A 288358-nucleotide genomic window follows, 5' to 3' on the forward strand; every position below is an offset into this window, starting at 1 on the left:
GAGGGGTAGTGTATGAGAGCAGTTGGTGCAGGGTGAGGGGTAGTGAATGAGAGCAGTGGGTGCAGGGTGAGGGGTAGTGTATGAGAGCAGTGGGTGCAGGGTGAAGGGTAGTGTATGAGAGCAGTGGGTGCAGGGTGAGGGGTAGTGTATGAGAGCAGTGGGTGCAGGGTGAGGGGTAGTGTATGAGAGCAGTGGGTGCAGGGTGAGGGGTAGTGTATGAGAGCAGTGGGTGCAGGGTGAGGGGTAGTGTATGAGAGCAGTGGGTGCAGGGTGAGGGGTAGTGTATGAGAGCAGTGGGTGCAGGGTGAAGGGTAGTGTATGAGAGCAGTGGGTGCAGGGTAGTGTATGAGAACAGTGGGTGCAGGGTGAGGGGTAGTGTATGAGAGCAGTGGGTGCAGGGTGAAGGGAAGTGTATGAGAGCAGTGGGTGCAGGGTGAAGGGAAGTGTATGAGAGCAGTGGGTGCAGGGTGAGGAGTAGTGTGTGCAGAGTGAGGGGTCGTGTAGAGTAGTGTGTGTGTGTGTGGAGGGGGTGCAGGGTGAGGGGTAGTGTATGACAGCAGTGGGTACAGAGCAGTGTGTGCAGGGTGAGGGGTCGTGTAGAGTAGTGTGTGTGTGGAGGGGGTGCAGGGTGAGTAGTGTACGAGAGCAGTGGGTGCAGGGTGAGGGGTCGTGTAGAGTAGTGTGAGTGTGTGGAGGGGGTGCAGGGTGAAGGGAAGTGTATGAGAGCAGTGGGTGCAGGGTGAAGGGAAGTGTATGAGAGCAGTGGGTGCAGGGTGAGGAGTAGTGTGTGCAGCGTGAGGGGTCGTGTAGAGTAGTGTGTGTGTGTGTGGAGGGGGTGCAGGGTGAGGGGTAGTGTATGACAGCAGTGGGTACAGAGCAGTGTGTGCAGGGTGAGGGGTCGTGTAGAGTAGTGTGTGTGTGGAGGGGGTGCAGGGTGAGTAGTGTACGAGAGCAGTGGGTGCAGGGTGAGGGGTCGTGTAGAGTAGTGTGAGTGTGTGGAGGGGGTGCAGGGTGAGGGGTAGTGTATGAGAGGAGTGTGTGCAGGGTGAGGAGTGTGTGTGTGTGTGTGTGTGTGTGTGTGTGTGTGTGTGTGTGTGTGTGTGTGTGTGTGTGTGTGTGTATAGGGGTTGCAGGGTGAGGAGTAGTGTAGGAGAGTTACAGTAAATGAAAATACACTTCACTTATATGGAGGTTTCTCTGATGACATTGATCCTCCATGTTCAGACAGCCTTCAGTTTATTCATATAGGAAATCACATTGTCCAGAAGAAGTGGTGAAGTGAGCCAGTGGAGAAGTTGCCCCTGACAACCAATCAGTATTGACGTTACATTTATAATTTGCATACTAATAAAGTATACAGAGCAGCTGATTGGTTGTCATGGGCAACTTCTCCACTGGCTCACTTCTCCACTTTTATCACTGCTTAGTACATGACCCCCTTTGGGCTGATTATTTCTATAATCACAGAACATACTGGCTAAGTGAGCACGGGTCAGCCATGTTTGTGCACCCAAGTGAAGCTGCTCTGAGTACACATCCTTGCAGGCATCTACGTACTGAGCATGTGCAACAAGTTGAAATTCCCTTTGAAATGGGGCATATTTTACTAAATAAAATAAAAAAGTCACTTTCTCAAAAAAACTTAAACCCGAAAAGGCCCTAAACCATACATGCAGACATTCTAGCTTCCCCCTCCGGGAGGAGGCAGCCAGGTCGGCAAAGTGGGGAGGTGTAATAGAAGCCCAGAAGCTTATATAGGGGTTGGGTACGTGTTATCAGAGCTGGGGATCCCACCATACTGACCGCGGGATCCCGACAGCAGAATGCCGGCAGGTGGGAGGAGGGGGAGCGCAACAAAGCCCCTTGCGGGCTTGCTGCGCTCACCATGCTACGGGCTCGGTGGCGAGCTAAGCTCGCCACAGGTTCTATTCCGACTCTATGGGTGTTGTGGCGGGAGACGGTCAATTGACTGTCGGGATCCCGGCGGTCAGGATACCGACGCCTGAATCCCGACACCAGCTGAAATACCGCCGGCCGGTTACCCCTCTTGGGTGGTGGTCAACCCCACCACCAGGGCCGGTGCAAGGTCTCTCTGCACCCTAGGCAAAGCTTCAGCCTAGCGCCCCCTAACCAGCAAACCCCCCACTACCGCCACCTCTCGGAGGGGAGATGCAGGTGGCCACTAGGTGGGCTGGGGTGATTTTCATTATTATACATATACAGAGAAAAGGGACAACACTCAAGGACTCTTAAAGTGATAAAGTATATTGTACAATATATATTTAATTAGGGTTGGGTACGGAATACTGAGTGTCATCCCGACCACCTTAATACCAACATCTTGAATTAAATTAACCTTACCCTTCCCCTAAACCTGCCTCCCCGAAGCCTAACCCTAACCATCCCCAGCATACTAACATTCTAGATGCTGGCTCTCAGGATTCCGGTATTGGCATTGACTGTCGGCATCACAACTGCTGAGATGCCAACTACATCCCTTTAATTGTATGTGTACACATACTGTACATATTTACCCAGACATACTTATATTTGTATGTTCCTTATTGTGTTCCATCATCCCATCTGTAAGTTCATTACTGACCCCCCCTCCTCCATTTTGTGGCGCCCTCCAGTGGCCGGCGCCCCTAGGCAGCCGCCTAAAGCTGCCTAATGGTAGAGCCGGCCCTGCCACCACCCGCAGGGGAATAGAAACCTGTGGCGACCAAAGTGAGCCCGCGAGGGAACACGCTGTGCTCGCCACCGGGATCCCGGCTGTCAGGCTCCCAGTGTCGGACTCCTGACCGCCGGGATCTCGTACTGATCCCATTGTGGAAACCCAGGAGTGGGAATAGTCCCTACTAGTCAGCATGCCAACTGTCAGGATTTAGAGGGGGGCGGAATGTAGCCGTCGGTATTGTGACCAGCAGTCTTCTAACAGCCGGTCACATAACTACATCCCTTATATAGGACAACGCCATCTGAAGACCATCACAGCCAAGCCCCGGAATCTATAGGAGAGCAGTAAAGACACCAGGGGGGTAGGAGAGCAGTAAAGACACCGTGCGGGTGGGGGTGGGGGCAGGTAGGAAGGAGAGCAGTAAAGACACTGGGGGGTAGGAGAGCAGCAGAGACACGGGGGGGGCAGGAGAGTAGAGGAGACACCTGGGAAGGTGGGGGAGCAGCAGACACACCTGGGGGTGGGGGAGCAGCAGAGACACCGGGGGTGAGGGGAGCAGCAGACACACCGGGGGGCAGGAGAGGAGCAGAGACACCGGGGGGGTAGGAGAGCGGTGCTGTCAGGGCTGGAGGAGGGTGCTGCAGCCGCACACAGACACACGTCTACCACCGGCGGCAGCAGCAGCAGGGAGCGGCCCAGTCACAGTGCTGCGCCCGGTGCCGCAGCTGACTCCCCTCCACAGCGTGTCCCGTTCCCCCTGCCGCAGCTGCAAGAGGGCGCAGACTCCTCCCCCTGATGGGGACGGCTGGTCACATGTCGGTGACATCATCAGGGCTCCTTTAGGAAGTGTAAAAAGCAGAATCTATGGGGAGAATGGAGCAGGGTGGGGGGTGCTAGTTGTAGACTGACTGCACTCATACACACACATGCACAGTCACACACACAGCTCAATGTATGTAGCTGTACAAGCAGCAGGGGCCACTCAGTTATTCCACACAGCAATACTGCCCACTGTGCCATGGAGGAGGTGGACCGGATTCTCATTCACACTCTGCGGACCTGTGGCACGTAAGTAGCCATCATAAGGGGTCATGTGACCTGTCCCAGTTATACCGTAATGTCTCAGATCATGTGACCTCACATGTAACTACACCCTCATCATGTGACTTAACATGTAATTGCATCCTCATCATGTTTCCTCATGTGACTTCACATGTAACTACACCCTCATGTCTCAGGTCATGTGATTTCACATGTATCTACACCCACATCATGTCTCAGGTCATGTGACATCACATGTAACTGCACCCTCATCATGTGATTTAACATGTAATTGCACCCTCATCATGTCTCCATGTGACTTCACATGTAACTACACTCTTGTCATCTCTCAGATCATGTGACTTTATATGTAACTACACCGCCATCATGTGCAATGTCTTGTGACTCTTGTGTAATGGCACCACCATCATGCACCACCAGCATCCCTCTTCATGTGATTTTCTATTGATGGCGTTCCACATCATGTTTGTTTCATATATGGTTGCACGAAATACATATTATGGGATGCCGGCTGTCAAAATACCGACAGCAGCATCTCTGTGATTAAAATCCTGACATTGAGTAATTAAGCTAAACTGGAATAGCACTGGTTCCCAAACATGGTCCTCAAGGCACTCCTACATCCATACTTACCATACCATATGTGCACAAACAGGGATATCCCTAAAACTTGGGCTGATGGGGTGCTTTGAGGACTGCGTTTGAGAACCGCTGTAATATAGTATGTATGTCCTGTATCCATGTTGGTGAAATAAGGTTTTTAAAAGACTACCTAATCATTTGATGACTCTGGACTTACCTGAACTTGTGTGCGTGCGTGCGTGCGTGCGCGCGCGCGCTTGGGACCAGAATGCATACCATAATGAGATATCATGGCGATGGGACCCAGGTCTCAGCACAGGATGCATTTATGTTACATATACACCTTATACACACAGTCTGAAGGTCATTTTAGCCAACATTTTTAATAACTCTGTTCATTAAACAAAGTTTGTGTAAATAAACACAATTCATTTATGTTTCATATACACCTTATACACACAGCCTGAAGGTCATTTAGTACAATATGTTTAATAACTTTGTGAATGAAACAAAGTTTGTGTACATTGAGCCATCAGAAAACATAGGCTTCACCATCTCAGTCTTACTCAAAAAATTCCGTATTTCGGAATATTTGGATATGGGATACTCAACCAGTAATACGATGTTAGTGGTGCAGTACAATATCTTTGTTCACCTAAACTTGCAGAATAAAACATCCACTTCCACTTCCATCTGGCTCCGCAGTCATCCCATGGTGAGACCGTTTTCTAGCGCTTTACATGATAATTCAGTCCCCGGTGATTTCATGCTGCTGGGGGATATTTTCTTTTGGCCTCAGATGATCATTTTTATATTTGCAGATTCAGATACATGAGTCTCTCTGGCAGAATACTTCATGCCCATATATTGTACATTATACAGTGTGTAAGATTACCGGTCTATTGGCCTAAGGCCCTCATTCCGAGTTGTTCGCTCGCTAGCTGCTTTTAGCAGCATTGCACACGCTAAGCCGCCGCCCTCTGGGAGTGAATCTTAGCTTAGCAGAATAGCGAACGAAAGGTTCGCAGAATAGCGAATAGAAATTTCTTAGCAGTTTGTAGCTCGAGACCTACTCACAAATAGCGATCAGTTCAGTCAGTTTCGTTCCTGGTTTGACGTCACAAACACGCCCAGCGTTCACCCAGCCACTCCCCCGTTTCTCCAGACACTCCCACGTTTTTCCCTGAAACGCCTGCGTTTTTCCGCACACACCCAGAAAACGGCCAGTTTCCGCCCAGAAACACCCACTTCCTGTCAATCACACTCCGATCACTTCAACGATGAAAATTCTTCGTTCGGACGTGAGTAAATCTACTAAGTTTTGTGCTAAAATACTAACCGCATGTGCACTGCGAACCATGCGCATGCGCATTTTTGCCTTAATCGCTCCGTTGCGAAAATCGGAATGACCCCCTAAGTGCAGCCGTCTTCTGATTGCCCTAATAAGGGTAATTCTCAAGTGATCTGGCCCCGTGGCCTAGTGTCATCCTCCTGTGTATGACCAGCTTAACATTTCTCCTGCATTTAATTGTTCTTAAGCTGTGCCCGTCTGCAATTGCACGAACACTCTCTAACTGTACTTGGCCTGTACTAGAACATCTACCATCCCCACCACCCTTTCGCAAGCAGGCATAAGTGGAAGTATCACAAGATTCGCTGTGCCAGCTTATGTAGTATTTACATAACAGCAGGCCCTAAGGAAGGTTATACATTAGACGATATGTCGTCCAATCCAGCTGTTCGGTCGGACATGGCGTGCATATCGTCTTATGTGCATGCATTACCACGCACTCCCGCCCTGCCGACATCTGGGGTGTCCCATCTGCTGTTCTGCACGGCCAATGGTACAACCCGTTTCCTGACCGTATACAGCTGAATGCTGCCGTGAGCGATATATTACTATTTCAGTGTGTACCCAGCCATAATGGTCTATTCATGAAGCAGTAAAAAGAGTGGCGAAGTGAGCCATCTGCTCCGTACAATTGTATAGTATGCAAATTATAAATGTTACTTCAATGCTGATTGGTTGCCATGGGCAACTACTCCACTGGCTCACTTCTCCACTCTTTTCACTGCTTCATGAATAGACCCCTTATACTCCCGTTCACACTGCACACAAAAAACAGCATCGACACGGTATATTGCCGGGTCGACACGGGTCGCTGTGCAGTGTGAACGGGTCACTGCCGAATTCCCGGGTCGCTTTGCAGTGTGAACGGGTTACCTGGGTCGAAGCAGCCCGGCACCCGTTCACAGCATAGGGAGAGGCGGCGCAGAAATGATCTCATCTCCAACGCTGCCTCTCTCCCCTACCCCGGATGGTAACCCGACCTGGCATATTGTCAGGTCGGGAAGCCACCCCGTTCACACTGCACAGGTCCAGTGCCGGGTCGCACCCGGGAATGACCCGTTTCCAATTCCCGGATGCGACCCGACAATTGCAATGTGAACAGGGTAATAAAGAGAGATTTGTGAAAGTTGGTGGCGCAACCACCCTCATGTGAAGAGGAGGGTAATATAGTGCCCCTCAGTCAGCGTTACTTCTAGGGACTGAACCTGTGCAATCCCCTGAGGAAAATATTAGGATCGGGCCCATCAAAGCAATTTCTTTTTAAGCAAAGGACATACAATCTTTCTCTATTACCCTTGGTTTTGCTGTTTTGAGTGAGGGAGAGAACTCGGACATGCGTGTTTGTGTGTGACAGTGATTTGGCAATCTACTCTTACCAGGGAGGCTACACCTGTGATACACTCTTCCGTACCTTACCTCTCTTAAAAAATGAAACTTCCTCTGCCAGATAAAGTGTGCATTAAGGTCCCCTTGGACAAGACATTGCAAACATCTCTCCTCCTCCACTGGGTCAGCCCATAGGTCCTCCTATGTGTGTGTTTAGGAAACTTCAAGTGTTCTCAGCAATTCCTACAAGGACTGTTTGTGCCGCTGGGTGCGAGTTCCGCAGGCGTCCATTATTTCTGTTTGCGCCCTCCTGAGGTGGTGAGCAGAAATCCCCCCCCAAGCCTGGCTTTTGGGAGCCCAAACACATTGTGCCTAATTGTTTGCACGGGTTTTACCACGTCTAAATCCAGCAGTGACGTGCGGTGGGGTGAGGCAGGTGAGGCAGAGCCTTTCCTGTCAACTAACGTTTGTGCCAGAGTTTTGACTCTATAAAATATATGAAAAATACAAAGAATATGTTTAAAACATCTTTGTATTATTTTAATTATTTTTATAGCTAAAACTCCGGCAGGTGAGGCATTGCCCCATACCCCCCCCCCCCCCCCGCCCCGCCTATCTTTTCCACAAGTCTCTAATCAAAACTTGCCAAACACCCAGGAGTTTATACTGCTGCACCTGTGTATAATACCCACATGAACCCTTTGGCTTATATATTATCTGTAAATCTGGCTCTGGTGCTAGCCAGTGCCTCCTCAGCCATTTACCTCACCGCACGTCCCCGAAATCCAGTCTATATTGGCACGCCATACGTGATAAGTAATGTGTGCCCAGTAGCTTGCACCCAATGGCACTAACAATTGAATATTGCTTGACAGTTTAGACAGGAGCTGCGAGCACAAGAGAATAATTGCATTGACGCTTTTGTGTGGAGTATGTGTAATTTTAGGGAATTGGGTCGGCCATCTTTTTGCCTCTCTGCCATGTATTTTGTCCTTCAGGACTGGACCATGGACCATACCCAGTCATGATATCACGCACGTCTATGCCACTAAGCCACACCTGTGAGATATTCTACTGTCACCTTTAATAAGACTGACAGGAGACCTCTAGGAGGAGATAGAAAAATTATGGGAAACATGACACAATGGCAACTGCGGGTTAGAGAGCTCTGTAAGAACATTTACTGACTGGTTTATAGAAAATAGGTGGCATATAACAAAATATTTTGTTCCTCCGTTTAAGATATATATCGGACAAACACAAATTTAAAATGCAAAAAAGTATAGTGTTCAAGTCTTATTATATAGTTCATGTCCATGTTGGTTTATATTGCACAGAAAGGTAAACTATAATCCACGCGGTCATACCTCAGCAGGCACAGATGTGTCATCGTACTCTTCTTTTATGCGCCATATGACGTGATTTAAACGTTCAACCACGGGCAGCGATTCCAAGCTTGAGTACTGAGGGCCCGATTCAGACCTGATTGCTGTTGTGCGAAATCGCATAGCGTCTGATTATGGAATGACTGCACATGCGTATGCACCGCAATGCGCAGGCGCAACGCCAGACAGCAACAGGATGGTGCGAAAATTTTGATCGCAAGGTGATTGACAGGAAGCGGATATTTACGGAGGGTATCTGCCCATTTTCTGGGAGTGTCAGGAAAAACGTAGGCGTTCCCAAGCATTTTCAGGGCTGGTATGTGACGTCAGCTCTGGCCCCGAACAGCCTGTTTGTATCGCACTGTAGGAGTAGGTCCTGAGTGAGTTGTGAACGGATTTGCAGCTGACCGGCGAAGTTTTTGCACGGCGTACGCATGCATTTGCACACTTGCATGGGGCGGGTTTTCACTCTCCCTCGGTGGCGACTATATGATCAGCGATCAGCAACTATCTGACAGCAATCAGGTCTGAATTAGGCCCTGAGCCCCGAGTTTTGTGTCTTTATTCGCTAATAGTGTACTAGGGGCTTAATTAATGTTTGTACGCAGCTGCGATTTGTCAGCCTACAGACATGCTAATAATCACAAGTACAGCAAAGAAAAGAATGTGACGTCCACTGGAGCCATGGCAAGGCCCTCAGTATCTGCATACATATACGCAGCACCGACGCAATAACAAGGAACATCGGCTTTCTGAGTGAGTCCATGGTCGCACAGACTGGGTGCGGCAGTAGCGACACTGGCGCCATGTTTCTCTGTGTACATGATCGCAACTGAAGGCAGAAGCATGCCCCAAAAAATGGCCGTTACACCCCTGCATTTTTGCTGCCACTCCCCGTCACCTCACCCAAATGGTCCTCTCCTGTCATTCTCTCTGTGAATTAATCCTCACTGCAAGCAGCATCGCAAAGGTATTTTGGCCTGTGTGCAGTGCAGTCATGGCGCAGTCTCCTGATAATCGCTCAGTTGCGTGAACTTCTGCATTGCATATAAACATGAATTAGGCCCTAAGTACTGTAAATAGAATAAGTATATTTTCTTGCAAAGGAATTGGTATAAGGTAGCAGATTCAGGGGTCTAATCATGAAGCAGTGATAAGTGTGGAGAAGTGACCCAGTGGAGAAGTTGCCCATGGCAACCAATCAGCATTGAAGTAACATTTATTATTTGCATATAATACAATTGTATGGAGCAGCTGATAGGTTGCCATGGGCAACTTCTCCACAGGCTCACTTCTTCAGTCTTTTCACTGCTTCATGAATAGGCCCCTAAGCATACCAATTCGTGGTGCAGGTTACTCATATAGGACCACTGTCTTTTCCCTTTTTACCCACGTTACATACTTTTGTCTTTAATTTTGTATCTTAGGCCCTCATTCCGAGTTGTTCGCTCGTTCTTTTTCATCGCATCGCAGTGAAAATCCGCTTAGTACGCATGCGCAAAGTTCGCACTGCGACTGCGCCAAGTAACTTTACTATGAAGAAAGTATTTTTACTCACGGCTTTTTCTTCGCTCCGGCGATCGTAATGTGATTGACAGGAAATGGGTGTTACTGGGCGGAAACACTGCGTTTCAGGGGCGTGTGGCTGAAAACGCTACCGTTTCCGGAAAAAACGCAGGAGTGGCCGGAGAAATGGTGGGAGTGCCTGGGCGAACGCTGGGTGTGTTTGTGACGTCAACCAGGAACGACAAGCACTGAACTGATCGCACAGGCAGAGTAAGTCTGGAGCTACTCTGAAACTGCTAAGTAGTTAGTAATCGCAATATTGCGAATACATCGGTCGCAATTTTAAGAAGCTAAGATTCACTCCCAGTAGGCGGCGGCTTAGCGTGTGTAACTCTGCTAAATTCGCCTTGCGACCGATCAACTCGGAATGAGGGCCTTAATGCGCTACTAAGGATTAGTAATTTTCTGTCGCAATTATAAAAGTTTGTGGTACATCTAAAGGGCCAATACGGTGCAATTTGAGGTCAGTGTATGTGGACACATCAGTATCCTCTGTGTAACCTGTTATTTGACAGAAGTGTCTATGGGTACAGAGTTGGAAAAAGCCATGAGGCAGCCTGTAACGTTCTTCCAGTAGCGGTTTTGTTATGTAATGGTAATGCTCCTTTTTTGCTGACAGAGAGATCCCAGAAGAGGTGCAGAGCGTGCGTCAGTTCACCACGGAACTTATTGTAGAGGCAGTGGTGAGATGTCTGCGTGTGATAAACCCTTCCGTGGGCTCCAGCCTGAGCCATGTCCTGCCCCCAGGGATGTCGGCTCGCTTCCGTATAGGCACCAGCCTGGCGCAGGCCTGTCAGGTGAGCCGGGTGGTTGGGGAATGGGAAGAGTCATCCAAACATCGGGAGTGATTTTAGGGCCAGTAAATGTAACAGAACATTGGCGATTATTGTTTGGTGAACACACTGTCACTTTGATATGTTACATTGTCATTTTGCAAAATGCTGATATTAGGTTTAGCCAGTTTATGGATAGAGACATACAACCACAGTTTTACAGCATTAGCCGGAACAATAGCCGCAACCACAGAGTACTTAACAGCCGGAACAGCCGCTCCACAGATTGTCCACATTGTGAGCAGGCTGACATTTAACACTGACGTATAACATGAGAATGGTGGGACACCTCTCGTTACCAGCGGCTCCTGCAATCACATGTAATTAGCACAAGATAACCGTATGCAACCTGACATTATGACATTGTGATAATTGTTGACATTGCAACCGTCAACAACTCATACCAAACCCCTAACGCAGCCAGACACCATGTAGGACATCAGCTCCTATGCCTGCGGAAGTGTTCATTCTCTGATGGGAGTTGGAATAGGACCAGGCTGTTCCTGTATTGTATTGTACATAAATAGAAAACTAAGATTGATGTTTGTAACTGAGAGCGACCTGTGCTTTCAGTGGGACAGCTTGTATATCATTTGGGTACATGGCATACAGTCAGACGCATATTATATGTGCCCATATTCCTATGTCACCAAAACATTCGAGCACCCCATCCCTCACTCTCATAGCCAGCAATGTTGTAGGTGAGAAACTATGGGCCTAATTCAGACTGTATCGCTGCAGTGGCAGCGATAGCAGTCTGAAGCCCTTTGCGGACGGGCGCACTGCGCATGCGCACCACGGGGGCCCAGTGAGATGCTAAAAGCATCTCAGGGTTGCTATCGCCTTTGCCTGATTGACAGGCAGATAGGATCACATAGCGGGAGTTGGTGTGGCAACGGCGTTAGAACGCCGTTGGCGGGGTGCGGATCCGGACAATGCAGGGGTGTCCGGACCATGGCGGGCTGCGGGGGCTGTGTGACGTCACACGCAGCCGCTGCAACCCAGGACGCGGCAGGTAGCCGCCTGCCAGCGCGCAGAAGCTGTGCTGGCAGGGAGCTACTCAGCGGGTGCAAAAGCATCGCCTCTGTGCAATGTTTTTGCACCCTTGCGAGGAGGTGGGGGGGGGCAGAGTCAGACATGCGGGGCGGACTAGCCCTGTGCTGGGCGTCCCCCCGCATGTCTGAAAAACTGATTGTAGATGTGCTAAATTTAGCACATCTACGATCAGATCTGAATTACCCCCTATAATTGATGAAAGGGGTGGCGATAAGGTGATAGTAGGAAATACTTTATAGTGCCACCATTACCACTTAAGCACGTTTCCATCTGCCCCCACGGTCCTGCACAAGAAGAGACAGGCTCGTTATATGGGGGCCGTTCATAAAAGTGGACTCTGGGCATGCTTCAGTATATGCACTGGGGGGTATATTTACTAAAGTGTGGGTTTTCAGAAGCTGAGTTGTTGTTGCCCAAAGCAACCAATCAGTTTCTAGCTATTATCTTCAAGAAGGTGCCAGATAAATGATAAGTAGAATCTGATTGGTTGCTATGGGCAACATATTTACATATAAAAACCCGCACTTCTATACCCCTAGGCGGGCAAATGGGGGCATCTGGAGAACTAGATGTGCTGGGCGCCTGTGTAGCTTGCAGTCAGGAAACAACCCTTTATATGTCTCTATTCTGGGCGGTGATTCCTCCCCAAAAGCAGCTCGCAGTCAGTCAAAACTCCCCTGCCGTCACAGACCACTCTTGTAGTCGTAGGACGATCATGGCTCTCCAATGGCTTCTGTTCAGCTCCATAACGAGTTTGGTGAAGGAAGGGAACATGCTGACTTCTTTGGTGTGCAGTGTTACTTATATACGGTTCTGTGCCTTGACATTTCACACAAACTTTAGTCAGAGATTACAGTTCACAACCAGACAGTCAGATTGTGTCTTCACCCCTTGTATGGTAACACTGCCTGGTGCACACCACCAATATACAGTATACACCATTCTGGCAGGTCAGAGTTTTTATGTGAGATAATGTGCCCCCTAGTGTAAACTATGTGACATGCTGCATGCACACTCCCATGCATGTCTCTGTAACTGGATCTCCACTATCTGTCTAGTTTATCTTCATTCCGTGACCCTCCATTCTTTTCCCACAGTGGAATTGTGATTTATTTGCAAAGTCTGGGCAGTGGCGTGGTATCCCTGTAAATTATCCCGAGACTAGACAGCGTGGTATCCCTGTAAATTATCCACGGAGACGAGACTTATGATAGAACTGAATAAGCTGCATTGATATGTTCATGAACTGGATGTATAATTGCCTGATATATTAGCTACACTTGAATGAACTTGTACGTAATAACCTAGAATTTGTGGCCGATAAATCTCAGCCTATCTAGTCTTGTAGGTAGGGATTTCTTAAAAAATGTTATATATATATATATATATATATATATATATATATATATATATATATATATATATATATATAATATATATAGACAAAACAGATACTCTCCCTTTTGCGCTATTAAATAGAAAGTGAGAAAGGATTGGGTTAAGGCTGCCAAATTCCACTAAGTCCCTTGTTAGGAGGGACTAAAAAGATACAAATATGTACCAGTAGAGGAATGGGCGCACTTGGGTTGTTTTTCCACCCAATATTCAATGGGGAAAAACAGCACTCTCCCTAAGATATTTACTCCTAATTCGTGAGCATAAAACCACATTTAACATGTTCCATGTAAAATTTATTACAACATAAAAGCAATGATACAAAACGGTATAGTATCTCTTCTTGCAGATAACACCATATAGTACAGAGGACCAGTTTAAATAACTTTGATAGATTCCTCCTTCTCCTTTGACAATTCGGAGATTTGATGTTTATGAACAAATAACCCGACGCGTTTCGTCTTACTCTAAGACTTCATCAGGGGTATGTCTCTAGTGCTTGATAAATACTGTTAGTGCATCAATGAAATGGCAATTACGTATTCTGGATACTTGAAAAAAACACACACCGGTGGGGTACACAGGTGAAAGTTAGATTAAGCCTTATGGTTAAGTGCTTGAATAACAAGTTCAAACGCATAGGCCTGAACGCAAGTTCAAATAGGTATGTGACCTTATGATTCAGGGATTTGGATAACAAGTTCAAATACACAGGTCTACCACAATTTCATATGCGTGTGTCACCTTACCAGTAGCTACAATAGCTTCAAGTCACAACCAGTGTCTAGACCACACCCAAGTGCGCCCATTCCTCTACTGGCACATATATATATATATATATATATATATATATATATATATATATATATATATATATATATATATATATATATGTGTGTGTGTGTGTGTGTATATATATATATATATATATATATATATATATATATTGCTGTCATCAAGGTTTCCGATGTAAGTAAGTAAAATAAAAACAAAAAAGTCCCTGGAAAACTGATGCAAAGCAAAAACGTGAAAATGGACCTTGTGTTACTGATGTGTAAACAGCCTTTAATCTTTAGGAGTCCTTATGTAGCATCATTGTAAAAAAAGACATCTAGGCAATCATGATTGTAAGTTTTCTGTAGTACATATAACGTATTAAAATATTATTTTCCTTTATTTATATGGTGCCACAAGGGATCCGCTGCGCCCAATTACAGAGTGCATAAACAAATAAGCAAGACAAATAAACAGCGACTTACAAATCAAGTACCGGGTGTAGATACATAGCTGCACCAGCAGACAATACTGAAATAAGGGTTGCAGAAAATCGTGGGATTTGGTGCCGTCGAAGAGAGTATTGAATAGAAGATAGTATAAGTAAGAGAAGGATATGCACATGAGGGAAGAGGGCCCTGCTCGTGAGAGCTTACATTCTGAAGGGGAGGGGTAGACAGACAGGGGTGACACAGATGGGGCAGACAGAGTTAGCGTGGGACAGAGGGCTTAGAATGAGAGTTGGTTGGGTTTGGTGAAGAATTGGGTCTTGAGAGCCCGTTTAAAGTTTTGTAGAGAGGTGGAGAGTCTGAGGGGGAGCGGTAGAGAACTCCAGAGAATGGGAGCAGCACGTGAGAAATCTTGTAGGTAGGAGTGGGAGGAAGTAATCTGTACGCAGGGGATGCAGCGTGCATTAGTGGAGTGAAGAGGACGGCAGGAGTGTAATAGGAGATAAGATCAGAAATGTAAATGGAAGAGCGGCGGGAGAGATGTGTGCTGAGCGGTTCGCTCAGCACACATTTCTCCCGCATCGGCCCGTGAGTACTGGGCTTTAGACATGTTAAGTTTAATAGAGCTCTGGGGCATCCAAGAAGAGGTAGCAGAGAGTAAGTTGGAGATACAAGTGAGGAGAGCGCAGGAGAGGTCAGGGGAGGAAAGGTAGATTTGAGTATCCTCAGCATAGAGGTGATATTGTAAGTCAGAAGAGCGAATGAGCTCGCCTAAAGAGGAATCGCCGCCAACAGGGGAGGGGGGATTCGCTGTGCAGGGCTGCAAACCCTTGTGCAGAGAGCTGCACAAATAAAAGTTTGTGCAGTCTCTGCACAGCTCAGGACTTACTCACCCGCTGCGATGAACCAGGACGGAGCTGACGACATGATCCGTCCATGGAAACGGCCGGGCACGCCTGCGTTCACATGGACACTCCCTGAAAACGGTCAGTTGACGCCTACGAACGGCCTCTTCCTGTCAATCTTCTTGCGATCGCCGGTGCAATCACTTTCTTTGTTAGATCCGTCGCTCCCTGGCCGTCGCCAGGGAGCGACATGCCTGCGCATTGTGACCCATACGCAGGCGCACTTCATACCTGATCGCACCGCTGCGAAAAACGGCAGCATGCAATCAAGTCTGAATGACCCCCATAATTGGGAGCTGACGCAGTTTCCCAAGCAGCCTGAATATTAAAAAGTGTTGTGATCACCGATTAACTAAAATAGTGAGACTGTATAATACACTTACACCCTATCACACCCCAGTAACTCACGATAGTCATTGATATTCATCTCCATCCTACGGCTATAAACCTTCAATTATAAACTCACTCCAGGCCAAAACCGTCTCTCTTCTGTTAGTAAATCCAGTAATGATGATGTTAATGCTGACCGCGCACAACGTAATAACTACAGCGTCGGCAGGAAGGTGGCCTAACCTCACTGATGGAAAGTCATAGGGCAATAGTTCCCAAACTTTTTTGAATCATGGCACGCTAGAGTATTAGAATTTTTTTACGGTCCCCCTAGGCCAAAAGTTTCTTATTGAGAATTTTAGAAAACAATAAGTAAATTATGTTTATGTGTCATCCTTCGTTTCTTTAATGTGGTGCTGGACAATATTTGCTTCTGTTTGTCCTCATATTTTATGATTCGCAGCCACAAGCACTGGTTTTGTCTATTACTTTGACCAAAAATAGTTTGAATTGGTCCTGGACCACCAATCCAAGGCACCCCTGCTAGTGTCCTGACTCTACACAGTTTGGGAACCACTGTCATAGGGGTTTTATCTGGCATGTTGGCAGATCCGGGTGCAAGATGACCTTCATCAGCCTCCAGGCTCTGGGTGTCAAGGATTTCAGAGCGGTCGTATTGCAAAATCTTGTGCTCAGCGATTGGGCGGTGTGAGGCCAGCTAAACACCATTCGTATTAATGCTGATGGATAAAAGTTCAGTCTCTGTTTCTAGGATTAACTGATATTTGGAATATTTAAACCACTCAGGACCTGGGCTACACTGGAGAAGTTGGTTACCAGACATTCCTGTACAGCAGCGAGCCAGATATCCGAGCGCTGCTCATTTTCCTGGCTGAGAAACTCCCCAGACACTCCCACGATGACGCCCACCAACCAGCAGGTACTGGGGGAGGACAGAACGTTGTGTCACTTCCAGCAAGCCACTTGTGGGATTTAGAGCGTTTGAAAATCTAAGTTTTGCATAAACTATAAGAGATAAATGGATACTTGTCCTGTAAAAGCACCCCCGCGTAACACTGGGGAACGCTGGATCAGTGGGTATAGGCTCTGCTGATCCCATCTGTACACTAGGGCCAAATAAAATAGGCTCTGAATGGCACGATCAGGCAAGCTAGCCGATCAATTTAAAGCGGCGATAAGTTTTAAAGGCAAAAGCAGCCTGGTTTTGCCTTAAAATGAATTGCCGCTCGCTTTAAATCTAGCAACTATCTCAGCGGACTCACTCTGGGACCAGAAAATTGGGGCCTATAACATTTGACCCTGGATGAGATGGCTCCTCCTCTTGCGGCCTCTTCCCCACACCCCCAGCCCTGACTAGCTAACCGGTTTTATCTCATTGTCTTAGGAGCTTGTTTTAGTTAAGCTGTTTTTTTCTTTTCTATCTTACGCCATATGTTCTTCAGCAGAGAAGAGTAAAATTAATCTTTTTATAGATGGACATGTCATTCATCAGCTATCTGCAGTGGACTGCATTTCCCGGCATTTATCATTACATATTTGCTGCTTTTTCCTGAAAACACCTGTTTTCGTGGGGTAACCGACAATATGTAGCATCCCCTTAATGTATGGCAGAGGGACTGCAGCAGATATCTCTGATACCGTCTGCGATCCTTCCAGTCCTGTCTGCAGCCGCATCTCCCATAAGTTTCTAAGGGAGATGTGATGCTGTGAGATTTACCAAGCTCAGGAATGGGAAGCTAATATCACGCCCAGATCGCATTGAGTATGTGATTTATGATAAATAGACCCCTTAGTAACATCCGGCCTTTTAAAGAAAAACAACAATCAGTCCCTGGTGGGGGGTGGGGGTGAAAGCGAGCAGCTTATACCCATGAATTCCTAGGATCTCTAGACCCAGACATAAATATTGTAGATCATAGTAAGTGTCTCTCGCTATCACAAGATAAACATTTAGTGCTGCTGTCCCTTTATATGACATTGCAGTAATTCTTGTTCAGTTGTTTTGTCTTTACTGTTTGCTGTACTAAATTATTGTCCGTCTCAGTAAGTGCTTGTGTTCTTTGTGCAAATGTAGGTAGATTCTGAGCAACGTAAAAGCAGATCCGTATAATGTAATTGACACAAACTCCAGTAAATCTGAAAGACGTCTCTGTAGGTGGATGAGTCTCGGCAGTAACACAGATTTCTGTTCATTATGCTTGTAGGTAAATCGGCGGTCCTACAGAGAGAGATTGCAACCAAAATAAAGCAGCAGCTCTCTCTTCCGTGGCTGCCGCCATCCTGTCGGACGCTGGCCGCACAAAGATCTCAAGTGTGTATTCACGGTAACCATAGTACACAGTAGTGTTGTATAAAGGACGCTGGGAACTAGTTGTGTGTCCTTGGGATCATGGGATAAGATATGAGATATGGTCCTTCGTACTGTGACATATAAGGATATTAGAAATCAAAGAGGCGTTCCGTGACAGCCAAGTGCTTTCATACAGGTCAGGGAGAGCCTAGGTGACTTCTAGAATTATAGATCAGCACTAGGAGGGAGAATTACTCCTTATAGTACATGAGTAGGAGGTTTGGGGCAGTGAAGATATTCTCGGATGACAAGGATAAATGTCACAGCTGTTTATACAGGATTCACAGCATTCGTATTCATTTCCCTTATGCACAGCGGCTTCCTGTCGGTAATCTCATTGTCTGAAAATTGTGCCGATGCTGTGAGTTTTCAGATCACGCTATGTTGTAAAATCCACAAATCTGCATGAACACTCCATTACCTAGGAGACCGCAGACTGATTGCTAAAGCGCTGAAGCTTTAAGCTAGTGTCACATGGTTGCTCTGAGCACCTGTACATTTTAGAACTCGGAACTGGTCGGTTCCATGCTGTATTGGTTTGCACATAGCAGGCACTGTAAATGCTGTTTTCCTGTAACTAGCGCTAATCCCCTGGTAGCCAACCCTGGTCCTCGCGAGCTACCAACAGTTCACGTTTTCCAGCTCACCCAGCAGGTGCACAGGTGTAGTCATTACTCACTGACACATTGGAGCTAATTACTTCACTTGTGATTCTGTAAGGAGACCTGGAAGACGTGAACTGTTGGTAGCTCTCGAGGACCAGGGTTGGCTACCCCTGCGCTAATCTATACCATGAGCGCTGTTGGCAAATGATCATGGACATAGTGGCACTCTATAGCAGGAACTATGTGCTTCTAGCACAATGCAGCGTGTAGGAGCAGAGGTCCATGGGGCTGAAATGTGCATGTGGTAAAAGGCTTGTGTGACACTAGTGTTCTGTGCACTATCCTTGCTCTCCTCCCCACAGAGCAATGTAATATAGAGAATCCCCACATACTAATAGGCCTCTCTGCTTTCACCAGGGAAATAGGACAGGTTTTATGCTGCACAGATAAAATGATTACTTCATGTTTTGTTATTCTATTTAATTTTATATTCATTTTGAAACACTGATGTCTAAGCATGATAAATACATGTACTATATAAGTCTCCTGTTTGCTATTGCAATGAATAAGATCCTGTAATACCCCTTTCACACTGAGCGAAAAACCCAGGATATTGCTGGGGCAAGCCAGGGCGACCCGGGTCCTGGTTAAGTGGACAGGTCCTATCCGGGTCCAAATTGCCGGGACTTCGACCTTGGTTGTTTCCTTCGGTGTGAAAGGCATGACCTGGATCACTGAAAGGAGATAAGCTCTTGGAGATTGCATCCTCTCCAAGCGTCCACTGTGAACCCAGGTCACTGGAAGGTCTGGTGAATGGTGATGATCTGGGAATAACCGGGTCCATCCACCGGTGTGAAATGGATAAGTAATCTAAGACCCGGCTCCACACCTGTGTTTAGTGTCCTGGGTTCGAGTCGGATTTTAGGTGTGTAAGTGAGTTATATATGAGGAAGGTGCTGTAGTCACTCTGTAGAATGCTGCATACGTTGTGTTTCCTTACAGAGTGTTTGCTGGTTGCATCGCTTCCATGCGCAGCCCCTATCTCTAGTTGGAGACTCTGCTGTGAAGTCCGTCCCTGTGGGTAAGCTTCATGGATATATTACCTCATCGTGGGCTCGGGGTGCTTTGGCTGTGTTGTAAGTCTTCTCTGACATTTTGTACCACTTTCTGCAGAAAGGAGAGAGTACTGGGAGCGATACCTGCCTTTTGTTAGTGCACAGCTGCCTCACACCCACTACCTGGCTGCATCTTTACTGGAGCGAAACGCGTCAGTCCTCAGTGCCGTGCAGGAGTGGGAAGCCGAGTGGAAAAGTCAGGGCCTGGCGTCTCGGTTGTCCCCTGAGGTGAGTTCCTGATCTTTGCCACCAAGGAATTATTCAGCAGATAAGATGCGACGGCCCTACACACTGGCTGATTGGCCGCCGAAGTGCCCAACGCCCGATACGGCTATCGGACGACCCGGCAGCGGGGAGGGGGGCGACGGGGGGGAGTGAAGTTTCTTCACTCCCACCGTCACCCGGCCCCATAGCCCTGCATGCTAATATGCACGATTTTGTCCATATTGGCCTGCATGCATAAGCGACCCGGCACCAGCGATGAACGAGCACTGGGCCGCGCATCGTTCATCGTTGGTGCCTACACACTGAAAGATATGAACGATATCTCGTTCATTAATGAACGAGATCGTTCATATCTTTCAGTGTATTCTGTAAATGTGTAGGGCCAATAGGATGCACATTTGAGCGAAAGAAGACGCTCAGCACAAGCGGAGTCGCGCGGGACTTGGCGCGTCGAGAAGGGCTGTTTGAAGCGACTGCAGCAATAGTGACTGCAGCATCTGTATTTCCCATCCACTTGCACCGATCACTGCTTTCTATCTAGGTAACTGCCTGTTAATCACATACAAATTGAGACCACTTTTCTATTTGAGGGATAAACACAGGTGAGAGGAGAGAACGTGGCTTCCTTTCCTCTCTGTGCTGTATCCATGCTCATCCTTGCCCAGTCTCCAGTCTCCTCACCATCCATACATTGGGACAGACTCTCTCCACTGTATGAAGCAAATGGTTTCTGAAGGACTTCATTGGATCATATGTGATCATTATGTCTGTGGCTGTGTTGGACATCTACAGAGAATTAGCGTTCTGAATCAGTCACACAGCGGGGAAGACCCCCGAAACCTCTCTCCCCTCCACCTAATCATTGATACAATCCTTTCTAAAACCTATAATGCAGGCATGTCCAAACTGCGGCCCTCCAGCTGTTGAGAAACTACACATCCCAGAATGCCTTGACACAGCTTTAGCATCCTCTGACAGCAAAACTGTGTCAGGGCATGCTGGGATATGTAGTTTCACAACAGCTGGAGGGCCGCAGTTTGGACATGCCTGCTATAATGGGACACCTAGGTGTATGTAAAGGAAACCTTTAATAATTTATATCTGTTGAGTACTGTGCATCCATGTATGTGTAGCTCTTCCTGCTGAACAATAAGTCTGAGAAATGTATAAGTGGAAGTATAGCCATTATCTACACGCAATGGGGCCGATGCAGAGCTGGCAGTAAATTGAGCATACATTGCTAAAAAAAAATGTTAAAAAGTTTATGGGAAACCATACATATTTGCCTGTATGGAGAGCTGTAAGTATGCGCCAGCCGTCTGAAGCCTTGGTGGGGGCGGCAACGGCTGCAGGGTTTATGTTTTACAGAGCATCTTTACTTAAATGAAAGGATTTTCCTTTACATTATTATTTACTGGTATGATCTTAGTACATTAGGTTTGGCAATATGTTTTAGCTGCCGCCCCATGTGGCTTTTGGTTGGTATTGTACATCTGCATGCAACATTTTGGTGCTCTCAAGTCTGAATTCTTGGAAAAAAAATCTAAGGTTTTTTTTTTTTATTACTTGTCAGGAGTGGCCGTGTTTAATCTGTAAGAATTCCTGTATACTGTTTTAGGTACAGTAGCTTGATTGTCTTATCTGCTCATTTCATGGAAATAAACACTGTATAATCAGTTACTAGGTAAAACCTGCCATTTATCCTATGTGAAGTTCTGTAACGGGTTTATAATCCTGACAGGAGTACCGTAACCGGAAACGCCAGCGGCTGCAGAAACGCATACAGGATCAGCTCCGCCAGTGCAGCCAGCAGCTCGCAGAGAACCATCTCCCGATCCCATCCACACAAGACCTGGTGGAAATGCTGAAAGCTTTCACCATAGAGGGAACAGCCGATCAGAACAAAGGTTCCAGATTCACTCACGCCCAAAAATTCACACACCAGCAGGTGACTAAGATAACACTGGAAATCCTCAGCCATATATTATATATATGTTGCAACTAATCTATTTCAGACTTTTTTTTTTTTTTTAAATGTTGAAAACTCTAATTGTTCATGTTGCTGTAAAGCCCCGTACGCACGGGGAGAGATGTGTGCTGAGCAATCTATCAGTGACTGCTCACCACACATCTCTCCCCCCGCTCAGCACAGTGCAATGTGTGCTGAGCGAGGACGGGGGGCGCTCATTTCACCCAGCGGTGAAATGAGCGATCTGCTAGATTGTGCCTGCATGCAGTCCAATCTAGCACCGGCGATAGCGACGCGCTGGGCCACGCATCGCTATCGCTGTAGGGGATACATACGGGAGACCCGTGCTTAAGTTCTAAGCAGTCTAGTCAGATTGCTTAGAATCTAAGCACTGATTATTATTATCCTTTGATCTCTCCGTGTGTACCCTCCTTTAGTGCAAGAATGACAAGAAGCATATTTTATTACTTCCACTGATGTTATAATCGTATAACCACTACTTCAAGTAGAGTCATTACTATGAATTATACAGAGTTACTGTATTTTCAAAAATGTATATTTCTTAGAGACTTCTACATATGAATCATTTCTCTTGCTAGAAGTCACCCAAATAGCTTGCGATGGAGAAGTAGAACGTTACTTACGAAAATAAAAAAATATACATATTAAATGTATTAAAACAGACGTTCCACTTGGCTCTAATACTGATGGTTTAGCTAATATTATGTCAAATTAAATTAATGTTACTATATATTGCTTTGAAAAAATAATTTAGTTGAGCTTAATAGTTTTATACATACAGACTTTTTTTTAGAATATTTAAAACCAGAATATCACGTTGTTTCCACCTATTTCTTTGTACCTTTTCAGGATCCCCAAGTATTAACAGAACAGATGCAAAGAGCAGCTGAAAGTCTTCCCAAGAAAGATGCACAGGTATGGAAATATAAAGTTGTCGGGTCAGGGCTGTCTTTGCAGCATTGTAGGCCCTGGGTAAAGCAATGCCTCTACACGACAGTTCAAAGGAACCAATAAAAAAAAATATAACATGCCCCTCCTGTGGTCTTGCACCGTCTCTCTACATGCTTTCATACAGTGAATGTCTGTCAGCACGTTGATTGGTGGATAGCTCCAGCCATTTACCAATCAGCATGCTGGGAGCCATTCACTGTCTGGCCTGGAGACAGGAGGGGAATGATGCCTAGCCGTTCTGATTGTACGACAACCACTTGCCCCTGATCAGAGGCCCCTGAAATTGTGGCTGCCCAGTGTACCAGTACATTAATATGGAGCTGAGGCTATAATGAATCTTCTTCCTTCTTCTAAAATGTGGCATTGGGTGTTACTGATAATTAATAGAGAGTGTTGTCTTTAGCCTGAGCCAAACAACATGAATGACTGAATGGAAACCGAGAGATCGTAAATTGAGACTTAGCTGTTGGGCGAGAATCTTGTAGGGACACCATGGATCTGCTTGTGTAAGGATTCTGTAAGACAGAGAGAAATCTGTTAACTTCACATTTTAATTTTGTGACTGAGAGAGTTCCCAAAATTCCATTTTTATTCTGTGATTGTTTGTGGCACAAGTATAACTTGGACATTAGACCAGTGGAAATCTGTACTTTGGTCTGATGAGTCCAAATTTGAGAGTTTTGGTTCCAACCGCCGTGTTTTTGTGAGACGCAGAGAAGGTGAGTGGATGGTTTCTGCATTCGTGGTTCCCACTGTGAAGCATGAAGGAGGAGGTGTGATGGTCGTGGACCGTGGTGGATACATTTTGGTGGCTATTCACGCAGTGTGGGTGATCGGATAAGTGGAGTAATTGGATGATTTTCAGACATGTTTTCCCAATCTCTGCAATGTTTGCAATTCTCTTCAGGATGCGGATGCAGAACACCAAGAACTGACCTCTTTGCAACAGAAAATAGAGCAGGAGATCCAAGGGCTGATGGAGAGCACCAAACTTCTTCATCTCACGCTTACTCAGGTAGGAAGCCGCATGGCAAGTGGGGTGAAAGAGGTGATAACTTGCCCCGGTAAAATAACTGGGACTGTCTAATGCAGGTGGAGGCAGAGACCAGTAAACTGCACCAGAACTGTGAGGAAAAGGAGAGCTCGGTCAGAGTGAAGAAGAGAGCGGTGGAACTATTACCCGATGCAGACAACAATCTCGCCAAGTTACAGGTATTCCAGGCTTTAATCCTTTCTAGATGTAGGGTTTATCTGATCTTATCCCTACAACAAACTATGGGCGAGATGTACCAAATCTTGGAGAATGATAATGTGGAGAGAGATAAAGTACCGACCAATCAGCTCCTGTCATCTTTCAAGCGCAGCATGTAAAATGACAGAAGCCGATTGGTTGGTACTTTATCTTTCTTCAAGGTTTTGATACATTTTCCCCATGTCAGCAAGTGGAACCTGAAGCAAGTCGGAATGATCAAAATTCGTATCCATCTGCATTGCAGTCCCAGCACCTCTCATTCAGCAGCATGCACCAGTATGTAGATCCCCCAACATTCCAACTGTAGAACCACTAGCATCATGCACTGATTTGTCAGCATGTACAGAGCTCTAGAACCATGTCTTATGCACTGATAATGCAGGCTGTAACATTTGCCAGCATGTTCTGGCACCTTTTCTCCAGCATCATGCAAAAGACCTGTAGGCCGTGCTATTTGTAAGCATGGCTGATACTCTAGAAAGACTTAACCAGCAGCATGAACGCATCTATGTAGGCCTCAAAGTGAGTCACCATACACAGTGCTCTAGAACAGTGGGGGTCATTCCGAGTTGATCGTAGCTGTGCTAAATTTAGCACAGCTACGATCAGGCACATGGGGGGGGGGGGAACGCCCCTCCCCCACAGAAATGCAAAAGCATCGCACAGCGGCGATGCTTTTGCATTTGAGGAGCTGCGCTGGCCGGGAGAACCTCGTCGCTGCCCGGGTCGCAGCGGCTGCGTGTGACGTTATGCAGCCGCCGCGGCCCGACCCCCAACGGTCCGGCCACAACTGCATTGGCCGGACCGTGCCCCTTGAACGGCGGCTTAACACCGCCATTCAGCCCCTTTCCGCCCAGCGACCGCCTTTGCCTGTCAATCAGGCAGAGGCGATCGCTAGGCAACGACGGCCTTCGGCCATCTGGCATGCGCCGGCGCACTGCGGCGCCGGAGCTTGCGCAGTACTGACCCAATCGCACTGCTGCGATAAACTGCAGCGCGCGATCGGGTCAGAATGACCCCCCGTGTGTGGCACTCCTGCTGCTGTGGACCTACACATCCCAGCATGCCCTGCCACAGTTTTAGCTTGCCCTAAAAGAAAAACTGTGGCAAGTCAAGCTGGGCTGTGTAGTTCCGCAGCAGCTGGAGTACCAGGTGTTGCCTATCCCTGCTCTAGAACCTTGTTTTATGCAGCAAATAAAGAGCTCTTACCTAACAAGCACATGTATTGACCAGTTCCCCAGCTGTTTAACATGAACAGATCTCTGTATATAAATATCCAATTAGAAAGTGTTATGTTCGTTTAAGTTACAGGGAAATGTTATACCTTACAATACTGTGGTTCAGGCCGCTGAATGCAGAGAATACCCCTACAATGTGAATGCACGTAGCGTATACACGCCAACAGGCTATGCGCACTATACAGCGACACGTGTGGCTGAATACACTTCTATACCCAAACAAGAACGGAATGCGACACCAGTTGTATATGTTATGTTGTGGTCCAATGCAGCAACAAATATTTACTAAAAGGGATATACACAGAAATACAACAATATCACAAGAGAAGAACTACAACCAATAGTACATACGTTTGTTCGCCTGCGCCTCCCCGGATCCGGTCCTCAGTCAGTCTAGCAAGATGACCTTCAGAGAATTAGACTGAGACCGGCCAAGAGGCCTGGCTTTTATATAATAGTTGAAAACACAATACAAAGGACACTGTAAGCTCTTCTGCCATAGGTCAAGGGGCAGGTCATTTACAGTACATGAGGGGTCATAGGTTGGTTTGAATAGGTGGGCGATGCTTGGTCCAGGTGTACTTGCAGATGTCCCCCACTGGGTTCCCACCGAATATCACGAGTACAATAATTACAGTAAGTTATGAATATTGTATTCCTGCGCATATCTATGCGCAAGAGCATGCTATAATCTGCAAACTGCGATCGGAATGTAGCCCTTGATATACTGAACATCTGGATACCAAACACTATGTTCTAACCTTGTTCTGTCCCTTCACATCCTGTAAAGCTGGATATCTCTGTTGTTCTATTTCCTAAGTAAATGTAACTTGCTGGTGTGTGTGTAGACTATGTGTAAATTATGCACTGTGTGGATAAAATATTAGATATGTCCTTGTGGCTTTTCTATGTGAATGCGTATGCTACCGTATTTACTCATACCACGCGCCAATATGCAGGGCTTCGTGAGCCAATGTACGCAGCGTGCGGGTATGCGCACGCATGGCAGAACACGTGCACGCACAGAGGCCACTCTGTGTGGTGTTTGCACGTGTTGAGTGTGGGTGTAATATTTTCGACTTCGACAAAAGGTCCACAGTGTGCACAAACCAATAGACAGGCTTTTGTCTGTAGTCACAAATATAAGGCTTTCTTAGTAGAATAGGAAATTTAAAAAAAAAGTTATCCTGAAAATCACATTCTGCAAAAATTTTAAAAAAATCTGTGAAACTGATTTTGTGATCTTTGGCAATTTGTTGGACTTGGCTCCTTGTGCAGCGTCCACGTCACCCTCCCGCTGGCGGAGAGGTGGGCGGCAGTTACTGTATCCTGAGCAGTCCTCATGGAGTAATATTGCTAATAAGGAAGCCATGTATGTTATGTAGGATCGCAGCTGACAGCTGCTCAGTGGCCCTTCTCCGTAAACCAGACTGGAGCAGCGGTGCAGGGAAATCCTGTCTCTTAAGGTGCCTACACACTGGGCGTTTTTGCCCAGTGTGTATGCAGAGTGATGACGTGAACATTACTGGGCTGAAAATCGCACAGCGCATACACACTGAGCGATTTTCACCTGGCCCAGTGATGTCCATGGGGGAGAACCACTTTCCACAGTAGAAGACTATGACAAGTGGTTCACTCTGCCGGTAAAACAGGCCGACGAATGGCGGCGGGCAGCGATGATGCGGGAGCACGCATCAGCTCTCACCGATCATCGCCCATCCATACACACTAGGCGGTTTTGAGCTCAGAATCGACTAGTGTGTATGCACCTTTACAACCATGACATTGCGCAAGAACTTAAATAATAAAATGATTTGTAATACCAATATTTTGGGGCAGCTTTCCTCCTTCACTGATTATTGGGGATCATTCCGAGTTGATCGATCGCTAGCAGTTTTTAGCAGCCGTGCAAACGCTATGCCGACGCCCACTGGGAGTGTATTTTAGCTTAGCAGAAGTGCAAACGGTTGTATCACAGAGCGGCTACAAAAATTTTTTGTAAAGTTTCAGAGTAGCTCAAAACCTACTCAGCGCTTGCGATCACTTCAGACTGTTCAGTTCCGGATTTGACGTCACAAACCCGCCCAGCCACGCCTGCGTTTTTCCTGGCACGCCTGCGTTTTTCCACACACTCCCTGTAAACGGTCAGTTGCAACCCAGAAACGCCCACTTCCTGTCAATCACTCTGCGGCAACCAGTGCGACCTGAAATGCATCGCTAGACCCTGTGTAAAACGACATCGTTCGTTGTGCCCGTTCGCCGCGTGTGCGCATTGCGCCGCATACGTATGCGCAGAATTGCCGTTTTTTAGCCTGATCGCTGCGAACAAATGCAGCTAGCGATCAACTCAGAATGACCACCATTGTGTCTTAGGTTATGTTACATTGAGGTTTGTCATAAATATTTATATAAAAAGATATCTAGATGGCTGAGTAAGCTCTGGGCTACTCAGAAACTGCACAAACTCTTTTTGTACCGCTCGGCTGCACATGCGATAGCACACTTGCACAGCTAAAATACACTCCCCCGTGGGTGGCAACTATGCGAACTCTGGACAGCAAAAAAACCCTAGCGAGCAATCAGGTCTGAATTAGGCCCTATGTATGGTGGCCAATCCCGGGATCGGGTTCGGCGGGATCCCGGGATTTAGGTCCAAAAATGGCCGGGCTTCAATCCCGGGATTGGAAGCTCCAATCCCGGGGATTGAGGGATCAGCGTTGAGCGTCCACAGGACACTCAAACGCTGCCCGGCTTCCTCCTTCTGGGTCCCCAGCGCAGCGTGAGAGGTCACGCTGCGCTGTCAGCTGCTGCTGGGAGCTGCCAGCAGCGTTTACAGGATGTTTCCTTCCCGCCCGCCCCCGGTATATGGTGAGTTATATGTGCGGGGCGAGGCAAGGGGACGGCCACCTAGCTAAAAGCCAATCCCGGGATTTCCGGGATTGGCCATTTTTCAATCCCGATACCCGGGGTTGAAAAAATGGCCCGGGATTGGCTTCCCTAGCCCTATAGTCTCTCTGTAGCATTTCGTATGCAGATACAGCCACAGTCACACACAGGATATAGGCATGCCACATATCATTTTAATCAGCAGAAGCTGCTTGTGCATCCCAGTCACATAGCAATGCAAATAAGACACATTTTCATCAAAAAAGGTGCCCGATGTTAGCAGAGCTGCCAGCGGACTCACACCAGGCATCTTCTGTTGCATTGAGGCAAGATTTAAGAGGACACATCTGTATCTAAGCAGAGGCAGAACATCTGTATCTAAGCAGAGGCAGAACCCGTGTGCGGGTGGGTTGGTTGTGCAGTAGTGTTCAGCATATGTGTAAGGGAAATTCTGTGTGTCATGTGTATAAATGCATTAATAATGTGCGGCATATGTGTAAGGGGCATTATGTGTGTCATACTGTCATTATGTGTATAAGGGCACTAATAATGTGTGCGGCATATGTCTAAGGGGCATTATGTGTGTCATTATGTATATAAGGGCATTACTAATGTGCGGCATGTGTAAGGGGCATTATGTGTGTCGTGTATAAGGGCACTAATAATGTGCGGCATATGTGTAAGATGCACTGTGTATAAGGACATTACTAATGTGCGGCATATGTGTAAGGTGCATTATGTTTATAAGGACATTAATAATGTGTGTCAAATTAATGTGAGGCATATGTGTAAGGGGCGTTATATGCGTCATGTGTATAAGGGCGTTACTAATGTGCGGCATATGTGTGAGGTGCATTATGTTTATAAGGACATTAATAATGTGTGTTGTGTATAAGTGCACTAATAATGTGCGGCATATGTGTAAGGGGCGTTATATGCGTCATTATGCGCATAAGGGCATGACTAATGTGCGGCCTTATGTGTATAAGGGCACTAATATTGTGCAGCATATGTGTAAGGGGCATTATGTGTGTCATTATGTGTATAAGGGCACTAATAATGTGTGTGGCATATGTGTAAGGGGCATTATGTGTGTCATGTGTATAAGGGCATTTCTAATGTGCGGCATATGTGTAAGGGGCACTGTGTGTCATTATGTGTATAAGGGCATTAATAAAGGTTGGCATAATGTGTAAGGTGCATTATGTTTATAAGGACATTAATAATGTGTGTCATGTGTAAGGGGCATTTCTGTGTGGCATATGTGTATAAGGTGCTCTACTGTGTGGCGTAATGTGAATAAGAAGCACTACTGTGAGGAGTAACGTTTAGAAGGTGAAGTGGTACTATTGTGTGATGTAATGTGAATAAGGGACACTATCGCATGATAAAATGTGAATAAAGTTGCAGTACTGTGTTGCGTAATTTGAATTGGGGGTACTATTGTGTGGCCATGCCCCTTGCCGACAAAAACACACCCCTTTCTGGGCTGTGCGCCTAATGTGCGCACTGTTCCAATTTATAATAAGGACTGCTACGGGTGATGGTGCGCTGGGAAAGGGGTGCAGGGTCAGAGGCGGAACTAGCGGTGGTGCTAGGGGCACCAACCAAAATCTTGCGTAGGGCATCATATTGGTTAGGGTCCGCTCTGGCTGTTTATAGAGACAGCAGTCTCACCTGACTGCAACGGTCTCTTAGTGTTCACTCTAGGAGTGAAAAGGGGCATGGCGCCGGACTCCGGGGGCATATGTGCGCGCCCGAAACGGGGGGCGGCCACGCAAATTAGGGGGCGTGGTCACGCCCACATCATTTTAGGGGGCGGTGCGGCCCACAGACGCTACTATAGAGAGCGTCTGTGGCCGGCGATGTCACTGTTGGGGGCGTGCCCAGCACCTCCGTCGGTGCTGGGCTTCCCCCAGCTCTCTCCCAATGCGTGAATGGATGCCGCGCGCATGCGCACGGCATCTATACACGCCGGGAGGGCAGGAACAGACGGCTGTTCTAGCAGGGCGCCGCAAAAGGGGCAGGGCGGGTTTTGCCTGCTAAAAAACGGGCAGGGCGCGGCGCCCTGCTAAAACAGCCTAGAGTGAACACTATCTCTCCTGGACTCTTTCCACTCCGCAGCCCACAGGTGTGGTCACACCTGCCTTTTCTTCCCTGTGTGGGGTGATCCCTCCAGCCCCATGCAGAATCCATGGGTCACTACTGCCATCTATGCTCGTATTGCCACAATAAAGATATATAGTGTATGTATGTATGTATGTGTATGTGTGTGTATATATATATATATATATATATATATATATATATATATATATAGAGAGAGAAACCCAGAAAGAGAGAGTGATAAGCCAATGGTGCTAGTCCCAGTAAGTTCACAATCAATAATAAACGGACAACCATACAGTGTATATTCAATGAATGATATATGACTAAATACTGTACCACTCCACCTACATGAAGGGTGGCAGCTTACCCTCACATAATATGGAGGTAACCCAATAAAGCAGCAAATAGAGTGAGTAGAGTCACTACTTGTGCAAAACAGTACGTGCATACCAGAAATAAGAAGTGTAAGACTTTTCTGTTTGTTGTTCGGACCTCATTCAAAGGATTGGAACGACTCAAACGTGATTACAACTTACTCCTGATGTCCAGTGTCAAATCCCGTAGATGCACCAAATTCCAAGCAATTAAACCAAAAAAAAGAGGAGTACCAAAAAATGTAGTACATCAAATATTTGGAAAATAGGGAGTGAGGTGTGCGGCGATTACACATAAAGTGCTCCCATAAAATAGGATTTTTGTACTTACCGTTAAAATCCTTTTCTCCTAGTCCGTAGAGGATGCTGGGGACTCCAAAAGGACCATGGGGTATAGATGGGATCCGCAGGAGCTTGGACACACTGAAAAGACTTAAACTGGGTGTGAACTGGCTCCTCCCTCTATGCCCCTCCTCAGACTCCAGTTATAGGAACTGTGCCCAGGAGAGACGGACATTTCGAGGAAAGGATTTTTGTTTAAACTAAGGGCTACAAACATACCAGCCCACACCACAAACAAACATACCGTACAACCGGAGTAACAGTAAACCAGATAACAGTATGAAGTAACCACAGCAACAAGCTGAAAACAAGAAATACACAACCCGTGTACAAACTAATTTTACCAGCACGAAAACACTGCAAGTAACAGTCCGCACTGGGATGGGCGCCCAGCATCCTCTACGGACTAGGAGAAAAGGATTTACCGGTAAGTACCAAAATCCTATTTTCTCTTGCGTCCTAGAGGATGCTGGGGACTCCAAAAGGACCATGGGGTTTATACCAAAGCTCCAGAACGGGCGGGAGAGTGCGGACGACTCTGCAGTACCGACTGAGCAAACGCAAGGTTCTCCTCAGCCAGGGTATCAAACCTATAGAACTTAGCAAAAGTGTTTGAACCCGACCAAGTAGCTGCTCGGCAAAGCTGTAACGCCGAGACTCCTCGGGCAGCCGCCCAAGATGAGCCGACTTTCCTGGTAGAATGGGCTTTTACTGACTTCGGCACTGGTAGCCCGGCCGAAGAATGAGCCTGCTGAATCGTACTACAAATCCAGCGTGCAATAGTCTGTTTTGAAGCAGGATGACCAATCTTGTTGGAAGCATACAGGACAAACAGCGCCTCAGTTTTTCTAGCAACAGCTGTCCTAGTGACGTAGATCTTCAAAGCTCTTACAACATCCAGAGATTTTGGAATCGCCACAGCCTCCGTAGCCACCGGGACCACAATAGGTTGGTTAATGTGAAATGAAGAAATCACCTCTGGCAGAAATTGTTGACGAGTCCTCAATTCCGCCCTATCCGAATGAAAAATCAAGTACGGGCTCTTATATGACAAGGCCGCCAACTCTGACACCCGCCTGGCAGACGCCAGCGCCAACAGCATAACTACCTTCCAAGTGAGAAATTTCAATTCAACCTTACGCAAAGGTTCAAACCAGGAAGACATGAGAAACCGTAAGACCACATCAAGATCCCATGGAGCTACAGGAGGCACAAACGGAGGATTGATATGCATTACTCTTTCACAAAAGTCTGAACCTCTGGGAGGGCAGCTAATTCCTTTTGAAAGAAAATAGACAAAGCCGAAATCTGCACTTTGATGGAGCCTAATTTCAGGCCTGCATCTACTCCCGCCTGCAAAAAGTGGAGAAAGCGACCCAAGTGAAAATCTTCCGCAGGAGCCATTTTAGACTCACACCAGGAAACATACTTTCTCCAAATACGGTGATATGTTTCGCCGTAACCTCCTTCCTAGCCTTAATGAGAGTGGGAACGACCTCCCCGGGAATACCCTTACGAGCTAAGATCTGGCGCTCAACCTCCATGCCGTCAAACGCAGCCGCGGTATGTCTGGAAAAACGCATGGACCCTGTAACAACAGGTCCTCTCTTAGAGGAAGCGGCCAAGGATCTTCCACCAGTAATTCCTGAAGATCCGGGTACCAGGCCCTTCTTGGCCAATCTGGAACGACGAGAATCGCCTGAACCCTTGTTTGTCGAATTATCCCCAGTACCTTTGGAATGAGAGGAAGTGGAGGGAACACATACACCGACTGGAACACCCACGGAGACACCAGGGCGTCCACTGCACTGGCTTGGGGGTCCCTTGACCTGGAACAATATCTCGGGAGCTTCTTGTTGAGACAAGACGCCATCATGTCGATGAACGGAATTCCCCAACGTTTTGTCACCTCTGCAAATACCTCTTGGTGAAGAGCCCACTCTCCCGGATGGAGATCGTGTCTGCTGAGGAAATCTGCTTCCCAGTTGTCCACTCCCGGTAGGAAGACTGCTAACAGGGCTCTCACGTGTTGTTCCGCCCAGCGAAGGATTCTTGTGGCCTCCGCCATTGCCGCTCTGCTCCTTGTCCCGCCTTGACGGTTTATATGTGCCACCGCTGTGATGTTGTCTGACTGTACCAGGACAGGTCGACCCTGAAGAAGGCTTCTTGCTTGTAGCAGGCCGTTGTAAATGGCTCTTAACTCGAGAACATTTATGTGGAGACAAGCTTCCTGGAGTGACTATTTCCCCTGGAAATTTCTTCCTTGGGTGACTGCGCCCCAGCCCCGGAGACTTGCATCTGTTGTCAGAAGTTCCCAATCCTGGATACCGAACCGGCGTCCCCCTAGGAGGTGAGAACTTTGTAGCCACCACAGGAGAGAAATTCTGGCTCTGGGAGATAGACTTATCTTCCGGTGCATGTGCAGGTGAGACCCGGACCATTTGCTCAGCAAGTCCCACTGAAACACCCGGGCATGAAACCTGCCAAATGGAATGGCTTCGTACGCCGCAACCATTTTCCCCAGAACCCGAGTACAGTGATGGATTGACACACTCGTCTGCCTCAGAAGTTCCCTGACCATCGTCATCAGTTCCAGAGCTTTTTCTTCTTTGAAGAAATACTCTCTGTAAATCCATGTCCAGAATCATGCCCAGAAAAGGCAGCCGAGTGGTCGGAATCAACTGAGATTTTGGCAAATTGAGTACCCAACCGTGCTGTCGCAGAACCGACAGTGACAAATTTACACTTCTCAGCAACCGTTCCTTGGACCTCGCCTTTATCAGGAGATCGTCCAAGTACGGGATAATCGTAATCCCTTGTTTGCGAAGGAGAACCATCATTTCCGCCATGACTTTGGTGAAAATCCTCGGAGTCGTGGAAAGCCCAAACTGCAACGTCTGAAATTGGTAATGAGAATCCTGTATCGCAAACCTGAGGAAGGCCTGATGCGAAGGATATATCGGGACGTGTAAGTAGGCATCCTTTATGTCGACTGACGCCATAAAATCCCCCCCTTCCAGGCTGGCAATTACAGCTCAAAGAGATTCCATCTTGAACTTGAAAACTTTCAAGTATGGATTGAGGGATTTTAGATTCAGAATTGGTCTGACCGAACCGTCCGATTTCGGCACAACAAAGAGGCTCGAGTAGAACCCCTCCCCCCGTTGGGACGAGGGTACGGGAACAATGACCCTTTGTAGGCACAATTTTTGTATCGCTGCCAGCACCACCTCCCTGTCCGGAAGAGTCACTGGTAAGGCCGAAATGAAGAACCGGTGAGGGGGCATCTCCCGAAACTCCAGCTTGTATCCCTGAGACACAATCTCTAGGACCCAAGGATCCAGGTCTGATTGAATCCAGACCTGACTGAATATTCGCAGACGACCCCCCACCGGTCCGGACTCCCCTAGGGAAGCCCCAGCGTCATGCGGTGGACTTTGTAGAGGCAGGGGAGGACTTTTGGTCCTGGGCGCCTGACACTGCAGGCGGCTTCCTTCCTCTTCCTCTACCTTTTGAAGCGAGGAAGGACGAACCTTTTCCACGCCTGTATTTATTGTGACGAAAGGACTGCATCTGCTGATGTGGTGCCTTTTTCTGTTGTGTGGGAACATAAGGAAGAAAAGAGGACTTACCCGCAGTCGCGGTAGAGACCAGGTCAGCCAAGCCGTCCCCAAACAAGACAATACCTTTGAAGAGTAAAGCTTCCATAGCTCTCTTGGAGTCGGCATCAGCATTCCATTGATGGATCCACAACGCCCTCCTGGCCGATATCGACATGGCATTGGCTCTTGATCCCAAGAGACCAACATCCCTCGCCACATCCTTCAGGTAATCTGCAGCGTCCTTGATATAACCAAGAGTCAAAAGAACATTATCTTTATCAAGGGTATCCATATCATTGGCTAAATTCTCAGCCCATTTAGCAATAGCACTACTCACCCATACCGACGCCACAGCAGGTCTGAGCAATGCACCCAAATTAGCGAAAATGGACTTCAGAGACGTCTCCAGCTTGCGATCCGCCGGATCTTTGAGGGCTGCCGTGTCAGGAGACGGAAGCGCCACTTTCTTAGATAAACGAGATAGAGCTTTGTCAACATTTGGAGACGCCTCCCATTTTTCCCTGTCATCAGAGGGGAAAGGATACGCCATGTAAATCCTCTTGGGAATCTGCCACCTCTTGTCCGGCGACTCCCAAGCCTTTTCACAAAGAGTATTCATTTCATGAGAGGGGGGAAACTTCACCTCAGGTTTTTTTTCCTTGAACAAGCAAATTCTTGTTTCCTGTACCGCAGGTTCATCAGAAATGTGTAAAACATCTTTTATAGCTACAATCATGTACTAAATACTCTTAACTAAACGTGGATGTAAAGCAGCCTCAGTAAAATCGACATCGGAATCAGAGTCCGTGTCGGTATCAGTATCTACCACTTGAGTAAATTGCCGCTTTTGCGACCCGGATGGGGTCTGCACCTGAGACAAAGCCTCTTCCATGGACTTTTTCCACACCTGTGTCTGTGACTCAGACTTATCTAACCTCTTTGATAAAGAAGCTACATTCGTATTTATCGTACTTAACAATGCGAGTAAATCAGGTGTCGGCTGCGCCGACAGGCCCAAATCTAGCCCCACATCCGCTCCCCCAATAACCTCCTCTGGTGAATAACATTCAGCCTCAGACATGCCGACACGGAGTACCGACACACAGATACACACAGAACGTCTCAGCTAGGTGACAGGCCCACAATGAAGCCCAGATAGAGGACACAGAGGGAGTATGCCAGCTCACACCCCAGCACCCATATATATCCCGTCAAAAGATATATGTACCCAGCGCTGCTTAAATAATGAAATAATAATAAAAATGCACCACACTGCGCCGCCCCCCCCCCCCCCCCCCCTCCCGATTAGCTCCCCGTTACTTGTGAGAGGAGATGTGGAGCTCCCGGGCGTGTTGAAGGAGAAGATGGCGCTGTGAGCCGCGGGATGAAGCTCCGCCCCTTCCCGGCGCGCTTCGGCCCGCCAAATTTGAAAATGAAAAGATGCCGGCGGGGGTTTGAGAAACGTTGCCGAGGCACCGAAAAGCCTTCTGCCGGTCCCCGAACCTCAGTAACATGCTGCCCAGGGCGCCCCCCCTCAGCGCCCTGCACCCTGAGAGTGCCGTTGGTGAAAGTGTGTGGGAGCATGGAGCGCAGCGTTACCACTGCGCTGTACCTGGTTACTGAAGTCTTCTGCCGTCACTGAAGTCTTCTGTTCTTCTCATACTCACCCGACTTCTTTCTTCTGGCTTCTGTGAGGGGATTGACGGCGCGGCTCCGGGAACAAGCAGCTAGGCGCACCAAGTGATCGAACCCTCTGGAGCTAATGGTGTCCAGTAGCTGAGAAACAGAGCCCTTAACTAAGTAGAAGTAGGTCTGCTTCTCTCCCCTCAGTCCCACGATGCAGGGAGCCTGTAGCCAGCAGGTCTCCCTGAAAGCAAAAAACCTAACAAAAGTATTTTCCAGAGAAACTCAGGAGAGCTCCCCTAGTGAGTGTCCAGTCAGTCCTGGGCACAAAGTCTAACTGGAGTCTGGAGGAAGGGCATAGAGGGAGGAGCCAGTTCACACCCAGTTTAAGTCTTTTCAGTGTGCCCAAGCTCCTGCGGATCCCGTCTATACCCCATGGTCCTTTTGGAGTCCCCAGCATCCTCTAGGACGTAAGAGAAAGTGGATGTTACTTGTAAGTGCAAAGTGCAGAATAATGAGCAGCGTACCAAATTTTACTAAATGTGGCACTCGTGTCCTCAAAAGGAAGTGCGATGTTGTCCACGTCTCACTTAAAATGATCTTGGTTACTTCATTGCTCACATAAAGATATACAAAGACATATCCACATAGTATAATAATGTTTAAAATACAAATTTATTAATAACACTTGAACAAATAAGGAACATACAAGAAATAGATTAATTGAGAGGCTGATCTGTTCATCTAAATGTAGTTGACCTGATAAAAAGGGTAGTCTGTCAGGAGGAGGCAGATACTGCCGTCCTCCAGCGCGTTTCGCCCAGTACAGATTTCCTCAGGGGATACATATTTTTGACAGATAGATATACACTGTAATAGCAGGTTTTGCTCACTGTTGTCACTTCATATTCTATAATGAGACGATTAAGAGTCAGGTCAAGCAAAACACCCCTAGAACGCAGGATCACCTCAGACAAGCAACATGCAGATTGCCGCAGCACCGTCTGGGATTTCTGTCTAAACGTCTCCTCCTGTTCGCAGGCTATGGTAGACAGCAGTACTCTCCGGATGGTGAACCTTGTAGGTCAGTGGGAGTCGCATCGCGTTCGGCTGGTGGAGGAGTACAGAGAGATGAGGAGAGCCCACCAGGAGAAGGAGGTAGGTGTCACTGACAGTCGACACACATTGAAGTAACACACACGAGTAACCTATTCATTAGAGCGCCAGCCACTTGACAGGTGGAACCAATCTTCATGGGAATGCAGTCTTACACTTTATTAGCAACCAGTAATATAACTGAAATGTGCTATGCTATGTTCCTGCCATGACTGAAGCTATGCCATTAGCGTTACAAGGTAATAGCAGCCTTAAATAATAATTGGTTTTGTGTTTGCAAAAGTTTGGTACTTTAGACATCACTCGGCTCTGGTCTTTGGGAGGGATGTGGTAGACCAGTAGGCAGCCGCAAGTCACTTCTTATTGGTCCATGTGGTCACGCCCCCTTGTGGTAGTCATAGTCTACTGGTTGATGCTAATAACAAGCTTTAATATGTTGACTGCTATAGTTCTGGAATGCTGCAGCCTCAGGGAAGATGGCTTCAGTAGTTCCCAGGGGTTAGTCCTTTATCCCAAAAGGACAATTCCCCCCCGTGAGAACAATAATAAACACCTTTAACTATTGCTTCCATCGTAAAGCCGATTTTGACTGATATTGCCTAGTATGATTAAATTGCCACAAATTATATGGAATGGTTACAGAATCCTGCATTGGGCAGTGACTCTAAACTGAATTTGTCAGGACCAAGCCCAGTAATAAAGGTGATCTCATTTGCGACATCAGTCACTAAAATTTAATAGCAAAAACAGAAGTCCCTTTATAATGCATAAAGGTTCTGTGCATGGTCAGATGTGAGTGTCACATGGTACGTTCTCTCCCAGGATGAGTCTTCACGCTGGATGAAAGATGTTAAAGATTTATATGAGAAAATCCGAGGAGCGGCTGACGAAGCCAAGCGCAAGGAGGAGCTATACAAGCAGCTGGTGAGAGTGGTGTATGGGACTAATCTGGGGGACACCTATGAGAGCGGTCTACAGCTGATTTGTGGATATCTGCCACACTTGTGGATTTTGCACTAGTGTCCACCATTGTGTCTTCACTAGACAATCTAAACCATTCCAGATAATGTTCATATCTATTTGTGTCCACTTTAGGTGTCTGAGTATGAGTCTCTCCCCAAGGAGGTCTCTCGTGCAGCCTACACCCAGCGCATCCTAGAGATTGTAAGCAATATTAAGAAGCAAAAGGAGGACATCACTAAGGTAACATGCCAGAGGAACGCCGCTCCAGTGAGCGTATTTATTAAATTTTTACATTTTGTTTTCTGGAGAGATGGTCATCCCCTGCCCTTGTTGAGCTGCCTAAATAGTCGTTACTATTAGTTATGTGTTACGTTAATTAAGCACAAGACTGGCTCCAGGATTAAAGCTGATGAACTAATTGATCAACTCTTCTTCTATATTCCCTATGTAAGATGATATGCTATTTGTGTTATGCATTTTTCTGCTGATTTAGTGTTGTGTTAAAGGTCTTTAAGTTGGTGTTTCATGGACTCTAGGTTGGGGTTCAGTGGAAGTGTAGTGGTATTCCATTGACTCAAGAGGGTAAAGTTGCTAAACGGCAGCTTGTACAAGCCACAGCTTCTTGGAGCGTTTCAGCAGGAAAAATTTTGGTTTTCATGGAATGGAATTGCCGGTTGAAGTTTTCTGCTCACATTCCGAAGTAGCATTTTTTTATAAGCTAAGCTATTGCTCCTTAGACTCTAGGCAGGCGCGTTCCAATGTAACTGTAGCTAGGCGTTCCAAGGGCTTGTAGCTAGGCGTTCCAAGGGACAGTGGCTAGGCTTTCCAAGGGACTCTAGCTAGGCGTTCCAAGGGACTTTAGCTAGGCGTTCCAAGGGACTTTAGCTAGGCGTTCCAAGGGACTTTAGCTAGGCGTTCCAAGGGATTCTAGCTAGGCTTTCCAAGCGATTCTAGCTAGGCGTTCCAAGGGACTTCAGCTAGGCGATAGAAGGGACTCTAGCTAGATACAGTAGGTGTTCCACGAAACTCTAAGCAGGATCTTCCTTGGACTCTAGGCAGGATCTTCCTTGGACTCTAGGCAGGATCTTCCTTGGACTCTAGGCAGGATCTTCCTTGGACTCTAGCTTGGTGTTTAGTGAGCCAGTATTGTGTTTGGTTGTTCATGGGCGATTGTTTGTTTTTATTTCAGTATTTAAACCTTTTGTATTACACATATATATTGAATGGTTAACGCTGTTTCCAAAGCACATGAGAGCGCTTCAAATGGCAAAGCACTGCATAAACACCCTAGGCTAAATGTAATGGGGTGCAATTTTTTTTAGGTGTCTAAAAAATCACACCAAATCACACGTTTGTAATTTGCAATTTTTTACTAAAAATAGCAAATGTAACAAGGTTCGAATTTCAAGGTTAAAGTGGAATTCGTATGCGATTTCTGGCGATTTTTAGTAAAGGAAAGATGCGATTTTTAGTAATAAAGACATGAAGATGTTAGGTCATGTTTGTATTACTTAGTCAGAAACATGCATAGATCAGTGAGATCCGTGCATGCTTCTGTATGGAACCGTAAAGAAAGTGTTAAAAAAAAAAAAAATGACGTGCAGGTCCCCCCCAAAAGCATAACCAGCCTCGGGCTCTTTGAGCCGACCCTGGTTCCAAAAATACGAGGACAAAATTGACTGGGGTTACCCATATTTAAGCAACCAGCACTGGGCTCTTGGTCCGGTCCTGGTTCCAAAAATACGGGGGACAAAAGAAGTAGGGGTCCCCCATATTTTAAAACCAGCACAGGCTCCACTAGCCAGGGAGGTGATGCTGCAGCTGGGGGACACTTTTATATAAGTCCCTGCGGCCGCAGCATAACTTCCCACAACTAATCACCCCTGGCCAGGGTTCCCTGGGCGAGTGGGGACCCCTTAAATCAAGGGGTACCCCCCTCGAGGCACCCAAGGGCCAGGGGCGAAGCCCGAGGCTGTCCTCCCCCCCCCATCCCTGGACGGTGGATGGGGGGCTAATAGCCAGAAATGTGAAAAAACAAAAACAAAAGAATATTGTCTTTTGTTGTGGAACTACAAGTCCCAGCTAGACTCCCCCACTTTCTGGTACTTGGAGAACCACAAGTACCAGCATGCAGGGAAATAACGGGCCCGCTGGTACCTGTAGTTCTACAATAAAATAAATACCCATATATAAACAATACACACACACCGTGACAGTATAACTTTAACATGCATGCACACTTACACACTCACACATACTTACCTAGTGTCCCACAGAGCCCATCGGTCCCCTTGTCAACGTAGAATCCACGGGGTACCTGTTAAAAAAATGCCCAAAATACTCACCTATTATCCGGTGAAGATCAGTCCTCTTCTGTCCATGTAGCATCCATAGGGTTAAATAAAATAACAAACCGAAAACCCGATCCACGCGACTAAAGGGGTTCCAAGTTTACACATGGAACCCCTTTCCCCGAATGCCGGGACCCCTCGTGACTCCTGTCACTAGAGGACCCGGCAGCCAATCAGGGAGCACCACATCATGGCGCTGTCCTGATTGACTGTGCACTTCTGGCCTGTCAATCATGCAGCTAGAATGGAGGATCGCGGTCCTCCATTATTCTCTATGGTGGGAACTTTTCGGTCTGCAGATAACCACAAGGTTAATTGAAGCATCGCACTGGTAGTTCAAGTGCGATGAAATCGCGCCTGAACTGCCAAAGTGATTATCATGCGATAGATCGCATGGTAATCACGTGATGGGCACATCACCGCTGAGTGGGAGCGGCCTCTGGACGCTTCCAGCGGGTGCCTATCGCGCATCGCAGTGCGATATATCGCATGTGTTTTTAAAAACACATGCGATCGCACTGCGATGCGATAAATATTAAGTGCAGCACATACTATCATGAGACGCTATATTCGAGCGGCATGCCCGCGCTTCGCGTCGCATGGTACCTTAAATGTGCATACAATCCTTCGATTTCTCTCACAGAGGCGGTGGAAATCGAATGATTGTATGCCATATCTCACAAGTGTATGGGATACATAAGTGTCAAAATCGCATCCTATTACATTTGCGATTTTCAGTGTTTTCAGAGGGAAAACATCTGGATGCGATTTTGACACTTGCAATTTTTGGATTAAGTAAAAAGATACGATTTTGGGCAAAGTCACATCCTATTACATTTGCGAATTTTGGAAAATGTGCGAATTTGCGGTAAAAGTCGCACGCTTACCGAAATCGCACCCTATTACATTTAGCCTTCTGTGTTGCAATTCTACTAAACAGCGTATTACTAATTTAAAATGTGCTTTATACAGTATGTGGGAATCCTTCATAAATTATGAATTATAAAATAGCTAAAAATGTCTTCAAATTCCGTTCTGGTATTTTCAGACCAGTAGGTTCAATGAAAGATTTTGGAAGTATGAAAATAATATCAGACATAATATAATGGAAAGGGGAGGGGAGAGTCTGATTTTCTTTGCAATGTGATTTTGAACCTCCACAACTTTGTAAATGATTTTATACCACCCTTCATATCAGATTCTCTCGGACACTAAAGAACTGCAGAAGGAGATAAACAGTCTGACTGGAAAAGTCGACCGAACTTTTGTGGTGACTGATGAACTTGTATTTAAGGTACAGAGCAAATTCCCCCACCCCTCAGTTAGTCTACCCCCAGCTATATCTATCTGACGGGTTATGTCTTTATTTTACAGGACGCCAAGAAAGATGAACTAGTCAGAAAGGCCTATAAATACCTGGCTGCCTTACATGAGGTAGGAGAGAAATTATTTGTACCCTCAGTGCAGACAGCCATCTCTTATGCGTAACCAATATTCACGTGGATGCATATCCTTATCAGATGTTTTAGAATTACCATGGCAAATGACCAAGTTATTTCTTGTTAATTCAGTGATTTACCGTGGTAATTCTGTGCCATTTCCATAGGAGTTAGTAGGACCCAATTTGGTGATAACTTCATAGTGAATTTATAGGCTGCTCTCTCATGACAAAATGGCTGCCACCTCAGTCTACAGGTGAAAGGTGCACTCTGTCTACAGTGATTTATGTTACATATTTATTCTTTCTGCATGTATAATTGATAGTCTGACCATATGATCCACCCTGGCTACATTTTACATTTCTCCCTAGAACTGTAGTCAACTAATTCAAACCATAGAGGACACGGGGACCATTCTGAGAGAAATCCGTGACCTGGAGGAACAGGTACATTTTGGTCTATTTGTCAAGTCAACTGTTCTTGGGGCCTAATTCAGACCTGATCGGTGTTGTGCGTTTTCGCACAGCAGCTGATCAGGTCTGAACTGCACATGCACCGTCGCCGCAGTGTGCTGGCGCATGGCAGACAGCCAACGGCCGTCTCAGCCCTGCGATCGCCTCTGCCTGATTGACAGGCAGAGGCGGTCGCTGGGCGGGAGGGGTAGTTTGGCTGCCGTTTAGGGGGCGTGGTCCGGGCAACGCAGGCGTGTCCAGCCGTGTGGGGGGCAGGCTGCTGCAACCCTCACAGCGACGAGTAGCTCCCGGCCAGCGCGCAGGAGCTGCGCTGGTAGGGAGCTACTCTTCAAGTACAAAAGCATCGCCGCTGTGCCATCGCATTGCTGATTTGTAGATGCTTTCCTGCCGCAGAGGCAGGCACAGGATGGACAATTTTCGTGCTATTTGCTACTTTCAGGCCGTTACACATGCCCCATCTTGGCCACTGTTTGCTAACTGCTTTTAGGGGGTAATTCCAAGTTGATCGCAGCAGGATATTTTTTAGCAGTTGGGCAAAACCATGTGCACTGCAGGGGGGGCAGATCTAACATGTGCAGAGAGAGTTAGATTTGGGTGGGTTATTTTGTTTCTGTGCAGGGTAAATACTGGCTGCTTTATTTTTACACTGCAATTTAGATTGCAGATTGAACTCACCACACCCAAATCTAACTCTCTCTGCACATGTTACATCTGCTCCCCCTGCAGTGCACATGGTTTTGCCCAACTGCTAAAAAATGTCCTGCTGCGATCAACTTGGAATTACCCCCTTAGTGTCTTCAGAAACAAAGAATCCATGCTTCTTTGTTACCTGACTTAAGAGGTGTAAGTTTGGTTGAGCATTCTTGGAATGGGAGAGCATGCTGGGAGTTGTAGTTCATCAAATCACATGTTGAATCATTGGCTTTTGGAGTACCGAAGTGAGCATGCAGCCGAACTTTTTGTCTGTCTTTTGCAGATAGAGACAGAGACGGCTAAGAAGACACTCAGTAATCTGCAGAAGATTTTGGAAGATTACAAAGCCATTAAACAGGAGAACGCTCTGCTGCTAGGTCGCGTGAGGGAGACTTAGGAAAGCTGGACACCTAAATCTCCTCTCATTGAGGCCTACGTTTGAATTCATTTCCGGTCCTCTGCATAGACTGCACATTTCTCATACTACTATATTCACAGCTGTAACACAAGTGGACTTTGCTTTCCTTATTAAACAATCTTTGCACAGGTTGTGCTTCCAATGCGGTTCAGAACACAACCTGCAGAGGGCACTGCAGAGCAAGTTATCTGGCATCCAGCTGAAATGTGCAGTGCTGGAGGCAAATTGTTTTCATACCTAAGCATAGCACAGTCACTGGGGTGATCTAATCTGTTCCCGTTAATAGTTACAACACAAATTGCTTTTACACACGGAAGAAAACATAATTTTGTATCATTCATGTATGTAAATGAAATCATTTCTATAAACGGAGATTGAAGATATCTGATGTGCTATTCTTCAGCAGTGCCAGTCCTATTCTATACATTGTGGTCACTAGGCTGCTTTTCAGTCCACCTGTCCAGTGCCCCCTATAGTCTTGTGCCCAGGGCTCCTTGCCCATGGTGGTGGCATAGAAACTTTGCATAGGCAACTATTTGTTTGTCTGTTGTTCTGTTGTAGACGTCCAGTAATCCTTTATTCTTGCTCATGTATAAGGATAACTCGGTATGAACCGTTTACTAGGATAAAGTATAACATCGACTCTTAGGGGGTTATTTATTAAGCCTGGTGAAGTGATAAAGTGGAAGGTGATAACGCACCAGCCAATCAGCTTCTAACTTCCATATTACAGGCTGGGTTTAAAAAAAAGCAGTTAGGAGCTGATTGGCTGGTGTGTTATCACCTTTCACTTATCACTTCACCAGGCTTAATAGATCTGCCCCTCTATATGCTGTAGCAGTAGTTACTTGTACATGTATATACAGATGTGTCCTCACACACTTTTATTCTTTCTCAGCCATATGGTGCGAGACCCCTTTTGCAATTCTTTTGTTCACTTTTTCCTTCGTTTTTCTTTTTTTCCTCAATTTTGCATCTTCGTTCGCTTACACTGGGCTGCTTCGCACTATTTCAGGATAGGTGTACGTAGACCAATATCAGAATCAGCTTTATTGGCCAGATATACTTGCGTATACTAGGAATTTGTTTTCGGTTTACAGTGCAGCAGACACAAGGGAACAAGTAAACAAGGAAGGGGGGACATGTGCAGTCTTCAGATAAAAGAACCATAGGGAACAGAGTGATCATTATGTAGCAAGGGCCAGTGTACTCGTGCGGTCACTGGCCCTGCTACTAGCCTGCACGTCCCTCCTGACCTGGGATGGCTCGACGCCATCCCATGGGGCCGGAGGTCGCACTGGCTCCGGTCAGCACTGGGGACCGGGCCTGGTCCGGTCTTCCCCTGCCCAGCTGGTTGCGGAGTTCGTCAGCGGGCGTGGGGGCAGCGGTGAATCGCCACCGCCACTCCACGTGGGTGATGGCGGTGGGCCTGCATCCTCCGGGATGCAGACCCCGCCAATCACATCGCGCCTTTTCAAATTTGGCGCCAGCCGGGAGCCAATCACGGCTCGCGAGCTGGTGACCAATCGGGAATGGCAGCGGCGAGCCAATCCCGGCTCGCCGCGTCATAGCCCCGCCCCCCGACACTGGCTTGTGTTAGCCAGCGCTGGACACGGGAGTTCAGTTCGTCGGCCGGGAGGGAGCAGAGAAGAGCTCCTGAAGACGGCAGCAAGAAGACTGTGCCGGAAGTCCTGGAGGGCGGCGGCAGTTGTGAAAGAGCTGTTACATGCCGCCGCCCGCCGGGTGAAGACGTCAGAAGCCCTGGGCCAGCTGTGTGCAACGCAAAAGAGCTTGCACGGGCCACCGCTGCCCAGGTGAAGCCCTCCGGAAGCCCGGAGGTGGTGGGAGCCGCCCTGCCTCCGGCGAAGACAACGTGGTGGGCGTGGCCGGGCTAGGCTTGGTCCAGCCGCGACCCTTAGGAGGGGTAAGTACAGGTCGCCCCTCTCCCCCTAGACCACCAGGTATTCGGGCACTAGGCCCGCGGGGCAAAACAGGCACTAGGCCTGAGGCAACATAGGCAGGCCCACGGTCTGAGCAGCAGAGGGCGCTAGGCCCCCCCCCATTACCCCCAACAGTTAGGCAGGCTCACGGCCTGAGCAGCAGAGGGTGCTAGGCCCCCCCATTACCCCCCACAGTTAGGCAGGCCCATGGCCTGAGCAGCAGAGGGCGCTAGGCCCCCATTACCCCCCAGATAGGCAGCCATAGATAGGGGGCATCCAGAGCAAGGAAGCCCAACCAGTGCCAGATTAATGTCCACATGGGCCTGGAGCTGAAATATAGGAAAGGCCTATTGTGTACCGCTGCAGCAGATTGGATTAAGGAGAGAGGAGCAGGGGATATGTTATTCTGGTACCCACTCTCTCAGGGCCCCCCGTGCCTGCCCTCAACCACCAGCCCATTGCATTTTTTTTTTTAATGAAGAAGTTCAGCTATGGGAGAGCCCCGACCCTATGTGTTCAGTGGTTTCCTTCATATTACAGAGAGCATCAGTGACCACCATATATTACAGAGAGCACAAGTGACCACCATATATTACAGAAAGCATCAGTGACCCCTGTATACTACAGAGAGCATCAGTGACCACCAGAGCCATAACTAGACATTTTGGTGTCTGTGCCAGAAAGACCATTGGTACCACCCTCCATATTTTATAAAGGGATGTGACCTCATGGGGAGGGGGCGTGGTCACATAATCGTACCAATTTACATTACAAAGTAGCATCTGTTAGTCACATTACACCGCACAGTAGCATCCGCTAAGTCACATTACACCGCACAGTAGCATCTGTTAGTCACATTGCTCCACACATTAGCGTCTGTTATATACTCACATTACAGCGCACAGTAGCATCCATTATACACATTACACTGCACAGTAGCGTCCGTTAGTTACATTACACCGCACGTCAGCCTCCGTTAGTCATATTACTCCGCACGGCAGCATCCTTTAGTCACATTACATTGCACGGTAACATCAGTTAGTCACATTACACTGCACAGCAGCATCTGTTGGTCACATTATGCCGCATTGTAGCATCTGTAAGTCACATTACACTGCACAGCAGCGCCCGTTAGTTACATTACACCGCACAGTAGTGTCCGAGTCACATTACACCACACAGCAGCGTCCGATAGTTAGATTACACCGCACAGTAGTGTCCGAGTCACATTACACCACATGGCAGCGTCCGATAATTACATTACACCGCACGGCAGCGTCCGATAATTACATTACACCGCACAGTAGTGTCCGAATCACATTACACCGCAAGGCAGCGTCCAATAGTTACATTACACTGCACAGCAGCGTCTGATAGTTACATTACACCGCACAGCAGCATCTGATAGTTACATTACACTGCACAGTAGTGTACGAGTCACATTACACCGCAAGTCAGCGTCCGATAGTTACATTATACCGCACAGTATTGTCCGAGTTACATTACACCGCACGGCAGCATCCGATAGTTACAATACACCACACGGCAGCGTCCGATAGTTACATTACACCACACGGCAGCGTCCGATAGTTACATTACACCGCACGGCAGCGTCCAATAGTTACATTACACCGCACGGCAGCGTCCAATAGTCGCATTACACCGCACGGCAGCGTCCGATAGTCACATTACACCGCACAGCAGTGTTCGATAGTTACAGTACACCGCACAGTAGTGTCCGAGTCACATTACACTGCACGGAAGCGTCCGATAGTCACATTACACCGCACGGCAGAGTCCGATAGTTACATTACACCGCACAGAAGAATTCGATAGTTACATTACACCACACTGCAGCGTCCGATAGTTACATTACACCTCACGGCAGCGTCCGATAGTCGCATTACACTGCACGGCAGCGTCCGATAGTCACATTACACCGAACGGCAGCATCCGATAGTTACATTACACCGCTCAACACCACACGGCAGTGTCCGTTAGTTACATTACACAGCACGGCAGCATCCGATAGTTACATTACACCGCACGGCAGCGTCCGATAGTTACATTACACCGCACGGCAGCTTCCGAAAGTTACATTACACCGCACAGCAGCGCCTAATAGTCACATTACACCGCACGGCAGCGTCCGATAGTTACATTATACCGCACGGCAGCGTCCGATAGTTACATTACACCTCACGTCAGCGTCCGATAGTTACATTACACCGCATGGTAATGTCCGAATCACATTACACCGCACAGTAGTGTCCGTATACACACTGGCAGGAATTCAATTGATTATCATGCATGATAGATTAAAACAGTATGCCATTAAGGTCACAGAATATGTACACATAACTTTCAGTGTGAGAAAGTCCTGGGCATAGGGCTACACAGCATATACTCTTTTGTACCTCAAACCGCAGCTGCAGAACACATCACAGATGACCCAGGCGGGGAGCACTGCACTGCAGTGTACTGTCCAGTAGGAGGGGCTTAGAACGGCCCAGGGGTGTGGCTTCAGGCAACAGGGGTCAGGGCTCAGCAGTGGAAGAACCAGGGGGCAGAGTTTATAATGGTCCCCCAGAGACACAGCTTCGGATGGCATGTAAGAAGAACTTTGAGCAATCGTGGGCACAGCTGTGTAGGTGCACCAGGAGGCGGAGCTTATCGCGATCTGGGGGAGGATCTTATTTCGATCATGGGTATGCACTTCATTGTGCAGTGACAGCTGCTTGCAGCTTCAGAGGGGAGAGGCAGAGCCTTGGCTCTCCGTGACAGGATTCAAGTGAGGGAATGCTATTGGTGATGACAGGAGAAAAGTTTTTTTTCTCCTGTCAACACTATCTGAACTGCAGGGGCTCTGTGGGCCTATTTCCAGTGGGGGGGCCTGGAGCTGCAGCTCCATCCGCCCCATTGTTAATCCGGCCCTGAGCCCAACGCTATTGTGTGTATGTGAAGTCGGCGCTACGCCGCAGGTGGCTGAAGTCGGCCCTAGGCCGCAGGTCGCTGAATCGGCGCTACGCCGCAGATGTGGTAAGTCGGCGCTAGGCCGTGGTATCTCTTGATCCGGCGCTAGGCCGCAGGGTGTGTAAGTCGGCGCTACGCCGCAGGTGGCTGAAGTCGGCGCTAGGTCGCTGAAGTCGGCGCTAGGCCGCGGTTCGCCTAAGTTGGCGCTATGCCGCATGTGTGATGAGTTCTCAGTTTTCCCCACAGCCAGGCCCCCATGAAAGGTAGGCTGTCGGAAGTACGCGTTGGTGAGTACTACAAGGTTGAAACAGTATTACGGGGTCGTGCTATAACCTCTGTATACGTGTCTCTCCATCATAAAGCGTAAGTAGCGCCACGTTCCGTGGGCTGTGTTGTGTGTTCTCTTACAGGAGCAAGGAAGAAGGACCAGTCGTCTGGCGGAACCCGAGCATATAGCTGGTGAGCATAAAGGTGTTTCGTGTGTGTTTGTGGTGTATGTTGCTCCCCTTTGGGCGTTTTCGTTCAGGGTCGCCCCTGGTGCTTCGCACCACTACTGGGGCACCCAGTCTGAGGCCACAAGTGCCAATGATGACCCTTCACTGAGCCCAGTGTAGGCCACCACTGCGTAGTGTGTCCCCCATTCTTTTCAGGTCACCCCAGGAAGTTCTTCTCCGTGTCTGGACGTATGCCAGTATCGTCCGAGCTACCTCGACGGACTGAAGGTGGAGGACGGGAGGCGTTAGGTACGTAGGCCTGGTAAGTGAGCGCTTCGTATTCTTTCCCCAGGGCCCCACCCCCGTGCCTCTTACATTTACGTGCAGAGAAATACAGTAGAGCGACTGGGCGGTCTACCAGGGAGTCGGTTGGTCAGGAGTTCAGCAGGTGGACTGCTTGAGGAAAGAAGCTTTTGAGGATTCTGGTGGGGATGGCCCTGTATCGTCTGCCAGATGGCAGCAGGTTGAGCGTGCCGTGGCTAGGGTGAAGCGGGTCCTTAGCTATTCTAGTTGCCCGTTTTTTGGCTCTGGACAGATACAGACCATGGACAGGGGGAAGGTCCGCTCCGATGAGTCCGTAGCCTGAAGTGCCGCAGGGAATTAGGGTCTGATTCACATCTGTTATGTACATTCCTATGCACCTGCGATTTGCAAGCCTACGGACTCTCTAGTCATCGCAAGTGAAGCTGCCGCTCAGAAAACAATATGACGGCCACCGGAGCCATCGCAAAGTTCTCAGCAACTGCATACTCTTACGCAGCAATAACAAGGAACATCGGCTCCCCGAGTGAGTCTATGGTCACGTAGACTGGCCACCGCAGTAGCGACACTGGCACCATGTTTTTCTACGTACATGATGGCAGGTGACTGCAGATACACGCCCTGAAAATGCCTGTGAGGCGTCTGCGTCTATGCTGCTTGTTAACTCCTTGTTACCTGCCCCTTCCTGTCAATCACTCTGCGAGTAAACCCTCACTGCGGGCGGCATTACAGAGGTACCTTGGAGCGCGCGGTCACGGCACATGCGCAGTCTTCTGATAATCGCTCAGTTGTGTGAACATCGGCATTGCATACAGATCAGGCCTGTAGACCCACATATGTGAGGGGCCAGAATGAAAAACATTTGTTGTTTAGGCTGAACAACTGTATCGCAAGGGGGAGCAATGACCTTAAAGACGGGCAGTGCCACCAGGTCACAGTAGCGCACTTCCATATTGAGGATACCAGCATCTGCCCTTATTATGCTAACATTGTCTCACCGACGTGACCGCTGAAACGTGCGGTGCTTTAGTTGGTCCTCTGTTGTTCTTGTTATTGTTAATTTGTAATGTGACTCAATGCTCCACAGCATCGGGCAAAATCAGTATGTAATGCTGGCTAACGGGATCCCAGCGTTCATAATACCGACCCGGGATCCTGAAGTATGAAATTCCAATGGTTGAGTAGAGGCTATTTCCTCCTCCCCCTAACCCTAACCTCCCCCCCTTAGTGCCTTACCCTAAGCACCCCCCCGGAGGTGCCTAAACCTAACTGTCCCTCCCCTGCTGCCTAAACCTAACCATCCCTCCCTAGCAGCCTGACCCTAACTCCTACCCCAGGGTACCTAACCCTAACCCCCCGCATGGCGCCTAAACCTAACAATTCCCCCCCCCCGCCATATCCTTCGTGTTCTTTAACTTAACGTTCTGGCTGTACTTACGGTCGGGGTTCCGATGTCAGCCTCCTGGCCCTTTCAGAGTTCTGGAGTTGGGATTCTGGCGTCGTTATTTTGATTGCCGGAATCTCGACTGCTGGCATCTTGACTGCATCCCCATCAAGCAGTCAGGAAAACAGGACTTATTGTACATGAAACTGGGAAACCAAAGTGTCAGTGGCCACATGTGCACCAGCCTGTAATGTCACCTGTAGCGATCCTCGGAAACCCATTACTGCCTGATTATTGCTGCTGTTCTGCACCATAGTGAACACTTGGGCTACTATTGGACACTAATAAGTGGCCTAAGGAATTGATACCCATCCTTAACCCGTTGATACCAACCCTTAGCGCCCAAATGCACATAATCACATACAGAGCTAACTGCATTACTTCCCTATCAAGAAGACAAGAAGATTTTATTCTTCAGGGTCCATAGAGCTCCACAGATGAGACAATGGGGTGTAGGTGGTGGATAGGACCGGACACCAAACAGTTAAGCTTTTCCATATCCCAGGATGCTCCGGTCTTTCCCCCATGTACCCCTCCCACAGCCTAAGTTGCAAGCTGTGCTGGACTTTGTGCGCGTCTGCCTGTATTTTTAAAGCGGCAATCATTTACATGGCAAAACCAACCTGGAGACAGCCAAATGATGTTGCACTGTCTGACCCTTGCCACTTTCAGCAGAAACCACCCGAATGTATGGCACCTGTGCAGAACTCAGAGTTGTGTCAGTGCGTCATATATTATAATTGAACCCTAACTAAAATGTGTCATGATGGCTGCTTGTTCAGCCTGGGCCTTAGCCGCCCCCGGGTATGGGGCGGAGTCCATATGCAATGGTGCCCAGAAGGTATAACCCTGGTGCGCCAGTCTGACACTGAATATACCTGCAGGGCTGAAACTAGGACATATGTCACTCAAGGCAAGGCAGTCATTAAAACTACGCCACACAGTAGTGCAATCTTATTCACATTACACCGCACAGTAGTAACCCTTATTAACGTTACACTACACAGTAGTACCCCTTATTTACAATATGCCACCAGTAGTAATGCCCTTTATAACACATTATGCCACACAATAGTGCCCCTTATACACATAATGTCCAGAGTACTAGTGCTCCTTATACACATGTCCATAGTAGTAGTGCCCCTTATGCACATAATGTCCATAGTAGTAGTGCCCCTTATACACATAATGTCCACAGTAGTAGTGCCCCTTATAAGTAATATCCACAGTAGCAGTGGCCCTTATACATATAATGTCCACAGTAGTAGTGTCACTTATACACATAATGTCCACAGTATTAGTGCCCCTAAGGCTTTTGTCTTAAACAAAGATGCCAGCTGCAGCTATGCTTGTAAGCAAATTAATTTAGTATAGGTGTCAGTGCATGGTGCTACCCCGACTCCTTCCATTGCAGCCCTCTACAGGAATCCTGCTTCCCTATCAGGAAGCACTGCAGCTGCTTGCTGACTTTTGTGGAGCCTTCCCGCCAGTTGCAGTGCTAGCTGGTACACTACAGGTACAAACGCCACCAGCCCAGCCTCGATGTTCGCACTGTCCACCAGCATGCCCTGCTTTGGCTGCACTTCCTTGGGATCCAGGTGCTGCAACAATGTCTAGAGCACTTGCTCAATTGCGGCGGGTGGTGCTGGTAACCCAGGAGGAGTGAGCTTTAATAGGGGTAATCCCCCCCTAGTTGCGGCTCTGCTTTCTGTCATATACAAACAGTGGTGGCAGACAATTTCTGGTCTGAATAAATATTTTAAAGAATGCACAAAACCATGAGGCTGACTGAAATTATACACCCGTTAAAACAGAAAGGAGACGATGGGTTTATCAGTTGGTGCTGAAAAAGACATTTGACTAGATTAATTAGACTATACTCCCTTGTGACCCTTTACATTCTGCTACAGTTATCTGGATTAATGCTTCTCTCAAACCACTTTCCTATTTCTAATGGCACCAAACAAGGCTGCCACATCTGTCTTGTATGGAGCACTGGCACAGAAATCTGATGTGTTTGGTCCATAAGCTGGTGATAACCATAAAACGTCTCTAAATGCAGTTAATGTTCTATGGGGGTAATTCCAAGTTGATCGCAGCAGGAAATTTTTTTAGCAGTTGGGCAAAACCATGTGCACTGCAGGGGAGGCAGATATAACATGTGCAGAGAGAGTTAGATTTGGGTGGGTTATATTGTTTCTGTGCAGGGTAAATACTGGCTGCTTTATTTTTACACTGCAAATTAGATTGCAGATTGTACACACCACACCCAAATCTAACTCTCTCTGCACATGTTACATCTGCCTCCCCTGCAGTGCACATGGTTTTGCCCAATTGCTAACAGAATTCCTGCTGCGATCAGCTTGGAATTACCCCCTATGTTACAAATCCTCATATGTGTCTGTTCATCATCACTAGGGAATTTAAAAACTTAGGATGCTTGTAAGTTTAAAGGAAATGCCACTAAATCATATGTGCTTAGTATTGCCGCCTAACAGTGCTTGGATCTTGAGTTTGATTCCTGACCATGAATATATCTGTGTGGTCCAACCAGTCCTCTGCATGCAGAACAGTTTATAAAACGGGTGTAGTATGTTATGCCGCCGGCCCGGATCCCGACCGCCGGCAGCGGGGTGAGCGCAAATGAGGCCCTTGCGGGCTTGCTGCGCTCGCCACGCTGCGGGAACGGTGGCCACGCTGTTTATTCTCCCTCCAGGGGGTCGTGGACCCCCAAGAAGGAGAATAGTTGTCAGGATTCCGTCGCTGGTATACTGAGCGCCAGAATCCCAACAGCCAGCATACTGAATACCATCCTATAAAACTAGTATAAGTATGTACAGATGTGTCTGTGATATAGGCATGGAGGGTCTGCGTTATGTCTGCTGAAACCTGTTCAGTGATAGGGCCTGATTTATAGATGAACGCAGTTTGTACAGCAGCTGGACCTTATGCGGAATGGTTCATGCTGCAGAGGCCAGGAAATCTGCGTCCGAAGACGCAGACCCTGGCCTTGCCACTCCTAGAAAAAGGGAGGTGACACCCAGCTCCGCCCGCCCCCAAACGCTGCAACCTGTCAATCAGGCTGGGGTTCTGGGGGTATTGCATGAGGCTGTGCAGGACCCATTCTGCACAGCCACCCCACTATCAGAGATGTGCGCAAATCATCGGGTTTACACACATTTCCGAATAGTCACTCAATCTAAAATATAAGTTTGCTCAGTATGAAAAGTTACCTTCATCCAGCAGGGCTGCAGTCACGTCAGATCTGCTTGTCTTTCACTCTGCGCATGCTCCGGAGCGGAGTGTATGCAATCAGGGGCGACACCGCACCGTAAGCAACTCAGTCACATCTCTACTTGCGGCTGAAGGGTTATAAATGGGTGGTAACGTGGGGTGCTCGCACCTTGGGAAGTTTAGTCAGGACCGTCTGAGATTGTGTAGGTTATACAGAGATATGTGTATGAAACCGAGCATACTGATAGGGGTGGCACGATTGCACAGATGCGTACAACTCTGCACCTGGGTGGATATATGTGTTTGTGGTTCAGGCGTCTCTACGGACAAGTTGTGTACAACTCACCATGTTGTGTCTGCGCCCTATTCCATGCACCCTCGGCTATCAGTGTGATTTTGCATAGAACCGGTGTGATGTCAGTATTCTCCTCTCACCATAGTGATCAGCTGTCCTGGTTGCATTTCATACTAAGGAGAATGAATGTGGTAGCTGAGATGCCCAGGCACCTGTGTAGGTAGGGGTGGCATGATCTTTTGCCCCAGGGTGAAGTAGATGATACCACATTGCTCCGCTTACATGTTTACAGTCATTGGGTATTAAAAGCGGTAATAAATTGGTGATATAGAACGACTATTATACAGATGACATCTGTTTATTGTGACTCAAATGGACAGGAATTAGCACAATTTTCTAATAAAATAAAATTGCTATATTAAAATATATTCCATTTCATGCAGCATTATGTATGGTATCTTTACAGTGGCTTTAGAGTAACATTTATGAAACAATACTTTTTAAAGCAATTCCACAGAGCATTTCTTGTGGATAATACTTTTGAATACATGTAAAGTCGCTTTTACATTTCACCGAGGACAAATTTTAATTAATGAAATTTTCCTTATCTCTAAAGCTTGAATCCTGGTGTAATACAGGTCATCTCTCAAATAATGTTATAAAAATAATCTCTCAAATGATGTTACTATGTGATACTTGTAGCGAGAACAATGCTTTTCACATACGCCCCAAATTCATCAGCAGGTGCTGCAGCTTTCTATGCTGCGGGTTATTTACTAACAAAGTGTAAATGTGCAGTAACCATAGACAACGCAGTTAGCTTTGAGTAATCTAGCTTACATTAGACACTGCAAGGACTTTACTGGATGCTTCTGATTTTTGCACTTCTACTAATTGGAAACAAAGCAGTTGCTGTTTGAGAAGTGATACTGTATACTTTGTAATGGGCAAGAAAATGAATGAGCATGATCAGCAATACTAACAATCGGTGGCGGAACATGTGAGCGGTGGGCCCAGGTGCAAAAATGTAATTTGGGCCCCCATCCTCCAACCCAAGTTTACAATATGCCACATGGCAATTAGTGACAGGGTGAGGCAGAGGGTGACAGCAGATGGCAGGGGGAGGCAGACGTTGACATAGAGAGGCAGAGGGTGACAGCGTAAGGCAATGGGTGAAAGCGCAAGGCAGAGGGTGACCGGTCGAGGCAGTCAGTGACGGGGAGGCAGTGGGTGACAGGGAGAGGATGACAGCTAGAGGCAGTGAGTGACAGGGAGAGGCAGTGGGTGATGGCTATAAACACAACATCCTGCATGGTGCGGAGAACAGGGGGCATGTACCTTGGTGGGTGCAGGAACGGGATTCCCACGGTCAGAATACCTACGCCGGGATCCCGACCGCCAGTCCTGGGTGTCCACGACACCTATGGACTGGGAATAGAACCTGTGCTGAGCGCAGCGAGCCTGCAAGAAGCTTCGTTGTGCACGCCCTCCTGTGGGCATTCTGGCAGCCAGGATCCCGGCGTCGGTATTGTGACTCCCGGCATTCCGACTGCTGGGATACCGTACCCAACCTGCAGGAACACAGTGGACTCTGCTCTGTCTGTGACGGGAGCCCCCACCCCTTGTGCTTTCCTCAGTTTGGCACTCGGACAGGCAGACTCTGACAGTGCCAGTTACATAGGTTGAGTTGCCTTTAATTCTCAGACAGCAGTGACTCCGCAATAATGTACAACTGTCTTTTAATTGGAGGCAGTAAGTAGCTGTGATCCTCAGCGCTACTAGGAGCCAGGACTCACAGTGCACACACGGGTCTAGTACGTTATGCCGGCGCTTGGGATCCCGGCGCCCAGCATATGTCCATCCTGCTCTCTCCACTGCGTTCTGATGGTTGTCCAATGTTTTGTGATTTCATTCATTTTGTGTACACCACAAGGAGAAACTCTAGCAACTACTATTATAGCCTACAAGTTGCAGGCATCAGCAATTCTGACGGACGCCATAATTAGGCAGAATATATGCCGAAAAATGGAAACGATTTCTGTAACAGAGGTTCTCAAACGCGGTCCTCAAGCCACCACAATGGTCCAGGTTTTAAGTTTATCCATGCTTGGCCACGGGTTCAGTATGACATCCCGGCAGTCGGGATGCTAACAGTCGCATGACCAACAGTGGCATCCCAACAGTAAAGATCCTGACATCGGAGGAGGTAAGTATTTTTACCCTCCTTACCCCTAACCTTCTGAGCAGTGTCGGGATTCCTGCATCAGTCACATGACCGCCGGCATTGCGACCGTTGGGATGCTGAATGCATCTTCTGGCCACAGGTGACTTAATTAGTATCTCAGTCAATTTGATTTAACCGTCTGTACTGAGTCATGGATATACTTAAAACCAGGGTGGAGGTGCCTTGAGGCCCACATCTGAGAACCTATGCTGTATAGGCTTTAAAAACCCATCCCTACTTCCGTTTGGTGGACCCTGCTGTATATAGCGTTGCAGGTTGCAGATATAGAAATTGGCCTGTAATTGGAGGGATCCAGTGGATTCTTATTTCTATGTACTTGATAGAGTATGCATAATGCCCTCAATATGTAAATTACAAAAACACTGTAGAAACACAGTTCTTCATGTCACCACCTTTGTGCCTCATGAGAAACTCGGAGCTTCTAATGGTAGATGTTTTTCATCAGTGTCTGAGTTCCGGTGATGACACAGCAAAGGGTTTATTATCCCATTACACATTTATTAGTTCCACCCTCCCATCATGGCATCCCATAGCCCTGCCCTCCACCTCTGGTTGGCCCACTGCAATCACATGGCCGCTTCAGTGACAAACACTAATGGTGCACACCATTGATGGTTTTCTCTTGATGGTTTTTGTAGCCGTACTTGGAAGGAAGTGTCGGTGAACCATTCAATGCCCATCCCTACTCTGAGAAACACAAACTACTGAGACACTGGGCAGTGCAAATGTTCCATAGCCCTTATCAACCAATTGGATATTATCTTTAAGGGGTATTAAATCTCACTACATATTGCAAGACATACCTGAAAAAAAGGGGACTACCTAGGACTGGTTGTAAAAGTCACAATAGTGGGGAGCATCCTACTTTGGGGCAGCCTCTTGGGTGTGGTGCACCCTGCTGATACCAAGGCCCAGGACTATAACAACATTCCTGTGTGTCTAGACATCTCCTTCTCTAGTAACTGGTTGCTATGGGTTACTGCACAGTTTGGTGTCTGGAATCCTATTATGAAGACTGTTTGAATGATGTTACTATCCTAGAACCCATAAATAATGACGTTTATCCTCTCATGTGATCAGGAGCGGCAAGTGTTAAGATGCTGTTCATAGAATATTTGCCTAGTAAAGGAAAAGCCACATTGGCTGATTGGCGGATGTAGAACTGCACATTACTTTAGATTATCACAGTGGGTTTTGGACAGAGAGCATACTGCAGGCACACTCAGGCAGGGAGAAGGGGTACATCATGTGTAGCCAAGCGGTTAATTAGCTGTTGTATTCAGGCATAGAGGCGGACACAGGACCAGTCACATTATATTTTATTGCCAGACTGGGATTTACACCCCAACAGTTTATATAAGGAAGACCCGTGTACATGAATGGAAAGACAGGCTGCTTAACGGGAACCGCGCAATCCCCTCTTCCGCTGGAATTCCAGCTCGTCCACCATCCACACCGCCCCCCTCATGTTCTCCACTCGCACAAAGCATTTGTGGAGGCTCAGGTTGTGTCGCACGGCGTTCTGCGGGAGAGGAAAAATGACAGGAATTAGGTTAATGGGACTGAAATTCTCCACTGGCCCTGTGGTTGTTTTACAGCTCTGCTCTGGAAGATGCATTTCCAGCCACATATCACTGGCTGGTGCTCTACCAACAGAGGCCTTCTTGTCAGCCTTTAATAGTGACCTGTTTGTTAAGGATTTCAGTAAATTACCTCAGAAACTGTGCAATGCCTTTCAGATTGCCACGTGCTGTGTGGCTTCCCGTACAGGACAGTCACTGCTAATAACTTAACTCCTGCCTCACTGTAAAGCACTCCCTCTTTATCCGTGATTACCCCATCCTTACTGCTGTGATGTTCTCTGCACAAAAGTACATTGCATATATTAAAGTTATTCCACAAGGGAAGTCTCTATAGTGTGACTGCAGCCGGGGGCCAGAGGGAAATAAAAAAATATGTCTAATTTCAGGGATATCTGGTGTTTCAAAAATATTTACATCCTTACATCTGTATATCGTGCTGAGAGTTGTACTCTGCATGAGTGCAATAAGACAAATGGGGTAGCACAATTTAGAATTGTTGCCAATGCCATTAGAGCTCACTATATTCAGGTGCAAATTGTGTCATGTAAAGTAAATGAGCTCTACTGACTGAAACGGGCAGTTCCCTCTTGGAGACAGAGCAAAGTAAAGTTATAACATTAGTGATCTAAACCCTGAAACGCACAAAAATGGATGTGCCACTAATAATCCAAACAGCATCAGCAGAGTGCATTCTGGGATTCTATTAATAACTATCACGGACAACTAAAGAAAATAAAAAGAGAAGGAATTGAAATGTTTCTATAATGGATACACTATTAGTGGCCTATTTATCAAGGATCACATATTGAGGGGTCATTCAGACCCGTTCGCTCGCTGCGTTTTAACGCAGCAGAGCGAACGGGTCCCTGCTGCGCCGGTACATGCCAGACGGCCGAAAGGCCGTAGCAGGAAAGCAATCGCCTCTGCCTGATTGACAGGCAGAGGCGATCGCTGGGTGGGAGGGGGCGGAACGGTGGCGTTTGGCCGCCGTTTCGTGGATTTGGTCCGGCCAACGCAGGTGTGGCCGGACCGAACGGGGGCTAAAGCTGCGCTGGACGGGAGCTACTTGTGAAGTGCAAAGGCATTGCACTACTGCGAGGGGGCCAGACTGACATGCGGGGCGGACTAGCCCTGTGCTGGGCGTCCCCCCGCTTGTCTCGGAAGAAGATCGTAGCTGTGCTAAATTTAGCACAGCTACGATCAACTCGGAATGACCCCCATTTAATGCGATCTGGGCGGGATCTTACCGCCCAGGATCACATTGCAATATGCGATTCTATCGGGTGAATGTTTCACCAGGCACCCGCAGGGACAGGGGCTCTGGAAGGAGTCCTTCCCTGCGATGTGCTCTGCGGACGGCCGGAGGTCACACGTGACCGCGATGCACTGAGGCATTTCCGGCGGAGGGTTCCCTGGGAACCCTGCGGAACGTCTCCCCTGTGTAGCACCTCCAATACTAATACATTGGGCAGGCTGCGGACCGCAATGGAAGTCAGGCTGCAGGCGGTAATGGAGGGATTGCAGCAGGTATCAGAGATGCCTGCTGCGATCCCTCCTTCATACATTTGGGGGATACATAGTATTTGCGGCTAGCCCCTGAAAATGGGTATTTTATGGGACATAGACGCTAATACTGTTTGTTAAATGGGCCCCTTAGTGTGTATCCAGTTTAAGGAGTGCAGTTCTTTATACCTAGGCTTGCTGATTAAAACCAGGAGAAATGGATACTTGAACGTAGCCAGCCACAGAACCTGTATAAATCATAGGTGTCCCGGACTAAAGGAATACTATGGCAACCATATTTTCTAATCCTATGACACCATACTTACTGACACTTCACATCTTCTTATGTTAATGAATACATAGGGGGCTTGGTTTTCTCAACGCCACAAAAAAAAATCACTGATCTACAATACGTGTTATGTTTAACCGATTTTTTTTCTAACTGAATCCGCATCCCATTTCAGAAAGTGGGACATAGGGCCTAATTGAGGTTGGATCGTATAAGCAATCCAACCTGCAGTTTCCCAATTATTGGAAACTGCGCATATGCAGGACCCATTCTGCGCATGTGCAGAACAGGTCCTGCGATCGCATCGCAGGGATGTGAACGCCTCTGCCTTATTGACAGGCAGAGGAGTTCCAGGGGAGAGACAGGGGCAGTTTCCTTAGCCCCGTAAGGTGCCATCCGTCGGCAAGCGTGAGTAAGGCTTACACAGCTTGCTGTCTCAGATGACCATCGCGACCAATGGCAGCGACGTTTGATCACAGCCTGAGATTCCGGTCGCAGCACTGTATGCATTTGCAAAGCTGTTGCTAGGAACTTTCCAATTGCAATCCATGCTGAATTAGGCCCATGGGGGGTTATTCCGAGTTAATCGCTCGCTACGGATTTTTGCAGCGCAGCAATTATGGCAGAACGGGGCTAATCTGCACATACGTATGCACCGCAATGCGCAGGCGCGTCGTACAAGTGCAAAGAGCTTTGTGGTTTTGCATAGGTTCTAGCGACGCTTCCAGGCGCACTGGCGGACGCAAGGAGATTGACAGGAAGTGGGAGTTTCTGGGTGTCAACTGACCGTTTTCTGGGAGTGTTTGGAAAAACGCAGGCGTGGCCCGGCGTTTGCTGGGCGGGTATCTGACGTCAATACCGCACTCCTGCAAAGCGAAAATACACTCTCCCGTGGGCGGCGACTATGCGTTTGCACGACTGCTAAAAGTAGCTAGCGAGTGATCAACTCGCAATCAGGGCCATTGTCCTGTCTAAAGAGAATAGAGAAGGACTACAAAACCTTCTGTATTCCTATAACATCATTGCAAACTAATAGGCCCTACACATTGATACACCTCACTGCACGATATAAACGTTCTTGTTCATTAATGATCGAGAACTCGTTCATATTGTGCAGTGTGTAGGCACCAACGATTAACGATGCGCGGCCCCGCGCTCGTTAATCGTTGGTGCCCCATCGCTTATGCATGCAGGACAATATGGACAATCTCGTTCATATTTGCATGCACTGCTATGGAGCCGGGTGATAGGGGGGAGTGAAGAAACTTCACTCCCCCTGTCACTCCCCCCCACTCCCCTCGCCGCCGGGTTGTCCGTCGGAAGTATCTGCCGTCGGGCAGCTCAGCGGGGGATCGCCTTGTGTGTAGGGCCCATAATACATTGGGCCTAATTCAGAAATGGTTTGTGTACATCTCATTTACATATTTTCTTACAGCAGCTGCATCCAAAGACTTAGCTGCTGAACAAACTGCGTCCATCTTTGAACCCGCCTATTGTTAGTGATATTTGTTTTATTTTCAAAGGAGATGTTTTAAATCCTAATGAAAGACTTTCTAGAACATGGGGTAAAAAATGTACCGCCCTTCCATGAAAGAATGTTTAAGGACATATTCAGGTTCCTATAGATTACCTTCCAAGTGACTTTGTTGAGTCTAAAGAAAGCAAACATTTTGGTAAACCAGTGATAAATTTCATTCAACGCCAGCTGTTTCTGTGGTGACTCCAGAATTGCCTGTAAAACACCAATAAAAAATAAAATTAACAGATGTCTTAAAAATGTGTTGTCCCAGCCACTACCTACTTCTCAGATGAGACACAGAGGTCACCCACAATTCCACTGCCATATATAAACGCCAACACTTGTAAATGACGTTAATAAGAACTATTTTTAAATCAAATGATGTTTGTTTATTGAGCATCAGCAATAGATGCACAGCAGTCTTGTTCCAAGTGATACAAAGATTCTACTACATTCTTTTCCTTTTGTAAAATACAATAAAAGAAAGTAAAGTAACCAAACACAACTGACAGCATCACATAAAAGCACTGTGATTGTGATCAACAACAGGGAAAAAAACACGAGGGAATAACAGCTTTTTTAAAATAATATAGTAATGCAATAAAATGATACTGTAGCTTTGTTTTGTTTTTTTCAGATATTTTCAGTATTTTTGATTTATAACACAATTCATTTTCAGATTAAAATTCTCTCTCCATGGGGGGTATTCAATTAGGTCAGTTTTTTTGCCTAGGCGACAAAAAGGGGAAATTTTTGCTATTTTTAGGGGGAATGGGGATTCGCCCCAATTCAATAGCAGGGCCGTTTTTTCGCCTAGGCCAAAAATTCAGAAGGAATGAAAACCATGTGGATTGGTGAATCCACATGTTTTCTCACCTGCGCCAGCGAAAACATGAGCCGTTTTCACCATTTTTTTTGGCATTTTTTACCAATGCCTTTTCACAAAAAAAAAAAGGTGAAAATGTCTTAAAAAGGGTGTGAAAACGGGCCGTAATTGAATAGGCAGTAGGGAGAATTCAACAGCTCTGAGATTACTGGAGCGAATTGAATACCCCCCATATAGTAAAGCAGAAGATATACTGTATAACAGTGAGGTGCAGTGAGGTAAATAACTGGGGAGGCACTGGCTAGTCACAGAACCAGATTTACACACACATATAGGAACCTGAGGGCTCACGTAGGCATTATACAAAGGTGCAGAAGCATATACTGCTGGAAATTTGGTCAGTTTTGAACAGAGGTGTCGTAGAGGCTCATTTACCATGGATCGCTAAATTGCAAAATCACAAATCGTCCGTTTATCGTCAGTCTGCGCACATGCTGCGAACGCACTGTGTGTGCGCGAAGGCTGTGTTGTGATTGCTGTGCATTTGCAGGCTCAGTGAGATGTGATCGCAAAGTGACTTACAGAAAATGACTGTTTATGGGAGGTAACATGGCGTTTGTGGGGTGTGGTTGGGAAAACGGAGGCGTGTCATGGTCGTTCTCGGGCTGTATATCTGACAACAGCTGTGATTGCTTGCTATTATAAACATTGCGCCGGTGAGACTGGATTTGCATTATTCTGAGTAGGCATGGGTCAACTGCAACTGTCGATGGTTTCTGAGAATGCATATGCAGAGTTGCGATCGCATCGGTGGGCATCTTTTACCATTTCAGGGCGGCCCCTCACATGCGATTTTCCATGATGTATCTGTCCCATAGACCAGCATACGCCAGAGTTTTGTCTATAGAAATTATTACAATAATACAAAGAAGATATTATAATATCTTCTTTGTATTTTACATATCATTTTATAGTGAAAACTCTGGAGTATGACAGGAGAGGCTCTGCCTCACCTCACCACACGTCACTGCCTGCAGCAGACTTAGTTGTAAACCTACCAAACCAGTTATAGATACTTACCCATCGGATGAGGGAAGCGTAGGTAAGTGGTGGTCTAACATTGTTTGTCTTGTAATATTCTATGCAGTTTGTTCTGTCTGTGAAGGATTAGAAATAATTATTCCATGTATTAACTTGACCATCCTAGAATTCATGAGGGTTTACTAAAGGGATTCTAACCCATTTAATGCTTAATTGTGCTTTGCACAAGGACATTTATATACTGTACCACTAATATATCTGTATGTACCCAGGGTTGGACTGACCTACAGCAGTACAGAGGAAACCACCGGTGGGCCCCTCTGTAGACTGGACACATCCCTAAACATGGCCCTAACACTGCATTCCCCTGGAGGGTCCTTCATGCCCCAGTCTGACACTGTATGTACCTTTCTCAAGTATGTACATTTTAAACTGTTCACTGTCATACATTCAGAACTTTGTGGACCTGGCTACACCCACAGCGCCATCACAGAGCAGTCTAACCAGCGCCATCACAGATCAGTCTAACCAGCGCCATCACAGATCAGTCAAACCAGCGCCATCACAGATCAGTCAAACCAGCGCCATCACAGAACAGTCTAACCAACACCATCACAGAGCAGTCAAACCAGCACCATCACAGAGCAGTCTAACCAGCGCCATCACAGAGCAGTCTAACCAGCGCCATCACAGAGCAGTCTAACCAGCGCCATCACAGAGCAGTCTAACCAGCGCCATCACAGAGCAGTCTAACCAACCCCATCACAGATCAGTCAAACCAGCTCCATCACAGAGCAGTCAAACCAGCGCCATCACAGGGCAGTCTAACCAGTGCCATCACAGAGCAGTCTAACCAGCGCCATCACAGAGCAGTCTAACTAGCACCATCACAGAGCAGTAATCACTGGACCAGTGTTGCGGCACCATCCGGAGGTTGTTGGAGTAGTAGCGCAGGAGTCCTATAGGACGCCTGGCTCTGCTTGCTCTGAAGAAAAAGCAGTAAAAAAATAAAATAAATCATAAAAGAAAGCTTCGGGCTGCTTAAAAGCAGCTCCCCTGTCCAAAGGTGCATCCCGCTCCTGCTGGCGGGGTATAGGAGAGGAGGGACCGAGGCATCCTGGGACTTGAAATATTTAACTGTTTGGTGCCCGGTCCTCTCCAGCCACTCTCAGAAGCATATTGCACTCTGACACTGTGTGACTGCAGTCACAGTGATGGTGAATATAGCCGGGGAGCGGGGCACTTCTAGGTATCGGGAGGGGGTGAGGCACCTCCTCTTCCTCATCCGCTCCCCTTCTCATTGGTCCCGCGCAGTCTGCCGCCAAGCGCCAGCCACTACAATCAGCACCAGTCCGCAGAGTACTACAGCAAGAGCATGCATTTTGTGCGTTACCGTTGCTGCACTGCATGGTATATCCTGGCAGTCTGCATCCCAGGTTACAAAGAGCTCTGTATGGAGAGGTATCTAGACCACTGACTGCCTGTCCAGCTCTGTTGAGACTACAAGTCCCAGCACACCTTGTTAACTGGATGTGCTGGGACATGTAGTACCAACACAGCCAGAAAGGCCCTGAAAAGGTGTTTTTAGTCTGTTTTTGTAAGGTTTTTAACTGTATGTATGTGTGCATATATCCCCTCTGTGTCCTTGCCAGCACCCTCCCTGTAACCCCTCCACCCTCAATGTCCATACCCACACTAGAGATGTGCACTTGAAATTTTTCGGGTTTTGTGTTTTGGTTTTGGGTTCGGTTCCGCGGCCGTGTTTTGGGTTCGACCGCGTTTTGGCAAAACCTCACCGAATTTTTTTTGTCGGATTCGGGTGTGTTTTGGATTCGGGTGTTTTTTTCAAAAAACACTAAAAAACAGCTTAAATCATAGAATTTGGGGGTCATTTTGATCCCAAAGTATTATTAACCTCAAAAACCATAATTTCCACTCATTTTCAGTCTATTCTGAATACCTCACACCTCACAATATTATTTTTAGTCCTAAAATTTGCACCGAGGTCGCTGGATGACTAAGCTAAGCGACCCTAGTGGCCGACACAAACACCTGGCCCATCTAGGAGTGGCACTGCAGTGTCACGCAGGATGTCCCTTCCAAAAAACCCTCCCCAAACAGCACATGACGCAAAGAAAAAAAGAGGCGCAATGAGGTAGCTGTGTGAGTAAGATAAGCGACCCTAGTGGCCGACACAAACACCTGGCCCATCTAGGAGTGGCACTGCAGTGTCACGCAGGATGGCCCTTCCAAAAAACCCTCCCCAAACAGCACATGACGCAAAGAAAAAAAGAGGCGCAATGAGGTAGCTGTGTGAGTAAGATAAGCGACCCTAGTGGCCGACACAAACACCGGGCCCATCTAGGAGTGGCACTGCAGTGTCACGCAGGATGTCCCTTCCAAAAAACCCTCCCCAAACAGCACATGACGCAAAGAAAAAAAGAGGCGCAATGAGGTAGCTGTGTGAGTAAGATAAGCGACCCTAGTGGCCGACACAAACACCGGGCCCATCTAGGAGTGGCACTGCAGTGTCACGCAGGATGTCCCTTCCAAAAAACCCTCCCCAAACAGCACATGACGCAAAGAAAAAAAGAGGCGCAATGAGGTAGCTGTGTGAGTAAGATAAGCGACCCTAGTGGCCGACACAAACACCGGGCCCATCTAGGAGTGGCACTGCAGTGTCACGCAGGATGTCCCTTCCAAAAAACCCTCCCCAAACAGCACATGACGCAAAGAAAAAAAGAGGCGCAATGAGGTAGCTGTGTGAGTAAGATAAGCGACCCTAGTGGCCGACACAAACACCGGGCCCATCTAGGAGTGGCACTGCAGTGTCACGCAGGATGGCCCTTCCAAAAAACCCTCCCCAAACAGCACATGACGCAAAGAAAAAAAGAGGCGCAATGAGGTAGCTGTGTGAGTAAGATAAGCGACCCTAGTGGCCGACACAAACACCGGGCCCATCTAGGAGTGGCACTGCAGTGTCACGCAGGATGGCCCTTCCAAAAAACCCTCCCCAAACAACACATGACGCAAAGAAAAAAAGAGGCGCAATGAGGTAGCTGTGTGAGTAAGATAAGCGACCCTAGTGGCCGACACAAACACCGGGCCCATCTAGGAGTGGCACTGCAGTGTCACGCAGGATGGACCTTCCAAAAAACCCTCCCCAAACAGCACATGACGCAAAGAAAAAAAAGAGGCGCAATGAGGTAGCTGTGTGAGTAAGATAAGCGACCCTAGTGGCCGACACAAACACCGGGCCCATCTAGGAGTGGCACTGCAGTGTCACGCAGGATGGCCCTTCCAAAAAACCCTCCCCAAACAGCACATGACGCAAAGAAAAAAAGAGGCGCAATGAGGTAGCTGTGTGAGTAAGATAAGCGACCCTAGTGGCCGACACAAACACCGGGCCCATCTAGGAGTGGCACTGCAGTGTCACGCAGGATGTCCCTTCCAAAAAACCCTCCCCAAACAGCACATGACGCAAAGAAAAAAAGAGGCGCAATGAGGTAGCTGTGTGAGTAAGATAAGCGACCCTAGTGGCCGACACAAACACCGGGCCCATCTAGGAGTGGCACTGCAGTGTCACGCAGGATGGCCCTTCCAACAAATACTCCCCAAACAGCACATGACGCAAAGAAAAATTAAAGAAAAAAGAGGTGCAAGATGGAATTGTCCTTGGGCCCTCCCACCCACCCTTATGTTGTATAAACAGGACATGCACACTTTAACCAACCCATCATTTCAGTGACAGGGTCTGCCACACGACTGTGACTGAAATGACGGGTTGGTTTGGACCCCCACCTAAAAAGAAGCAATTAATCTCTCCTTGCACAAACTGGCTCTACAGAGGCAAGATGTCCACCTCATCATCATCCTCCGATATATCACCGTGTACATCCCCCTCCTCACAGATTATCAATTCGTCCCCACTGGAATCCACCATCTCAGCTCCCTGTGTACTTTGTGGAGGCAATTGCTGCTGGTCAATGTCTCCACGGAGGAATTGATTATAATTCATTTTAATGAACATCATCTTCTCCACATTTTCTGGATGTAACCTCGTACGCCGATTGCTGACAAGGTGAGCGGCGGCACTAAACACTCTTTTGGAGTACACACTTGTGGGAGGGCAACTTAGGTAGAATAAAGCCAGTTTGTGCAAGGGCCTCCAAATTGCCTCTTTTTCCTGCCAGTATAAGTACGGACTGTGTGACGTGCCTACTTGGATGCGGTCACTCATATAATCCTCCACCATTCTTTCAATGGTGAGAGAATCATATGCAGTGACAGTAGACGACATGTCCGTAATCGTTGTCAGGTCCTTCAGTCCGGACCAGATGTCAGCATCAGCAGTCGCTCCAGACTGCCCTGCATCACCGCCAGCGGGTGGGCTCGGAATTCTGAGCCTTTTCCTCGCACCCCCAGTTGCGGGAGAATGTGAAGGAGGAGATGTTGACAGGTCGCGTTCCGCTTGACTTGACAATTTTCTCACCAGCAGGTCTTTGAACCCCAGCAGACTTGTGTCTGCCGGAAAGAGAGATCCAAGGTAGGCTTTAAATCTAGGATCGAGCATGGTGGCCAAAATGTAGTGCTCTGATTTCAACAGATTGACCACCCGTGAATCCTTGTTAAGCGAATTAAGGGCTCCATCCACAAGTCCCACATGCCTAGCGGAATCGCTCTGTGTTAGCTCCTCCTTCAATGTCTCCAGCTTCTTCTGCAAAAGCCTGATGAGGGGAATGACCTGACTCAGGCTGGCAGTGTCTGAACTGACTTCACGTGTGGCAAGTTCAAAGGGCATCAGAACCTTGCACAATGTTGAAATCATTCTCCACTGCGCTTGAGACAGGTGCATTCCACCTCCTATATCGTGCTGAATTGTATAGGCTTGAATGGCCTTTTGCTGCTCCTCCAACCTCTGAAGCATATAGAGGGTTGAATTCCACCTCGTTACCACTTCTTGCTTCAGATGATGGCAGGGCAGGTTCAGTTGTTTTTGGTGGTGCTCCAGTCTTCTGTACGTGGTGCCTGTACGCCGAAAGTGTCCCGCAATTCTTCTGGCCACCGACAGCATCTCTTGCACACCCCTGTCGTTTTTAAAAAAATTCTGCACCACCAAATTCAAGGTATGTGCAAAACATGGGACGTGCTGGAATTTGCCCATATTTAATGCACACACAATATTGCTGGCGTTGTCCGATGCCACAAATCAACAGGAGAGTCCAATTGGGGTAAGCCATTCCGCGATGATCTTCCTCAGTTGCCGTAAGAGGTTTTCAGCTGTGTGCGTATTCTGGAAAGCGGTGATACAAAGCGTAGCCTGCCTAGGAAAGAGTTGGCGTTTGCGAGATGCTGCTACTGGTGCCGCCGCTGCTGTTCTTGCGGCGGGAGTCCATACATCTACCCAGTGGGCTGTCACAGTCATATAGTCCTGCCCTGCTCCACTTGTCCACATGTCCGTGGTTAAGTGGACATTGGGTACAACTGCATTTTTTAGGACACTGGTGAGTCTTTTTCTGACGTCCGTGTACATTCTCGGTATCGCCTGCCTAGAGAAGTGGAACCTAGATGGTATTTGGTAACGGGGGCACACTGCCTCAATAAATTGTCTAGTTCCCTGTGAACTAACGGCGGATACCGGACGCACGTCTAACACCAACATAGTTGTCAAGGCCTCAGTTATCCGCTTTGCAGCAGGATGACTGCTGTGATATTTCATCTTCCTCGCAAAGGACTGTTGGACAGTCAATTGCTTACTGGAAGTAGTACAAGTGGGCTTACGACTTCCCCTCTGGGATGACGATCGACTCCCAGCAGCAACAACAGCAGCGCCAGCAGCAGTAGGCATTACACTCAAGGATGCATCGGAGGAATCCCAGGCAGGAGAGGACTCGTCAGAATTGCCAGTGACATGGCCTGCAGGACTATTGGCATTCCTGGGTAAGGAGGAAATTGACACTGAGGGAGTTGGTGGGGTGGTTTGCGTGAGCTTGGTTACAAGAGGAAGGGATTTACTGGTCAGTGGACTGCTTCCGCTGTCACCCAAAGTTTTTGAACTTGTCACTGACTTATTATGAATGCGCTGCAGGTGACGTATAAGGGAGGATGTTCCGAGGTGGTTAACGTCCTTACCCCTACTTATTACAGCTTGACAAAGGCAACACACGGCTTGACACCTGTTGTCCGCATTTCTGTTGAAATACTTCCACACCGAAGAGCTGATTTTTTTGGTATTTTCACCAGGCATGTCAATGGCCATATTCCTCCCACGGACAACAGGTGTCTCCCCGGGTGCCTGACTTAAACAAACCACCTCACCATCAGAATCCTCCTGGTCAATTTCCTCCCCAGCGCCAGCAACACCCATATCCTCCTCATCCTGGTGTACTTCAACACTGACATCTTCAATCTGACTATCAGGAACTGGACTGCGGGTGTTCCTTCCAGCACTTGCAGGGGGCGTGCAAATGGTGGAAGGCGCATGCTCTTCACGTCCAGTGTTGGGAAGGTCAGGCATCGCAACCGACACAATTGGACTCTCCTTGTGGATTTGGGATTTCGAAGAACGCACAGTTCTTTGCGGTGCTTTTGCCAGCTTGAGTCTTTTAATTTTTCTAGCGAGAGGCTGAGTGCTTCCATCCTCATGTGAAGCTGAACCACTAGCCATGAACATAGGCCAGGGCCTCAGCCGTTCCTTGCCACTCCGTGTGGTAAATGGCATATTGGCAAGTTTACGCTTCTCCTCCGACAATTTTATTTTAGGTTTTGGAGTCCTTTTTTTACTGATATTTGGTGTTTTGGATTTTACATGCTCTGTACTATGACATTGGGCATCGGCCTTGGCAGACGACGTTGCTGGCATTTCATCGTCTCGGCCATGACTAGTGGCAGCAGCTTCAGCACGAGGTGGAAGTGGATCTTGATCTTTCCCTAATTTTGGAACCTCAACATTTTTGTTCTCCATATTTTAATAGGCACAACTAAAAGGCACCTCAGGTAAACAATGGAGATGGATGGATACTAGTATACTTATGGATGGACTGCCGAGTGCCGACACAGAGGTAGCTACAGCCGTGGACTACCGTACTGTGTCTGCTGCTAATATAGACTGGATGATAATGAGATGAAATCAATATATATGTATATATAATATCACTAGTACTGCAGCCGGACAGGTATATATTATATATTTATTATGTAATGACTGATGACGGACCTGCTGGACACTGTCAGCTCAGCAGCACCGCAGACTGCTACAGTAAGCTACTATAGTAGTATGTATAAAGAAGAAAGAAAAAAAAAACAACCACGGGTAGGTGGTATACAATTATGGATGGACTGCCGAGTGCCGACACAGAGGTAGCTACAGCCGTGGACTACCGTACTGTGTCTGCTGCTAATATAGACTGGATGATAATGAGATGAAATCAATATATATGTATATATAATATCACTAGTACTGCAGCCGGACAGGTATATATTATATATTTATTATGTAATGACTGATGACGGACCTGCTGGACACTGTCAGCTCAGCAGCACCGCAGACTGCTACAGTAAGCTACTATAGTAGTATGTATAAAGAAGAAAGAAAAAAAAAACAACCACGGGTAGGTGGTATACAATTATGGATGGACTGCCGAGTGCCGACACAGAGGTAGCTACAGCCGTGGACTACCGTACTGTGTCTGCTGCTAATATAGACTGGATGATAATGAGATGAAATCAATATATATGTATATATAATATCACTAGTACTGCAGCCGGACAGGTATATATTATATATTTATTATGTAATGACTGATGACGGACCTGCTGGACACTGTCAGCTCAGCAGCACCGCAGACTGCTACAGTAAGCTACTATAGTAGTATGTATAAAGAAGAAAGAAAAAAAAAACAACCACGGGTAGGTGGTATACAATTATGGATGGACTGCCGAGTGCCGACACAGAGGTAGCTACAGCCGTGGACTACCGTACTGTGTCTGCTGCTAATATAGACTGGATGATAATGAGATGAAATCAATATATATGTATATATAATATCACTAGTACTGCAGCCGGACAGGTATATATTATATATTTATTATGTAATGACTGATGACGGACCTGCTGGACACTGTCAGCTCAGCAGCACCGCAGACTGCTACAGTAAGCTACTATAGTAGTATGTATAAAGAAGAAAGAAAAAAAACAACAACCACGGGTAGGTGGTATACAATTATGGATGGACTGCCGAGTGCCGACACAGAGGTAGCTACAGCCGTGGACTAACGTACTGTGTCTGCTGCTAATATAGACTGGATGATAATGAGATGAAATCAATATATATGTATATATAATATCACTAGTACTGCAGCCGGACAGGTATATATTATATATTTATTATGTAATGACTGATGACGGACCTGCTGGACACTGTCAGCTCAGCAGCACCGCAGACTGCTACAGTAAGCTACTATAGTAGTATGTATAAAGAAGAAAGAAAAAAAAAACAACCACGGGTAGGTGGTATACAATTATGGATGGACTGCCGAGTGCCGACACAGAGGTAGCTACAGCCGTGAACTAACGTACTGTGTCTGCTGCTAATATAGACTGGATGATAATGAGATGAAATCAATATATATGTATATATAATATCACTAGTACTGCAGCCGGACAGGTATATATTATATATTTATTATGTAATGACTGATGACGGACCTGCTGGACACTGTCAGCTCAGCAGCACCGCAGACTGCTACAGTAAGCTACTATAGTAGTATGTATAAAGAAGAAAGAAAAAAACAACAACCACGGGTAGGTGGTATACAATTATGGATGGACTGCCGAGTGCCGACACAGAGGTAGCTACAGCCGTGGACTAACGTACTGTGTCTGCTGATAATATAGACTGGATGATAATGAGATGAAATCAATATATATGTATATATAATATCACTAGTACTGCAGCCGGACAGGTATATATTTATTATGTAATGACTGATGACGGACCTGCTGGACACTGTCAGCTCAGCAGCACCGCAGACTGCTACAGTAAGCTACTATAGTAGTATGTATAAAGAAGAAAGAAAAAAAACAACAACCACGGGTAGGTGGTATACAATTATGGATGGACTGCCGAGTGCCGACACAGAGGTAGCTACAGCCGTGGACTAACGTACTGTGTCTGCTGATAATATAGACTGGATGATAATGAGATGAAATCAATATATATGTATATATAATATCACTAGTACTGCAGCCGGACAGGTATATATTATATATTTATTATGTAATGACTGATGACGGACCTGCTGGACACTGTCAGCTCAGCAGCACCGCAGACTGCTACAGTAAGCTACTATAGTAGTATGTATAAAGAAGAAAGAAAAAAAAACAAAAACACGGGTAGGTGCTAGGTGGTATACAATATTATATATATTATATACAATTATATATATATATATAATATATATTAAACTCATAAACTGGTGGTGATTATTAAACTGGTGGTCAGGTCACTGGTCACACTATCAGCAACTTGCAAGTAGTACTCCTGAGTCCTAAGCAGACAATCACAATATATATTATACTGGTGGTCAGTGTGGTCACAAACAATGGCAGTGTGGCTGGCACTCTGGCAGCAAAAGTGTGCACTGTACGTTATATGTACTCCTGAGTCCTGAGTCCTGCTCTCAGACTCTAACTGCTCCCCACTGTCAGTGTCTCCCCCACAAGTCAGATAATACAGTCACACTATCTCTCTCTATCACTTCAGCAAGTACTAGTAGTAGTAGTAGTACTCCTCCTAATGCTCCCCAAATTACTACTGTGTCTCTCTCTGTCTCACTCTCTTCTCGAATCTCTATAAACGGAGAGGACGCCAGACACGTCCTCTCCCTATGAATCTCAATGCACGTGTGAAAAATGGCGGCGACGCGCGGCTCCTTATATAGAATCCGAGTCTCGCGATAGAATCCGAGCCTCGCGAGAATCCGACAGCGTGATGATGACGTTCGGGCGCGCTCGGGTTAACCGAGCAAGGCGGGAAGATCCGAGTCGCTCGGACCCGTGTAAAAAAAACTGAAGTTCGGGCGGGTTCGGATTCCGAGGAACCGAACCCGCTCATCTCTAACCCACACCCACCCTGTAATTCCCTCTCAGTGTCCCTGCCCGTACCGTCCCCGTAATTCCCCCTCAGTGTTCCTACCCGCATACTCTTGTAATCCCCCCTCAGTGTCCCTGCCCTCATCCTCCCTGTAATTCCCCCTCAGTGTCCCTGACCTCATCCGCCCTGCGACTCCCCCCCTCGATGTCCCTGCCAACACACTCCTGTAATTCCCTCTCAGTATCCCTGCCCGCACCCTCCCTGTTATTCCCCCTCAGTGTCCCTTACTTCAGCCTCCCTGTAATTCCCCCTCAGCGTCCCTGACCTCAGCCTCCCTGTGACTCCCCCCTCAGAGTACCTGCCCACACACTCTTGTAATTCCCCCTCAGTGTCCCTGTCCGCACCCTCCCTGTAATTCCCTCTCAGTGTCCCAGACCTCAGCCTATCTGTAAACCCCCCCCCCCCCCCCCCCCTCTGTTTCCATGGGTGTGGGAGGCGGGGGCGCCAGTTCCTTAGAGTCTCTGCCCAGTGCCCACACTCTCCTGTAATTCCATCTCCATGTCCCTGCCCGCACCTTCCCTGTAATTCCCCCTCAGTGTCCCTGCCCACACCCTCCCTGTTATTCCCCCTCAGTGTCCCTGACCTCGGCCTCCCTGTGACTCCCCCCTCAGAGTCCCTGCCCAGTGCCCACACTGTCCTGTAATTCCATCTCAGTGTCCCTGCCCGCACCATCCCTGTAAACCCCCCCCATCCCCATTGTCCCTACGCACACCCTCCCTGTAATTCCATCTCCGTGTTCCTGCCCATACCTTCCCTGTAATTCCCTCTAGTGTCCCTGCCTGCACCCTCCCTGTAATTCCCTCTCAGTGTCCCTGCCCGCACCCTCCCTGTAATTCCCTCTCAGTGTCCCTGCCCGCACCCTCCCTGTAATTCCCTCTCAGTGTCCCTGCCCGCACCATCCGTGTAATTTCCCCCTCAGTGTCCCTGACTTCAGCCTCCCTGTAATTCCCCCTCAGTGTCCCTGACCTCAGCCTCCCTGTGACTCCCCCCTCAGAGTCCCTGCCCAGTGCCCACACTCTCCTGTAATTCCATCTCAGTGTCCCTGCCCGCACCCTCCCTGTAATTCCATCTGCGTGTTCCTGCCCATACCTTCCCTGTAATTCCCTCTCAGTGTCCCTGCCTGCACCCTCCCTGTAATTCCCCCTCAGTGTCCCTGACCTCAGCCTCCCTGTGACTCCCCCCTCAGAGTCCCTGCCCAGTGCCCACACTCTCCTGTAATTCCATCTCAGTGTCCCTGCCCACACACTCTTGTAATTCCCCCTCAGTGTCCTGATCTCTAGACATCCCTTTACCTCTTTTCTCCTGCAATGGAGCAACGTAAATACTTCCTTAATTGGTTATTGCTCCTCATACGTAAATTGAAAACCTTCACTGGTTTCCTTTGGAAGGAACAAAAGAGGACACAGGTGCTTTTATGTAGAAAATTATTATTTAGAGCAAGTTTTTATACTACACACCAGTGACGTGCGGTGGGGTGAGGCAGGTGAGGCAGAGCCTTTTCTTGAGCCATTTAGCTCACCGCACGTCCCTGCTACACACAGTCTGATAGCTAAGATTTTCCATACTCGTACATTGTTATACGGCGGTCTTGTCAATCATGTTCACAACAATGGTTATATCTAATGCATCCTGAGTCTACTTCCCAATTACTGGCAAAACAAAGAAACAATGATCTAATTGTAGATAACAAGCGCTTGGCTCGGCTATCTCTGTTTGATAATTGGCAGTCTTTATAACCGAGATAGGTTTGCTTCTTATCCAAAAGGCTTGTGAATGCTCTTACAATTAGCATATGCTAATGCAGGTCTCACAGAGGACTAATCCATTTACAGGGAGATCCCTTCAGCTAATACTTATTTGTTAGTCACACACAGTTTATTTCGGAATAGACTGGGTAATGTTAAGTCTAGAGTCTAATGTGTTACTCATTATCATTCAGCACAGAAAACTCCATTAGCGTTTAGTCCATTCTGCAGACACCATGGTCTATTACTTTTATTGACTGATTCATATCTTTTAAAGGCACATTAAGTAAATTTTGAAAGTTTTTTTCATATATTTTATCTAAGGAAAATACAAAGAAATATATCTCAATATACATTTGTACAGAAAGACAGTTCTCTATATAAACAGAAATTACGCTAAAACATCATTATCGCTCTTGTCTATCAAGTGTGTGCTTGTCTTATATGTGTGTGCGCCTTCCATCCAATAACAGTTCCCTTCCCTCCACCAACAGTTCCCTTCCCTCTACCTACAGTTCCCTTCCCTCCACCTACAGTTCCCTTCTCTCCACCAACAGTTCCCTTCAACCTACGGTTCCCTTCTCTCCATCAACAGTTCCCTTCTCTTCACCAACAGTTACCCTCACTCTATATACAGTTTCATCCCCTCCACCTACAGTTCCCTTCTCTTCACCAATGGCTCCATTCTCTCCACCTTCTCTATACCTACAGTTCCCTTCTCTATACCTGTGAGAGGGCAGCGGGTTGGGGGGACGGGGGAAGTCACTGGCCCCCGTTTCCCCCGGTCAGCGGCGGCATTCACCTAATCGGTGAACGTCGCAGCCACCCCCGGTGTGCCACTTATTCCCCAGGTAAAGGGAGAAGTGGGCCCGCAGTGAGAGTATTTCTTGTCCCCTTTAGCCGGCAAGTTCCGGGCGGAGGCCCCGAAGAAGCGTCCTCTGAAATCAACGCTGAGCGGGCGGAGTGTGCGCGCAGACGGAGGTAAGCAGTGATTCACTTACACGGCCGCCGGCTTCATACCACTTCGGCATCCTTACATTTGGCGTAGTCGGCAGGATCCTTAGAGAAGATGGATCGGGAAGTGGACAAGCCGGAGGACGACGGTAACGAGTCCTCCGAGGAGGTGAAGGACGCGACCAAAGATCCGCCTCGGGACAGGTTACCCATCGGGGCGGCCCTCAACCACCTTGACAAGTTCGACGGGCAGAATATGCCCTTGACGGAGTGGATCGAGCAGTTGGAAACCACGATCGACCTCTACCAGATTCCGAGACGGGTACAGGTGAATTTGGCGTTGAAGGTCCTGACTGGCGACGCCCGGAAGACCGTGAGAGTACGCCCCGAGCGGCTTCGTAAAAGCCTGGCTGACGTCTTCACCATCTTGAAGGGCGTGTATGGGGAGAAGGCCACCACCACCACGCTGAAGAAGCGTGTGTTCGCGCGGGTTCAAAGGGAAGATGAGACGATTTCTCACGACCACCAGTGTCGGGAATTGGGTAACCATAGTGGCCGCAAACAACCTTCCCATTCCCGTAACAGGGGTCGTGTGGATTGAGGTGGAGGTGTATGGGCAGTCCCTTGGAAAAAAGGGGTTCGTAGTGGTGAGTGGCGAGGAGTTTCACCATGGGCCGGTGATTCTGGGGATGAACATCCTACGGAGTCTAGATCGAGTACTCGTACACGATAAGGGCCCCCAGTACTGGAAGTATCTGGGTGTGCAGAAGCCGGTGCAGCAAGCTTTCCAGAGAGTCGTCCAGCGGAACGAAGAGACCGCCTCTGTGGAAACCATGCGCCCCCTCGGCCTGATTAAGACGCGACATAACCAAAGGGTGAGGAACCCAGCGAGACAGGAGGTGGTCCTGGAAGTACCCGTCCGTGCGCAGCAGCGGCTAGAAGGAAGGGAAGTTGTGATAGAACCTTGTTGGTTCAGGCAAGTGGAGGCCGGGTTGCTGCTGGCTAGAACCGTAGCGGTCGTACGGAATGGCACCGTACCCCTACGGGTGTGCAACCTGGGAAACTCACCAATTAAGATCCCGGGCAGGACGGTGCTGGCCCATCTAGAGGCTATCCCCGAGGGTGGCATTGAACCCGGCTCTAGGGTTACCTTAAAGCCGGACGCATGCGAGCCTTGGACGTTGGCCGTCGCCCTTGAGGAAAAACAGGAACCCACCGCGGAGTGGAACGGGGACGTGATCCTGAACCAGATGGATGTATCACTGGAGGGCCTTGGTACAGCAGAGGTGGACCGGGTAAAGCAAATGTTGTGGGCACGACAGAAGTCGTTCTCCCGCAGCGAGGAAGATTTTGGTCACACGACCGAGATAGAGCATGAGATCAACACCGGTGACAGTCTGCCCGCTCGGGAGCGCTATCGGCAGATTCCCCCGAAGCTGTACCAGGAGGTCAAGACCATGATCCAACAAATGTTAGCCAACGGCGTCATCAGGGAAAGTAAGAGCCCATGGGCTGCCCCCATCGTGCTGGTAAAGAAGAAAGACGGGACAATCCGATTCTGCGTGGACTACCGGAGGTTGAACAGCTGCACCGTCCGGGACGCTTATCCGTTACCCCGCATTGAAGAGTCACTGGCGGCTTTAGGGAAGTCGCGCTTCTTCTCCACGCTGGATCTGGCCAGTGGGTACTGGCAGGTGCCCGTCGCGGAGAAGGATCAGGCGAAGACGGCATTCGTTACGCCCATGGGGCTTTTTTGATTTCTGTCGAATGCCCTTCGGGCTCTCCAATGCACCGGCCATGTTCCAGCGCCTAATGGAGCGCTGTCTCGGGGACTTGAACTTCGAAGCAATCCTCATCTATTTGGACGACATTATAGTGTTCGCCCCCACCCTGGAGGAACACTTGCATAGGTTGGAACAAGTGCTCCAGCGATTGGAACAATACGGCCTCAAATTGAAACCACGGAAGTGCCACCTCTTGAAGTCCAGCTTGGAATACCTGGGCCATGTAGTCTCGGAGGAAGGGGTGCGGCCCACCCCCGATAAAATTGCCGCAGTCCAGGAATGGAGGACCCCGGGCAATGTGACGGAGTTGAGGGCATTTCTGGGATTAGTAGGCTACTATCGGCGGTTCATTCGAGACTTTGCCAAGATTGCAGGCCCCCTGCATGGACTGTTGCGAGGTGTTGCCATAGATGTGCGGAATCGGGCAGTGGCGTGGGACCAAGCACAGGAGGTTGCCTTCACGGGGCTTAAACAAGCCCTCACCCAGGCCCCCGTGCTGGCTTATGCTGACTTTGACAAGCCATTCATATTGTACACCGACAGGAGCCACCAAGGCCTGGGGGCTGTACTCTCCCAGCTGCAGGACGGCCAGGAGCGAGTTATCGCATATGGGAGTCGGAGTCTCCGAGAGTCGGAGCGGAACCCTGACAACTACAGCTCGTTCAAGCTGGAGTTGCTGGCAGTCGTCTGGGCGGTCACCGAGAAGTTTGCAGAGTACCTGACCGCCACCGACTTCGAAGTGGTCACGGATAACAACCCCCTGTCGCACCTGCATACAGCTAAGTTGGGCGCCCTGGAGCAGCGTTGGGTAGCACGCTTGGCCAAGTTCTCCTTTAAGATCCGATACCGGCCGGGTAAGGCGAATACCAATGCAGACGCCCTGTCCCGCTACCCGGTAGGGCTACCTACGGGGCCCACGGACGAAGAGAGAGAGGGTCAGGAGATCCCTGACCTTACCAGGATGACCCCCAGCCCGACCGGGCCCAAGGCAACACGCGGGATCCTACTACAGAAGGCCTTGCCGGACTGGGCTGCAGCACAAGGGCAAGACCAGGAGGTGCGGTGTGTGCGAGGGTGGAAGGAGCGGGACCACTGGCCGTCCTCCGCGGAGAGGCTGCAGCTTAGCCCGTGGGGCAAGAGGCTGGTACGTCAGTGGGAACGATTGGCCGTACGAGGAGGGGTATTGTGCCGCCAGGCTTATCTCGAGCATGAGCTCCGGAAGGTGTGGCAGGTTGTTCTCCCCAGAGAGTTGGCCCGTGGTCTGGTGACAGAGGCCCACGAAGAAGGCGCCCATTTTGGAACAGAGAAGACCCTGCAATGGGTCCGCCGGCAGTACTTCTTCCCGGGTTTACAGACCCTGGTGGAAAGCGTGTGTCAGACATGTAGGAGGTGTGCTGTTACCAAAAGTGGCGAACAACGGGCACCAGTGCAGACCATTCGGACCACCAGACCCCTGGAGCTTCTCATGGTGGACTATGTCTTGATAGGGGAGTCGGTGCGTGGGTACCAGTATGCCATCGTGATGACCGACCATTTCACCAAATTTACAGTGGTTGTCCCTACCATGGACCAGACTGCCGACACGGCGGCTAAGGCCATTGTTGAGCATTTTATCCGAAGGTACGGCTGCCCGGAGCGCCTCCATTCGGATCAAGGTGCATGCTTCCAAGGTCGGGTGATGGAGCGGCTGTGTCGCACCTATGGCATGAATAAATCAAGGACCACCCCGTACCACCCCCAGGGGAATGGAGCCTGCGAGCGATTCAACCGGACGTTGCTACAAATGCTGAGGGTCCTGGAGGCTGACAAGAAGCGGCGCTGGCCCGACTTTGTTCCGGAGTTGGTGTGGGTATACAACAACAGAGTACACCGGACCACGGGGTTCTCGCCTTATTTTCTGCTGTTCGGCCGACCAGAGAAAGACCTACAGGACCTCGATCTGTCCCTACCGGCGGAGGAGGAAGAGTGGACGCACAGTGGGTGGATTGAGGAGCAGAAACGCCGACTGACGTTCGCCCAGGAGGTGGCAGCGGGGAACATCGGGTCCAACCTGCACCCTAGCCCCGGGAGGTCGCTAGGAGGACCATTCGCGGAGGGACAAAGAGTGTTAGTCCGAGAGAAACGTCCTGGAAACAAATTGAGCGAACGATGGGAGGTGATGCCATACATAGTGCAGCGGCGAGTGTCTCCTGACAACCCCGTTTACGAAGTAAAGGCGGAAGACGGGAGTGGGCGTGCCCGCACTTTACATAGGAACATGCTGCGTCCCTGCCTATTTGAGGACCTGCTCCCCATGGAGACAGTCCCAGGGGCTACTCCGGGATCGGAGGAGGATGATTGGTGGATTCCGCCGCCTGAAGGGGCCCCGGACCCTCCGCCATCGGGAGAGTCAGCCGAGAGTGGTGAACTGGTGACTTCTGTGCCAGAGGTTTCCGTCCCCACCTCAGCAACCCTGCCCAGGCGTTCAACTCGAACTACCCTTGGGGTGCCGTCCCCCCGCTTCGCGGACCCAAACTTCGAGTGGGCCGCAGCTCGCATCTTTGTAGGGTCTACAAAGGAAACAGGGGGGGGGGAAATGTGAGAGGGCAGCGGGTTGGGGGGACGGGGGAAGTCACTGGCCCCCGTTTCCCCCGGTCAGCGGCGGCATTCACCTAATCGGTGAACGACGCAGCCACCCCCGGTGTGCCACTTATTCCCCAGGTAAAGGGAGAAGTGGGCCCGCAGTGAGAGTATTTCTTGTCCCCTTTAGCCGGCAAGTTCCGGGCGGAGGCCCCGAAGAAGCGTCCTCTGAAATCAACGCTGAGCGGGCGGAGTGTGCGCGCAGACGGAGGTAAGCAGTGATTCACTTACACGGCCGCCGGCTTCATACCACTTCGGCATCCTTACATTCCTACAGTTTTCTTCCATCCACCTACAGTTCCCTTCCCTCCACCTACAGTTAACCTTCTCTCCACCTACAGCTCTCATTCCTCCATCTACAGTTCCCTTTCCTTCACTAACTATTCCTTTCTTACCAGCTACAGTTCACTTCTCTCCACCTACAGTTCAGTTTCAGTCACCTACAGTTCCCTTCCCTCCACCCCCAGTTTCCTTCCCTTCACCCCCAGTTTCCTTCCCTCCACCCACACAGTTCCCAACTGTAGGCAGGAGCAAAACAGTTTACTTTATTGTCACACATTTGTTTAGAGGGGAGGAGAATAGGTTGAGGTAAAAGGGACCAATGGCAGTAATATGATGTGTGTGAACAAACTCACTATCTTCCACACAAATGCCTTTATCCAGAGCTAGAACACACAAAACCCCCCCACAATACTATCACACTTATTTTGTACTGCATATAACACAATATAAAGTAAAGAAAGGCAAGTTTTCAGATCCATGGTGGTCATTCAGAGTTGTTCGCTGCTGCCGATTTTCGCAGTGCAGCGATCAAGTAAAAAAAACGGCAAAAATGCGCATGGTACGCAGCGTGCATACGCTAAGTACTTTCACACAAAACTTTGTACATTTAAACAAGCTTGAGCAACCTTTTTTCCTCGCTCGAGTGATCGTAGTGTGATTTACAGGAAGTGGGTGTTTCTGGGTGGTAACTGGCCGTTTTCAGGGAGTGTGCTTAAAAACGCAGGCGTGCCAGGTAAAAACGCAGGAGTGTCTGGAGAAACGGGGGAGTGGCTGGCGGAACGCAGGGCGTGTTTGTGACGTCAAACCAGAAACTAAACGGACTGAGATGATCGCAGTCTAGGAGTCGGTCTGGAGCTACTCAGAAACTGCAGGGAATTAATTAGTAGCAATTCTGCTAAACTTTCATTCTCACTTCTGCTAAGCTAAGATACACTCTTAGAGGGCGGCGGCCTAGCGTTTGCAATGCTGCTAAAAGCAGCTAGCGAGCGAACAACTCGGAATGAGGGCCCATATCTCTATGATGACCTCTTTGTACATGTGAATATGCCGCAGTTAGATTCATGTTTTTTTTATACTTCAATTTATTTAACTATATCATCATGCAACCTTTGATTTGGAAGCTGAATGACTGTATTCAAACTACACTTTTCCACCAAAAAACAGGACGTACTCGGGTTTACAGACACAGTTCCAACCCATGTTAGACCACGTTTACTTTACACTGCACCGTGGACCCATGATATTCCTGGGTCAGTCCCATTTAAACACTGAACATGTGTCTGCTCTGCATGTCACTCACAAAGACTCCCTTGAGGCGGACCTCTACATACACCGCCAATCAGCAGGTTTTAAGCATAACCCAGGTCGGATAACCCGGGTTGCACCATTTATATTACACCCTTACCTGGGTCTGACTCTGGTAGCTACCAGGGTTGGATTCCTTGTCACTCTTGGGGCCTCATTCAGACCCGATCGCACACTAGCTTTTTTTGCAGTGGTGCAATCGGGTCTGAACTGCGCATGCGTATGCACCACAATGCGCAGGTGCGTCGGCCACCGGCGACGGGGATCGCCGGACAGTGACAGATTTTTACGAAGAAAGCGATCACACCGGCGATCGCAAGAAGATTGACAGGAAGAGGCCATTTGTGGGTGGCAACTGACCGTTTTTAAGGAGTGTCCGGGAAAACGCAGGCGTGCCCAGCCGTTCGGAAGGAGGGTTTTTGACGACAGCATCGGTCCGGATCGTCGCAGCGGCTGAGTAAATCCTGGGCTGTGCAGAAACTGCACAAACTTTTGTTTGTGCAGTCCTCTGCACATCCGTTTACACCCCTGCACACAGATTACCCCCTCCCCCTGTAGGCGGCGACTACATGGTCGCAGCAGTGCAAAAATCGCCTGCTTGTGACCAGGTCTGAATAAGGGCCTTAAACCGGGTTATTTTTCAAAGACCCTTTTACGCTGAGCCACGACCTAGGTAGACTCGGCAGTAACCCAGGTTATTGCGGCAGTGTAAAAAGGGTAAGCATTCACATTGCACTGCCGGGTTGCACACCCAAGATTTTGTACACCGGGCCTTCATGGCCTGAAAGGTAATTTCAGGCGGCTACAATGAAGTACTATAGTGCGCTGGTAAGAGGGAGAGAGAGAGAGGCTGTTACTGTGTACGACACTGTCAATTTTAAGGCCATTTTTATAGGGAAAGCCTGCCAAATAAATCCTTGTACCTTAGTCCAAAAACTTTTCAATCCCCCCTTGTAGATGTACAGAATATGTATGCTGCTTTGCAGTTAGTTAATAATAGTACATATAGGGGGTAATTCCAAGTTGATCGCAGCAGGATTTTTGTTAGCAATTGGGCAAAACCATGGCCCTCATTCCGAGTTGTTCACTCGCAAGCTGCTTTTAGCAGATTTACTCACGCTAAGCCGCCGCCTACTGGGAGTGAATCTTAGCTTCTTAAAATTGCGAACGACGTATTTGCAATATTGAGATTACACCTCTCTTAGCAGTTTCTGAGTAGCTCCAGACTTACTCGGCATCTGCGATCAGTTCACTGCTTGTCGTTCCTGGTTTGACGTCACAAACACACCCAGCGTTCGCCCAGACACTCCTCCGTTTCTCCAGCCACTCCCGCGTTTTTCCCAGAAACGGTAGCGTTTTTTCCCACACACCCATAAAACGGCCAGTTTCCGCCCAGTAACACCCACTTCCTGTCAATCACACTACGATCACCAGAACGATGAAAAAGCCGTGAGTAAAATTCCTAACTGCATAGCAAATTTACTTGGCGCAGTCGCACTGCGGACATTGCGCATGCGCACTAAGCGGAAAATCGCTGCGATGCAAAAAAAATACAGAGCGAACAACTCGGAATGACCCCCCCATGTGCACTGCAGGGGAGGCAGATTTAACATGTGCAGAGAGAGATAGATTTGGGTGGGGTGTATTCAATCTGCAATCTAATTTGCAGTGTAAAAATAAAGCAGCCAGTATTTACCTTGCACAGAAACAATATACCCCACCCAAATCTAACTCTTTCTGCACATGTTATATCTGCCCCCCCTGCAGTGCACATGGTTTTGCCCAATTGCTATCAAAAATCCTGCTGCGATCTACTTGGAATTACCCCCGTAGTTTCAATTGCATTAGAAAATAATTACACATGATGAGGCATTCTGCAAATGTCATAACTTCATAAAATAAGTAAAAGTGCCAACAAAAAGCTGTGGTAGATAAATAAGTGGGCAGATATCAGACTATTGGTGAGTCACCTGTACATCAGCACTTGGTGTAGCAGGCCCTGGATTGGCTAATACAGGTTGAGTATCCCATATCCATATATTCCGAAATACGGAATATTCCGAAATACGGACTTTTTTGAGTGAGAGTGAGATAGTGAAATCTTTGTTTTTTGATGGCTCAGTGTACACAAACTTTGTTTAATACACAAAGTTATTAATAATATTGTATTAAATGACCTTCAGGCTGTGTATACAAGGTGTATATGAAACATAATTGAATTGTGTGAATGTAGACACACTTTGTTTAATGCACAAAGTTATAAAAAATATTGGCTAAAATTACCTTCAGGCTGTGTGTATAAGGTGTATATGAAACATAAATGCATTCTGTGCTTAGATTTAGGTCCCATCACCATGATATCTCATTATGGTATGCAATTATTCCAAAATACGGAAAAATCCGTTATCCAAAATACCACTGGTCCCAAGCGTTTTGGATAAGGGATACTCAACCTGTACCACTTTCAGACAGCAAAATCTCAAAATCCCGGGTTTTTCCCGGATTTGTGAAACCGGGAGAAACATTGGTTACAGGGCCTAATGCAGACCTGATCATAGCTACTATCAGTTACTCAGACATGCGGGGGGACGCCCAGCACAGGGCTAGTCCGCCTCACATGTCTGGCCCTACCCCCCACTCCCCCGCGCACAAGTACAAAAGCTTTTGTGCTTGACGGGTAGTTTCATACCTGCGCAGCTCCTGTGCGCTGGCAGGGAGCTACCCGTCGCTGTCTGTGTCGCAGCGGCTGTGTGTGATGTCACGCAGCTGCCGCGGCCCCCCCCCCCCCTGCACGTTCCGGGCACGCCGGTGTTGCCTGGACCGCGCCCCCAAAACCGCAGAGGCGATCGCTGAGATGGTCATCGGCTGTCTGGCATGCACCGATGCACTGCGGCGCCGGTGCATGCACAGTTCAGACCTGATCGGCTGCTGTGCGAAAACGCACAATTGCGATCAAGTCTGAATTAGGCCCACAGTTCCTAACCCCCTTTCACACAGCACATTTAACCCGGTTTATTCCTGGGTTGACCCCTTTCAGAAAGAACCCGCGTCGGCCCTGCAATACACAGTGTGTCATAAGAAATGGACTGTTTTTATGGCACACAGCAATGAGGTCATGAAAAGTGGGTGGTGACTGCTCACTGCATTGCATTAACCATGGCCGACGAGTTACTGCTGAGTAGCCCGGAGTTCCTGTTTCACACAGCAAATGAGAGCCTGATGCAGCTGCTTGCACTGTGCTTCCCCTCTAATAGCACCATGCTGCCTCTCTCCGTCTCCCATGCAGCACAGTTGTGACATCAGACGCCAGTGCCACGCCCACTCAGCCAATCAGAGAGACCCTGCTGCTCAGCCAATCGCCAATGCCCCGCCAGCTCAGCCAATAAGCATTGTCAACTGAGACCCGTCTATAAAATCCCAGGTTGGAACCTTTCAGACAGCCGGCAACCCATGTAAGAGACGGGAAAAACCTGTGTCGAAGTCCCAGGAATTCAGTCCCAGGTTGACCCTTTCAGACAGAAAGAAATCCCAGGTCGACCCATTCCGTGCCGGGAAATTACCAGGTCGTTTTCTCTGTCTGAAAGGGGTATTAGCGAGCATGTTTGCTAATAAAGGTAGAATCATTAATTCCAGGGCCGGTTCAGGGGCTTTTTGCGCCCCGGGCGGCAATAGGGGCGTGGCTTCATACAGGCGGCATGGTCAGTTACGCCCCCCTGTACAGTAGTAGCGCCGCTGAAATGATGTGTGGTGCGCGATGACGTCATTGCGCACAGCAAAGGTCCTCTCCACAAAGGGAAACTAGACGCGTAGCGTCTAGTTCCCTTCGTGGAGAGGACCTTTGCTGTGCGTTGCGCGATGACGTCATCACGCACCGCACAGTAAAGGTCCTCTCCACGAAGGGAAACTAGACGCGTAGCGTCTAGTTTCCCTTCACAGCGGGCAGTGGGGGGGCACAGCAGCAGCGGATCTTGCCCTGGTGCGGCGCCCTCCGGAAGGTGCCGGCGCCCTCCGGAAGGTGGCGCCCCGGGCAAAAGTCCTGCTTGCCCGTGGCAAGATCCACTACTGATTAATTCATTAATTGTTTAAAGACAGAAAGTGTAATAGGACTAAGTATTCTTCAGCTTCCAATCCCAGTAACGGGCAAGCCTTTATCAGCCGTTATTAGACATCACTAATAACCCTTTTCCATTGCTGCAAAAAAATGGGTTATTGCTGGGTTAACCTGGGTTGTAGCTCAGTGTGGCAAGAAACCTGAGAATCGGACCCTGGTAGCTATAAGGGTCAGACCTGGGTAATAATGCTTGCACCTAGAATTTTGTAGCCTGTTCCAGCCCGGATGTGACCCGGCTGAGACCCCTTTCAGATTGGCAACATGACCCAACATATTGCTGGGTCAGTGACGTCACTGGTCACTTGTGCAGTGTCGGCACTAGGAGATGCGGCAAATGGGTTCAAGGTCGCATCGATCCGGCTTCCCCGTTTACACTGCACTGCGACCCAGGTCCTTCTCCAGACCAACCCTGCAAGCTACCTGGGTTGAGCCGTTTCCACTGATAGAAATCCTGGGCTCAAGTGCAATAACAGTGTAAACGGCTCAACCCGGGTTATCTGACCTGGGTTATGCTTAAAACCTGCTGATTGGCTGTGCATGAAATGGTCCGCATCAAGGGAGTATCTGTGAGGGTCATAAAGGGAAGACACGGGTTCAATTTAAACCCCTTTCACACCGCAAATATATCCCAGGATATTGCCGTGCCGAACCGCAGTCTAAAAGCACCACTTTTGAATATCCCGGTCGAGTAACCCTGCATTTCAACTCGGTATAAAAGCAGTGTTATACACAGGTTGGATCCGGGTCAATGTGCACTCTAAAGTGCCAACCCGGGTTATTCAACCCTGCATTCATGTAAAAGTGCTGATTGGCTGTTCTATGTGTGCCTTGATGATGTCAGCAGCCTGAGCCCTGCTACACAGGAGAGCATTAAGACAGAGAGCAACAGAGAGCATTAACAACTAGAGCTATTAAGAATTAGGGGTGAGGTAGCTTTCTGCATACGTCCCAACTTATTAAAAGTACAAAGAGGGACCTTTGCGCGTGCCTGGAAAGGGGGAGTGGCCTATATGAAAGGGGCATGGCCTCGCAGCAGAGCCTTGATCGCGAGTCACACCCACTTGTACCATCACTGAGGTGGCATGCCCAGAGCTCTCTGAGCTGCTGGCATGCCCCCTCTCTCTCTGTCACCTGTGAATAGACGCATGCGCACAGCATCTATTCACCGCTGAGCAGCAGTGAGAGGAGCCTCCCAACTGCCCCCCCCCTCCACTGCGAGACACTGCGGCCCGCAGGTGGGAAAGCGGGACAGTCCCAAAAATCGGGACAGTTGCGAGGTAAGTTACTGGAACAGTTAAAGATGCAATTGTGTATAAAAACAGCTCTGTCCGCCATCATTCCTGCAATGCTGTGAGCTGTCCCCACCCTCTCCTTTTGTCCCCTTCTAACACCTCATCTTTGTGAGACAAAAAAAGTCCATTTAAAATGACATCCATGGTGTTTTAATTGCTGACCCGGGTTGAGTTAAAAGGAGCCAACCCTACAACAACCCGGGTTGAAAGTGTAGTGTGAAAGGGTCGGACCCGGGTTTGCAGTGTGAAAGGGGTATATTATGGGGACCAACCCAGGAATAACCTGGGTCCATGGTGCAGCATAATACCCCTTACATACTGCACAAATAACCCGGTATCGACCCGGTATATTGCCGGGTCGGCGTGCGATGTGAAAGGGGATTTGCAGAAATCGCGGGTCGCCTGACCCGGCAATTAAACCCGGGAATAAAGCAGTGTTATACCCGGGTTCAATACCGGGTCAGTGGCTGCGTAAACGGGCTCCCGGGTCGATGCGACCCAGGACCCGTTTACTAGATAGCGAGAGGAGACGTGGAGATGAGCTCATCTTCCCGCAGCCGCCGCCGGCTCCACCCCCCCCCCCCCCTTCCCGCTGCTATGGCAACCTGCCCGGCTTATTGCTGGGTCGGGAAAGCCTGCAGCAGCTGCCAATGCCGCATCCCACCCGGGAAGGACCCGTTTCCAATTCCCGGGTGGGATCCGGCATTGGCAGTGTGAAATGGGTATATTATGGGGGCCAACCCAGGAATAACCTGGGTCCATGGTGCAGTGTAATACCCCTTTCACACTGCCAATGCCGGATCCCACCCGGGAATTGGAAACGGGTCCTTCCCGGGTGGGATCCGGCATTGGCCGCTGCTGCAGGCTTCCCCGACCCAGCAATATGCCGGGCGGATTGCCATAGCAGCAGGGGGCAGAGCCGGCGGCAGGGGCGTAGGTGGAGGCAGCGCTGGGAGATGAGATCATCCGCGCCGCCTCTCCCTGCTGTAGTAAACGGGTCCCGGGACGCATGGATCCGGGAGCCCGTTTATGCAGCCACTGACCCGGTATTCAACCCGGGGCTAACACTGCTTTATTCCCAGGTTGAATTGCCAGCGATTTCGGCTATGCCCCTTTCACACCGCACGCCGACCCGTGTCGACCCGGCAATATGCTGGGTCGATACCGGGTTATTTGTGCGGTGTGAATGGGGTACTAACAGGGTCTGACCAGGGTTTTTGTTGGAAATGTGGTATAAGGTGCCTAAAAAACATATACATTTTGGAAAAAGATATACATTTAAGATATACAAATATTATTAAGGGCTGATTAAGTGCAGCAGCAGCTTCTATTGGGGGTTGCCTATCTGAGAATTTGTATGAATGCTGCTACAAATTGCTTCCCGTGTACATCCGTGCGTCCAAATGTGCAAGGGCTGTGATGCCTATCTTTAGCGCCCATACGCGCTGTAATACCGACCGGCGCTTCCTTAGACGCCACTATCAGTCGCACCATAGAAACTTGCAGCAACCCAATGTCAGGTACAGTTTCTCCGTCTGACCAGGGCCTCCTATGCCTGCAGCTGTGTGTCAGGGAAGGCAGCCGCTTGCATTGCCACGCCTGCGACACTCCCATAATACGCCCACAGAATGATCCATTTTTGCATGCACTGGTAGCCACCGCCCAGTAACGCCCATCACTTTTCTGCCACATTTCTGATACTGGGGCATATTCATCAACGCTTGGAGAGAGATATAGTGGAGAGAGATAAAGTGCCAAATAATCAGCTCCCAACTGTCACCTTACAGGCTTTGGGGCTGATTTCGCAATGTGTTTTATAATGCACAACAAGTTTAAAACCTGTTGCATATGATAAAACTAATTGATAAATCAGCCCTTATGTTTGAAAAATGACAGTTACGAGCTGATTGGTTGGTACTTTATCTCCGTAACCTTTATTTCGCTCCAAGCACTGATGCATATGCCCCATTGTCTGAATCGATCACAACAGCCCTATGTGCATACACGCTGTGAAATGCATGCGGCATGGGGGTTTTCATACAGGTGCACTTGCACAAAATTGCTCATCGACATAACTATCGTCATTGCGTTCGAATTATTTGCTACATGCGGTTCTGAATCGGTCCTTAATGCAGGCTTGCCTACCCTCCCGCATTCAGCGGGAGCCTCCCGATTTTTACATGAGCCTCCCGCTGTCCCGCATACCTTGTCAGCCCTCCCGATTTTCAAGTCTTCAAGTTCATCCCCGTAAATTCGGACTGCGCATGCGCAAGTCCGGAAATGCGGGGGGCGGGGCCAGCAGGGGAGAACAGACTGTGTCCTGTGAGAGCTCTGTGCGCTGCAGACTCTGACTGCCAGAGTCTGCAGCAGGATATGAAGACTGAGCACAGCAGTCACCTGTAGTGTACAGGGGAGCACATGACCCGGCAGCCAGGGCTCTGCATAGCGGTGGCTGGCCCCGCCCACCACACTAACAATACACTAGGCAGCGTGACACAGCCCAGCCTTCCTGCTCCTGGATGTGTCTGGCCTGTGCTCCCCACACACTCCCTGCTCTTCACAGGAGGGAGCAACAAACCAGGTGTGTATTGTGTCTGCTGGGGGTTATTGTGAGAGGGGGGGGGGGGGGTAATGTAATGTGCTGCTGTGTGTAATATGGAGGGGTAGTGTAATGTGCTACTGTGTGTAATATGGGGGGTGTTGTGTAATGTGCTACTGTGTGTAATATGGGGGGTGTTGTGTAATGTGCTACTGTGTGTGTAATATGGGGGGTGTAGTGTAATGTGCTACTGTGTGTAATATGGGGGGTGTTGTGTAATGTGCTACTGTGTGTGTAATATGGGGGGGTGTAGTGTAATGTGCTACTGTGTGTAATATGGGGGGTGTTGTGTAATGTGCTACTGTGTGTAATATGGGGGGGTGTAGCGTAATGTGCTACTGTGTGTAATATGGGGGGTGTAGTGTAATCGGCTACTGTGTGTAATATGGGGGTGTAGTGTAATGTGCTGCTGTGTGTAATATGGGGGGTGTAATGTAATGTGCTTCTGTGTATAGTATGGTGGGGGGTATAGTGTAATGTGCTAAGGTGTGTAATATGGGGGGGTGTAATGTAATGTGCTGCTGTGTGTAATATGGGGGGGTGTAATGTAATGTGCTGCTGTGTGTAATATGGGGGGGTGTAATGTAATGTGCTGCTGTGTGTAATATGGGGGGGTGTAATGTAATGTGCTGCTGTGTGTAGAATGGGGGGTGTAGTGTAATGTGCTACTGTGTGTGTAATATGGGGGGGTAGTGTAATGTGCTACTGTGTGTGTAATATGGGGGGTGTAGTGTAATGTGCTACTGTGTGTAATATGGGGGGTGTAATGTAATGTACTACTGTGTGTAATATGGGGGGACATGGAGCAGCGGGTCCCAGAGCTGCTCGCAGAGATGGGTGAGACATGGAGCTGTGGGTCTTGCTGAAGCGCTGCTGTCTATCATGGTGTGACATATATATATATATATATATATATATATCCCAAATGGGACTGGCACTCTCCTGACTGGCGTAAAGGTACCCCGGTGCCTTCTGTGGAATTTCTTCCGGATTTCTATATATATATATATATATATACACACACACACAGTCTCTCTCAGGTATAGGGGCTCTACCTGGCATAGTGTGTATAAGGGACTCTACCTGGGGTAATGTGTGTAAGAGGCTACTTGGCGTAGGCTACCTGGCGTAATGTGTGTAAGAGGCTACCTGGCGTGATGTAATGTGACAAATGTACACTACTGTGCAGGGTAATGTAATGTGAATTATGTGGTCATACCACTTTCCCATGAAACCATGCCCCTATATTATTTTGGGCGCGCCTTCGCCGCGCAGTCCCTATTTTACGTGTGGGTGGGGGGCACCATTTCTGTTTCTGGCACAGTGCACCAAAATGTCTACTTACGGCTCTGGCTGTGTATATAAGGTAATGTATTATGGTGCTATATATATATATATATATATATATATATATCACACAATCGCACACCAGTGTATATACTTTAGGTTTTCTATTTGTCCGTCTCTTCTCACCAGTGTACAGTACACACTACCTTAATATATAGTGCACCTACTATTACTCTAGTGTACCTATATTATTACTCTTTTTGTTTTTGGCTGGTTTTAGTACTATAGTTTTCATTAGGACACACCCTTGAGTGGCAATAAATCCCCTTATAGGTGGACCTAGACACGCTGCGTGTTCTGCTGCCACCTGGAATCTCCCTGAAACTAGTTTGCAAAAGTGGGAAGTATGCCTTAATGTCTCTAGAAAACAACATCCAACACCCAAGCCACTAACACCAAACCCAGCGTCAATAAAGTGTATAGTAAATAAAGACACAAACTATCATATATGTTGCTGCTGCTGCCCTCCCAGAGGTGTCTTCTCAGGGCCAGGACGGTATCGGGGAATTCTTTCGGCAGAGGGGCGGAAAGGTCGAGGCCCGGCAAAGCAGAGACTCCGGGATGATGGGACTGTTGTAGAACGAGGCTACGCTCTCTCTGCTTCTGTAATGACAATTCAGGAGTTAGTTTACCACATAACACTGACACCAGAGATTAGTACATATGAGGTGTCCACTCACTTACAGGATTATGGACTGTGCCGAGTTTTCCCGTCATCAAGCTTTGCATCTCATGCAGTCTGTATTTCTCTACGGCAAGCTATAATAAGGCAAACATGGTCAATGTCATAATTAAATATGAAGGTCTCAGCTTCCTCAGTCTCTAAACCAAGTCACAGGTACTTGTATGGAACACTGAGGGATTATTGGGGATCCCAGGGGAAGGAACTTAATCTTTCTGATAAAAAGGGAAGGTTATAGAAGGCGCACTGGCACTTCCTGTGGGGAGAAGTTCACGGGTGGATGACGCTGTCTAATCTTTCCAATTTCAATAATGCAAGAATATATGCATTTATTAAACTGAATCACAATAATAAGAATTTACTCACCGGTAATTCTATTTCTCGTAGTCCGTAGTGGATGCTGGGTACTCCGTAAGGACCATGGGTATAGACGGGCTCCGCAGGAGACTGGGCACTCTTAAAAGAAAGATTAGGTACTATATCTGGTGTGTACTGGCTCCTCCCTCTATGCCCCTCCTCCAGACCTCAGTTAGGGAAACTGTGCCCGGAAGAGCTGACATTACTAGGAAAGGATTTTGAATCCAGGGTAAGACTCATACCAGCCACACCAATCACACCGTACAACTCGTGATAACTATACCCAGTTAACAGTATGAACAATAACTGAGCCTCTCTCAACAGATGGCTCATACAATAACCCTTTAGTTAAGCAATAACTATGTACATGTATTGCAGAGAGTCCGCACTTGGGACGGGCTCCCAGCATCCACTACGGACTACGAGAAATAGAATTACCGGTGAGTAAATTCTTATTTTCTCTGACGTCCTAGTGGATGCTGGGTACTCCGTAAGGACCATGGGGATTATACCAAAGCTCCCAAACAGGCGGGAGAGTGCGGATGACTCTGCAGCACCGAATGAGCAAACTCAAGGTCCTCCTCAGCCAGGGTATCAAACTTGTAGAATTTTGCAAAAGTGTTTGAACCCGACCAAGTAGCAGCTCGGCAAGTTGTAAAGCCGAGACCCCTCGGCAGCCGCCTAAGAAGAGCCCACCTTCCTCGTGGAATGGGCTTTTACTGATTTAGGATGTGGCAGTCCAGCCGCAGAATATGCAAGCTGAATCGTGCTACAGATCCAGCGAGCAATAGTCTGCTTTGAAGCAGGAGCACCCAGCTTGTTGGGTGCATGCAGGATAAATAGCGAGTCAGTTTTTCTGACTCTAGCCGTCCTGGAAACATAAAGTTTCAGGGCCCGGACTACGTCCAGCAACTTGGAATCCTCCAAGTCCCTAGTAGCCGCAGGCACCACAATAGGTTGGTTCAAATGAAACGATGATACCACCTTAGGGAGAAATTGGGGACGAGTCCTCCATTCTGCCCTTTCCATATGGAAGATCAGATATGGGCTTTTACATGACAAAGCCGCCAATTCTGACACACGCCTAGTCCAAGCTAAGGCCAAAAGCATGACCACTTTCCACGTGAGATATTTTAGCTCCACGGTCTTAAGTGGCTCAGACCAGCGGGATTTTAGGAATCCAACACACGTTAAGATCCCAAGGTGCCACTGGAGGCACAAAAGGGGCTGAATATGCAGCACCCCTGTAACAACGTCCGAACTTCAGGCAGTGAAGCCAGTTCTTTTTGAGAGAAAAAGGGATAGGGCCGAAATCTTGGCCTTTATGGATCCTAATTTTAGGCCCATAGTCACTCCTGACTGTAGGAAGTGCAGGAATCGACCCCCCTGGAATTCCTCTGTAGGGCCTTCCCGGCCACACACCAAGCAACCTATTTTCGCCATATACAGTGAAAAAGTCTTGCTGTCACGTCTTTCCTAGCCTTTATCAGCGTAGGAATAACTGCATCCGGAATGCCCTTTTCCGCTAGGATCCGGCGTTCAACCGCCATGCCGTCCAACGCAGCCGCGTTAAGTCTTGGATCAGACAGGGTCCCTGTTGCAACATGTCCTGACTGAGAAGCAGAGGCCATGGGTCCTCTGAGAGCATTTCTTGCAGTTCCGGGTACCGAGTCCTTCTTGGCCAATCCGGAGCAAAGAATATTGTTCACACTCCTCCGTTTATTACAATTCTCAGTTCTTGGGTCTGAGAGGAAGAGGAGGGAATATATAGACCGACTGGAACACCCACGGTGTTACTAGTGCGACCACAGCTATCGCCTGAGAGTCCCTTGACCCAGCGTAAAACCTTTTTTATCTTTTTATTGAGGTGGGACGCCATGTAGTCCACCTGAGGCAGTTTTCATCAATTTGCAAAACTGCGTGAAGACTTCCTGATGAAGTCACCACTTTCCCGGGTGGAGATCGTGTCCACTCCCGGAATGAACACTGCTGACAGTGCGCTTACTTGATTCTCCGCCCAGCGAAGAATTCTGGTGGCTTCTACCCTTGCCACCCTGCTCCTTGTGCCGCCCTGGCGGTTTACATGAGCCCCTGCGGTCTGACTGGATCAAAACCGGTTGGTCGCGAAGCGGGAACTCCGCTTCTTGACTTAGGGCGTTGTATATGGCCCTTAGTTCCAGGATATTGATGTGAAGGCAAGTCTGTTGGCTTGACCACAAACCTTGGAATTTTCTTCCCTGTGTAACTGCCCCCCACCCTCGGAGGCTTGCATCCGTGGTCACCAGGACCCAGTCCTGAATGCCGAATCTGCGGCCCTCGAGAAGGTGAGCACTCCGCAGCCACCACAGGAGAGACACCCTGGCCCTGGGGGATAGGGTGATTAACCGATGCATCTGAAGATGTGATCCGGACCACTTGTCCAGTAAGTTCCATTGTCCTTGCATGGAACCAGCCGAAGGGGATGGCCTCGTATGATGCCATCATCCTTCCCAGGACTCGAGTGCAGTGATGCACTGACACCTGTTTTGGTTTTCAATGGATTCCTGACCAGTGTCATGAGCTCCTGAGCTCTCTCTATCGGGAGATAAACCCTCTTCTGGTCTGTGTCTAGGATCATGCCTAGGCGAGGCAGATGAGCTGTAGGAACCAACTGCGACTTCGGAATATATAGAATCCAGTCGTGTTGCCATTTCACTTCCAGAGAAGGTGATACGCTGTCCAGCAACTGCTCTCTTGATCTCGCTTTTATGAGGAGATCATCCAAGTATGTGATAATAGTGACACCTTGCTTCCGCAGGAGCACAATCATATCCGCCATTACCTTGGTGAAATTGGTAATGACAATCCCGTACCGCAATTCTGAGGTACGCCTGATGAGGTGGATAAATGGGGACACGAAGGTATGCATCCCTTATGTCCCGATTCATTTCAGGCTTGCAATGACCGCTCTTAGCGATTCCATCTTGAACCTGAACCTTTTCAGGTATATGTTCAGGGATTTTAATTCAATATGGGTCTAACCGAACCGTCTGGTTTCGGGATTATAACATGGTCGAATAATAACACCCTCTTGTTGAAGGAGGGGACCCTTGACCACCACCTGTTGAAGATACAATTTACGAATTGCAGTTAACACTGGCTCCCTCTCTTGGGGGGAAGCCCGCCGGGTCCTCGTGAGGGGGCATCTTCTCACAGTCCAGCCTGTATCCCTGCGATACAATTTCTATTGCCCAGGGATCTAACAGGGAGTGAACCCACTTGTGGCTGAACTTACAAAGGCGTGTCCCCACCGGGCCTAGCTCCGCCTGTGGAGCCCCAGCGACATGCGGTGGATGTTTGTAGAGGCCGGGGAGGACTTCTGTTCCTGGGGACTAGCTGTGTTGTACAGCTTCTTTCCTCTGCCCCCGGCTCTGACAAGAAAGGACGCAACTCAGACTTTCTTGTTTCTTTATTCGAAAAGCTGCATTTAATAATGTCGTGCTTTCCTAGGCTATGCAGGAATATAAGGCAAAATATCAGAATTACCAGCTATAGCTGTGGAGACCAGGCCCGAGAACCTTTCTCCACACAATCCTCAGCCTTCCATATGCCTCTTAAGTCGGCATCATCTGTCCAATGTATATTCTACAGGACACGTCAAGCAGAAATCGACATAGCTTTTGTCTCTAGGACCCAGTATACTCATGTCCCTTTGGGCATGCCTTATAATTATATATCTATCACTTAAGACAGCATCTTAAAATATTTATATGCATACTAGGGTCTCAATCTCTGCTGATAAGGTACCTGTCCACGCTGCCACAGCGCTATAAACCCATGCCGACACAATCGCCGGTCTGGGTAGTATACTAGAATGTGCACACTATCTGCAGGATCCCTGAGAATAGCTAGTGCAAACAGGACACCCAAGGGGAAGATTCTCAACACATCCTGGCCCTAGTGGGGAAAGGATACAGCCTGAGAATTCTCTTGTGGGAAGCTGCCGTCTCTTGTCTGGAGATTCCCGCTCTTTTTCCTCATGAGAGGAGGGAAATTTACCTCAGCATTCTTCCCCTTAACATGTGTACTCTCGTGTCAGGGACAGATGAGTCATCAGTGATATGCAAATCATCTTTTATTCCAATAATCATATATTGAATATCTTTTAGCCCTCTTGGCTGTAACTTTGCATTATCGTAGACGACAGTGGAGTTAAACTCCGTGTCGATACTTTGTTATTTTGGATAGTGAGCATAGAGAGACTCTGAAGGACTCTGTGACATAGGGACAGACCAGGGTAGATTTCCTTTCTGTTCCCTAACCTTTTGTGCAATAATTTTACCTCAGCACTTACACATATCCAAACAGGTGTCGGCGTTGTTGACGGAGACACCCTCCCACACACTTATCCGCTCTATCACCTCCTTAGAGGAGCCTTTTACCTGACATGTCGACACATGCGTACCGACACACCACACACACAGGGGATGCTCTATTTGAAGACAGTTCCCCCACCAGGCCCTTTGGAGAGACAGAGAGAGAGTATGCCAGCACACACCACAGCGCTATATAATACAGGGATGTACACTATACTGAGTGATTTTTCCCCTATAGCAGCTTATATACACAGTTTTGCGCCTAAATTTATGTGCCCCCCCTCTCTTTTTTACCCTTTGTGTACCAGGATACTGCAGGGGAGAGCCTGGGGAGCTTCCTTCCAGCTGAGCTGTGAAGAGAAAATGGCGTCGGTGTGCTGAGGAAGAAGGCCCGGCCCCCTCAGCGGCGGGCTTCTGTCCTTTTATGTACTTTAATGGCGGGGGTTAATGCACATATACAGTTTATCAGACTGTATTATGTGCTTTTCGCCAAGTAAGGTAATCTAATTGCTGCCCAGGGCGCCCCCCCCCCCCAGCGCCCTGCACCCATCAGTGACCGGAGTGTGTGGTGTGCTAAGGGAGCAATGGCGCACATCTGCAGTGCTGTGCGCTACCTTAATGAAGACCGGAGTCTTCAGCCGCCGATTTTCAACTTCTCTTCGTTCTTCTGGCTCTGCAAGGGGGACGGCGGCGCGGCTCCGGGACCGGACGACCGAGGACTGGGCCTGTGTTCGATCCCTCTGGAGCTAATGGTGTCCAGTAGCCTTAGAAGCCCAAGCTAGCTGCAAGCAGGTAGGTTCGCTTCTCTCCCCTCAGTCCCACGTAGCAGTGAGTCTGTTGCCAGCAGATCTCACTGAAAATAAAAAACCTAACAAATAATTTCTTTTCTAGGAAGCTCAGGAGAGCCCTTAGGGTGCATCCAGCTCTGGCCGGGCACAGATACTAACTGAGGTCTGGAGGAGGGGCATAGAGGGAGGAGCCAGTGCACACCAGATATAGTACCTAATCTTTCTTTTAAGAGTGCCCAGTCTCCTGCGGAGCCCGTCTATACCCATGGTCCTTACGGAGTACCCAGCATCCACTAGGACGTCAGAGAAAACATATTAACTCACTCATTCTGCCCCCATAGGGCACCATTCCCACAGAAGTGTATTATTGCCAGACTGCAGATGCCGAAAGATGGTGCCACACGCAGAATGGGCAGGCAGGGCCTGTGCTGGGTGCAGGGTGTGCAAGGTTGAGTGCATCCCCCTTGACTGTGAGTGCCCCATTGGCTTGTGTGCACCACACAGACTGTACTCATTACAGATATGCTACTGCATTCCCATGTAAGAGCCAAGTAATTGCTGGTACATAACCTGTATCCCAACTGTAAAATGCACCCTGGGCCAGACTGCCCATCTAGCACTTCTGCCAAATGCCCAAAAGGGCCGATGGTGTCCAGCCACGCAGAGAGAAAGAGGTGAGTTGAGCATGTCTACCTCCTGGTGCTCTCCATGGCTGCTCGATATACACAGAAACAGGGGCTTTCCGCAAGGCCAGGCCCCCATGATTTGCGGCGCGTTCCTGTGAGCCGTGACCACGTCCCAATTTCGTGCACAATGCCTGGGCTGTTAGACAGCCCAGTCCGTCCCTGAGTGCAATGGATTATGTTGCCACTATATACAGTAAATAAATAATAAATCACTCCGTTGTGCTGCAATATTTTGTACCATTGTAGGCTATATTAATGCAAAGACATAGGGGCATATGTATCAAAACTTGGAGAGAGAAAAAGTGCCGGCCAATCAGCTCCTGTCACTTTTCGATCACAAAAATGTATGGGTGTATCAGCGCTGGCTGTAAAAATCATATACATATAAATAGGACGGTTTGCTTCATAAAAAAAGAATCACAATTTCTTAAAATACATAATAAAACATGAAGGGGTGTATAATAAACGCTGTTTGTAATAAAACTCATATGTAAATACCTCCCTACATCGGATCTCTGTTGCAAATCCACTCACACATGTATATAAGAATTTCCAATGGCTTTTTGGCTAGGACAGCTTCCAATCAAATGCGGTCACTGGAGAGCAATATTGTTTACCAGATATGAATGAATGATGATCCCTTGGTGTTCCATCAGCCTTAGGAGAAGTCCATTTTGAAGCTGAAGGGATATACCGGAAGGGTGGTATTCATGTGACCGGCGGTTGGGAGACCAACGGTCACATGACCTCCACCAATATCCCGCCCCCTCACTGTCCCGATGGTCGGCATGCCGTCCAACAGGGACTATTTCCACTCGTGTGTGTCCACGACACCTATAGAGTGGGAATAGAACCCGTGGCGAACGCAGGTTGCCACCGAGCCTGCAAGGGGCTTGCTGCACTCGCCCCTCTCCGCCGGGATCCAGGCGTCGGTATGCTGACCGGCGGTCTCCTGACCACCGGTCAGCCATACTACACCCTACCGGAATAATGCTGTGATGAACAGTTCAAATGGTGGATCGATGTCCAAATGATTGCCAAATAAGATGCCAAAGGGTCCAAATGGATGCAAAATGGTGGAGTGGGATCCTGGTAGGTGAGTCAAAGGTAGGCTCAAAGTTTTTCACTGGTTAGTAAAAGTCCAGCTTTATCAGGAGCATAAATTCAGTGTGTACTAGAGTGTCTTTATAATTTATATACCCCTTTCAATAGTATAACAATTAACACCTGTGTTGGTACATCAATATAATAAGGCAAACCGTCCAACAAATTATTCTAAAAAACACATCATTGCAATCATACAGTGCCACTTTATTGGTGGGGTCTTCTGTTTTATAAAAACAAGTGTTTTAAATCAGACTTTTTTACATTAGAAGAGATTACTGTCATTCTATTGGCTGGTCACTTGACCGCATCTGGTCACGTGATCGGAACGGATTTCAATCCCATTGGTCCACTGGTTTTGGTCATTATGACGCAAGGCTCCGATCACGTGATGTCGCTCACGAACCTGCACTGTGCCCATTGGCTGCTGTATAGCACGTGTTGCGGAGGTGCATCCTGAGAGGTATAGAGACACGCCCTCCCCACATACTCTAACATCATTCACATAGTTTACCATCACATGGCTGTCAGCTTGACTCAAACAAAACAAATCAGATCTAGCTTCCATGGGGACATATACATTCAGTGAAAAGTTTCTAAATACAAAAATCATGATTATTTTTTATATGGTAAGTATATGATAGAAAAAAAGAGGGATAAAAAATATATATTTCTCTAACGTCCTAGTGGATGCTGGGAACTCCGTAAGGACCATGGGGAATAGCGGGCTCCGCAGGAGACTGGGCACTCTAAAGAAAGATTTAGTACTATTTGGTGTGCACTGGCTCCTCCCTCTATGCCCCTCCTCCAGACCTCAGTTAGAATCTGTGCCCGGACAGAGCTGGGTGCTTTTAGTGAGCTCTCCTGAGCTTGCTAATAAGAAAGTATTTTAGTTAGGTTTTTTTATTTTCAGAGAGCTTCTGCTGGCAACAGACTCTCTGCTACGTGGGACTGAGGGGAGAGAAGCAAACCTACTAACTGCGGCTAGGTTGCGCTTCTTAGGCTACTGGACACCATTAGCTCCAGAGGGATCGAACACAGGACCTGACCTTGTCGTCCGTTCCCGGAGCCGCGCCGCCGTCCCCCTCGCAGAGCCAGAAGACAGAAGCCGGCAGAAGCGGAGAAGACATCGAAATCGGCGGCAGAAGACTCCTGTCTTCACATGAGGTAGCGCACAGCACTGCAGCTGTGCGCCATTGCGCCCACACTAACCCACACACTCCGGTCACTGTAGGGTGCAGGGCGCAGGGGGGGGGGGGGGCGCCCTGGGCAGCAATTGATACCTCCTGGCGAAAACTGCATATAGACAGTGGGACACTGTTATATGTATGAGCCCCCGCCATTTATTTTACAGAAAATCGCGGGACAGAAGCCCACCGCTGAGGGGGCGGGGCCTTCGTCCTCAGCACTCACCAGCGCCATTTTCTCTCCACAGCTCCGCTGAGAGGAAGCTCCCCAGGCTCTCCCCTGCAGAATCACGGTAGAAGGGTGAAAAAGAGAGGGGGGCACATAAATTTAGGCGCATTAATCATAATACAGCAGCTACTGGGTAAACACTAAAGTACTGTGTAATCCCTGGGTTATATAGCGCTGGGGTGTGTGCTGGCATACTCTCTCTCTGTCTCTCCAAAAGGCCTTGTGGGGGTCCTGTCCTCATTTAGAGTTTCCCCTGTGTGTGTGGTGTGTCGGTACGCGTGTGTCAACATGTTTGATGAAGAGGGCTATGTGGAGGCAGAGCAAGTGCAGTTGACTGACGTGTCGCCGCCGACGGTGCCGACACCTGATTGGATGGATATGTGGAAGGTGTTAAATGATAATGTAAACTCCTTACATAAAAGGTTGGATAAAGCTGATACCTCGGGCCAGTCAGGGTCTCAACCCATGCCTGATCCTACAGCGCAGAGGCCCTCAGGGTCTCAAAAGCGCCCACTATCCAAAATGGTTGACACAGATGTCGACACGGATTCTGACTCCAGTGTCGACGACGATGATGCAAAATTGCAACCGAAAATGACAAAAGCTATACGCTACATGATTATAGCGATGAAGGATGTTTTACACATATCAGAGGTAAACCCTGTCCCTGACAAGAGGGTTTATATGTTTGGGGAGAAAAAGCAAGAGGTGACTTTTCCCCCTTCACATGAGTTAAATGAGTTATGTGAAAGAGCGTGGGATTCCCCCGATAAGAAAGTCCTGATTTCCAAAAGGTTACTTATGGCGTACCCTTTCCTGCCAGAGGACAGGGTGCGCTGGGAATCCTCCCCTAGGGTAGATAAAGCTCTCACACGCTTATCTAAGAAGGTGGCCCTGCCGTCGCAGGATACGGCCACCCTAAAGGATCCTGCAGATAGAAAGCAGGAAAGTATCCTGAAATCTGTTTATACACATTCAGGGACTCTACTGAGGCTGGCAATTGCGTCGGCGTGGATGTGTAGTGCTGTAGCAGCGTGGACAGATAATCTGTCTGAGGAAATGGATACCTTGGACAGGGATACCATTATGCTGACCCTGGGGCATATAAAAGACCCTGTCCTATATATGAGGGATACCCAGAGGGACATTTGCCTACTGGGCTCTAGAATTAATGCAATGTCAATTTCTGCCAGGAGGGTCCTGTGGACTCGGCAGTGGACAGGTGATGCCGACTCCAAAAAACACATGGAGGTGTTACCTTACAAGGGTGAGGAATTGTTTGGGGACGGTCTCTCGGACCTGGTTTCCACAGCTACTGCTGGGAAGTCAAACTTTTTGCCATATATTCCCTCACAACCTAAGAAAGCACCGTATTACCAAATGCAGTCCTTTCGCGCACAAAGAAGCAAGAAGGTCAGAGGTGCTTCCTTTCTTGCTAGAGGCAGGGGTAGAGGAAAAAGCTGCACCTTACAGCTAGTTCCCAGGAACAGAAGTCCTCCCCGGCTTCCACTAAATCCACTGCATGACGCTGGGGCTCCACGGGTGGAGCCAGGAGCGGTGGGGGCGCGTCTCCGACATTTCAGCCACCAGTGGGTTCGCTCACAGGTGGATCCCTGGGCTATACAGATTGTGTCTCAGGGATACAAGCTGGAATTCGAGGTGATGCCCCCTCAACGTTACCTAAAATCGGCCCTGCCAGCTTCCCCCATAGAAAGGGAAGTAGTGGTAGCGGCAATTCACAAGCTATTTCTCCAGCAGGTGGTGGTAAAGGTTCCCCTTCTTCAACAGGGAAAGGGATACTATTCCACAATGTTTGTGGTACCGAAACCGGACGGTTCGGTCAGACCTATATTAAATTTAAAGTCCCTGAACATTTATCTGAAAAGATTCAAGTTCAAAATGGAATCGCTCAGAGCGGTCATTGCAAGCCTGGAAGAGGGGGATTTTATGGTGTCTCTGGACATCAAGGATGCTTACTTGCATGTCCCCATTTATCCGCCTCATCAGGAGTACCTCAGATTTGTGATACAGGACTGTCATTACCAATTCCAGACGTTGCCGTTTGGGCTCTCCATGGCACCGAGAATATTTACCACGGTAATGGCAGAAATGATGGTGATCCTGAGAAAGCAAGGAGTCACAGTTATCCCATACTTGGACGATCTCCTCATAAAGGCGAGGTCAAGGGAGCAGTTGCAGATCAGCGTAGCGCACTCTCAGGAAGTGTTGCAACAGCATGGCTGGATTCTGAATATCCCAAAGTCGCAGCTGATTCCTACGACGCGTCTGCCCTTTCTGGGCATGATTCTGGACACAGACCAGAAGAAGGTGTTTTTCCCGACGGAGAAGGCTCAAGAGCTTGTGACTCTAGTCAGAGACCTCTTAAAACCGAAACAGGTGTCGGTGCATCACGGCACGCGAGTCCTGGGAAAGATGGTGGCATCGTACGAAGCCATTCCCTTCGGCAGGTTCCATGCGAGGATCTTTCAATGGAATCTGTTGGACAAATGGTCCGGATCGCATCTTCAGATGCAGCGGCTGATCACCCTGTCCCCCAGGGCCAGGGTGTCTCTTCTGTGGTGGCTACAGAGTGCTCACCTTCTCGAGGGCCGCAGGTTCGGCATACAGGACTGGGTCCTGGTGACCACGGATGCGAGCCTCCGAGGGTGGGGGGCAGTCACTCAGGGAAGAAACTTCCAAGGGTTGTGGTCAAGTCAGGAGGCTTGTCTGCACATAAATATCCTGGAACTAAGGGCCATATTCAACGCCCTGAGTCAAGCGGAGCCCCTGCTTCGCAACCGACCGATGCTGATTTAGTCAGACAACATCACCGCGGTGGCTCATGTAAACCGCCAGGGCGGCACAAGAAGCAGAGTCGCGATGGCGGAAGCCACCAGGATTCTTCGGTGGGCGGAGAATCACGTGTAAGCACTGTCAGCAGTGTTCATTCCGGGGGTGGACAACTGGGAAGCAGACTTCCTCAGCAGCACGACCTTCACCCGAGAGAGTGGGAACTTTATCACGAAGTCTTCATTCAGATTACAAATCGATGGGAACTGCCACAGGTAGACATGATGGCGTCCCGTCTCAACAAAAAGCTACAACGGTATTGCGCCAGGTCAAGAGACCCTCAGGCGATAGCTGTGGACGCCCTGGTAACACCGTGGGTGTTCCAGTCGGTCTATGTGTTTCCTCCTCTTCCTCTCATACCCAAGGTGCTGAGAATCGTAAGAAGAAGAGGAGTGAGAACTATACTCATTGTTTTGGATTGGCCAAGAAGGCCTTGGTACCCGGAACTGCAAGAAATGCTCACAGAGGACCCATGGCCTCTGCCTCTCAGACAGGACCTGTTGCAACAGGGGCCCTGCCTGTTCCAAGACTTACCGCGGCTGTGTTTGACGGCATGGCGGTTGAACGCCGGATCCTAGTGGAAAAAGGCATTCCGGAGGAAGTTATTCCTACGCTGATAAAGGCTAGAAAGGACGTGACAGCAAAGCATTATCACCGCATATGGCGAAAATATGTTGCTTGGTGTGAGGCCAGGAAGGCCCCTACAGAGGAATTCCAACTGGGCAGATTTCTGCACTTTCTACAGTCTGGAGTGACTATGGGCTTGAAGTTGGGATCCATAAAGGTCCAGATTTCGGCCCTATCCATTTTCTTTCAAAAGGAACTGGCGTCTCTTCCTGAAGTTCAGACGTTTGTTAAGGGAGTGCTGCATATTCAGCCCCCTTTTGTGCCACCAGTGGCACCTTGGGATCTCAACGTGGTGTTGGGTTTCCTAAAATCCCACTGGTTTGAACCACTTAAGACCGTGGAGCTAAAGTATCTCACGTGGAAGGTGGTCATGCTATTGGCCTTACCTTCGGCGTGTGTCAGAATTGGCGGCTTTGTCATGTAAAAGCCCCTATCTGGTTTTTCATATGGACAGGGCAGAATTGCGGACTCGTCCCAAATTTCTGCCAAAGGTGGTGTCATCTTTTCATTTGAACCAACCTATTGTGGTGCCTGCGGCTACTCGTGACTTGGAGGATTCCAGGTTACTAGATGTAGTCAGGGCTTTGAAGATTTATGTAGCCAGAACGGCTGGAGTCAGGAAAACTGACTCGCTGTTTATCCTATATGCCCCCAACAAGTTGGGGGCTCCTGCTTCAAAGCAACCCGTTGACCGCTGGATCTGTAACACGATTCAGCAGGCTCATTCTGCGGCTGGATTGCCGCATCCAAAATCAGTGAAAGCCCATTCCACAAGGAAGGTGGGCTCTTCTTGGGCGGCTGCCCGAGGGGTCTCGACTTTACAGCTTTGCCGAGCTGCTACTTGGTCGGGTTCAAACACATTTGCAAAATTCTACAAGTTTGATACCCTGGCTGAGGAGGACCTTGAGTTTGCCCATTCGGTGCTGCAGAGTCATCCGCACTCTCCCGTCCGTTTGGGAGCTTTGGTATAATCCCCATGGTCCTTACGGAGTTCCCAGCATCCACTAGGACGTTAGAGAAAATAAGATTTTACTCACCGGTAAATCTATTTCTCATAGCCTGTAGTGCATGCTGGGCGCCCGTCCTTAGTGCGGACTTTCTGCAATACGTGTACATAGTTATTGCTTAATAATGGGTTATGTTATGTTGGCATCCATTGTTGATGCCCTGTTGTTGTTCATACTGTTAACTGGATAAGTGTATCACAAGTTATACGGTGTGATTGGTGTGGCTGGTATGAGTCTTACCCGGGATTCCAAAATCCTTTCCTGATAATGTCTGCTCTTCCGGGCACAGTTTCCTTAACTGAGGTCTGGAGGAGGGGCATAGAGGGAGGAGCCAGTGCACACCAGATAGTACTAAATCTTTCTTTAGAGTGCCCAGTCTCCTGCGGAGCCCGCTATTCCCCATGGTCCTTACGGAGTTCCCAGCATCCACTACGGACTATGAGAAATAGATTTACCGGTGAGTAAAATCTTATTTTTTATCTTTTTCAATAAATATTATAATGAACAAGAGAAAAAATATATATATGTGGATAAATGGACATAAAGAACATTGCATATTCAGGACGGACATGAACAGAAACAGATATATATGATTACCCTGGAAGCAGTTATATTCGGCCAGGTTCATAATTATTATGCTTCTAATATATTATTGTTATACTTCTGATATACAGATAAGAATAAGTTTGTTTCAGAGCCGGCCTTAGCTATAGGCAGGCTAGGCATTTGCCTAGGGCATTCAAGCATGTCTAGGGGCATCCAAGCATGTCCCTGCAGTATCTCATGCTGAGAGGGACAGTCCGCAAACTAACTGTTACTTTCCAAATGTATTCAATCAGTACTTGTATACACTGCTGTTTACATTTGTTAAAAAAAATGCACACTGTGCCTTAAACTTCCTCCGACATGCTTGAATGCCCCTGACTTGTGAGACCTCAGAGAGACAGCAGAAGCCCAGTAAATGCAATTCCTGGACCTGTGACATTTTTACTGACTATATAAGGTTATTACTGGATGGCTTCTTATGATAACACATGTGTATTTTGGAAGACTGCTTCACAGAAACCTGACATCACCTATAATGCTTGTGCACATGGGGGAGCGGGACCCTGCCATCCTGTGTGTGTCCCTTATCCCTGTGCAAACCCCAGGTATCTGCAGGGACATAACATGGGCAGTGTTCTCCCCACACTTTATTTCCTAGTCAGTCCATACCGTAAAATTCCCCTGCCATCTAGCACTGTAACGTGGTCAGTAAGTTGCGTTGTGCTATTTCTATATGAAACATCAGACTGGAGGGCAGAGCATTTAGCTCCCACAGTATAAAGTAAAGGGCATGCAGTAACAGACACCAGCAAACACACTGAATAGTGAAGAGAATGGACAGTTTCTACATGTTTGATACTGATCTTTTTGTATAACCAGCAAGTGTGGCAGTATCTGTGGCAGTATATGTGTATTATGGGCATTACTAATGTGGGGCATATGTGTAAGGTGCATTACTGACTGTGTGGCATTATGTGTATTATGGGCATTACTAATGTGGGGCATATGTGTAAGGTGCATTACTGTGTGGCATTATGTGTATTATGGGCATTACTAATGTGGGGCATATGTGTAAGGTTCCTTTACTGTGTGGAATTATATGTATTATGGTCATTACTGTGTGGCATTGTGCAGAGTTGACCTGGCCCACAGGGTAACCCCCCCGGTGGGCCCCACTACCTGAGCTTTGCAGGTACAGAAGCAGAACTAGCGGCGGAGATAGGGGACACCAGACAAAATTTTGGCTAGGGCATCAAATTGGCTAGGGCCGGCTCTGGTTTGTTTGTAAGGTAAATGTAATTATAAAGACGAGAGAGGAAAAAATGAATGAGAAAGGAATTGACTTATAACAATGGATATACTGTCAAACAGAAGATTGTTTATAGTGAACAATGTATTTGGAAAACAATTACATTCATATAAGTACATGAAATGTACAGCTCCAAAATGGACTTCTCCTAAGGCTGATGGAACAGGGTGTGGTTCATCAAATCGACAGTGTCTAGGTCGACAATGTTTAGGTCGACCACTATAGGTCGACAGTCACTAGGTCGACATGGATGGAAGGTCGACAGGGTTTCTAGGTCGACATGTGCTAGGTCAACAGGTCTAAAGGTCGACATGAGGATTTTTTTTTTTTTTTTGTCGTTTTCTTCGTAGAGTGACCGGGATCCCAAATTAGTGCACCGCGTCCCCTCGCATGGCTCGCTTCGCTCGCCATGCTTCGGGCATGGTGCCTTCGCTCCGCTACCGATTCGCTCGGCACACTTTACCGTTCCAATCGTAGTCCACGTGGATCGTTAAGTATGAAAAAAGAAAAAAAAATGTGAAAAACTCATGTCGACCTTTAGACCTGTCGACCTAGCACATGTCGACCTAGAAACCCTGTCGACCTTCCATCCATGTCGACCTAGTGACTGTCGACCTATAGTGGTCGACCTAAACATTGTCGACCTAGACACTGTCGATCTTCAGACCGGATCCCGATGGAACACCAAGGGATGCCATTCATATCTAGTAAACAATATTGCTCTCCAGTGACCGCATTTGATTGGAAGCTGTCCTAGCCAAAAAGCCATTGGAAATTCCTATATACATGTGTGAGTGGACTTGCAACAGAGATCCGATGTAGGGAGGTATTCACATATGAGTTTTATTACAAACAGCGTTTATTATACACCTCCAGTAGCGGATCTTGCTACGGGCAAGCAGGATTTTTGCCTGGGGAGCCGCTGCTGTCTGGAGGGTGCCGCCGCCACGGCAAGATCCGCTGCTGGTGCCGCCCGGTGCTGTGTAAATGCGGTGCTGTGCACGATGAAGTCATCATGCACCGCACTGCATTGTGGGAGCGGCACATAGACGCTAGAGGTCATAATTGACCTCTAGTGTCTATGCGGTGCTCTGGGAGAGACGTCTCCCATAGATCCGAGGAGCGGCGGCGGCGGCTGGAGACCGAGGGCAGCAGCGGTCGGGAAGCAGGAGCGGGGATTATGAATATTATTATTTCTTTTTTTTGTAAGCGGCGCAACTAGGGGGCACAACTCTACAGGGGGCAATACTACTGGGGGCACAACTCTACAGGGGGCACAACTCTACAGGGGGCAAAGTACTGGGGGGCAATACTACTGTGGGCACAGCTACAGGGGGCACAGTACTGGGGGCACAACTATAGGGGGCATAACTGACCATGCCCCTTCTCCATGAAGCCACGCCCCTATATCTTCGCACTGGGCGCCACAAGGTCTAGATCTGGCCCTGTACACCCCTTCATGTTTTATTATGTATTTTAAGAAATAAATTGAGATTATTTTTTATGAAGCAAACCATCCTATTTATATGTACAGGGCCGTAACTGGGGGGGGGGGGGGGGGATTCCAAGGGGGCATGGATTTGAGGGGGTGCCGAGGAGTTACAGAGGAGCATGGTTTTTTGTTTTGTTTTTTACCGCCAGTGCTGTGCTGCTCCAATGAGACAGCAGACAGCTCCCGGGGTAACGCGGGGTCTGCCCATAACTGGCTCCATCGATGTGCGGGTGAATTCCAGTACCTGGGATCTCTCCCATGCCGGCTACTGTCTTAAACTCTCTTCTTTGCCATGCAGTGCTGCGACTAGCGTGCACCGTACAAGCTATAGAAGCGCACTGTGCTCCCAGTTAGCAGTATCAACCTCTGCTTTGCCTCCCAGATGGGGTGATTTCGTGTAGCTTATAGGGGGGTGTAGTGTAGTGATATAGTGTAGCATATAGGGTATGTAGTGCAGTGATGTAGTTCAGCGTGTAGGGGATATAGTATAGTGATGTAGTGCAGTGGATAGGGGAATGTAGTGCAGTGATCAAGTGTCATGATATAGTTCAATGTATGGGGACACACAGAGGAGCATGTAGGTGGCGGGGCATGTGACGCATAGGCAGGGGCGTAAGTTAATATAAGACGCCCGGAGGCAAAAAAAATTATATTCCCTCCCCTTCCCCCCCTTGGCCCAGTTATGGTATACACACACACAGCCACAAATACACACACTCATATATATATACAAATACACACCCAACCACATATACACACAGTCATATATATACATATACACACACACACACACACACACACACTATACCACTTATACACAAATAGTCACATATACACACACACAGCCACATAGCTACATACTCACACCTATACAAATATACACATAGCTACATACTCACACCTATACAAATACACACACACACAGCCACATTGACGTACACACTGTCCCAACCCTCATACTCTCCTCCATCATTCAGTTACAGCTTAGTGCTCACCATTGGCAGGTGTCAGCATGTCGGAGTCGGGCAGCAGCGCTGAGGGGAAGTAGCCGAAGCCAGCCAGCTGTGCTGTGAGGCGGGAGCCGGCCAGCCGTCCTGTCATCAGGCTGAAGCCGGAGCTGGGCGCCATCGGAGTGAGGGGGAGGGTGGGCGGAAGGCGGCCAGACGTGGTATCATTATGCGTGAGCTGGAGCCGGCCAGGCACACTTGTCAGGGGGCGGGAGCTGGCGCGTCATGCGGGAGACGGGAGCCGCAGCCGGACAGCTGCACTATCAGAGGCAATGGAGAAGGTGCCCCCGTCACTGCAGGAGCCCGGCGGCAACCGACTCCATTGCCTCCCAGACTTCCGACACTGCGCATAGGGCATTTGAGGCACATAGGGAATATTGTCCGATAGTATCCCCTTTCTTCAAATTTTTTGATAATCTGATTATTTTGGTCTGACAGGGTTTGTTTGGGTTTTTGTTTTTATTTATTTATTTGGGGGGGGGGGGGGCTGTTGGGCGCCAAATGAATGCCTTGCCCCGGGTGACGAAAATCCTGGTTTCGGCCCTGATATGTATATGAGCTTTACAGCCAGCGCTGGTACACCCATACATTTTTTATTTCATTATATATAACAGGCGGTCTGACCATCCCCATACCAGCTTGTACAACTCTTGTGTATATTTGTGAACTTTTCAATCACAGCCTGTAACGTGGCAGTTAGGAACTGATTGGTTGGTACTTTCTCTCAACTTCTTTATCTCTCTGCAAGGTTTAGTAAATAGAAACTTTTATCTCTCTACTTTATCTCTCTGCAAGGCTTAGTAAATAGAATCCTTTATCTCTCTACTTTATCTCTATGCAACGCTTAGCAAATAGAAACCTTTATCCAGGGTCTGACTGGCCCACAGGGGCACAGGGGAAAACCTCGGTAGGCCCCAGTACCCCCCCCCCCCCCCTCCTCTATGAATCAGGTTCCAGACTGTGCACTTGAATTATACATTATACATGTTACCTTATACTGCACAGGACTATGATGTATTTTCTACAGTGCGTTGCTGTTATTAATCTGGTACATTATCCTGCATGCACTAGCAGTATTTACAGTATATATTTATCAAGAGGCCCAGACCACCCCCTCTGGAGACTGGCCACACCCCTAAGCACAGACCCCTACCACGGTGGGCCCTTTATGCTCCAGTCCGACACTGCCTTTATCTCTCTACTTTATCCCTCTGCAAGCTTTGATACATATGTCCATAGTGTGAAATGCAAAATTTTAGCCGAGACAGGATCTGCGGCTTGAGGTGGTGGATTGTGATTGGTTTGGAGTGGACAACAACCCAGGACTTCCCCATACAACATAAGAGCGACAAATACTGTATAATCTTGCCCACAGATATTATACCCCTATTATACCCCTATACGGGGGCGCACATTTACCCATGTGTTTTTTGCTAGTGGAAAAGGGTCCCCCCGCAAAAACCCGGATCAAGTGACCCGTGAATCCTACCCGGGTAACTACCTGGGTAGGACACGGGAATGATCCGGGTATGGTTGTAGTGTAAACGGATGCCGTGTTGATGCGATACGGCTCCAATATCTCCCAGCGCCGCCCCTGCCGCGTCACTAGCAGCGTCACCAACCCGGCAATATGCGGCGTTGGTGAGCGCAGTGGGATAAGGGGGCTGAGCACGGGCCGCAGCCGGGTAGCACCGTGTCAGGCTCCCGGCTGCAACATGTGCTCATAGGTGGAAAAGGGGTATAAATGGGGAGGTTTGGCTGTATATTCATAAATGTAGAGAGAACCTGTTCTGTTTTCCACCAACGTCTGAGTAACTTATCTGTAAAACATTGATGTTTTTAAAGACAAAAGTGTGCCGTTGGGTGAAAGGAGGTCTGTGCTTAAGACATCCTAGGGCCAGAGTAAGCCTTCATTCTAAACTGTAATGAAGTACTGACACAACAGATCCCCCGTGATAATCCCTTGATGAATCATAAGCGTACACTTCAGTCTGGTTACAAGTGCCAGTCACCCTGGGCTATGCAGATGAAGAGCGCGGAGTAGAGGTTTATGCTATAAGAGGAGGTGATATAATAATCCTGCTGCATAGTAATTGCTGTACCTTACCTGCTCTTCTAAACTGTGCACCACCTCTGTCTGGATAAGGCATTGAACTGTGCTTTTATCATCCAGGTGTTGGTTACTGTACATGGGCCTGAACAGACAGGAAAACATCAACGTGTCAAATATTGTAAGTAGTAAAATAGGGGCATTTTATTTTAAATTAATTTACAAAATTCCCTTCCCCTCCCAATAATAGGGGTCTCTCTCCTGGGGCTCCCACCATTTCTCTATTAATCAGTGTCTCAGCACCAGTGGTGCAAGTAGAAAAAATGTCTTATGGGTGTGGCCAAATGCCACATGGGGCGTGGCCAATGAAAATGGGGGCGTGGTACACATATGGGGGAGGGGCAGATACACGTATGACCCCAATAGTGTCAGATACACGTTGCCCCACAGTGCTAGATATACATTGCCCCACAGTGCCAGATACATATAACCCCACAGTGCCAGATACACATTGCCCCACAGTGCCAGATACACAAATGTCCCCAGAGTGCCAGATACACAAATGTCCCCAGAGTGTCAGATACACATTGCCTCACAGTGCCAGATACACATTGCCCCACAGTGCCAGATACACAAATGTCCCCAGAGTGCCAGATGCACATTGCCCCACAGTGCCAGATGCACATTGCCCCACAGTGCCAGATGCACATTGCCCCACAGTGCCAGATGCACATTGCCCCACAGTGCCAGATGCACATTGCCCCACAGTGCCAGATACACAAATGTCCCCACAGTGCCAGATACACATTGCCCCACAGTGCCAGATACACATTGCCCCACAGTGCCAGATACAGAAATGCCCCCAGAGTGCCATACATTGCCTCACAGTGTCAGATACACATTGCCCCACAGTGCTAGATACACAAATGCCCCCACTGTGTCAGATATACATTGCCCCCCGTGCCAGATACAGAAATGCCCCTACAGTGCCAGATATGCCCCCAGTGCCAGATATCCCCCAGTGCCAGGTATACATGCCCCCCTGTGCCAGATATCCCCCAGTGCCAGGTATATATGCCCCCCTGTGCCAGATATGCCCCCAGTGCCAGATATCCCCCAGTGCCAGGTATACATGCCCCCCCCCCCCAGTGCCAGATATCCCCCAGTGCCAGGTATACCATGCCCCCCCAGTGCCAGATATCCCCCAGTGCCAGGTATATATGCCCCCCTGTGCTAGATATGCCCCCAGTGCCAGATATCCCCCAGTGCCAGGTATACATGCCCCCCCAGTGCCAGATATCCCCCAGTGCCAGGTATACATGCCCCCCCAGTGCCAGATATCCCCCAGTGCCAGGTATAACATGCCCCCCCAGTGCCAGATATCCCCCAGTGCCAGGTATACATGCCCCCCTGTGCCAGATATCCCCCAGTGCCAGGTATATATGCCCCCCTGTGCTAGATATGCCCCCAGTGCCAGATATCCCCCAGTGCCAGGTATACATGCCCCCCCAGTGCCAGATATCCCCCAGTGCCAGGTATATATGCCCCCCCAGTGCCAGATATCCCCCAGTGCCAGGTATACATGCCCCCCTGTGCCAGATATCCCCCAGTGCCAGGTATATATGCCCCCCTGTGCCAGATATGCCCCCAGTGCCAGGTATACATGCCCCCCTGTGCCAGATATGCCCCCAGTGCCAGGTATATATGCCCCCCTGTGCCAGATATGCCCCCAGTGCCAGGTATATATGACCCCCTGTGCCAGATATGCCCCCAGTGCCAGGTATACATGCCCCCCTGTGCCAGATATCCCCCAGTGCCAGGTATATATACCCCCCCTGTGCCAGATATGCCCCCAGTGCCAGATATCCCCCAGTGCCAGGTATATATGCCCCCCTGTGCCAGATATAACATGCCCCCCTCCCCTACTCGCCGCTGCCGTCGCTGTCCTCCTGTCTGTCATGTGAGGGAAGGAGAGTGCAGCCTGCGCCTCTCGTTCCCCTCAGTCTCCGGCGGGTGTCTCAGTTTAATTCAGCGCCGATCCGTGAGCCAATCAGAGCTCGCGGGTGCGAGCTCTGATTGGCTCACGGATCGGCGCTGAAGTAAACTGAAACACCCACCGGAGACTGAGGGGAACGAGAGGCGCAGGCTGCACTCTCCTGCCTCTCCTGCCCTCACATCAGCGGCGTTGCGGCGTGCGCGGCGGTGCGGCGTGGGGGAGGGAGGGAAGGAAGAGGAGCGGCGGCCCGTCGGTGTGGGTACGGCGTACCCACGGCTAAATTCTTACGGGTACGCCGTACCCACCCGTACCCGCCCACTTGCACCACTGCGGCCAGCACTTACATATAATTACATATAGCTGGGGTTTCTGCAGATCACCTCAGTTGCGGATCAGTTCTCTGTAGCTAGAGGTGCACGTCACCCGTACCTGGGAACATCTTACCTGAAGGATCTGCCAGTAAATGGCTCCAGCAGTTTACGGCCAGGAAAAATCCTCAGATTGAACAGGGCGCAGTGGGAAACACGTACTGTCAGTAAAGGTGCCATTATTATCTCTGATGCTAAATCTCTGCCTCTAAATGGCCAGCATAGTTCAAGGACAGAGTTTATTTGGCAGGTTCTGAAGTATAACCAACATAGGCAGAAATATTAATGAAAATGGAACCTATCAATTGGGATGGGTCAGCTGATAAGATCAAAGGGGTGTGCTTTTAAACAGGGATGTTGGGGGGAGGGTGCACAGTTACGCAGAGGGCATCTGATGGGACATAAGGGGTAATTCAGACCTGATCGCTGATGTGTGTTTTTGCACAGCAGGCGATCAGGCACAAACTGCGCATGCGTATGCACCGCAATGCGCAGGTGCATTGCATGAGTACAAAGCGGATCGCCGCTCAGCGATGGGTTTGTGCGACGGATCCGTTCGCACGGGCGAACGCAATGGGAATTTGACAGGAAGAAGCCGTTTGTGGGTGGCAACTGACCGTTTTCAGGGACTGTTTGGAAAAACGCATGTATGTCCATGCATTTGCAGGGTGGGTTCCTGACGTCAATTCCTGTTCCGGACAGGCTGATGTGATCGCAGCGGCTGAGTAAGTCCTGGGCTGCGCAGAGACTGCACAAAATCTGTTTGTGCAGCTCTGCTAAAGATGTGATCGCACACTTGCACAGCTAAAATACACTCCCCTCATAGATGGCGACTATCCGATCACAGGGCTGAAAAACTCGCTGCCCAGCGGTCAGGTCTGAATTAGCCCCATATCCCCGTAACCACACTAGGCCACTCACCATAGCGCTGGAGCCCAGCTAACCTCTTGGCAGCCTCAGATCTACAATGTCTACAACTGTGCACTAATATGTACAACCATATAAGAGCCTATGGGCCTCGTGCCAGATAAAGGGTGTACATTTCTCCTGGTCAAACCGTGTTGGGGTGCAAGGGGTGCATCTGCAGTTATATCTTTGCCTGTAGGGAAACTACTGACTGCTTTTATGGGTAGCACACAATTACTAAACAGCTTTACTGTTACACTATGATTCATAGCTGAGCTCTTGCAAATCTGTCTGCACGTTTTACATTTGCATTCCTCCCCGGCCATTCAACATGGTTTTACCAAAGTTCAAAACAGCTACCTCTACCTGGAAACGCTAAATGACCCCTGTGTGTGTATGTCTGAATCACGCTGATAAAACAGTACTGGTGTGTCTAAGATTGGCGCCGGGTGTGCAAGCAATCATCATCATCAACAATTAGCTTCCCATACGGGAATACATATGCATGACCGGCAGTCAGGATGCCGCAGGTCAGTAGACCGACCGCAGCATACGATGGTGAGAATCCTGACAGGGGTTCAGGAGTATACTTACCCCCCCCCCCCCCCCACCACCACCACACTCCCTAACCCTCCCTTCTCGCAGCCTAGCCCTAACCTTCCCTCCTACCCCCACAACCTAACCTTCCCGGTGGTGTCTAAACCTAACCCCCCCTCCGTGCAGCCTAACCCTAACCATCCCCCCCCCCCCAATACTCTCTTATATAAATTTTCATACATACCTGAGGAAATATCGGTGATCTGGAAAAGTCTTCTCGCACCGCGGAAACTTACAGGCACTGCCACAGTGTACAGAGTGGAGGAGGTCGGTGCTTTAGGGAAGAACACACAGGGACAACGAGTAAATGCACAAAGTACATACAGGCTGAGGACCATGATTTGCCGTATTATATCGTATTCATCTACAGGTTACCCCTCATTGGCCTAGAGCCACAGGACGTACCTGTGTGTTATCCTATTATTGTAGCGGGTCTAGTATGAGTGGCCGGCGAACGGGATCCTGGCGCCCATCTTACCGGCGCTGGGATCCCAACCGCCAGCATGCCGACAATGGGGCGAGCGCAAATGAGCCCCTTGAGGGAGAATAGTTGTTCGTATGCCGGGTGTTGAGATTCCGGCGTCGGTATACTGAGCACCGGGATCCCAACAGCCGACATAGGCCCTCATTCCGAGTTGTTCGCTCGCTAGCAGATTTTAGCAGCATTGCACACGCTAGGCCACCGCCCTCTGGGAGTGTATCTTAGCAGAATTGCGAATGAAAGATTAGCAGAATTGCGAATAGAAAATTCTTAGCAGTTTCTGAGTAGCTCGAGACTTACTCTGCCACACTGCGATCAGCTCAGCCAGTTTCGTTCCTGGTGTGACGTCACACACACGCCCTGCATTCGGCCAGCCACTCCCCCGTTTCTCCAGACACTCCCGCGTTTTATCCTGACACGCCTGCGTTTTTCCGCACACTCCCAGAAAACGGTCAGTTTCCGCCCAGAAACACCCACTTCCTGTCAATCACACTCCGATCACTTCAACGATGGAAATTCTTCGTTCGGACGTGAGTAAATCTACTAAGTTTTGTGCTAAAATACTTAGCGCATGTGCACTGCGTACCATGCGCATGCGCATTTTTGCCTTAATCGCTCCGTTGCAAAAATCGGCAACGAGCGAACAACTCGGAATGACTCCCATAGTGAGTACCACCCATTGTAGCAAAGGGGTTTTATTTTTAAACTAATCTGCCACCAGTAATTATTATATTACTATATTAACACATATTATGCTGGGGACATAACCGTTATTATGGAAATACATTTGCCAGAGAGGCTTGGGGGACACTGTGACGCTGGCTGTTATATAATAAAAAGCAGGGCCACCCGGCTTTGCATGGTTCTGATTTGTAATGTGTAACAGTTTCTACATATTAGCAAATTACAAACAGACCAAAAATAGGATTTTAATTACCTACCGGTAAATCCTTTTCTCGTAGTCTGTAGAGGATACTGGGGTTCCATTTAGTACCATGGGGTATAGATGGGTCCACTAGGAGCCATGGGCACTTTAATAATTTGATAGTGTGGGATGGCTCCTCCCTCTATGCTCCTCCTACCAGACTCAGTCTAGGAAACTATGCCCAGGGAGACGGACAAACTTTGAGAGAAGGATAGATAAAGATAGTGGTGAGAAGCTTATGCATCAACTCCCATCTCTCCAAAGGCGTAATCTCCCAGCTCTACTCTCTTTTACTGGACTCCTCCCTTCCCCCCTCCCGGCCCCATGAGCTCGCATGGGAACGGGATCTTGGGCCCCCACCAGAAAGTGAAGATTGGGAGGACATGAGACTGGGGATTGCTAAATGCTCTATTGCCACTGCTTTTAAGGAAACGGCCTACAAAGTTTACTACCGTTGGTACTACACCCCCGACCGACTTAACAAATTCTTTCCGTCTTCCTCCCCTACTTGCTGGAGGAACTGCGGGGCTAGAGGCACTATGCTCCACATATGGTGGACCTGCCCGGCCATTGTGTCCTTCTGGGACCTAGTCCACTCCCTCCTCAATTCGCTTTTGGAATCTCCTGTGCTGAAAGATCCTTGTATCTTTTTGCTATGTTATCCTCCCCCGTTGCTCAATACATTTTCCCAAAAGCTGGCCACACATATCCTAACGGCGGCAAAGTCGCTGATAGCTCTTAATTGGAAGAGCTCCCCCCCACCCTCCCTCCCGTCCCTTAAAACTAAAATTTGGCACATTGCCTCAATGGAAAAGATTACATACTATCTCCACGACCGGGGTCACATTTTTGAGCAGGTCTGGGCCCCCTGGCTCGCTGCTGAACGCAGATTGCCATCCCCCTCCTCCTGCTCCTAACTTCCTCCGTAGACCCATGGGCACTGCCTACTATTTCTCCTTCCGGCCTATCTCCTTCTCTTCTCTTCTCTCTCTCTTTCTCCTCTTCCTTCCCTTTTTCTTGTCTGCTCTCGTCTCCTCCTTGACCCCCCTCTTCCTCTTTCTTCTGATCTTACTATTTCCAGGATATATACTATGCACAGATTGTACCGTGGTTCTCTCCCCCCCCTGTCCCCTTTTCCCACCTCCCCTCCCCCTCCCCGAATTCTACGTTTGAAGGTTACTGTTCTTTCTTCACTGATTAATCTTGTTGTTTACTTGAAAATCTGTGGTTTATACTGGACGCTGGTTCTGATGGCCAACTGTCCCATGTCTTCATGTAATGTTTTCTTACTGTGCTTAACCACGTATAAATAAAGAATTAAACAAAAAAAAGATAGTGGTGAGATTCCGAACTAGCACACACAAAACAGAGGAAAGCTAAGCTAAGCCAACTTTAACCAGGAACAGCAACAGCTGAACCAACAATACTTAACCAAGTAACAGTGCAGGAAGAAACGAAGCACTGACTACGGACTACGAGAAAAGGATTTACCGTTAGGTAATTAAAATCCTATTTTCTCTTGCGTCCTAGATGATACTGGGGTTCCATTTAGTACCATGAGGATGTACCAAAGCTCCCAAACCGGGTGGGAGAGTGCTGAGGTTCCTACAGAACTGATTGACCAAACTGAAGGTCCTCAGAGGCCAAAGTATCAAACTTGTAGAACTTAGTAAACGTGTTCGAACCTGACCAAGTAGCTGCTCGGCAGAGCTGTAAAGCCGAGATACCACGGGCAGCCGCCCAGGAAGAACCCACCGACCTAGTAGAGTGGGCCTGTACAGATTTTGGAACTGGTAAGCCTGCCGTAGAATAAGCATGCTGGATAGTGAGCCTGATCCAGCGTGCAATTGTCTGCTCAAAGCCCTCACAACATCCAAAGACTTTGAAGTAGTGGAAGTGTCGGTGAAAACCAGGCCGTAATAGGTTGGTTGATGTGAAACGCAGACACCACTTTCGGAAGAAATTGCTGACGAGTTCTGAGTTCAGCTCTGTCCTCATGGAAAATGAAATAGGGTCTCTTGTGAGACAAAGCCTCCAGCTCCGACACACGTCTTGCTGAAGCCAAGACCAACAGTGTGACGGTCTTCCACGTAAGATATTTTACGTCCACCTCCTGTAATGGTTCAAACCAGTCTGATTGGAGGAACTGCAGCACCAAATTGAGATCCCAAGATGCCGTGGGAGGCACAAAGGAAAGTTGGATGCGCAGAACATCTTAGTTGGGATAACTTTATTAGGGATCCCTCTTCTGGCTTGAATCAGCTGTTCAACTTCCATGCCTTCAAACGTAGCCGCGGTAAGTCCTGATAGACGAACGGGCCCTGTTGCAGAAGATCCTCGCAAAGAGGTAGAGGCCACAGATCTTCGAGGAGCATCTCCAGAAGGTCCGCATACCAGGCCCTTCTTGGCCAGTCCGGAGCAATGAGTATTGCTTGAACCTTTTCCCTTTTTATTCTTTTGAGAATTCTTGGGATCAGAGGAAGTGGAGGAAACATGTACACCATCTGATAGACCCATGAAGTCGTCAGAGCGTCTACTGCCACTGCCTGTGGGTCTCTCGACCTGGAACAATACCGCTTGAGCTTCTTGTTGAGACGAGAGGCCATGATGTCGATTTGTGGATATCCCCACCGATGTATAACGCACCCTGAACACTTCCGGGTGAAGGCCCCACTCCTCCAGGTGCAGGTCGTGTCTGATGAGGAAGTCTGCTTCGCAGTTGTCTACTCCCAGAATGAAGACCGCTGACAACGCCACAGCGTTTTTTCTGACCAGAGGAGAAATCTTGACACCTCTGACATTGCTGCTCTGCTTTTCGTTCCGCCCTGTCGGTTTATGTACGTCACTGCCGTCACATTGTCCGACTGGACTTGAGTGGCCCGATTCTGAAGAAGATAAGAGGCCTGCAGAAGGGCGTTGTATATGGCCCTGAGTTCCAGAATGTTGATTGGAAGGATGACTTCCTGACTTGACCATCTTCCTTGAAACTGCACCCCCTGGATAACTGCTCCCCAACCTCGGAGGCTTGCGTCTGTGCTTAACAGGATCCAGCACTGAATTCTGAACCTCCGACCCACGATGAGGTGAGAGGTCTGTAGCCACCACAGAAGGGAGATCTTGGCTTTTGACGACAGACGAATCTTCTGGAGCATGTGAAGATGCGATCCGGACCATTTGTCCAAGAGATCAAGCTGGAAGGGTCTTGCGTGAAACCTTCCGTGTTGAAGCGCCTCGTAAGAGGCCACCATTTTACCCAGAAGGCGAATGCATAGATGCACCGATATCCGGGTTGGCTTCAGGACATCCCGAACCATCAACTGGATTACCAATGCCTTTTCCAACAGAAGGAACACTTTCTGCAACTCCGTGTCCAGTATCATTCCCAGGAATGGGAGCCTCCATGTTGGCTCTAGGTGAGATTTCAGATGGACAGAATCCACCCGTAATCCTGGATAAGTTTGATTGAGAGGCCAATGCTGTCCAGCAACCTCTCCCTGGATGGCGCCTTTATCCGAAGATCGTCCAGGTACAGAATTATGTTCACTCCCTGCTTGCGGAGTATAAACATAATCTCTGCCATTACCTTGGTGAACACCCTCAGTGTCGTGGAGAGACCAAATGGCAGGGCCTGGAACTGGTAGTAACAGTCCTGCAGTGCAAACCATAGATAAGTCTGATGAGGCGGGCAGATCGGAATGTGAAGGTACGCATCCTTGATATCCAGAGACATTAGGAATTCCCTTTCCTCCAGACCTGAGATCACCGCTCTCAGAGACTCCATTTTGAACTTGAACACTCTTAAGAACGGGTTCAAGGACTTGAGGTTCAGAATTGGTCGTACCGAACCATTCGGTTTCGGTACTACAAACAAGTTGGAATAGTACCCCTTGTTGTGTAGATGCGGTGGAACTGGAACAATGACTTGAGTCTATACCGTTTTTGGATGGCCTGCTGCAAAGTTATACTTGCCTCTTGTGAAGCTGGTAAGCCTGATTTGAAAAATCTGTGAGGTAGGAGCTCTTGGAACTCCAGTCTATAGCCCTGGGAAATAAGATCTATTACCCGGGGATCCCAGCACGAACTTGACCAGATGTAACTGAAGAATTTTAGTCGGGCTCCCACCTGACAGTCCTCCAGGCCTCGCGGTCCACCGTCATGCTGAAGGCTTTGAGGAAGCAGAGCCTGAGCTCTGCTCCTGAACACCTGCAGTTTCTGGTTTGCATGGTTTACCCCTTGAGCCTCTGGAGGCCGTAGAAGCACCTCTGGATTTTCCCTTAAACTTGACTGTACGACAGGACTGTAAATTTGAAGTTGAATAAGCTGGCTGGGGAAGCAGTGGAAGGAAGATACGTAGACTTACCCGCAGTAGCTTTGGAGATCCATTTGTCTAGTTCGTCTCCAAACAAGGCCTCTCCTGTGAATGGTAGGGCTTCCATGCATTTCATGGAGTCCGCATCAGCAGTCCACTGGCGTAGCCATAAGCCCCTGTGTGCTGCCACAGAAATAGCGGTGGTGCGTGCACTAAGCAAACAAATCTCTCTTTTATGGCTTCCACCATAAAGTTCGCAGAGTCCTGTATATGCTGCAGGAGTGAAACAACATCCCCCCTAGACAAGGAATCTAACCCCTCAATTAGGTTACCTGACCATTTAGCAATGGCTTTAGTGATCCACGCACATGCAATAGTGGGTCTCTGGTCCACCCCAGCAGCTGTGTACAATGATTTGAGTGTAGTCTCAATTTTACGATTAGCCGTATCTTTTAGGGAGGCTGCACCAGGGTCAGGCAATACAATTTTCTTGACAGCCTATAGACTGATGCGTCCACTATCGGTGGATTTTCCCATTTTTTCCTATCCTCCAGAGGAAAAGGAAAAGATGAGAACAACCTTTTAGGGATTTGAAATTTCTTATCAGGATTAATCCACGGTTCTTCAAACAGGATATTCAATTCCTTTGACACAAGAAAAGTGACTGAGGACTTCTTTTTTGCATTAAAATAAGATTCCTCACACTCCTCTGACACCTTATCAGGAATTTGCAGAACATCTCTGATAGCCTCTATAAGAGCCTCTATTCCCTGTGACAGAGTAGCATTTCCCCCCCCCTCTCCCCCTCTCCAAATCCACCTCACCCTCCTCCATGTCTGACTCGTCAGAGTCAGACTGCAGGATATGGGCCAGAGATCGTTTTTGCGGACAAATGGGAGGGGATTGAGACACTGGGTTGGGGACTGAGTCTCTAGTCATAAACTCATCCACAGTCTGTCTTAAGTATTGCGTCTCTTTCTCACTGCAGGATAGTATTGTAGAAATATTTGAGATCATTCCCTTAATGGAATTAACCCACTCCGGTTCAGCCCCAGGGGGCTTACTACTGGGTACTCTGGGAAGTGCACCCAGTAGTAAGCCCCCTGGGGAAGAGGAACACTCCGCTGTATAAGAAACACACTCTTTGCCTGACATAATGTAAATGTGACAGTACACACACACACAGGAAAAGGTTAAGCACAATTAACCCACAAAGAGCCCTTCAGGGAGACACAGAGCCAGCCCCCACCGCGCCCTTATCGCTAATGCCAAGCTTAGCCGGGTTGCAAACTAAGTACCCTGATAGGGGACTTAGTACACTAATAATTGCTCCCCCCCTGCTATGACCCTCTGGTACCGCTGAGGTAATCTGGAGTCACTCCGGAGGAGCTGCGCGTCCCTGTCAGTCAGCGTCTGTATCCACTGCAGAGGGAAAATGGCGCTGGTGAGCTGCTGGATCCTCTCATAGCGAAGCCCCGCCCCTTCAATGGCGCGCGGTCTTCACAATTTTTTTATACTGGCTGAGGTAATCTGTTGCTTAAAAAGGAGAGAAAACTGTTTTAATGCTGTTTTGCCAGTGTGGGTACTGTGTACAGTGTACTGAGACGCAGTTGTGTACTGAGTCTGGAGACGCAATCCGCCCCGGTTAGAAGCCGTGCGTCTCCGTACCCTCATGCCGCCATAATGGGCAGCGTCCCGCTAGCCGGGATGTCGGCCTAGTACTCACCACTCTTCATTTTTCTTGCTCTGTTAGTGGTGGCGGCATGCTGTGGGAATGTACACTCGCCGTGGTGGGGCTTGCGAATAGTTCCCTCAGGAGCTCAGTGTCCTGTCAGCGGAGAAACGGCACCATTAACTCTTTAGGAAGTTGGGCCGTTCCCCCCCCTAAGTCCCACGAAGCAGGCCGGCTAGTGCCACCCAGCACTGCCTGAAAATAACAAATAGAAAATACATGCAGAAAACTCTTCAGGAGCTTCCCTAAGCGTGACCGGCTCCTCTGGGCACATTTTCTAATCTGAGTCTGGTAGGAGGGGCATAGAGGGAGGAGCCAGCCCACACTATCAAATTCTTAAAGTGCCCATGGCTCCTAGTGGACCCGTCTATAGCCCATGGTACTAAATGGCACCCCAGTATCCTCTAGGACGTAAGAGAGATACTATTTAGAAAATATACAGAGCGCTGGCCATGCCCCCATAGTGACGGAGAATGGGGGCGTGGCTCGTGATTGAGGCATTACCGTGAAGCCACGCCCCATTTACTGAAGCCACACTCCTTTTCCGGCTGATTCCCGCTTCCGTCGTCCACAAAGTTGGGAGGTATGCTTTTGCACTTTCACACAGACGAGTGAAGTCTTTATAGTGAGATAACGAAAGTTAGTAAATACTTATTCTACTAATTTATTAACGCTTTTGACTACTGCAGGCATTCCCAACCACGGTCCTCAAGGCACACCAACAGTGCAGGTTTTAGTGATATCCAGGCTACAGCACAGATGGTTAAATCAAAATATCTGAGCTACTAATTAAGTCACCTGTGCTGAAGCCTGGATATCACTAAAACCTGGACTGTTAGTGTGCCTCGAGGACTGTGGTTGGGAATGCCTGGACTACTGTGTTTATTGTAGATATTATCACTCTATTGTCAGAGTCTACAGACACTTTTCCTTCCTCTAGCTTTAGCAAGTTATGAGCAAGTAGACCTGATAACTATAAATTCTTGCTGGAATGTTAGTTGTAAGCTTCAAAGTTTTAACATTGCGCCACAAACAGGAAGATTTAAGGCACGCTCAAATTTCATCAGCTTTTGTTCCTTTATGTACTGTATAACTGGCAGTGATTGTCCAAAATCTCCTGATAAGACAACAGTTACACTACCCATTCACTTTTTGTTATTTCTTAAATCCTGTAGAGCAGAGGTTCTCAAACTCGGTCCTCGGGGGCACACACAGTGCATGTTTTGCAGGTCTCCTCACAGAATCGCTAGTGAAATAATTAGCTCCACCTGTGGACCTTTTAAAATGTGTCAGTGAGTAATTAATACACCTGTGCACCTGCTGGGTTACCTGCAAAACATGCACTGTGTGTGCCCCCGAGGACCGAGTTTGAGAACCTCTGCTGTAGAATATTGTTGAGGGCTTCCAGTATTTCTTTATGAGCCAATGATCCCAGACTATGACCCTATTACATTTCCCTTTATAAGTTCACATCTTTTGAAAACCTCTCCCAGGCCAGAATTCTTAAACTGGGTACACAGTGTTACACACTAGGCGATATTTTAAACAATATCGCTCATAACCACCCTGTTCAGTGATATTGGCCCTCATTCCGAGTTGATCGGTCGCAAGGCGAATTTAGCAGAGTTACACACGCTAAGCCGCCGCCTACTGGGAGTGAATCTTAGCTTCTTAAAATTGCGACCGATGTATTCGCAATATTGCGATTACTAACTACTTAGCAGTTTCAGAGTAGCTTCAGACTTACTCTGCCTGTGCGATCAGTTCAGTGCTTGTCGTTCCTGGTTGACGTCACAAACACACCCAGCGTTCGCCCAGGCACTCCCACCGTTTCTCCGGCAACTCCTGCGTTTTTTCCGGAAACGGTAGCGTTTTCAGCCACACGCCCCTGAAACGCCGTGTTTCCGCCCAGTAACACCCATTTCCTGTCAATCACATTACGATCGCCGGAGCGATGAAAAAGCCGTGAGTAAAATTACTTTCTACATAGCAAAGTTACTTGGCGCAGTCGCAGTGCGAACATTGCGCATGCGTACTAAGCGGATTTTCATTGCGATGCGATGAAAAATACCGAGCGAACAACTCGGAATGAGGGCCATTGTTTGTAATATCGTCCAGTGTGTACACACAATATCGTAAATGATGCGCGCTCCCACGGGTCGTTAACGAGGGCTTCTGTAAGTTCTGTTATCTGTACATGCAGGTCAATTTTGACTGTGTTGTTAACGATGCATGTACAGGACGGAGGCAGGATGATGTCACTGAATGATATCGTTAGCACTATCGTTCAATGCGTATGCACTACCTCGTTTGATCGGGATGTCAAGGAAAAAGACTGGCAATATCACTCATGGAGCGTATCGTCTGGTGCGTACCCAGCTTTAGAAATTTAGCAAACACCTTCGTTGGTAGTAGCTAAATCCAACAGAAGTTTAAATGATGAATGAGCTGTGCGACCTCCAGGCAACAGTGTGGCAGCTATACCGGAAGAGGTTACTGCGGTTTTTTTTTGAGGGGGGGGGGAATCGTCAGTTAAATGGTTAAGGGGCCAACACACGGTGCGATATAACTACCATTATGGGCTATATCATCCATATCGGTAGAAAACATAGCGCATATCACACTGTGTAGAAACACCTTGCAATGCCGATGCGCGATCCCGCGGGGTCGGCATCGCAAGGAAAAATAAACTGTGCAGGCCAATATTGACTATATCTGCGGTTCATACCTCTGGTCAGATCACATAGTCAATATCGGCTGTAGCCTGCATTGCACCGTGTGTAGGCTACATTACCTTGAGAGCTGTGGAAGATATTCACCAACAAACAAGCTTCTTATATATATATATATATTAGTGGTGGGCAACGATTAAAATTTCTAATCGCGATTAATCGCATGATTTTCTCAGATTAATCGCGATTAATCGCACTGTTATGCGCAAGATTCAATAATGAATTCAAAAGTAGTGTATTGCGCACATTTAGAGAGCGAGAGAGAGAAAAAAGAGAGAGAGATACACATACATACATACATACATACATACATACAGCATGTAAGTATTCTATTGTGCAAAACTGGATCAGGCTGTGTAGTGCATGGCTGGGAGCACAGGCTGTGTAGTGCATGAATAGGGGAGCACAGGCTGTATAGTGCATGGCTGGGAGCACAGGCTGTGTAGTGCATGAATAGGGGAGCACAGGCTGTGTAGTGCATGAATAGGGGAGCACAGGCTGTGTAGTGCATGAATAGGGGAGCACAGGCTGTGTAGTGCATGAATAGGGGAGCACAGGCTGTGTAGTGCATGAATAGGGGAGCACAGGCTGTGTAGTGCATGAATAGGGGAGCACAGGCTGTATAGTGCATGAATAGGGGAGCACAGGCTGTGTAGTGCATGAATAGGGGAGCACAGGCTGTGTAGTGCATGAATAGGGGAGCACAGGCTGTATAGTGCATGAATAGGGAGCACAGGCTGTATAGTGCATGAATAGGGGAGCACAGGCTGTGTAGTGCATGAATAGGGGAGCACAGGCTGTGTAGTGCATGAATAGGGGAGCACAGGCTGTGTAGTGCATGAATAGGGGAGCACAGGCTGTATAGTGCATGAATAGGGAGCACAGGCTGTATAGTGCATGAATAGGGGAGCACAGGCTGTGTAGTGCATGAATAGGGGAGCACAGGCTGTATAGTGCATGAATAGGGGAGCACAGGCTGTGTAGTGCATGAATAGGGAGCACAGGTTGAGTACTGCATGGCTGGGAAGCACTGGCTGTGTAGCGCATGGCTGGGGAGCACAGGATATATACATACAGTGTATATGACTGGAGCATGGAGGAGCTGCCAGGACAGAGCATGTGATTATTACTGTCCTACCCCTGGGAGCACAGCCGCCTTCTAATTGGCAGCGACAGAGGAGGGGGCGGAGATTCACGTCTTCCTGGTGACAGATTTGGATCATACTTGCAAGGTGGAGCAAGGACAGTCTCCCCATCCACCCAGTGCCGCACCAGTTCCTGCTGCTGCCCAGGCCGCTGTCATTATTGCATGTGGCTAATGGAGAAAATGATGGTGATGGGCGGGGCTTGTAGAGAGGGCGAGGCTACCGATCAGTGTGCTCCGTGTTGTGGAGGCAGTGACATGAGCGTTACTGCCACTGAAAGAAGGGGAGTGGGCGGGACATCAGTGTCACTGCAGGGAGATGGAGAGGAGCTGCATGTCTTCCCCGATGGCCGCCAAGCGTTAAAATAATTGTCAGCGTTAATTAGTTAATGCGTTAACGCGATATTAACACGTTAACTTGCCCAGCCCTAATATATATATATTAGTGCTGGGCAACGATTAAAATTTTTAATCGCAATTAATCGCAGGATTTCATGCGATTAATAGCGGTTAATCGTATTGTTAGCCGACAAAAGTCAATAATGAATTCAAAAGTGGTGTATTGCGCACTTTTAGTACTTCTATATGAACAACACTGCAATAACATTTGGTTTGCAGTTTTCCCTTAACACAGTAGCATTTAAAAAACTTTAAAAATTAAAATTAAAATATGTTTTCTGAGAATCTAAATCTGTTTTCTTTCCCAGATTTTTGTTCCCAACAGATTGGACAGATATATTTTAGGTGTGTAATCGGAATTAAAAATGGCCACTGAACAATCTTGTCATGGGGGGGTGGGGTTGTTCACTCTACCACCATCTCCCCAGTAATCTGCGCGTCTCACAGAGCCGCTTCTGACCCCCGCCAGCGCGCGCGCTGTGGGACCCGTCACATCCAGTCCCACAGCGGCGTTGATAGAACCAGTGAATAGCCGCCGGCGAGGAGAAGTGCTTCCTGCGTTGTCTCTGATACTTGCGCTCCGGAAAGCGCGCACGCTGCGGGACCATTCTCAATCAGTCCCACAGCGGCGCCCGCCGGAGAAGAGAAGGGCTGCCCTGCGCGCTGCATCCCACACGACCGAGGTTTCTCCTCAGCCACGCGTAACTAAGTTATCCAGCTCCGGCCAGCGCGCGCTACGGGATCCCACTCACCCAGTCCCACCGCGGCGCAGCTCCCGCTTGTGTTCTAAGTTAATCGCTACCTATCTAACTAAAAACTAAATGCTAAAGAGCAGCTATAAGGGAATCCTATGCCTTTGCTAGGGCCCTGTATAAAAACCAGTACTCACAGAGATATTGTGAAGATGTCTCAGTCTCAAGAGGTTATGGCGGCTGGCGGCTTCCTCTTCTCCGGCGGCATCCGGTGGCTTTCTCTTCTCCGGCGGCATCCAGCGGCTTCTCCATCAAGGGGGTCAGATGAATTACTGCTTCCGGCGGCTTCTTCCGCTACTGCTTCCGGCGCAGCAGCGTTAACGGCGTTAACAATATTATCACCGTTATTGCCTTATGGCGTTAACGCGTTATCTTGCCCAGCACTAATATACAGGTTGAGTATCCCATATCCAAATATTCTGAAATACGGAATATTCCGAAATACTGACTTTTTTGAGTGAGAGTGAGATAGTGAAAACTTTGTTTTTTGATAGCTCAATGTACACAAACTATGTTTAATACACAAAGTTATTAAAAATATTGTATTAAATGACCTTCAGGCTGTGTGTATAAGGTGTATATGGAACATAAATGAATTGTGTGAATGTAGACACACTTTGTTTAATGCACAAAGTTATAAAAAAATATTGGCTAAAATTACCTTCAGGCTGTGTGTATAAGGTGTATATGTAACAAAAATGCATTCTGTGCTTAGATTTAGGTCCCATCACCATGATATCTCATTATGGTATGCAATTATTCCAAAATACGGAAAAATCCCATATCCAAAATACTTCTGGTCCCAAGCATTTTGGATAAGGGATACTCAACCTGTGTGTATATATATATATATATATATATATATATATGGCACTCGTAGGACTTTCAATCAAAACAGAACGGACACGGCGGTCACCAGTTCAGTTCTGTTTTGATTGAAAATCATACGAGTGCCACCGTCTTTCTACTGTGTATTTGGTTGCTAGACCTTGCTGGGAGGCACCTGGGCATATACAGACTGGAGGAGAGAGTGCCGGCTACCACATTTATATATACTCTATCTAAGCTCTATCGAAAAATACACTTAAGAATGGGCTTTTATGTTTATTTATTATATATATTTTTTTAGGTCATGACCCTCTGTATATAAACTCATCAAGAGCAAATTAGTTCTTTTTTTCATATTTGGTAGGTATTTATTGCATACCACATATATACAATTTTCCTCAATCTACATTAGTAGCTTTTTTCAAATAGAGCATCATTTCCTTTTCTCCCCAAACAAGCCACCCCTGATGAAGTCGATAAGACGAAACGCGTTGGGTTTTAAGTCAGAAAATCGCAACCTAATTTGTGAAGATACTCCCTTTCGAGCTCACACCTTGTAAAAGCTGAGGGAGTATCTAAAGTCCATCTAACAAACGTGTTGGTTGTATATTTTTTTTGTTGTACTTATTGACACAATTTTAATTTTGAACTGTAAAAAAATGTATATGTTCAAATGTATGTTATTAAAACAACTTTTTACTAATTGGCCTGTTGGCCTCTTGTTTGGGTGACTATTTGGTGAGGGGTGTCTGTTACAGGTCCCCAGAGTTAAACATCCTCCAGTCTACATTCCTATGAACATTAGAAGAATTGTGTAATTACGTTTCACTTTAGCGCACTTGGAATTTTTGTTTTTCCATATATACATATATATATATATATATATGTGTGTGAAACAACAGTATTCAATCCCTGCGCTGCATATCCGTGTTTTCCAGAGTCTCTTTGTAATTATTGTTCCAGTGCTGCTCAATCCAGCTCCCAGCCAGGGAGCAAACGGTATTGGTGCTAAAAACAAATCAGGAGAGCGCACTGGTAAATGTAAAATCATTCACTTTATATAGAAAAAAGCAATATCCACATACATTGCAGTTAAAACTTCCAAGCTCCGTGAAGTTCACAAGACCATCAGTGTTGTGCTCAATCGAGCTGGAACTGTCTCGTCGGCTCCGGACCCGGCGGGTGACGTCACAACGTCCTCAGCAAATAGCCACGTCCAACGCGTTTTGACAAATCACAGTCTTCGTCAGGGGATGTGGTTGTAGTGCATAGGCAGGATGTTATATACCCGTTCCGATTTAAAACAGCTGTTGCTCGTTACTTATGTTAATTAATAATGCATTCACATTTGGTAATAAAATACAATTATAACAGAGAGAAAAATTCTCACTAAAGACAGAATATCCATGCAGGCTTTTCAGCAAAAGATGTTTATCCCATTTACTCCACATACTTTAATTCATATTTTATTATATTGCGAGTATCCAGATATGTTAAATAGTAAAAGAAGGGCTCCCGCAGTCTAGCTATCTGCTAGTAACAACAACTGATCCCAGCTGTTCATCCAAAAGCAGAAAATGGGATTAACACCTCTCACTTCACAAAGTTAGAATCTACCTTTACCAGTAGCAATTCATTTTGATAATATATGTACTTTAAAACACTAATATCATATAAACGAAGGACACAACCTAAATATAAAACCATTTTTCTCATATTGATTATGGAGGCTTATACATCTAATATTACAACGGGCTATATTCCAATTAATCACAAGGCTAATTTCTATCTATATTTTTCTTTTCCCAAAATAACAAATTATCAGAGGTTTTAGAATTAGAGGTATTAGAGGTTCAGTGGAGTAGTCCCGGCGAGTGGATCTATGAGAGGGTTCACGGCTAACATATTGTGTGTTTTTTGCAGCACTAAAATCTCCTTCTCAGTGAGATGTTTATGATATAAGTTGACCCATATTCTAAAACCTCTGATAATTTGTTATTTTGGGAAAAGAAAAATATAGATAGAAATTAGCCTTGTGATTAATTGGAATATAGCCCGTTGTAATATTAGATGTATAAGCCTCCATAGTCAATATGAGAAAAATGGTTTTATATTTAGGTTGTGTCCTTCGTTTATATGATATTAGTGTTTTAAAGTACATATATTATCAAAATGAATTGCTACTGGTAAAGGTAGATTCTAACTTTGTGAAGTGAGAGGTGTTAATCCCATTCTCTGCTTTTGGATGAACAGCTGGGATCAATTGTTGTTACTAGCAGATAGCTAGACTGCGGGAGCCCTTCTTTTACTATTTAACATATCTGGATACTCGCAATATAATAAAATATGAATTAAAGTATGTGGAGTAAATGGGATAAACATCTTTTGCTGAAAAGCCTGCATGGATATTCTGTCTTTAGTGAGAATTTTTTTCTCTGTTATAATTTGTCCTTCGTTTATATGATATTAGTGTTTTAAAGTACATATATTATCAAAATGAATTGCTACTGGTAAAGGTAGATTCTAACTTTGTGAAGTGAGAGGTGTTAATCCCATTCTCTGCTTTTGGATGAACAGCTGGGATCAATTGTTGTTACTAGCAGATAGCTAGACTGCGGGAGCCCTTCTTTTACTATTTAACATATCTGGATACTCGCAATATAATAAAATATGAATTAAAGTATGTGGAGTAAATGGGATAAACATCTTTTGCTGAAAAGCCTGCATGGATATTCTGTCTTTAGTGAGAATTTTTTTCTCTGTTATAATTGTATTTTATTACCAAATGTGAATGCATTATTAATTAACATAAGTAACGAGCAACAGCTGTTTTAAATCGGAACGGGTATATAACATCCTGCCTATGCACTACAACCACTTCCCCTGACGAAGACTGTGATTGGTCGAAACGCGTTGGGCGTGGCTATTTGCTGAGGACGTTGTGACGTCATCCGCCGGGTCCGGAGCCGACGAGACAGTTCCAGCTCGATTGAGCACAACACTGATGGTCTTGTGAACTTCACGGAGCTTGGAAGTTTTAACTGCAATGTATGTGGATATTGCTTTTTTCTATATAAAGTGAATGATTTTACATTTACCAGTGCGCTCTCCTGATTTGTTTTTAGCATATATATATATATATATATATATATATATATAGTAGTGAAACAGCGCTAATATTGGTGTGTATATATTTCCCCACAATTGCTTTTGTGATCTTAACAGAAATTTAAGATATATGCAAATATGGAAAAAAATTGTACAACGTTTCAATTTCATAAATTTCATAAAAACGTCCTTTTTCATATAAAAGACCAAGCATATGATCAGAGTAAAAAAATGTCATCCATGTTACAATCGAATATTCTTCTCCCTGATCTCTTGTAGAGAAGCGCGGGGAGTCACAACTGTACTCTTTACAAGCCAACGCGTTTCGTCTCTCACAGATGCTTCATCGGGGGTATAGCTCCAATTACAGTATTGATATAGAAATCTTAGATGGTGTCATGGATAGTATTAGTAGGATGAATTTTATAGAAAAAAAACCTGATACTTCAAAGTACTGGGTATATGTGTAATAACCTGGAGTTTTTATCAAATTGGGGACCCCCTGTGTGTGTTTTTTTGTTTGTTTTTGTTTAAACTGTAGCACTGTCCCTATGCAGCCCTGTGGCAGGGCTCCAATTGAACTATACATGACCCTGTCAGCTTGGGACAGGGAGTTTGGCGCCACTAAGAAGCTTGTGTCCCCCTCTGGCCAGCAACAGCCCTGGCCCGGGAAAATCCCCATCACACTATTGGATCACTGGGTCGCAGGGCAGACTGGCCAGGGGGAGGACTGCTGCTGGGGCCCCAGGAGCCAGTAATCAGGCAGAATGGGGGTGGTCCTGGGGAGCTGAGCCCTATATAGGAGGACCGCAGCATGAGGAGAGAGAGCCTGGGATGAGAAGGTTACCTGGAGGAGTTGTCAGCATGTAGCCGCCGGGAGCCAGAAGTACGGGGGCCCCTGCTGAAGTCTGCCTGCTTCCCAGGAACCACCGCCGGGATCGTGAGGACCGTCTGTAATGAGAGAAGCAGCGGGGGAGATATGATGACTGCAGCCAGCAGCGTGCCGAGGAGCGGAGACAGCAGCACTGGGAGGACCAAGGAGACCCCTGTGGGAGAAGAAGAGCTAGCCCCGTCACTGCCTGTCGGGACGGAATGCTAGGGAGAGCCATCGCTGGGAAGGAGGCTGCAGTGCCGAGCCAGAGGGTGACCGCCAGACCAGCTAGACTGTGGATGATCCCAATTCCCAGGATCCTGAGGAGTGACAGAAGCGCCGCAGCAGGTGGTGAGAACACTGTAATCCCTTACGCTGCATAACTCTGCCCCTGCAAGTCACCTTCCGCTGCAATTGGTCTGTAAGTGGGGAAACAGTTAGTAAAGGGGGTAGGGTCCCCTAAGTTTCTGCAGTCCCTGCATATTTTTTTAGTAAGGGGAAAGACGCCCCTCAGTTGCCTTGCGCTGACTTAACTTTTCCGCTGCCAGAGCTCTGCCATTGGGATTAATACTAAAGAAGGCAGGCTCCCCTCAGCAACCTTTGTGCCCATAGGACAAATATAATGTTAAGGGGGTAGGCTCTCCTTATGTGGCGCCTGTCCATAGAACAAGTTTATTGTGGTGACACGTCTAGTTTATGCAAATGGTTATGTTAAAGTGCATTTCATGCTAGTTCACCAATGCTGGTACATCATTGACTGCTTATGTGAGCTCCACCCAGCAGGGATTCAGTTAAAGCTTATACATCTGTCTGCTATACTATTAATGCTGGTACATCATTGACTGTTTACGCAAGCTCCGCCCAGCAGTGTTCCAGTTAAAGCTAATGCATCTGTCTGCTAATTGTTTGATCAATGACAGGGCTGTTTCTAGCCAATTTGGCTTCCAGTGCGATATTAAAAATGTGCCCCCCCCCCCCCCCCCCCATTGACATAAAAAAAATGCGCCCCCCCATATAGATCTAAAAAGAAAAAGTATGTACGTTCCTTAGGCAAGGGTGTGTGGCCTCAATAAATGGGCGTTCTCATTAAAATGGGCGTGGCCTCATCTGAAAATACTACCTTACACCTTAGTTTTTGACCTTGCACCAACAGATTACGGTGACCACAGGAAAAAATAAAATAAAATATTATGCCATGACGCAACCGCGTTATTCCGCGAAACTCCGCCCCCCAAGCTGGGTACTCGGGAAGAGGGAGGAGGGGGGAAGCAAAGAGCAGCAGAAGTGCCGCGGCTCGCCCGCCGCAAGAAACGGCACTGGTCAATGAACTTATGCATGACTTTACTGTATGGTTGCCTTTTTAACTGTTCAGACATACAATAATAAAATGGAGTTGGATCCAGCATATTGTGTGGTCATTGTGTCTGAGGGGTAAAGCAGGTCTACCTCTCTGATCATAACCGAACCTGGTTTATTTCAGTACCCCACACTTAGTTGTAAATCCCGGCACCAGAATTGTGGGCATTACATATGTATAAAAGCCAATGATTGGTCAATTGAATTCACTAGAAAACAACTACAACTGATTGGGAACCATTGGAGAAACATCACCACTGGAGTGAGGCAGAACCTCCTGAAGTTCTGGTGAATTCAATTGACCAATCATTCGCTTTTATACATATACTCAGTACTTTGAAGTATCAGGTTTTTTCTATAAAATTCATCCTGCGAATACTATCCATGACACCATCTAAGATTTCTAAATCAATACTGTGATTGGAGCTATACCCCTGATGAAGTCTCTGTGAGAGACAAAACGCGTTGCATTTTAAAGAGTAAAGTTGTGACTCCCCGGTCTTCTCTACAAGAGATCATGGAGAAGAATATTCGATTGTAATATGGATGACATTTTTTTACTCTGATCATATGCTTGGTCTTTTATATGAAAAAAGGACGTTCTTATTCAATTTATGAAATTGAAATGGTGTACAATTTTTTTTATATCTGCATATATCTTAAATTTCTGTTAAGATCACAAAAGCAATTGTGGGAGAATATATACCCACTCCTATTGGTACTGTTTCACTACCATATTGTTCCATTTTCCTTTCTAGCTCCGTCTAACAGGGAACTAAATTAGAATAGCAGCCCACCCTTTCCATATAAGTGCAGATTTGAGTATTGTTTTTTTGTATATATATATATATATATATATATATATATAGATATATATATTCCAAAAAAAGGTGAAAGCACTCACGAAGTCCATAATGCATCTTTCTGGGGTGCAGTAAAACTCAGACAATTCCATGAAATAATCCAAAATAATCCAGTTTGCCAAATTATATATATATTGTCATAGTCCATATTAAACCCTTTTATAAAACCCTGACAATATTTAACCTAACCTTAATAAGCAGTTGTTATAACTTATTATAAATAGTAATGTTTTTGTTCCAAAGTTCAGAGTAGATTTTTCAGAATTTTAATGACAATTTAACTCTAAATATGCTCACTTCACTTGAAACCTTTATTTGCCATGGGTGGTCTTCAGTATGTCGGCTGTTGGGATCCCGGCGCACAGTATACCGGCGCCGGAATCCCGACAGACGGCATACCGACACTTATTCTCCCTCGTGGGGGTCCACGACCCCCCTGGAGGGAGAATAAAACAGCGTGACGCGCGCAGCGCGCCACCGTGCCCGCAGCGTGGCGAGCACAGCGAGCCCGCAAGGGGCTCATTTGCGCTCACCACACTGTCGGTATGCTGGCGGTCGGGCTCCCGGCGCCGGTATGCTGGTCGCCGGGAGCCCGACTGCCGGCATACCATACTACACCCATTTGCCATAACTATCCTAGTAGGAGCTGTCCCCCACACACCGCAGCATATCAACCATCGGGTTTGCGTACAAATCTGAATTAGGCACTAAGGGGCAGATGTATTAAGCCTGGAGAAGGGATAAAGAAGTGATAAAGCAGTGATAAGTGGAAGGTGATAACGCACCAGCCAATCAGCTCCGTAATGATTGGTTGGTGCGTTATCACCTCCCACTTAACACTGCTTTATCACTTCTTTATCCCTTCTCCAAGTTAATACATCTGCCCCTAAGTTCTTAAGCCATCTGTTTCCTAAATAGCCTACAAGTCCCCAGATAGTTAGCTATTAATTGTATAACATTTTACCTTTCATTAATTATTAATTTTGTAACAAACGTGGTTTACTCTCAGTTAACTCTGGTTTAATCTGAGATTGTACCACTTATAAGTTTTATAATGAGAGTGATGTCTTCTCCAGGCACAATAGTGATAACATTGGTCGTTTTCCTTCCACTGACCTGTCCTTGTCCCGGCCATTGCTGGAGGACTTATTTTGGGACTTCTCGGTGGTTGGGGGCTGCTCTTGTACATATGCAGATTCAGAACTCTTCTTACTGGCTGCATCCTCTTCAGCTTTTCCAAAGTGTACTGCATGTTGGACCCAGCCCAGGCTGGCATGAGTGAAACCTGTGACAGCATAATCACATTCAGAACATGTTATCATGGTCAGACTTGTGCAGAGTGAAAGTCAAGGGAGGATCAAAGATATCACATCATTTGGGTGTGTATGCAATAATTGATTCACTTGCCACTTGACACATACTCACCCCAGGGCTTGTCTTTTGTGCTACTTTACTGAAACACCCACATATGGGTACTGTCTGCAGTGAGTTTCCCTTTCAAACATAAACCCTCCTTTATATCAAATTCATTTAACAATTAACTAACGTGCTAAAAATATATTGTATATATATATATATTATTCCCCACAGCCAGTGTGCAGAACAGTGAATACTGCAATCCAGAAAGATCCATTCCTGAGCTGTAGTCATCCAAAATGTTATATCGTTAATTCTTGATGCTTAATTAAGGGTTGGGTTTGGGTGACCGGCGGTTGGGAGATTGCATGTCACCATACCAATGCTGGGATCCCGGCTGTTAGATGGCCGGCGGGTGGAGGGGGCGAGCGCAACTAAGCCCCTTGCGGACTCGGTGGTTCGCTGCACTCGCCACAGGTTCTATTCCCACTCTATGGGTGTCGGGGACACCCACGAGTGGGAATAGTCCCTGTTGGTTGGCATGCCGACCAGTGGGCTATTCAGCGTTCGGGATCTCCCGACCGCCGGTCACATAACTGCATCCCTTAATTAATGGGGACAGCTCCCTAAAGCTGGAACCACAATTATTTGTTCTGAACAAATGAGAATTGAGTAAAAATTATGAAAAAATCAAACTGGTAATGACCTATAGCAGGGATTCCCAGCCTCGGTCCTCAAGGCACATTAACAGTCCAGGTTTTAGTGATATCCATGCTTGAGTCCATATTATGGTTGAATTAATTATCCTTAAAACTTGGACTGTTAATGTGCCTTGAGGGCCATGGTTGGGAACCTCTGACCTTTTGAGGACCGCAGCTAACCTGGAGGTGTTAAGGCCCGTACACACTGGTCGATATATCGGCCGTTCTCTTGAACGGCCGATATATCGCGGAACCGTCGGCCAGTGTGTACGGCCGAAACGTCTGTGAACTCCGTCGTTCACAGACGTATCGCGTCGGCCGTGCAGCACAGCCGACGGCCAATATATCTACCGATATATTGGCGTGTCGCTGTGTGTGTACGGGGCGGTCGGCCGACCGCCCGTACACATGCTGCGGCGGCCGGCGGTGATTGACAGCTGAACTGGGCGGGCGTGTGTACACGCCCGCCCAGTTAATGACGTCAGTCCCCGACGGATCGGGCAGTGTGTATGCACAGCACACTGCCCGATCCGTCCATAGATATATCTGCAGATCAATTGATCTGTAGATATATCTATTAGTGTGTACCCACCTTAAGGGTGACTTTCTACACGCTTATGCTGGTTTGGAAAAAAGTGCTGTTAGAATGTTTTAAATAGTTTTAATTCAGGATCTCAATGTAATGGCTATACCCCTGTATTACTTTGCAGAAAAAGGTCTACGTTGTACAACACCTTTCATATTATAATGGTGGCAATAAATACTGTATCTGCAGTGTTTGCCAAGGGTCACTGGTGTTAGGATGTCTCAAAGTAATATTTGCCATCCCGTGGGCAGCCTCTTTAATAACGTAACATCACCATTTACGGGTCAGTTCAATGAGAGCCAAATTTCATGCATTGCACCATTGGAGCAACATCACCTTAAAATGCCCAATGTTCACCCCTAAATTGATCATTTTAGCTTACAGCCCTATAGACGTGCATGTTGAAGTACGCAATTTAGCGGCTTCTGTACATACAGCTGATGTGCGCACTACATCACCTGCATCAAACTTAACTGATTTGTCCCATAGACTAGGAGAGCATGATCCATCAGCTGGTTATACAAATGCAATTCTGTAGTATCTGGGCTGGGTTTGATTGCTAATGAGCTCTATGTTCAAGAATCTTCTGCATGTTCTTCTCATCCATCCATCCATGACATGTGAGAAAGCCTGGGTATTTAGAGTGCTTAGTCCAATCATTTTCAAGCTTTCTTAGTGGGTAAGGGAGAACCACCCGCTAAAAGAACATTGTGCAGCTGAGAAGCAACCGGGACATAGATGCAGACCAGGGACGGATCTAGACTTTTCTTTAGGGGGGGCGGTTTACTGTTTAATCTTGACTCTACAGTCCCAACTCCTCCCATCTGCGATCCTAACTCCTCCTCTCTCAATTCTGACTGAACTTTTTGAGTGAGACTGAGATAGAGCTTTGGGATTGTTCTATGTACATGTGACTGTGCTATGGGGTAATTGTATTTATTAGCCCTAGTACCCACACACCAGCAAGTGGGGCAAATGCTCTGTAACCCTTGCTATCCTGGCTCCTATGTGCTGCTGTGCAGCACATCGTTCTGCCTCAGGCTCTCCCAGGAGAGCTCTCTTCTGCTCAAAAGTGGGCATGGCTATGACTGTGTTAGGGGGGGCGGTCGCCCCCTTCGCCCCCCCCTCGATCCGGCCCTGATGCAGACCGGAACACAGGTGAGGCCAGAGCTAAGAAGAACGCCCCTTTATTTTCACCTCTTCATCAGCATAAAGGAAAAAATTATTGGAGAGGTATAAATACTAGGTGCCAGAGGTCCACTTTTATGGAAGGAGTATATGTCCAATCAAAATGTTTATCTTACCTCATTCTCAATACGCCCAAGTGTGGCGGGACATGCACTGATGGTGTTGGCCAATTTGGATGATTTTAATGAAATTAGGACAAAATCCAGTATTGGGTGACCACCCTAACCAATGTAACATGATGACCGTAAGGCTAAATTACTACTTATGGGCAACTTTATAGTCAGGAAATATACAGTTGTGCTATACATTCAACAGAGTATTTACCTGGGGCCACAGGCTGCTGTTGCTTGTGTTTGCTCATTATTGGGAACAAACGCGTTGGATGCATATTCAGTATAGATGATGATGAAGATGATGATGATGCAGTAGAGGGCACCAGGTGGAGGGCAGAAGACTGAGAGGCAGAGTCTCTAGGTATCTGTGAGGAGAATGATACTAATGAGCAGTGTAAGCTCTCTAATAAGTGGTGCACTAAAGTGAGAGGAAGGCTCAGGCATCAGCCCAGAGCCCCAGACTGTATCTTTATAAATCTAAACTCGGCTGCTGAGATACACATTTGAACAATATATTATTCCTTCCATATACAGTATATGTAGTGCGTCGGCAAGTGTGTGCATATGTTTGAGTGACGTCATTCACAGATTTATCAGGCCGGCCCTGCAGCACAGCCAATGCTGATATATCTTATCGGCATGTCTGGCTAGGTATACGGCCGCCCCTCTGACTGTCCCATATGCAGGCCGCAGGAACCGCCAACAATGTCATAGCTGGGTGGGCAAACTCAAATGCTGTGATGGCTGGCCAGACATATCGAGTGACGGATTAGTAAATGTGGATGTCTAGAGGCCTTCACAGATTTGTGATTGCAATTGCGATCAGTGTGCGACTGCAATCCATGCTGAATGAGGGCCAGTGTACGTCAAGGGCCCTACACACTGGCAGATAAAATGCACGATATGAACGTTCTCGTTCATTAATGAACGAGAACTCGTTCATATCGTGCAGTGTGTAGGCACCAACGATTAACGATGCGCGGCCTGCGTTCGTTAATCGTTGGTGCCCCGCCGCTTATGCATGCAGGCCAATATGGACGAGATTGTCCATATTAGCATGCAGTGCTATGGAGCCGGGTGACGGGGGAGTGAAGAAACTTCTCTCCCCCCATCACCCCCCCCCCCCCCCCGCCGCCGGGTTGCCCGTCGGGCGTATCTGCCATTGGGCAGCTCGATGGCAGATCGGTAAGTGTGTAGGGCCCTTCAGAGAATCAGGCCCAATGTGTTATCTTTGTGCCCAGATAATCTTCTCTGATTAATAATCTTCTCTGAATCTTCCAATTTTACTGTCTTCTGTGTGTGGTGTGTGCGTGTGTGTACGTACAGAGGTGAGGATCCCTCCTTTGTTTGTTGGGTTTACAGCTTCATGATTGACAACCCAATGATTTACGGTCCAGACTGAAATGATAGGTACAGTAATCATTTCTTTCCAGGAATAAGACAAGCAAATCATTACACAATCCTTTAATCGTTATTGTAAATCTCAAACGAAACATTGCCGCCCACTCCCCTACATGTCCTGAAAGTTACCTTTCAAGTCAGGAGTTGTTTTTATGAACTGTTTTTAACTGATGTCTCCTGTCTTATTTATTTTTGAAAGTTGGTGACCTTGGCTTAAGTAATGGGAAACTTTCACTTGTTAGGATTTACACCGATATTATTCGGTGTCTTATATGATAAAGTGCGGCATGATCATTCAGTGGTCATGTGTCACTGAGGTCACTGAGCCTCATCATAAACGTCTGCAGAAATAATGACTACAAAGCTGCATTGAGCGGAAGCTAAAACAATGAACAATGGCCTTCAAGCAGATGTGGTTGGAGGCGCTGCGTCCATCGCGGGTAGCAGTTGACTTAGTGACGGACACAATACCGAAGGTTAAAATCCAGACAGCCATTGACCGACAGTCAAAATACTGACACGGTCAAAATACCGACTTTCATTATACCAACATGTTCAAAATGCCGACACAGTCAGAATACCGACATTTGAAATGCCTACATGTCAAAATGCCGACATGCGTTTTAAAGAATTTTTTGCCCAAAAACAGACTTGTTCATACTTTATCATCCCATTGGTCCTGGAGGAGGAATACAATAGTGTGCCGAGTGCAGCGAGGCACCGTGCCCGAAGCGCTCGCCATGCGAGGGTATGCGGTACACTTAGGCTGTATCCTTGTCAACACTGACAAAAAAAACAACAACTCATGTCGGTATTTTGACATATCGGCATTTTAACTGTCTGTATTCTGACTATGTTGGCATTTTGAACATGGCGGCATAATAAATGTCGTTTTTTTAACTGTGTCGGTATTTTAACTGTAGGTCAGTGGCTGTCGGGATTATGACCGTCCATCGCAAAGTACCGATTATCGGTACTTTGCGCATGTGCAGGACCCGTTCTGAGTGTGAACGGGTCCTGCGATGACGGACCCAGATTGGCATCAGACTGTCTCAAAACAGAATCATGTTGTAGCCATTGCAGGGGAGAAACGAGGGTTCTCCGTCGGAGGATGGAGATTTCCTAGCCTCTTGGTAGCGGTGGACGGCTTGTGCGGCCCCCGTGGGTCAGGAAGCCGGCTGATGGTGTCGGAGATGATTTGATACTGCGTCCTAGGACACAACTCAGATCAGTAATGCAGCAAGAGGAGTGACGGGGCGACTGCTGCAATCGTGCTATTGCTGCTGCTTCTATGTCAGCAGCAGAGATAGCTCCTCCAACCACTGAATGACAGCCATCTCAATGATTATTGCCACAGCTGTCCAATGGTGGGAGGACTGCACATGTGCCAGAGCAGGAGAGCTCAATGCAGCTGCAGCACCGGCCGCAGTCTCTGGGAAGCCGCAGCCCGATTTTCTGAAAACGGACACCCTCCCAGTGGGACAATGATGACTCAGACACAGCCATCTACTGACTGCAGTTACTGTGTGCCCGGACCAATATCTAATAGAGTCACATCAGATGGGAGTTGAGATCATTCATCTCTTTAGGCCTGGACAGGCTGTTATTGCCGGAGAGTTAGGTGTTTATGGATGCCTGAATGCTCACAAGGAAATGTCATTACTCCATGATTATAAAAACATCTTTCCACACACGCAAGCTAAGTTACTTACACTTATTTTATTAGGACTTACTGGATGGATGACAACCGCCTGTTTGTTTTCATGAAGCAGCGCCCGCAGGTAAGGAGAGGGGCAGATAGCGGCCGGAGAATTCACCACGATGTAAGGACTCTGGTGCTGCTGTCAACATAACACATTTAAACTAATACTGAGTATTATTTTTCTTTAACTAGACAGTATTATTTTTTACATGGAAAAGCATACCTGGTGTAACTGCGGACCTCCTGCAGCTCTGAGATTCCAGTGACCGCTTTGCCCTTTTCCTTTCCCATCTAGCTGGGCCCCACTCTCTGGAGCTGGAGCGGCCTTGTTTTGGGGGCTCGGCATCTGGGCCTTTAATCAGCTGTAAATGAAGCGTTAATATGGTTATTAACCATAGTGCACATAAGTGATTCAGAGGTTGGTGCAAATCGGCTGGGTGCTGCGTCTTCAGTTGCAGCAGAACTGAGGAGCTCTGCATCCGAAGATGCGGCTGCTAGCTGTGACACGCCCCCAAAGCTCGTTGTGACATGCCTGCATTTTAGTCACCACTTCTTGGTACCTCCCCCGAATGTTTGCTGGCTGTCAATCAAATTGTGACTGAAGCCACACTGTGACCGTCATTGCAGGACCATTGCGGAGCATGTGCAGTGCGACAACGTCGCATGCACAGAGCTGATACCATCAGCCAGTTGCGACCAAACTGTGCCCACCTCTGAATCACTCCCATAATACATTATATCAGTGGTGTCATACAGTAGCGGATCTTGCCACGGGCAAGCAGGACTTTTGCCCGGGGTGCCGCCTTCCGGAGGGCGCTGGCGCCATCCGGAGGGCGCCGCACCATGGCAAGATCCGCCACTGCTGTGCCCTACGCTGCCCGCTGTGTCCCCCGTCTGTGCCTCCTGTGAAGGGAACTAGACGCGTAGCGTCTAGTTTCCCTTCGTGGAGAGTACCTTTGCTAAGCGGTGCGCGATGACGTAATCGCGCACCGCACAGCAAAGGTCCTCTCCGCGAAGGGAACTAGACGCTACGCGTCTAGTTTCCCTTCGTGGAGAGGACCTTTTGCTGTGCGGTGCGCGATGACGTCATCGCGCACCGCTCAGCATTCAAGCGGCGCTACTAATGTACAGGGGGCGTAACTGACCACACCCCCTGTATTAAGCCACGCCCCGTTTCCTGCCCGGGGCGCAGAGCGGGCTTGAACCGGCCCTGGTGTCATACCATCTAAGCCGTCACAGTTTTGGCAACCATTGGATGGTGTTTTGGTGCTTTATCTACCAGTATTTTGCCAAAACTGTTCTGAGATAGGGCCTAATTCAGGGTTGATTGCAAAAGCAAAATCTTCCTCTAATGGGCAAAACCATGTGCACTGCAGGGGCAGGGGGGGAGGGATGTAACATGTGCATAGAGAGTTAGATGTGGGTTGGTTATGTTGTTTCTGTGCAGGGTAAATACTGGCTGCTTTATTTTTACACTTTTCAGTTTGAACACACTCCACCCAAATCTCTCTCTGCACATGTTACATCTGCCCCACCTGCAGTGCACATGGTTTTACCCTTTAGAGGAAGATTTTGCTTTTTTGTGGTCAACCTTGAATTAGGCCCGTTGTCTTTGCCTTTTGCATACCTTCTTGTTCTTGCTGTCTAGATTCAAGCAAGATAGTCCTGATTTGACCTGGACAGTAATGTCCCCCAAACCAGAATGTTGATAGATATATTTCCATTCATGGTGATGGGTAAGTGGGTGATTGCTGCTGGTATAGCAATAAATGGGTCTTTTAATGGGAGAGGGCTGTCTAGTGCTTTATAAATGGTAGGCATGCCGTTTTGCTCTCATCATGACGTGGCCACACCCCTTTCTATATGTATCCCAATGTTAGGAGGTATGGATGGGTGTAACGTTCAAAATGTTTTATCCCTGTGGCGTTCTACGACTGGTACCCAGTACGGCTTGCCGACATACTCCACCAACTTGGCTGTATATCCAGGGTGAAACAGTATGAGATCCCGGCGGTCGGAGATCCCGGCGGTCAATTGACTGGCTCCCGACTGATCACTGGTGACTGGTACTAAAAGATAGTAGGTCCAGACACCTGTCATCAGGTGTCATTTCCTTTAATGGCTGAGGCCCAGATTTATCAAACCTTGGAGAGTGATAAATTGCACCTTAATACTGTACCAGCCAATCAGTTCCTAACTATCATTTTTCACAGTCTGTAACATGGCAGTTAGGAGCTGATTGGTTGGTACCTTATCACTGTGCAATTTATGACTCTCCAGAGGCGTCACAAGGGGAGTGCGGACCTCCCCAGGTATCACCATTCCAGGGTGTTATGCCACAATGCCCCCTCCACAGGGACTGGGAGCTAGGTGCTGTAGTTATGTATATATAGAGAGAGAGAGAGAGAGAGAGAGAGAGAGAGAGAGAGAGAGAGAGAGAGAGAGAGAGAGAGTAATTGATGGGGGCCACACAAGTTTTTTTCCCCAGGGGCCTTAATCCGTCCCTGATCCTGAAAAGCCCCACTCTTGTCACTGAGAAGGAGCCAGCAGTGCAGACACTAGCCTCTGAGGGCAGCCCAGCATCTCCGGGCATGCTGGGCACGCCCCTGGAGTGATGTAAACGGAAGACTTTCTGTGAAGCCACACTCCACATAGTGATGTCAGCAGGGGATTTCCCATGAGGCCGCTGTCTTTCCAGTGAGGCTACACACCCTTTTGGGGAACGCATGGCTTTGGAGAGCACGGTGGGAAGGGGGCTATAGGTCACACCTACAACCCCGATACCGCCACTGGGTCCCACTCCACTGAAGAACCAATATCTAGAACAGTGATGGGATGTGGTTATGTGACCATCAGTCAGGAGACCGCCAGTCACATTACCTCCCCCTACATCCCGCCCACTGAGAATCCTGCCGGATGGGACTATTCCCACTCGCGGGTGTCCACGACACCCATAGAGTAGAAAAAGAACCCGTGGGGTGCTGACGGCTGTGCCAGGCCCTGGTATTGGAAGGGCCCGGCACAGGCGTGGCCGATGCAGAGAGTGCAGGGAGGTATGGCCAACCACCCTCCTTAGGAAATGTAAACATATATGCTGCATAAGTAGAGGGGGAGGGGGCAATGTGAGGTTGTGGGGACTGATGAGCACTGGTGGCATGTGTGCTGGGCTGGGGAGAGAGGCAGTCACTCCTCTCCCGGTCCCAAGTGCCCATGGCCGGATTAACAATGGGGCGGATGGAGCTGCAGCTCCAAGCCCTCCATTGAAAATAGGCCCACAGATCCCCTGCAGTGCAGGTAGTAGCCAGTGCTGACAGGAAAAAAAAACATTTCCTGTCAGCACATACAGCAGATCCCTCACCTACGGCTGCTCATTCACCCCCACCCCAAACTGGGTAACCTGTGCCCTGACCTCTTCGTGTTGCAAGGGGGCGTGGCTTCGGACGGGCACGGGGGCGGAGCCTCGGAAATAGCTCCGAGACAGCAGCCTCCTGTCAAGACCCTTCCCCTCTTGCATGAGGCATGTTATTGTTGGGAAGCTGCAGCAGGAAAGGTAAGCTGCAGCAAAAGCATGTATGTTTTGATGGGCAAGGGGGCGGGGCTTCGGACGGGCACGGGGGCGGAGCCTCGGAGATAGCTCCGAGGCTCCGCCCTCGTGTCCGTCCAAAGCTCCGCTCCCTTGTCCATCAAAACATACATGCTTTTGCTGCAGCTTACCTTTCCTGCTGCAGCTTCCCAACAATAACATGCCTCATGCAAGAGGGGAAGGGTCTTGACAGGAGGCTGCTATGTTCTAGGAGAGCTGGGTCCCTGGATGTCAGAGCTGAGAGGGGATGCAAAACCATGTGAGTAGCAGCCCACACCAGACCCTGAGGTCTCCTATGTAAGTGGTGTCTATGTCAGTAAGTTTTGAGGGGTGTGTGTGTGTGTGTGTGTGTGTGTGTGTGTGTGTGTGTGTGTGTGTGTGTGTGTGTGTGTGTGTGTGTCACTGAGTAAGTAGTGTCTGTCAGTAAGTAGTGTCAGTGTCAGTAGGTTTTGCGTTGTGTATGTGTCAGTAAGTAGTGTCAGTGTCAGTTAGTTTTGTATTGTGTCTGTGTCAGTAAGTTTTGCATTGTGTGTGTGTGTGTGTGTGTGTGTCAGTAAGTAGTGTCTGTCAGTAGGTGGTGTCTGTGTAAAGTTTTGTGTTGTGCCGTGTGTGTCAGTATGTTTTGCGTTGTGTGTGTGTGTCAGTCAGTCCTGCAAGTGTGGCGGTACGCTCCGGTACGGCGTACCATTAAGAATGTGTCCGCCAGTATGCCATACCCCCGCCACACTGTAAAACACCACCACCAAGCTCTTAGATCTTGCTCGGAGGCGCCGTCAGCACCTTCTTCCTTTTCCAGGAAAAGGACTGCTGCGAGCATGAAAGTGATGTCATCACCCTCCCGCACCTGGCAGACTGGCAGAGAAAAAGTGACGGTGGGGTGCCGGGCCAGCGGTGTGTGGGTGGTATTCAGTATACCAGTTGTTGGGATCCCAGCGCACAGTATACCGGCGCCGGAATCCCGACAACCGGCATACCGACACCTTTTCTCCCTCTTGGGGGTCCACGACCCCCCTGGAGGGAGGATAGCGTGGCGCTTACGCACGCCACCGTGCCTGCAGCATGGCGAGCGCAGCGAGCCCTCAAGGGGCTCATTTGCGCTCGCCCTGCTGTCGGGAAACCGGCGGTCGGGAAACCGGCGGTCGGGATCCCGGCGCCGGTATGCTGGCCGCCGGGGACCCGGCCGCCGGCAACTCTTGCTACACCCCGGTGAGTAACTCTAATGGTCGGGACCCCTCCTCACAAGTACAATGAGGCGACACTCCCGAGTTTTGCTGGTGCAGTAAGATTTATTGATCCAGAATCTTACTAAATAAATCTTACTGCACCAGCAAGACTCGGGAGTGCTGCCTCATTGTACTCTGTCCACAGCTTGAAAAACCGAAGGAGGGAACTGGAGCAAATATTCACATCATAACAGGATGAGTGCTGGGTACACAGCTTATATATAATATTTTTTATTCTATAACCAGTGTCACATCCTGCTGTCCTTGTCTCTGTAGTCCGCAGGGACAGGCGGTGTCTGTGCCATGGATTCACATAATATATAACCACTCCACCTAGTGTCACATGGTCACATCCCTTAATGGCATGTGACCACGCCCACGGCGCGCAGGCACAGTACCACTGAGAAAAAAATTCTGTGTGCAGCACTGGTGTCAGTAAGAAGTGTCTGTCAGTAAGTAGTGTTTGTGTCAGTACATTTTGCATGGTGTCTGTGTCAGTAAGTTTTGTGTTGTGTTTGTGTGTCAGTAAGTAGTATTTTTGTCAGTATGTTGCATTGTGTGTGTGTGTGTGTGTCTGTCTGTCAGTAAGTGGTGTCTATGTCAGTTAGTTTTGTGTTGTGTGTGTGTGTGTGTGTGTGTGTGTGTGTGTGTGTGTGTGTGTGTGTGTGTGTCACTAAGTAGTGTCTGTCAGTAGGTTTTGTACTGTGTGTGTCAGTAAGAAGTGTCTGTCAGTAAGTAGTGTTTGTGTCAGTACATTTTGCATGGTGTCTGTGTCAGTAAGTTTTGTGTTGTGTTTGTGTGTCAGTAAGTAGTATTTTTGTCAGTATGTTGCATTGTGTGTGTGTGTCTGTCTGTCAGTAAGTGGTGTCTATGTCAGTTAGTTTTGTGTTGTGTGTGTGTGTGTGTGTGTGTGTGTGTGTGTGTGTGTGTGTGTGTGTGTGTGTGTGCGCCGCCTCCGCACCCGCCCCTGATGCCGACTCCATCTTCGCCCACGGATGGCAACCCGACCCAGCAAATTGCCGGGTCGAGTTGGCGGTGTGTAGGGTCCAATGCCGGGTCCCACCCAGGAATGGACCCATTTCCAATTCCCAGGTGGGACCCGGGATTGTGATGTGAGAGCGGTATAAGTATTGTGTTGTGTGTGTGTCAGTAAGTAATGTCTGAGTCAGTAAGTTTATCTGTGTTGTGCGTGTGTGTCAGTCAGTAATATCTATCAGTAAGTGGTGTCTGTGTCGTTAAGTTTTGTGTTGTGCGTGTTAGTAAGTAGTGTCTGTCAGTAAGTGGTGATTGTGTCAGTAAGCTTTGTGTTGTGTGTGCGTGTGTGTCAGTAAGTAGTGTCTGTCAGTAAGTGGTGACTGTGTTACTCACATGGCATAGGCCACACCCCCTATTTAGACCACACCCACACCACACTGATCACACCACCACATCACTAGTCACACCACTGCAGCGCTTCACACCTCCTGCCGAGGCACACAATAGGCCCTTCCTAAATTTCAGCTCCAGGCCCATATGGACCTTAATCTGGCACTGCAAGTGCCGCTGTCTACAAATTGAGAGGGGGCAGCCCAGGTAAAGGGACCCCCCCCTCCCCCGCCCCGCCTAAATGCCACCATTCCTAGGCTCTAGGTTTGTCTGTGTTGAGACTGCTAGTCTTTACCTTTTGCGGACTACAGTATATGGTGTTCTAGGTTGCTGATTTATATCTTCTTATGCGACACATGTCTCTGTACAGTTATACTGTATACTGCTAAGTGCATGTCAGGTTCACCAGTTTGGAAACCCCATCTATCTTCCTGACCTATAGACTAGAACGGAAGCAGCTTAGAAATGGCCACTGTTCTTCTGGCCGTTCAGTTTATTGTGCAGCTGTGTGATTATTAAATGCAGGAGATTTCTTATTATTAAATGCAGGAGATTTATCAAAGCTTGGAGAGAGATAAAGGGGGAGATGTACTAAGCCTTGGAAAATGATAAAGTGGAGAGAGATATCGGGGACTATTTACTAAGCCTTGGATGGAGATAAATTGGAAAGAGATAAATTACCAGCCAACCAGCGCCTGTCATTTTTCAAACACAGCATATAACATGCCAGTTAGGAGCTGACTGGCTAGTACTTTATCTATCTGCACTTTATCTCTCTCAGTGGGGCAGAAATATTAAGTCTGCCGAAGTTATAAAGCGGTGATAAGTGCAAGGTGATAACGCACCAGCCAATCAGCTCCAATATGTACATTGACAGCTAGGAGCTGATTGGCTGGTGCGTTATCACCTTCCACTTATCACTGCTTTATCACTTTTCAGGCTTAATACATCTGCCCCAATGTTAGACAAATCTCCCCCTTTAACACTGGCAGGGGGAAACCATTAGATCCGACCAGCCTGGCGTGGCTGATCATCTGGTAATGGGTCACCAGGTGTATTTAATCATGATCAATGGGCCCATCGGAATCAAAAATACATTTTAATCAACCTGATGAGAACCATCTCCGCTGTACTAATCGGTAGCCCATTACTGCAAACAGCTTGTGGCCACGGTGTGTTGTGATAACTTACCCCATCCACTGTAGACACAGCCACCTGTCTCCAGACAACTGTGCTGTCTATTACACAAATGTCTGACAAGTGACTTCCCATGGAAACTTCCCCCTCCCCGACCAGAGATGGGTTTTCCATTGTGACTGACAGTCCTGTCTCTCTATAATGTTGTCTGCTGGTTTCTTTTGTCTGAGCTACAGGAAGGCGAGCCCACGTAGGATGTGTCTCTCTATCTGATGCTTCCCTTCCTGCGTCTCTTCTCAAATGATATATGTGTAACGGATTTTACTTTCTTGGGTATCTACACCTCTCAGTAACCTTTAGAGGGGAAGGACTCACTGAGTTTTCAAAACAAAGAAATGATTTTGACAGAGCTTTGAATAAATATAACTTGCCGAAATTACAGAACCCAAAACTTTGGGGTAGATTTACTAAAGGTAAAAAAAAGAAAAAGAAATGTGGTGATGTTGCCTGTAGCAACCAATAAAATTCTGTCTATCATTTCTCTACTGCATCCTAGAAAATGATAGCTAGAATCTGGTTGGTTGCTATGGGCAACATCTTTAGTAAATTTACCCCTTTGTATTAAAACTAAATAAGTAACAACTAAAATATATAACAATATTACATTCATTTATATAGCACTAGCACTTATAATTAATAGCAAGGACAGAAAGAGTGTATGCACATGATGGAAAAATACTGTATTATTATTTATTATACCACTAGTTACAAGCCCGTCAAAATGACGATCAGCATAACAGTAATGTCAGCGCCAGCGGCTGTGCATGCCTGAACGGAGCAACACTTGAATTGTTCAATCGGGTCCCAGGCAAAACACTTGAATCCCCCCCCCCCCCCCCCCCTATAGATAGATATAGGATATTTTACAGACTCTGAGGGAAAATTATTAAACCTTCTAAAGAGGGCAAGTGGGCGTATTACAAATAGTAACCAATCAGGTGCCCATACACTTGTGCGATGCCCCGCGACGCGACATCGCAGGGCATCACACCGGCAGTTCAGGTGCAATGAAATCGCACCTGAATTGCCAAATTGATTACCGTGCGATCATGCGATAGATCGCATGGTAATCATGTGATGGGCACGTCACCGCCGAGTGGGAGCGGCCTCAGGCCACTCCTGGGGGGTGCCCATCACACTGCGATATATTGCATGTGCTTTAAAAACACATGCGATCGCATGCAATGCGATAAATATTAAGGGCAGCACATACTACCATAAGACGCGATATTCAAGTGGCGTGCCCGCGCATCGCATGGTACCTTAAATGTGCATACACATTCCTTCAATTACTCTCACAGATGCGGTCGAAGTCGAAGGATTGTATGCCCTATCGCACAAGTGTATGGGCTACATAACATTTATCTAATAGTCTATAAAATGATAGTTAAAAACGGATTGGTTGCTATAAGGACCATCCCCACTCGTTCTGTTTCATTGGTTTGATAGACCTCCACCTATATAGTGACAAATGTCACGTTACATGTACTGACCAAGTTCTTTTTTTGATTGCAGAATTAGGGGCCGACAGAGCGTTTAAGGAGCATGGGGGCCAGGCAGCCTCCTGGCTAGTGTCGCAATGATGGAGAACAGATTAAGCAGTCAACAGGGGGAAGCTGTGCGCAATAGAACGTAGAGGAGGTATGCAGAGGTCACAGCGCTCCTGAGATTTTCCACCACTACCCCGTTACCTACCGAAACGACTGCTGATTGTCAAACACTGTGCAAATGAATCCTCTCTGTGACTGTCGCAGGACCATGGTGGGACCTGTGCAGAATGCCGATAATACTCAACTGCGCATACATCGATACATCTATGAATCAGGCCAATACATATTTGTCAGCAGTTGAATTTTACTCTCCGGGCAGGTGAGAAGTGGTGGAGGCGGGGCCACACCAGTTGCCTCCTTAGGCCCTGCCCCCTCACTGTAAATTGCCGCAAATGACACCGATTTGAAAAGGGGTGGCGCTCAGATGGCGCAATTACAATAGAATGGTGTAATTAGGCCTCGCCCCCACCAGAAACAGCAAATTCAAGGTATTTATCTCCCCATTCTGCACACTTCACTCGGAAGTCGGTGGGATGCGGGAGGAGTGCCCATTATTCCAGGGGTGCAGGGGACTACCTGAAAAAAGTGTCTCATAGAAACATAGAATTTGACGGCAGATAAGAACCACTTGGCCCATCTAGTCTGCCCCTTTTTTATTTTATCCTTTAGGCAATCTCAACCCTTTTTTAACCTTAATTCTTTGTAAGGATATTCATATGCCTATCCCAAGCATGTTTAAATTGCCCTACAGTCTTAGCCTCTACCACCTCTGATGGAAGGCTATTCCACTTATCCACTACCCTTTCTGTGAAGTAATTTTTCCTTAAATTTCCCCTGAACCTCCCCCCCTCCAGTCTCAATGTATGCCCTCAAGTTCTAATACTTCTTTTCCTTTGAAGAATGTTTCCCTCCTGAACTTTGTTAAGACCCTTGATATATTTGAAAGTTTCTATCATGTCCCCCCTTTCCCTTCTCTCCTCCAAACTATACATGTTAAGATCTTTTAGCCTTTCCGGGTAAGTTTTGTGATGTAGGCCATGCACCATTTTAGTTGCCCTTCTTTGTACACTCTCTAATGTATTTATATCCTTCTGGAGATAGGGTCTCCAGAACTGGACACAGTATTCCATATGGGGCCGTACCAATGACCTATACAGTGGCATTATCACTTCTTTTTTCCTGCTACTGATTCCTCTCCCTATGCAACCAAGCATCTGACTTGCCTTTCTCATTGCTTTGTTGCATTGCTTTCCTGCCTTCAAGTCACTTGAAATAGTGACTCCTACATCTCTTTCCTCCCCAGTAGTTTCCATTATAGTACCCTTGATACTATACTTAGCCTTTAAGTTTTTGAGACCCAAGTGCATGATTTTGCATTTTTTAGCATTAAACTGTAGTTGCCACTCCGCGGGATCTGTGAGAGTAGTGACGTATAGTGCTATCAAGCTGGTTATGTAAGCAGATCCTCCAAACAAGCTTTGGCACAAAAATAGTTTTAGCAAAAAAAAACACTAGTGCAATACTAATGAGCATTTGATATTTAATAGTGCAATAATACAAAATATTTATTTATGAATATATTTAGCATCGCTTTATAGTGAGAATATTTCATAATCCATATCGCTCCCTCCAACAGTGCTCAAACATGGAGAGGGCACTCAACCTCCACACCATGACCCCATCTCTGAAATAAACAGCATTAATACAGGCTACAGACACTAAATCTAACATTGATGTAGCTCCACAAATGTGTATGTGAAGCTTCCTCCATATAGTGTTTGAGTCTGTTTGATATTGACTTTACACGTACTACAAGCTCATTTCCTTTGTCATCAGCCATTTCCAACTCATGACATCAGTGTCCTTGTGTAGCAAGTTCCATGGCCAAATTAACCTTTTAGAGCAAACAGGCCATTTATACAAGCCTTAAACCCTCGCTCATTTCTTTTCTTTTTTTTCAAAAATGTTTTTATTGCTTTTTTCTTGTAAACATTTTAGTTAAAATACCAACAAAGCAATAATTGAAGTAGTAAATTAAAAACAATGCATTATAGAATGACTGTGATACAGGACGTTTTATCAAAAACATAGAAGCCGTAGAATATCAGCAAGTTATGTAATCGATAATTAAAGAGCAATCTCTCATGGAGAGAGAAAGAAGAGAAGAAAAAAAGGATAAAAAGAGGAGAAGAGGTTATAGAAGAGTAGGGAAAAGAGAAGAAGGGTGGATAGAGCAAGAAAAAGAGGAGGGCGAAGGATCGCTTACAGGCCAATGACTCCCAGTCAGAAAAGTATTTTAACCTAATCAAATGGGAGGATCAGATAAAAATATTTTAGTCTCATACCATAAAGTTGTACGACAACAATTGTGAATCTGTTTCTTTACTGAGATGTTTAAAGTATCAATAAAAGATTCCCAAACATCAAAAAAATTCTCAATGCGTTGTTCTTTATGTAATGATGGGGGTCATTCCGAGTTGATTGCTCGCTAGCTGTTTTTAGCAGCCGTGCAAACGCTAAGCCGCCGCTCTCTGGGAGTGTATCTTAGCTTAGCAGAAGTGCGAACGAAAGGATCGCAGAGCGACTACTAAAAAAAATTGTGCAGTTTCTGAGTAGCTCCAGACCTACTCAGCGCTTGAGATCACTTCAGACCATTCAGTTCCGGATTTGACGTCACAAACACGCCCTGCGTTCGGCCAGCCACGACTGCATTTTTCCTGGCACGCCTGCGTTTTTTCGAACACTCCCTGAAAACAGTCAGTTGACACCCAGAAACGCCCACTTCATGTTAATCACTCTGCGGCCAGCAGTGTGACTAAAATGCTTCGCTAGACCTTGTGTAAAAATACACTGGCCGTTGTGAAAGTACGTCGCGCATGCGCACTGCGCCGCATATGCATGCGCAGAAGTGCTGTTTTTTTCATTAATCGCAGCGAACATTTTTAGCTAGCGATCAACTCGGAATGATCCCCGAAGTCTCCATCCAATCCATTTTAAATACGTGAAAGAGTTTATCTCTAAACATTCGTAGGGAAGGAGGAGATGGATGTATCCATTTCTGTAAAATACATTTTTTTGCCACGGCTGAAAGAATTCCCTCGCTCATTTCAATAATTATTTGTGTAGCAAAGGGTAATATTGTACACTAAAAATCTGATCAGCTTATTATCAGTCATGACAAACATGTATTATATTCACGGACATCTACTGCACAAAGGAAAAACTGATTCTCCAACAGCGAAAGCTTTATAGGGAACTTCAGCTCAGAATCGTTCCTACATTTTTGTTACATATGAACATCAGCCAACAACTGGGCTCTCAAAAACAGTAAGCAGCTAAAAATAAAAATATAAGAAAAATTCAAAAAGATCAACATAAAACTCACAATTATCAAACTCAGAAGCACATAATTTATATGTACAGTATATGGTAGGCAAATTGTACGAGATTGCTTCATTGGATTGGTTACGGAATTCCGACTGTAGGAATACCTACATCGGGATCCCCCATGGTCAAAAAACCCGACGGACTGCGGTAAGTCTAACCTCCGCTCCTGCAGTCTTACCCCCCTCTACCGCAGCCCATGATTGCAGCCCCATGGCCTCATCCTTTTCTCGTACAATGTTGTGTTTACCACAAATCAAGCTGCTCGGGAAGCCAGTGGATCGTGTGAGGCCTCTGGGTGACTTACCCTCTTTTCAGGTATCTGAGCGAGCCTCCCAGATCATCTGGGAGTTTAGGCAAAAATGTGTTTTACCAATAAATTGAAAAAGAACTAAAGCAGCGCTTGTATGTGTGTTTTATTATCTCAGTAATCAATGTAATATACACTTTAAAATTTCATATCGCACTATGGGGGTCATTCCGAGTTGATCACACGTAGCAACTTTTTGCTGCTCGTGCGATCAACTCGTCGCCACCTATGGGGGAAGTGTATTTTAGCATAGCAGGGCTGCGATCGCTTGTGCAGCCCTGCTATGCTAAAAAAGTTTTGTGCAAAACAAAACCAGCCCTGCAGCTACTTACCCAGTGCGACGGATCCAGCGATGAAGGTCCCGGCTGTGACGTCAGACATCCGCCCTCCAAATGCCTGGAAACGCCTGCATTCGCCTTACCACGCCTTACCACGCCTGGGAAACGGTGAGTAGACACCCCGATCCTCCTCCCCGCTGTCAATCTTCTTGCGATCCGGCCTGTGATCGCTTTCTCCAATCAACGACACGCGTGCGCCGTGCAGCCGCAGTTCTGACCCGTTCGCACCGCAGCGAAGAACTGCTGCATGCGAACGGGTCGGAATGACCCCCATAATGCATAAAAACAACAATACTAATACATGATAAAATTCCCATTAAAGCAATTTCACACCCACTGGTACTGTTCACTAACTGTATTAGTCCTTCTTTGGATGCCTGTTCCTTTATTGCTCCATAATCCAGAAAGGTGTGTTTATATTGTATTCCAACACGAAAAGACTTACCTTTTGTGGTAGATCCCTTTACAATTATCGCCAGAGGAACGCTCTCCTAGGCCAAATGCAGGTGAAGGCTGGAGTCCTCCGGTCAATCGCGGTTTGGGTTCTTGTCACCGTTTAGTAAATAGTAGGCAGGTTACCATTCAGTTGGAGTGCACTCCCTTAAGTCAAAAATGGAGCTGGTTCAGGCAGAAGGAATAGGTAAATATCCTGTGGGTGAATGTGTTTTACCAAGTTTGCAATAGCTGCTTTAATCAGGTGCATGGGGCCTGTCTAGAGTGTATGTCAAACCATATGTGTTTTCTGACAGCATGCAGAACATTCTAAAACATACTACAAATATCTCATCCTTCCCAAACATAATGGGCGGGATTTACTAAAGGGAAAATGCGGTAAAACCCCTGTTTTACCGCATTTTCATATGTACTAACTCCCGACCGCCGCGTTTTCGCCTCATAGGGTATCGCCATCTTTTTATGGCGATACCCTATAGAAGCCTATGGGATTCTTACCGCCGCCGCCGCCCCACGCCGCATCCCGCCGCTGCCCCGCGCCGCTCACGACGACCCCCCCCTTCCCCCCCGGCATACCTGAGCTGCTGCTGCCTGCTGGTGCGGCCCCCCTCCTCCTTCTCCCCCGCATCACAGCCTTGTCTCCTGCCGGCTGCAGGGGGGAGGAGGAGGAGCCCGGGACTCCCTGCACACGTCACCTCCCGAGTCTGGGAGGTGACGGAGACCCCCGCTGACCCCGGCAGACATCATCGCGGGGGGCCTCCTATACCGCATTGCGACACTAATCGCATATGTTAGTACATATGCGATTAGTATCGCTGCGGTAGGCGGCGAGAGGCGGCGATTGCTTATAGTAAATCCCGCCCAAAAGGAGATGAATCTCTGTTTGCTGTTAGGATGACCTGTCAGCATTTATAGTATACGTGTCTGTATTACTAGTATTACAATGACTATACATAGAAACGGTGTAAGATGACAAATCATTAGTATAAAATAGTGTAAACTCACATCTAGGAACAATATTGATAAAATGAAGGATGTGGACACATGGCGAAGGTAGAACAACTCACTATCTTGTAGGGCAAGCGTGGTAAGTCCAAGGGAGGGGAGGCAGTTCAGTCCTCACTTAGTCTGTGCACAAGGCATATTTGCCTACTCTCCTACAAGTTGCGGGAGACTCCGGATTTTTCGGGCAGTCTCCCACACCCACGGAAAAGTGTCCGCATCTACCACATCCCACCTGCTTCCTAGTGAAGTGGGCAGGATAAGGAGATTAACAAGGGAATCCTGGTGCAGAATAGAGGGAGTGGGGCTAATGATTTTGGGGTGGGCCCTAATGACACAATAACCCGGCTCCACCCCTCAAAGTGCCTTCTCCCAGAGAGGAGATGGGAGAAGTAGGTAAGTATGATACAAGGAAAGGGTGAGCGTACAATATGACCAGGGGCGGATTGGCCATAGGGCTCACCAGGAAGATTCCTGATCTCTATGGGTCCTGTTTTGTGTGTTGTCATGTGACCCCATCCCCCACATGACAGGTAGCCCACCACACTTAGAGAACTGCATTGTCCCCATTAATTCTGTTATTCCATCTCTGCAGTACAGCAACTCTGCCATCCAGTGATGCTGCCATGGTTACACGGTATGTTATACGTCTTGTACTGCTCTACAAAATTTTACAGGGCCACTATTAGTTTCCAATCTACCTCTGGTCTCAGACACAACTGCAGCAAAAGACGCAAAGAAGGCTGCAACTGCGTACAATCAGACCCTGTGAGGAAGTATCCCGTCCCCCTCAACAAACCCCTCTCCCTCATCAGACTGCACCTCCATTAGCACTGCTTATAAATTTCCAGGGCTGGTTTTCCATCCTAATCCTCCCCTGAATATGACATACCTCCCAACTGTCCTGCTGTCCCAGTCCCACCTACTACCACAGTAACCCCCAGTGGGGGTGGAAGTTGGGAGGCCCATTTCACTCGCTGCTCTGCTTAACATAGAGGCTGTGCATATTGCATCTATTCATGGGAGAGAGAAACGGGGGGCACGCTGTACATGCCCCCACAGTGATGGAAAATGGAGGTGTGGCTTGCAGGTACAGCATTTCCTGGGAGGCCACACCCCCTAATTTCGGTAAAGGAGTGCGCAAATGTCTCTTTGCTGCAGAAGAAGGGTCTGTATTGCTATTCACAAAAACAATTGCAGATAACACACAAATCAGTGTGTATTACACATTAGCAGAGGAACACTGGGGGAGATCTATTAAGCTGTGTAAAGAGTAGAGAAGTGGACAAATGGAGAAGTTACCCATAGCAACCTATCAGCATTCTGTCTATCATTTTATAGAATATACTTGATAAAGTGTTGGGTATGGTATACCGGCTGCCGGGATCACAGCGGTCAGCATATTGACGCCGGGATCCCGGCCGGCAGAGTGCCGGCTGGTGGGGGCGAGTGCAATGAAGCTCCTTGCGGGCTTGGTGCGCTCGCCACGCTGCGGGCTCGGTGCGCTGGCCACACTGGGCTCACCACTGGATTCCGGCTGTCAGCATTGTCAGTGGTCGGGATAACGGTGTCGGTATCCTGACCGCTAGGATTCCGACTGCCGGCAATGTAACCGCATCCCTTGATAACTGACACCTCATAGCTGCTTTGAGTGTAATGTTTACACTCGACCCCTAAAGGAGGGGGTTGGCCTCAAACAGTGTGGCCAACCAGGGATCTCCCCTGTACCCCTGTGGGCCAATACGACCCTGGTTATGAATGCAACATTATGGTAATACTGTATATAAGGATTTGCATAAGTTTTTTCCCACAAGAAGCTTATTTAGTTTATGCAAAAATAAGACACTAGGTGGCAGCTGTGGATCCATTATACTGCCGCAAGAGAGCAGGGTCTGTGCTGAGGAAGCTACGTCTTCTGGTGTGGTGTAATCAAGTTACAAACTAAAAGTGAAACACAAAACCATAGAAGGAAGCACAAGTGGGAGGACAGGTTTCCACACATCCCAGTACATGACAGAGTAATGGAACTCAGAGTACAATATCGGGGCCTGATTTAAAAAACAGGAGACCAATCATTGCATTATGAGTTGCTGGTTCCATGTTAATGCCAAGCCAGAACAATCTAAATGTACCATTTGGTTTTCATATATTACTGTTAGTTGGATACCTTATATGTTTTTCATGTCTAATGGCAACATTCAGTGGTTCCAAGTAGTGATGAGCGGGTTCGGTTCCTCGGGATCCGAACCCCCCCGAACTTCACCCATTTTACACGGTTCCGACTTCCGAGGCAGACTCGAATCTTCCCGCCTTGCTCGGTTAACCCGAGCGCGCCCGAACGTCATCATCCGGCTGTCGGATTCTCGCGAGATTCGTATTCTATATAAAGAGTCGCGCGTCACCGCCATTTTCACTCGTGCTTTGGAGATGATAGCGAGAGGACGTGGCTGCGTTCTCTCAGTTTCTGTGTTCAGTGTGCTGCAAATATCTGCTCAGTGTGCTGCAAATATCTGTGCTCAGTGTGCTGCAAATATCTGTGCTCAGTGTGCTGCAAATATCTGTGCTCAGTGTGCTTGCAAATATCTGTGCTCAGTGTGCTGATAATATCTACGTTCTCTGCCTGAAAAATGCTCCATATCTGTGCTGCATTGTAGTATATAGTAGGAGGACAGTGCAGAATGTTGCTGTGACTACCAGTATATATAGAGCAGTACGGTACAGTAGTCCACTGCTCTACCTATGTGTCGTCAAGTATACTATGCATCCATACCTGTGCTGCATTTTAGTTGTGCGCAGTATATAGTTGGAGGGGACAGTGCAGAATGTTGCTGTGACCACCAGTATATATATAGCAGTACGCTACAGTAGTCCACTGCTCTACCTCTGTGTCGTCAAGTATACTATGCATCCATACCTGTGCTGCATTTTAGTTGTGCGCAGTATATAGTAGGAGGGGACAGTGCAGAATATTGCTGTGACCACCAGTATATATATATATAGCAGTACGGTACAGTAGTCCACTGCTCTACCTCTGTGTCGTCAAGTATACTATGCATCCATACCTGTGCTGCATTTTAGTTGTGCGCAGTATATAGTAGGAGGGGACAGTGCAGAATGTTGCTGTGACCACCAGTATATATATAGCAGTACGGTACAGTAGTCCATTGCTCTACCTCTGTGTCGTCAAGTATACTACAAAAGTTCAGTAAAATGACCCAAAGATCAAATTTAAAAGCGTCTGATGAGAAGCGTAAACTTGCCAATATGCCATTTACAACACGGAGTGGCAAGGAACGGCTGAGGCCCTGGCCTATGTTCATGGCTAGTGGTTCAGATTCACATGAGGATGAAGCACTCATCCTCTCGCTAGAAAACTGCAGTGCCACTCCTAGATGGGCCAGGTGTTTGTGTCGGCCACTTGGGTCGCTTAGCTTAGCCATCCAGCGACCTTGGTGCACCTCTTTTTTTCTTTGCATCATGTGCTGTTTGGGGACTATTTTTTAAATCTGCCATGCTGTCTGACACTGCAGTGCCACTCCTAGATGGGCCAGGTGTTTGTGTCGGCCACTTGGGTCGCTTAGCTTAGTCACACAGCTACCTCATTGCACCTCTTTTTTTTCTTTGCATCATATGCTGTTCGGGGACTATTTTTTAAATCTGCTATCCTGTCTGACACTGCAGTGCCACTCCTAGATGGGCCAGGTGTTTGTGTCGGCCACTTGGGTCGCTTAGCTTAGCCATCCAGTGACCTTGGTGCACCTCTTTTTTTCTTTGCATCATGTGCTGTTTGGGGACTATTTTTTTAATCTGCCATCCTGTCTGATACTGCAGTGCCACTCCTAGATGGGCCAGGTGTTTGTGTCGGCCACTTGGGTCGCTTAGCTTAGTCACACAGCTACCTCATTGCACCTCTTTTTTTCTTTGCATCATGTGCTGTTTGGGGACTATTTTTTAAATCTGCCATCCTGTCTGACACTGCAGTGCCACTCCTAGATGGGCCAGGTGTTTGTGTCCGCCACTTGGGTCGCTTAGCTTAGCCATCCAGGGACCTTGGTGCAAATTTTAGGACTAAAAATAATATTGTGAGGTGTGAGGTGTTCAGAATAGACTGGAAATGAGTGGAAATTATGGTTATTGAGGTTAATAATACTATGCGATCAAAATGACCCCCAAATTCTATGATTTAAGCTGTTTTTGAGTGTTTTTTGTAAAAAAAAACACCCGAATCCAAAACACACCCGAATCCGACAAAAAAATTTCAGGGAGGTTTTGCCAAAACACGTCCGAATCCAAAACACGGCCATGGAACCGAATCCAAAACCAAAACACAAAACCCAAAAAATTTCCGGTGTACATCACTAGTTCCAAGGAGGCCTTTTGGTGGGCAATTTCAGCAGAACCTTCTCACCTTAGGTAGCATATCCCAGCTCCAATATGATAGCGCTGTATAGACACTGATTTACATTATGTCAGTCAATGAGAGGTTTTTGGCTTCCACTAAACCTTGTCGGCCAAAGCGACTGTCGAGGTTCACCTAATGGTAGCTTCGGCCTGGCTTGCTGGAGGAAAATAATAATAAATGCGTGAAAATAATAAAACAGGTCATACAATTGTGGCACAGGGAAACAATATTACTGGGCTTGATAGATACAGGGCTTAATATTACTGGGCTTGAGATAGTTGTTGGTGCCCCCAAGCTTGCATGCACTAACTACACCCCGTCCCAGCAAGAAACAAACTATGTCCAGGGGTGCAGAGATGAGGTAAGGTGGGTACTAGTTACCTGGGCCCAGCTTGTTGGAGGGTCCCAGCCTGGGTCATCTGCTAAGGTAAACAGTGTCCCCCTGTGCAGCTGCCTGTGCCCCCTGTACAGCTGCGAGAAGGGGACGTTAGGGTGGGGGAAGTGTGCACTCAAGAGGTAGTTTCTTCCCATAGGTGCCAGCCACTGTAGGAGGAACCCTACCTCCTGCAGATCACATTCACCCTCCACAATCACTTCTAGCACCCCAGCAGCACCCAGACAGGGAGAAGAAGGAGCGTCGCACATGCTGCCTGGCCTCCCTGCTTATTCCTGCTCTGGAGCACATAAAGCAGAAACTGGAGCAATGGAGGTCAGTGCGCCGCCATCAGGGCTGGCGCGGGAGGTGACTGCCTTTCATTGTCTCCTGTATTTACGCCCCTGGATGTGATACGTATTTTTGCCTAAATTTCTGATTGTAAAAAATAAATAATTTCAATTATTTCACCCAAATGACCTCTCTTGCCAGGAGACAGGCTCAGATAAGAACCCATTGTTGTAGACTGATAGCTTACACTTCCTGGTTCAGGTCCCCTGCAGACAATGTGCATGCACGGCCGTGGGCTGGCACTTGCATCAACGGGGGCAGATGGGGAGGATCACTCTTCATTACAATTTACATTATAGTAACCATAGTTAACTACAGGCTAACACCATCTTCTGTTGGCGTTAGCTATCGGGACCAACCTCCGAAATGCATTCCAGTGCATGGTAAATCCGAGTGCATAGCAGCCTCCATAAACACCCATAGAGGCAACATTTGCAGTCGGAAACAGTGAACTTGGCCGATATAGGAGATAATGGAGAGAAAAGTAGCAGTGCACAGCTTCATAGACTGACCAACAGGTAGTGAAATCATCTCTGTAGGGATGAGTGAAGTAAAATACAAACACTGATGTCACCAAAACTTTGAGAGTAAATAACTGATATGCTTTGCAACGTTGGCTTTGTGGACTGTATTAGCAGTCTTTTAATAATTGACTAGCTACAAAGAAAAGCTTTGAAGAAAATGGTAAGTAGGGTCTGTGATTGCAAAACATCCTTATCAAACACTCAGTGTGTAGCAGGTCAATTCCTCTGTGCTGGCCCTTCATTCAGAACATTTAATGTTATGTTATCAAAGACAGGGCAGTAGAGAGCCTGTTTGGGCCCAGGTACTTTCAGGGGGCGTGGTCTAATCACAGGAGGCGTGGACATGCACCCTTAAAAAAAATTGTATTTTTAAGTGCCTTCCTGGCCACACTGTGAGCCCGGCACACAGCAGTGTGTGCTAGGCTGAGGAGAAACGCTGCAGCTGCTGCTACCAGGTGAGGGGGTGAACCTGGGCCCCTCCATCAGACCTGGGCCCGGGTAATTAGTACCCTCCCCCTTCCCTCTTGGTGCCACTGATCACAGAAGCAGTCAGGTAGCTGGGCATCAGACGCCTCTCCAGGCTGCAGGGTGCCATTCCCCACAAGTCAAAAAAAGGTTCTACTGGGGCAGCAATTATACACATATGATATAAGCACCAGCTTTTATATGTCACCCAGAAGGATACTGAATAGTGCACATTGTCTGCTTTATATAAACAAAGACATTTCCATTTTTACATAAACTTTTCTCCAGTACAATGCAGCTACTGAGAGCTGTCTGTCTGTCTGTCATAATGCTGATTATTATTCTTATTATTATCCTTTATTTATATGGCGCCACAAGGGTTCCGCAGCGCCCAATTACAGAGTACATATGCACATAATCAAAACAGGAAACCAGTGACTTACAGTTGAAGACAATATAGGACAAGTACAGGGTAACTAAGAATAACTACACCAGTAGATGACATAGAGATAAGTTCCAAGGTGACCAAAAAACTGCGGGATTTGGGCAGTTGAGGATTATTAAAGTAAGAATGCTGCTCTATTATTCTAGTAACAATTGTGTAATTTTAGATAGCAAAATGTGCTACAGGTGTACAGAGATCATTCAAACCATAGGCACGTAAGTCAGGTTAGTCTTTTGTGCAGTTCCATGATGCTCATATGGGTTGGTGGAAAGGTGAGGCGGAGAAGAGGAGGTGGATTTGCTGTGTCAGGTGACTGACGTCTAGAGGAGAGGTGAACCTGGGGCTGGCAGGGAACTGAGGACAGTAGTGTTTGTCATTAGACCCGTACAGCATGCTGGCCATTAAACCGGGTTGGGGCTGGGAGATCGGCACTGGGGTTCCTGGCGTTCAGCATACAGACCCCGGGATCCTGGAAGCAGAATGTTGGCGGGGGGGGGGGCAAGAGCAACAAAGCCCCTTGCGGGCTCGCTTCACAAGTGGGAAGAGTCCCTGTCAGTCGGCATGGAAAGCGGGCGGGATTCCGGTGTTGGCATGGTGACTGCAGGGATACTGAGCACCGGCCACATGACCGGATCCCATTAAACTGTATAGTATGCCGGCCGGTCAGTATTTAGCCATTGAGTGCCTGTAGGTTACAGAATAAACTGATCCACCAATCAGACATGGAAACCTCTTGGGAACTGTTATTATGGTGGAAGTAACCAGCTAAAGTTAACATTAGCCATCTTAAGCACAATGGGGCTGATGGAAAGTTGTACGCATTGCGGGCCTGATTCTGAGTTTTGCGCAGGAGAGGGGATTCACGCAAATTCCCAACTGTTGAGAATCTGTGGCTGCGCAAGGTCAGTCTTGTGCATGTACAGATTCTTGCATTGTCACCCGTAGTTCCCCTTTTCGGCAGCGGCATTGAATGAGTGGGCAGGGGGCTGAGGGAAGGCTGCGTTCTTGAAAATGGGGGCGCGTTGGCACCGTTTTCTGGGAAGGGCAGAGCCAAGGGTCTATGCGTCACCACGCACACTTCCTGGCTTAGCAGCTCCCGCTTCCGTTTGCCAGCTGCGCAGGCTGAGGCTTACAGATTGTCGTGATGTTGGATGCCAGCTCGTGACGTCAGTTGTAGTGCTGGGATCACAGTTACATGCAGGAGGCGTTTCCTCTACTGAGAGTTCGGACGGAAATTCAATGCTGCTTGCAATGCTCTGAATCAACCCCAGTGATTGCATCTACACTTGTGTCTGGACGGCCTTAACGGGCTGTCTCAGTGCACTCTCATATATGTAAATGAATGGCGACTCAATTGCAGGCTATGCAGAACTGGATGTAAGGGAAAATACACCTGTTCGATGATGTATATCTTGCGAATGCGTCATGATGCTGTTGGCCCGATGCATTCCCAGGGGAACTCGCAGTTTTTTAGCAACTGATGTGGTCTCCCTCATATTGGCCGCTAGCGGTGGCATTCGTGACTAGAGATGGTGCACTGCACAGGCACTCGTGTTCCACAGGATCACATAGGTGCATACGCTTCCATAGGTCGCACCTGGGCGCAGCTAGTCACAATTGCAACTAGTTTGCATGGGTGACCCGTTTGCGTGTCAGATGACTGCAGACCTATCTGTACACATGAGGCTCCGGGGCAGAAGCCAGTTTAGGTATTTTTGCGGTAGATCGTCCTGTTCTGAGTTGGTACAACATGGTTGGAACTACCTTTGCGTGAATAAGTAGAGTTGCTGCAGAGTTTGCATGCTTCGGACACTCGCCCTGCAGCCTGTAGAGCTACATGGGCAGCGCCGGCAGCCCCAGCCCCCGCAGCATGGCGTCTGTATCAGGCGCTGTCTGCATCAGGTACATAGATATAATAAGACATTACATTACAGACTCCCTCATTGTATGACACAACACTATGCCATAATGGCTCAGCTCTGTTATACATTCCCGATCAATAAGCGGTAGTGCCCTCATTTTCAGTGCTAAAAATAAATATTAGCACAATTCTACAAACAGTCCCCCTTCAGATAATCGCTACCAATTGGTTGCACAATATTTGCTGGATACACAATGGGTATTATATCTAGCCCCCCACTCCATGCCAAAGAAATTTGAAGCACAGAGTATTTATAGGTTCTAAGGAAGAAGGAAAATATGTACAAAAGGAAACAAAGACGCGGGGAATGGTAATTAACCCTAAGGACTCCGAGTGTCATTTTCTTTTTCATTCTGGGCACTTATAACTTGGCTATAACTTCACTACCACTTGTATAACACAAGTACGAGTGTGTCTGTATGAGAGGCAGATAGTATGTGTGTGTGTGTGCCACTCTAAATAAATAACGTGTGCCTGGATATTATATCTGGGCTGTTTCCAATCCTTGTTAAAGAGACTGAAGGCCCAATAAATGAATATAAGGTCATTGTGTCTAGTACAGGGAAGAGTTCAGGCTGTCCTTTGGTTTACGTTAGCTTTCTGTGCAGAATACAAACAACAGGGCCGCCTTAACAGCATTGTACTGTAGGCCCTGGGCAAAGCAGTGCACTGGGCCCCCTACCCAGGGAACAAATACAAAATAATAATAACATGCCTCTCCTGACATGCTGTCTCTACACATGCTTCCATACAGTGAATGTCAGTCAGTACTCTGATTTGGTGGATAGCTCCAGCCATCCACCAATCAGGATGTTAACAGACCTTCACTCTCTGGCTGCAGGCTGGGAGGCAGGTCTAGAATGCTGGAAATCACTCTGCGCTATTTTTGTTAATCAGGCTTTGAAATACAGTGAGATCACATGTACAAGAAAAATATTATTTAATAGATCAATCGCATCAAAAGAGTCTTTGAAAAAGCTCCAGGAACGAGCGAAACGCGTTAGATGAGAAGGGACTTTGGTGACAGTGCTACTGCTGATTGTGGACATCTTTGCACAGGCACCGTGTCATGCCGGACGCCAGCCTTCTTGTATAGCGGCAATTGGAAGTCGCAGCGGCACTTACATCTTGGAGGATGGTGATTTCCAGTATCTTCTAGTTGTTTCTCCTATTTGAAATAGGAGATCTATATAATTTTATGCTTACACAGGCATAATTAACACCCTGCAGCTGATTATATTTTACCCCTATTAGGGTTTGATTGTTAAAGATTTCTGCATTTATTATTAGCGCAAAGAGACATCTCTAGAGAAATAGGTCTAGAATGCTGCCTCCACGATCTGATTTGTGTGACCACCACCCACTCCTGCTCGGAGCCTGGAATTATGGGGCCCATGGCAGCTACCCATTGTGCCTAGACGTGAAGATGGCCCTGACAAGTAATGTATGAGGGCTGTGTCTTCCTCCTCTCTGCCTGCTCGCTGTCACATTTAGAGAACGGAGGACATTTTATATGGCTGTAGTGACATAAAATTCTGAATAGCAGGCTGAATGAAGCAGCTGGAGAAGTGGTAGTATCCATGGTAACGATGGGCCTATGAGGTGACTGAGGAGTCTGGTGATGGGAGGGGCTTAGGCCTTATAAGGAGAGGACTGATTAGGTTCTCCCTCCTTTTTCCTCAGTGAAAATTGAACAGTGAAGTGCTCTGCATTTGTTTTGTACTAACTGTGTATTATTTGTGATTTTGTGGTGTTTTTCTTCTCATTTCCTTTCCATCTTTACTAATCTTTAAGCTTTTCATCCTCCTTTTATTCTTGAACTTTCTCTTATTTATCTTTCCTATTTTTTAACATGCCGAGGCCCAGTCGTACTGTGCGGCCCCCTGTTCGTTTTATCGACAGCGGGGTAAGGGATGCTGCTGGCTTAGGGTCAGGTAGTGGACAGCAGCGGTCATTACAGACAAGAAGTCAGGCTGGGAATAATGTTCGTAATGCCGCCACCAGGGGTCGGGCTCGACAGCCTGAGAGAATTTTGGCGGGCGAAGGTGCGTCACGCAGAGGCCGGGTCAGTAGCGCGTTGGTGACACGAGCTGCTGTTGTGAGTGACAATTCTAGAAACTTCTCAAAGGAACCGGTTTCCGTGAATAACATGTCGCGAAGTGTGGGGCTATGACGGAGTCGCCGAGCGGGGTGTTAAGGAGAATTTTAGCATCCCGAGGTGTTACCTCAGGAGTTCATGTGCCGGAGGTACGCCGCGGTCGCCCCGTGGGCCCGCGGGGGTCCGTGGCTGCCAGAGGTGGTCGAAGAAGTTCGATTCTTACTAGAGGTGAGCACATTGGGAGATGTACAAGATTACAAGAGTCGGTGCAAGGAGAGGGGGCACCCAACAGTGGTATTACAATGGGTTCGGTTAGTAATATAAACAACAGCGCTGACACGATTGTAGCGGGACAGGGCGCGAGGACATTGGGTATTAGTAATGCTGGAAGACAGCTTGTAAGGCCCGCCGCGTGTAATATTAGGAGTAAAAGAGGAACTGGGGAGCTACGTGGTATGAGGGGCACAGTTCCGGGGAGATCTGATGCTGATGCGGTATGCTTTGGAGGTAATGGAGCTGGATTCAATCCGTCTGAGGTAGCGTCTATATGCACCTCGGTCATATCAGCGCTGGTCCCGGTGCTGAATGCCAATAACGCTGAAAGGAATTTTTTTGTGGGGGCAGAATTCTGCTGATTTGCGGAGGGATGGCGTTGATGAATCAGGGGCGGCTGTTTTACAGGCCAGATCGGGTGGAGGTAATAGGGGCAATAGGAATGTTAATGAATTTTTGGTAGATGTTTCTCCTTGCTTTTCTACAGAGGAGTCCCTTGCAGCCCCTGAGGTGCAGGACGATTCTGGGGAATCAGCTGCGGTGGTAGAGTCTGCCCTGGACGAGGGTGGTCGTTATGGTGAGTCGATGGTGCACCCGGCAGCGCGCCAGAATGATTCAGCGGTGGGGTCAGGTAACAGGGGCGCAGTCACAGATAAAGTATGTGGTAAAAAAGCGTCAAAAAAGCGTAAGCATAGGCGCAGAGGGCACAGGGACTCATCTACTTCTTCCTCTGAGTCCCCGGGTTCATGTGATAGCAGATGCAGGGGTTGCAATGGAAAAAATAAAAGGAAGCGTAGACATAGTAGCTCCAGCATGTCCTCGGAGGAGGGTCCTGAGGATTCTTTGCAATGCGCTAATACTGCAGTATTGAGAGGAGTTCGACCTAGAATTAGGGAGCGTATTAGACAAGGAAAATTCGTTAATATATTTGCTTTAACCAGCAAAGGGAGAAAAGCATTAGAAGAGGCGAAAAAGAAATCAGGTATAGGTGAGGAGGCTTATAAGTCTTACTCTAACTGGCAGAAGGGCATGCTTATCTTTGCAGCCTGTTATTTGGAATCCAGGCCTCAGGAGCACATGAACATAATTAAATATATGTATTTGCTACACGAATTGGCCAGATCCGGGCGCGGGACAGCTTGGAGGTCCTATGATGAGGAGTTTCGGAGAAAACAAAATGGGAAGGAGATTGTGGATTTTGGTAAAAAAAGATGTGGAGATCTTTGTAGATGTTACCCAGCCTCTTAAGAGTGGTTTAGAGGGTCTGGTGGACAAACAAGGTAATTCCAGCAATAAATGGTTGTTGGGTAAGAATAGGGCAGGCAAGTGCTATGCCTTCAATAATAGTCAATGTACCCTAGGGTTCAAGTGTCGTTTTCGTCATGCTTGTATCCGCTGTGAAGGAACACATCCCATAAAAAACTGCCAGCAAACAGTTAGTGGAAGAGGCAGTGGGCAAAAGCAGGATCAACGAATCCCAGCTGCGGCAGCGTCCAAGTAGGGCACTTGCTCCAGTTAAGTTAACAGGTTTACAATTTACGTGTGGCTTGCAGTTAACAGTTTATAAAAAAAAAAAAAAAATTATAAAGAAGTTGCATTGGGTAGGATGGTAGGTCTTTTTAGTTGCCCTCCATTGCCTTATTTAATTTTTTCACAGTTGGGGTTGTTCTTAAAAAGATTACAGGAAAATTCCGGCTAATTTAGCATTCATCATTTCCAGTAGCATGTTTTAGGTAGGTTGTTCTCTGCCCCATGGCAAAAAATTTTGGGTGGAAAGGGGTCTCATTAGTAACTTGCACTAAGCATGTTCCGGGCATTGGAAACGGAGTGGCAGATGCGCTATCGCGTTCTAGTGTCACAGGTTTAGGGTGCTAGCTCCGGATGCGAAGGTATCTGGTGACCCTTGCCCGTCTTATGCCTGGCAGGTTATATGCCCGGATTGGAGGGCTTAGCTTTTCGAGCCCTGGCTCCCTCCACTCTTCAAGGGTACAAAAATGCCATGGGAGAGTGGGAAAGATATGTGCGCCTGCATCAAGATCAAGGTAAGACCGATTACGCAATGTTATTGGATTATGTGTGGGAATGTTTTAGAGCAGGCAGACCAAGAGGGTTCGTAACACGTTTACTGTCTGCTCTTTCTTATTTCTTGAGACTTTATGGCCGGCATGATTTTACAAAATCTTTCTTTCTAGCAAAGATTCTTAAAGGTTGGGCTCGAGTTATGCCCCCTGTACAAGATGCACGTAGACCAATAACTATTTCAATATTGCGGCGCATGGCGGTCGTGTTGCAGGATGTCTGTGCATCTGATTACGAAACACTTTTATTTACATTGTGTTTCGTCATGGCCTTTTTTGGGGCCTTTAGAGTCAGTGAACTGGTGGCTGCTTCGAAATCAGCAAGGTCACCTATTCTTCGTGAACACGTGTCATTGGAAGAGGGAGGCTTATGGTGCAAAGTACAACGTTCCAAAACGGACCAATTGGGCAAAGGTTGTTGGGTTGTTTTGAATTGTGTTGATACATAGAGATTTGTCCTGTGTCTTTGGCGAGGATTTATTTGAAGACAAGGTCTGATGTGCCAGGTCCATGGTTGCAGCATTTGGATGGTATGCCGGTGACTCAATTTCAATTTAGATGGGTGATGGAACGTTGTATTTGCACGATGGGTTTGCCGGTATCGAGATATGGTACCCATTCGTTTCGAATAGGTGCGGCGACAACAGCAGCTGCGGAAGGCTGTTCGAGCGGGCAAATTAGAGCCTTGGGAAGGTGAAAGTCTGATGTATTTCGGAAATATATCAGGTTTTGACCTGTTTTTAAAAAAAAAAAAAAAAAAAAAATCAGACTTGAGGTTTCAGCCACTCGCCATATTTGGGGGTCTTGAGGAATTTTTTATCCTGTCAGGTGCCTTAAGCCTGGGGGTTCAAACCCGCCTGGCAGGTGTGTTTTTCGCCTCTCGTCAAGTCTGATCTCCCCCCCTTATCTAACTCCCTTTGTAAAAGGAGAACAATTCTCTTCAAAAATTATCACATTAGAGGCCAAATTAAAATATGTAATAAATAAATGTTAAACCATTTTAGCAAGATTTTAAAGGGATGTTTTTGGGTTAATGTTGTTGCAAGATTTTTGTTTTAGGGGTTTTTTGTTCAATAAGTTTTGTGAATGCTTTTGTATTTTCAGATTTGCGCTTGGATGAGTGTCCGATTTGGATCATGGGGCACTCATACATTTATTATGGTGAAAGGTCTGGTGTTGAGTGCCTTCAGTCCCCGGAAGCTAATCTGGTCAGATGGATTGGAGTGAGGGGACTTCGGTGGGAGCAAGTCATCCCGCTTTTTTGGCAGCAAGTGGAGAGGTCGGGATACCCCCTGAGGGTGGTGTTCCATGTTGCTGGAAATGATCTGACCAGGAGGTCTGGTTTAGATCTTCGGAAAACCATAGTTAGGGATGTAGTTAGTCTACAGAACAGGTTGTGTTTTTTGAGTGTAGGTTGGTCGGAGATAATCCCTCGTTTAGTGTGGAGGGGTGCAGACAGACCCGCTGCCATTGAGTTGATCCGGCGCCGGATCAATTCTGTGGTTGGCAGAGCTGTTAGCGAAAATTGGGGGTTTGTGGTCCCACATCCCTCAATTTCAGTTTCTGCTCCTCATCTTTATATGGCCGATGGTGTCCATCTGAATTTGAGGGGTATTGAAATTTTTATGGGTGATTTGTGGTTAGCAATTTCTCAGGAGTTTTATTGATAGGTTGAAGGGTTTTAGGAGTAGTTAGGGTTAGTTGGTAAGGTAGAGGTATGGTGGCGGGGTTTCGTTGAAACTGTGGCGGGTTGGGACGGCCTTAAATTGTGGCTGTAATTTAAAGAGTTTTATAGGTGCTCAGGAGATGTGAAGGTGGTGGAGTTTGATACATTACGGGGCCGGAGTTCCATCGGACCAGGTGGGCTTCGGTCTCCGGTGGAGTTTGTACACACCTGAGCACCTTTGGGTGGAAGTTGGGGAATACCTTGAGTGGAGAGTTGGCCACGGTATTCCCGATAAGGAGAAAGAACACAAGGGGTGGCAAATGGCCCATGGTGGCCCCTTGTGATGAGTGGGGGGCTGGGCTGAAATTGGGCCCCTTAAGAGCCTCCCCTTGGGATGTATGGGGGCTGGGCTGAAATTGGGCCCTTAATAACCCCCATTTGTTATGCGATGGAGGCCGGGCTGAAGTTGGGCCCTTGCCTCCTCTTGTGTTGTTATCAGCCACAGTTAAAAGGGTAGAATAAATAGGGACATTTAAATAGGCCGTCCCTCCTTGCCACCATACCATTTGGTTAATAAAAGCTGACAATTTTATTGGCAAACATATCCTGGTGTCAGTGTCAGTTATTTCTTTATGGATGTTGGTGTATGCGCATGAATGAAGAACAGTCTATGATAGACATTTTAATGGGTTGTTGTTTTTTGGGATTTGAGCAAGCACTAATGATGTCACACCAACCTTATATTATATTACGCATAGGGGGTAATTCAGAGATGGACTCTAATTGCTTACGCCACAGGAGGCATCTGAGGGCAAAAGACGGCTTCTGCTGGCATCACAGATCCTAGTGCTGCCTCCGATATTTGCAGCATAGGTCATCTGAGTAAACCTGAGGCTACTAAGATTGGCCACCCCATCTGTGCAGCACAGGTCAGTAAATCTGTGTCAGAAGACAAATATATTGGCCATGGTACTCCCAGAAAATAAAGACAACAGACCCCAGTGTTCGGGGGAACAACGACAAGTGCCGCCCACTCCCAAACAGCCACACACTGTCAATCATCCTGTAGCTTAGGGGGTACTGCGTGCAACAATGCAGCACCTGTTCTGCACATGAGTGGAACAGGTCCCGTGCATGTGTACACCCAGATTTATTTACATTAGATTAAGCCAGTACATTAGATTATGCCCTCAGGCAAGATATTACTCACACACCGGTGAACCAGTGACGTGCGGTGGGGTGAGGCAGAGTCTTTCCTGTCATACTTACGTTTGTACCAAAGGTTTGATTGTATAAAGTATATGGAAAATACAAAGAATATGTTTGAAATATCTTCTTTGCATTATTGTAATCATTTTTCTAGCCAAAATTCTGGAGTAAATAGTCTATGGCAGGGGAGGCAGTGCCTCAACTGTGTATTTTTTCCGCAGAACTCTTATCAAAACTCACCAGATTTCCAGGAGTTTATACTGCAGCACCTGTGTATAATGCCCACATGTACCCTTTGGCTCATATTTTGTGTGTAAATCTGGCTCTGCTTCTAGCTAGTGCCTCCTTAGTCTTTTAGCTCACTGCACGTCCCTGCGGTGACCCCCCTCCCCAGTTATACCGTAGGATATCCTTTCCTCACCTAATCTGCTCTCCTCTCACCTTGCTAGGTGCCCTCTGCAGCGCTGCTTTACACATCATCAACTTCTGTTCAGGCTGGAATGGAAGAGGTATCCGGACTCCAGGTCGACAACAAAAAGATCAACACACCTTAGGTCGCCGCCAATTGGTCGACACGCCTTAGGTCGACATTGTCAAAAGGTAGACATGGAAAAAGGTCGACAGGAACAAGGTCGACATGGAAAAAGGTCGACATGTGTTTTTTTCATTTTTTTTTCTTTTTTGGAACCTTTTCATACTTAACGATCCACGTGGACTACGATTGGAATGGTAATCTGTGCCGAGCGAAGGCACCATGCCCGAAGCATGGCGAGCGAAGCGAGCCATGCGAGGGGATGCGGTGCACTAATTGGGGTTTCCGGTAACTCTACGAAGAAAACGACACCAAAAAACCTCATGTCGACCTTTTTCCATGTCGACATTGTTCCTGTCGGCATTTTGTCCATGTCGACATAAGGTGTGTCGACCATTTTGCGTCGACCTAAGGCGTGTCGACCTTTTTGTTGTCGACCTGAAGTCCCAGACCCATGGAAGAGCAGTTTCAGACCCCTTTGAGCAGAGCTTAATTTTGGAGCGCTAGATTGACGGTTTGCACACACATTTTGGAGCTTTAAATCCCCTGTGGTATTGGCATGCACCCGAGGGACCTCATTCAGCTCATCAGCAGACTGTAGACCCCAGAGAGGGTGGCAGCTACAAAGGACCTAGCATCTTCAGGGCCTGAATGGACCCTTGAGTAACTGCTATCACTGGTACCCTAGTGGCTACACACTTTGAAATACAGCTAGTTTGTTGTGAGAGTATTACCTTAAAAAGAATAACAATAGGGATCTGGGAAAAGAATAAGGGATTAAGGAGAAGAGAAGTCAAACAATGGCAACTATACAGAGTAGTGATAACAACAAAGACTTCCCTTAATACTAAATAATAATTCAGAGGCCTAATGTTAAAACCATCCAAGCCCAAAAATCCTGCAATTAAAAAATATTTTGTCAGGATTACAGCAATTTTAAGTTACAGTGGTATCTATGAATACTGTAATGCAGGAGATATACTCTGCACTTTATGTGCCTGCACAGGAGCAGGTTTCATGACAATTTTCAAGTCAAATGTTTTTTTTTATTTATTATAAAACTGCTTATTTCCCCCTCAGTACCCATGACCCTCTACTTCTGTACCCAGGGTGGCATTTTGGTCCGGGCAAAGACTTTTCATATAATATAATAATGTATTTATATACTATACATTTTGAGTAATCTAACTATCTGAGATGCTTTTTTTAACAAATCAAAGGTTATTATTTTTATTCACATTAAAACTATTAGCCCCGATAGCAGGCGCTTACTTCCTGATGCCAGGACTTATTGGGGATTGGTTTCATCTGCCTCAGACAGACGAAGCCAAATCCCCAATAAGTGACTATTTTTTACATGATAAGTGCCAAGGAAATACATAGGACTCTATGTATTTTCGCTAGAAAACTGGGAGTTTTTCTTGTGAATTAATTGGCTAGGGAAAATAAAAATCAGTGATAAAATAAAAAACAAACAAACATGAACCCCCCCCACCCCCCCGTTTTTCACGACCGCTGCATTATCACAGCTAACTGGATACTGCTCTCAGTATTAAATACTAAATTAACATAGTCCACATTCAGAAGCCGTACATACTTTAAATACACGGTATTAAAGTTGTGTTTGTATAAGTTAATGCTTAAACTTAATTATAATTTAAGATACTACTCTTACCCCCTGAGGTAAATAGAAAAAGCAAGTAACATATAGAATAATTACAACTGTTTTTTACTCAGAAACAGCTCACAGTGCATAATGGGTCTAATTCAGATCTGACCGCTGCTGTGCGTTATCGCACAGCAAGCGATCAGGTCTGAACTGCACATGCATATGCACCGCAATGCGCAGGCAAGATGGACCTTAGCGACTGGGATCGACAGGCAGTGACAGATGGTGCAAAAAATCCGAACGCACCAGCGATCGCAAGGAGATTGACAGGAAGAGGGCGTTTGTGGCAACTGACCGTTTTCAAGGAGTGTCCGGAAACGCAGGAGGGACCCCGCGTTTGGAGGGAAGATTTCTGACGTCAGCTCCGGCCCCGATCATCACATTGGAGGAGTAAGTCCTGGGCTGTGCAGAGACTGCACAAAATTAGTTTGTGCAGCTCTGCTACACATCTGAATGCACACTTGCACAGCGAATTCCCCCTCCCCCTGTAGGTTGTCGACTACCTGATCGCAGGAATGCCAAAAACGCACCCTAGCGATCAGGTCTGAATTAGCCCCAATGTTAATTACAAAGTTGCTATTACCCCTTTCACACCACAGCTTCCACCCAGGTTATTGCCGGGTTAACCCGGGTCATGGCTCGGTGAGAAAGGGTCCCTGAAAAAATGAATCCAACTCAGGTAGCGTCCCGGGTTGGACACCCAAATGACCCATGTAACGGGGCAATGTGATCTGTCCAACCCCGGTCATCTGACCTGTCTCCCGTTTACAGTATAGGAAGAGCCGGATTACTGATGATGTCATCTCCAAGCGCCGGCAGAACAGTTCCACCTCACCCGTGTGCAGGGTAAACGGCGCTGACCATAGGCGTGCGCAGCACATTTTATTAGGGGGTGCACTGTTGGAGGGGTGTGTCTAGCACCGCCTTTTGGGTGTGTCTAGCACCATCTATTGACGGTCAACGTAATATAAAATATCCACCCTTGTACCAATCCTAATAATTCAGATGCATTGTCAGATGTTGTAGTGTGCACCAAACAAACACCCCTGATGGCACTCACTGCAATTACACTGCTCCTCCTCAGCCTGGTCTGGCTCCCCCTCTCTTTCCCCTGCAAGCTGCAGTCACTCACTGACACTGACAGTCGCAGACTAGTTACTGCTGCTGATGGAAAAATGCGTTACGTGTCAATGCTGCCGCCGACCGCCTGCCAGTATTGAATTTGTCTTCCTGAGAGGAACACTGGCTGCATGCTGCTCCTCATCAGTGGCTGGCATTGGCATAGAATAGAAGGAGAGAGGTGGGTGTGTGACGGGTGGGCGTGCGAGCAGCATGATGTCATCACGTCACATCACGCTGTTTTTGTCCATTGAGGTGGAGCCGGGAGTTTGAAAGCCGGTGGCAGTGGCACCCTTGATTAACCCAGGCGTCCAGTCAGTAATGCAGTCCTGACAGGGTGCAGCGCAGAGGGGACAGTAATCAGCCTGCTTGGCGATCGCTGCATCAGTCATGTGAGATCGGATTGCCGGACATTAGGGGGTGCCTGTGCGCACCAGGCACCCCCCCTGCGCATGCCTATGGCGCTGACCCGGGGATAACGGAATCTGTCCCGGGTTGCAGACGGGATTTTGGTGTGAATGGGGTGTTACTTACAGTAGAATATATATGTGTGCTTACATGCCTGTGTTCAGGGGCTTTTTAAGAGAGGAGGAGGCCCGTGTTCAGCCTCCTCCGTTCAGGCCCCCTCCTCTCTGCCCGGAACGCTGTAGAGACTGAGCACTAGACTACTACTACTGGCAAAGCGGTGGCCATTTTCCCTGAGATTTCTCTACTGCACATGCACAAAACTCCATGAAAATGGCCACTGATCCATTTTCACAGAGTTCTTCTAATAGCGCTGCGGATGCCGGCGCTGGACTTCGGAGGGGTGAGTATTTTAAAAATGGATGCAGTGTGTGCGGTGGGGGCCCCCTCTGGACTCAGGGGCCCGTGTGCACCGCACACACTGCACTCATTATAGAAACGCCAGTGCCTGTGTTAGAGAATCAGATTGTAAGCTCCACGGGGGCAGGGACAGATGTGAGTCCTAAACACTTTCCTGAATGCAAAACACTGAGTGATATGTTGGCACAGTATACATAAATGATGATAATAATAATAATAGCCCGAGCTGTGATTCCCAGAATTTTACTTTCATCTCAAAGTCAACACCTGTTACTCTGCATTGGGACATTTTTACCCCTTTTATAGCAAAAAATAAATTAATTTAATTTAAAAAAATATATATTTTACAAGCATTCTCACCCCGAGAAGGAATGATGGCAGAGGCCTTTGGCTTTTTTCGACACCTCGCAGTTAAAGTAGTGTCCTCTAGTTGGAAAGGATAGAGAGACAGCTGTCCTGTATTACTATGCCATGTTTGTTTTCCTTTGGCTGAAGCTAGTCTGGAGTGGGATCAGTTTTTGCACCTGTTTTTTGGAATGGGATTACCAGCTCAAAGTAAGGCATGTAGTGAAGGGCTGTCTGCCTCTGCCCCGTTGATTGAAGCCATGCCAAGCTGAGAGTTTATGTCTTGTGGCTAACCACCAACAGGCACTGCACTTCAAAACACAGCAAGAAATCCAATACCCGTCTTATATGTCAGAAGCCGGGGACAGGACCGGCCATCTCTCCCAATGTCACTGTGTGCAGTACTGGAGTGTGAGCTTCGCACCAGCCTGCGAGCGTCGAGCTGAGCAGGGAAATCACCACATCCTTTGTGAAGTCACCAAAACCACTCATTTCACCAAAATAGGCTCAGAAGCATCTACCGAGGAGATCAAACTGTACAAAGATCAAATAAGTATAAAGATCAAACTGTACAAAGCGACCTTTAAAGCCTGTATATTATATTTTTTTTGTTTTTCTTCTTATCATACTTTTATATTTTATTCATTTTGAAAACAGGGAACCATATAATAATATTAATACAATTTTATTATCATTAGTAGTAGCAATAGTAGTAGTGGTATCAGTAGTGTCTTCTGCCCCTCCCCATTAGAATGTCAGCTCTCAGGAGCAGGACCTTCTACCCTCATGTGCTTTTCCTGCTCTTACGTATACTGTCATGTACTCTATACTCCCTTCAACAGCACCTAACCCTTGGTTTCTGCCACCCTGCGGCTTATTTGAGTGCTATAACCGCTGATACAGAAATGTTTATATACCATGTACTAGTCTAGTCCTGCCATGTCTTATACTGTAAGTCACTGCTGTCCTGTTCTGTTCATTCTTGATATACGGTGTAAGGCGCTCTGGAACCCTTATGGCGCCATATAAATAAGTGATAACAATAATAGTGCTTATTGTGGTGGTACTCAAAGGATCGGTATGATTTTCCGCCACCCGGGATGCCGAACATCAGGATCCTGACATCGGCATCCCGAAAGGTAGAATGCCGGCAGGGGGGCGAACGCAACAAAGCCTCTTGCGGGATCGCTGCATTGGCCACGCTGTGGGCTCGGTGGCGAACTACGCTCGCCACAGGTTCTATTCTCCCACTATGGATGTCGTGGACACCCATAGAGGGGGAATCACCTACCTCGCCGGTATACCGGCAGCGGTATGGTGCCCGTGTCGGGATCCTGGCGTCGCATACCATACTCAGGCCACCCTGTTTTTTTTTTCAGTCTCTTTTTTAATTCCTATAAGTAGTTCCAGAAACAGTATGAAATTAGTGAAATCATCTTAGAACTATATAAAATAAGCATCTGCACACTTATCCCGATTCCCGTATGAACTTATTTTGTATCAACTTATAATTTTAGGTGCATATCAACATTTTTTTCATAGAAATAAAAGCACTGATTGTTACTTGCATTCTTGATAGTCTTATTTATTAAAGCAGACTTCTTTCCAGCATACTATAGTTGTTAACTGTAAAATGTTAGATTTGATGTCACTGTTGTCACTTTAACTATTTCTTCAACACGTTAAGGGCCCTACACACTGGTCGATTTTAACAACCAACGGTATTATCTTTGGTCGATTTTTTTCACCAACGATGTTTGCATACACACTGGATGATATGTATGGCCGATTTGGATGATATGACAATACATTACATCTGTATGGTCCAAATTGGCTTGCATGTATAAACGAGGATAGACCAAAGATGAGCGACTGCGGGGACGTGCATCGTTCATCGTTGGTACATCCACACTGGTCGATATGAACGATTTATCGTTCATTTGTGAACGATATTGTTCATATCTACCATCGTTATCTATACGTGTGTAGGGCCCTTTACCACTAATAAGCGATGTCAGTTGATGGGATACATACGTTGTTTTGACAGTCAGAATGTTGATAAACCATACTTGCCTAAGCTCCCGAAGTGGCCGGGAGGCTCCCGTAAATCGGGTGACACTCCCGGCCCCCCGGAAAAGCAGGCAAGTCTCCCGATTTTGCAGGTCCCCCCCAGCCTGTCTGCCCACTTTTCGTGCTGAATCGCGTCATCATAGCCACACCCCCTGCTGTATAATGCCGGTAATTGCGGCATTACAGAGCAGGGGGCGTGGCTTAAATGACGTGCCACAATAACCCCACCCCATTCCGCCTCTGCACCGCCTCCTATTCACGTCATAGACCTGCCCGGCCCCCCTGCTGAGCCGACCTGGCTGCTCTCTCCCGGAGAGAGCAACCAGGATGTCGGCATGTATATGTGATAAACATGTGTGCCTGCATTCCGGGGTCCACATACTGCCTATTGACGTTCTGACTGTCGACAAGAAGACCACATACCCAATTGATTATATGTCTGCAGTGATGCAAACGGCTCACTGGCGTATGTATAAATTGGTGCAGGGTGTGTGATGTGGGCCCCCCAGGGGCCAGTGTGAACCGCACACCCTACAACAATTAATTAAATACTTACCCCTCCGGAGTCCAGAGTCTGCTGCAGCAGCCCTGCGCAAATCACCAGAAAAATGGTGTGGTGGTCATTTTCCCAACGTTGTTTGCATGCGCAGCAGTGATGTCACTGGGAAAATGGCCGTGCTCCATTTTCCTGGAAAAAAAAAGACTTTCTGATGGTGAGCCAGCCATTTTCCTGGAGACCTGCGCATCTGCACTGGACTCTGGTACAGTGCTATGGTCTCCTAGTGGGTATCCGTTCACATGGTCGACCATGTTATGGTCGACAGTCATTAGGTCGACCACTATTGGTCGACATTGACATGGTCGACATGGACACATGGTCGACACATGAAAAGGTCGACATGAGTTTTTTAACTTTTTTTTCTTTTGGGGAACTTTTTCATACTTTACGATCCACATGGACTACGATTGGAACGGTAAAGTGTGCCGAGCGAAGCGGTAGCGGAGCGAAGGCACCATGCCCAAAGCATGGCGAGCGAAGCGAGCCATGCGAGGGGACGCGGTGCACTAATTGGGGTTCCCAGTCACTTTACGCAAAAAACGACACCAAAAAAAGTAAAAAAACTCATGTTGACCTTTTCATGTGTCGACCATTTTCATGTGTCGACCATGTGTCCATGTCGACCATGTCAATGTCGACCAATAGTGGTCGACCTAATGACTGTCGACCATAACATGGTCGACCATTCATACCGGAACCCTCCTAGTGTCCCTAGTGCTCAGAGAGGAGGGGGGCCAGAAGGAGACTGCACATGGGCCTCCTCCTCTCTTGAGATCCTCCTGAAATGGCTACTGTTTTGCTATTCTTACTTTGTGTGTACAGTAAATGTCAGATTGCAGCTGTGCACATTACAACCTAACAATATACTGTAAATACCATTTTCAATTTAGTGAGGTGCAATGTGGTTTTATGGTTTTTTTTTTTTACTGTTATATTACAGTGTCTATTACAGATATAATTTGCCAAAGCCTATTGCGTTAAGTCAGTGTTTCTCAGCCATAGTCCTCAAGTACCCCCAACAGCTCATATTTTCTAGATTTCTTTAATCATATACAGGTAATTTCCTGAGTCAGCATTTATGCGACCTGTTTCCTTACTGAAATCCTGGAAACATGACCTGTTGGGGATACTTGAGGACTTGAGTTGAGAAAAAAAACAACAGAGGGGTGCTGGAAGGGTTTCGGGTGTATTCTGATTATTCAGGCCCGACATTGCCTCTGTGGAGGAGGAGAAACGTCCCTGCGGGAGATGTGTCTGCTCCTCCACATCTTGCCATGCCCCACAGGAACTCTCTTCTAGCATTTTTGGCCATACCTCCCAGAATTTAGCCAACGCCTCCTGTTTCAGCTACTCTAGTCAGCATGGTCATACCGCAAATAGGTGGTGACCACGCCTGACAACACAGATGCTAAAAGATTAATTTTATTCTTACACACTAATATTAAGGGGACAATTCAGCTTGGCGGGATGTGCTCACATATACAACATATACTACACATGCAACATTGCAGGCTTTCCTGTGCATCTCTATGGTTGATGTTGTTGGACATATGGGCTAGCTGTAATGCCATCCAAGTTGGCCAGAGGTGCGGGTTGCCGGACCAACTTGGACGTTTTTTTAAAGCGGCAAACGTTTACAAGGCAAACACATTTCATCCGGCCGTATGTGCCTTTCCACATAATAGAATTGCTTCCTAAAAATATAGGGGCAGATATATTAACTTGGAGAAGGCATAAGGAAGTGATAAACCAGCGATAGGTGCAAGGTGATAAAGGCAGCAGCCAATCAGATCCTAACTGTTAATTTACATATTCGAGCTGATTGGCTGGTGCGTTTATCACCTTGCACATATCACTGGTTTATCACTTCCTTATGCCTTCTCCAGGTTAATACATCTGCCCCCTTATGCCTTCCAGTAGTCCTTAATTGGCAGTACTATACTGAATCATGGACCTCAAGTGAGGGCTTATTAAAAAGTGATAGAGGTCTCAATCAAGTGTACTTGAGACTGGGTGGGTTCAGTAGGGTTACAGGGTCCAAGATGGGGCTTTATTTTACTCTGATTTTGCACTTTTTGCTATTGAGAAATGCAATATTGTAATACATAAAAAATAAAATGAACATTTCATAGGAGCATATTTGAATGCTCCTATTAAATGTGAATACCAAAGTAAATGAAATGTAATTTGTTTCCAGTTACTTCTGCAATATAATTCACATATAATTTCCACTGGATTTTAGTTTTAGTTTTCTTTAATTCATATATTTGTGCAACACACCCAGAAACCATATTTAGACACACAGGTAGAAAGATATACGTAAGGTAAAAAATAGAGAGTGAGAAATAGATTGGTCATTAGAGCGATAGATCAATCAAAAGATAGTTTGATCATTAGAGATAGACAGACACACAGATAGATAGATAGATAGATAGATAGATAGATAGATAGAATTCAGCCGCCTCATTTCACATCTAATATTATAGAACTCTTACATTCAGCAATTTGCTCTTGTAACACCAGGGGGCCTGTGGCACCACAGAGTCCCTCTGCTAGTATCAGCAGGGTGAGCTTTTGAGTGTGGAGTATCTTAATTAATAAGTATGCTCATTAACAGATTAACATGCAAATATGTCTCATTATGAAAGAAAAAAAAACTGCGATCGGGGAAACGAGCCAACAGTGAACAGCTGAAGACAATTTGTAGACGTGTCAGTTACCTGAAATGAATGTTGTAAGAGCTTTCAGCTAACAACCCCCTTCTCTGTGGCTGAGAAGAACTGCAATATCGGGCGTACTTATTCTAATAACATAGCTACTCTGTGCAAAAGTAGCAATTCAGCAATTTTATAGCAATCAGTAATTAGTAACATTAACTAATGTTCATTATCAAGTAGGATGTCTTGTAGACCCTGCAGGATGACAGCAATAATCTAAAGTACAGTATTTTTTTTTTTTTTTTTTTTTTAAATAGAGATTTTAAATTAGAGATTGAACTACTGCATTTCCCCCCCAGAAGCCTCTGAGGTGACACATCTGTTGACATATAAATAAAGGTGGCCTGACCATTGGGAATTTCGGATGTGAAACAATAGGTTTACTGCAATTAAATACTGAATAGAATTCTTGATGCAGTGGAATGCTTTTGTGCACAACATGGGGAATGCTCGTTTTACCTGCAAACAATAGGTAGTAATTATATGTAAGCTAACCTCGCAGCTAATATTTGACCAAATTGTCCGACCTCTGAACTGTGACAAATAGAATCTGTACGGCTCTGTTAGGGCAGAATATTGGGTTGGCTGATTATCACGGCTGGCACAAGGCCTGAAGTCAACTGCTGGCCTAGAAGTGAGTAACATCGCTGAATATCACAGCAACATCGCGATTTGGTGATTGGAGTAAATGACCGGTTTTCACTGGGTGTGACCAGCTTAATAACCTAGAAAATGCTCTAATTAAAGCGCTGGTAAATACTGAAACCTATAGATTGTTATCTTTCCAGCAGGGTCATTTTCCCTGTTATTCCGGGTGTGGATCATAGGGTCGACCACACTTAGGTCAACAGCCATTAGGTTGACCACTATTGGTCGACAGTGACTAGGTCGACACCTGAAATAGGTCAACAGAGTCATTAGGTTGACATGAACAAGGTCAACATGGAAAAAGGTCGACATGAGGGGTTTCTTTGTGTCGTTTTCTTCATAAAATGACCGGGAACCCCAATTAGTGTACCGTGTCCCTTTCGTATGGCTTGCTTCGCTCGCCATGCTTCGGGCAAGGTGCCGCACTCTGTTACCGCTGCGCTCAGCACAGGTTACTGTTCCCAATCGTAGTCCACGTGGATCGTGAAGTATGAAAAAGTTAAAAAAATGAAAGCAAAAAAATTGTGAAAAACCTCATGTCAACCCTTTTCCATGCTGACATTGGCGTTTCTATAATGGGTGCAATGGGTGCGGCGCACAGGGGGCCCACACCACACCCATTGCACCCATTTTAATACTTACCTTTCCGGAGTCCAGCGCTGGGTGCTGTTATCGCGCCGGAAATCGCAGCCAAAATGGCCACCATGCATGCACGATAGCCAAATTGGTCTCCGGATCATGGCGGGTGCCATTTTTCCGAAGACCTGCGCATGCGCAGTAGACTCCGGGACAGTGCCGGAGTCTACAGCACCGTGCAGAGGAGGGGGCCCACCCGGAGGTGCACACGGGCCCCCTCCTCTGTAGAAACGCCCCTGCATGTTGACCTAGTACATGTCGACCCAGTGACCACATCGACCTACAGACCATGTCGCCCTAATGCATGTCGACCAATAGTGGTCAACCTACTGACTGTCGGCCTAAGTGTGGTCGACCTAGAGACGGATACCGTTCTTCCACAGTCCTGTTTTATGACTTTTTTGTTAACAATTATAAAGCACAATGGAATATGCTGGCGCTATATAAATAAATATTAACAAATAAAGTAATTCAAACTAGAACAAAGACAAATCAATTCCCGTTAGTTATATTACTGTCGTTAAAGTCACCGCTGCCTGTGACTGCAGCACCTTGGAACGCCAGCCTGGAGTTCTGACATAAACTCCGGCAGATGGGGGGGATATCAGCGTAACTTATTATTCGCATCAACAACCACCATCTGTGGGATCTTACTGTACACTCACACTTCAGGCTGTGATCTCAGGCACCTCAACAGACGGAATTACTGAAAGTGGTGGATCCCGGTAATGGGACAACCATAGCCTTGTTGAAAGCAGCGTGTTGGTTCTGTCTGCACAGATAAGACATTTGGGTAGGATATTCGTTTTAACAGGCAACACATTGTTCTTCCTGCAGGAACATTCTTTAGATCTTACCATGACTGCCCATTTACCATGCAGTTTGATTAATGACATTGGACCTTATCACGCCAGCTGGGAAGTTATTTCATGAGGCTGTTGTTTTATTAATACGTTATTACAAAAAAATAAAAAACCTCCCGCATTTCAGCTACATAGAGTTTCAATACTTTTTCGAATGAGACATAACTCAGAAATGATGAGTTTGTTGGCAGCTGTTATGATTTGTTCTGACCTTTCATGACTTATTGCAGAGCTGCGTGGATTGCACTTTAACAGGTATTTGAGTTGCTGTACTATTTTGGTCTTTTACATACAATTTCTCTTTTTGTTGTTCCATACTTAGATCATGGAAATTCCACATTTACTAAAAGATTACATTTTGATTGTCGGATTATCTATGATTTGTACAAAGTGAAAAATGATAGTTTAACATGAATGTCATTTCTACAATTATTAATACTTTTTACTGTTATATTCTAAGGGGGTATCCAATTAGCCGTGATAATGCTCTCGTTTTGCACACCTATCCTATTCCAAAATGGCGATAATGGGATTTGCGCAATAATTCTAGCCAGAAAAAGCTGAGATAAGTATAGGAGAAAGATCTGCCTGTACCCCAAAAAAGCCAAACTAATATAGGAAAACATTATAGAAGTCTTTTAGTGACATAATAAAACTATTTGGTGTAATTAAATTGGGTCAAATGGCAAAGATATGTATTTAAAAAAAAAATGTGAAAAAATGGTATAAAGCTATTTCCCCCCCCCCCCCCCCCCCCCCCAGCAAATTAAGTGCTCTCATTAGATTTGGGGTACATGACAAATGGTTAATTTTAGAATACTTGAAAAAAAAAAAGTGGAAACGGACCGATTACTCCCACCTGCAAGTCTAAAAACACTTGTCCCATTCATAAAGCACCCCAATATACATGTCCCATACCTTGTACCCCAATTTCCATCACTTTGCATTTTTTACCCCACAAATGACATGACATTATTGGCTAATTAAAATAATAAAAAGTATATGAGTGCCTAATTAGTCATTTAGGAAGGGGGGGGGGGGGGGGGGGGGACCCAGGGGTTCTGAACCAAATCCCCATATTGTTACCTTAAAATAGGGATTTTGCACTACTTATCAGCTGCCCAGAGATGGTGAAGATTAAGCTGCGATAAACCCTATGGAGACTTTTCGCCCATAACTTTTCACAGCTAATTGGATACCAAGTTATTGCAAATGCGATCAAATATCGCAAAACTGCGTTATCGCAGCTTATTGGATACCCCCCTAAATATTAAATAATAATACTATATTAAAATACATTAAATTATATAATAAACGTGAAACTTTTATTTATACATTCAATATTTAATCAAATCTGATGCCATCGCTTATAATCAATGAGTTCACGTGGACATCATTTAGTTGATAAAGTGACTTCCTAGTATAATGCTGTATTAGAACAGTGATATTCATATGTTAAAGATAACATCTCCACTGAAAACTCAAAATACTTATAAATATAATACAGAATGTAGAACAAGGAAGGTTAAATTGATAATCGGCTCATAACTGCACTTGGAGTTTATTTTACACTTAAAATATATTTAAAAGAAAAAAAGAAAAAGAAAACAAATAGTAACAACTGTGTCGTTTTAACAATAACATAAACAGTATGGCAAACAGATTAGAACATATAAGATTTAAGACATCTAAAGGCCAGTTTTTGCATTGCCTTGGTATTGTGATAGCCAATTCAGTGTAACCGCATATTGAGTATTAAGCATTCGCTATATATAACAAGGCTGTGAGAACAAGGTGTGGCGCATCAACGGGATACGAGTTAAAAGAGGTGTTTTTCGGGTCTGTTTCTGAGAAATGCAAACATCGCTTTTTTTTCAGTATCGACCCTACCTCTGGCGTCATTGCGGTTGTTTTTACTGTGTTGCAGATTGTGTAGAGGGAGGCAGATGCGGGGAAATTGGCATATGGTACTTTCCCGTATACGTCACAATTTGCAAAATTTGTGGAAACATACGCTAATGATTAATCACCTTTAAATTGTCCGAAATGATATTTTGTGCAACAAGCGTACAGTGGCTTTGCTGCAGAAGCAGTGCCGTATATTTCATATGCACGTTATACCATAGGGCTGAATTTTCTGAAACTTGCTCAGTATAAATGTTCTGGATTTTCAGGAGTCTCGTCTGATTTTTAGGTGTCATTTCAATGGCTCAGTACTGTTTGGGCCTTATTGTCTTCTAAATCAAGTTAAACTTTTCAGTATACCAAGTAAACTGAAGCCAGGCATTTTAATATTCCAGGTACCCAAAAGTAAGTATACAAATATGCTACCATTCTAGTATTAGGTTTTATACACTCAGTACATCAACTAGGTAGAAACCGGCAATGTGCAGCTCTCTCGCTGTAGGTGAATTGCAAGTCTTCAGTCTGGCACATGTAGCTCAACAAAGGTGATTGCTGGCCACACATAAAGGGTTCTTGATCTGGTTGCTTAGCCCAATCACCAAATAATTGTTACCCTGACCATTGTGGATGATCGGCTATTGAACCGAATTACTGAATCGCAGTGTTCTCCCATAACTTTATAGACATAATGATATTTTGCAGTGAGCCTAATGAACAGCCAATAGATACTGATTTTGCAATTGCTTTATGACCACATGCAGCAAATTTAGTCCACTATGGTACAACTGGCCAATCATATTGCAGCCCTGTGTGGCTACACCAAGACACTAAGGTGACAAATTCTCCATGTACAGTATGTGTGGATATTAGGGTCTATTTACTAAGCCTTGGATGGAGATAAAGGGCACTGAGATAAGGTACCAGCCAATCAGCTCCTAACTGCCATGTCACGGGCTGTGTTTGAGAAATGACAGTTAGGAGCTGATTGGCTGGTGCATTATCTCCATGCACTTTATCTCCATCCAAGGCTTAGTAAATAGAACCCTTAGTATGAAATCATGGCTGTTTGGACCCCGGCGGTCAGGAGACCAACGCCAGGATTCCGCCACCAAGAATAATGGCGGGGAGTGCAGCGTGTCCCCTTGCGGGCTCGCTGCACTCGCCACGCTTCGGGCCCGGTGGCGACCTTCGGATTCCGACTGCTGGTATTTCACTGGGTGTCGGGATTCAGGCGCCGGTATCCTGACCGACGTGATCCCAGCAGCCGGCAACTTGATTGCCAGTGCCACCCGTATGCGTATACATTAATAAGGATATTATATATACTCACAATAGCCATTGGTTGTACTAGATGCTTTATCACTGCCCACAGGAGGAGAGCTGGTCCCTAACTGGACATCTAATTAACTTGTTACCATACTGCAGTAAAACAATGCACTTGCTCCAATACAGCCGAGATTGCTACCTACAGTCCTCTAGGCACAAATCGTCATTTATTTTCCATTACACACTTGGTCATAAGTATAAGTTGTTATTATTATTCACTTCAGCATTTTAACTATAGATACTTGATACACTAGTTGATATATTACATATTGGCAGAGTATTCTGAGAATGCTGTCTGACTCCACAGACCCATTATATCATTACTAATAGTTTCCATGAAAGCCCCACGACTAATACATTCTGTAATTATTTACCAGTGCAAGCTATTCCGGAAGAATGCGGCACTACCAGTTTCCAGCCATCAGGCCACATCAGAAGGACCAGAGTTATCAGGGTAATAATGAATTGCCTCCCTAAAGATTAACTTGATTTGGTTAGTCAGAATAAAGGATTCATCTGTCTGCATGGCCAGCGCAATCTGCATAAAGAGAAAAGATCCAGCCTCCCACCAGATTATACCAATCGGCTCCAGGATAAAGGAACCGAGTCCCCAGTAGATTAAACTGTGCAATAATGAAAGGCTGAGACCCCAATTGATTTGTCAAAAAGGGAATTGAGAATTCATTTCCATACAGCCTGTGCCCTGAATATATGGTCTCTATGTTTGCGAGATTAAGTCCCATTAATAAATAAATAAATATAAAAAGCCTTTTCCTCTGCGTTTCTTTGAATTTTGTATAATTTATGTACTGACAGATGTGTTTGTCTTGAGCCAGAGGGTTGTCATGGAGGTGAAACTGGCATGTGAAGTGTGAGACCTTAGCGCAGACAATGAAATCACGTAAAATAGGAAAATCTATTGAGATAATTACCCTTTTCTTCTTATTTCTTGCTTCTGGGGGCAAATGGGGATGAAAAATGTCAAAACTCCACCTGCATTTAGTATTAATTTACAGGAGTGGTATAAGAAGTGTGCAAGGAATGTACACAAATATATATTTCTGTGTTTGTTTTACCCTATAAGAGTTAAATGTGTGTGTGTGTGTGTGTGTGTGTGTGTGTGTGTGTGTGTGTGTGTGTGTATGTGTGTGTATACACACATACATACATACATACATATATACACACACATATATATATGTTATATACATATATGTATATATATATATATATACACACACACACACATATATATATATATATATATATATATATATATATAGGTTGAGTAACCCTTATCCAAAATCACACATTTTTGGTTCCCCTACTGAGATAATGACACATATTTATATATATATATATATATATATATATATATATATATATATATATACATATATATATATATATATATATATACATATTATATATCTATAATATATCTATATATACACATAATATATTATATATATATGTCAGCAAGGGACCCAAAAATTTGGGATTTTGAAATTTGGAGAAGGAATACTCAACCTGTATATATATATATATATATATATATATATATATATATATATATATATATATAATAAAACCAGCCAAATAGGCAACCAATTGCAACCTAAATTGTACACACGACTTTAGCAATAATAGTAACACATTGAATATAAATAAAAAATAGATTTCATACACAAATATCATAAAATATTTTGGCATGTGAAGATGACACATACATAAAATAAGAACGGCAATCTTTAGGATAATATTCATACCCATCTTGCTTGCCACTTACCTCTGTCTTCCTGATGACTGTCAGATGATTTAAAAAAACATGCCCCAAACAGCCCCTACTTATAGCGCAAGGAAGCGCAGTGACATCCCCACCACTGACACTGCCTCTGACCTCACGGAAATTGCCCACTTTATCATTTCGCATAAAAACAAACGTCTCTGATTTTTTTGTTTGTTACTTTTTATATTTTTAAGACATCTGCAGTTCACGTAGAGAAAAGGTTAAAATATCAGTGAAACCGCAAAGGGAAAAGAATTATCACTTAGTTCCTATCAGTTCTGTACATTTTATCTCTATCTCTTTACATTGTAGGAATGCCTCCTAGACCCCCATTTATTTATTTTTTTAATCTATGTCATTCATTTCAAAACTTCTGTATTTATTTATTTTATTTTTTTTCATACCAGACTACGGTTAGTCTTAGATTACAGAAGAGTCCGCTCTCCTCCTCGGGGTACTTAGATCGGAGAGATGTTGAAGTGGACAAGACATGAGCACTGAACGATACTCTGGGACTATAGTAAGCTCAGCCTGGTAACACCGGCCCCGCTAGCCTTTACACTTCTGTAGAACCTAAGCATGGAAGGTCAGTGGCAATTTGTTGAATCGTAAGGTTAGGCTCACAAACGACGTAGTCAACTTATCATCAAATCTACTTCTAACGGGAAAGTTTATTGACATATACAATGTTGTGATTTTACGCTTAGAGTTTAGGTGGAAAAAAAATCTAAATTATGGGCAAAACCTTGGCAAGTCTCTATAAAGCTCTCAGAACAGAAATATCTTTTGTCTTGATGCCAATGTAAGGGATGAGGAGACCTAACACAAGTGGCATGTTTCCCAAGTTAAATGAAGGCGAGTGATAACTCATTAAATAAACATAATTTATTATCAATACCTCTTTAAACCAAATTCCATTCTGTGACCGACATGAACAAGCTGCTTATGAGAAATGAAATACCATTAGACCTTAGCTATTACGGCCCATTAAAATTATTTCTGCATTGCTATAACCCAAACAATATAAAGTGAGTGGAGTATCTGATTGGAATAGATTCAGCAGACTTAGGGAAAAAAGTTCTTCTTATTAGGATATTAGTAATGTGGTTTGGTTTGTATAAGCTACATTTCAGGTATTGATTGTTTTTGTTTTGTTTTTTCAGATTTACTCCAAGCGCTGTTTCTTGTTTTATTTTCTAATTTGCAATTTCTAAACTACGCAGAGGTTTATTTTCTGTCAGCAACTGAAGTGATTTATAAGCATGCCCATTATATTTATTATCTTATTGTAATATTCATTAGCACCATTGTTCTGTCTTTACGTTTTTATCTGGGAGGGGGTTCAGACTTATATAAAATATAGTTAATAGATCTTACATAAAAATTTCAGCAACTCGTGTAACATACAAATCACAAAGGTCTACCTGAGGAGGGGGCACATTCTTAGACTTAGGGGTATATTTACTCAAGGTGGATTTTTATCACTATAACATCGATAAAAATCGATGTTGGGCTTCCAAGGCTAAACACACATTTACTAACATTTAAACAGAAATATAAAAATCATTTGTTAGTAATTGTGTGTTTCATCCCCTGAAGCCCAACATCGTTTCAGATCGAGTTTCATCAATTTGAATATGATAAAAATCAATGAAAAACATTCTTTACTAAATAAACCCCTTGATTTACTTCTGTGCTTATAGTGCATTAGAATACAGCATGTAACGACTGATTAAACTGAATAATGTGTGGTTACTAATCACAGTATACTGTATGAAACAAAGACAATTACCTCTGTGTGGTTCTCCACATATACAGCGTATATAGATTGCAAGCTCTTCTGTCACCATCTGAATTGGTTTCTCCATTGCCTGCTACGTACTGCCCTGTTGTACACACCTGTGGATGATGTTAACGCTGTATATGTAAATTATATTAATGGAACAGAAAATTCAATACCCAACGGACACACATATTCTTTATTACAGTTCTATTGGCCTTACAGGAAATAATATTCTATTTAAAGCTTATTTTGATTATGGATATTACACTTCCTACAATGTAGCTGACAATTGTTGATTGGCATTTGTCGATTCTACAACTACAACCACACGGTGGGACCTACACAATACACAAGGGGAACCGACAGTGTACTGCAGGGCCTCTAGGCAGGGAATAGGTTAAGGACACAGCGCTGCTGGCTTCGGAGACCAACTGGAATGTCTTACTAGGTGTCTGCCTGCTAAGTTTGAAAGGCTGACACAGCTGTCCCCCGGGTCTGTTTCTGATGTCCCTGTGAGCCACCAAAAATAACACTATTGTCCCCCCGAACTGGCAGATATTAATATTAAACATTTCCTTAAATCACAATTTTCTTACCATGAGGCTGTGTCCTCCCCTCTGCAGAGTCACGCCGGTCACTGTATCGATGAGACTCTTTCTTGTTCACGCTGTCTGTAATGTTGACCGGAGACATAGCTGGTACGGTGTGCTGTTTAAACGGGGCACAGTGCCTCTCGTACAGCTGGGCTGCTATAGACCTTCAGGTACAGGCTCTGTCTTTTATCTCAAGAGTGCCCTTTCATCTTGAAGCTAAGAGCTGACGTCATATCAACCCATTGTGCCCGATAGAGGGACACAGATTCTGCTACATCCAGACAGAGAACCTAATAGAATTAGGTCTGGGTTCCTGAAATAAAAGGCATTGTAGAAGTATATTGCTCGGAGGACTGCAAATGTTGCTGTGTCACTTTTTATTGCTATACAAGACTCATCTCATGTTTATTTGAATTAAGTCCTAAAGCTTTCACCTGAAATCACGCACAGCAAGAATTCAATAAAGGCTACAGTAGTTTCACTATTCCAAATGCAAGTTTTACCTGTTGCCTACATATGCTGGAAGTAGTCATTTTGTGTCATGAATCAATATTCAAGCTATCCATGCAATAGAGCAGGGATTCCATTCCCAAGCAGGGGCATCGACAGCTCTGCTGGGCCCGGATACTTCGAGGGGTTGTGGCCAATGCGAGGAGGTGTGGCCAGACTCCCTCCTTAGGTATGTAAAAAATAAAAGTTTATGTGCAGCCATGTGCCCCGCACAGGGGGCCGGTGGTGAAGGATCTGGTGGGCAGTGGACGGTCTAGTGTGATCGCAGGAGAGAGTGGACTGACTGCTTCTGCAGCTGCCTCTCTCCCCAGCCCAGCACACAGCAGTGTGTGCCGTGTGCTGGGCTGGGGAGTAAGGCTGCTGCCTGCTCCTCTCTCTGCCTGCCCGAAGTGCTGCCTGGAACAGGGAAGGAGGTAGGCAGTGGGACCCAGCCCCCGCCGAGTCCCTCCAACCGGCCTGGCAAAGAGAGTACCGTACCCACCCCTCCTTGCTGCCATTGTTCCCAAGCACAGTCCTGTTCCCAAGCACAGTCCTCATGGCACGCTAATAGTCCATGTTTTATGGATAACAAAACTTGAGGACAACTGACTTAATTAGTACTTCAGGTATTTCGATTTAACCATGTGCACTTAAGCCTGGCTATCACTACAACCTGGACTGCTAGTGTGCCTTGAGGACTGAGGTTGGGAGACACTGCACCAGAGGCTAGTGACATTTCTCTCTATATTGATTTCACCAGATGCCTCATTGATGTCACTAATTCCCTGTGAACTGGTCGGCTGAATATTGGATCCTAAAATGGTTGACTCCCTCTGAATAGATAACAGGTAGACTTTCATTCTTATTGCGCTAAACCAGAGGCGTAACTAGGGTGTTTGGTGCCTAGCGCAAATGAAAAAATGGTGCCCCCCCTCCCCCCCCAAACCATGCCAAAAAAGTTTCTGGTGCCCCCACCATTGCCATATGAAAAGTAAAGAATTTGCTCCAAAAAGGGGGTATGGCCTCACTGCAAGGGGTGTGGAATTGCTGGATAAGACTACCTTATTCCCCAGTTTTGCAACCTGCACGCCCAGACGTTGGTCACCACAGGAAAAAAAAAATCCTGATTCATGCATCATGCACCACACCAAAATGCCCCTTACACATTATGCCACACACCATAATGCCCATTATACATTATGCTACACACCGTAATGCCCATTACACATTATGTCACACACGTAATGCCTGTGACACATTATGCTACACATCGCAATGCCCATTACACATTATGCCACACATCGTAATGCCTGTGAAACATCATGCCACACACACCACAATGCCCATTATACATTATGCCACAGATCATAATACCCCTAATTAGATTATGCCACACATCGTAATGCCGATTACACATTATGCCACACATCATAATGCCTGTGACACATTATGCCACACATCACAATGCCCATTACACATTATGCCACATATCGTAATGCCTGTGACTAATTATGCCACACACTGCAATGCCCATTATACATTATGCCACACACCACAATGCCCATGATACATTATGCAACAATGCCCATTATGCCACACAGTAAGGCTTCTAACTACTTTTAAATTACCTGCTCGTTGCCAGGGGTTTCATGCTCTGGGTTCCATGCTCGTTGCCATGAGTGTAATGCTCTGGGTTCCAGGCTCGTTGCCAGGGGTGTAATGCTCTGGGTTCCAGGCTTATTGCCAGGGGTGTAATGCTCATTGCCAGGGGTTTCATACTCTGGGTGTCATGCTCATAGCCAGGGGTGTAATGCTCGTTGCCAGGGGTTTCATGCTCTGGGTGTCATGCTCTTTGCCATGGGTGTAATGCTCGTTGCCAGGGGTTTCATGCTCTGGGTGTCATGCTCGTAGTCAGGGGTGTAATTCTCGTTGCCAGGGGTTTCATGCTCTGGGTTCCAGGCTCATAGGCTCATTGGCGCCAGCACTAAGCGCTCCCAGCATTTCTGGGTAAAGCTATATTGTAGTGTTCCCTGTAAGATGCTAGAGGTCCAGTATTAACTCTAGCACCTGTCTTCTCCAAGGAAGGACACTTAGCAGATTTACATGTGGATGACTATTCCGCATGAGAATCTGCTTAAACAGTGGTGCCGCCTTCTAAGCCTGGCACCTCCAAAGGCAGTCTCAGTCTGTATACATATAACTGCGGGCAGGAGAGTGAGAACTGTGAGAGGCAATAGGGGAAGATGTATGGGTAGTGCCAGTAAACTTATAACAAAGGGGGAAGAAGGTGGGAGGGAGGACATGGGGAGAAGAAGAGAGAGAGAAAGAGAAAGGTTCGAGGAGAGAGATAAGGAGGAGACAGATAGAGAGAGGGAGGAGGATAAGAAAAGAGATATAGGAGAAGGGAGGAGGAGTAGGTTAGAGATATAGGAGAAGGGAGGAGGAGGAGGAGGTGGTTAGAGATACAGGAGAAAGGAGGAGGAGGTGGTTAGAGATATAGGAGAAGGGAGGAGGAGGAGGTTAGAGATATAGGAGAAGGGAGGAGGAGGAGGAGTTTAGAGATATAGGAGAAGTGAGGAGGAGAAGGTTAGAGATATAGGAGTAGGGAGGAGGAGGTTAGAGATACAGGAGAAGGGAGGAGGTTAGAGATACAGGAGAAGGGAGGAGGATGAAGAGGAGGTTAGAGATACAGGAGTAGGGAGGAGGAGGAAGAGGAGGTTAGAGATATAGGAGAAGGGAGGAGGAGGAGGTTAGAGATAAAGGAGTAGGGAGGAGGAGGAGGTTAGAGATATAGGAGAAGGGAGGAAGAGGAGGAGGTTAGAGATATAGGAGAAGGGAGGAGGAGGTTAGAGATATAGGAGAAGGGAGGAGGAGGAGGTTAGAGATGTAGGAGTAGGGAGGAGGAGGAGGTTAGAAATATAGGAGAAGGGAAAAGGAGGAGGAGGAGGTTAGAGATACAGGAGAAGGGAGGAGGAGGAGATTAGAGATATAGGAGTATGGAGGAGGAGGTTAGAGATACAGGAGAAGGGAGGAAGAGGAGGAGGAGGAGGTTAGAGATATAGGAGAAGGGAGGAGGAGGTTAGAGATATAGGAGAAGGGAGGAGGAGGAGGTTAGAGATATAGGAGTAGGGGGGAGGAGGAGGAGGTTAGAGATATAGGAGAAGGGAGGAAGAGGAGGTTTGAGATATAGGAGAAGGGGAGAGGAGGAGGTTAGAGATATAGGAGTAGGGAGGAAGAGGTTAGAGATATAGGAGAAGGGAGGAGGAGGAGGTTAGAGATAAGGGAGGAAGAGGAGGTTAGAGATATAGGAGAAGGGAGGAGGAGGTTAAAGATATAGTAGAAGGAAGGAGGAGGTTAAAGATATAGGAGAAGGAAGGAGGAGGAGGTTAGAGATATAGGAGGAGGAGGAGGAGGAGGAGGAGGTTAGAGATATAGGAGAAGGGAGGAGGAGGAGGTTAGAGATATAGGAGAAGGGAGGAGGAGGTTAGAGATATAGGAGAAGGGAGGAGGAGGTGGTTAGAGATATAGGAGAAGGGAGGAGGAGTAGGAGGTTAGAGAAATAGGAGAAGGGAGGAGAAGGAGGAGGTTAGAGATATAGGAGAAGGGAGGAGGATGTTAGAGATATAGGGGAAGGGAGGAGGAGTATGAGGTTAGAGATATAGGAGAAGGGAGGAGGAGGTTAGAGATATAGGAGAAGGGAAGAGTAGGAGGTTAGAGATATAGGAGAAGGGAGGAGGAGGTTAGAGATATAGGAGAAGGGAGGGGGAGGAAAAGGAGAAGGAGAAGAAGAAAGACATATAGGAAGAAGAGGGGAGAAGAATAGAAGAATAGAAGAAAGAAGGAGGGGAAAGGAGGAGAGAGATTGACAGGAGAAGGGGGAGGAGAGAGAGAGAGAGGGGGGGGGAGAAAGAGGGACGGAGAAGGAGAAGAGAGAGAAAGAGGGAGGGAGGACAAGAAGAGAGAGAGGGAGGAGAATAGAGAGAGAAGAGAGAGGGGAGGACAAGAGATTGGGAGGAGGAGGAGAGAGAGAGGAAAGAAAGAAAGAAAGAAAGAAAGAAAGAAAGAAAGAAAGAAAGAAAGAAAAAAGAAAAGAAAGAGAGGGAGGGAGAAGGAGAAGAGAGAAAAAGGGAAAACGCAACCAAAACCCAGTTTTTGGACTTTGGACGCATTTTCCATATGTACTAAGTCATGGACGCCAGGGCTTCGGTGCCATGAGTAATGCCAGCTTTTGGCCCATGGGCTTCTTTCTGCATCAGCCCAACTGAGAGGGATCCAACTGGATTCCTCCCAGCTCCCCTGCAGCCGTCGCTTCACTGCACATGCGCAGAGGGTTTTCCAGGGCAGAAACCCGGAAGTAGAGTTTCCGGCGCTGATTGCAAAGGACATCTCTTATCGGAAGAGCTGTCCTTTGTTATACTAATGGCATATGTTAGTATCAATGCAGTAAGTGGCAGGATGTACTACGGATGGTTAGTGCATCCTGCCCAGCGAGAGAGGGAGGGAGGGTCGAAGAAGGGCAAGAGAGGGAGAGAAGAAAAGAAAGAGAGGAAGAAGAGAGAGAGAAGGAGGAGGAGGAGGCAGTAAAGGCAGTCTCAGTCTGTTAACAGAAGACAGGGGAGGGAGAACAATGTGGGGCAATGGGGCAGTAGGAGGAAGGGATAGTGCCTGTGTATTAATACAAGAGAACAAGAAGTAGAGACAGAGGAGAGAGATGATTACTCCAGCACCAGGCTGTAGTGCAGCACTGCCCGGGAGAGGCAGGAGAAGGGTTGCAGAGGGGGAGACCAGTTAAGTCAGGAGAAGGGCTGTGGAGGGTGAGACCAGGGGTGTCAGGAGAAGGACTGTGGAGGGGGAAACAGGGGGAGTCAGGAGAAGGACTGCAGAGGGGGGAAACGGGGGGAGATAGGAGAAGGGCTGCAGAGGGGGAAACCAGGGCAGGCAGGAGAAGGGCTGTGGAGGGGGAGACCGGGAGAGTCAGGAGAAGGGCTGTGGAGGGAAAAACCGGGAGAGTCAGGAGAAGGACTGAGGAGGGGGAAACAGGGGGAGTCAGGAGAAGGACTGAGGAGGGGGGAAACAGGGGGAGTCGGGAGAAGGACTGAGGAGGGGGAAACAGGGGAGTCAGGAGAAGGACTGCGTAGGGGGAAACAGGGGGAGTCAGGAGAAGGACTGCAGAGGGGGGAAACCGGGGGAGACAGGAGAAAGGCTGCAGAGGGGGAAACCAGGGCAGGCAGGAGAAGGGCTGTGGAGGGGGAGACCGGGGGAGTCAGGAGAAGGACTGCGGAGGGAGAAACCGGGAGAGTCAGGGGAAGGACTGAGGAGGGGGAAACACGGGGAGTCGGGAGAAGGACTGAGGAGGGGGAAACAGGGGAGTCAGGAGAAGGACTGCGTAGGGGGAAACAGGGGGAGTCAGGAGAAGGACTGCAGAGGGGGGAAACCGGGGGAGACAGGAGAAAGGCTGCAGAGGGGGAAACCAGGGCAGGCAGGAGAAGGGTTGTGGAGGGGGAGACCAGCTGAGTCAGGAGAAGGGCTGTGGAGGGGGAGACCAGGGGAGTCAGGAGAAGGGCTGTGGAGGGGAAGACCAGGGGAGTCAGGAGAAGGACTGTGGAGGGAGAAACTGGGAAAGTCAGGAGAAGGACTGAGGCGGGGGAAACAGGGGGAGTCAGGAGAAGGACTGAGGAGGGGGAAACGGGGAGTCAGGAGAAGGACTGAGGAGGGGGAAACAGGGGGAGTCAGGAGGACTGCAGAGGGGGGGAAATGGGGGAGACAGGAGAAGGGATGTAGATGGGGAAACCAGGGTAGGCAGGAGAAGGGCTGTGGAGGGGGAGACCGGGAGAGTCAGGAGAAGGGCTGTGGAGGGTGAAACCGGGAGAGTCAGGAGACGGACTGAGGAGGGGAAAACAGGGGAGTCAGGAGAAGGACTGAGGAGAGGGAAACGGGGAGTCAGGAGAAGGACTGAGGAGGGGGAAACAGGGGAGTCAGGAGAAGGACTGCGTAGGGGGAAACAGGGGGAGTCAGGAGAAGGACTGCAGAGGGGGGAAGCCGGGGGAGACAGGAGAAAGGCTGCAGAGGGGGAAACCAGGGCAGGCAGGAGAAGGGCTGTGGAGGGGGAGACCGGGGGAGTCAGGAGAAGGACTGCGGAGGGAGAAACCGGGAGAGTCAGGGGAAGGACTGAGGAGGGGGATACAGGGGGAGTCAGGAGAAGGACTGAGGAGGGGGAAACAGGGGGAGTCAGGAGAAGGACTGCGGAGAGGAAAACAGGGGGAGTCAGGAGGACTGCAGAGGGGGGAAACCAGGGCAGGCAGGAGACGGGCTGCAAAGGGGGAGATCTAAGGAGGCAGGAGAGGGGCTGCAGAGGGGGAGGCAGGAGAAGGGCTGCAGAGGGGAAGAAGGGGGGAGGCAGGGGAAGGGCTGCGGAGGGAGAGAACGGGTGAGGCATGAGTAGTGCCGCGGTGGGGGAGACAGGAGAAGGGCTCATGAGGCAGAGTGCGGGGGAGGCAGGAGAAGGACTGCACATGGGGAAACAGGGGGGAAGGTCAAGGGAAGTGAAGTAGAGCAGCTGGAGAGAGAGGACTTGCGATGAGAGTCCTGTCCTCTCCCGCTGTCCTACCTCTGTCCAGGTTGCCAGGAGTAGCGTAACATAGCATAGGGAGAGAGGAGGTGGGGGCAACAGGGGCAGGAGGCAGAGGTCGTCAGTCTGCATACTTTAAACAGAGGAAGAGGAAAGGAGGGTGAAGACTGTGCGGGACAGTGCCTGTATTGTAACAAGAGGTAGAACAAGGGGAGAGAAATGAATCATGCCAGGGCCGAGCCATAAAGCTGTGCTGCCTGGGAGAGACAGGTGGAGTGCTGCAGAGGGGAAAAATGGGTAGTCAGGTGAACGGTTGCCAGGCTATGGAGCGGGTGACTGGGCAGACAGGAGTAGTACTGTAGATGGGTAGATCCAGCGAGAGGCAGGAGAAGACTGCCTGGCTGCGGAGCGGTGTGACCGGGAAGGCAGGAGAAGACCTGCGGAAGGGGAGATCCGTGGAGGCTGGAGAACAGCTGCACAGCTACGGAGCAGGTGACCGGGTGGGAGGAGAAGGGCTGCCCCGGGCAGGGTTAGGTAGGAGAAAGGCTGCAGAGGGGAAACCGCAGAAAGGGGAGAAAAGTAAAGTAGAGCAGCTGGAGTGACGATTCTAGCAGGGAGAGGGTTATAGCAAATAGGAGAATAGGAAGCTGTGCTGTGACCTGTGATGAGGGGCTGTCCGCTCCCGCTGTCCCAAATCCATTGCCAGGAGCAGCGCAATATAAACCAGTCTGGGATCGAGGATTGTATCTACGGCCTTGATAGTACTTCTTATAATGTTACTGACGGCGTCCCCCTCTGCTGGGCCTGTCGTGGCGCCCAGGGCACGTGCCCTGCTCGCCCTGCCCTGGTTACGCCTCTGGCTAAAGCAGCTATTTGGGTTGCTCAGTGTGACTGTGTAAGGCTGCTCTGCGGCCTATGGAACTCTGGGGCAGATGTATTAACCTGGAGAAGGGATTAAGAAGTGATAAACCAGTGATATGAGCAAGGTGATAACGTACCAGTGTTAGGGTCTCCTGCCCTGTGCTGCCACGTCGTCATGGCAACCGGGAGACAAGTGCTAGCGGAGTAACCTGAGCGCAGCTGATACTCCGGTTCGGGTCTTTTGCTGTGCAGTGGTTACAGGCAGGGGATCCGGTGCTGGTTTTTGTGCTCACAGTCTGTGAGGTCTGAGTGGGGCGTGGACAGCACCTGCTTTATAAGGCCTCTTCTCAGATTAAGCAGATGCTGCTGAATCTTTGTTGGTTAGTCAGTTCCTGAAAATTAGCCAGTACTGTGTAGCTTTGTATTTGTTATTGCTTACTGCAAATAGGCCTGGGGATTTGGTACTGCACTCTGCCAATCCAGACCTAGCAGTAAGACTGGAGTCAGTCGTTTAGCCTGCTGAGGTTCTTTTGCTATTCTGTGAACCCAGCAGGTTTGTGGCTGTACTTTCAGACCTGCATGCTTAATCCTCTCTCACTGTGCAGGGCGTCCATGTGTCAGTTTAGTGGCAGTAAGCTGAACCTGGGCCCTGCAAGTGAGAATTAGGATTGTGGAGACTCTCCTTGTGTCTACTATTCCATCTCTGACCAAGGAGTTTGCTGCCACACCCGTTGGTAACCCTTTAGGGTTTTGCTGTTGCCCTTAGCAACAGCATTTCAGGTTCTCTACGTATTAAAACACAACATCTTGCTTTTTCCATCTGAGCATTTGTAATACTAGGGAGACACCCAGTTTCTTAGCCTCTGGGCTTCTCTGTTCACTTTGTGTTGGTTTTGTTACCCTATCACTTTCTGTGTACGTGATGTCATATTTCCCAGTCTGTCTGTGAGTCCATTTGTTTTGCATCCCTCTCTGTTCAGACACCAGTACATTCCTGCAGGCACTGGTGTGCATAACAACCAGCCAATCATTACGGATTTGAAAAATGACAGGAGCTGATTGGCTGGTGTGTTATCACCTTGCGCTTATCACTGGGTTATCACTTATTTATCCCTTCTCCAGGCTTAATACATCTTCCCCTCTGAGCTCCTTTGTAAGAAGAAGAATTAGAAGGTTTTCTGGGTATATATCGTCTTAAAACCTTTGGAGATATTGGGGATCATTCCGAGTTGATCGCTAGCTGCCATTGTTCGCAGCGCAGTGATCAGGCTAAAAATCAGCATTTCTACGCATGCGTATGCACCGCAATGCGCAGGCCCGTCGTACGGGTACAATGAGCATCGTGGGTTTGCACAGAGTGTAACGAACATTCCAGTCGCACGGCCGAACGCAGGAAGATTGACGAGTTCTTAGAAAAATGCAGGTGTGGCAGAAAAAACGCAGGCATTGCTGGGCGTTCACTGGGCGGGTGTGTGACGTCAAAAGCCCTCCGTCGTTAGAATCAGCGCACACGAAGAGTAACTACAGGGCTGGTCTTGTTTTGCACAAAACGATTTTGCAGGCGCTCTGCTGCACAAGCGTTTGCACGCCTGCAATGCGAAAATACAGTCCCCAGTGGGCGGCGACAATAAGCTTGCATGGCTGCTAAAAACTGCTAGCGAGCGATCAACTCGGAATGACCCCCATTGCCCATAGCAATCAATCATCTTCTAGCTGTCATTTTATAGAATGTACTAGATAAATGATATCTAGAATCTGATTGGTTGCTATGAGCGGCTTCTAAATTTGATCTCTTTATACGGGTTGATATAGCCCTCTTGAGGTTCAGACTTTCATGAGTATAACTAAAATCTATAGCTGATGTGCATGTACAAGTTTCAAGTTGCATTTCGATTACACGCAAGCAATTATGGTGGCAAACCTGCCAGCTGTTCTGCATTCAGCGGGACAGACCCGTTTTTCTAGGATTGTCCTGCTGTACCACCCACGGACTGCAGTGAGGAGGGAGTTGGCGGGAGCACACATCTATTCAGAGTGTTGGGAGAGCCTGGGGAAAGCCCAGAATTTTCGTAGAGTGCTGGACACGCCCCCACAGTGACGGGAAAGGGGGTTGTTATGAAGCTCCATCCCTTTCCGGAGGCTCGGCCCAATTTGCCACCAAGCATGCGCCAAAGGAAACAGAGCATTGTGGGGGCAGTGCGGTGCGAACGGGGGGGCGGAGGTGGGCGAACGGTGGCGTGTCAGGGGTGTGATCACAGTGGCTACGTGACATCACACGCAGCCACCGCGATCAAGAACGTGGTGGCGGGACTTCTGCAAGGTGCAGCTCAGCTGCGCCGGCAGGAGCCATCCTCTGGTTCTGCTTGTTAAAGGGTAGGGGGGGGGGGGAGGCGGCGGTCAGCATGCTGGGCGGCCCCCAGCATGCCAGGAAAAGGGATAGCAGAATTTGCTATCCTTACTGAATTAGGCCCAAGATCCTCAACATTACACGCTCCCTAAAACATGTTTCAGTTTGTGGCACAGAACGTAGATTGTCACAAAGTACTGATGTTCTGTACATTGCACTTGTGCAGTATGGGTCTTGCATAGTGGGGCATAGTAATGCTGCAGACATAATTTGGTTGGGGGCGGAGCCTTTGCCTCACAAAAGTAGAGTTCTGCCCTGAGCGTCCAAAAGAAGCAGCATGCCAACGACTCATTTCATAATGGTACGCCATATCGTCCCATACTGTTTTACTTGCGCCACTGCTCTTACATAAAACATTATTAAAACTGAATGTCATTGAACAAATGTAAAATAATAAGATGTCAATTTGCCAGCCTGGGTATGTTAAGGTGGTAAAACAACACACAGGGAATAGAGTGTTGTTAGGTAACTACAAACATATAAGTTTATTATTAGACATAACTTGTATAACAGGTACGCAATCAATACAACACAGCAATACAAAAAAATGGCCGTGCACCAAAATCATGCACATTGCTCCCTTGCACTAGTTAAGGGAGCAGGATCTGTCCACCCTATGCAGTATTGTACACTGTAAGACAGACACTTCCACATGTTCCTGCTGCAGATTTTCCCTCCTCCACCATCTTTTCATTTATATGCCTTTGATGTTCAAAAATGTTTTCTACAGTGGGCCTCCGACCTTTTCCATGGACCCACTGCATTTACAGAATGGACAACATTGGCCCATAATTCATGCTTATGCCAGCAAGCATTTTGGCCACCTTGTTCCTCAGGATTAAATTATAAATGGCACTATGGATGACACTAGAGCCACACACATATTGGCAAAAATATTCCGTAATAGAGCAACCAGCATAGCCAGATTAAGGGGGGGGGGGGGGGGGAATGCAGGGCAAACTGTACCCCAGTCCTCCCTTTGTCAGCCCCCCCCACCCCCGGCCAGAGCACACTGACATCACTAGCTTTCCCTCTTAAGCAGCAGCAGAACCAGCAGCCAGAATGTGAGCAGGACAGTATGCAGTGCGGGCAGAGACACGGGAGTATCAGATTTCATGAGCTACTGACAGAGCTTTCCAACCACAGGAGAGATAAGAGATTAGAGAGAGCTGTAAGTGACACAGGGATCCCAGCTTCTCCTTCTCCCTGCCTGGGTGTCTGAGTCCTGTATAAACTGTTATGCAACTAAACCATTTGGGTCTAGCGATACAGACACACACAGAGTCCTCCTGAGTCCTGTCCCAGTGTGTAAGTAGTACAGAGGCTGATGCTATTCTTGCATGTGACAAGATAAATTATTTTATTTTTCTATGTGTATTTTAAGGTTAAGTTGTCTTTGTTCCACTACAAGAAAAGTTTATAAAGTAGTTGTCATTCAATTAGGTGGAACTATAAACAGCACCCAGGCATTATTAAACTATTAGTTTAAAACTAATATGGTTTAAATTTAATATACACAATCCATACCTCCCACCATGACACATTCCAGGAGGGACAACATGCTCTCTACCTGGACTTTCTTCTTAATGTACGATTGCAGTCCCCTGTGTTGAAATACCTTTCTTATTAATTAAGTAGTTCAATACAATATATTAAGTGGGATGTCCAGGTAGAGAGCATTTTGTCCCTCTTGGAATGGGACATATCAGGAGGTATGCACAATCTAATATACACCCCCCACCCTCCACTGGGGCCCCCCTGTCTTAGGTGCCCCGGGCACCGCCAAGGCTTAATCCGGCCCTGCCAACCAGCACTAGGATTCTGGTGCTTTTTATAAGGCGAGTGTGATGTCAGTAGCGGATGAGGATTTAGTTAACCAATAGAAAAGCAGCAGGAGCTGGCCGGGGGTTTAAATAAGTTTTAAGGCAGTTTCCGATGGTGTTGTGGTAGGTTTTGGCAGCGACTTCCATCGATTGCAGCAAAAATGATGTGTTGGGCATTTTTAAACCTATGAATTGTAAATAGTCAAAACGTGACCAAAACTGACAGTACTATGGAAAAAACATACTAACTTCCTAACGTTCACCTTCACCATATTTATTATTTCTGACTGTATCCTAAGACTGAGCGAATCTGTGCATTGTTTATATGTAATTGATTTGTGCATATCTTGATGTTACATGGTATTTTGTCTAGCCCAGGCTTCCATTTAATTACTTAATGTAATCTCTGCTAATATGTGATCCTTTGAGATACTGGCCTGTTGCAAGCATATTGGATTATATTACAGTAATTGATTACAATTTAAGCACTCGTATTTGACTTAGTAAATGAATATTGACCAATTGGTCATCAAGTAAAGTAGCCCACTAGTGGGCTACTTTATGGTGGTCAGGGTCGTATTAAGGCTGGTGTGGACCCAGGGCAACAAAGATGTGGGGACCCCCACTACTAAAATCACTGCCAAGCCACCCCTTTCTCCCTGGCTCACGCAAATTGTCTCACAGGATTTAACCTCAACATCACGCGAGACTCACTCAGATGACCTCCTATGTGGCCGCTGTTGATGAACAGTTCAGCCATCGGAGGAGAACTACTCTAGATGAAACAGCTGTGTGTGTGGGCTCTAATGTGTGGAGGCCCCGGGATGACCCCCCCTATTGCCGCCCCCTTAATCCGGCCCTAATGGTGGTCAGCCTTAGAACTCAAATAATGGTTTAATCTGGAGTCAGATATTCAAAAAAGGGCTTTAATCCTGTGTCCAGGCAGAAACAAGTTGGGTGGCTGATTCATTCGGTATTGCACTTAGTAATTGTACATCCTAGCATTCGGCCCATTGTTAAGAATATACATGTTTTTTACTAGTCATGTGTGTTTTTTATACTATACAGGGTTTGCGTTTGGCTTATTTAAATCATTGTTTATTTATTTAAAAGTACTAGTGACATGGAGATAACACCAGTGATAGGCTGGAATTAAAGTGATTCTGTTCTCTTCTGCAGTCTCCAGCATGTGCCATTTCTAAGAACAAATACATGTATATTACCAGCATTTATACATGATCACAAATTGTGTTATTCTGATTGTCCTGTGTTCCACAACATATCCAGTCCCAAGCTCCCAGCAGAGGGATATATACATATCAAATAGGAAGAGAAATGTAAAAAACAAAACAAAACTCTAAAGTACAAAGCAACAGTTGGAACAGGGGCGTTTTAAGTAGTGATGAGCGGGTTCGGTTCCTCGGAAACCAAACCCCCCCCCGAACTTCACCCATTTTACACGGGTCCGAGGCATACTCGGATTCGCCCGTATGGCTCAGTTAATCCGAGCGCGCCCGAACGTCATCATCCCGCTGTCGGATTCTCGCGAGATTCGGATTCTATATAAGCAGCCGCGCGTCGCCGCCATTTTCACTCGTGCATTGGAAATGTTAGGGAGAGGACGTGGCTGGCGTCCTCTCCGTTTATTAATAATATTTGTGCTGCTTATTGCTTAATTGTGGGGACTGGGGAGCAGCTGTATTATATAGGAGGAGTACAGTGCAGAGTTTTGCTGACCAGTGACCACCAGTATACGTTGTCTGCCTGAAAAACACTCCATATATGTGCTCAGTGTGCTGCATATATCTGTGCTCACACTGCTTAATTGTGGGGACTGGGGAGCAGCTGTATTATATAGGAGGAGTACAGTGCAGAGTTTTGCTGACCAGTGACCACCAGTATACGTTGTCTGCCTGAAAAACACTCCATATCTGTGCTCAGTGTGCTGCATATATCTGTGCTCACACTGCTTTATTGTGGGGACTGGGGACCACCAGTATAATATTATATAGGAGGAGTACAGTGCAGAGTTTTGCTGACAAGTGACCACCAGTATACGTTGTCTGCCTGAAAGACACTCCATTTCTGTGCTCAGTGTGCTGCATATATCTGTGCTCACACTGCTTTATTGTGGGCACTGGGGACCACCAGTATATTATATAGGAGGAGTACAGTGCAGAGTTTTGCTGACAGTGACCACCAGTATATATAGCAGTACGGTACGGAAGGCCACTGCTCTGCCTACCTCTGTGTCGTCAAGTATACTATCCATCCATACCTGTGGTGCATTTCAGTTGTGCGCAGTATATATAGTAGTAGGCCATTGCTATTGATACTGGCATATAATTCCACACATTAAAAAATGGAGAACAAAAATGTGGAGGTTAAAATAGGGAAAGATCAAGATCCACTTCCACCTCGTGCTGAAGCTGCTGCCACTAGTCATGGCCGAGACGATGAAATGCCATCAACATCGTCTGCCAAGGCCGATGCCCAATGTCATAGTAGAGAGCATGTAAAATCCAAAAAACAAAAGTTCAGTAAAATGACCCAAAAATCAAAATTGAAAGCGTCTGATGAGAAGCGTAAACTTGCCAATATGCCATTTACGACACGGAGTGGCAAGGAACGGCTGAGGCCCTGGCCTATGTTCATGGCTAGTGGTTCAGATTCACATGAGGATGGAAGCACTCATCCTCTCGCTAGAAAAATCAAAAGACTTAAGCTGGCAAAAGCACAGCAAAGAACTGTGCGTTCTTCTAAATCACAAATCCCCAAGGAGAGTCCAATTGTGTCGGTTGCGATGCCTGACCTTCCCAACACTGGACGGGAAGAGCTTGCGCCTTCCACCATTTGCACGCCCCCTGCAAGTGCTGGAAGGAGCACCCGCAGTCCTGTTCCTGATAGTCAAATTGAAGATGTCACTGTTGAAGTACACTAGGATGAGGATATAGGTGTTGCTGGCGCTGGGGAGGAAATTGACAAGGAGGATTCTGATGGTGAGGTGGTTTGTTTAAGTCAGGCACCCGTGGAGACACCTGTTGTCCGTGGGACGAATATGGCCATTGACATGCCTGGTCAAAATACAAAAAAAATCACCTCTTCGGTGTGGAATTATTTCAACACAAATGCGGACAACAGGTGTCAAGCCGTGTGTTGCCTTTGTCAAGCTGTAATAAGTAGGGGTAAGGACGTTAACCACCTAGGAACATCCTCCCTTATACGTCACCTGGACCGCATTCATCATAAGTCAGTGACAAGTTCAAAAACTTTGGATGACAGCGGAAGCAGTCCACTGACCACTAAATCCCTTCCTCTTGCAACCAAGCTCCTGCAAACCACACCACCAACTCCCTCAGTGTCAATTTCCACCTTACACAGGAAAGCCAATAGTCCTGCAGGCCATGTCACTGGCAAGTCTGACGAGTCCTCTCCTGCCTGGGATTCATCCGATGCATCCTTGAGTGTAATGCCTACTGCTGCTGGCGCTGCTGTTGTTGCTGCTGGGAGTCGATCGGCATCCCAGAGGGAAAGTCGGAAGACCACTTGTACTACTTCCAGTAAGCAATTGACTGTCCAACAGTCCTTTGCGAGGAAGATGAAATATCACAGCAGTCATCCTGCTGCAAAGCGGATAACTCAGGTCTTGTCAGCCTGGGTGGTGAGAAACGTGGTTCCGGTATCCACCGTTAATTCAGAGGCAACTAGAGACTTGATTGAGGTACTGTGTCCCCGGTACCAAATACCATCTAGGTTCTATTTCTCTAGGCAGGCGATACCGAAAATGTACACAGACCTCAGAAAAAGAGTCACCATTGTCCTAAAAAATGCAGTTGTACCCACTGTCCACTTAACCACGGACATGTGGACAAGTGGAGCAGGGCAGACTCAGGACTATATGACTGTGACAGCCCACTGGGTAGATGTGTTGCCTCCCGCAGCAAGAACAGCAGCGGCGGCACCAGTAGCAGCATCTCGCAAACGCCAACTCGTTCCTAGGCAGGCTACGCTTTGTATCACCGCTTTCCATAAGAGGCACACAGCTGACAACCTCTTACGGAAACTGAGGAACATCATCACAGAATGGCTTACCCCAATTGGACTCTCCTGGGGATTTGTGACATTGGACAACGCCAGCAATATTGTGCGTGCATTACATCTGGGCAAATTCCAGCACGTCCCATGTTTTGCACATACATTGAATTTGGTGGTGCAGAATTATTTAAAAAACTACAGGGGCGTGCAAGAGATGCTGTCGGTGGCCCGAAGAATTGCGGGCCACTTTCGGCATTCAGCCACCGCGTGCCGAAGACTGGAGCATCACCAAACACTCCTGAACCTGCCCTGCCATCATCTGAAGCAAGAGGTGGTAACGAGGTGGAATTCAACCCTCTATATGCTTCAGAGGATGGAGGAGCAGCAAAAGGCCATTCAAGCCTATACATCTGCCCATGATATAGGCAAAGGAGGGGGAATGCACCTGACTCAAGCGCAGTGGAGAGTGATTTCAACGTTGTGCAAGGTTCTGCAACCCTTTGAACTTGCCACACGTGAAGTCAGTTCAGACACTGCCAGCCTGAGTCAGGTCATTCCCCTCATCAGGCTTTTGCAGAAGAAGCTGGAGACATTGAAGGAGGAGCTAAAACAGAGCGATTCCGCTAGGCATGTGGGACTTGTGGATGGAGCCCTTAATTCGCTTAACCAGGATTCACGGGTGGTCAATCTGTTGAAATCAGAGCACTACATTTTGGCCACCGTGCTCGATCCTAGATTTAAAACCTACGTTGTATCTCTCTTTCCGGCAGACACAAGTCTGCAGAGGTTCAAAGACCTGCTGGTAAGAAAATTGTCAAGTCAAGCGGAACGTGACCCGTCAACAGCTCCTCCTTCACATTCTCCCGCAACTGGGGGTGCGAGGAAAAGGCTAAGAATTCCGAGCCCACCCGCTGGCGGTGATGCAGGGCAGTCTGGAGCGAGTGCTGACATCTGGTCCGGACTGAAGGACCTGCCAACGATTACTGACATGTCGTCTACTGTCACTGCATATGATTCTGTCACCATTGAAAGAATGGTGGAGGATTATATGAGTGACCGCATCCAAGTAGGCACGTCAGACAGTCCGTACGTATACTGAAAGGAAAAAGAGGCAATTTGGAGGCCGTTGCAGAAACTGGCTTTATTTTACCTAAGTTGCCCCCCCTCCGGTGTGTACTCCGAAAGAGTGTTTAGTGCAGCCGCTCACCTTGTCAGCAATCGGCGTACGAGGTTACTTCCAGAAAATGTGGAGAAGATGATGTTCATCAAAATTAATTATAATCAATTCCTCCGTGGAGACATTCACCAGCAATTGCTTCCAGAAAGTACACAGGGACCTGAGATGGTGGATTCCAGTGGGGACGAATTAATCATCTGTGAGGAGGGGGATGTACAGAGTGAAAGGGGTGAGGAATCGGAGGATGATGATGAGGTGGACATCTTGCCTCTGCAGAGCCAGTTTGTGCAAGGAGAGATTGATTGCTTCTTTTTTGGTGGGGGCCCAAACCAACCAGTCATTTCAGTCACAGTCGTGTGGCAGACCCTGTCGCTGAAATGATGGGTTTGTTAAAGTGTGCATGTCCTGTTTATACAACATAAGGGTGGGTGGGAGGGCCCAAGGACAATTCCATCTTGCACCTCTTTTTTCTTTCATTTTTCTTTGCATCATGTGCTGTTTGGGGACAATTTTTTTGAAGTGCCATCCTGCCTGACACTGCAGTGCCACTCCTAGATGGGCCAGGTGTTTGTGTCGGCCACTTGTGTCGCTTAGCTTAGTGACAAAGCTAAATATTTGTCTTACTTAAAACCCTTCAAGAGGTCTAAGAACACTGTACGCTATTGGCGTACGGAATACCGTAAGGGTACGCACGTTGCGTAACGATCGCTTAGCCGTAGTCGAGACGCTCAAGCGTCACGTTCGCTCACGGCCAAGAGATCACAGACAGGCACGCTATTGGCTGCCGACTAACGTAATGTTTCGCTATAGCGTAGCGAACGCTCGGGACCACGAGGAGATCACCAGCGGCGCTAACGCTCACAATGTTAAACCTTTATATGTAAACCATGAACAATGTATTATGCAGGAAAACCTTAGTGAAATGATAGAGTGTAGATGCAACACAGTGTAACCTTATTAACTCAAAAGCTGTTCGAGCGTCACCGACGCTCTGAGAATATTTAACACTATAAGAAATACACAAATACTGGGCTTAGGGTCTAACGCCTTATATAAATGTTATACTTGAAAAGAATAATACAATACAAGTCATACACTACAATATAACATAGACTAACTAACCAGATAACTACACAGGAAATACAATACAATACAATTACGGTTAAGGGAAAATGAGAGAGAAAGAGGAGGAGAGAGAGAGAGAGAGATATGGCTCACAATAACAAGAAAAACAATATGATTGCGGAGAAAAACTTACGCACAAGGGGAACGATCGCATGTGCCTCGATATCCAGCTCCCGATTATCAGCAATGAGAACCGTTGAAGAGAGTGAGCTGGATATGGTCGGCTTGTCTATTTATGCCCCACACACAATACAATTCAATGGTCCCTACAATCTCATTGTTCATTGGACACAGGAATTCGTCTTCGCATTATAACAAGAGGTCATAGGTTGGTTCATACAGGTGGGCTGAGACCATTTCCAACTGCTCAGGTGGGTGGGAAACTAGGTTTCCCGCCGCATGGATAAGTAAGTGCAAATAATAGTAAATGGACATAAACTTCTTATGTCCATAACTATTCGCACGAGCGATTAATCTGCTTCAAACCAACACCGGAATATTGCTAATTAAATACTCTTCCGATGGATACTAAACACCACTGTATGACCCATGTCTGACCCTTCGTATCAAACAAAGAGGGATCTCTTTGTCCATGAACATGCTATATTAACTAAACTTTCAGAATCTATCAAGGGGACCATGATCTACAAAATACATTATATGGTGAAAATATATAACAATTGAGTCGCACGCTGGGAGCACAGAAACTCTACCGTAAATGCGCATACCGTGCGCCTGCGGGTGCCCGCAACAGCGAGTATGCGCACGCACGGGAGAGTGCACGCATGCGCAGCGCGGACCTGTATGAGGTGCAAATATGGCAGTGTGCATCGTGATATTTTTCTGACTTTGACAGTCCACCCTTTGGCAGTCAACAATAACTGCCACTTCCTAAAACATTTCAAAAAGAGAAAAATATATGTCAGGTGTAAATACATTTCTATGGTTGGGTAGGGGAGGAGAAGGTAGGAAAAGGGTATGACCTAGTGAGATAGCAGAAGCATGTGTGTATGAATCCATGTTTGGGGGGTCATGTATCATCGTGCCGTACGTGTTGTAAATCAAGCTTCGAGGTATTGCGAAGTATACATTTGAATTCCTTCTTATCCCGCGGTACGGGTCTGTGGATGGGCTGTCAAACTTTACCGAGCTCTTTTCGGATTTTGGTTGCAACAAAATGGGGGAGCACATTTTAGTTGATGATACATGAATGGGGGAATATGTGATTGCTGATATCTGTGCCTGTATTCCCTATCGACTATGTGTGTCATTACCTGAAGGTTGTAGAGATGAAGATAAAGAACACTTATGGTAAATGCAGTGGTATTCTATGTCAGGTTAATGAACATTTGTCGGTTGAAGTCTTGTTCGGTGTCTGTTGAATGCAGTCTTCTTTGGGCTTTTGCCAAAAGGTGTGGGCAAAAAGCTTTGTCAATGTCCATAGACTTACAAAAGTGTTGGGCTAGCGTAATTTTAAAATTTCTAGGGAAACTGGGGGTCTATGGCATAGTTCATCAAATATCTGTGTATAAGGTTGTCAAAACTTCTTCTTTAATCCATCAGTTGTCTGTATACAGGATCATCAAATTCCTCGTCAAAAGTGGGTCTTTTTTCCTTGGAAAAACCGGAAAAACAGGTGAAAGAAACGGACCGTATAATCGCATTTTCATCACATCATTGTTTCTACAGTTGGGTCATAAATCAAATCCATTGGAATTACAATTTCCTCACTCCTTAGACTCATTACTCTGGTACTACGTTTGCACTTCGTTAAAGCTTGACCGCATCTAAATATCAAGCCAATCGATATGACAACACCTAAGATACATAGGAGAAACTTCCCTACATCCATTATGACTCCTTGAGCCCATTCTCCTAAACCAGAGAACCAATTTCGCGGGTTCAACCATGACACCCAACCAGTCAGCTCATTACCCACAGCAGCAAGGGTGAGATTGTGTCTCCTGCGAAATTCCCACTTTAATTGGAGAATATCGTCCATCTTTTGGTCTATGACCTCGACCGGGTCCTCGGTACTATTCGTTATATATGTGCAGCATTTAACGCCGTACTGCGTTGCCAGTGTGACACAATATCCACCTGTCACTGCCGTGAGATAATTAAGAACCATTCTATGCTGAACCAGTTCTGTTTTATAAGCTTGAAGTTCCCTTCCAGTATACCTAAAAGTGTCGTCATACATTTCAGTGATATTGTCTAATAAATTTGCAAGCGCAGATATATATCTATAATTCAACACTCCTCTAGCGGTGCGAGTGAAATCTAACGCGATTAGGACCTGAATCCCGGTGGATTCATGGATCATGTCAGAGGCCGAATGCTCTGTCCTTTCTGTCAGTTGCCTTTTAACTACGTGCTCGTAATGGGTGTGAGTATAAGGAGCTTGGGCACCACGGTGTATATCTTTCATTTTGGCATGTGATACAGTCATTACCTCAGGCAGTACTTTTCCAATATAACACAATCCTTCAGAGTTTGGGGCAAGCCACTTATACGCCTTCCTCCCGCATATGAAATATGCATCATCGGGGAGAACATATGGGACGGAGTAGGACATAACCATATTACACATCCTCCATGTGAAATCTCCTACCCCTAATTCTCCCATCTGTCTAGTACACGTATCAGTTTGTACGATATGTGCACAGTATCCTGGTGATACTTCTCCAACTCTCGTAATCCTACTTCCTAGGGTATACCTATATCGGAAAGATTTTTCTCTACTGGCTATGTGGCGTATAAGCTCTGTATCTGTCGGCATTCTATCTGCTCTGTATGAAAAGGTCATGGTTTGGTTACTCCATGACACTTCCCAATTTCCCGGCTTTCGGGGATTGGTAATGTTAAAACATATTAGGGATCTATCCACATGATATTGGTGGAGCTTCAAACTAGGAGGACTGGAGATATTAAACCTCCTGTCCACCGGTCTCCCACCCTTTAGCTCAAGTACCTCCCCTACCGTTAAAGGAAATGGTACTAGTCCTGATTTGCTATGACCTTGAGGTACTTGAGAGCATACCCAACAATCTGTTTGATTTAACACACTACCCACTAAGGAGTGATAGTCACTCAATGGATGCCGGTCCATGTGGATATTAAAACTGGATTGGCATTTCTTAATGCACCCATCCTCAACTACGTTGTCACAGAGCCTACAGATACAGTTTTCTTCAGCTAACAATCCTTCACAATTCCCTCTATTGTCAATGCTATCGGATCGTTTTCTGATACTCGCCTTTACTTGTTGGTTAAGTTGTTCTTGGAAAACTACGCCCCCATCTTTGTCATCAGAACCCATTCCAGAACCTCTCTCGACCTCCATGGTACTCTCGCCGGAACAGACTGCTCTGGTCAACATCATGGTCAACAGGAAAATCCGGATCACAGTCTCTTTGGGCAAGTCCATCTTATAGGAGGAAACGGAGAAGAATGAGAAGGGGAACAAAATAGTTGAGGGAGAGGGGATGGGAAGTGGAGAAAAACAATAAAAGGGAACAGGGAATCGACAACTGCTTTTGATCTTGTGATCTTCAATGCTCAGGTGCCGCCTCAGTCCTCCTGGAACAGACACTCCAGTGATACAACTTCCTCTACCGTCTGTTCCTTATCACGGGACCTCTCTGGATCAGCAACCTTCTTACAGTGGGACGAATGAACCCAAGTCTCTCTCTCGGCAACCTTCAATGCAGTAGTGCTAGTCAATAAGACTTGGTATGGTCCTTCCCATCTGTCTATAAGGCAACCTGAGCGTAGAAAATTCCGTATCATTACATAATCCCCAGGTTCAATGTCATGACAATTACTATCTGGTAAATCAGGAATCACTAACTTCAAATTATCATTTTGATTCCTTAACTGTTTACTCATGTTAACCAGGTACTTTACAGTCACTTCATTGTTACACTTCAAATCATCCTGAGGGTTAATCATAACATGCGGTTGTCGACCAAACAAGATTTCAAAGGGGGACAGATTAAGAGGGGACCTGGGAGTGGTTCTGATGCTGTACAGTACAATGGGTAAAGCTTCTGGCCATGTCAATCCTGTCTCTGCCATAACTTTACTCAGTTTATTTTTAATAGTGCTGTTCACTCTTTCCACTTTCGCACTCGCCTGTGGACGGTATGGAGTGTGCAGCTTGCTATCAATTCCCATCAACTTACACATTCCTTGAAAGACATCACCTGTAAAATGGGTACCCCTATCACTTTCGATTATTCTAGGGATACCATATCTACATACAAATTCCTGCACAATTTTCTTAGCAGTGAACATAGCGGTATTTGTGGCCGCAGGAAATGCTTCGACCCAATTTGAGAATACATCTATACAAACAAGTACATATTTCAAATTTCGACAAGGAGGTAATTGAATAAAGTCAATCTGTATTACCTGAAAAGGGCCGCCTGTAGGTGGGATATGAGATGGTTCTGTTGGTATTGCCTTTCCGATATTCTTTCTCAGGCAGGTAAGGCATGACATTGCTCTCTTACTCGCATGAGATGAAAATCCTGGGGCGCACCAATATGCTCTTACCAACTTGCACATTCCTTCCTTGCCCAGATGAGTCAGCCCGTGTGCTGCCTCAGCTAAACATGGAAGATATGCTCTGGGGGCCACTGGTTTACCTTGTCCATCCGTCCAGAGTCCTGAGGACTCCTGGCCATATCCCTTTGCCTTCCAGACTGCCTTTTCCTGTGTGGAACACAAATTTTGCATTTCACACAACTTCTGTGTGTTGATGGTATTAAATACCATCAATTGTGTGGTGTCTGTCTGTCTGGGGGTACCAGCTGCTAACTTAGCTGCTTCGTCTGCTCGGCTGTTACCAAGTGATACTGGGTCCTGGCTATATGTGTGTGCTTTACACTTGATAACAGCCACTCTGTCGGGTTCCTGTATCGCTGTTAGAAGCCTTTTGATGTGAGCTGCATGCGCTACCGGTGTACCAGCTGCTGTCATGAAATTTCTGAGGCGCCATAGGGCTCCGAAATCATGGACTACCCCGAAGGCGTATCTAGAATCGGTGTAGATATTGGCTGACTTGCCCTTAGCCAATTCACATGCTCTGGTTAGGGCGACTAGTTCAGCAACCTGGGCTGAGTGAGGTGGGCCTAGCGGTTCAGCTTCTATGGTGCCTTGGTCATCTACGACTGCGTATCCAGTACACAAGTCTCCAGAGTCTGACTGTCTGTGACAACTACCGTCCGTGTAGAAAGTTAGATCTACATCTTCCAGTGGGTTGTCACTGATGTCAGGCCTTGCGGTAAAATTTTGGGTCAAATATTCCATACAATCATGTGTGTCCTCCTTTGTATTAAATCCTCCTTCCCCACCACTCTCATCCTCCACCCTTTGTGCCTGTCCAGGCACACCTGGGAGATATGTTGCAGGATTTAATGCACTGCATCTCCTTATGGTGATGTTTACGGGGGCCATTAGTGCCAATTCCCATCTTGTAAACCGCGCTGATGAGACGTGCCTGGTTTGGGCAGAATTTAGCAAGGCTGACACTGCATGTGGTGTATGAATTGTGAGGTTGTGACCTAGCACTACATCTTCGCTTTTCGTTACTAGCAATGCTATCGCAGCAACGCTTCGCAAGCATGTGGGGAGGGATCGCGCTACCGTATCTAGCTGAGCGCTGTAGTATGCTACCGGCCTGCTGGCATCACCGTGCTTTTGGGTTAGGACGCCTGCTGCAACCAGCACTTTCTATTCCGTACAGCTCAAAGGGTTTCCCATAGTCTGGCATACCTAATGCTGGCGCCTGCGTTAGGCACTGTTTAAGTCTCTCAAATGCCATCTCGGACTCGTCTGTATGCGAAATCCGATCAGGCTTGTTTGAGGAGACCATCTCCTGCAAAGGTAATGCTAGAATGGAAAATCCTGGGATCCAGTTACGGCAATACCCACACATTCCTAAAAACGTTCTGATCTGTTGCTGGGTTTGAGGCAGAGTCATGTCTCTAATTGCTTGAATTCTATCAGCGGTCAGGTGTCTCAGTCCTTGTGTTAGACAGTGTCCCAAATATTTTACTTTAGTTTGGCATAATTGTAACTTGTCTTTGGAAACCTTGTGTCCTGTGTCTGAAAGATGAAACAGGAGCTGTTTCGTATCCTTCAGGGATGCTTCCAATGAATCTGAACACAGTAGTAAATCATCCACGTACTGTATCAATATTGATCCACTCCCTGGTTGGAAAGACTGTAAACAATCATGCAAAGCCTGAGAAAATATACTTGGACTATCTATGAAACCTTGTGGTAATCGAGTCCATGTGTATTGGACTCCTCTGTATGTAAATGCAAACAAATATTGGCTGTCAGGGTGCAGAGGTACCGAAAAGAAAGCGGAGCAGAGGTCAATAACAGTGAAAAATTTCGCAGTGGGAGGGATCTGCATAAGGATGACAGCTGGATTTGGCACTACAGGGAACTGACTCTCAACTATTTTGTTAATCCCCCTTAGATCCTGCACTAGCCGGTAACCCCTCCCCCCACTCTTTTTCACAGGGAAGATGGGACTATTGGCAGTGCTGGATGTTCTTACCAGAATGCCCTGTTGTAGCAAGCGCTCTATTACGGGATAAACTCCTAACTCCACCTCTGGCTTCAGAGGGTACTGTGGGATTTTTGGAGCTATCCTACCATCTTTTACTTGTACAACTACTGGAGCTACGTTTGCCATTAATCCAGTGTCCTGTCCATCTTTAGTCCAAAGTGACTCTGGTATCTGGGATGTCATTTCTTCTACCTGGGAGGGAGTCCTATTTGTCATAATGGTATGTGTCATTAATTTTGATGGGGAGTCTAACATGTCTCGCACTTCCTGAGCGTGATTCTCAGGTATGTCCAAGAATACACCTTCAGGGGTACAATAAATGACGCACCCCATTTTACACAATAAGTCTCTTCCCAGGAGATTAGTCGGTGCCGATGCAGCCAGCAAAAAGGAATGCTTGGTATGTAAAGGCCCTATTGTAATCTCGGCTGGTTTGCTAACAGGGTAATGCTGGACTACTCCCGTTACTCCCATGGCTGGAATTGTCTTACCAGTGGTTCTCATGCCCACTGTCGAATTTATCACTGATTTGGCCGCCCCCGTATCTACAAGAAAGTTTAATGATTTACCAGCTACATTAATTGCAATTTCGGGTTCACTTCCAAGACTTGCAATCAATTTTACTGGCTGCAGATTACAGGTATGGCCACACCCCTATTGGGTATGGTGACCTCCCTGAATCCCGCTGGCAGCAACTATTTGTGAAGGGGTTAAATGGGAACTACCAGAGGCTTGCCAGTCTCTGTTCGGGGGGTATCTTTTTGTTTCCCCTGCATGTGGCTCATAACTCCGTTTCTGTGGACCCTGCTCCCAATGTCGTGTGTCGTGTCGTTGTCTAGGGGGTTGATAAGACTTTTGTATGTTTCTCGATTTACAGTCTCGTGCAAAGTGTCCCTCTCTATGACAAGAAAAACAAGTTACCACATTTGACTTACCCACAGGGTTTGGTGATTTATACAAAGGCTGCCTTGTGGTCAGGGCCTGTATACTTACGGCCATTAATTTATCACCTTGTAATTCCCTGTGTCTGGTGATATTCCGATCGTGATCAATAGCTGCCTCTCTCAAAGTAGCCACCGACAGACCTCGCCAACATGGTTGCGTGGTCTGTACCCTTGTCTTTAATGCCTCTTTTAAACCATCCATTAGTACAGATACTGCTACTTCTCGATGGTTTATGTTTGTTTTAATGTCCTCTATGCCTGTGTATTTTGCCATATCTAGTAATGCCCTGTGAAAATATTCTGCAGCTGTTTCTGACTCCTTTTGTTTAATGGAGAATATCTTGTTCCATTTAACTACAGCTGGGAAATACTCCTTTAACTGTAAACTTATCCTTTTTACATTGTCCTTGTTGTACACATCTGTAAGAGGTACATCCTGATCCAATCCACAGTCAGCTAAAAATTGAGCCGAGTCGACATTGGAGGGTAAACAAGCTCTCAGCAATACCTGCCAGTCTTTGTTGTTGGGCTCTAAAGTGTTCCCTAGGTCTCTGATGTATTTCTGGCTAGCAACTAAGTCTTTCCTAGGGTCAGGGAATTCAGACACTATGGTTCTTAATTCCATTCGGGAAAATGGGCTATACATGGCAATGTTCCTAATGGGAGTGACTCCTGTGGTGTCTGTTTTCCCATTTGGAACAGCTATCACCCTAACAGGATTTAATCTAGCAACATCATTCTGTGTAGATTCTACAGCCTGTGGTGAAATGGTTTCAGCATAGTGTATGGTGCCGTACTTACCCGTAGATACGACCTCACCTGTCCCTCCGCTAGGGGCCTTTGTTACTAATCTTAAGGGTTGGGCCGTGCCTACTGTAGTTTCTGATATGGTGGCTGCTAGAGAGAGCGCCGATATTGTTGCCGATTCGTCCTCTTGATCACACTCCTGGGGAAAGTTCAAAACAGGGTACAACTTGCACGGGTTAATACTTGCATTGGTTAACTTATTAACATTTACACAGTTACTAAGTGTTTGTTTGTTACACCCTAATGCGTCATTCTCCGCAACCAATTTCTCTCCCGTTACGTAAGGTGGTGGCGGGGCCGTGGCTATCAGTTTCTTGATAGGGTTAGATCCCGCCGCCTGAGCCAATCCTCTCTGTATTTCACCCTCCTGTTGCCATAACTGCAAATAATCATAATGTTTAATTCGTCTCTTTGTTGATTTAATGAGACATATCCTCCTTCTTAAATTTTGTAACACTTCTGGGCTAAAGCTACCTACTCTTGGGAATTTCTCCCCGTCATGTACAGTCATTCTCTCCCATTCATCACATAAAACCTCTGTGTGTGAACCGTATTTTTCACACATTACGTACCTTGCCGACCCGACTGGTCGGTTCACTGAATCAACCCGAACCGAGGTTGATCGCCCCCTACCTGAACAATTGGCCCGCATACCTGTAGGCGTTGCTTTCACCATCTCTGACCTTCAATCAGGGTCTTCAGCGAACCCTTACAAAACCAAAATGTTCAAGATAGGCAGACGGTGGCGGTTTACCGAGTACCCCACTCACTCGCCCACGCCGACCAATACGACCTACACACTGCCCTAGTGCTGGCGTACTCGACCCAGGGCCCCTAGGAACCTTTATTTACTGGAACATGTGAGTGTGTTCCGCAGAGCATTGACCCTTTCCAGTAACTATTGGTTGTTGGACAATTCCTGAGTGACCAGCGAACTTCCCTTTTGAAAATAAAAAATTACACAAATCACGTCAGAATGTACAAATAGTATTTATGACCTGGTTCGTACACAAATGGTACTGGCCAGATTTAACTAATGCACACATTACGTGCGGTACAATCGTTCAGCACATAAGCAACTAATCTTATGTACGGAGCGACCAGCGGAATCGAAAATTGCGGCTGCGAATTCCTTCAGCATGAGCTTTAATGGCCTATATGGGTTCTGCACCAACCCCCTGGGTTGTGCTCTTTTCTCTATTTATAGCGGACTTCCTTGTCTGCTGTACCTGGACCTCCTGGTCTGTTCTGGACCTCCTGGTCTGTGTTACAGTGTGACCTCCTGGTCTGCTATACTCTAATGCTCAGATTTATGTTTAACAAGGGATGCCTCCCTAGCCACCATGTACGTCACTTACATGCATGTACCTCACGAGAACTCGACTTCTGGTGGTTCAACCTCAAAAAATTGTATAATTGCAAACACTCACTCACCACATGTACACTTTTGTTTCTATTTCTATTTCTGCGCAGAAATTTTCTTTCCTTTAGACCAGATGTGTTGTAAATTTGGAGAAGGATCTGTTAGTCTAAATTTCGACACTAAAATCGATTTGCGCTATTTATCGCGTTGCCACCTTTTCGCCTGTTACAATAACACTAGTGTGTGATTTGTTACGTGGGCGTACCCGAGCGCTCCGTTACGTAATATACGCTGCGTGCGTCGGCCTTTGAGTTGCGTACGCGAGTCTCACCCTTTGTTAGAGACACGTGTACGCAAAGCAAATATCCACCGTAACACAATTTACACGTTTATAAATGTAGATGATCCTTGATCATCTACTGAGCACCACACCAATCTCTCCTTGTATCTTTAGGTAGAGCTGTGTGCGAGCTTTGCACTTTATCCCTTAATGTATTACTTTTACACTTTAACTATGAAATAGCGACAAATCTCTCTTAGCACGTTTATCAATTATAAAATGGCAAACAGGAGAGTGATATATGAAAATGCACGAATAAAAGAAATGCAGATATGCGTGTGTGCGTACGCAAGACAGAAATAAACAGTTTTAAAAGACACTAGCGTGTTGTTCCTACCTCCGGTTCCGGATTCCCTCAGCACCCTTTACTAAGCGAAGCAGACGCTTATCCAGACAGCACTACGAGGAATATGATCTCCCGCCCTTTGCTGATGGATAATGTCTGCTGAAATTACCTAGTGCAGATATGTGAAGGACGGACGAGCCCCCAATTGACAAAGCTAAATATTTGTCTTACTTAAAACCCTTTAAGAGGTCTAAGAACACTGTACGCTATTGGCGTACGGAATACCGTAAGGGTACGCACGTTGCGTAACGATCGCTTAGCCGTAGTCGAGACGCTCAAGCGTCACGTTCGCTCACGGCCAAGAGATCACAGACAGGCACGCTATTGGCTGCCGACTAACGTAATGTTTCGCTATAGCGTAGCGAACGCTCGGGACCACGAGGAGATCACCAGCGGCGCTAACGCTCACAATGTTAAACCTTTATATGTAAACCATGAACAATGTATTATGCAGGAAAACCTTAGTGAAATGATAGAGTGTAGATGCAACACAGTGTAACCTTATTAACTCAAAAGCTGTTCGAGCGTCACCGACGCTCTGAAAATACTTAACACTATAAGAAATACACAAATACTGGGCTTAGGGTCTAACGCCTTATATAAATGTTATACTTGAAAAGAATAATACAATACAAGTCATACACTACAATATAACATAGACTAACCAGATAACTACACAGGAAATACAATACAATACAATTACGGTTAAGGGAAAATGAGAGAGAAAGAGGAGGAGAGAGAGAGAGAGAGATATGGCTCACAATAACAAGAAAAACAATATGATTGCGGAGAAAAACTTACGCACAAGGGGAACGATCGCATGCGCCTCGATATCCAGCTCCCGATTATCAGCAATGAGAACCGTTGAAGAGAGTGAGCTGGATATGGTCGGCTTGTCTATTTATGCCCCACACACAATACAATTCAATGGTCCCTACAATCTCATTGTTCATTGGACACAGGAATTCGTCTTCGCATTATAACAAGAGGTCATAGGTTGGTTCATACAGGTGGGCTGAGACCATTTCCAACTGCTCAGGTGGGTGGGAAACTAGGTTTCCCGCCGCATGGATAAGTAAGGGCAAATAATAGTAAATGGACATAAACTTCTTATGTCCATAACTATTCGCACGAGCGATTAATCTGCTTCAAACCAACACCGGAATATTGCTAATTAAATACTCTTCCGATGGATACTAAACACCACTGTATGACCCATGTCTGACCCTTCGTATCAAACTAAGAGGGATCTCTTTGTCCATGAACATGCTATATTAACTAAACTTTCAGAATCTATCAAGGGGACCATGATCTACAAAATACATTATATGGTGAAAATATATAACAATTGAGTCGCACGCTGGGCGCACAGAAACTCTACCGTAAATGCGCATACCGTGCGCCTGCGGGTGCCCGCAACAGCAAGTATGCGCACGCACGGGAGAGCGCACGCATGCGCAGCGCGGACCTGTATGAGGTGCAAATATGGCAGTGTGCATCGTGATATTTTTCTGACTTTGACAGGTGTTTGTGTCGGCCACTTGTGTCGCTTAGCTTAGTCACACAGCCACCTTGCTGCGTCTCTTTTTTTCTTTGCTTCATGTGCTGTTTGGGGACAATATTTTGGAAGTGCCATCCTGCCTGACACTGCAGTGCCACTCCTAGATGGGCCAGGTGTTTGTGTCTGCCACTTGTGTCGCTTAGCTTAGTCACACAGTGACCTTGGTGCGCCTCTTTTTTTCTTTGCATCATGTGCTGTTTGGGGACTATTTTTTTGAAGTGCCATCCTGCCTGACACTGCAGTGCCACTCCTAGATTAGCCAGGTGTTTGTGTCGGCCACTTGTGTCGCTTAGCTTAGTCACACAGCGACCTTGGTGCGCCTCTTTTTTTCTTTGCATCATGTGCTGTTTGGGGACAATTTTTTTGAAGTGCCATCCTGCCTGACACTGCAGTGCCACTCCTAGATGGGCCAGGTGTTTGTGTCGGCCACTTGTGTCGCTTAGCTTAGTCACACAGCGACCTTGGTTCACCTCTTTTTTTCTTTGCATCATGTGCTGTTTGGGGACTATTTTTTTGAAGTGCCATCCTGTCTGACACTGCAGTGCCACTCCTAGATGGGCCAGGTGTTTGTGTCGGCCACTTGTGTTGCTTAGCTTAGTCACACAGCGACCATGGTGCGCCTCTTTTTTTTCTTTGCATCATGTGCTCTTTGGGGACTATTTTTTTGAAGTGCCATCCTGCCTGACACTGCAGTGCCACTCCTAGATGGGCCAGGTGTTTGTGTCGGCCACTTGTGTCGCTTAGCTTAGCCATCCAGCGACCTCGGTGCAAATTTTAGGACTAAAAATAATATTGTGAGGTGTGAGGTGTTCAGAATAGACTGAAAATGAGTGGAAATTATGGTTATTGAGGTTAATAATACTATGGGATCAAAATGACCCCCAAATTCTATGATTTAAGCTGTTTTTGTAAAAAAACACCCGAATCCAAAACACACCCGAATCCGACAAAAAATTTTCAGGGAGGTTTTGCCAAAACGCGTCCGAATCCAAAACACGGCCGCGGAACCGAATCCAAAACCAAAACACAAAACCCGAAAAATTTCCGGTGCACATCACTAGTTTTAAGAGAGGAGGAGGCCCGTGTGCAGCCTCCTCCGTCGGGCCCCCTCCTCTCTGCCCGGAGCGCCGTAGAGTCTGAGCACTAGAGGGCTCAGACTCTACTGCGCATGCGCAGATCTCCGGGAAAATGGTGCGGCGGCCATTTTCCCTGAGATCCCTCTACTGCGCATGCGCAGAACGCCGTGAAAATGGCCGCTGAGCCATTTTCACTGTGTTCTAGCAGCGCTACGGATGCCGGTGCTGGACTTCGGAGGGGTAAGTATTTTACAAATGGGTGCAGTGTGTGCGGTGGGGGCCCCCTCTGGACTCAAGGGCGTGTGTGCACCGCACACACTGCACCCACTATAGAAACACCAGTGAGTTGGAACTTGAATAAAAATAATCAGACAAAAAAAAAGTGACATGATGATGACAAAAGCTGTCTCTATAACACTGCTGTTCTGGGATTTGGGCCTTACTGTAAAGGCAGAAATACATGGCAGCTCTTTGAGCCAATCTATTACCCTTTGTGTTTTTGAAGAACAACGGAGGCAAGTGTTTGACAGAATCCCACCAGCAGACAAAATATTTTAATGTGTTTGTTGCACATCAGTGAAGGACAGGAGTGTCTGCTCATAATGTGATATGCCAGAGGCATCCTCACTATGAGCGGGATGTATTAACATACATCGCTGCCCCTCGCCACCCATCGCAGCGTCGTTGATCGCATATGTACGAATATATGCAATCAACATTGCAATGCGGTGACGGAGGGTGACGGAGGCCCCCCACGATACCTGTAAGGTGGTGTGCGGGTGGTCTCCGTCACCTCCCTGGGCTCTCCTTCTTATCAGCTGCCGGGAACAAGGCAGCAGGCTGTCCCCGGCGCCTCCTCCTTCCCCCTCTGGATGGCGATACCCTGGGTGGCGAAAAAATGGCGACCGGGTCTTAGTACATTTGAAAATGCGGTAAAACCACCGAAAACGGGGGGTTTATCGCATTTTTCCATTAGTACATCCCGCCCTATCACAGGGAAAAATGTCATATGTCTTGGTGACGGGTGTGGCTATATTATAGCCACACACCCTCCCCTGAATGCCCACCTTTTTCAGGGGGCAGCCGATAAAGTGGCATCGCTGCATAGGAGCATCCACAGAGGACACTGCTGAGGTGCCCAGCCCCCAAGCCGGGATTGGGTCTGCAGATCCGGTGATTATGGCCAGACACACACCCTGCACGTTCCATTAAGGGGCAGGTGGCTTTTAATGGTCTATTTATTTCTCTTTTTTCCATAAAAATTTGCATTACTTATCGTCACATATTGTTGCGATTCATAATGTGTTTTTGGGGGGTACTTATTATTGCAGACATGCCGGGAAATGGGCTCTTAAAAGAACCATAACCTCCAGGTTTGGTGCAGGCTGACTTTCTGGATACGCCATGTAAAGCTAAGTTTGTTGGAGTGCTGTAAATTGCAGAATACCTAGGAACCCCCCATGACTGACTAGTCCCACCCCCTAATGGCGTAATGCTATGATTTGCCGGTGTCATTTTGGCTCCACCACCTGCTGTATATCACAAAGGTTAGTATTATGCCACGAAGGGGCAGAGCATAATAGAGCAATTTCCCTAGCCTCGACCTCAATAAGTGAGGCTGCATTGCAAACTTCCACTGAAGGTAAGTTTAAGCTTACCCACCAGGTCAAGGTCTCCCCTTTCTGGCCAGTACCTACACTGGAAAAACATGATTATTACTTTGCATCAGGTCTCAAACACATTTCATACACACACTCACTATTTATTTTTAATTTTTTTATTTCCATTTCATGGGATTAAATCTGCTACCTAATTGGCTCAAAGAATCAGACCTCGTCCAGGCATATCACCTAATTAGTGAGCTGACAAATTTGTACTTACATGTAGAAAAATGGTGTGCAAGAGAAAAGTGTGACCTCAAAAATAAGATTTTACTTACAGGTAAATCTATTTCTCGTAGTCCGTAGTGGATGCTGGGGACTCCGTAAGGACCATGGTGAATAGACGGGTTCTGCAGGAGACATGGGCACTTTAAGAAAGAATTTGGATTCTGGTGTGCTCTAGCTCCTCCCTCTATGTCCCTCCTCCAGACCTCAGTTAGAGAAACTGTGCCCGGAAGAGCTGACAGTACAAGGAAAGGATTTTGGGAATCCAGGGCAAGATACATACCAGCCACACCAATCACACCGTATAACTTGTGATAACTTTACCCAGTTAACAGTATGAACAACAACAGAGCATCAGATCCACCCTAATGCAACTCTACATAACCCTTATTTAAGCAATAACTATATACAAGCATTGCAGAAGAAGTCCGCACTTGGGACGGGCGCCCAGCATCCACTACGGACTACGAGAAATAGATTTACCGGTAAGTAAAATCTTATTTTCTCTAACGTCCTAGTGGATGCTGGGGACTCCGTAAGCACCATGGGGATTATACCAAAGCTCCCAAACGGGCGGGAGAGTGCGGATGACTCTGCAGCACCGAATGAGCAAACACAAGGTCCTCCTCAGCCAGAGTATCAAACTTGTAGAACTTTGCAAAGGTGTTTGAACCTGACCAAGTAGCCGCTCGGCAAAGCTGTAATGCCGAGACCCCTCGGGCAGCCGCCCAAGAAGAGCCCACCTTCCTTGTGGAATGGGCTTTAACTGATTTAGGCAGCGGCAACCCTGCCGCAGAATGAGCCTGCTGAATCGTGTTACAGATCCAGCGAGCAATAGTTTGCTTTGAAGCCGGCGCCCCAAGCTTGTTGGAAGCATACAGGATAAACAAAGATTCTGTTTTCCTGACCTTAGCCGTTCTGGCTACATAAACCTTCAAAGCCCTGACCACATCCAGTGACTCGGAATCCTCCAAGTCAGTAGTAGCCACAGGCACCACGATAGGTTGGTTTATATGAAAGGATGAAACCACTTTCAGCAGAAACTGTGGGCGGGTCCGCAATTCTGCTCTATCCGCATGGAAAAAACAGATAAGGGCTTTTATGTGACAAAGCCGCCAATTCTGACACACGCCTAGCCGAAGCCAAGGCTAATAGCATGACCACCTTCCACGTGAGATATTTCAATTCCACCGTTTTGAGTGGTTCAAACCAGTGTGATTTCAGGAAACTCAACACCACGTTATGATCCCAAGGTGCCACTGGAGGCACAAAAGGGGGCTAAATATGCAGCACTCCCTTTACAAACGTCTGAACTTCAGGCAGAGACGCCAGTTCTTTTTGAAAGAAAATGGATAAGGCCGAAATCTGAACCTTAATGGACCCCAATTTAAGGCCCAAAGTCACTCCCGCCTGTAGGAAGTGAAGGAAACGGCCCAGCTGGAATTCCTCCGTAGGGGCATTCCTGGCCTCACACCAAGCCACATATTTTCGCCATATACGGTGCTAATGTTGAGCTGTCACCTCCTTCCTAGCCTTTATCAGCGTAGGAATAACTTCATCCGGAATGCCTTTTTCTGCTAGGATCCGGCATTCAACCGCCATGCCGTCAAACGCAGCCGCGGTAAGTCTTGGAACAGACAGGGCCCCTGTTGCAACAAGTCCTGTCTTAGAGGCAGAGGCCACGGGTCCTCTGTGAGCATTTCTTGCAGATCTGGATACCAAGTCCTTCTTGGCCAATCCGGAACAATGAGTATTGTTCTCACTCCTCTTTTTCTTATGATTCTCAGCACCTTGGGTATGAGAGGAAGAGGAGGAAATACATAGACTGACTGGAACACCCACGGTGTCACCAGTGCGTCCACAGCTATCGCCTGAGGGTCTCTTGACCTGGAGCAATATCTCTGTAGCTTTTTGTTGAGGCGGGATGCCATCATGTCCACCTGTGGCAGTTCCCACCGATTTGCAATCTGCGTGAAGACTTCTTGATGAAGTCCCCACTCTCCCGGGTGGAGGTCGTGCCTGCTGAGGAAGTCTGCTTCCCAGTTGTCAACTCCCGGAATGAACACTGCTGACAGTGCGCTTACGTGATTCTCCGCCCAGCGAAGAATTCTGGTGGCTTCTACCATTGCCACCCTGCTCCGTGTGCTGCCTTAGCGGTTTACATGAGCCACTGCGGTGATGTTGTCTGACTGAATCAGAACCGGTTGGTCGCGAAGCAGGGACTCCGCTTGACGTAGGGCATTGTATATGGCCCTTAGCTCCAGGATGTTGATGTGAAGGCAAGTCTCCTGACTTGACCACAGCCCTTGGAAATTTCTTCCCTGTGTGACTGCCCCCCACCCTCGGAGGCTTGCATCTGTGGTCACCAGGACCCAGTCCTGAATGCCGAATCTGCGACCTTCGAAAAGGTGAGCACTCTGCAGCCACCACAGGAGAGACACCCTGGCCCTGGGAGATAGGGTGATCAACCGATGCATCTGAAGATGTGATCCGGACCACTTGTCCAACAGATCCCATTGAAAGGTCATCACATGGAACCTGCCGAAGGGAATGACCTCGTATGATGCCACCATCTTTCCCAGGACTCGCGTGCAGTGATGCACCGACACCTGTTTTGGTTTTAATAGGTCTCTGACCAGTGTCATGAGCTCCTGAGCCTTCTCCATCGGGAGATAAACCCTCTTCTGGTCTGTGTCCATAATCATGCCCAGGAAAGGCAGACGAGTCGTAAGAATCAACTGCGACTTTGGATTATTCAGAATCCAGCCGTGCTGTTGTAACACTTCCCGAGAGCGTGCTACGCTGATCAGCAACTGCTCTCTGGACCTCGCCTTTATGAGGAGATCGTCCAAGTATGGGATAATTGTGACCCCTTGCTTCCGCAGGAGCACCATAATTTCCGCCATTACCTTGGTAAATATTCTCGGTGCCGTGGAGAGACCAAACGGCAACGTCTGAAATTGGTAATAACAATCCTGTACCACAAATCTGAGGTACGCCTGATGAGGTGGATAAATGGGGACATGAAGGTATGCATCCTTTATGTCCAGAGACACCATTAAATCCCCCCCTTCCAGGCTTGCGATGACCGCTCTGAGCGATTCCATCTTGAACTTGAACCTTTTCAGGTATATGTTCAGGGATTTTAAATTCAATATGGGTCTGACCGAATCGTCCAGTTTCGGTACCACAAACATGGTCGAATAATAACCCTTTCCTTGTTGAAGGAGGGGAACCTTGACCACCACCTGCTGAAGATACAATTTGTGAATTACAGCTAACACTATTTCCCTCTCTAAGGGGGAAGCTGGCAGGGCCGATTTGAGGTATCGGTGAGGGGGCATCTCTTCGAATTCCAGCTTGTATCCCTGAGACACAATCTCTATCGCCTAGGGATCCACCTGGGAGTGAACCCACTTGTGGCTGAAATTTCGGAGACGCGCCCCCACCGGGCCTAGCTCCGCCTGTGGAGCCCCAGCGTCATGCGGTGGATTTAGTGGAAGCCGGGGAGGACTTCTGTTCCTGGGAACTAGCTGTGTTGTGCAGCTTCCTTCCTCTGCCCCTGCCTCTGGCAAGAAAGGACGCACCTTGGACTTTCTTGCCTTTTTGTGATCGAAAGGACTGCATTTGGTAATACGGTGCTTAAAAGTTTGACTTTCCAGCAGTAGTTGTGGAGACCAGGTCCGAGAGACCCTCCCCAAACAATTCCTCACCCTTGTAAGGTAAAACCTCCATATGCCTTTTTGAGTCGGCATCACCTGTCCATTGCCGAGTCCACAGGACCCTTCTGGCAGAAATCGACATTGCATTTATTCTAGAGCCCAGTAGGCTAATGTCTCTTTGAGCATCTCTCATATATAGGACAGCGTCTTTTATATGCCCCAGGGTCATTAATATAGTATCCTTGTCTAAGGTGTCAAGTTCCTCAGATAAGGTATCCGTCCATGCTGCTACAGCACTACACACCCAGGCCGACGCAATTGCCGGCCTTAGTAAGGTACCTGAATGTGTATAAATGGACTTCAGGGTACCCTCTTGCTTTCTATCCGCAGCATCTTTTAGGGTGGCCGTATCCTGTGACGGCAGGGCTACCCTCTTGGATAAGTGTGTTAAAGCTTTGTCCACCCTAGGGGAGGATTCCCAGCGTAACCTGTCCGTTGGCGGGAAAGGATACGCCATAAGCATCCGTTTGGAAATCTGCAGTTTTTTATCTGGAGATTCCCAAGCCTTTTCACATAACTCATTTAGCTCGTGTGAAGGGGGAAAGGTCACCACCTGCCTTTTTTCCCCATACATATGAACCCTCTTGTCAGGGACTGGGGTTTCCTCTGTGATGTGCAACACATCCTTAATTGCTATAATCATATAACGGATGGATTTAGCCAATTTAGGCTGTAACTTTGCATCATCGTAATCGACACTGGAGTCAGAATCCATGTCGGTATCTGTGTCAACAATTTGGGATAGTGGGCGCTTCTGAGACCCTGACGGCCTCTGCGACATAGAATCAGGCACGGGCTGAGACCCCGACTGTCCTAAGGTTTCAGCTTTATCCAACCTTTTATGCAAGGAATTAACGTTATCATTTAAAACCTTCCACATATCCATCCAATCAGGTGTCGGCGCCGTCGGCGGAGACACCACATTCATTTGCTCCCACTCTGCTTCCACATAGCCTTCATCGTCAAACATGTCGACACAAGCGTACCGACACACCACACACACAGGGGATGCTCTTTTTGAAGACAGTTCCCCCACAAAGCCCTTTGGAGAGACAGAGAGAGAGTATGCCAGCACACACCCCAGCGCTATAAGTCCCAGGAATCACACAGTAACTTAGTGTTAACCCAGTAGCTGCTGTATATTATGTTTTTGCGCCTAATTTATGTGCCCCCCCCTCTCTTTTTACCCTCTTCTACCGTGAATCTGCAGGGGAGAGCCTGGGGAGCTTCCTCTCAGCGGAGCTGTGGAGAAAAAATGGCGCTGGTGAGTGCTGAGGAACAAGCCCCACCCCGTCAGCGGCGGGCTTCTGTCCCGCGTTTATGTACTAAATTATGGCGGGGGCTCATACACATATACAGTGCCCAACTGTATATGTGTCCAACTTTTGCCAAGAGGTCCTAATTGCTGCCCAGGGTGCCCCCCCCTGCGCCCTGCACCCTACAGTGACCGGAGTATGTGGGTGTAGTGTGGGAGCAATGGCGCACAGCTGCAGTGCTGTGCGCTACCTCAATGAAGACTGGAGTCTTCTGCCGCCGATTTCGAAGTCTTCTTGCTTCTTTCACCCGGCTTCTGTCTTCCGGCTCTGCGAGGGGGATGGCGGCGCGGCTCCGGGATCGGAGGGTGAGATCCTGTGTACGATCCCTCTGGAGCTAATGGTGTCCAGTAGCCTAAGAAGCAGGACATATCTGCAGAGAGTAGGGCTGCTTCTCTCACCTCAGTCCCACGATGCAGGGAGTCTGTTGCCAGCAGAGCCCTGAAAAAAAAAAAAAACCTAACAAAATACTTTCTTATAGCAAGCTCAGGAGAGCTCACTAAACAGCACCCAGCTCGTCCGGGCACAGATTCAAACTGAGGTCTGGAGGAGGGACATAGAGGGAGGAGCCAGAGCACACCAGAATCCAAATTTTTTCTTAAAGTGCCCATGTCTCCTGCGGAGCCCGTCTATTCCCCATGTTCCTTACGGAGTCCCCAGCATCCACTAGGACGTTAGAGAAATGTTATATAAAAACTAGGCTATAGCCCATGTCACTCAAATATCTGTGGTGCCCATCCTAAGCCCTGGGTAGATTTGGAACGTGGCCTTTTTCCAAGATGTTCCCCTCCCTGACCTCCTCTGGTTGCCTCGACCACTTTGGCCATATTCCCCATTATCCCCTTCTACTGTTCTTGATGCCCTGAAAGTTTGGGATCTTAGACACTCCTCTCTCTTTGAACTTACCCTCCCTATTAGAAACCTATCACTTCAGGCACTAAACAAATTATTACCTCATCTTCATATTTCCTTCTAGATGTGCATGGGCATTGCATCCCTTGCAGATGTATTCTCCCCATCCTCCATTTTATCGTTTACTGATTTTAGTGTCAAATTTAACCTTGGTCCCTCAGCCTGGTTTTAATATTTCCAGTGTAAGCATTGGGTGGATGTAATGGCTGCTATCCTCAATGTTTTCCAAACTCCCCCAGACCGTGTCTTAAATAGATTGACCAGAGCCTCTTCCCGTGGTGCCATATCCTTTTGGTACAGTCTACTCTCACCTCCTAACTTGATCATTAAATCTACGGCCCAACTCCACTGGGATACTGACCTCCACCGCACTTTTACTCTTAAACAATGGGAAACCATTCATCTCTCCGCTTTTTCTTTATCTCAATGTACCAATCACGCGTAAATGCACGTTACTGGTCTTACATTACCTCAGGATCCTTCTTTAGCCCTCTTATACTGGTATCCCAATATAGTTCCCAAATCTAACCGCTACTAACTTATTCACATTCTAATTTCAGCCAGAGTTACTATTGCTCAGCACTGTAAATCCCCCCCCCCTCCTCCATTTTAGAAAGTTGTTTCTAAAACTCAATTCCACTTTGATATGGAGACTAGAGAGATTGTATACTCCACCGCCCCTTCCTCCCCTATCACGAAGTGGCTCCTATGGCATATATACATTACAGACAGTAGAGGTGCCCCTCCCCCATGTTCTTCACAAAGCCCTCCCCTTAACTTAAATAAACTCCCGACAGAGGACTCTACATGACTTGTATGAAGTGTTCTGTGTTTACATTTGATGCTATTGGATGACCTGTCTACCCCCTCCCTTATATTTTTCATCTCTCCCTTATTGTTACCCTACTTCTTTTCTGTATCCCTGTTTATTTGCATAATTTTAATAAAAATCTAATGTTGAAAAAAAAATATCTGTGGTTCCTTTGGTACGTGCCACACTATTTAAATTTAAAAAATCATATATGCTCAGCACTCACCTGATTACACTCCAAACAGTGTTTCAGCAAATCCTGCGTTTGCCCCTGAAAGTGCACACAAGAATAATGTATTTCAACAGTGGCGGCACATTGGACTGTTTCACTGCATGACATCATCCTCATCAGTGTGCACTTGCACTTATCACATAACAGGTACAAATGATCTGCCTCCTAACTGGTGTATATGCACTTACTGTCTGGTCTGCATGGGCCGCATTTAAGTCAATGCACTTGAACTGTACTACGTGAGAACGCTAATTCCGCATCTCTGCTCATACAGTTTGATAATTGAGAATGCTTGCAGGTCTGCATAGGAACTCAGTGCGCCAACTGGCATACTACTTAATCTGAATATATATTAGTCTTGAGAAGTCTTGACAAAGTCCCAGTGCATTGTGGGACGAAACGCATTGACCAGAGCAGCAATTGCTATCCTCCAGACTTCCTCCTACCTCCTACTGAGCCCACTACAGCTCTGTACACAGATCTTGCCGCTGGACTAAGTTTGAACAGCCGGACCATTTTCCGCAGCGGCTACCACTACCACCACAGGGAAAGCCATAACGAGCAGGCACCCATGAGCGGACAGCGGCATCCGCAGTCAGATCACCTGGCGCTATTGGGTAACACCATATGGAGGCACCCGTGACCAGCCAAAAGTCCCGGCAGCGGTGAGTGCATCACCATCGGGAGAAAGGGCCATGCAGTGGAGATACAGTCATGCGGCTGATTGATTAGAGGCACCAGTAAGGGTAATTATACTAGTGTATAGTGTTTGGATAAACAAACTTATTAGCCGGGACGCCGGCAGTTGCAGCACTATTATATACATCCAGCTCCGAGGTGTATATCAGCTACTAATGATAATATTTGGACACAAACAGCCGCTGTGAACACCATTTTTTATAAATTAACTAAAATACATTATTTTCATTCTTTGGAGGAGGATACAGTCTGATGCTGCTTTCAGATCGCAAATGCCGGATCCCACCCGGTAAGAGAAACGTGTCCTTACCGGGTGGGATCCGGCATTTGCGCTCCTTTGCTGGCTTTCCGACCCGGCAATATACCGGGTCGGTTGCCATAGCAGCGGGTGGCGCAGCAGGGGCGGGGGTGGAGGAGGCGCTGGGAGATGAGCTCATCTCCTGCTCCGCCTCTCCCTATGCTGTGAATGGGAGCCATGTCGCATCGGAACGGCTCCCATTCACACTGCACCTGACCCGGTATTCAACCCGGTAATAACCCTTCTTTTTTACCGGGTTGAATTACCGGGTCAGGCGACCCGCTAATTCACCAATAGTTATACAAGAAATCTAACATATATATATATATATATATACTAGGTGCTTCATCGCGCCCTACGGGCGCTCTTCACACCGTCGGAAGGGGCTACGCCCCTTTAACCCCTGCACGCCTTTCTGGGGTTCAATATATGGAGTATTCCCTGCATTCCTAGTTTTGTTAGTGTTTGAATATTGCACAATGAAAGGCCTTCCGATGGTGAAGGGGGCGTAGTCCCTTGCAACAGGAAGGGGTTTGGGGAGTGGGGACCGCGGATGGGGGAGGGGGTATGAAGGCGCTGTGGGTGGGGTAGGAGCAGGGGTGTCGCAGGTGGGGGATGGCAGCTGCAGGGCTGTTGCGGATGGAGGAGGGGTTCCGAAGGTGCTGCAGATGGGGAAGGGGTGGGTGCGGGTGTGCAGTGGATGGGGGAGGTGTCCAGGGGGCGCGGTGGGTGGGGGAGGGGTGGATGCGGGGGGTAACGTGGGTGGGGAAGTGGCGGGTGCGGTGCTGTTGCGAATGGTGTAGGCGATGCGGATTGGGAAGGGCCTGCTGCGTGGGTGGGGTAGGGGATCCAAAAGTGCAGCGGGCGGGGGAGAGCCAGATGCGGGGTGTGGCGGATGGGGGAGGGGGTCCGGAGGTGATGTAGGTGGTGGAGGGGCGGGTGGCATAGGGGGTCTGGAGGCCCCGCGGGTTCGTACCGGGGGGAGGGGGCCGGGGGGGCGTTGTGTGTGGGGGAGGGGCAGGTGGGGGAGGGGCAGATGCTGGGCTGGATGGGGGAGGGGTTACAGAGGTACTGCGGGTGGGAAAGGGGTGTGGCGGGTGGGTAGGAGGTGTGGAGGCGTCGCGGGTGGGAGAGGGGGGGGGTGCAGTGAATGGGGTTAGGGGTCCGGAGGAGGGAGGGTCCGTGTGTGTTGAGGTGTGGGGTCCGTAGGTGCTGTGGGTGGGGGTGCCACGGGTGGTGGAGGGACAGGTGTGTGGATTTGCGGTGGATGGGGGAGGGGGTCTGGAGGTGCTGCAGGTGGTGGAGGGGTGTGTGCGCGGGTGGGATAGGGGGTGGGTGCGGGGGTGCAGCGGATGGTGGAGGTGGTCCGGGAGTGTGGGAGAGGTGAGGTGCTGTGGGTGGGGGAGAGGCGGGTGAGGGGCTGTTGCGGATGAGGGAGGGGTTCCGGAGGCGCTGCAGGGTGGAAGGGTGCAGGTGTTGCGGGTGAGGTAGGGGGCCTGTAGGCGCTGCGGGTGGGGGTGCGGTGGATGGAGAGGGGCTGCAGGTGGTGGAGGAGCGGGTGGTGTAGGAGGTCCGGAGGTGCAGTGGGTGGTGGAGGGGTGGGTGCTGAGGGTGGGGTAGTGGGTCCGAAGGTGTTGCGGTTGCTGGAGAGGTGAGGGTGTAGGGGATGGGTCAGTGGGTGCAGCGGATGGGGGAGGGGTGAGTGCGGGGGTTCAGCGGATGGGGAGGGGGTCAGGGGATGCGGGAGGGGTGGGGGTGCTGTGGGTGGGGGAGGCGGGGGAGGGGCTGTTGCGGATGGGGGAGGGGTTCCGGAGGCGCTGCTGGTGGAGAAGGGTGCAGGTGTTGCGGGTGAGGTAGGGGGCCTGGAGGCGCTGCGGGTGGGGGAGGGAGGGAGGGGGGTGAGGGTGCGGTGGATCGGGAGGGGCTGTAGGTAGTGGAGGAGCAGGTGGTGTAGGGGGTCCGCAGGTGGAGTGGTTGGTGGTGGGGTGAGTGCTGCGGGTGGGGTAGTGGGACCGAAAGTGTTGCGGTTGCTGGAGGGGTGGGGGTGCAGGGGATGGGTCCAGGGGTGCAGCGGATGGAGGAGGGGCTGCTGCAGATGGGGGAGGGGTTTGGAAGACACTGCGGGTGGGGTAGGGGGTCCGAAGGAGCAGTGGGTGGGGGTGCCACGGGTGGTGGAGGGGCAGGTGCGGGGGTTTGCGGGGGATGGGGAGGGGTCCAGGGGCGCTGCAGGTGGTGGAGGGGCAGATATCAGTGCACATAGTCTCTGTGGTAGTTAGTGAGGGTTGGTGATGGTGTAAGAGGGGTGAAGGCCAGTACACAGACAGGCAGTTAGAGAGCAGGATGAGGGTGACAGGGCATAGTGACGGGGAGTACTTAGCAGATATAGGGGTGGGCTACAGGTGTGATGTCACAGTGTGTGTACCTTTGCTGTCATGTGTGAGGTATGTGAGGTATATGTGAGGTATGTGTGAGGTAAGGATGTGCGGGTCGTGGTGGCCACTAACCTCCAGGCTGCTGCTGTGAGATGGTGACTGCAGAGGGAGGGAACTCAGACCCAGCAGCAATGGGTCGTGGTCAGCATTCCTTCCTGGCCCTGTTCCGCCGCACACTGTCCGCCCCGTCTGACAGGCGTCATTCCTCCATCCTGCATGGCAGCGTCAGCTGCTGTGATCGCGGAGCATAGGTAAGCGTCCGGAGCCCTGTGGGCGGGCAGGCATGGTGTTTCCCTGGAGAGGTGCGGCGCGCGTCCTTAGGCTGCAGACAGAGGGAGCTCCGGCCCAGCAGCAATGTTGATTAGTGCGTGTCCCGTCCTGGCGCTGTCCCGCTGCACATGCTCCGCACCGCTTGCCGCTGAGCATGGGAGCCCTTGTGTGTATGCTGCAGATGCTGATCTAGCGGTGCCTGAGCTAGCGCCCTCTCCCTGGGGTGTGGGTGTCAGGCGGCAGGTATGGTGTGTAGGTGGGAGAGGAGCTGCGGGCGGCGACTCGCTGCCTGCAAGTATCCTCCATATCAGCGCTGTTCCCCTCCCTGCAGATAGTGTCAGTGGCCGTGGTGTACTTTTGCTACTGGTGGCCTGTGCCGGTGCTAGGGTGTTCGGCGCCCCCCTGCAAACTATGAATTTTGCGCCCTCCCATATTCCTTTGTTGTGCATCGGGAAAAGTGTTGTGGTCTCACAACTAAGGGGCATGGCCACACAATAGTACCCCCATTTAAAATTACGCCACAATGTAGCACAATCTTATTCATCTTATACGTAATGCCCCACCCGTAGTAGTAGCGTCCATATACGTAATGCCCCCCAGTAGTAGTAGCGTCCTTATACATAATGCCCCCCCAATAGTAGTAGCAGTTATATGTAATGTTCCCCAACAGTAATAGTAGCATCCTTATACGTAATGCCCCACCCGTAGTAGTAGCGTCCATATACGTAATGCCCCCCAGTAGTAGTAGCGTCCTTATACATAATGCCCCCCCCAATAGTAGTAGCAGTTATATGTAATGTTCCCCAACAGTAATAGTAGCGTCCTTATACGTAATGCCCCACCCGTAGTAGTAGCGTCCTTATACGTAATGCCCCCCAGTAGTAGTAGCGTCCTTATACATAATGCCCCCCCAATAGTAGTAGTTTCCTTATACATAATGCCCCCCCAGTAGTAGTAGCAGTTATATGTAATGCCCCACAACAGTAATAGTAGCATCCTTATACGTAATGCCACACCCGTAGTAGTAGCGCCCTTATAAGTAATGCCCCCCAGTAGTAGTAGCAGTTATATGTAATGCCTCCCAACAGTAATAGTAGCGTCCTTATACGTAATGCCACCCCTGTAGTAGTAGCATCCTTATACATAATGTGCCCCCAGTAGTAGTACCGTCCTTATACATAATGCCCCCCCAGTAGTAGTAGCATCCTTACATGTAATGCCCTCCCAGTAGTAGCGTCCTTATATGTAATGCCCCCCAGTATTAGTAGCCTCCTCATACGTAATGCCCCCCTATAGTAGTAGCGTCCTTATACGTAATGCCCCCCCATAGTAGTAGCGTCCTTATACGTAATGCCCCCCCTATAGTAGTAGCGTCCTTATACGTAATGCCCCCCCTATATTAGTAGCGTCCTTATACGTAATGCCCCCCCTATAGTAGTAGCGTCCTTATACGTAATGCCCCCCCTATATTAGTAGCGTCCTTATACGTAATGCCCCCCCTATATTAGTAGCGTCCTTGCATGTAATGGCCCCCCAGCAGTGGCGTCCATAAAGTGCGCACACACAGACATACCTCACACACACACACACACACACACAATTCACACATATATCCAAACACACACACCCCACCATATATACACACACACACACACACACACACACACACACACACACACACACTATATACACACACGCACACACATTTCTCTCTCACCCTCCACTTACCAAGTCTGGCTGGCCGTCACTGCAATGCTGATTCCACCACTGTTCAGCTGTCTGGTCCCGTGTAGCTCCGCCCCTCTATTCCGTGTAGCTCCTCCCATTTGTGACGCCGTAGCTCCGCCCCCTTTTCGGGACCCGCACTGCACAGCACACAGCCCGCTGTCACAGGTGATTGGGGGGGGGGGCAGGCACAGCAGCCGGCAGCTAGTGGCCATCCTCACCTCCTATACTGTAAGGTAGGGTCTTGCACCTGACTGCTGCTGGCGCTGGGTATGGGGTGGGGTAGCTCCCTGCAGCAGATGCAGTTGACTCCGCCCAGCTCTGTGACTCCGCCCAGCGTTATGGGCACAGAGTCACAGATTAAGGCAAATATATAGGAGATATATGATGTGATATAAGTAACAAGTTATCCACAAGCGCAGTAATCATCTATTTATTGGCCCTCATTCCGAGTTGTTCGCTCGTTATTTTCCTTCGTGCGATTTTCCGCTAACTGAGCATGCGCAATGTTCGCACTGCGGCTGCACCAAGTAAATTTGCTAAGAAGTTTGGTATGTTACTCACGGCATTACAAGGTTTTTTCTTCATTCTGCTGATCGTAGTGTGATTGACAGGAAGTGGGTGTTTCTGGGCGGAAACTGGCCGTTTTATGGGAGTGTGTGAAAAAACGCTGCAGTTTCTGGGAAAAACGCGGGAGTGGCTGGAGAAACGGGGGAGTGTCTGGGCGAACGCTGGGTGTGTTTGTGACATCAAACGAGGAACAACAAGCACTGAACTGATCGCACTGGAAGAGTAAGTCTCGAGCTACTCAGGAACTGCAAAGAAAAATCTTTTCGCAATATTGCGAATACTTCGTTCGCAATTCTGCTAAGCTAAGATTCACTCCCAGAGGGCGGCGGCTTAGCGTGTGCACTGCTGCGAAAAGCGGCTAGCGAGCGAACAACTCGGAATGAGGGCCATTGTCTTTTCTGTTAGCTTATCAGGGGTTCTAACCACAGCCTTATTACGTGCAGCTGAGGTGGATTAATGCACTCATAAAGTGTGATATTTATTTCCATCTATAGTCGTAGAATGATTTATCACAGCGCTAGGAGTGTCAGTGTTGGGGCTGCCTTTTCTGAATTATATAGTGGGAACCTGGGCTTGCCAAACTTATAGCCACGCCTACATGTGGAGTTTGCCACACCCACTTTGTGGCAGCACAGTAGCAGCAGAGGTTACAATGGAGTACGGACATTGCCCCCAACATGCTGGGCCATGCCCCTATAGTGCTGAAGCCATACCTTTCTTACTGTGGCCTTGTTGTTTATAGTAGGTCTTCTAACTTACCAATAGGTAAACATCTTAGGGCAAGGCCTCCATGTATCGTAGAAATCTATTTTTGTACCACCTTGTACAGACTTTTCTCTAAGTAGTATATTGTATAAATACTGTAAATGCTTTATCTCTTCTCTTTACTTTGTTTGATCTGTCTTTTTTTATGTCAGAGAGCTTGTCTTGTAGACAGATTTCTTCTCCTTTATAATAAGAGTAGATGATGGCAGTTACTCAACATAACTGTGCACTGTTAAAGGTCCACTTTACGGCACTAATTACTCTTATTGAAATATATTCACAAATGTAGTGCGCTATTGACCAAACGTTGCGGGGGGGGGGGGGTATAGCATTTACCCCCCGCTCTATAATAAGGTATAGACCCCCTATACTGTGTGTATACTTGACAATGGTAGATATTAAATGGAAATTAAATGTTGTACAGTATATGGTATAATAGTATTGTATGTGCCCGGGTATCCCCTTCAGGGAGACTGACAGGGATGGATGCTGCGGGAACTACAAGGGCCCCTGACACGAGGGGACTAGAGAGACTATTCTAGATGCCCTCGAGGAGAGATGGTTGGGGGAGCGCGAAAGAAAGATCGGACGAAGCTGCAATGCCGCGGGAGGAGAGACGAGGCTGAACTGAGCGGAGGGACGGCCACCGCCGCCAGAGATTCAGTAGTTACCTGTGTGGCGGAGAGCAGCCGAAGCCGAGAGTACCGGGACTCCCCCGGGCGGTGCAGTGGACGGTCAAGTCGTTCCCCGATCGCTGCAGGCTGACGAGATCGGAGCGTCACACGGAGGAGGGAGACATTCAGTGGCAGCGTTGGTGTAACCGGGGAAACGGTTACTTCCTGAGCAGCGCAATATATGTGTGCAGGCTCCCCTAGCAAGACATACCTGGAGGAGGGAAAGCTTTTGCTTGCTGCTTGGAAGAGGAGTCGGGGGAGAGACCGTACCACCGGGTTCGGCATCACAGACTGTGAGTAAGTACAGACCCTGCACCATCATCACACGCAGCCAGATACCCTCATCAGACAGTTAGTATAGAGAGGCATCATTGGTTGCTGCCGCATCAAGTGAAGATAAGAGCAAGACCCCACATTCCCAGCATCATCGTACTGCTGTCGGCAGCAGGGTAACCGACTAAGTCTATATAACCTGGGTCTAGCCTGCCATCCACTCTACTCTGTTGATACCATTCACTGCATACCCAGTGGAAACCACTTAGCTGGGGGAAACTCCGAGCAACTCGTTATTCAGTTGGGGAGGAGGCAGGGACAGTGAGATTCTAGGCGTCCAGCCTTAATATAGAGAGTCTTGGTCAAGCCGGAAAGTCAAGCATATTTAAAGACATCCGGAGGCATATAAAGTTAATGTAAGAGTGAACAAGTAAAGTGACGGATAGATTGGCTAGCCACACACAGAGTAGTAATAATCGTCACAGGAGTTTCTGAGTGTGGCCAAGTATTTGCAATAGTAATAGCCAGGAACAGTTGGTGTTGGGCCATATTGGCTACTCATTTACCAAAGCTACTCTACGCTACAGTGCCTGGATATAGAACGCCCAGTTCAAAGGGTGTACCATCTCACGGAGGAGCTGTACTTCGAGTGGACATCCTCTCCCTAATATACGAAAACTCCAGTCATCCCATTTCTATAACTACACTAAAGGGAAATAATTGGGGATAGAGGAGCTACCCCCTTATTGGGACAGCGCTAAAGGCTTAACTGAGGTCCAAAACCAGACAAACACTCTACAGGTGAACATCCCTGTTACTAACGGACTCTTATGTTTAGCAATCTAAGTAACAATCCTGTAAACTAAGTAATAATCCTGTGTTATGCATATAACCGATGAAAGTCCAAGGTTGAAGGTGCACCTTAATTTAACCCTACTGTAGGAATTTATCTGTATATGTATATTTTTTCCCTGCCCGGGTCAATAGTCCAATGGACTACTGTACAGTGGAGTTCTTTTGTATTGCATGCGTTAATTGATGTATAGGAAAGTACGAGGGTTAGAAAGGGGCATTCTGTGGTACGTGAAATGTTACACAGTGATTTGTACTGATTTATTATGCTAAGTAAAACACAGTATACTCACCGTTGGATCTGTCTTGTCATCTGAGGGGAGGAGCCTGAAAAGAAAAAGATACACATATAAGGGATCTTGTATACCACCTAGACATAGACTAAAATACCAGTTGGTTGTGGTCATTATACAGGTCCACAATAATATAAGAGGGTTGACATTCGTTCACTCCGTAGGCGTCCCTTAGCTCGCCTAGGGATAATAACACCCAAATAGCTAAGGTGGAGGCAAAAGTGGGAGTTACTGCGTAATCCACTGAGAATGAGATACTAGGGGTTACACAGTCATCTCCAAACTTTTGTTTTAAATAAACTCTCTTTAAATAGCATAATTATACTTAACTGACCATAACTGGCATCCTCTCCTCCTCCCAGTAATGCATCAGTGAAGAACCGGCTAGGACAGGACAGGGGGCTGCACGCTGCGGCGCCGGCAGCAGACTTTTAAAGTAGGAGTCTCAGCGGGTATACGGAGGAAAGCGCTCCCCCTCCCAGCGCCTCTTTCATGTTTGGGAGGAGGCATGCTGCCCCCTTGCCATCCCCCCCGTTCCGACGCCTCTGCTCACCTGCATAGGAATCGGTTTTGCTTCCATATGTGAATCAGACCCGCTGCGCAATAATTGCTCCAAGCTGGCTGATGCGCGATAGATCTAAGCAATTATTACTCAGTGTATGGAGGCATGCAGCGATCATTCAAATAGATCAGCACCTCGTACCCATTGGACGGATTGCCACGTATATTGATCAGTGTATGGCCAGCAATAGCCCTTCTCTTGCCTTTAAAGGGAGCAAAGAGACAGTGACACCAGCAGAAAAACTTTATTGAAATGTTGTATTTCAGTGTCCATAGGAGAATGGAGAGGGCAAGGTTCTTTCCAGAGTTCCTTCTGTGGTTCCCTTAGGGCTTATACACATGGCTGAGCAGGGATGGAGAAAAATGTCAAATGAAACCATCCATATTCTGCTGTGCATTCTATAACACATATACTTCCAGACATTCTATTTTACCATAATTATTAATGTGCTGCCATCCTGTACAGGGCCGATTCTAGCCCTTGTGGCGCCCCGGGCAATAATAGGGGCGTGGTCAGTTATGCCCCTTGTAGAGTTGTGCCCCCGTTTGTGCCACTTACAAAAATAAAAAATAAAAAAATAAATTAATACCATCCCCGCTCCTGATTCCCGACCGCTTCTGTCCTCCGTCTCCGGCCACCGACGCCGTTCCTCTGATCTATGGGAGAGACGTCATGACGTCTCTCCCATAGCACCACATAGACACTAGAGGTCAATCAAGATCCCCTAATGTTTATGTGTCGCTCCCACAATACCGTGCGTTGCGCGATGACTTCATCGTGCACCGCACTGCACCGCATCTACCGAGGACCGGGGGGCACCAGTAGGGGATGTTTCTACGGCGGCAGCGCCCTCTGGAAAGCGGCGCCCCGGGCAAAAATCCTGCGTGCCCGTAGCAAGATCTGCTACTGATCCTATATTTACTGTTTGTGCCTCCCTTCACGTGGATAATAAAAAGCTACATACAGAAACTGTACATTTACTTATTCATAACAAAGCCACTCCCCCCTGCCCCCTCCAAAAATAAAAAAATAAAACACCTCTGTTATCCCATTTTCACCAGATAAATGGATAGCTAGGCTCACTCTGATTGGACATAGGGCCTGATTTGTAAACCAAAAAAGCAAGCAGCTGGGCAAAACCATGTTGCACTGCAGGTGGGGCTCAGTGCCGTAACTAGACATTTTAGCGCTGTGTGCAAGAAATGGCATCGGCGCCCCCCCATTATGCAAGATAGGGGCGGTGTGCGTCGTAGGTGCGCGCAAAAATATATAGGGGCGTGGCTTCATAGGGAAGGGGTGTGGCCACACAATAATACCAATTCAGTTTACAGTGCACAGTAGTCTCCATTATTCAAATTACGCCACACAGTAGCGCCACTACACCAGGTAGAGCCCCTTTTACACATTACGGCAGACAGTGTCCACTTTTTACACATTACGGCAGACAGCGTCCCCTTTTTACACATTACGGCAGACAGCGTCCCCCTTTTTACACATCACGGCAGACAGCGTCCACTTTTTACTAGTGATGAGCGGGTTCGGTTCCTCGGAATCCGAACCCGCCCGAACTTCACCTTTTTTTTACACGGGTCCGAGCAACTCGGATCCTCCTGCCTTGCTCGGTTAACCCGAGCGCGCCCGAACGTCATCATCCCGCTGTCGGATTCTCGCGAGACTCGGATTCTATATAAGGAGCCGCGCGTCGCCGCCATTTTTCACACGTGCATTGAGATTGATAGGGAGAGGACGTGGCTGGCGTCCTCTCCGTTGTATTAGAAAAAAAAAAAAACTGAGTGACTTAGTTTTAATTGTGGGGAGGATTGGGGACGGGGAGCAGCTGTTAGGGAGTACAGTGCAGGGTTTTGAGTTTAATCCGTTGTTTCTCTGCCTGAAAAAAAACGCTCCACCATATCTGTGCTCACTCAGTGTGCTGCACTGCTGCATGATATATCTGTGCTGAGTGCACTGCTCACACTGCCTAATTGTGGGGACTGGGGAGCAGTTATAGCAGGAGTACAGTGCACAGTTTTGCTGACAGTGACCACCAGTCCAGTATACGTTTTTCTGCCTGAAAAACACTGTGGTGTTTTTTTTTCTTTCTTCATGCTAGTTTGTTAATAGCAGTCTGCTGACAGTGTCCACCAGGTCGACCGTTATACAGTATATTATATATATAATTAAGCACTAAGCAGCAGTACGGTAGGCCACGGCTGTACCTACCTCTGTGTCGTCAGTGCACTCGTCGTCCATAAGTATAAGTAATACTATACTATCCATCCATCTACATTGTATACCTGTGGTGTTTTTTTTTTCTTTCTTCATACTAGTTTAGCAGTCTGCTGACACTGTCCACCAGGTCCGTTATACAGTATATTATATTTATATATAAGCACTAAGCAGCAGTACGGTAGGCCACGGCTGTACCTACCTCTGTGTCGTCAGTGCACTCGTCGTCCATAAGTATAAGTAATACTATACTATCCATCCATCAGCATTGTATACCTGTGGTGTTTTTTTTTTTCTTTCTTCATACTAGTTTGTTTAGCAGTCTGCTGACACTGTCCACCAGGTCCGTTATACAGTATATTATATTTATATATAAGCACTAAGCAGCAGTACGGTAGGCCACGGCTGTACCTACCTCTGTGTCGTCAGTGCACTCGTCGTCCATAAGTATAAGTAATACTATACTATCCATCCTTCTGTTAGGCGCCGAGGGTCCGCCCGTCAGTGCGGCCCGGCGCCTAGCAACTAGGGACGCCGCAGGCAGACAGCCGCCGGCTCCCTAGCAACGCTAGACGTCGGGCGCACGGAGCCGCTCAGACCCTAGCAACGGGGACGCCACGTTCAGGCCGCGTTCCCCGTTGCTGGGTATTAATTATCAGTGCTTGTGTATTCCGGCCGTGCAGCATGCAGCTGCACGGCATCACTTTATAATTACCCTGTCTGGATCATGATTGGAGGGCTCCCAAATATAAGCACTCCCAGGACTTATCACAGACGCCGGTGATAGCTTCCTGTTGGCTGTGTCAGTTACTGAGAGTTTCCAGTCCTGCTCAACCCGGTTGTTCCTGTCCTCAGTGATCCAGTACTCGGAATTTGTCATCTATTCCTGGAGTCCGACCGAGCACCTTTGACATCCTGTGGTGTTCGTGAGTCGCGGCGTAGCCGTGTGTTGCGGCTTGACCGCTTACTATTTATTATTTGGTTTATTGTGTTCTGGAGCTTTTGCGGAGGATTCCGCTCCCACAAATCCACTCTGGTATCCAGCGGTGCTGGATAGGAGTAACGGATCAGTGGATCTTTGGTTGTCCTTTTCCCTGGCGGTTTGTCCGCACATACTTTTGGTTTAAGTTAGATAGCTTGTAACCCCTGGCCTGGTTGCTTAGTCAGAGGGCCCCTTGTTATCACCCTGTCTCGGATTTCCCTTTGTCTCCCATTAAGACCTGAGGGGGCATCGGGGTTGGGCAGACATAATCCGCCCTTCGAACGCGGCTGCCATGGGCTCAAGCAACCATAGTCTCGCAGGGGATTTCTGATAACACGGGCGAGACAACGGAGTTAGGGCGCCAGGGGTTACTAGGCTTTCCTGCTCCCGTACCAGCATATCTTTCCAGTACTCAGACCTCTGTCATTAAGATCTCCTCTGGTCTGGAGTACGGGAATCATAACATTATCACCGGCCAGACTAAAATTTAAAATTAAACAGGAGTTAATTTTTTCCCTTATTCTGTTGGGAGATTTGTCAGCCTCATGAATCCCTCCGGTGTTGGGCCAAATCCTGGCCAGCTTTTAGTTAGCCAGATTCAAGAGCTTACTCAGATGGTTCAGGATCTGTCCCTTCGGGTGAGGTCTCAGGAAGATCTGTTACGGACTTCCCCGAGGGTCATTCCTGAACCAAAAATGCATCTGCCTGACCGTTTTTCTGGGGATAGAAAGCAGTTTTTTAATTTTAAAGAGTCTTGTAAACTGTATTTTCGTTTAAGACCAGTCTCCTCAGGTACGGAATCTCAGCGGGTAGGAATTATTATTTCTTTGCTACAGGGGGATCCTCAGACCTGGGCTTTTGGCTTAAAGACAGACGATCCGGCTTTATTGTCTGTAGACGCCTTTCTGGGGTCTTTAGGGCTATTATATGACGACCCTGATAGAGAGGCATCCGCCGAGAGTCAGTTGCGTGCTCTCAGACAGGGTAGGAATCCCGCAGAGATGTATTGTACGGAGTTTCGCCGTTGGTCGAACGACTGTGGATGGAATGACCCAGCCCTGCGCAGTCAGTTTCGCCTCGGCTTATCCGAGTCTATAAAAGACAGTCTCCTTCAGTATCCCGCTCCTGAGACTCTCGATAAACTCATGGAGCTCTCTATTAAGATTGATCGTCGTCTCAGAGAGCGGAGGGCTGAAAAAGGAGCATCTGTCGGGTCTTCTCCTTGTGTTGTTTCCATTCCTGTGGACATAGAGGAGCCCATGCAGATAGGCCTCTCCAAACTGTCTCCTGAAGAAAGAACCAGAAGGCAAAATTCTGGTCTTTGTTTATACTGTGGGGGTAAGGGACATTTTGCCCGTAGTTGTCCGAACAAGTCGGGAAACGCCTCGACCAAGTGAGTTGTGAGGGGGTTCACTTTGGTCTGCAGCTTATCTCCTCAAATAATTCACTGTTGGTTCCAGCTAAAGTTTCCTTTGGCAGCCTCTGTTCCTCGGTCTCGGCTTTTGTGGACAGTGGAGCTGCAGGGAACTTTATGGATTTAACATGGGCTAAGGCCTTAGGTATTCCTCAGTTAGCCTTGGGTAGGTGTATCACCATGCATGGTTTAGATGGGAGTCCCTTGTCCAATGGGGTTATTTCTCTCTGTACCCCTTCTGTTCTTCTTTCAGTAGGAGCTCTGCATTCTGAAAAGATTGAGTTTTTCCTTACCCATTGCCCAGCAGTTCCTGTGGTTCTGGGTCACCCCTGGCTGGCCTTTCATAATCCCATCATTGATTGGCAGTCAGGGGAGATCTTACAATGGGGTACCATCTGTAATAAGGAATGTGTTACGCTTCCCATCAGAATAGCTGCTGTCATTCCCGCACCCATTCCTGTGGAATACCAGGATTTTGTTGATGTATTTTCCAAGGGCAATGCGGATATTCTGCCTCCCCATAGGCCTTATGATTGTGCTATCGAGTTAATTCCTGGTGCCACTTTGCCTAAGGGAAGGTTATATGCATTGTCCGGACCTGAAACTGTGGCCATGAATGAGTATGTTAAAGAAAGCCTAGGGAAAGGATTTATCAGGCCATCTAAATCCCCTTTAAGTGCAGGCTTCTTCTTCGTGGAGAAGAAGGATGGATCACTCAGACCTTGCATTGACTTTAGAGCCTTGAATAAAATCTCAGTGAAGAATACTTACCCTTTGCCGCTGATTTCTGTCCTCTTTGATCAGCTACGTTCGGCTGTGATTTTTTCTAAGATTGACCTAAGAGGAGCATATAACCTCATCAGAATCAAGTCAGGGGATGAGTGGAAAACGGCATTCAGTACTCAATCAGGCCACTATGAGTATCTGGTTATGCCATTCGGCCTGTCCAACGCTCCGGCAGTTTTCCAGGATCTCATTAACGATGTGCTCCGTGAATTTCTTGGAAGATTCGTTGTAGTCTACTTAGACGATATTTTGATATATTCTGACTCCATTGAACAACATGTTACCCAGGTGCGTCAGGTTCTAAAAAAATTACGTGAAAATCACCTATATGCCAAGCTGGAGAAGTGTGAATTTCATGTCACGGAGGTATCCTTTTTAGGGTACATTATTTCCCCTCGGGGATTCTGTATGGAACCAAAGAAGCTCCAAGCCATCCTTAGTTGGGCGCAACCCACCAATTTAAAAGCAATTCAGCGCTTTTTAGGGTTTGCGAATTACTATAGAAGATTTATTCACTCTTTCTCTGACCTAGTTGCTCCCATTGTGGCACTGACTAAAAAGGGAGCAGATCCTACCAACTGGTCACGTGAAGCGGAGTTATCTTTTCAGGCCTTGAAACAAGCCTTTGTCTCAGCCCCGGTCCTCAGACATCCCAACCCAGAATTGCCTTTCATTGTTGAGGTTGATGCCTCGGAGGTTGGAGTAGGGGCTATCCTATCTCAGAAGGATCCGGATTCCCTGGAATTACATCCTTGTGCCTTTATGTCCAGGAAATTCTCATCTGCTGAATCCAACTACGATGTTGGTAACCGGGAATTACTGGCTATTAAATGGGCTTTCGAGGAGTGGAGGCATTGGCTTGAAGGAGCCACTCATACCATTTCAGTTTTGACTGATCACAAAAATCTTCAATACATTGAATCAGCTAAACGGCTGAATGCCCGGCAAGCTCGGTGGGCTTTATTTTTTACTCGTTTCAAGTTCTTTATCACCTTCAGGCCAGGTTCCAAGAATACCAAGGCAGATGCCCTGTCACGCAGTTTTCTTCCAGTTCAAGACAACAGTCCTGTTACTCCCATACTTCCGTCTTCAGTCATTCGGGCAGGTCTCACACAAGATTTATTTACCCAGTTAAAGCAGCTTCAACATCAAGCTCCTGGAAATACTCCTGCTGGTCGTCTTTATGTCCCCGAGTTTTTGAGAGCAACGGTTTTGACGGAGTTTCATGATAGCAAGGTTGCCGGGCATCCGGGGATCGCTAAAACTTTTGAATTAGTTTCCCGCTCGGTATGGTGGCCTGGTCTTTCCAAAGACATTAAGGAGTTTGTTTTTTCTTGTCAGGTCTGTGCACAGCATAAGGTTCCCCGTTCCTTGCCTATCGGTCAACTTATGCCCTTGAATGTTCCTCTTAGGCCATGGTCTCATATTTCCATGGATTTTGTGGTGGACCTCCCTCTGTCAGCCGGATGCCGAGTCATATGGGTGGTAGTGGACCGTTTTAGCAAAATGGCCCATTTCATTGCTCTTCCCCGATTGCCATCTGCCCAGGGATTGGCAGTCTTGTTCCTCCGCCATGTTTTCAGACTCCATGGGTTACCCACTGATATCGTTTCTGATCGGGGTCCACAATTCATTGCACAATTTTGGAAGTCTTTTTGTGCCTCATTAAAGATGAAATTATCTTTAACGTCTGGCTACCATCCCCAATCCAACGGGCAGACTGAGAGAGTTAATCAATCATTAAAACAATATTTGCGTTTGTACTCGGCCAAACTCCAAAATGACTGGTCTGAGTTTCTTCCGTTTGCAGAGTTTGCTTACAACAATGCCTGTCATTCCTCCACCAATGTATCTCCATTTTTTACAGTTTTTGGTTTTCACCCCAGAGCTAATTCCTTTTTTCAACATTCCTCTGTCTCCTCACTGACCTTGACCTCTCATCTCAAACTCATTTGGAGAAAAGTGCACCTGGCTCTCAGAAAAGCGGCATTTCGGGAGAAAAATTTTTCTGACAGGCTCCGGCGGCCGTGCACTTTTAAAGTTGGAGATAGGGTTTGGTTGTCGACTCGCAACATTAAACTTCGACAAACCTCAGCCAGATTGGGTCCTAAATTTATTGGACCATTTCATATTATCAAAAAAGTCAATCCAGTGGCTTTCCGGTTACGTTTACCAAAAACTTTACGGATCGGAAATACCTTCCATTGCTCCTTGTTAAAACCATATGTTTCGTCCAGTAGATTTCCTCGCAAGATCTCTCAGGGGAAATCACCAATAGATGTACAGGGTCAGCAGGAGTTCTTAGTGGAGAAGGTTCTCGATTCCAAGTTGTCCCGGGGTCGGCTTTATTTTTTGGTACATTGGAGAGGTTATGGTCCAGAAGAAAGGTCTTGGGTCCTGGATGAGGATCTCCATGCCCCGAGGCTCAAAAGGGCATTTTTTCGAGAATTTCCTCAGAAACCTGGCCGTAGGGGTTCCTTGACCCCTCCTCAAGGGGGGGGTACTGTTAGGCGCCGAGGGTCCGCCCGTCAGTGCGGCCCGGCGCCTAGCAACTAGGGACGCCGCAGGCAGACAGCCGCCGGCTCCCTAGCAACGCTAGACGCCGGGCGCACGGAGCCGCTCAGACCCTAGCAACGGGGACGCCACGTTCAGGCCGCGTTCCCCGTTGCTGGGTATTAATTATCAGTGCTTGTGTATTCCGGCCGTGCAGCATGCAGCTGCACGGCATCACTTTATAATTACCCTGTCTGGATCATGATTGGAGGGCTCCCAAATATAAGCACTCCCAGGACTTATCACAGACGCCGGTGATAGCTTCCTGTTGGCTGTGTCAGTTACTGAGAGTTTCCAGTCCTGCTCAACCCGGTTGTTCCTGTCCTCAGTGATCCAGTACTCGGAATTTGTCATCTATTCCTGGAGTCCGACCGAGCACCTTTGACATCCTGTGGTGTTCGTGAGTCGCGGCGTAGCCGTGTGTTGCGGCTTGACCGCTTACTATTTATTATTTGGTTTATTGTGTTCTGGAGCTTTTGCGGAGGATTCCGCTCCCACAAATCCACTCTGGTATCCAGCGGTGCTGGATAGGAGTAACGGATCAGTGGATCTTTGGTTGTCCTTTTCCCTGGCGGTTTGTCCGCACATACTTTTGGTTTAAGTTAGATAGCTTGTAACCCCTGGCCTGGTTGCTTAGTCAGAGGGCCCCTTGTTATCACCCTGTCTCGGATTTCCCTTTGTCTCCCATTAAGACCTGAGGGGGCATCGGGGTTGGGCAGACATAATCCGCCCTTCGAACGCGGCTGCCATGGGCTCAAGCAACCATAGTCTCGCAGGGGATTTCTGATAACACGAGCGAGACAACGGAGTTAGGGCGCCAGGGGTTACTAGGCTTTCCTGCTCCCGTACCAGCATATCTTTCCAGTACTCAGACCTCTGTCATTAAGATCTCCTCTGGTCTGGAGTACGGGAATCATAACACCTTCTATATTGTATACCTGTGGTGTTTTTTTTTTCTTTCTTCATACTAGTTTGTTTAGCAGTCTGCTGACACTGTCCACCAGGTCCGTTATACAGTATATCATATATATAAGCACTAAGCAGCAGTACGGTAGGCCACGGCTGTATCTACCTCTGTGTCGTCACTCGTCATCCATAAGTATAAGTAATACTATACTATCCATCCATCTACATTGTATACCTGTGGTGTTTTTTTTTTCTTTCTTCATACTAGTTTGTTTAACAGTCTGCTGACACTGTCCACCAGGTCCGTTATACAGTATATTATATTTATATATAAGCACTAAGCAGCAGTACGGTAGGCCACGGCTGTACCTACCTCTGTGTCGTCACTCGTCGTCCATAAGTATAAGTAATACTATACTATCCATCCATCTACATTGTATACCTGTGGTGTTTTTTTTTTCTTTCTTCATACTAGTTTGTTTAGCAGTCTGCTGACAGTGTCCACCAGGTCCGTTATACAGTATATCATATATATAAGCACTAAGCAGCAGTACGGTAGGCCACGGCTGTACCTACCTCTGTGTCGTCAGTCGTCGTCCATAAGTATAAGTAATACTATACTATCCATCCATCTACATTGTATACCTGTGGTGGCTTTTAGTTGTGCGCAAAATATGGAGAACAAAAATGTGGAGGTTAAAAAAATAGGGAAAGATCAAGATCCACTTCCACCTCTTGCTGAAGCTGCTGCCACTAGTCATGGCCGAGACGATGAAATGCCATCAACGTCGTCTGCCAAGGCCGATGCCCAGTATCATAGTACAGAGCATGTAAAATCCAAAACACAAAAGATCAGTAAAAAAATGACCCAAAAATCAAAATTAAAAGCGTCTGAGGAGAAGCGTAAACTTGCCAATATGCCATTTACGACACGGAGTGGCAAGGAACGGCTGAGGCCCTGGCCTATGTTCATGGCTAGTGGTTCAGCTTCACATGAGGATGGAAGCACTCATCCTCTCGCTAGAAAAAAGAAAAGACTTGCGGCAAAAGCACAGCAAAGAACTGTGCGTTCTTCGAAATCACAAATCCCAAAGGAGAGTCCAATTGTGTCGGTTGCGATGCCTGACCTTCCCAACACTGGACAGGAAGAGCTTGCGCCTTCCACCATTTGCACGCCCCCTGCAAGTGTTGAAAGGAGCACCCGCAGTCCAGTTCCTGATAGTGAAATTGAAGATGTCAGTGTTGAAGTACACCAGGATGAGGATATGGGTGTTGCTTGGTCTGGGGAGGAAATTGACAAGGAGGATTCTGATGGTGAGGTGGTTTGTTTAAGTCAGGCACCCGGGGAGACACCTGTTGTCCGTGGGAGGAATATGGCCATTGACATGCCTGGTGAAAATACCAAAAAAATCAGCTCTTCAGTGTGGAAGTATTTCAACAGAAATGCGGACAACAGGTGTCAAGCCGTGTGTTGCCTTTGTCAAGCTGTAATAAGTAGGGGTAAGGACGTTAACCACCTCGGAACATCCTCCCTTATACGTCACCTGCAGCGCATTCATAATAAGTCAGTGACAAGTTCAAAAACTTTGGGCGACAGCGGAAGCAGTCCACTGACCAGTAAATCCCCTCCTCTTGTAACCAAGCTCGCGCAAACCACACCACCAACTCCCTCAGTGTCAATTTCCTCCTTACCCAGGAAAGCCAATAGTCCTGCAGGCCATGTCACTAGTGGCAAGTCTGACGAGTCCTCTCCTGCCTGGGATTCCTCCGATGCATCCTTGAGTGTAATGCCTACTGCTGCTGGCGCTGCTGTTGTTGCTGCTGGGAGTCGATGGTCATCCCAGAGGGGAAGTCGTAAGCCCACTTGTACTACTTCCAGTAAGCAATTGACTGTCCAACAGTCCTTTGCGAGGAAGATGAAATATCACAGCAGTCATCCTGCTGCAAAGCGGATAACTGAGGCCTTGACAACTATGTTGGTGTTAGACGTGCGTCCGGTATCCGCCGTTAGTTCACAGGGAACTAGACAATTTATTGAGGCAGTGTGCCCCCGTTACCAAATACCATCTAGGTTCCACTTCTCTAGGCAGGCGATACCGAGAATGTACACGGACGTCAGAAAAAGACTCACCAGTCTCCTAAAAAATGCAGTTGTACCCAATGTCCACTTAACCACGGACATGTGGACAAGTGGAGCAGGGCAGACTCAGGACTACATGACTGTGACAGCCCACTGGGTAGATGTATTGCCTCCCGCTGCAAGAACAGCAGCGGCGGCACCAGTAGCAGGATCTCGCAAACGCCAACTCGTTCCTAGGCAGGCTACGCTTTGTATCACCGCTTTCCAGAATACGCACACAGCTGAAAACCTCTTACGGCAACTGAGGAAGATCATCGCAGAATGGCTTACCCCAATTGGACTCTCCTGGGGATTTGTGACATCGGACAACGCCAGCAATATTGTGCGCGCATTACATCTGGGCAAATTCCAGCACGTCCCATGTTTTGCACATACCTTGAATTCGGTGGTGCAGAATTATTTAAAAAACGACAGGGGCGTGCAAGAGATGCTGTCGGTGGCCAGAAGAATTGTGGGCCACTTTCGGCGTGCAGGCACCGCATACAGAAGACTGGAGCACCACCAAAAAAACCTGAACCTGCCCTGCCATCATCTGAAGCAAGAGGTGGTAACGAGGTGGAATTCAACCCTCTATATGCTTCAGAGGATGGAGGAGCAGCAAAAGGCCATTCAAGCCTATACATCTGCCCACGATATAGGCAAAGGAGGTGGAATGCACCTGTCTCAAGCGCAGTGGAGAATGATTTCAACGTTGTGCAAGGTTCTGCTGCCCTTTGAACTTGCCACACGTGAAGTCAGTTCAGACACTGCCAGCCTGAGTCAGGTCATTCCCCTCATCAGGCTTTTGCAGAAGAAGCTGGAGGCATTGAAAGAGGAGCTAAAACAGAGCGATTCCGCTAGGCATGTGGGACTTGTGGATGGAGCCCTTCATTCGCTTAACCAGGATTCACGTGTGGTCAATCTGTTGAAATCAGAGCACTATATTTTGGCCACCGTGCTCGATCCTAGATTTAAAACCTACGTTGGATCTCTCTTTCCGGCAGACACAAGTCTGCAGGGGTTCAAAGAACTGCTGGTGAGAAAATTGTCAAGTCAAGCGGAACGCGACCTGTCAACATCTCCTCCTTCACATTCTCCCGCAACTGGGGGTGCGAGGAAAAGGCTACGAATTCCGAGCCCACCCGCTGGCGGTGATGCAGGGCAGTCTGGAGCGACTGCTGATGCTGACATCTGGTCCGGACTGAAGGACCTGCCAACGATTACTGACATGTCGTCTACTGTCACTGCATATGATTCTCTCACCATTGAAAGAATGGTGGAGGATTATATGAGTGACCGCATCCAAGTAGGCACGTCAGACAGTCCGTACGTATACTGGCAGGGAAAAGAGGCAATTTGGAGGCCCTTGCACAAACTGGCTTTATTCTACCTAAGTTGCCCTCCCTCCAGTGTGTACTCCGAAAGAGTGTTTAGTGCCGCCGCTCACCTTGTCAGCAATCGGCGTACGAGGTTACTTCCAGAAAATGTGGAGAAGATGATGTTCATTAAAATGAATTATAATCAATTACTCCATGGAGACATTCACCAGCAGCAATTGCTTCCAGAAAGTACACGGGGATCTGAAAAGGTGGATTCCAGTGGGGACGAATTAATAATCTGTGAGGAGGGGGATGTACACAGTGACAGGGGTGATGAATCGGACGATGATGATGAGGTGGACATCTTGCCTCTGTAGAGCCAGTTTGTGCAAGGAGAGATTGATTGCTTCTTTTTTGGTGGGGGCCCAAACCAACCAGTCATTTCAGTCACAGTCGTGTGGCAGACCCTGTCGCTGAAATGATGGGTTGGTTAAAGTGTGCATGTCCTGTTTATACAACATAAGAGTGGGTGGGAGGGCCCAAGGACAATTCCATCTTGCACCTCTTTTTTCTTTCATTTTTCTTTGCGTCATGTGCTGTTTGGGGAGTATTTTTTAGAAGGGCCATCCTGCCTGACACTGCAGTGCCACTCCTAGATGGGCCAGGTGTTTGTGTCGGCCACTTGGGTCGCTTATCTTACTCACACAGCTACCTCATTGTGCCTCTTTTTTTTCTTCTTTGCGTCATGTGCTGTTTGGGGAGTATTTTTTGGAAGGGCCATCCTGCCTGACACTGCAGTGCCACTCCTAGATGGGCCAGGTGTTTGTGTCGGCCACTTGGGTCGCTTATCTTACTCACACAGCTACCTCATTGCGCCTCTTTTTTTTCTTCTTTGCGTCATGTGCTGTTTGGGGAGTATTTTTTGGAAGGGCCATCCTGCCTGACACTGCAGTGCCACTCCTAGATGGGCCAGGTGTTTGTGTCGGCCACTTGGGTCGCTTATCTTACTCACACAGCTACCTCATTGCGCCTCTTTTTTTTCTTCTTTGCGTCATGTGCTGTTTGGGGAGTATTTTTTGGAAGGGCCATCCTGCCTGACACTGCAGTGCCACTCCTAGATGGGCCAGGTGTTTGTGTCGGCCACTTGTGTCGCTTAGCTTAGCCATCCAGCGACCTCGGTGCAAATTTTAGGACTAAAAATAATATTGTGAGGTGTGAGGTGTTCAGAATAGACTGAAAATGAGTGGAAATTATGGTTATTGAGGTTAATAATACTATGGGATCAAAATGACCCCCAAATTCTATGATTTAAGCTGTTTTTTAGGGTTTTTTGAAAAAAACACCCGAATCCAAAACACACCCGAATCCGACAAAAAAAATTCGGTGAGGTTTTGCCAAAACGCGTTCGAACCCAAAACACGGCCACGGAACCGAACCCAAAACCAAAACCCGAAAAATTTCAGGTGCACATCCCTACTTTTTACACATTACGGCAGACAGCGTCCCCTTTTTACACATTACGGCAGACAGCGTCCACTTTTTACACATTACGGCAGACAGTCCACCTTTTACACATTACGGCAGACAGTGTCCACTTTTTACACATTACGGCAGACAAAGTACACCTTTTACACATTACGGCAGGCAGCGTCCACTTTTTACACATTACGGCAGACAGCGTCCCCTTTTTACACATTATGGCAGACAGCATCCACTTTTTACACATTACGGCAGACAGAGTCCACTTTTTACACATTATGTCAGACAGCGTCCCCTTTTTACACATTACGGCAGACAGCGCCCCCCTTTTTACACATCACGGCAGACAGCGTCCACTTTTTACTCATTATAGCAGGCAGCGTCCACTTTTTACACATTATGGCAGACAGCGTCCCCTTTTTACACATTACGGCAGACAGCATTGACTTTTTACACATTACGGCAGACAGCATCCACTTTTTACACATTACGGCAGACAGAGTCCACTTTTTACACATTATGTCAGACAGCATCCCCTTTTTATACATTACGGCAGACAGCGTCCCCCTTTTTACACATCACGGCAGACAGCGTCCACTTTTTACACATTACGGCAGGCAGCGTCCACTTTTTACACATTACGGCAGACAGCGTCCCCTTTTTACACATTACGACAGACAGAGTCCACTTTTTACACATTACGGCAGAGTTCACTTTTTACACATTACGGCAGACAGCGTCTACTTTTTACACATTACGGCAGACAGCGTCCACCTTTTACACATTACGGCAGACAGAGTCCACTTTTTACACATTACGGCAGACAGAGTCCACCTTTTTACACATTACGGCAGACAGCGTCCCCTTTTTACACATTATGGAAGACAGCATCCCCCTTTTTACATATCACGGCAGACAGCGTCTTCTTTTTACACATTACGGCAGACAGCGTCCCCAGCGTCAAGTGAGTTTACCGGGCGCAGTTATTTACATTGCAGAGATATTTAGATTTCAGTGAAATGTGTTCAAACTTAAATTTACATTGCAGTGTAAAAATAAAGCTGTCAAGTATTTTCAGACTACATGCAAAAACAGTCAGTACTTACCTTGCACGGAAAAAATAAATATAACCCACTCAATTCCAAATCTCTCTGCACGTTACATCTGCCCCACCTGCAGTGCAGCATGGTTTTGCCCAGTTGTTTGCTTTTTTGCTTTACTTACAAACATTAATCAGTTCCATAAAACTAAATGAGAGGTAAAACCCCCCCCAGAAACTATGATGTTATTTTTATGCTGCTTCCTTGAATATTTCCGCCCCAGGCAAATGCTTGCATGGAATCTACAGCAATCACAATTCTAACACTAGTTCAAATTAGTTTGAGATCACTAGAATGAATCTCAGACACCTAGATACTGACACATACTGTCCAGGAGTACATACAGAATCTGATAAAAACAACCATGTCTGGAAACATAAATAAATACACCCACGTATTTTGCCCCTCCATCCCCAGGTCTCTGGAAGGTATAGGCCAGTTGCTTGATACTATAGTCTAACTACCCTAGTGTTAGTCGGTATGCGGTTAGCATACCGCTCATCGGAATCCCGGCTGTCACAATACTGCCGCCAGAATCCCGATGGGGGCACCATGCCGCCGCCGGTATACCGGCGAGGTAGATGATTCTCCTCTGTGAGTGTCCACGACACCCGTAGAGGGAGAATAGAACCTGTGACGAGCGTAGCCACCGAGCCCACAAGGGGCTTCATTGCACTCGCCCCCCCTGCCGGCATTCTACTTCTCCGGGTGCCGGTGTCGGTATACTGATATTCGGCATCCCGTGCGGCGGTTAAAAAAATACCGAACCGTGTCAGGCATAGGGGAAAATGTAAGTATTTTGCATGCCTGATCTCCCGTCTAACGTTACGGGAGATCATGGGGCGCAATTCAATCGTTTGGGGTTTTTTCACGCTAATTTCTGCTCGACAGCACGGTGGCATGCGCAGGTCTCCAGGGACATGGCACTTCACCATGTTCCTGGTGACTTCTCTCTTGCACACACGCAGAAATCACTGAGAAAACGACCACTACGCTATTTTCCTGTTGATTTCTGCTGCTCTGCAACGTCGAGTAAAGCAGGACACTGGAGAGGTAAGTATAATTGTATGGGTGCAGGGGTGCTGTGCGGGCCCCTCAACCTGTGTCTGTGCAACGCACTTCCTGCACACATTATAGATACATCAATGATTGGTTTCATGACAACTTTGTGAGAGTCAAGAAGGGGGCCCATCCCATGTCAAGCAGAGTGTGTGCCTGCAACACTGAATGGGAATAGCTATGCAACTGGGGCCCTTGTGCCTCTCTCAACTCAACCCCTGCAATTGCTTTTCACTGCCACATGCACCACTGGCAGGTGCATATGGCACCGATTCACTGCTGATCTGTTATGATGAGCAGGCGTAAATGGGACATACTCCCCAACTGCCGGGCAGATCAGGACAGTGCCGTCACAATAGTGGGACTGAGCTCTCAATCTGGGACTGTCCTGCTAAATGGGAATGATTGAGACAAAGATATACAGCAAGTTCCTTACCCCCAAGCTCACGCTGGGGGAAATGTATCAAACCTTCTAATGACTGCAGAAGTAGACAAGAACAGAAATTGCTCGTGCAAACCAATCAGCTTCTAGGCAGCATTTATCAAGTACATTCTGTAAAATGATAAGTACATGCTGATTGGTTACTAAGGCCAACTTCTCCACTAGTCCACTCTTTAGATGGTTTTAGGGTTACCACCTCATCCATTTAATTCCGGAAACATATTAATTACACAGGTTCTGTGGCTGATTAAAACCAGATGAAATGGAGTCTTGAAGTCAGCCAGCCACAGAACCTGCGTAATTCATATGTGTCCAGAATTAAAGGGATGAGGTAGTAATCCTAGATGGTTTGATACATCTCCCTCTTTATCTCAAATCAAGATGATAACTACACCAACTATCAGTTATGATCTACCAATGCTACAGGAGAAGTCCTATTCAGTTGCACAGAATTTTTTATTTCATAAAAAAAAAAACCTATAACAGCAATACCTCTGACAAAGTGAAAGGTATGCACTATTATTTTGTGCAAACATAAATCCTTATCCATCTAATAGTTTATCATGGCACAGAAGAATCATTTCCTAAAATAAGAATCACGGCTTCAATCCCAACGTTCATGTTTATTTCAGAAGCAGCAATACTGGAGCAATTCTACAATTGCATGAGTGGCACTGCAGCTGGAGGCCCAGGACGATTGTCCTTGTTAGGGCTTGACGAAACAAGAAATATAAAGCAATAATACCACCCACCCACCCTAGCCCCAGGCGCGCAAAAGATCATAGAAGATCATGTCTTGTTCTTTACTTAGCTGATTTCAAATCAGCAGGTACAGAAGTATGACTGAAAACAAACAGGCATCATTTAAACTGGAGAGAATAAATCAATGACAATCTAGGGATCTTCGTATAAACAGCTGTAAGAGATATCCTCATCTTTACCGACCACTGATGTTATCGCTAGTCATCTAAGATAGTCTATTTCATTTCATCAGGACTTTCAATGCCAGAGAGACGTTATGTGGTCACCAGGGCCGTCTTAACAGCAATGTAGGCCCCGGGCAAAGCAATTCACTGGGGCCACTACACACCCATTCACGGGAAACAATAAAACAATAATAATAATTATATGCCGCTCCTGCGGTCCTATGCCGTCTCTCTACGTGCTTTCATACAATGAATGGTTGTCAGCACTCTGATTGGTGGATAGCTCCAGCATCCACCAATCACCATGCTGATAGCTATTCACTGTCTGGCTGCAGGCTGGAGGGCAGGTAGAGAATGTTGCCTCACCACTTTACCTGTAAGACCACCACCTGGAATTGGCCCTTATTCATATCTGATCGCAGCAGCAAATTTGTTAGATAATGGGCAAAACCATGGGGGTCATTCCGAGTTGATCGCTAGATGCATTTGTTCGCATCGCAGCGATCAGGCTAAAAATCGGCAATTCTGTGCATGCGTATGCGGCACAATGCGCACGCGTGACGTACGGGCACAACAAACGATGCAGTTTTGCACAGGCTCTAGCGATGCATTTCAGTCGCACTGGTTGCCGCAGAGTGATTGACATGAAGTGGGCATTTCTGGGTGGCAACTGACTGTTTTCAGGGAGTGTTTGGAAAAACGCAGGCGTGCCAGGGAAAACGCAGATGTGGCTGGGCAAACGCTGGGCGGGTGTGTGACGTCAAATCCGGAACTGAATAGTCTGAAGTGATCGCAAGCGCTGAGTAGGTTTTGAGCTACTCTGAAACTACACAAAAAATATTTGCAGGTGCTCTGCGATACAACCCTTCGCACTTCTGCTAAGCTAAAATACACTGCCAGTGGGCGGCGGCATAGCATTTGCACGGCAGCTAAAAACAGCTAGCGAGCGAACAACTCGGAATGACCCCCTATGTGCACTGCAGGGGGGGGGGGGGGCAGATATAACATGTGCAGAGAGAGTTAGATTTGGGTGGGGTGTGCTCAAACTGAAATCTAAATTGCAGTGTAAAAATAAAGCAGCCAGTATTTACCCTGCACAGAAACAATATAACCCACCCAAATCTAACTCTCTCTGCACATGTTATATCTGCCCCCCCTGCAGTGCACATGGTTTTGCCCATTAGCTAACAAATTTGCTGCTGCGGTCAGATCTGAATGAGGCCCTATGTCAGCGCTGCAATACTGGCATGGCTGCAGTACAATACATTTAGCATGGGTGTGTAGCGGGCATATACTTAGAGTTGTGGTCTATTCTGAGCTGTGCGCAGAGATCAGTACGATTTCGGTCGTATCTTCTGCAACAAGGATGGGGCTGGTGCAAATGCTGCTGACAGCTGCTCTCGCTAGCAGGGGTTGGGGGCAGTGTAGTCGCATAGATGCATCCGACTCAGAATACATGTGGATGTTCGCATAGGACGCCCGATCGCAGAAAGCGCCTGGAGTTGCCGCAGCATTATGTGTGATTGCAGTTACTGCATTTAGAATTAAAGGGCCTGGTTCAGAGTTGCACTTTAATGCATTAGCAGCTGCAATCCTGTACGCAGCGCAGGGGCAAACGCAGGATTTCTGAAAGAGTGTTTCCAAAGGGGGTGGGGCCAATCATGGGGGCGGAGACTGAGGTATTATGCATTCTGTGACCCCCTAACAGGGCCTTCCAACAGTAATGTAATATGCAGTAATATGTGTGTGTGTGTGTGTGTGTATATATATATATATATATATATATATATGGATTCACACACACACACACACACACACACACACACACACACACACACACACACACACATACTGTATATACATATGAATAAGTATACGTTTCACTAGATCGGCACTCTTCTACTGTTGTTAATTGCTCCGGTACCCTCTGGATATACTTGGTGAAGTATAAGTCATGGTGACTAAGGGGCGTCTCAGTCCCAAATGTTGGAGCTTTAGATGTGAATGCACTGTGAGTGACATAAAACTCTGAAAGCTGCTGCGTGGTTTGTTCTGATTTCTCTCTCTCTCTCTCTCTCTATATATATATATATATATATATATATATTGGTGATTAAAAGTCTGTTACCATTTCTATATATATATATACACACACCAACGGGCGGCACTCACAAGACTTGCTGGTAAGAATGAACAGACGGACAGCTTCCCTGCGTTCAACGTTTCAGTCGTGAGACTTTTATCAAGACTGAAACGTTGAACGCAGTGACGCTGTCCGTCTGATCATTCTTACCAGCAAGTCTTCTGAGTGCCGCCCGTTGTTGTGTGTATGGCTGAGGCTCCACGGTCTCATGGAGGGCACCCGAGCAAAATGATTCATTGGTCAGTGAAGTGAGTGCCGACATAATTGTTTGACGATATATATATATATATATACACACACATACATATACTCTCTCTCTATATATATTAAACCTCATATAGTCTGAGGATTGTCCATAAACTTAAACCATAACATCTTAACACTTAACTATAATAAATAAAGACACGGAGACTTGAATTTGGCAGAAAAATGTTAGCTATTTATTTAAATGAACCATTAACTGATGAATAATTAAACTAAAGTATGGTGGCCAGAAAGAACGGCTCAAACAACCCTATCCCATGAACAAAAAACCTATCTTATAAAAAACTGACGTAAACCTTCCAACAAACAATAGGTATCCGCTCAACCTCCATCTTGACTACCCACCCGTGAAGGTGATGAGGCTGCCCCCGTGAAGGTGGTCCAGCAGATGTAATACCAGTCAACGAAGGAGAGCGCACCTAAAAAACCAACCACCAAATGACCTTCAATCAACTCCTTTAATACAACAAAAGTTAACTTGCCGTTCTTTCCTGCCAACAGCGAAGTTCTGCCCAACAGCAACTACGCTCCGCCACCATACCCCTAACCCAAAGAACCAACCACCGAAAACAGATCCTCAAGGAAAATACCTAGTCCCTGCCTAGTCAAATGAACCCCATCCGGTCTAAACAAGTAGAAGAACCGAAACTTGATCTGCTGGTGCCACACCACAGCACCGCCAAGAGCCACCACAAACTTAGCAACTGCGGAATTGACCTTCCGCCGAGAGGCATCGATCGCCCTACAGTCCGCAACTCCACGCCAACACAACCGCGGCACTATACAGGACCAGACAAGTCTACAGCCCCGGCCAAGCACTCGCAATCACCTGTAAGTCATGAACAATGGCCAATCTAAGATTCACTGTCTTCCTCTTACCCAGGTCGTTGCCACCTAAGTGTATCACCAACAATCTGGGCAGCCCAAAACGCTTAACCTGCTCCAAAAGGGTAACCTTCAGATCCTGCCACAACATCCCCCTAACTCCTATCCACCTCACGTTATCCGACCCAACAAAGCCAGGAGCCCCCTCCAAAGCCACCAACTCGGCTGCCCCAAAAACACTAGACCTCGCTGCGTGGGTTTCGTTTCTGGCGGACTTCAATGGTGTGCTGATCTGGATGGCCCTGCTCGTTGACAATTTCGACCTGCAGTTGTTCACGGACGCGGCGGGCTCGTCGGGGTTCGGTTGTTATCTCGACGGGGCTTGGTGCGCGGCTTCGTGGCCCGAGTCTTGGTCGCGGGAGGGGCTGACCAGCGACCTGTTGTTGCTGGAGCTCTTTCCCATGATGGTGGCCTTGAAGGTTTGGGGGGAGCGCCTTCGCGATTGCAGTATTCTTTTTCGCTGCGATAATTTAGGGGTCGTGCACGCGGTTAAGGCCCTGCGGGTCCTCCCGGTGTTGTCGCGACTCATGCTGACTTGTATGCGATGTAATATTCTGTTTCGGGCTCAGCACGTCCCCTGGGTTGATAATGGGATCGCCAATGGATTGTCCAGGGAGCAGTGGGATAGGTTCCGTTTATTGGCCCCGGATGCTGATTCAGCGGGTTTGCCCTGCCCTTCTTATGTTTGGCAGGTCATCATACCGAATTGGAAGGGCTAGCTGAGCTATCTTTGGCTCCATCCACTCTCACGGGATACCGTCAGGCCTGGAAGGAATGGGAAGACTTTTCCCGTGACCAAGGGCCTAGAGGTAAGAGGGGTCAGGGATTGTTTCTGGACTTCGTTTGGCAACTCTTCGTGACGGGTAGATCGAGAGCCGTGGTGTCTCGATACCTCGCTGGAATATCCTTTTATTCAAAGTTGAAGGGTGTTCCGGATTTTACGAAGAGTTTCCTGCTGACGAAGGTGCTTAAAGGTTGGGCGCGCTCTGCGCCGGTGCCTCCTGATAGTCGGCGCCCTATCGATGCGTCCCTGCTTTCTTCCCTCATGGGGGCGGCGGTGGCGGACTCCCATTTTGAAACGCTTTTATTTCAGTTGGCTTTTTCCATGGCTTTCCATGGAGCGTTTAGGGTCTCTGAGTTGGTTGCGGTTTCTAAAAAGTCGGATGCCATTATGCGGCGCACGGATGTTGTCGTGGGTGTGGGGTCTAGACCAATCACCCAAACACTAAACTCATCCTCTCGCCAACCTATAAGGGAAAAAACAGACAAACAATCGTGAATATACAAAGTAAAGCAAAAACCCGAACCAACTACAAGAACGAGGATCTGCCAAAAAGAAAAATTGAATAGAGGACTATGAATTTCCTCTCGGACAAGCTTCAGGCCAATCGAAGCAACAAAAAGAAACGGCAGGAAAACTTAAAATAAGAAAAAGGGGAATTGGAGGGGGGGGGGGGGGGGGGGTTGTTAGGGAGTGGATGGGGGAGGTGGGGTATGGGGTCACACAGAATAACTCGGCTGGAGGTGAATCGTAAAAACCTGCTGAGGAACTTGTAATTGGAAGTCAATTAGCCGAATTGAATGAATTAAGCCAAATCAGTTAGTCAGTTCAGGCAAAAAATCGCAAAGCACTCCAGACCCCCACTGCCAGCAGTGGCGAGTAGCTAGCCATCCGAGTAGGGAGGACAGGGGAGACAAACAATACAAACGAACAAACTGAACCGAAACGTAGAAACAGTAAACAAACAAAATGTTAGTAGAACAAACAACTCGCTCATGCAACAACGGGCCCAAAGCCTTAATTTCATCCACTGCGAGCCCTGTAGCTGCTGCGGAAGTGGCGGCCCCAATTGGTATTTCGTCAATGGCAACCCATCATAGTGCAGAAGCCAAGACCCTTCTAACAAGGGCCTGACCTCCGCATACCGATTAGCCAATGCCACCGGACAACAGCCCCATTACCTGAAGGTGCCAAAGTGATCCAATGACCTCTACCCATCTGATCAGTTTTAGAGCGGCGCAGCCTGCACAGCACAGACCCCACACCCACGACAACATCCGTGCGCCGCATAATGGCATCCGACTTTTTAGAAGCCGCAACCAACTCAGAGACCCTAAACGCTCCATGGAAAGCCATGGAAAAAGCCAACTGAAATAAAAGCGTTTCAAAATGGGAGTCCGCCACCGCCGCCACCGCCCCCATGAGGGAAGAAAGCAGGGATGCATCGATAGGGCGCCGACTATCAGGAGGCACCGGCGCAGAGCGCGCCCAACCTTTAAGCACCTTCGTCAGCAGGAAACTCTTCGTAAAATCCGGAACACCCTTCAACTTTGAATAAAAGGATATCCCAGCGAGGTATCGAGACACCACAGTTCTCGATCTACCCGTCACGAAGAGTTGCCAAACGAAGTCCAGAAACAATCCCTGACCCCTCTTACCTCTAGGCCCTTGGTCACGGGAAAAGTCTTCCCATTCCTTCCAGGCCTGACGGTATCCCGTGAGAGTGGATGGAGCCAAAGATAGCTCAGCTAGCCCTTCCAATTCGGTATGATGACCTGCCAAACATAAGAAGGGCAGGGCAAACCCGCTGAATCAGCATCCGGGGCCAATAAACGGAACCTATCCCACTGCTCCCTGGACAATCCATTGGCGATCCCATTATCAACCCAGGGGACGTGCTGAGCCCGAAACAGAATATTACATCGCATACAAGTCAGCATGAGTCGCGACAACACCGGGAGGACCCGCAGGGCCTTAACCGCGTGCACGACCCCTAAATTATCGCAGCGAAAAAGAATACTGCGATCGCGAAGGCGCTCCCCCCAAACCTTCAAGGCCACCATCATGGGAAAGAGCTCCAGCAACAACAGGTCGCTGGTCAGCCCCTCCCGCGACCAAGACTCGGGCCACGAAGCCGCGCACCAAGCCCCGTCGAGATAACAACCGAACCCCGACGAGCCCGCCGCGTCCGTGAACAACTGCAGGTCGAAATTGTCAACGAGCAGGGCCATCCAGATCAGCACACCATTGAAGTCCGCCAGAAACGAAACCCACACAGCGAGGTCTCTCCTAATCTCAGCCGAGAAACGGACAAAATGGTGATTCCTGGACACCCCAGCCGTGGACCGCTCCAACTTCCGTCAAAAAACCCTGCCCATGGGAATCACCCGAAAGGGAATGTTAAACAGCCCGAGGAGGGATTGAGCATCCCGCAACGTCACCTTACGCCACTCCAAGCACCGCGCTATGGACTCCTGAAGCCTCGCAACCTTGTCCCGAGGCAGCAGGCAAGCCCCTGCGACAGTATCAATCTCGATACCCAAAAAGGACAAACAGGAGAGAGGCCCCTCCGTCTTGTCCTCGGCCACAGGAACGCCAAAATGCCCCAACAAGGCACGCAGCGAAAACAACAGGAAACCACAGCAAGGAGAATGCGCGGGCCCCATACACAAAAAGTCGTCACGGTAATGTGCGATACCGCTACCTCCGCAAGAAAACTCTACACACCAATGTAAAAAGGTGCTGAACTTTTCGAAAAAGGCACACGAAACGGAACACCCGATAGGCAGACACTTGTCTACAAAGTATTCCTCCTCGACGCGGAAACCCATGAATCGAAACGACTCCGGGTGCAAAGGGAGCAAGCGAAAGGCCGATTCAACATCAAGCTTAGCCATGAGGGCCCCAGGGCAGCAGCCCCGTACCATGCCCAGGGCATCCTCGAAAGACTGATAAACCACCGAACAACACTCCAGTGGAATTGCATCGTTAACCGAGGACCCCGATGGATAAGACAAATGCTGAATGAGCCGGAACTTACCCAGGGCCTTTTTGGGCACGACCCCCACCGAGGAAATAATCAAATCCTCGATAGGCGGCAGCGCAAAGGGGCCCGCCATTCTCCCCAGGCGAACCTCCTGCTAGACCTTTTCCCGAAGCACGTCGGGGAAATCCCGAGCAGACTGCAGGTTCCTGGCGGCCCGAACTAAAACTTCCCCCTCCACCGGCAAACGAAAACCCGACGCAAAACCATCATGCAGAAATTTAGCGTCGTCTCTGTTTGGGTACCACCCCAACCATTTGAGCATGACCCCCAAACGTACCGGGGACGGCGCCCTGACTAGCGGCAACCCCCCCATCTGGTTTTCCGTCCGCGCCCCCGGCTGCTTTAGCTCCCGGCCGCCCCGCGCGAAAGCAATTGGAAGCTGGGTGTGATCCATTACATCGCAAGCAACGACACCGTTGACCGAGGGGGCACGCAGAATTGTTGAACGCGAAGCACTTCCCCTTCACCGGCGCCTGCTGCACAGAATGGGCTGCGCAGCCTCAAAGGTGGGCCGGGACTGATTCGCCACAGCGGTCTGAGCCACGGACCCCCCTTTTGCCACCATTTTCATATCCTGCGCCCGTGTGACCCGAAGCCATACCTCCACATCTTTGCACCCAAAGTCAATGATGTGCAGGCAATCGTGCTTCTGACGGAACTGCTTGTCATAATGCAGCCACGTATCGTCCTTAGACTGACGCTGCATGTCATGCACGAGGTGAATGTACCTGATGACGTGGATGTGCTCATCAGGGTGATCCTCCAAGTAGCATGCCGCGAACACGCAGAAACCCGCCAACCAATTGTCGTACGAGCGAAAGGCCTCCGCCCCAATACCGCCCTTCGCAAGCGCTTCCTTACCTACCCTCTTGGTGTCCTCCGTCAATGTGAAAAGGTCGACATATTCCCCCCGCCTAATCTTCTTCCTGCAACTCTCACGCAACCCCCGCAACACCGCCGTGTAATCGCAGCAAACTACACCCGGCAAATTACGCCGCCTCCTTTCCCTACGGGAACTACTACCGCTCTTCCTAGACCGCTTATCCCGGTGCCGTGCCTCACGCCGCGCGTACTTGCAAGCCCTCTTTTTAGCCTTCGTGGAGCTACTAGCTGCCGACTGCAACGAGGAAGAAGAGGAAGAAGACCTACTGGACCTACTGCCGGAAGAGGAAGAAGAAGACCCACGAGACACAGTAACTGTATCAGTGTCCCACTCACCGGTTGGCCCGCTTCCTGAAGGCGAAACGTCCGCCACGACCGGCTCCTCTTCCCGATCGTCACCCGCATCCGAATCTGAAAAAGAAGGGAAAGCCGCCACAAGTGCTGAAGCCCCCCCGCGGGGATGAAAGCAGACGCCCCTGCGGGTGACAGGGCAGCGCCACTCAGCAACGCAGCGGCGGAGCCCATAGTGCGACACGCCTGGAGAAACTGCGCCATGGCGGGGCCAGAAGCACCAGGAAGAACGGCCGCGTCGACCGTTCGAAGCGGGAGCCACGGAAACGCCACCCGGGGACAAAGCCGACAAAAACGCCGTCATTGCCGACATTGCTGCCGCAATGGCAGAGGGATCCGGAGCCGCAGCCCCAACCGTCCCCATGCTCCCCGGGTCCGCAGTAGGGACGGCCCTCTCGTCGCCGCCGAGCCGTCCCGGTCGGCCCCGACTGGGACCGGCGCCAGACTGCCTCCGCAGACCCGCAATCTCCTGCGATGCGCCAGCCGCCCCCTCACTGCCCCGGCCCCCACTGGCCCCGCCCACCTGGGGAACCGGATGGCCACCGTTCCCAGATCGCACCTCCCCTCTCTGGCCCCGCACTATGATGACAGAAGCATCCTGGGAGCCCCGCCCGCTGGAGCGGGGAGAGCTCCCAGGAAGCACGAGCGCCAGCTGTGGACGCACGCGCACGCGAAACAGGACCCGCTAAGTGGTGGCCAGTGGATGAGCCACTGGCCGCAACCCTAAACACAACCCCCTCATCATCTGGGGACCCCGGTGCGACTCTCAGCGGTGGAGGGCGCGGGGACTGCGCGCGCTCGTGTCCCCGAGCCGCCGCAGCCGGAGAGGGATTCCTGTCAGCGGGCACCCCCGCTGGCTCCCCCCTCCGACCGCCCGATCTCGTCCTCCGCCGCCCAGCACCCCGTCCCTCACCAGCCGCCGCTGCGCTGGGAGAATCCCCCGGCGCCCGCGGCTCAGGCAGCGTGGGAGCGGACGCACGCGCCGCCGCGTGTGCCCGCGGACGGGCACCCGCAGCAGCGCCAGGAGACTGAGCCCCGGCCATGAGCGCAGCACTCAGGCCCGGGGCCCGAGACGGAGAGTGGGGAGCAGCAGCATAACGTGCAGGGGCACCAGCAGAGCGGCGGAGACGTGACATGGCGGCCAGCATGAAATAACCAGGAGGCAATGGGCAACAGAAAGGGGGACACAAGGGCCAGTATTTACTAAAAATCCGAGTTTGGTCGATTTGTGTTTTTTTTTCTAAGTCCCAATCCGGGAATTTACTAAGCACCAATCTCGGCAGTGTCTGGTCTATTCGTAATGGTTTGAATGACAACGTCCCAAAATACGAATGAATAGACCATCGGTCAAACGCGGCTGTTATTTCATAGAATACGACCATTCACTATTCATTCGTATTTGAGTGTTAGTTTCTGAGTGCTCAAGTGTGGGTCTGTTTTTTTTCGAATCGTTAAAAAAAGCAGCAAAAAAATAGACCTGCTTTTTCCAGTCGAGTTTGGATAACCATGCACAGATCAGTGAGATCTGTGCATGGTTATCTATGGGAAAGGGTCTGTTTAGTTTAAAATCAGGAAAAAAAATTGCGTGGGGTCCCCCCTCCTAATCATAACCAGCCTCGGGCTCTTTGAGCCGATCCTGGTTGAAAAAATATGGGGGGAAAAATGACAGGGGTTCCCCCATATTTAATCAACCAGCACCGGGCTCTGCGCCTGGTCCTGGTTCCAAAAATAAGGGGGACAAAAAGCGTAGGGGTCCCCCGTATTTCTGAAACCAGCACCGGGCTCCACTAGCTGGGGAGATAATGCCACAGCCGGGGGACACTTTGATATCGGTCCCTGCGGCCGTGCCATTAAAACCCCAACTAGTCACCCCTGGCCGGGGTACCCTGGAGGAGTGGGGACCCCTTCAATCAAGGGGTCCCCCCCTCCAGCCACCCAAAGGCCAGGGGTGAAGCCCGAGGCTGTCCCCCCCATCCAAGGGCGGCGGATGGGGGGCTGATAGCCTTTTTGAAAAAATGTGAATATTGTTTTTAGTAGCAGTACTACAAGTCCCAGCAAGCCTCCCCCGCAAGCTGGTACTTGGAGAACCACAAGTACCAGCATGCAGTGGAAAACCGGGCCCGCTGGCACCTGTAGTACTACTACTAAAAAAATACCCCAATAAAATCAGGAGACACACACCTTGAAAGTATAAGTTTATTACATACATGCACACCTCCAAACATACATACTTACCTATGTTCACACGAGGGTCGGTCCTCTTCTCCATGTAGAATCCATGGGGTATCTGTGGAAAAAATTATACTCACATAATCCAGTGTAGATCGGTCCTCTTCTGTTCTCTGTATAATCCACGTACTTGTCAAAAAAATAAAACGCAAACCCGACCACGCACTGGATTATGTGAGTATAATTTTTTCCACAGGTACCCCATGGATTCTACATGGAGAAGAGGACCGACCCTCGTGTGAACATAGGTAAGTATGTATGTTTGGAGGTGTGCATGTATGTAATAAACTTATACTTTCAAGGTGTGTGTCTCCTGTTTTTATTGGGGTATTTTTTTAGTAGTAGTACTACAGGTGCCAGCGGGCCCAGTTTTCCACCGCATGCTGGTACTTGTGGTTCTCCAAGTACCAGCTTGCGGGGGAAGCTTGCTGGGACTAGTAGTACTGCTACTAAAAACAATATTCACATTTTTTCAAAAAGGCTATCAGCCCCCCATCCGCCGCCCTTGGATGGGGGGACAGCCTCGGGCTTCACCCCTGGCCCTTGGGTGGCTGGAGGGGGTGGACCCCTTGATTGAAGGGGTCCCCACTCCTCCAGGGTACCCCGGCCAGGGGTAACTAGTTGGGGTTTTAATGGCACGGCCGCAGGGACCGATATCAAAGTGTCCCCCGGCTGTGGCATTATCTCCCCAGCTAGTGGAGCCCGGTGCTGGTTTCAGAAATACGGGGGACCCCTACTCTTTTTGTCCCCCGTATGTTTGGAACCAGGACCAGGCGCAGAGCCTGGTGCTGGTTGATTAAATATGGGGGAACCCCTGTCATTTTTCCCCCCATATTTTTTCAATCAGGATCGGCTCAAAGAGCCCGAGGCTGGTTATGATTAGGAGGCGGGACCCCACGCAATTTTTTCCAGGATTTTAAAGACTTTAATGAACTTTTTAACGTACACAATGAAGCCCTGCACGGATCTCACAGATCCGGCCGGGTTTCCTTGTGTTTTTTCAGGCAGTGTTTTACTCATCACTCCCGTAAAACACTGCCTGATATTACGAATCACATCGACATCAGAAAAAACGATTGTGCAAAACTCGGCAGCTTAGTGAATGACCGTATCAGGATTCAAAAAGTTGCAGTAAAATGCACCCGATACCATTCGACTTCAAACACCCTTCAAAACGGACAAAACACGAATATTAGTAAATAAACCCCAAGGTGGGCACAATATAAAATGCACCCAGGCCAGGCAAGTGAGTAAAAGCAATAAGAGGCAAGCAGCACAAACACAGGAGAAAGGGGGGTGAAGAGCACTCACCCCACCACGATTACAGCAGAAGAGGCTGACCCTGCCCCTTTACCAGGCTTAAAAACACTTCCCACCTACCCCCAACGTTCACTCCTATTGGCTAACAATAAACTCCCATAATCCCTTACCGTCCTGCCCTCCAGACTAGCTGAGGTTTAACCCACTCCTCTCCTATTCTGTCAATTTGTTCTCCATATATACACACACATACATACATATACATAATATATATAGTGGGGCATAACTCTTTAGTCATTCTAGCCAGTTGTCTAAATCATCCCTCCTCCTCCTCCCCCCCCCCCCCCTCGCCCCGCGCTACACACGGCGCAGCTTGATGCAGGCTGCAGGTATCTACGGGTCCTTACCTGCAGCCGAAGGAAGGACGCACGGAGGAGAGAGTCACGGAGGAGAGAGTGCCCGGCCAGCCCAGCCCATGTAAACTGCTTGGGAGGAGCAGCGCACTTATGCTGCAGCTCCCCCTAGCAATATAAGCAGCCTGCTGTCGGCTTAGCCGTACCTCTGTGTATGTGATGAGGCGGCTGCTGCATCCATCACTAACACAGCTCCTCCGTCTCCGCTAAAAAAACCCAACAACAATCGATCAGCTGCAGCGATGGATTGGCGGCAGGGGGGTTTTCTAGGTACTCAGAAACCCCCCCTGCGTGCGCTAGTGCAGCGGATGTGCGAAAATATACAAATGGCGCAGGTGCCCGGATTTCTATTGAAAGACACAACTGTGGCATCGCATTTCTAAGCAGATTCGAACAAATACAGATTGCAGATTCTTCAGTAGTCGACTCCCTGAGTTATCCCTATGGTTGTGCAGAATGGCTGCGTACTGGATCGCAGTGGTAGGCCCGAAACCAGTTTTGAGTCACACCTGTGTTTTGCTGCCACTTCCTGCTACCTCCCCCAAATGGTCCCTGACTGCCAATCACACTGTGAACAAAGACTCGCATCATGCGACTGCAGTAATGTACTTTGACGCATGCGCAATGCTACTCACGCACATGCCCAGATTGCCAAGAATCAGTCAGCTGCGAAAACATCAGAATAGCGTACATCTCTGAATCTCTGAATCAGGCCATAGACGTTACAAGAACAACCAGCGACCCCTCCAGAGACATTTTAATGATTGCTAAAAAGATGCATTAGCAATGCTAACAAGCCAGACAGAACGCCAGTTTACAAGATGAAAGCATAAAGTAATTTCCATAGTATAACTTACATCCACCACCCTCGGGAGACTATTACTCCATACCATAAACTGATTCTGAAAACATTTAATTACTACTATTCCGCACTCCTTCCCCCCACCACCCCACGTCCACCCTCGCCTGAACAAATCCTGCCTTTCTTTATTCTCCAAATCCACCATAGACCACATCTTCACCACTAGACTGCTGCTGCCATAACTCCATCATGCGTACATTTAAATCTCCCTAAGGATCCTAACTCATATGTCTTCTTCCCAGGGATAGAATACCAGAGCTTTTGGAAATCAATGTATTCCACACTTGGTTTACATTAAAGATGAACAGAAAGGTGATGAGCTTTTCCCTGATGTGTCTCAGGCACAAATTATGATGGTTCCTAAATCGAGGAGCAGGTCAAAAACTAATTATGGACATTCAAATTCTTTTTCTCTAACGTCCTAGTGGATGCTGGGGACTCCGAAAGGACCATGGGGAATAGCGGCTCCGCAGGAGACTGGGCACAAAGTAAAAGCTTTAGGACTAGCTGGTGTGCACTGGCTCCTCCCCCTATGACCCTCCTCCAAGCCTCAGTTAAGATTTTGTGCCCGAACGAGAAGGGTGCAATCTAGGTGGCTCTCCTGAGCTGCTTAGAGTAAAAGTTTAAATAGGTTTTTTTATTTTCAGTGAGACCTGCTGGCAACAGGCTCACTGCATCGAGGGACTAAGGGGAGAAGAAGCGAACTCACCTGCGTGCAGAGTGGATTGGGCTTCTTAGGCTACTGGACATTAGCTCCAGAGGGACGATCACAGGCCCAGCCATGGATGGGTCCCGGAGCCGCGCCGCCGGCCCCCTTACAGAGCCAGAAGAGTGAAGAGGTCCGGAAAATCGGCGGCAGAAGACGTCCTGTCTTCAATAAGGTAGCGCACAGCACCGCAGCTGTGCGCCATTGCTCTCAGCACACTTCACACTCCGGTCACTGAGGGTGCAGGGCGCTGGGGGGGGGCGCCCTGGGACGCAATGAAAATACCTTAAATGGCTAAAAATACATCACATATAGCTCCTGGGCTATATGGATGTATTTAACCCCTGCCAGTTTTCCACAAAAAAGCGGGAGAAAGGCAGCCGAAAAAGGGGCGGAGCCTATCTCCTCAGCACACAAGCGCCATTTTTTCCTCACAGCTCCGTTGGAGGAAGGCTCCCTGACTCTCCCCTGCAGTCCTGCACAACAGAAACAGGGTAAAACAAGAGAGGGGGGGCACTAAATTGGCATATTAATATATACAGCAGCTATATTAGGGAAAAACACTTATATAAGGTTATCCCTGTATATATATAGCGCTCTGGTGTGTGCTGGCAAACTCTCCCTCTGTCTCCCCAAAGGGCTAGTGGGGTCCTGTCCTCTATCAGAGCATTCCCTGTGTGTGTGCTGTGTGTCAGTACGCTGTGTTGACATGTATGAGGAGGAAAATGGTGTGGAGGCGGAGCAATTGCCTGTGTTAGTGATGTCACCCCCTAGGGAGTCGACACCTGACTGGATGGTCTTATGGAAAGAATTACGTGATAGTGTCGGCACTTTACAAAAGACTGTTGACGACATGAGACAGCCGGCAAATCAGTTAATACCTGTACAGACGTCTCAAACACCGTCAGGGGCTATAAAACGCCCGTTACCTCAGGTCGATACAGACACTGACACGGACACTGACTCCAGTGTCGACGGTGAGGAAACAAACGTATTTTCCAGTAGGGCCACACGTTACATGATCACGGCAATGAAGGAGGTTTTGAACATTTCTGATACTACAAGTACCACAAAAAAGGGTATTATGTGGGGTGTGAAAAAACTACCCGTAGTTTTTCCTGAATCAGATGAATTAAATGAGGTGTGTGATGAAGCGTGGGTTTCCCCCGATAAAAAACTGCTAATTTCTAAAAAATTATTGGCATTATACCCTTTCCCGCCAGAGGTTAGGGCGCGTTGGGAAACACCCCCTAGCGTAGATAAGGCGCTCACACGCTTATCAAAACAAGTGGCGTTACCGTCCCCTGATACGGCCGCCCTCAAGGAACCAGCTGATAGGAAGCTGGAAAATATCCTTAAAAGTATATACACACATACTGGTATTATACTGCGACCAGCAATCGCCTCAGCCTGGATGTGCAGTGCTGGGGTGGCTTGGTCGGATTCCCTGACTGAAAATATTGATACCCTGGACAGGGACAATATATTATTGACTATAGAGCATTTAAAGGATGCATTTCTATATATGCGAGATGCACAGAGGGATATTTGCACTCTGGCATCAAGAGTAAGTGCGATGTCCATTTCTGCCAGAAAAGGATTATGGACGCGACAGTGGTCAGGGGATGCGGATTCCAAACGGCATATGGAAGTATTGCTGTATAAAGGGGAGGAGTTATTTGGGGTCGGTCTATCGGACCTGGTGGCCACGGCAACGGCTGGAAAATCCACCTTTTTACCCCAAGTCACCTCGCAGCAGAAAAAGATACCGTCTTTTCAGGCTCAGTCCTTTCGTCCCCATAAGGGCAAGCGGGCAAAAGGCCACTCATATCTGCCCCGGGGCAGAGGAAGGGGAAAAAGACTGCAGCAAACAGCCTCTTCCCACGAACAGAAGCCCTCCCCCGCTTCTGCCAAGTCCTCAGCATGACGCTGGGGCCTTACAAGCGGACTCAGGCACGGTGGGGGCCCGTCTCAAGAATTTCAGCGCGCAATGGGCACACTCGCAAGTGGACCCCTGGATCCTGCAGGTAGTATCTCAGGGGTACAAATTGGAATTCGAGACGTCTCCCCCTCGCCGGTTCCTGAAGTCTGCTTTGCCAACGTCTCCCCCCGACAGGGAGGCGGTATTGGAAGCCATTCACAAGCTGTATTCCTAGCAGGTGATAATCAAGGATGCTTACCTCCATGTCCCAATTTGCCCTTCTCACCAAGGGTACCTCAGGTTTGTGGTACAGAACTGTCACTATCAGTTTCAGACGCTGCCGTTTGGATTGTCCACGGCACCCCAGGTCTTTACCAAGGTAATGGCCGAAATGATGATTCTTCTTCGAAGAAAAGGCGTCTTAATTATCCCTTACTTGGACGATCTCCTGATAAGGGCAAGGTCCAGAGAACAGTTAGAGGTCGGAGTAGCACTATCTCAAGTAGTACTACGACAGCACGGATGGATTCTAAATATTCCAAAATCGCAGCTGATTCCGACGACACGTCTGCTGTTCCTAGGGATGATTCTGGACAAGAAAAAGGTGTTTCTCCCGGAGGAGAAAGCCAAGGAGTTATCCGACCTAGTCAGGAACCTCCTAAGACCAGGCCAAGTGTCAGTACATCAATGCACAAGGGTCCTGGGAAAGATGGTGGCTTCTTACGAAGCGATTCCATTCGGCAGATTCCACGCAAGAACTTTTCAGTGGGATCTGCTGGACAAATGGTCCGGATCGCATCTTCAAATGCATCAGCGGATAACCCTGTCTCCAAGGACAAGGGTGTCTCTCCTGTGGTGGTTACAGAGTGCTCATCTCCTAGAGGGCCGCAGATTCGGCATTCAGGATTGGGTCCTGGTGACAACGGATGCCAGCCTGAGAGGCTGGGGAGCAGTCACACAGGGAAGAAATTTCCAGGGCTTGTGGTCAAGCATGGAAACGTCACTTCACATAAATATCCTGGAACTAAGGGCCATTTACAATGCCCTAAGTCAGGCAAGACCTCTGCATCAGGGTCAGCCGGTGTTGATCCAGTCGGACAACATCACGGCAGTCGCCCACGTAAACAGACAGGGCGGCACAAGAAGCAGGAGGGCAATGATGGAAGTGGCAAGGATTCTTCGCTGGGCGGAGAATCATGTGATAGCACTGTCAGCAGTGTTCATTCCGGGAGTGGACAACTGGGAAGCAGACTTCCTCAGCAGACACGATCTTCACCCGGGGGAGTGGGGACTTCACCCAGAAGTCTTCCACATGATTGTGAACCGTTGGGAAAAACCAAAGGTGGACATGATGGCGTCCCGCCTCAACAAAAAACTGGACAGATATTGCGCCAGGTTAAGGGACCCTCAGGCAATAGCTGTGGACGCTCTGGTAACACCGTGGGTGTACCAGTCAGTGTATGTGTTCCCTCCTCTTCCTCTCATACCAAAAGTACTGAGAATCATAAGAAGGAGAGGAGTAAAGACTATACTCGTGGCTCCGGATTGGCCAAGAAGGACTTGGTACCCGGAAATTCAAGAGATGCTCACGGAAGACCCGTGGCCTCTACCTCTAAGAAAGGACCTGCTCCAGCAGGGACCATGTCTGTTCCAAGATTTACCGCGGCTGCGTTTGACGGCATGGCGGTTGAACGCCGGATCCTGAAGGAAAAAGGCATTCCGGATGAAGTCATCCCTACCCTGATCAAAGCCAGGAAGGATGTAACCATACAACATTATCACCGTATTTGGCGTAAATATGTTGCGTGGTGCGAGGCCAGGAAGGCCCCTACAGAGGAATTTCAACTGGGTCGTTTCCTGCATTTCCTGCAAACAGGACTGTCTATGGGCCTCAAATTAGGGTCCATTAAGGTTTAAATTTCGGCCCTGTCAATATTCTTCCAAAAAGAACTGGCTTCTGTTCCTGAAGTTCAGACGTTTGTCAAGGGAGTACTGCATATACAGCCTCCTTTTGTGCCTCCAGTGGCACCTTGGGATCTCAATGTAGTTTTGGGATTCCTAAAATCACATTGGTTTGAACCACTCACCACTGTGGACTTAAAATATCTCACATGGAAAGTGGTAATGCTGTTAGCCCTGGCTTCAGCCAGGCGTGTCTCAGAATTGGCGGCTTTATCCTATAAAAGCCCTTACCTAATTTTTCATACGGACAGGGCAGAATTGAGGACTCGTCCTCAATTTCTTCCTAAGGTGGTTTCAGCATTTCACTTAAACCAGCCTATTGTGGTGCCTGCGGCTACTAGGGACTTGGAGGATTCCAAGTTGCTGGACGTAGTCAGGGCCCTGAAAATATATGTTTCCAGGACGGCTGGAGTCAGAAAATCTGATTCGCTGTTTATCCTGTATGCACCCAGCAAGCTGGGTGCTCCTGCTTCTAAGCAGACGATTGCTCGTTGGATTTGTAGTACAATTCAGCTTGCACATTCTGTGGCAGGCCTGCCACAGCCAAAATCTGTAAAAGCCCATTCCACACGGAAAGTGGGCTCATCTTGGGCGGCTGCCCGAGGGGTCTCGGCTTTACAACTTTGCCGAGCAGCTACTTGGTCATGGGCAAACACGTTTGCTAAATTCTACAAATTTGATACCCTGGCTGAGGAGGACCTGGAGTTCTCTCATTCGGTGCTGCAGAGTCATCCGCACTCTCCCGCCCGTTTGGGAGCTTTGGTATAATCCCCATGGTCCTTTCGGAGTCCCCAGCATCCACTAGGACGTTAGAGAAAATAAGAATTTACTTACCGATAATTCTATTTCTCATAGTCCGTAGTGGATGCTGGGCGCCCATCCCAAGTGCGGATTGTCTGCATTACTTGTACATAGTTATTGTTACAAAAATCGGGTTATTGTTGTTGTGAGCCATCTTTTCAGAGGCTCCTTCTGTTATCATGCTGTTAACTGGGTTCAGATCACAAGTTGTACGGTGTGATTGGTGTGGCTGGTATGAGTCTTACCCGGGATTCAAAATCCTTCCTTATTGTGTACGCTCGTCCGGGCACAGTATCCTAACTGAGGCTTGGAGGAGGGTCATAGGGGGAGGAGCCAGTGCACACCAGCTAGTCCTAAAGCTTTTACTTTGTGCCCAGTCTCCTGCGGAGCCGCTATTCCCCATGGTCCTTTCGGAGTCCCCAGCATCCACTACGGACTATGAGAAATAGAATTATCGGTAAGTAAATTCTTATTATTTGTCACAAAAGTAAACAATTATTAATTGGGTTAATACAAATGTGATTGTATATATTTTTTTTTATAAATCTTTTTATTAAACAGTCATATCAATACGGATAATCAAAAGACAAGATACATACAGTTCTCTGGATATCGAAAAGTAAAATAATACTACAGTTGAAAAATACGTCTTAATTCTCAGAGAACCAAAGTTACGACAAAATGACTGTAGTTTTATTTTATTTTTTTCTCAATAAAAGGTGAAAAATTCAACTAGAAAAAGATAAGTGAGAGAAATAAAAAGGAAAAAAAGAGGGAGAGGAGGGGGAGGGGGGGGGAATCTGGGGGGACAGATGAGATAAAATAGCAAGGAATAAAAACAGATCACAGGCTGAGCAGATTTAGAAGATCATAATAAGTGGTGTCATGGAGGGACCCCCATATTGTGTTGGCTATCAATCGAACAAACGGAATAAAAATGCAATCTATACCAAGTAGTTGATTCAAATATTTTCCAAATTCGATCTTGGGAGTGAGCAGGTAAGCTAAGTATGAAAACACCCCATTTCTTATAGAAAGAATCTACACCCTTTCCAATAATAAAGGTAGCTATACGGCATTCATGAAATAAAACTTCCAACACTCCACTTTCCCTTTCTCTTACAGTCGGAGCAGTAGGTTGGATCCAGTGAGATAGGATCACATGTTTCGCGATGGTAACCATAACTGTCAGAACCGGGACTAAGGTGGTAATGTCAAAATCTAGAAGCCATGTAGAGGCAAACAACATTGGTCTTATTGACAAAGGCAGATTAAGGTTAAACGCTCTATTAAGATATCCAAGAAGCTTAAACCAAAATCTCTTTATTTTACCACATGTCCAAAAGTTGTGCGTAAAGTTAGCTCCGAGTACCGAGCATTTGGGACATAGACCCAACTCCAGAACATTGAAATGTTTCCTTTGGGAGGGAGACACATACATTCTATTGAAAACTCGAAGATGTACCTCTTGAAGGCGAGCAGATTTTAAGTATTTGAGAGATTGCTTCGTATGTTGTAAAATGTCTAAAATATCTGGAATATCAGGAATTTCCCTTTTCCACGCCAGGAAAAGCGAGTTCATGAAGGGGCATTAGCTTCTATCAGATCAGCATAAAGATATCTAATTTTAAATGAATGAGTACGACAAAAGGCTAGGGTGGTATTTACAATAGGAGAGGGCAACTGTGTGCCAAACGGGTCTACCAAAGCATTAATGTAGTGTCGAAGTTGGAGATACATGAAGAACTGTCGTTGGGGTATAGGGAATTTGTCCTGCAATAGAGCAAAGGAAAGAAGCTGTCCGCCAGTGTCAAACACATCTCTTATGGCATTGATTCACAGGCATCGCCAGGTATAAAAAATCTAATTATGCAAGGAGAGTATGAAATTGGGATTTCCCCAAATAGGGATGTATGGGGTAGAAAAGGGGTTACTCTTGAGATTTTTATGTGTGGCCAACCAAGCTTTATAAGTATCACTAAAAAGAATATTGAACTTAATCTCTTTCGGAATGTCTATGGATGGAGTGTGGAGGAGAACTGCTGGGGAATAAGGGTGAAAAAGAGCTTCTTCTAGAGCTAAGTTAGTATAAAGGCCTTGGCGCAGAAGCCAATCAGAAGCGTACCGAAATAAAGCTGCCCAAGCAAATATCTGAACATTAGGTACACTCAAGCCTCCCTTCTGTTTGTTAAGATAAGTACGAGCCCTAGGCATACGAGGACGCCCAGACTTCCATATAAACCTAGAAAAGAGCCCAGAGCAGGTCACAGCGTCTTTCCTCGAGAGCATCAAAGGAAGCATTTGTAGCAGATACGCTAGTTTAGGAAAAGATATAGATTTGATTACTGCAATTCTACCCATTAGGGAGAGTGGGAGATCCATCCAGTTTTCCAACTGGGTTCTTATTTTCTGGATGATTGGGGCATAGTTGAATGAATACAACTGAGATAAGTGGGAGGGTATGTAAATTCCCAAGTATTTCAGTTTGGTAGTATTAAGTGTAAGTCGGAAGGGGAGACTGGACAGAGGCGGGGAGTACCCCAGACTTTGCAAAGTAAGTAATTCAGATTTATATTTATTAGATAACCAGCAAAGGAGCCAAATGCAGTAATGGTTTCAAAGATAGTCGGAATGGAAGTCAGGGGATTACTAATAAACAGAAGCATGTCGTCAGCAATCAAGCTAAATTTAGTCATCACTCCACTGACTGATACGCCAGTAAAAGTAGGCAGTTGTCGCAGGGCGATGACCAAGGGTTCCAAAGCATCTGCAAACAGCAATCCGCCCGAGACGTCCCCAAGGACTGTAAAACAGAATTTTTCTAATGTTAGTCACTGAATGTCTACCCCATATGAAGCCAGTTTGGTCCTCATGGATTTTCTCAGGGAGTATCCTCTTCATTCTATCTGCTAAGATCTTGGTAAATATTTTATAATCTGCGTTAAGCAATGCTATGGGTCTGTACGATGAGGGTAACGTCAGATCCTTTCCTGGTTTGGGCAGTACCCAGACCAGTGCAGAATTAAAATATTGGGGGATTGAATGTGATGAAATAATGGAATTATAAAAATATGTTAAAGACTTTACAATTTTTGAGGAGAGAAGTTTAAAAAACTCAGGAGACAACCCATCAGGGCCTGGGGTTTTTAGATTTTTAAGTGATTTAATAGCATCTTGGGCCTCTTGTATAGTGAAAGGGGATATAAGCAAGTCCGAATGGCCCAAGGAAATCTGTGGCAATTGAACTCTCTCCCAAAAATCCTGCTTAGCTGCAATATAATAGGGTCTTGGGAATAGAGGTAATTGTAGTAATTATAAAAGATGTCTGAGATCTGTTTTCCATCACGTATAACTCCAGTAGCATCCTGCAAAGCTGCAATGTGGTGAGAGCCTTCGTTTGTTCTAAGCAGATTAGATAACAAACGACTAGATTTGTTTCCAAATTGAAAAATATTATGTTTACCTGCGGTTAAAAATGTATTATCTATTTGCGTCAAGATTTGGTCAAAGTGCTGTTTTGCTTCTTTGTACCTGTTTCTGTTTTCTGATGTGGGGGATGATTTAAAAGCTTGAAATTAAGAGGTAAGGGTAGACTTAGCTTCACGGTACGTTGCGCTTTGTTCCTTTCTAAATTTAGCCGCAAAGGCAATAATATCCCCTCTTAAAACTGCTTTAGCCGTCTGCCAAAAGAGACTAGGATTCGATTAATGTTCAGTATTAGTAAGTTGATAGGAATCCCAGGCCATATCCAACATGGATTGAAATCTTTGAGAAGCCGCCATTTTCGCCGGGAATCTCCAATGGGAGCATGAACCCAACGTAAATTTAACCCTAGAGGACAATCTATCAGATATGAAAAAATAGTCTAGACGGGAAAAGGAATTAAATAACGCTGAGTAACAGGTGTATTCTAACTCAATGGGGTTATGGATTCTCCATATATCCACAAGACCCAGTTGATTTGCCATGTAGAATAAATTATCCTTTGGGAGACGGTAATTCTGAGAGGAAACACTTTTTTATCTAAAATCAATGAGGAAACCAAATTCAGGTCATCTCCCATAATAATCGATGCGTTAGAGTACGACCGAAGGAGGTCAGTGATTGCTATGTAAAAAGATCTATTGTATACTGCAGGTGCATACACATTACACAAAATGTATCTGGAACCCTCCACGGTTATATCTAAGATAACATACCTGCCAGCCGTGTCCACAATCTGATGGTGGACATCATAGGTGAGTCCATTTCGGACAAAAATAGCAACTCCTCTTGCCTTGGAATTAAAGGAGGAAGATGCAATAAGCTGGTGGCGAAGCATACCAAGCTTTGCATGTTCAACAGGTGTAAGATGCGTCTCCTGTAACAGAGTAACATCAGCTTTTACTTTGTTTAAATAAGTAAGGATTCATCTACGTTTAATCGGTGAATTTATACCCCTCACACTCCAGGAGTACAATTTAATTTGGGAAGCCATAATTAGCAAAAACGACCAAATTAACCAATCCCCTGATGTCCACTATCAGAGCACAGAGTAGAGACAAGTACATTAATGTCATTGACATTGATTGGCCTGGCATTATACAGTAGTGAACAAGAAAAGGAAAATCCCCAGCTCCCAGAAGGACGGGAAGAGGGAAAAGGGAAAGGGAAAAGAGGAAGAAAGAAAAAAAGAAAAGAAAATAGCATGGAAAATAACATTTGAAAACAAATTGCAAAGTAGGAAAAATAACATCCACATCACAAATATGAACAGTAACCGTGGAGTGAATCCGTATAAGAGTGACACAGAAGTGTCAAGGAATGCCCAACAATGGACGGAAAGATATGGACCTACATTCTTGAAATAGTGATTCGAAATATTATGGACAGTAAGAAGATAACTTAAAGTAAAACATCAAACTTAACAATAACAACAAGGGAGTTTGGTAACCTGGTCCCTGTAACTATCATACAGCACAAAACAGGTAAGGTATGATCAGCCGTAATGAGGAACGGAGTTCCACTATGGCTGCGAAACAGGACTATAAGTAGATAAAAGAGCGATCAGATAGCGTTCAGGGCAATCGATAGCTCACTCGTTTTGGTCCATAGAGTCAGAGACTGAGGAATCCATGTCCCGCTGCAGAAAAGATTTAGCATTCTCAACATTAGTGAAGTCCTTAGGGCCACGAGACAGGAAGATCCGCAGACGGGCCGGGTATAGTAGAGCAAATTTGGTGCCAGATTTTACTACCTGGGCACAAAGGGTGGACATTTCACGACGGGCTCTGGAGACCTCAGCAGAAAAATCCTGGAATACGAAAGGTCTCTGACCTTCCCACGTGAGAGAGCCTTTGGCTCTGGCCGCCGACCACATCAACTCTTTATGTCGGAAGTTCAGGCATTTAAATATGACCGGTCGAGGACGGGAGTGATTGGATTCTCTTGGCGGTCCCAGACGATGGGCTCTTTCAATTTCCAAAGATGACAGTTCCTCTGAGATACCAAGCATTACCGGAAAGTCCGACAGTAAAAATTTGAGCAAATCAGGGCCTTTGATGGATTCCTTGAGACCTACAATACGCAGATTGTTCCTCCTCGATCTATTTCCAAGGTCATCCAGTTTAGAGAGCATGTGTTGACGGGAAGATGAGAGTGCCGACACCTGTTGTTTTAGATCTTCTATTTCCTGAAAATTAGAGCCAATTCGATTTTCATTGACAGATATCCTGCGAGACATGGCGCTTAGGTCCGACCTAATGTCTGTGACAGCCGACATAAGTTTGTCGGCCTGAGCCTGCAGCAGCGGTTCCACCGTCTCCTTGATGGCTTTAACAATCTCCACATAGGAAGGTGGTGTGGGAGGAGCCTTTGGTGGCATTGTATCTGCTATTTCAAGACTTATTTCAAGAATAATAGTCGGGGCCGGATCGGGCGAAAAGTCAGCCTGCGATTTTGCTCTCTTTTCACAGCCTCTAGTGCGTTGGGGCTTAGGGGTTGGCAGAGTGAGGAATTTGTCCATAACACGAACAATGGATGCGGTAAGCAGATCACTATAAAATCAGTATGTTACCAACGGTGGGGTCACCATAGAGGTCAGTCACGGTTACTGTTTAGAAGAATTCATACCATGAGCTCCATAGAGCAGGCAAGGGGATGTAGCTTAATATTAACACCACATGGTGAGAGGAACATAATGTAAATACCACCTAACACGATCTGTCCTGCAGCATCGACTAGGTGATAGAGGCAGCCAATGAGATTGAAAGAACAGACTTCCTCACACCGGGGGGGTTTGGTGGGGGATTGAAGGTTGTAGTAATTCAAGTGGCTAACGGCTGGCTAGCACAACGGCCACAGAGACTTTGCAGAAATATTTTTTATGGCATACAGTGAAAGATACTGCAGGTAACTAATAATGAAGTGTCTGCAGCTGCAAGATTACTTGTTGAATGTGGATAAGCAGTTAACAGATTCTAGCACAGTCACAGGGCAAAAATCAATGCAGCAGCCATGGTATATTCCCACTGTGCCCATAAAGCTTAGCCCCCAGTTATAGTTTACTTCCCTGCCTTGCTGAGATGAAGAGGGAAGACGGCCGCCGTGCAGGTATCCCAGGCTGAGACTCTACCACATGCAGGATCCAGCGGCTCCAGTGAGGCACACAGATGGCGGCACCTGCCCGTTGGTAAGGCCAGGGGAAAAGAGGTAAACTGATGGTCTGTCGCCGGGATCAGCGACAGCGGGCGTCTTCCGTCCCGCCGCCGCACGTGTCTTCTATACAGCCGCCGCGCGTCCCAGCAATCTCCCGTGCTCGAGGTCCCGGCTTCCGAAAGGCGGGAGGGCCGCAACCCGCAGAGACAACACAGGTCGTCTTCCGGCTCCGCGGCACCTCACCGCCAATACCAGCGTCTCAGGCAGAGGTGGAGATAAGAAAACCCGGGGAGACAGCCGGGAATAAGGAGCTCATAAAGGCTTTTTAGAGAGACAGCCAGCCAGAGCTCCCCTGAGATGCAGCCAATGCGCACACCAGCCAGGCCACGCCCCCCAAATGTGGTTGTATTTATACCTTTATAGGAAGCTGCTAATAACAACTGAATCTTTAAATGTAAACAACACGGAAACTGAAACTAATGCTGGGCATACATGTCAGACCAACAGGCATTTTATCTGACGCTGGTGATATCAAGGTATGAGATATCGGCGCTCCGCCCCCGGGGAGGAGACATTTCCCCCCGTTCCTTCTAGTGATGAGCGGGTTCGGTTTCTCGGAAACCGAACCCCCCCGAACTTCACGCTTTTTACACGGGTCCGAGGCAGACTCGGATCTTCCCGCCTTGCTCGGTTAACCCGAGCGCGCCCGAACGTCATCATCCCGCTGTCGGATTCTCGCGAGGCTCGGATTCTATCGCGAGACTCGGATTCTATATAAGGAGCCGCGCGTCGCCGCCATTTTCACACGTGCATTGAGATTGATAGGGAGAGGACGTGGCTGGCGTCCTCTCCGTTTAGAGTAGACTAGAGAGTAGTAGAGACACTTGATTTACTAATTTTGGGGAGCATATTAGGAGTACTACTTGCTGATAGTGTGACCAGTGACCACCAGTTTAATTAATCCGTTCTCTGCCTGAAAAAAAACGATACACAGTGTGACACAGTCACATACCATATCTGTGCTCAGCCTCAGTGTGCCCTCAGTGTGCTGCATCATCTATGTAATACTGTATATCTGACTGTGCTGAGTGCTCACTGCTCACACAGCTTAATTGTGGGGGAGACTGGGGAGCAGTTATAGCATGAGTACATATTTTAACAGTGCACACTTTTGCTGCCAGAGTGCCACTGCCAGTGTGACTGACCAGTGACCACTGACCACCAGTATATTGTGATTGTCTGCCTGAAAAAGTTAAACACTCGTCGTGTGGTGTTTTTATTCTATAAACGCATTCTGCTGACAGTGTCCAGCAGGTCCGTCATTATATAATATATACCTGTCCGGCTGCAGTAGTGATATATATATATTTTTTATATCATTATCATCCAGTCTATATTAGCACTGCAGCAGACGCAGTACGGTAGTCCACGGCTGTAGCTACCTCTGTGTCGGCAGTCGCTCGTCCATCCATAATTGTATACCACCTACCCGTGGTGTTTTTTTTTTTCTATCTTCTTGATACTAGTAGCTTACTTTAGGAGTCTGCAGTGCTGAGCTGACAGTGTCCAGCAGGTCCGTCATTATATAATATATACCTGTCCGGCTGCAGTAGTGATATATATATATTTTTTATATCATTATCATCCAGTCTATATTAGCACTGCAGCAGACGCAGTACGGTAGTCCACGGCTGTAGCTACCTCTGTGTCGGCAGTCGCTCGTCCATCCATAATTGTATACCACCTACCCGTGGTGTTTTTTTTTTTTCTATCTTCTTGATACTAGTAGCTTACTTTAGGAGTCTGCAGTGCTGAGCTGACAGTGTCCAGCAGGTCCGTCATTATATAATATATACCTGTCCGGCTGCAGTAGTGATATATATATATATATATATTTTTTATATCATTATCATCCAGCCTATATTAGCAGCAGACGCAGTACGGTAGTCCACGGCTGTAGCTACCTCTGTGTCGGCAGTCGCTCGTCCATCCATAATTGTATACCACCTACCCGTGGTGTTTTTTTTTTTTCTATCTTCTTGATACTAGTAGCTTACTTTAGGAGTCTGCAGTGCTGAGCTGACAGTGTCCAGCAGGTCCGTCATTATATAATATATACCTGTCCGGCTGCAGTAGTGATATATATATATATATATATATATATTTTTTATATCATTATCATCCAGCCTATATTAGCAGCAGACGCAGTACGGTAGTCCACGGCTGTAGCTACCTCTGTGTCGGCAGTCGCTCGTCCATCCATAATTGTATACCACCTACCCGTGGTGTTTTTTTTTTTTTCTATCTTCTTGATACTAGTAGCTTACTTTAGGAGTCTGCAGTGCTGAGCTGACAGTGTCCAGCAGGTCCGTCATTATATAATATATACCTGTCCGGCTGCAGTAGTGATATATATATATTTTATATCTCATTATCATCCAGTCTATATTAGCAGCAGACGCAGTACGGTAGTCCACGGCTGTAGCTACCTCTGTGTCGGCAGTCGCTCGTCCATCCATAATTGTATACCACCTACCTGTGGTGTTTTGTTTTTTTTCTATCTTCTTGATACTACTAGTAGCTTACTTTAGGAGTCTGCAGTGCTGAGCTGACAGTGTCCAGCAGGTCCGTCATTATATAATATATACCTGTCCGGCTGCAGTAGTGATATATATATATTTTATATCTCATTATCATCCAGTCTATATTAGCAGCAGACGCAGTACGGTAGTCCACGGCTATAGCTACCTCTGTGTCGGCAGTCGCTCGTCCATCCATAATTGTATACCACCTACCCATGGTGTTTTTTTTTCTTTCTATCTTCTTGATACTAGTAGCTTACTTTAGGAGTCTGCAGTGCTGAGCTGACAGTGTCCAGCAGGTCCGTCATTATATAATATATACCTGTCCGGCTGCAGTAGTGATATATATATATATTTTTTATATCATTATCATCCAGTCTATATTAGCAGCAGACGCAGTACGGTAGTCCACGGCTGTAGCTACCTCTGTGTCGGCAGTCGCTCGTCCATCCATAATTGTATACCACCTACCTGTGGTGTTTTTTTTTTTTCTATCTTCTTGATACTAGTAGCTTACTTTAGGAGTCTGCAGTGCTGAGCTGACAGTGTCCAGCAGGTCCGTCATTATATAATATATACCTGTCCGGCTGCAGTAGTGATATATATATATATATTTTTTAGATCATTATCATCCAGTCTATATTAGCAGCAGACGCAGTACGGTAGTCCACGGCTGTAGCTACCTCTGTGTCGGCAGTCGCTCGTCCATCCATAATTGTATACCACCTACCTGTGGTGTTTTTTTTTTTCTATCTTCTTGATACTAGTAGCTTACGTTAGGAGTCTGCAGTGCTGACAGTGTCCAGCAGGTCCGTCATTATATAATATATACCTGTCCGGCTGCAGTAGTGATATATATATATTTTATATCTCATTATCATCCAGTCTATATTAGCAGCAGACGCAGTACGGTAGTCCACGGCTGTAGCTACCTCTGTGTCGGCAGTCGCTCGTCCATCCATAAGTATACTAGTATCCATCCATCTCCATTGTTTACCTGAGGTGCCTTTTAGTTGTGCCTATTAAAATATGGAGAACAAAAATGTTGAGGTTCCAAAAATAGGGAAAGATCAAGATCGACTTCCACCTCGTGCTGAAGCTGCTGCCACTAGTCATGGCCGAGACGATGAAATGCCAGCAACGTCGTCTGCCAAGGCCGATGCCCAATGTCATAGTACAGAGCATGTAAAATCCAAAACACCAAATATCAGTAAAAAAAAGGACTCAAAAATCTAAAATAAAATTGTCGGAGGAGAAGCGTAAACTTGCCAATATGCCATTTACCACACGGAGTGGCAAGGAACGGCTGAGGCCCTGGCCTATGTTCATGGCTAGTGGTTCAGCTTCACATGAGGATGGAAGCACTCAGCCTCTCGCTAGAAAAATGAAAAGACTCAAGCTGGCAAAAGCACAGCAAAGAACTGTGCGTTCTTCGAAATCACAAATCCACAAGGAGAGTCCAATTGTGTCGTTTGCGATGCCTGACCTTCCCAACACTGGACGTGAAGAGCATGCGCCTTCCACCATTTGCACGCCCCCTGCAAGTGCTGGAAGGAGCACCCGCAGTCCAGTTCCTGA

At 47.6% G+C, this 288358-nt stretch overlaps 2 protein-coding genes and 1 long non-coding RNA gene across 9 annotated transcripts; 2 read left to right on the forward strand and 1 right to left on the reverse strand.

Annotated features, from left to right (window-relative positions):
* Positions 1-3319: 3319 nt before the first annotated feature.
* CCDC22 (coiled-coil domain containing 22) lies at positions 3320-44210 on the forward strand. Its single transcript, XM_063936541.1, has 17 exons — positions 3320-3745; positions 10569-10746; positions 16499-16631; positions 17917-18023; positions 19670-19748; positions 19841-20010; positions 21749-21955; positions 22847-22912; positions 23856-23963; positions 24041-24160; positions 37416-37532; positions 38313-38414; positions 38586-38693; positions 42003-42098; positions 42179-42238; positions 42615-42689; positions 43693-44210. Exons 1-17 carry the CDS (start codon positions 3696-3698, stop codon positions 43804-43806), a joined length of 1890 nt encoding a protein of 629 aa, XP_063792611.1. The 5' UTR covers positions 3320-3695; the 3' UTR covers positions 43807-44210.
* Positions 44211-58017: 13807 nt separating this feature from the next.
* FOXP3 (forkhead box P3) lies at positions 58018-192238 on the reverse strand. 5 transcript variants are annotated; one of them, XM_063936546.1, is made up of 13 exons: positions 191949-192238; positions 191362-191468; positions 142580-142718; positions 142388-142492; positions 139465-139618; positions 136426-136594; positions 115994-116083; positions 112000-112087; positions 92351-92425; positions 92107-92269; positions 63514-63590; positions 61719-61820; positions 58018-58235 (listed from the first exon to the last, which is right to left on the reverse strand). In XM_063936546.1, the coding sequence occupies exons 3-13, from the start codon at positions 142700-142702 to the stop codon at positions 58110-58112; spliced, it is 1272 nt and encodes a 423-aa protein (XP_063792616.1). In that variant the 5' UTR covers positions 142703-142718; positions 191362-191468; positions 191949-192238; the 3' UTR covers positions 58018-58109. The 5 variants fall into 5 exon arrangements, with proteins under 5 accessions (XP_063792616.1, XP_063792612.1, XP_063792615.1 ...); XM_063936542.1 differs by having other exon boundaries at positions 142388-142495; positions 191949-192237; XM_063936545.1 differs by lacking the exons at positions 191362-191468; positions 191949-192238 and adding an exon at positions 188713-188775 and having other exon boundaries at positions 142388-142495.
* On the forward strand, positions 90009-153466 carry LOC134948521 (uncharacterized). Of its 3 annotated transcripts, XR_010182967.1 has the most exons (3): positions 90009-90301; positions 112066-112123; positions 151240-153466. It is a non-coding gene; the product is annotated as an uncharacterized LOC134948521 (long non-coding RNA). The 3 variants fall into 3 exon arrangements; XR_010182966.1 differs by lacking the exon at positions 112066-112123; XR_010182968.1 differs by lacking the exons at positions 90009-90301; positions 112066-112123 and adding an exon at positions 146026-146198.
* Positions 192239-288358: the final 96120 nt, after the last annotated feature.

Source organism: Pseudophryne corroboree, chromosome 8 (assembly GCF_028390025.1).
Source record: "Pseudophryne corroboree isolate aPseCor3 chromosome 8, aPseCor3.hap2, whole genome shotgun sequence".
Classification (NCBI taxonomy): Eukaryota; Metazoa; Chordata; class Amphibia; order Anura; family Myobatrachidae; genus Pseudophryne; species Pseudophryne corroboree.

Coding starts and splice junctions, on each gene's coding strand:
- FOXP3 (XM_063936542.1), bottom strand. CDS start 142,702: ATGCCGAGCCCCCAAAACAAGGCCGCTCCAGCTCCAGAGAGTGGGGCC. Junction 116,084..136,425: donor AATGGCCGGGACAAGGACAG/GTCAGTGGAAGG, acceptor TCTTCCCTAAAG/CACCGACCTCCTCCACTCTG. Junction 61,821..63,513: donor ACGCTTCCCTCATCCGATGG/GTAAGTATCTAT, acceptor GGTGTTTTACAG/GCAATTCTGGAGTCACCACA.
- CCDC22 (XM_063936541.1), top strand. CDS start 3,696: ATGGAGGAGGTGGACCGGATTCTCATTCACACTCTGCGGACCTGTGGC. Junction 22,913..23,855: donor TTCCCAAGAAAGATGCACAG/GTATGGAAATAT, acceptor AATTCTCTTCAG/GATGCGGATGCAGAACACCA. Junction 42,690..43,692: donor TCCGTGACCTGGAGGAACAG/GTACATTTTGGT, acceptor TGTCTTTTGCAG/ATAGAGACAGAGACGGCTAA.